Source organism: Alosa alosa, chromosome 9 (assembly GCF_017589495.1).
Source record: "Alosa alosa isolate M-15738 ecotype Scorff River chromosome 9, AALO_Geno_1.1, whole genome shotgun sequence".
Taxonomy (NCBI): Eukaryota; Metazoa; Chordata; class Actinopteri; order Clupeiformes; family Clupeidae; genus Alosa; species Alosa alosa.
Genome location: NC_063197.1, coordinates 897,611 through 1,160,950, shown reverse-complemented (window position 1 = coordinate 1,160,950; position 263,340 = coordinate 897,611). Strand labels below are relative to the sequence as shown.

At 40.2% G+C, this 263,340-nt stretch overlaps 3 protein-coding genes and 1 long non-coding RNA gene across 15 annotated transcripts; 3 read left to right on the top strand and 1 right to left on the bottom strand.

The window, feature by feature from the left end:
* Positions 1-7,646: 7,646 nt before the first annotated feature.
* On the bottom strand, positions 7,647-90,256 carry tmc6b (transmembrane channel-like 6b). 5 transcript variants are annotated; one of them, XM_048252422.1, is made up of 21 exons: positions 89,995-90,256; positions 82,992-83,137; positions 81,760-81,878; positions 70,332-70,460; positions 52,999-53,163; positions 52,768-52,876; positions 51,564-51,648; positions 51,117-51,371; positions 42,694-42,893; positions 40,417-40,561; positions 38,234-38,389; positions 36,750-36,913; positions 36,574-36,658; positions 35,732-35,829; positions 27,610-27,705; positions 27,413-27,488; positions 19,701-19,834; positions 19,280-19,459; positions 18,950-19,028; positions 18,745-18,840; positions 7,647-8,838 (listed from the first exon to the last, which is right to left on the bottom strand). In XM_048252422.1, exons 2-21 carry the CDS (start codon positions 83,045-83,047, stop codon positions 8,821-8,823), a joined length of 2,445 nt encoding a protein of 814 aa, XP_048108379.1. In that variant the 5' UTR covers positions 83,048-83,137; positions 89,995-90,256; the 3' UTR covers positions 7,647-8,820. The 5 variants fall into 5 exon arrangements, 4 of the variants coding, with proteins under 4 accessions (XP_048108379.1, XP_048108380.1, XP_048108381.1 ...); XM_048252423.1 differs by lacking the exon at positions 89,995-90,256 and adding an exon at positions 83,571-83,631; XM_048252424.1 differs by lacking the exon at positions 7,647-8,838 and having other exon boundaries at positions 18,792-18,840; positions 18,950-19,003.
* An 11,027-nt stretch (positions 90,257-101,283) lies between these two features.
* Positions 101,284-243,106, top strand: LOC125300873 (Fc receptor-like protein 5). 8 transcript variants are annotated; one of them, XR_007194619.1, is made up of 14 exons: positions 101,284-101,394; positions 123,386-123,412; positions 123,513-123,794; positions 123,901-124,194; positions 158,665-158,934; positions 159,099-159,401; positions 159,481-159,582; positions 159,669-159,714; positions 207,845-207,959; positions 208,280-208,449; positions 231,120-231,265; positions 233,939-234,131; positions 234,247-234,380; positions 242,520-243,105. XR_007194619.1 is itself a non-coding variant. In XM_048253034.1 (9 exons), exons 1-9 carry the CDS (start codon positions 101,355-101,357, stop codon positions 171,508-171,510), a joined length of 1,521 nt encoding a protein of 506 aa, XP_048108991.1. In that variant the 5' UTR covers positions 101,284-101,354; the 3' UTR covers positions 171,511-171,576. The 8 variants fall into 8 exon arrangements, 2 of the variants coding, with proteins under 2 accessions (XP_048108991.1, XP_048108992.1); XR_007194620.1 differs by having other exon boundaries at positions 208,280-208,382; positions 233,939-234,380; positions 242,520-243,106; XR_007194617.1 differs by having other exon boundaries at positions 233,939-234,380; positions 242,520-243,106.
* LOC125300874 lies at positions 135,453-136,081 on the top strand. The gene is made up of 2 exons (XR_007194623.1): positions 135,453-135,881; positions 136,015-136,081. It is a non-coding gene; the product is annotated as an uncharacterized LOC125300874 (long non-coding RNA).
* On the top strand, positions 171,604-178,858 carry LOC125300872 (retrovirus-related Pol polyprotein from transposon 412). The gene has a single exon (XM_048253033.1). It carries the CDS (start codon positions 172,381-172,383, stop codon positions 177,571-177,573), a length of 5,193 nt encoding a protein of 1,730 aa, XP_048108990.1. The 5' UTR covers positions 171,604-172,380; the 3' UTR covers positions 177,574-178,858.
* Positions 243,107-263,340: the final 20,234 nt, after the last annotated feature.

Sequence of the window (263,340 nt, the reverse complement as noted above, 5' to 3'; positions counted from 1 at the left end):
AGCATAGGCCTAATAGCTATGAAAACCTGTCTGCAAAATCCCACAATCATAACCATAACCATCATTTTTATCTGTATCAGCCTCCCGCCACCAGACAGCATCTGTTCGCAGATTTGTGCGAGGATGAGGCGCATCAAACACTCCTCCTGCACACAGATGTGCGCTGGCTTTCACGGGGCCGAGTGCTGATGCGTTTTGTGGAATTGGGTGAAAAAGTAGCTGAATTTCTCAAAACTCACAGCCCAGCACTGTCAGAGAAAGTAACTGAATCATTCTGGATTAAAACAGCATACCTAGCCGATATCTTCAGTCTGTACAATCAATGAAACAAACAAGCGTCTCCAAGGCGCGGAGTCTAACATCATACCATGTAAGGAGGGTATAGGGTCGGGAAGGTGGAAAAGGGAGAGCTACAACAGTTCCCACTACTGCTGAAACAATGCAGAAATGATCCTGAAACGATCCCTGTATCTGTCCGTCGTGAATTTACCAGACACATGAACGCATTGCAAAATGAGATTAAATCACGGTTTGCTGACACAGATGAATACGTATCGAAAGAATCGTGGGTGTTGGATCCCTTTATTGCAAAAGTCGAGGATGTGCAATACCTTGATTGTGAAGATGAGCTCACATATCCAGGCCAACACTCTGTCAAAGAAATATTTCCAGGTAGGCCTATAATATTGCATTCAATATTGTATCACTGTTAGCAATACGCCTCTGTGCTCGCACTAATTGGGATGTTGGACATAATTAAGCATAATTCAATTCATTCTTTCTTTAATTCATTCAAGGAACACGGATTTAAAAAGTTTTGGATCGTGAAGGCACCCAGCATTGCTCCAAGACTCATACTGCATGTCAAGGATCATACTCCCGTTCAGTACCACGTATCTTTCAGAAACGGCCTTCAGTGCACTTGTCGCCATCAAAACAAAAAAAAGCGTGCAATAGACTGGAGGTGCACAACGACTTTAGACTGGCTGTCACTCATATTACACCTGACATTCCAGCCCTGGCTGTGGGTGTGCAAGCCCAAGTTTCACATTAATGATTTCATCTTTTTTTTGTTCATTGTTCATTTTGTTGTTCATTGCTTGGTGAAGATGGAATGATTACTAAGCGGTAGGAAACTTGAGGGAAAAGATTTTAGAACAGAATGCTTTTTTTTAAGCACAGCACAGCTTGGATATTTCACATGTTTAATGTCAACTGCTGCTTGATTGCTGCTACTCTGTGTAAGCTATGAAAATAATTACATTTATTAAATAAAGGCACACAAAATAAAAACGTATGATTTTCCTTTATTTATTTTTTATTTTTTTTGGGGGGGGGGGTTTTGGAAAAGACCATTGTACTCATGTGATTTGTATTACCAATGTAATTAACATGTATAAGATGGGGCTTCGCCCTAGAGAAATTTGAGTAGTGTTACTGGAACATGCTGTTGCTAGTGACCTGCTCCCGGTATCATGAATAAACCTGCAGTGGTTCCTCACACCTGAGTGTTGCCTGGATATTTTTGACCACAGAACTTCTGACTAAAACCTTATTATGTATTTATATATATATTTTTTTATTATTATAACAACAGTATTATATTAATTAGACCGAAGCAACACAAACCTAACAGATTACATTTCATTAACTATTCAATAAACTATAACATACCATGAAACTCATGAAAACATGGTGGCATTTTGCACAATGGCGCAGAACAAGTTGAGCAGCCAAAAGAAGTTTCAATGCACCGCCCACTATTGGTGCGGCGCCCTGCTCTAATGCAGCTTACACATCCCTTTTTCCTCCCCTCAAAGTGCACAAGTGAGTGGCCTTCTTTTAAATTCCTACTCACTACAAAGTCGATACCCAGGGTATTGATGCCCTGGACACCCCGCTTCCTGCCAAAAAAATCATCACATAGGGCATGCACGATTTTAAGTTTGAAGGCGTTCAGGCCCCAGGTTTTCCTGCCCTTAGGAAGTGGCCTGAGCTGAAGCTGCCACACAATATATGCATTTATAATTGCTATATCAAACAGTCCCCAGAACAGGTAGTTCCACCATTTCTTTCCAGTTCGCCCAACATTGTAATAGCTTCGAAACTGGTCTAGATGGTCAACCCCTCCGATTTTCCTGTTGTAATCCAGGACCGCTTCTGGGCAAGAGATTAGATTAGCATTAAACTTGGATCTTCGCTTCATTTGGTCTCTGCCTGCATGATTGCTTGAAACTATATACACATCCCTTTTGTCCATCCACCTCAATACCATCATCCCATCCCTTCCCACTTTTCTGCTCTCCACTATCATTAATTTTGGTTCCGTGATTTGCGTTGGAAAGCCTTTGGAGGTCTTTCTGATGGTGCCACAATAGTAGGTGTTATGATCAAGCAAGTCTCTCACCAAGGGAATGGAAGAAAAAAAATGATCTGCATAGACATGATAGTGATTGTCCAAATATCCTCTAAGCAGATGCATAACTACTCGGTAGGCCAAACCTGTTCCCTGTACGTCATCTTTTCCCGTGTAAACATTGAAGGCGAGACAATAACCTGTCAAAGAGTCACAAAGGCACCATAACTTTATGCCCCATTTCACTGTTTTTTCCGGCATATATTGTTTCCAACGCAGTCTCCCATCAAATTTAATCATTGCTTAGATCCACAGACAAAAGCAGACCAGGGCACAAGCAGTTTTGGGAAATTTTCTTGTAGCACTTGTATAAATGGCCTAACTTTTGCCAGCTTATCTGTATCCTCTCCTTGTGAACTGCACTGAAAAAATTGGCAAATTAATTAAAAACGGTTGCGAGATATTCGGTCAGCGATATATGGCACTCGGACACATGGATCAGAGCTCCAGAAGTCGGCGAGGCAGGGTAAACGATGGATACCCATGAGGATATTGAAACCAATGAAGGCCCTCATCTCCTCCTCTGTTGTATCGTACCACGTGGCGGGGGGGTTGCTGGATGCAGCATACATATTTATAAACTGCACTAGATTTGAGATGAATAACACCCCAACCACCTGCCACAAGATATCCAGCACGTTGGTCAAGATACATCTGGGGCCAGGATCAACCATACAAGGCTGGATGGAGGGAACTGGGATAGAGTCAGACCATGGTGGATCGTCGTTTGTTTGTACCCTTCCTCTCTGTCTCCTTCTCCCACTGTTTCTCCCTCTCACTCCCAAGCTTCCTCCTCTTCTTCCTCTCCCTCCTCCTCTTCCTCCTAATCCTCCTCCTCCTCTCCATCCTCCTCCTCTTCCTCGACCTCTTCTATACTCTGCCCTGGCTCTCACTCTGGTCTCCACTTCTTCCTCCACTGCTTCACCTGCCTCCTCCGCTTCTTCTCTCTCCATCATCACCTCTTCCTCCTCCTCTCGCATAGCCTCTCCTACTTCATTGTCCTCCTCACCTTGAGAGCTGTGATCTGACACATCCGACAGATTGATCTGACAATGAAAGTTGCACACCAAAAGTCTGTTCGGATTCAATATTAGCCCTATCTACAGTCTGTAATAATAATAATAATAATAATAATAATCTATCTATCTATCCATCCATCCATCCAGCTCGCAACAAAATCTAGTTGACATCCATTCAGAAGTTTTGTTGTCACTCAATAAGGATTAGCATACTGTGATGACTGCCATAGTGAGCTAGCTAACAACGTATGGACGTAATGCCAAATCTATGCCAATGTCTTGTATGGATCTAGCAGATTAGAAGACAGGAATGAAGACATTTCATGTTTTCTGAATTTTTCGGCAAAAAGGTAAAAGACATCCCAGCGCTACACTGCACTTGTTGAAGGGCTACACTAGTGTTCAACGTTAGTGAAAGTTAGCGCTAAACTTAGCAATCAACTTAGCGATCACTGACATATTTTGTTTACGGTCATATTCTTTTATTGCCAACATTACATTTACAACTTACATCAGTGTCATTGCCATCCAATATGGGAAGATCTTCTTCCAGCACCTGAGATGGATCAGTGCACATCAAAACCGTCTTGGCCAGACTAAATCTACGGCGTTTCGGTGCAGAAGACATTATATCTCTTTGCCTGTTACTCTGTCTCGCTGAGGTGATTTCGGAGGCTATAATGTTTAGAATTGTAGGTCCTGACGGCGGGAAAAGAAGTAAATTGTAACAAATCCTATGACTGATGTGACACAGTGACATGAGTGACGTTTTGGCAGATAGCATAGGCTACTGTAACTTTGAGACTTAGGTCCTCATTCATATCGGCTGAACTGCTGCGGCCGCACGGAGCAGATAGGCACATCTCGTAGCATAAAAGATCAAAATATATCAAAGCCTACAAGCAGATTTTTTTGTTTTGATGGCTGGGGAAAAGAGTAAAGTGTTACAAATCCTACGACTGCTGTGCCAAATTGATCATGGCAAGATGAGTGACGTTTGTTAGATTTCTTGGACACATGCCCTCATTCATATCAGCGGAACCACAGCGGCCACGGAGCAGAAACAGGCACATATCGAAAAAAAAAAATAAATATCTAAAAAATAAATCAATACAAACATATGTGTTTGATTATGACAATACATCGAAGGGGATCTAAAATATTGATCTGTAGTGTACATAAGCTGTAGAAATTAAGTGATCGCCTGTATTCATCCATGAAAAAACACCGGCCGCTCACGGCCGTTACGGGGAAGAACAGCATGGCCGGCGACGGCCGGTACGGGGTATAGAGGGTTAAGCCAGCAGCTTTCCATCCACTATTGTAATTCCTCTGGCATTACATTTCTAGTTTAATATAATTTGTTATATTTGTAATAATTAAGACTAAAATGTTTTGACTAAAACTTGACTAAGATACCTTGAGTTCTCTTTTGACTAAAACTAGACTAAAGACTTTTAGTCGACTAAAACTTGACTAACAAAAATTATATTTGAATGACTAAATGACAGACTAAAAAGGACATTTCGTCCGTGAATTAATACTTAATTTTTACCACAAAGGCACTTAGGAAGGGTATTTAAACCTCTTCCAATGAGAATGATTGCAAGCCAGTTAGTACACCTTGCTCTTTATGATTTTGTTAATGGTTGCTGCTCTGTGGTTTATTTTAGCGAACAAATCAAGTATTCATGGTTTTTCAAAAAGGAGCAAGGAGAAGGCATGATTTTCAATAACGCACACCTGCAGCTTCCTGCACACTCGCTAGTCTGTACCATTGTGTGTTTTCTGAATGTTGAGAAGCCTTGCCTCATCTTTGAAGGATCTGACTCGGCAGGGCTCCGTTTTCCCAAGCAAGAATCCATGAGGATCCTCAAGTTTGAGAAACAGCCTACCTTTCTTCTCTGGTCAATCCAATGATGCATTGTGCACTGATCTATTTTTAGTAACTCCTACTATTGAAAATGGGAAAAAATTCTGAACCATATTTATGAATAGAATTCTGACAGTAAAGTAAACACATTACACATGTAAACTTCAAGTGTTAATACATTTTGTGTTCATTTTGCAAGGGATCTTTTAAAGTGAAACGATTCCTACTCACTTATCAAATATCCTGTTTTTGTAACACACTACATTTGCATGTTTGCATATTTAATTAATTTCATATTAGACTTTTTCTTGTATTAGACTTTTTCTTGTTTTCTTGAAACTGGGGTTCCTAGAAAAGGCAAGGTAGCCTTAACTATGATCAAAATAATAATCAACCATTGTTTATTACAGGAAAATTACAGCAATGCGTGAACAAACATACAACCAAATACCAAACAAGAACAATAAAAGGGTATATGATATAAAAGCAAAATAAAAATAAAAAAGTGAGAAAATAAGAGGGGAAATATATGTATAAAAATAATAATAAAAAAAGCTCTAAATATCAGTCAATGCAAGAACACGGTATAAGTCATTTCATATATCACAGTGCCCTCTAGAATTATTAGCACCCCTGGTAAAGTTGTCTAAAAACAGGTATAAAAAATATATCTTTTGGTAGTTTATTGTAATTGCACAATGAAAATAATGAGGAAATCTTGAAGGGAAGCAAATATATTTTGAGAAAAAATTAATATCTCATAAAGAAATACATATTTTTAGTAAAAACATATTAACTACTATTATTGGCATGCCTAGCATACAAATTTAAACCGGAGCATTTTTTTTCATTTATATTCTACTTTAAGTAAACTAAGTTAATCAGAGTGTCTGTGAACTTTCAGCAGTGGTTCATTACTTTCTTTTTCACTAAGGTATGAAAATATGAAAAGTGGCACAGGAGGTTAAATCCCCTAGTCATTTTCCAACTTGGGAAAGACAAGAGAGTACACTAAATGTAAATAAAAGGAAAATGTGTTGACTTTTGTTAGTCAGGGAAAGCCTACAAAAACTAGGTACTTGGTTGAAAATGCCCATATTTATAGGTAGAACAATAATTAAAAGGTTCTAATAAACTGGAAATATGACAAAACTTGCTTGGATGTTTGATGTTTATTTTGCCCCCACGCAGTGAGGAGGATGGTAAGAGAGGCAAACAAATTCCATGAGAACCGCTGTTGGAGAGTTACAGAAAAAAAGTATCATCTTGGGATCACCAACTCTACCAAAAATCTTCAAAAGGTGACCTCAGTGCTAATAGCAGTGTTTCCCATACGTTGACTAATCTGTGGCGGGGCGCCATGAAATCAAAACCGGCCGTTACACATTAATCTTCTATGTTGTACTATTTAAATTAAAAGATAAGATAAAAATCCTTTCACTGAGCTGCACTTTTTACGCACGCAGCCTTTCCTTGCCCCGCTCTCTCTCGTAACGAGCCCGCTGCCCCTCCTCTGCATGTGCATTTAACAAAACATTAATGATTTTTGAAGGATTGTTGCCACATAGAAGCATTGCATAGAAGATGCTAAATTGCTACTAAATCCGCTTAGCATCGTTACAATGCTGCGCAAATTTGTTCAAAACTGCTGCATTAAAGTTAACTGCTAAGGTCTTATCACAACATAGTACATTGAGAAGACTAAACTAAGTTAAGTTAAGTTATGCAATCAAGCAGTATCTCAAAGCTAACGTTAGAATACTGCATGCTTACTTACAGCTGCTTGTCAATTTCGCTACTCATGCAGGGCTCATTTTATTGACTCTGACACTGAATATTTTCAAAATCCCGATGTAAATGGAAAAGTGTTTTCCAAAACTCAAAAGTGTATTACAAGTTTTCTGTAATTGAATGTTTACATATGCAAATTAGGCATATTTTTTTAAATATGCGCTAATTTGCATACATTTTAAAACAAAAAAACTGAGCATTGGATACAGCCAGGTTCAAAATTAAGTTTTCATTGTGTTCAGATGGGGGGGAAATTACAGAGGGATTTATGGATATCTACTTTTGTTATCCTGTAAATCAGAATATGCTGTCAATAGCCTTGAAGTGTAAGTTCAGTGTAAATTGACCCATAGCCTTGTTGTATAAGCTCACCACATGCAGCCCATCGAAAAAAGAATGAGACAATTTAGGACAACGTAGGCAAAGTTATGGACAGGCAGCTTAAAGCAGACCCATGGGGCATCAAAACGGAAACTGAAAGTTACTCCCCACTGCCCCATGGGTCTGCTTTAAGCTGCCTGTCCATAACTTGGCCTATGTTGTCCCAAATTGTCTCATTCTTTTTCCTATGGGAAAAAGGACCGCAGCCTATAGTTTGAGAAATGCTGGCCTACACGCTGCTTTTGTTTTGATGACGCATGCGGCGGTGCGACACTGATGGCTGGCCTTGCCAGATCAGGTGTTTTTTCCGCTACATATTAAGGCCTGTTTACTGTGTGTTATAGCCGGGTATTCGCCTGGAAGGCTCTGTAGAAATCTGGCACCCTATTGAACGAAGTTAAACTGAGAGAGCGTACAGTTCACAGACACCAGAATGAACGAGTTCACAGTAACGTTTATCAGGCAGTAATACAGTACGTTCAGTTCACGTTCACCCAAAATATGAACGAGTTCATAAACTATCATTCAATGAACGCATTCAGCCACAACACTGCCGGGCGCGTAACTGAAGCGATCTGTTCACGGCGTGTAAAAATTGTTTCAGAAGACTGGTCTATTTTTTCGAACGTATGCACCACTATCACATCTGGTGTAGCCAGTTCCTCTGATCATAATGGAAGCTAATTGTTGCAGCAGACGCAACGCGAACTGAACATTTCAGTTAGGGGACTGGTGTAGCCTCCCTGTTATGAGGTATTTTTGTTTCTCAGAATAAATTTCTTTCCCCTCAAGGTTGGATTTTTCCTCATTGTTTTAATTGTGAGATCACCAAAAGATGATTTTCGAAAGGTGTGTAAAATAAAAGACTTATGAAAGACATGAACTCAAACATAATTTCCTTTGCCATTAATTCTCAAACTGCATTGTTAGTAATTGTTAGTATATATATTTTTTTTCTATCTGAAATTGACTCCTGTCAGAAACATAAATTTCCCTGTCTCTTACAGTTTCTCAATTTCACACTATATAAACTACATAAACTCTTTCAACAGTACTGTACACATACACACACACACACACACACATCTATTCAGACAAAACTGCTATAACATCAACATAACACTCCTACCATTAGCACTTAGTAGCAAATATTTATTTGATGTAGCAAGATTTTTACTCTCCTTGCACACTTACACGGAGGTGTAACAATAAATGACCATGAAGAATACGGTTTACCACCATTGCTGTCCAGTTGGGTATATTAGTCTGAGCGATGTGCTGTTTGATTCAATATGGACGTCTGGATGTAACATGCTGCTTGCATTTATTATCATTAAAGCTCAATAATAACTGGAGTCCTGAAAAACAATAAGCATAGATGAAAAGTTAGCGTGAGAAAGACTTTTTCCGGTACTGCGTACCACCACTGAATCTTATGGTGGTGCCTGACTGTACCGGCCTACTTTCACCCCTGGTGTAACCAGTCAGTAAAAAACTCATAACCTGTCAGTAAAAAATGAATTCACAAAAAAATAGCAATTCCTTCATTTAATTTCATTTCTTTACTTTCGTTAAAACGCCAATGCAGTTTCAAGGTTTGTTTTGCTACTGGGTTCCCCCGCAGTTGCAGAGTAGGCCTACTAGTATTTCACACAACAGCCGTAAATACTACTTATGGTTAACACCCTTGCCACTGGACACGTATGTGAATTTGTTTACACGCTGGCAAAAAGTGTTGACTGACAAGGTAATGACACAATTTCATACACAATTGCCGTAAAGCAATTATTTTTAAATTCATTGCATCACCATTTGGACAATCAACAATCCCTCAACAATCCCTTCACAATTCAACATCAGAAACATCTTGACATCATGCCCTCTAATTTTGGAATCATTCTGATGAACCATCAAGGAGAAGTGCATCAAAATTGATCATGTGTCACTAGTGTAATAGCCATTCTTTCTGTTGCCAGATGGTGACACTACACCAGACATGTACTTTGGCAATGTGGATATCATCATTACCATACACCGTGTTCCAAATTATTATGCAAATTGGATTTAAGTGTCAAACATTTATTTTTTAGTTTTTTTAATTAAACTCTTGGATGGTATTGTGTCTCAGGGCTCTTTGGATCATTGAAATCAATCTCAGACACCTGTGATAACTAGTTTGCCAGGTGAGCCCAATCAAAGGAAAACTACTTAAGAAGGATGTTCCACATTATTAACCCTTAGAACCCGATTGACGCAAAGTGCGTCAAAAAACACACCCTTTCTTCTCTGTTACATTGCTCCGGAACTGTTCATCTCAGCGAGATGAAACTTTTATTGCATAACAGAGCAGAAGTGGGGCTTTCCAACGAGACTACGCACTTGTCCAGGGTCGGACTGGGAACAAAATTCGGCCCTGGCAATTTTCTCCTGGACTGGCCCACCACTTGACCGACGATCCGCCCCCCCCCCCCCCCCATAAATAACAAACACCCAGTAGGCCTATTATGCTGTAGCAACACTTCATAAACTGAACCCAAACATTAAACATTTAGAGTTTAGATCTATAGCGTATAATCACAACACGGGGGTCCGGAAGTGTCTCTCCGGGATTTTTTTTTTTCATTTCTGGTTGCTAATCACACCATTTTAAAGTGATTTGAGAAGGACAGGATTTAGGGATAGGCAAGACAGTCTCATAATCTGTCTGTCTCACGTCATGTTACCCCATGCATTAAACCACGTCACTGCTTGACTAAAAAATATAGGCTACTGAACATGGACATCGTCATAGTTGACAGAGATTACGTTTTGTGCCAACATGTTGTAGAAACACAACCACAGCCTTAATTTGGTGCAAATCTCCTTTACTTTGGTTATAGTCCGCGATTCACATTAACTGTAGGCTATCACCACAAGTGTATAGGCTACTAAACGTTTTTGCCCAAGTTTGTGTGCCGTCATCACATTGTGCAAAATTAGGCTACCTTCGTTACTAACCTACCAGTTGATGGCCTACTTTTTACCTGCATCGACTCGCGAATCGTGATTGATTGTGCATTTAATGTAACACTCGGTGGAGAGACTTCCACTTTCCAAGTTTCACTTTCACTGTCGTTGTGAGCTAAAAGGCTAGGCCTACTATATGGGAAATACTTTGAAGTTCCTTTGGAGTAGGATCAGCTCCAAAAATTAATGGATTTTCTTTAACCTGTGCTACACTTTTCCACCAAGTTGTGTGAAAATTGTAGACTACCCGTAGTTTTTTTTTATGTTGACAGAACCGCACTACAGTAGCCTACATGGTGCAGTAAATGGAAGCTCTTGGTAAGCGATACAACGCGTCTATAAAAACAATATATTTATGGAATAAAACTAGACCTCTGGTTGCTGTTTTACGGTTAAACTGTGATGATGTGAACACCAGCCAGCGGAGGGCACCTACTAGGCTACCATGCACTCGTAGGCTATATTTCCCCACAAACCTAGCGGCTGCTTGGACAAATCCACTTGAGGGGTGGGGCAGGGGGGCGCGATCGTAACACACACTGAATCTGTCATGAAGAGGCCAAAATGATTGACCGGTCACCCCCCAAGCCAAATGGATGCAACTGCATTTATAGGCTAGGCCTATGCCTACATGACGGGCCGCAAATAGGCCTAGTCTAAAAAAAAAAAAAAAATCCCGGAGGTCACCGGCCCACATGTGGACCGGCCCACCGGGCATTTGCCCGGTTGTACAGATTACCAGTCCGAGCCTGCACTTGTCTGTACAATCAAGTATGAAAATTTAAAAAAAAATCATGAAATTAAATCAAATTGCAAATTTACAGTCTATACTTCTCTGTGTTCACCTGCACACGCATTACTCTCGTTTGAATTACTCACAAACCTGTGATCGGATAGATATGCCATGCATGTCAGATGAAAGAGGAGACACAGAGCTATCATTTGATACCAAGTACATCCTTTTGGGATATAAACAGACGAAGTGACAGCAAAATAATAACTTCATATAGCTCGACTTACCCCACGTTTTTGTGTTGTGGGGCAAAGCTTTTTCATAACCCAATGCTATCATGTGTTTCTCTATGGCAAAGCATGTTCATAATCCGTTTTTTAGAATCCTAGCAAATTCCTAGCCGCGTGAGATCATCCTGATCTCGCAAGCTTCAGTTTTCCACTCGCAGATCAGTCTGGCATCTTACCCAGTGGCGTAACTATAGTAGGTGCAGCAAGTGCAGTCGCACCAGGGCCCGTGACCTCCCGGGGCCCGTTGCTACCCCCGCCCTGCCTCCTTTTTTGTTTTGTTTTAGAACTTTAGAATGTTAGAGCACGGAGAGTGAAGCTTCACTTTGACGATCTATCGGAAGATGAGCGCTTAACCGATGCAGAGAGAGATTCAAACACATGACGGGAAACTTGTCATGTATTTGAGTCTTTATGTATGACCCTTCAACTCGCAGGTGATGATTAACTGCTTGAAAAGGCAAGACATTTGTCAGACCATTATAGCAGGGACATTGCACTGACATTCCCAACACAACTCCTCTCATTCAGGTCTTGCTTTAAAGCAGAGATTTCACAGAAGTCATCTATTTTTCAACTTGCCAAAATGCTGGTGGTAGATTATGACAGTGTAACATCCACATTCGGGGAAGTGTGTACTCATGTTGTTTCTGACATTGCCTGTGACTGTGGCAACAGCTAAGCGATCTTTTTCCAAACTCAAACTTATTAAGACCTACCAAAGGAGCAGCATGGGGCAGGAGAGACTCCGTGGGTTAGCTATCCTGTCCATTGAAAATACGAGAGCCAGAGCATTAAATATTGGGAACATCGTTGACGATTTTACACTTGAAAGGCTCGTAAGATGGCCTTCTTCTAATGGCCTAATTCACATATATTGGGGATTGTATGCATATGAATGATTTTATTTGGTTTCTGGACGGTTAAATAAGTTAGGCTACATTAAGTTTTGTTTTCGCCAGTCGAAGTTTATAACATAAAGCAATCTACGCTTGCAGTTTCAGCAGAGGTTTGAAGAGGCGCATTGAGTGTTCCCATAATTCCATGCGAGTTGATGTTAATGCAGTAATATTAGATTACCCTAGCCTGCAGGCTGTTAATAAAATAATTTTTTAATGTTTTCACATGTAATGGATATGTAGTCGTGTGTTTTTTATTTGAAATTGTAATCTGTAACTACTAAACTACTTCGGTCCCTCAGGCCCTTTGCATAAACAATTGAAGTCACCCTTAATGTGTATTGCATGTATCAGAGCTAATTCATCCTGGGCCAAAGTTCGTCGGTATGGGGCCCGCGCAGGGCTCTCACACCTGGGCCCACCATTGGTTTGTTACGCCACTGATCTTACCGATAGAGAAAATTTGGAGCAGTTCGCCAAACGAACGGCCAATCAGCGTTGGTTTTAGAGCGGGTTTAGGTGTGACGCAACAAACAACATGACGGCATCCACAGATGAGCATAGCTATCACGCAAGTTTTATCCGAATTAGAAAGTATTCCTGTGGAAGCATGTGAAGCTATGAGTCTCAGCCATGCAGCTGGGAGGAATGAACGACAGACATCCTCCACGGCCAATTACAGTCCATAATGGAGGAATATACTTTCTTCAGAAGTGTAGGGCCTACCGTGAAAACTTGGTGGGGATTGTCGTTAATGAGGTACATGTCACATACAAATGGCAAGTTTAAAAACATTAATGTTAGTTACCTTACCTAACTTAATTGTATGTTAAACGAAGGCATTAGAAGAACACTTTGTTCATCTGATTGGTTGACTTGGCCCGTCGATAACCAACATAGGTGGTGATGGACAGATGGTTTATCCAATCAGCTAACCAGTATTTTCGCCCCTTCCCAAAAGTTCTCCAACGGAAAGTTCCCAGATGGACATGCAGAGCAAATGCGAAGCATCCATCTGGCGGAGTCAGGTTAGCAAATTCCTGCGTGGCATCCAATTCCAAGGCTCACATTGCATCCCAATTTGTTCGACAAAGAAACACCTTTTTGCCTTTACTTTGTTCATGGCAATGCAGTAAAAAGTTGTCTTAAAGAATCATCATGAGTGCACACACGCTAACACGCAAACTCGGGTCAAGTCAGGTCAGATTAGTTCGTGTCACAGATATGGAGAGCAGAAAGGTCATTTTTTTATCACTAAATTAAAAAATGGCATTTATTTCTGTAAGGCGCACACCACATATGTCTGTACATTGCTCAGCCCCAAAGTCCCCCTCCAACATTGTTTTTATATTGCCAGATTCAGGACAGTCTGTCCTACACATACATGTAAGTCATGTCCAGCTGGCAGCTTGCTGTGGTGAGATACATTTCAAAATGTAAGAAATACGCTTTTTGTCTTTGTATCATTTAAAAATCAAAATCAAATCAATGCAAGTATTAATATATGAAATGGTGGCAGATCTGGATAGCCTAGACCAGTGGTTTTCAAAGTGGGGGCCGGGGGCCGCAAGGGGGTGCCAGGGGGGCCTCAGCAAGTTGGAAAGAAAAATAAAAGCAACAAATAAATACATTTGAAAAATTTTAAATATACCCATTACTATGAGGGTTGTTATACAATGCCATTATAATAATTTGTCACATATCTGAACATTATTTTCCATGAAAATGACTGGGAATAATAGTAGAGTGATAGCTCTCATATAGCAGAACGCCCCAAATGTAATTTTACACACTGTATGCTCCATCACAACGTGCTTGTGGCTAAAATAATTATTAGGATTAGCTTAATGTATTTTTTAATTTGCCGTAGTATTGTCGATGGGTTTAATAACACATCAAGGGGTCCTTGGCCAGAACCTAGTGGTATTTGGGGGGGGCCTTGTCAAGGAAAAGTTTGGGAACCCCTGGCCTAGACTGTGCTGACAAAATATAGCATGTGTAAATGGCACTTACAATGACAAGGATAATAACTAAAGGTAGTAAGAATGGCCAAAGATAGAGTAGGGCTCATAGGGCTAAATAAAAAATGCCATTTATTTTCGTAAGGCACACACCACATTTTCACATTTGCTCAGCCCTCAGTATCCCTCCACCATGGAAATGATATTGGCAGATTCAGGACAGTCTGCCCTACACACACATGAAAGGCAAGTCGAGCTGCCAGCTTGCAGCGGTGATACACGTCAAAATATAAGAATTTTTATAATACGCTTCTTTTTGTATTTTTATTATTTAAAAATCTAAATTAAATCAATGCAAGTATTAATACATGAAATTGTGGCAGATCTGGGTGGCGTAGACTCTGCTGAAGAAAACAATATCATGTGTGTAGAGTTTCTGACTGACCACTTTCTTCCGTAGTACAAAAAGAAGAACCGTGCCTTCCGTAGCAAAATCATCTCAATGCATGACAATGCACCACCTCATGCTGCAAAGAATACCTCTGGGTCATTGGCTGCTATGGGCATAAAATGAGAGAGACTCATGGTGTTGCCCCCATCTTCCCCTGACCTCAACCCTATTGAGAACCTTTGGAGCATCATCAAGCAAAAGATCAATGAGGGTGGGAAGTAGTTCACATCCAAGCAGCAGCTCTGGGAGGCTATTCTGACATCCTGCAAAGACATTACTGTAAAGAAGAAACTCTCCAAGAACTCACAAGTTCAGTGGATGCAAGAATTGTGAAGGTGATATCAATGAAGGGGTCCTAACATGTAACTTGGCATGTTAAGATGTTTTTGATTGAAATAACTTTTGATTTAATTGATATGACCTCATAATGCTGCAAATTCAACAAATGACAATTTTTAGTTCTTTACAACCTATAAAATGTCTTAAAATTCTGTTGTGCATAATCATTTGGAACAGTTTGCATTTTGAGTTTTTTTTATTTTTGACAAAAAATGACTTATATACTGACTGTCATTTGCATCAACTATTTAAGAAAAAATCTGAAAAAAATGTAATTTGCATACTCATTTGGAACTAGGCTTGGGAATCGGTTCCAAGTATCAGTAAGGAACCGGTTCCAAATGTTCCGATCCATCGGAATCATACACATCCAAACGTTAACGATTCCACTAACGATTCCAATACAAAGCTTTGTTTTAAAATTTTTTTACTTTTTTAGAAATTTTATTTTATATGAAGTATTCAACTTCTGTATTGTTATTACACACTTGATATTCATTCTCTAAAACCACTTTAAATTAGACATTAAAAGCCAACAACTCTCAAAGCCATCCTATAAGTGTTCAGCAAATGGTACAGGAATCGATATGGGAATTGATAAGGAATCGCATCGACAAGCAGAATCGGCAATGGCATCGATATCGATAATTTCTTAATGATGCCCATCCCTATTTGGAACGCAGTGTAATAATGATTAACCTGTGAAATGTCAGCCAAATCAAAAAATCAAAAACTATGAATTTATACATAAATGTACATTATGTTTACATGTATACATGTAATCCTGCCTACATCAATTTGTTTTAACTTTTTTTGTACATTTCACTACAACCATTGTGCACCATTTTATTATGAGTCTCAGCATGACTGAAAATGAGGGCTACCCTCAATGATTTTCTGAGAAATAAATAAAGGTTGAATGAATATATGTGTATCTCTGTGTGTGACACTGCAAGTCTGTTGTATGTATGTATGTATGTATGTATGTATGTATGTATGTATATATATATGTATGTATCAGTGGCGGCTGGTGGTTATAAAAATAACGGAGGAAGGAAGGTGTGCTTGATTGGTGTTGGTGGCAAATGTAAACAATGGAGTATGTATACCGCCTACCCTGACACATTTAAAGCAGCAGTATGTACTATGTAGCATTTTTAACTGGCAATGTTGCGCTATGTATTTGTCATACCATGTAGCATTCAGTACACTAGCCGTACCATCTTTTTTTTATATGAATTTTTGGAACTTGTTCCAAGACATCGAACACATAACATACATGTCATATGTACATGTAAGTAATTAAATGGTACACTTAATAGGTTTATTCCACTGTATCAAAGAGTAACAAGGTTGTAGCAGCACAGCTGTTACATGTACACTGAAGACAATGAGGCCTTGACTGGAGCTAAGAATGGTTTGTATATCAAATCTATCATGACCAGATTTACCCCATCCAGCAGGTCTCAGGTCAGCTCTTTGCCTCTGATGAAAATTTAGGCAAATTGGCAAAGTTTTGTAAAAGCACTCAGTATTACAATGTAACAACTATATTATGTAGGTACCCACAAATACATAATGCAAGTACAATGATAGTACCTGATAGTACATGTTGTTACACAGGTTGTACCACTGTACCTAATTAGATAGGTACACTGTAACAGCGACACATTAAAATAAAGTGTTACCGAAAAAAAATATTCATATTTTGCTGTCTAATGACACGAAAAAAAGTAATCCACAGCGATCAGTAGGCCTAGATCAGTGTTTCTCAAAGTGTGGTCGGCAAGCTATCCAAAGTGGTCCGCGAGCAGACGTGGTCAAATATAATATAGATGAGTTGTTTGCAATATTGAACCAACTTGTATGTAAATTCAAACAGCAACATGCCTATGCAAGCTACGCCAGTTTAAATCATATGAATCCTTTGACACAATAAGCAAGGTGAGTAGGCCTATTATAATATACTGTTGAAGTATGTCTACTCTTCTTTTTTTTTAGCTACAGTAGGTGGTCCGTGAGGTTTTTTTTTATTGGTTAAGTGGTCCTTGGTCTGAAAAAGTTTGAGAAACACTGGCCTAGATGCACAAAAAGGGGCATGGTGTATCTAGCCAGGCCTACACGCGTCACATTGGCCACGCCAGTTCCAAACAGGTGAACAGACTTCGCCACTTTGCTGTTTAAACAAAGTGGAATAAAAATTCCAAATCTACACACAACGCAAAATCAATTAGTAAGCTGACCGTACATTTATGTACATGGCATTTAGGCAACCTTCATTGCAACGTTTGCACGGCAAGATGTCCATACTAGTACAACAGTAATTTTCGTTTTTTGCGTCCTGCATGCCTTGTCAGGTTGACCGTAATGTTGCTTTCGACGTGAAGGATCGCAAGAGAAGAAAACTTGGCTGCTCCCATCATCAACCGCAGCCCGTTCCTTATATTGTTGTTTTGTGTTATTTTAAATTATTTTTAAAATATCTGGTCATGCCAGACGTATTTCACTAATTTTTGAAACAATGCAATTACCCGTTTTCACCGGGGGGGGGGGGGGGGGGCAGTGCTCCACCCCCCCACACACACAAACTCTGCGTATGTCTGAGGCATTTATAATGGATATTAATGAGGGGTTTGAGGAGGAAGCCTTGCAGTAATTTTCAATTGCGATAGGGGGTGCTGGTGGCATTTTGACTAGGGGAACGATGTTTCATTTTAAGTGTTCGATGGTTCATTCTAAGTGTTCAAATAGTAATATTAACAGTAATTTATCAGATTAGCAATTCACTTTATATATTTTTGATTTTTCTCTGAAGTTTTAGGGAGGGTGTTCCTCCCTTTCCTCAATGAAGGAGCCTCCTCTGGTATGTATGTATGTACTGTGTGTAGTCTAGTTTGCTGTAGTGGGTATACTGTGATATTGCTTAGGTGGTGGAGTGTCATCTTATTGGACAAGAGTTTTTTTTTTTTTCATATCCAGCATTGAAATGACTGTCACATCTAATACCTCATGTCATAATTCTATCACAAATGGGAGTGCTGTGGCGCAACAGGCTACAGCACCCATACCATGTGCGGGACCAAGTACCGATGACCCAGGTTCAAATCCGACCTGCAGTCATATCCTGATCCCACCCCATCTCTCTCTCTCTCCCACTCACTTCCTGTCAATTTTCTTTTTTTTTTCCAAATAAAGGCAAAAAGCCCAAAAATATACTTATGAATGCACAACTGTTTGTTGATACATATCCTTGGATGTTTTAAATATGGAAATCTTGATGCTTTTTAAATGGGTATACTGAGTGGACCTGCATATCCCATACACCACTGTAGGGGTAGGGGGCGATGACATTACTTTACCTCCCTGTATATGCATTTAACATACCAAACTGTCATTATTCAACTACACCAACACCTTTAAGAGATTTGAAGTTGAAGACACCCAGGACATCAGAGCATCATGTGGTTAACAGTTTTGAAATTTCAAAATGAACTAATCATTGACTTTACCAAACATATATTGTCCAATATTAATTGAAGTGAATGGGATGTGCTACAGCAAATTTAAATAAAAAGAAAATACCTTTACCTCACTAGTTCCTCTGATTCGTTGGGAAGACAAAGGTCGACTCTGTTCATGGATTGCCTGCAGTTTGGTGATCAGAAACTTTTTATCCTTCCCTTCCTAGAGAAAGTAAAAATAACAAGAATGATGAGGAATATATCAAGGGCAAAGGATATACTAAAAATATACTAAATAATTATTTAAAAACATGGCTAGGCTTTGGTCTCACATTTTCAATTTGATGCTGAAGAAGAGTGATTATCTTCCTCTGTCCATCTACCACCTGCGTGTGGAAGTAGATGACAATGCTGGAAAATAGATAATACTGTTAAGGTAAAAAATATGTTAAAGGGGTGGTTCAGGATTTTGGACATAGGACCTCATTTCCAAGTTAGCAAGTGTGATATTTATCAGTGGAGACCGTTTTCAACACGTTTCATCCAGTCCTTCTAGTTGCAGAGTTTGCAGGTGCTAGGCTAGCGGAAGTCATCAGTATGTGCTAGCCTGCCACTAAAAACAGTCTTACCCACTCCAAAGTACCCTTTTTATTAGCACTCACAAGAAGATCATGGCAGTGAGAAAAAGGAAGATCACCGGGTTCTCCACCAAGTAAGTGTGCACCCAAGTGAGCCAGGCCAAGTTAGAGTTGGCACTCTCTAGCTGTTTAACCCAGAGTTTTCCAGACTGAATCATGGTCTGCAGGCCACGGAATGGTCCACAGCTTTGAGATGGTTTGATTCTAAAGGGGAGGGAAAGAGATTAAATGTGCATGTTAAAACAGCTTAGCAATTTAGTTATGATACGCCAGGTGTGTAACATATAAAAATGAATGAAAATTCAAACTATCCAAAACTTGTTCAATTTATATTGAGGACTGAAGTGCCTTATTGTTTTATTATGTGCCACAAATTTTCTCAAAACACTTTGGACTAGGACTTAATATGCATAGTAAGAGTAATAATATGGCTTTTTCCACTCACGACCACATTGTACATGTGACACACACAGCTGCACCCAGAAAAGAGGGAAAACATAGCAGGGTAATGAAGATGGTGGTCATCTGACTGGCACGCCATGGTTTTCTTGGAACCTGGCAGTTCATCATCAAACTGGTCTATACAGAATATAAATATGAACAGGAAAGACACCATTAGAAAAACAGTGCAATAACAATTGTCCACCCACCCAGTGTTAAACTGAGAGCATGCTCAACAAGTCATTTCACAGGTTCACATACACATGTCAATGACATGACACATGAAACATAATTCCAGTATCCTGAAATGATAAACGAAAAGTTAAAAAAACATTTTTTACATAGAACTTGACATATGCCATTGTTACAGGTTCATCAACATTATTCACGTCTATGTGGTCATAATACATTTTTTGCTTATCAGTGTATTTTTTGCTTATTGGGTTGCCCATTTTACATGACGGGGCTAGTGCACCATCATGTAAACTTGTAACATGTAAGCTAGCTGCATTACTCTGAACTGCTTGCAATATTCTCGTTTGCTTTTGATGTCAGTTACCGTATTTTCCAGACTATAAATCACACTTTTTTCATAGTTTAGCTGGTCCTGCGACTTATAGTCAGGTACGAGTTATATATGAAAAAAATATATATAATTTAACATGTTTTTAAATGTTAATTCATATTAACTGACAATAACCCTACATGAAAAATTACCGTCTACAGCCGCGAGAGCGCTCTCAAATGCACAAGTTCTGTGCACTTTCAGTCAGGGATTAGTGCTTGCACTATGCCTGAAACACACGTGCATACCTAAATCCTCAAATTATGGCCGGGATTCAATTTATAGCCAGGCCTCATATTTGGACAAATGAAGGCCAGTAATAATTTTGTTTCGATTCCACTCATAAAACAGCTCTTCTTAATATTTTATTTTGTTGGTTGGTTTAATATTGTTGTCAATAAAAAGTATTTGTCCTACAATATGAGTCTCCAACTCGTCGCTCTCAAGTTATGAGTCGCTTGCCGCCCCATTCTGAGCTTGCCAAAGGCTGAAGCAATAACCTATAATTTAAACACAATTGTTGCTGCCAGGCATCAGCCTACAAATTTGTCCTCTTTGGCGATACGGAATAAGGTTTCCATTACAGCACAGCACACGTTCCATGAATGAATGCGGATGCATTATCTCGCAATAAGCGGATGGAAATCCTGACACTCTTTCAACTACATGAAACTTAATAGTGAACCATCAAATACCCCACAGTTTTTAGTGGTCATCAGTCCCGATATTTAGCAATATAATCAAACAGTCCGAACGTAAACAGTCCGTATCTTCTGCTTTTGATAGCCTACCGGTATGCGACTCCAAACGAAAAGTAAGCCTATGTCTCACAATAAAACACACCATGTAGAAATAAAGGTGCTATGCTTTGCGCAGCCTAAATAAAAGATCCCAGCCATAATTTGAGGATTTACGAGTCAGTCTCCTAAACATTCCTCACCCGTTATTCGGGTTATTAGTCATTTGCTCTGCTGCCAGCTTGTGCCAATATATCGTCCAAAATGCTTGATTGCATTGCATTCTCCACACTTTTAGCTACATTTTCATGTACCACATCAGCATTTTTGTCCAGTGAATCTTTTGTAAATTGCTTCACAATTAGCGTCGGGCCCTCGTTGGCAGCCTTCGGCTTGCCTCAGCTTGGCTTGCCTCAGGTTGCCCCTATTCACTCCATCGTCTTCATTAACATTCCCAGTAGAATTCTCAATATTTTTGGCCTCTGTGTCCAGTTACATAGTCTGTCTGTTCTTGGTCTTGAATTTTGTGAAATAAATTTCTAAATATCACCTGCTTGCTGCAGCTTCGGTCATTCTGTCTTTTAGCTAAAAAAATTCAGTCTCGGTGTACCACATCAGCATTTTCTTTCAGTGAATCTTTTGTAGCCTAAATTGCTTTACAATTACCTTCCGGCCCTCCTCTTGGCTGCCTTCACTCCTTCATCTTCATTAACATTAATCTTTTTGGCTTTAATAGTCCAGTTACATAGTCTCTGTTTTTGGTTTTGGATTTTGTGAAATACATTTCTAAATAAATGTGATTTATAGTCAGGTGTGACTTATATATGTTTTTTTTCCTGTTCATGGCGCATTTTTTGATGCAACTTATGCAGTCTTGAAAATACGGATTTTCATTTCATTTTCATTTCATTTTTCAATATTTTCATTTGACAATTTCATTTAAAAACCTGTTAGTATATAACCTGTAAGTACGTTTGTTTTCTAATACAAATTTGCTTGTTAGGTAAGCATTAGGGATGCACGATAGATATATCGGCGGCCAATATATTATTAGCCGATAAGTGAAAAAATATTATTATCAGTCCGATAACAGAATTCTGGCCGATAATTTGCGCCGATATTTTTTAAAGTCCTAATTTAGGCCTACGTAAGGTCCGTCTGGCTACACTGAGCTACTTGAGCTTGGTTGGCTATACTTTTTCCTCAATATAATGTCAGCGGTGTGAATGTATTTCACCACTCTAACAAAATCTGTGGATATGCGTTCATTTGGGAATCTGTGCATCTCAAAATCCTCTCGTGAATGACCCGCCATTTAACCTTAACAGAGCGGAGCTCAGCCCTATCTAGAGCCGTCTGGTGCTGGTGTGTTTGCACTTTACCGCGCTAGTCGGGGAAACAAAACAAAAAAAAACTTGTTAGTGGGACAAGTACATAAGTAGGCCTAGTTCTAAGTTGTGTTTTAGTATTATATTTGCATTACTTTAGCTTGGGTTTTGTATTATTACCTAGAAATATGCTAACCATTCGTGCTTCAGTTCCAGACAAGTCATCATAATATGTTATTAAAACCTTCGGGGCTAACGCCTTTCATTTCTGCTGCAGCAGGTTGTGCGCAACAGAGTAGACGGACATAAGATACAGTCTGAGGAGTTGCAGCTTTATTCAGTTACCCGAAGTTGAAACTAAACCTAAGTTTCCCTCACAAACTCTGATTTGGTTGCTATACTGTAGCTTATTCCAAGCTGAGCTGTTTATGAGCGTTTAGTCCTAAATGAAAACGATTCAAACTCTCTAGCCACTTACTCGCAATTCACTGACGTCAGGTTCACTTAAAGGAGCCACACATACTGTAGGGCTAGGCTACTGTTATGTTGTTGACTGCCGTACTATTGAGGACTATTATGAGTTCTGTCCATCATTTGGTGGTAGGTAAAATTACTGCAATAAAATTATGCTTATTAAATGCTTTCCCCAAATCACTTTTCACAATTTTTTTTCAAGAGTAATATTATCGGTTATCGTATCGGTATCGGCCACAACAAACCAATATATATCGGTTATCGTTATCGGCCCTAAAATTCCATATCGGTGCATCTCTAGTAAGCATTATATTGGCAAGTCAGTATAGCATATCAAAGCTGAATAAATCCATTGATCAATATTTTTACTCCTCTCAATATGTAGTTATAGAAAACAAGATGTGAAATCACAGATTCTGTCAGAAATGTAATTAACTTATTGCCTTTCCTCGGTTTGTTGCCTCGCTAGGCAGTTTGTAGTAAACTGTTTTAGCTTGCTAACCTCTGTGTACTGTAGATGACAAACATCAGACGTGCAAAAAACGCACTCTTGCTGATACACACGTTTCTACCACATTTTCAAAAAACATTTATACCATTTTAAAAAAATCAATGGAAACATCTTTATTTGCCATTAGAGCACTCAAAATAGTTCTTATAATAGCTACCAATCAATGTCTCCACAATGATTTGTACTGCACCTTTGATTTGTACTGCACCACCTAGCAGCAATCCAGGTTTGAGGCAGGAACGGTTCTTTGCCATCACTCTGGCTTGGTGCTCCCTTTTAGACGGATTCAGGTCTGGATTTTTTTTATTTAGTTTCTTATTCACCATTTATTTCCCACTTTGACTGGATGTCTAAGATCATTGCCTTGTTTAAATGTTCAATGCTGCCTATGAGGCCAAGGTTCCCTGCTTAGTGCATAAAGTTTTCCTTCAGAATCTTAAAGTAGTCCTTTTTTCTTATGTTTTTTACTCTAAAGGACAATTCCGGTATTTAGCACTTTGAGTCCCGTTTGTTTTGGATGAACTAGAGTGGTACACACTGAAATTTTGACGATGGGTCTTGTCTCGACTTTGAAACAGTCAAAGGCGATTCAAAACGAGTCAGAGTGGCTGGCTAAGGGCATGCACAAACATGTCCTCAAAGCAACCCTTAACGTTAATTTTTAAAACTGTGCAACTCACCGAGTGGTTAGTAAACATCCAAAATGAGTACATTTCTATAGCTGCTGTGGGTATGCTGTGGGTATGCTGTTTTGGTGGTTGAACTTTGCATCCCATCTGAAAATGGACCACTTTGTAATCATGGATGCTGATCATGGATCACTCTTCTCCAAACATGCAAAGCTGTGTAACCTTCATAAAAGCACAACTGGATTATTTTTTGACCCAGGGACATGGCCTGAGATTGGCATAAAAAAACATTAAACTCCAATGACGCCATGTCCATTTCAAGTGAAGGGGTTAGAAAATTATTCTTTTTGGATGTTTTTCAATCAGTGGGGCCTGGTGAGCTTCTCAAGGTAAATGGTAACACTAAAACAAGGGGCTACATTACAATTTTGGAGGAAAAGACCAGACAGTCTGCCGAGAGACCTGCCCCTATAGGTGGCATTGGACCCTTAATCTCAAACAAACAGCCAAACAAAGCAAGAAATGGTTAACAGAGAACAATATCAACATTTTAAAGTGTCCCAGCCAGAGTCCAGTCCTGAATCCCATCAAAAATGTATAGAGGGAGCCAGTGTATTACACATTACTCTCCACTGTAAAAAATGTAATCCGTTACATTTCTTCTTTACTCTCTATGGAAAGTAACGTGTTACATAACTTTTACGTTACTGCGTTGAAATGTTTCTATGGACGCTGTTATTGATATCATCCCCTTTTATTTATTACTTAATTAATGACGTTATATGAAACATTAGGTAGCATAATCTAGTCTATTACACTACTCCAACCCAGGTTGCGCTGTAGGCCTACCAGGCATTTTTTTACAGATAGCTGATCATTGCTATGTCTTACTGAATGTTGCCTTCAAGTTCACAAACACGGCACCTCAGTGTGCACTCAATTGTGCATATCTGAATTGTTTTATGGAAGCGCTGCTGCCCTGCACCCTCCCTTGTTGAATGGTGACACTCATACAACTTCCAAAAAACTGAACTGCTTTGAGTGAAGTGCGCTCGCGAGTTGCGCACCTTCTGTCATTAATACTAAATGCTCTTATTTACATTGAAAATAGTGGCAATACTAGTTTGTATAACACCCTGAAATCCTTTTGGAGACAATTTGTGGTGTGAATGACTTTAGACTAGTCATTAGTTAGTTGTGCACTGTTTCTCACTCTCCCACTCAGTAGGCCTATTAAGCTAACAAATACTCCGATGAGTTGTTTTTTTGCTAATGTTCTTGTCGCCTTCCCAGAAGAAGGTGACACACACACACTAATACCAGCAACGCAGTTAAACTTCCACATGCTACCGTGACATTTTGAGCAGATTTTTTTTATACAGGTCTTTTATTTTTAGCTCTTATAAACGGCCTGATTGTAAATATGAAAGTAAAGAAGAATCATCTTAAGCAGGGGTCTTCAACCTTTTTCAGAGAAACACTGAGCACAGACCCCCCAAAAAAAAGACATTAGGCCTGATATTTGGAATTAAGTGTCAGGAAAAGAGAAGCTTCGTATACCTTTATACTCCGCTAAGTGTTTATGTTGAAACCCAAAATGGACATTTTACTTCATCAAATGCTTAAAAAACCAACTAGCACCTATTTTTACTTGCTAAAGCTGTTAAGAAGACATTGTTTTTTCCAGTAAACTGTTAGCTGCCATTACTCCATTGAGATTGAATGGGATTTAGCTAAATAGCGGTGGTTTTGCTAACAAAGTTGCTAGTTGTCTGCTGCCCTCATTAGTTGCACTGTGTTGCCCAAAAATTGCCCGGTCTGTCATCAGCTATACAGTTAACAATCACAGCTTGAGTATGGATGCAATATCTCATAGCCTACCTAGTGAGTGGTCGTCTGACCCTGGTGAGTGGCATACATACAGTCGGCAACTAGTCATAATCGTGGTTACCGCCCCCAGTTGCCGTGGTTACCGTGGCTGAAAAGCCACCGAGGGGGAAAACATTAGTTTCGATTGCATGTAATCTAATGGAGATGCACCGGCTTGAGTACAGAAAGCACCTATAAAAATATTAAATCTTTTAGCAAACATCACTAAACGGCACAAACACGTTTCAACTGAGAGTTATCTGTGTGTCAAGGAGGTTAAGGGTAACATTAAGTTCCCTCATTTTGCTAATTCCAGTTAAACGGCCAGAACTGTCTCGAGTGTACTCATTGTAGAACTGGTTTCAATGGCCGGACTGTGTAGCTCGGTTTAGCAAGCTAACCCTTTTGCCTTAACATCACATACTCGTAAGTTGCATGTGAATTTATTCTCACATGAATGCACATTTCCTACAATGGCCGTGGGAATAGTTTTAACAAGTAATGTGTACCAGTTGGTTATGTTACACTGACGATATAAAGTTAGCCAGTTAGCAACCTAATGATGCTACCATTGAATATAGCTTCCAGAGAAATTGTCAACATTGGGCAATCGAGGGTGAATTAAGTTGTTAGCATACACTGGGCAGTTAAGTAAACACAATTCCTTCAAATTATTGTATTCAGAAACAAGCAGAACTCCACCTGAATGTAAAACGAATGTATAAAGTCTAACTGTTAGCTAGTTCGCCCATTGACTTCCATTGTTTGAGGTTAGCATGCTTTCCCCCTCGTGGGGGGCGGTAACCTTTCCGAACGTCTTAACCGACTGTATCTATAGCAGAGATGGTTGATAAAGTTAACTATAGAATCTTTGTCTATAGATTCTAGGGCAGATGGACGTCAGTTGTTTTGGTTTTGACGCAAGATAACTAAATGGTGCATGTTCCCACGGTGATCACATGATTGCATTAAGACTCATATGTAGCCTATATGATATTTTATAAACGAATACAAATCATCTTTTCTACGTTCTTTTTATGTTTATGTAGCCTATAGGACGTTTTTAATTTTTCTGAAGAGGAAAAAAAATGCTTCAGATGAAATAATTTGACGGACCCCCTTCAGTACCTCTGCGGACCTCCTCGCGGACCACCGGTTGAATATCACTGATCTAAAGCCAAGAAGACCGTCTCAAAGGCAGTGCTGTAGGAGGCTGCCTGATTCCATGCACCCTGCTCATGACAGGGTAAAGCACACCACGGCAACATGCGTCTCCACTGCTTGAGGAGGAGGATTCCTATTTCTTAGTAGGAGAATCTCAAATAGGAGAATAAAGTAATCTTTGCACACTGTTAGTAACTGTAGTGTGATTACTGAATTTAGAACAGTAATGCGTTACACTACTCATTAATGACAAATGTAATGTGATTACAGTAAGGCTTTACTTTGTAACACGTTACACCCAACTCTGGAGGGAGCACAAGGACAGAGTGATGGCAACCATTCCAAACTCAGACCTGGTAACTGTTGCAAGAAAGTTAAAAAATCACTGTGGAAACATGCAAAATGGTAATGTTGGTTATTACAAAAACCAAAAGCATACCTTCTTCATGTAAAACAGGCAGATAAGTTTTATAATTTGTACTGCCGGCAACAATGGCGTAAACAGCAAACCCATCCTGCCAAAAAAAGTATAAAATAGATAAACATACAAAGTATATAAATACGTACAAAAACACTTTAGCTAAGCTAAACTATTCTCATTCCAGTGAGTGACAGTGGTGTTAAGAAGTAGGTTACCAAGCAAGTGTTTGTCCATATATCATCTCCAGAACATTCCGTGCAATGTCAAACACAGGTTTCCTCCTCCTCTTTAGCAGTTTCTGTGAAAACAACCTATGCAGTACAAACATGTTTCAATCAAAACATGTTTCAATCCAACCACCAAAACAAAAAACACATGACTCATGTTACCAACTACTGTTCTCGCCAGGTAATTTTAAATACTAACTAAAATAATATAAACATGTGAACAATGCCTTTGCCATCCTCTACAAATAATTGAATGGATTTTCAGTCAAAGAATACAAAAGTGAGACAGGTTAGATACATTCAATATACAAAAGAGATCTCTCTTCAGGTAATATGATGTTGGTGCATTTAGACATTGTAAGCATTTTCAAGGTAGAGTGAAAAGCAGTTTGCCGTAAAGCTACTCCTATTTACTGGCTACATTTTGTTGCCCCCTCTGTCCCTTGGTGCCCTACGCAGAAGCGGCCTGGCCATCTGGCATACCGGGCCTTTTGGGCCGATAGAATGTATAGCCTAATTACAGTGCATGAAAATGCACTGTACTGTTCTTCCTAGGCAACTTCAACAACTTCTTATTATTATTCCGCTTACCACTTTTTCCGTACGCTATTTCTCTTGAACAGTTTAACTTAGAAACTTCATTCAAACTTTGTAACGTAGGTATTCAAACGCACCAAGCTGCTATGTCTTTTCAACTTTGAAACTTTTATACTTTTTAAACTATTAAAGAAAAACTTTTTAAAAATCCCCATAGACTTAACATTGCCGATTATGACATCATAATACGGCCGTTAAGCAATTAGAATCCTATGGCAGGTGTTCAGGCCACCTGCAGCCTCAGGCTTTAAGCATACAATCTGGGTCAATTAAGGCTACACATCCTATTCAACTGTTTCCTCTGCCCAAAACTCTTTGAAAAATAAAAGTCCTCACTACAATAATCCACTGTTAAACAATGTAACCCATTAAACTACTGAACTTTTTACATGCAACTTTTAAACAGTCTACTTTTAAACCATCATTATACTATCTATCTATTAAACTAGCTGTCTATCAACAACTTTTAAACTATATACATTCAACTTTTAAACAGTCTACTTTTAAACTATGATTAAACTATCTATTAAACTAGCTGTCTATCAACAACTTTTAACTTGTCATCAACTATGTCAACACTTGTCATCAACTATGAATCCTAACCACTGTAGCTAGTTAGCATGTTAGCATTTTTAACAAAACTGCTAAAAATGATTAGCTAGGTTAGCTAAGTCACATGGTTAGCATAGTTAGCATGCTAGTTAGCATAACTACTAAAAATGATTAGCTAGGTTTAGCTAAGTCACATGGCTAGCATTGTTAGCATGCTAATTAACATAGTTAGCATAACTGCTAAAAATGATTAGCTAGGTTAGCTAAGTCACATGGTTAGCATAGTTAGCATGCTAGTTAGCATAACTACTAAAAATGATAAGCTAGGTTAGCTAAGTCACATGGTTAACATAGTTAGCATAACTGCTAAAAATGATTAGCTAGGTTAGCTAAGTCGCATGGTTAACATAGTTAGCATGTTAGCATTGCTAACATAGTTAGCATGTTTAAAAAACTGCTAGAAAACGTTAGTTAAGTTAGCTAAGTAAAGATGGTTAAGATAGTTAGCATTGCTAAGATAGTTAGCATGTTTATCAAAACTGCTAGAAAACGTTAGCTATAAAGATGGTTAGCATGTTAGCATTTCTAGCACTGCTATAAAACATTAGCTAAGTAAAGATGTTTAAGATATTTAAAAATCTTAGCATAACTGCTAGCAAACATCAGAGCCATTCCAACTTTCAGTTATTGTCAAATATCTACCTATACACAGCCATTAAACTATTTGAATATCAACATTCATTAAACTTCCAGTCTGTCAACAACTTTTAAACTATTTACCTTTAACTTTTAAACTATCATTAAACTATCTATTAAACTAGCTGTCTATCAACAACTTTTAAACTATCTACTGTCTATCAACAACTTGTAAACTATCTACATTCAGCTTTTAAACAGTCTACTTTTAAACTATCAACTTTTATTAAGCTATGCAACCACCATGTCTATCCTAGCATCACCGTAGTAACCATCTCTGTATTATCTGTTTTAACTATACATGATATTTTACATCACAACTTAAGCATTTTCATGCACTGGTAATTCCTTGGAATTGCATTTCTAGTTTAATTTGCTTGGCCAACAACGGGCCCAAAGCAAGGACAGTCAGCGGCCCATTAGTTAATTTCCCTTATTACACGGCTCTTCAGAGTGCTGCAGAAAGTTCCATTCACATGGATGGGCCTTCCCAACGTTCGGGCCTATGTTAAGTAAGGGATAATGTATAGAACGCCGGTCATTACTGGGAAAATAAGTCCAGACAGGGCGAACCGGACCCCGACGCGCAGCGGAGGGGTCTTGTTCCGCCCTGAAGGGACTCATGAGCCCCCATGTTCAAAAAATCGGAAATGTGCTGTTGTAAGACATTGTTACTTGAATATGTGGGGGCTCTGTTTTAACTACAGCAAACAGTGTTACATATTTAATTTTCAGCACATCCCACAAAAAAAATAAAATAAAATAACTTCTTCCCATGCTAATACATGCATTACTACTTCAAATGTTCATAGACACTGATAAACTTAGTTAAATATAAATGGAAAATATGCTTTAGTTAACATAATGATTATAATATTTAGGGGTGCCAATAATTGTGGCATACAGTATGTGACTTTGTTAAAATAAATGTATATATTAGGGCTGTCAAAATGTTAATTTCAATTAATTAATTACTTTTAATATTTTATTTTATTATTTTAGGGGATTTCTTTTAGTAATTAATGAACTACTGATAACGCATAAAACAATTACCGCTGATTAATCACATTTTGTAGTGACATTTGACCCAGTGCAGTCTGGCTATGGTGACTGATAAAACCAGACGAGAAAGCACTGCTTGGTCCTGTGAATGAAACATTTAGCCTACGTTTAAAAAAAATGCCCAGACCACTCCTGTTCACAGGAACATCATTCTCTATTTCTGCAGTAAGGAATTACCGTTTGTCAAGTTTGTCGAGTTTGTCAAGTTTGAAGTATTACCTCAATGCAAAGCAATCCAGAGGTAAGAGTTAGCCAACCTTTTTGAGCCCAAGATCCCTGAACTCAGACCTGAACAAAGGCAAGATCTACCTTGAAGTGTCAAAAGAGAATCAAAGCCAAAATGCTTCCAATTTAAGGCCTTTTAATTAGGCAAATGTATCAGGTCAAAAATATCACATCCTCCACCCCCTTATACAGGCGTCAATGAGATAACAACACTTAATATAGTCTTTACTTACATGATTTGATAATTTGATAATGTTTGATCACTGTTTTGGTATGAAGCATCCTTCACGTCATGAATGCACACTCTAGAAAGTGAAATTAACCAGGCCTACAATGTGCTCCGTGTCTGTAGCTGTCTGTGCACGTCCGCAATCAATTATGTTCTTCAAATGGAGAACAAATTCCTGACAGTTCCTGATCGCTAAACTTTCGTTTTAATTTCCTGTCAGGTAGCAGTTGATGTAGAAGCACCTAGCATACTTTGACTTCAGCGGTGACTGTTGCGAGAGAGAGAGCGCACCTGCAAAGTGCTGTGATGCACGTTTCTGCATGGGGTTACAAGTCAGAAGTTGGTCCGTCCGGTCCCGCATTCACACCGCTCCATTTTTAGATTAACATTATCAGACAGTGATGTTAAATGTGTGCGATAATTTCTCTCATTATGATGGCTAGAGTTGTGGGTCTTGAATAAACCATGCGCTATACCCACAATCCCGCGCTGAAATTTAGGCCCTGTAAACGTTGGCGAACATGCGAGAATTTGGTGACTGTGCTTTTATTTTTCCTGTTATTCTCGGGATCTACTGGGTAGGCTACGTCCTAAAGATCTACAGGTCGATCGCTATCAACGGGTTGGCGACCACTGCTTTAAATGATAATAATTCTAGCCGCCAGCCTTGTCAAAGTTAACTTTACAAACGTATTGTTTACTTAACCTACCCTAAGACCTACTAACTAACTAACCGACGAACTCCCTTACTAAATCGACTACATTTGTTGCACACTCGAAACAAAATGTCTTCACAAGTATGTTGAAGGAGTTACATTTATTTTCATTCCAATAACACATTACAATTCCGTTCTCACTTGTACACTGCTTTTCTTTGTCTCGTTTTTCCTACTGTTTAGGGCCGGTCCCAATACCTCCCCTACCCCTAGATTTTTGCCCTAACCCTCGTTTTTGCGCGTGCACGTGTAGGGCTAAGGTGTCCCATTACTTTAGGGAGCAAGGGGAAGTGCTATTTTCCCCTTAAAATCAACCTTCCAAATATAGCCAGGACCGATGCAGGCTTAAAACGAAGTGGGAGATGAAATTACCCAGGATACCGTGCGAGCTCAGCGAGTCGGCCAAATTTTTCATATATTTTCGCAAATAAGCTTATTAAAATTCGAAATATGTTGGAATATGTTAGTTTGATGCACATCTGATGGACTGTTGAGTTTTGAACACTAATGTTAGAAAATATCTCACGAAGCTATCTGACGATGTCATGATATCTGCTGAGTGCTTTGAGAGAGTCTGCCCATCAAATAACGTTATATATCTGATCTGGGTAGTTTCGTCAATATTTAAGTGTGTGTTCTGGCGTTCACATGAACACAAATATCTTTGTTGATTAACCAGACGTAGATAAACCAGCACAGCCCACACAACAATGACCGCTGGAACGGGCATGTTCCTGAATGAAAATAGTAGCAGGCTACTACCGGTAGACACGTCGGCGCTGCGCGTGACGTAGGTGAGCACGTTCGCTACACTAATTTATATAGTGGTGTCCCATTTCATAGGGAAAGATCTTCCCTCCACTTCCCTTGTCGAGGGGGCTTTAATGTTGAGGGCAATCAAAACCAAGAGGAAGTTTTAAGGGGATAGAAATGGGACGGGCCCTTAGTCTCATCTTTTTCTACTCAACTACTTGAACTGCTCTACAGTATTTCTTATCCTGGACTGCCAAAAAAAAGGACAAATCATGGGGGGTATACTACACCAGAGGCGATTGCTCTAAGACTACAGGGGAAGCTCAGCCTCCTCTAAAATACCACAGAAAATTGTATCAAATAATACTGTATTACATTAGCCTACTATTCCAACTAGAACATGCTAAAAACGTCTTAAACTTATGGCTAGTTCGTTCAGCAATAAGGTTTTGTCGATCATCTATCGTGATTTCACACCCCTAAAACATTGCTGTGACGACACGATCCATCAAAAACCCCATAGACGCTCGGCTTCACTGGACTTTCAGTGGCATTACAGAGTGGTTTCGGCATTTCCAGGGAAGCCCGGCCCGGACACCGGATGCCGAGCTTCTGTATGATGATTGGAGGAACCCTCATAGTATCTGGACTCTTTTTGATTGGCAGCATATCGCGATTGGAGAGGAAGAGTTTCAAGTCAGGGATGCGTTAACGTTAGTGTTGGCACGTGAAGTCGAGAGACAAGGCAAGTTGCAGCTCAAATTCTTATATATTTGTGAGCAATACTGTCGGTTTGATTTGTTTTTGTACATATCCTACTGTAAATAAAACCTGTAATGTGGAGTTACAGAGTTTGTGACTTGCTTTTGTTTCAGTTGTGTATTTAGGCTAAGTTGTAGCCAGATAGATCGCTATATAATTATGTAGCCTGGCTACATTATGCTAATGTTTTCTTGAATTTTAAAAACCTTTTGATAGTCTTCCCCACCAGGGGAGATTCAAAATAAAACAGCAAGGCAGATGAAATAACTCTAGTAGGCTACCAAATAGCCTATGTAAACTTAGGTACATACCAACGTAAACTGGTAAAATGTAGCCAAGCCAGCTGCCATGTCTCGTATACTGTTTCTGGCTTTTGGGATAATTTTTGCCCTCAAAGAACAATATAGCACCTTAATAATATTAATTCAATAATTGACCATTTTTATCAGATCTTCCCTTATTCCAAAGAGCAGCAACCGCCACTGTACTACACATTACCTTGGTGTTAGGGTACTGCACATGTCATTGACAGTGAGTGAAAACTTCATTTGCATTTATCATGTTAAAAATCTGACACCAAGCACTACACTGATATGTTCATAGCAAAAATGGATGCATGTTATTCATTTACTTTACATTAATTAATCACAGAGTATGTAATTAATAAGATTTTTTTCGTTTGACATCCCTAGTACATATATACAAATATTGATATAATGTTAATGTTGATATAATTTTCTCTTGACCAATATGTTTGTTCTGACTTAAAATGACACTGCCACATGCCAAAAGGTTGTAAGACAATTAGAGATGCACCGATATGGAATTTTAGGGCCGATAACGATAACCGATATTTATTGGTTTGTTGTGGCCGATACCGATACGATAACCGATAATATTACTCTTGAAAAAAAAATGTGAAAAGTGATTTGGGGAAAGCATTTAATAAGCATAATTTTATTGCAGTAATTTTACCTACCACCAAATGATGGACAGAACTCATAATAGTCCTCAATAGTATGGCAGTCAACAACATAACAGTAGCCTAGCCCTACGGTATTGTGTGGCTCCTTTAAGTGAACCTGACGTCAGTGAATTGCGAGTGAGTGGCTAGAGAGTTTGAATCGTTTTCATTTAGGACTAAACGCTCATAAACGTCTCAGCTTGGAATAAGCTACAGTATAGCGACCAAATCAGAGTTTGTGAGGGAAACTTAGGTTTAGTTTCAACTGCGGGTAACTGAATAAAGCTGCAACTCCTCAGACTGTATCTTATGTCCATCCACTCTGTTGCGCACAACCTGCTGCAGCAGAAATGAAAGGCGTTAGCCCCGAAGGTTTTAATAACTTATTATGATGACTTGTCTGGAACTGAAGCACGAATAATTAGCATATTTCGAGGTAATAATACAAAACCCAAGCTAAAGTAATGCAAATATAATACTAAAACACAACTTATAACTAGGCCTACTTATGTACTCGTCCCACTAACGAGTTTGTTTATTTGTTTCCCCGACCAGTGCAGTAAAGTGCAAACACACCAGCACAAGACGGCTCTAGATAGGGCTGAGCTCCGCTCTGTTAAGGTTAAATGGCGGATCATTCACGAGAGGATTTTGAGAATCCCAAATGAACGCATATCCACAGATTTTGTTAGAGTGGTGAAATACATTCACACCGCTGACATTATATTGAAGAAAAAGTATAGCCAACCAAGCTCAAGTAGGCTAGCTCAGTGTAGCCAGAACTTACGTAGGCCTATATTAGGACTTTAAAAGATATCGGCGCAAATTATCGGCCAGAATTCTGTTATCGGACCGATAATAATATTTTCATTTTTTCACTTATCGGCTAATAATATATCGGCCGCCGATATATCGTGCATCCCTAAAGACAATGTGGTAGAAACATGGAATAATGGCAAATAATCGTTCCTGACTGAAAACCCACCGATTGCTGTTAAAAAGGTGTGGTCTAGAATCATTGTGGAGACATGGAGAGGCTTGGTAGATATTATAAGAACCATTTTGAGAGTTGTGAATGCAAATAAAGATGTTTCCATTGATTTTTAAAAAAGGGTATGAATAATTTTGGACATGCCATTTTTCATGAAAATGTTAAAAAAAGATGAAAACGTTTATTTTTTTGAATTCCATGTTTCTCCCACATTGTGGCATGTGACAGTCATTTTCAGTCAGAACAAACATATTGATAAAGAGAAAATCAGCATTAAATCAATATTTGCCAGGGGTATGAAAAATGTTGTTCTTAACTGTATGTATGTATATATATATTTCTTGCTTAGTATTTTTTTCAGAATAAAAGTACTTCAACTGGATGTCTCTGATTTTCAGTGTGAGATTAAGCTAATTCACCATAAGGTGAATTTCTTATATCACTCTTTACTAGGAGTGCTAATAACTGTGAAGGGCACTGTATATAACCAGACAGAGAAGGTTGTAGAATACTTTGCAGAGAAATTCATCTTTTGAACATTTCAAGTAAGCAGAGGGCCCCACCTCCACAAAAATTCCCCAAAGAATGTATCCAGTACAGTAAAGATGAAATCCATCACAAGGAATCTGTATAGCTCCTGGCCAACAAATGTCTCCCAACACTGTCAACAAAACACAGCAAAGACTTTAACTCAGATACATAATTTATACATTTTACAACTTTCTGGTCCCTGAACAGGGAAGATGTTCTACTCAGTCAAATTCCTATTTCTAAAAAAATATGTGTCAGAAGAATTATGAAGTTTCACTAACAGTGTTTCCCCACACATACATTTTACTTGGGTGGACCAGCCAGGTATATAATCAGCAGCCAGTATATTTGGCGACCCATTTCAGCATTTTTTTCTGTTATATCCACCTGAGAGATTATACAATTCACAATCAATTAACTAGTCGACAGTGTTGCTTCACTTAACCCCTCCCTTTCCTATCATTCTGTTATTGCAAGAGGGGCAACAAAGAGAAATGTGTTTGTTGTTCACCACATGTAGACCATGTCTTTTCTGACATGTGCTGACCCTTACGGTTGGCTTCCACCGCAAATATATTTTAGACCTGTGGGAAACACTGATTACCATTTGTAGGCTAGCTTGCTATGAATATTACCTAAAGTCAAGAAGGGTGATAACTTTACAGCCAGGATAAGCCCAAAAAATAAAAGTCTGAATCCCATGGCATAGCTGCCAACTTTCACGCATTCGATTAGTGTGAGAGATCGCGTGGAGCCAATCAAATGAATGAATGTCACAGTCAATGCGTGAGAGTTGCGAGCTATGCTATGACAGCATTTATGATAACATTCGCATTAATATAGATTTTCGAGATGATTTGACAGGTAATCTCACCACAAGACTCTGCGGGTTAGCTGCAATGCGACCCAGCCAATGATAGCACAAAATGCCAAGGACACTCACTTTCAACATAAGGTTCCTATTGAAAAAAAAAAAAACAGGACAACACATGTATTAGTTAGAGACCATCCTGGATTTGAAATGGGGCTTCTAAAGTCTGAGAAGGTTACCTGCTAATAGAAACATAGGTGCGCACACTGGGTGAGTCATACTTCTCCATTGAGGCGACTATATTAAAGAAACCTGGCAGCAGGAGATTAATGCTTGACACTACCACAGGCAGAGCAAGCAGGCTAGGGCTGTCAGATGATTTGCTGTATTTTGCTCGGAACTCCTATAGAAAAGGATACAAATATTATTGGTAGGTTATGTGCATATCATGAGATGAGACATAATTCAGTTCCTGATTAGTCCTCTTTTTTTCACAAGAAATCAAAGTACCAACTATTTGGCCTTTCTTGAATACATGAGGTTTTACTTGAAGTACACAGCATTCATTACCACATGAAGCAGCAGTATAGGGTTTTGCTCTCTAATTACCTAGCCATGCAAGAACCATCAATAACACAGGTGGCACTGATAAAAAGCTTCCTGACAGGCCAACTCATGTTCTCTGTTGACATAGTTGGCTATCTTGTCCTGTGAAAGCTTGGGGCACCAATGCACATAGTGCATAACCTGGGTGGTGAATAGAAATGTAGGTTCTGTACTTCACAGGACCACGCACCATCAAAAAATGAATTGCCTAGCAGCTTAGTTTGCAGGTGTCCTTTGTTTGTTTGCTAGAAGTGGCAAGCCTCCAGAAATGTAACTTAAAGGAAGGCTACATTTTGCTAGCTAATCACATTAGCTATCGCCAGCTTGCGCTAGCAATGCAATTTTAGATAGATAGATAGATACTTTATTGATCCCTAAGGGGAAATTCAAAGGTCTCAGTAGCATACAGACATCACACACAACATGCACTTACAGCAGAATTGTTTCAGCAGAAAGATTTTGCTAGGTGCATCCAACATTTGTTGTGGTGTTGGCATGATCAACACTGCTTACGGTATTATTTACAATCTTTTCCATATGAGGAGAAATTAAGGGTAAGAGCAGAAGGGAGACAGACAGACTATCCTTCTCAGTGGCTACAATGGTAAGGAGAGACATTTCAATTCACTAGTTGTAATCGTATTGTTTATGCTGCTGGAGTGATTCAAGGATGTTTTGTCAGATCCTATGAGGCAGGGATGCAGCTACTCATGTTTAATGTTGTAGAGGGCAGAGGGTGACTCGGTATGTGTCTTTCTCTTAAACTATTAAAGGAGAAACCCGGCGATTTTTCACATGGATCTCCGTTTCTCAAGGTCACAATAACAATAATCGGTTTTACCTAGCTCGAGTTGCTGCAGCCAGCAGCTACACACTGCAAAAACTGATTATCTAGTAAAATCTAACCAAGTGTTAGATTTCTGAAACTTGATTTTTCACATATTAGATTATTTGATTTTATGTTTTTTTTGTAGGGTTCACAAACTTTCTTGAATCATTGCAAATGATGGTTGAAAATAACAAATGTCCTCTTATGTCTATCTTTGCATGAAAATGAAAAAGACAATGTACTTCATCATGCTGAAATACAACGCAGTGTAGTTTATTCATAGTTTACCTCATACATATATTCAGAGAAGTAGTAGACAGCAAAGACGCAAGCCAAGATGCTTCCCACACACATGGACCAGGCTAGCAAATGCATTGAGATCCGACCTAGCCTTTGACGGATGGGTGCTTCCCCTTTTTTATGACTGATCTCTGCTAAAAGCTCCTGCACACAAGAAAGGAAGTGAGTAAAAAGACATAATACATTTGTACGTAAAGGAATCTGGAATCCATAAAAATGGTTAGAAAAGAGTTGCAAATATAATAATGTGTAATGTGTTTTTTAATGTGAAAAAAAAAAAAAACAGGACAACACATGTATTAGTTAGAGACCATCCTGGATTTGAAATGGGGCTTCTAAAGTCTGAGAAGGTTACCTGCTAATAGAAACATAGGTGCGCACACTGGGTGAGTCATACTTCTCCATTGAGGCGACTATATTAAAGAAACCTGGCAGCAGGAGATTAATGCTTGACACTACCACAGGCAGAGCAAGCAGGCTAGGGCTGTCAGATGATTTGCTGTATTTTGCTCGGAACTCCTATAGAAAAGGATACAAATATTATTGGTAGGTTATGTGCATATCATGAGATGAGACATAATTCAGTTCCTGATTAGTCCTCTTTTTTTCACAAGAAATCAAAGTACCAACTATTTGGCCTTTCTTGAATACATGAGGTTTTACTTGAAGTACACAGCATTCATTACCACATGAAGCAGCAGTATAGGGTTTTGCTCTCTAATTACCTAGCCATGCAAGAACCATCAATAACACAGGTGGCACTGATAAAAAGCTTCCTGACAGGCCAACTCATGTTCTCTGTTGACATAGTTGGCTATCTTGTCCTGTGAAAGCTTGGGGCACCAATGCACATAGTGCATAACCTGGGTGGTGAATAGAAATGTAGGTTCTGTACTTCACAGGACCACGCACCATCAAAATGAATTGCCTAGCAGCTTAGTTTGCAGGTGTCCTTTGTTTGCTTGCTAGAAGTGGCAAGCCTCCAGAAATGTAACTTAAAGGAAGGCTACATTTTGCTAGCTAATCACATTAGCTATCGCCAGCTTGCGCTAGCAATGCAATTTTAGATAGATAGATAGATACTTTATTGATCCCTAAGGGGAAATTCAAAGGTCTCAGTAGCATACAGACATCACACACAACATGCACTTACAGCAGAATTGTTTCAGCAGAAAGATTTTGCTAGGTGCATCCAACATTTGTTGTGGTGTTGGCATGATCAACACTGCTTACGGTATTATTTACAATCTTTTCCATATGAGGAGAAATTAAGGGTAAGAGCAGAAGGGAGACAGACAGACTATCCTTCTCAGTGGCTACAATGGTAAGGAGAGACATTTCAATTCACTAGTTGTAATCGTATTGTTTATGCTGCTGGAGTGATTCAAGGATGTTTTGTCAGATCCTATGAGGCAGGGATGCAGCTACTCATGTTTAATGTTGTAGAGGGCAGAGGGTGACTCGGCATGTGTCTTTCTCTTAAACTATTAAAGGAGAAACCGGCGATTTTTCACATGGATCTCCGTTTCTCAAGGTCACAATAACAATAATCGGTTTTACCTAGCTCGAGTTGCTGCAGCCAGCAGCTACACACTGCAAAAACTGATTATCTAGTAAAATCTAACCAAGTGTTAGATTTCTGAAACTTGATTTTTCACATATTAGATTATTTGATTTTATGTTTTTTTGTAGGGTTCACAAACTTTCTTGAATCATTGCAAATGATGGTTGAAAATAACAAATGTCCTCTTATGTCTATCTTTGCATGAAAATGAAAAAGACAATGTACTTCATCATGCTGAAATACAACGCAGTGTAGTTTATTCATAGTTTACCTCATACATATATTCAGAGAAGTAGTAGACAGCAAAAGAAGCCAAGATGCTTCCCACACACATGGACCAGGCTAGCAAATGCATTGAGATCCCACCCTAGCCTTTGACGGATGGGTGCTTCCCCTTTTATGACTGATCTCTGCTAAAAGCTCCTGCACACAAGAAAGGAAGTGAGTAAAAAGACATAATACATTTGTACGTAAAGGAATCTGGAATCCATAAAAATGGTTAGAAAAGAGTTGCAAATATAATAATGTGTAATGTGTTTTTTAATGTGAAAAAAAAAAAAGTTTATTTGAGCAAATTATTGTTAAGCCTGCTCCTTGTAATGCTTACTTTAAGCAATGTGGAGATATTTTCTGATTGCAGTTTGACAGACGTTTTCTTGATGACTTTAAAATCCCAGGAGCAGAAAACTTTCATGGCCAAGATACTCTGAGACTTATCAATCCTGAAACTCTGCCCAAATAACTTTGACATACTGACAAAGAGGAAATACAGAGGAAATAAATTATTCATATATATATCATGCAATACTTTGACAACAAAAGTGGTGCTTACACATCAAAGCCGATTCAAATGGCCTATATTCTCTAGGTTACTATAAGTGAAACTGATGCAACCTGGACTGGGGCAGTACACTGCAAAAAATTTGTGTATTAATCTTTGTGACAGAGTGCAGCGCATCTGTCACGGACAAAGACAGTTTTCCCGCTGCAGCACGGACAATGACTCTTACAAACAAATATGGGAAGCCAAGAATTAGCGCTACGTGGGATTGTTGTACAGAAATGTTGACTGGGGACATGTGAATGTGTATGGCCTGTGTGTTGTGTTATCGAAATAATGTGCATATGCATTAAAGGTGCCATGTGTAATGTCCGCCAGAAAATCAATTCATACTCCACATTCCATAAAAGATGGGGGCAGTATACCTCCAGAAAGTGAATTGGTCTACCCTAAAGTAACAACCGACAAACATGTATTGCAGTTTGGCTGGCGGTTATGTTGCCCGCATACCGCCTCCCATGGCCGAAACTGGTATTATGATACCTGTCGGGCTGTGGCTAGTAATTTAGCATGCTAATTCAGGTTGATATCTCTGCAGCACTATACCTTGTCATTTTTTTTAATGACATCATCGCCCTTATTTCTTCTCATTCTTTTGATGTGTGTAGCTAATTTTTTGGATATTTTTACCTGAAATCTTACACATGGCACCTTTAATTGATTTCTACCGATTCATGGTTGAGACCTGTGCTTTAAATGGGGGCTGTTTAGCTCAAACGGGAGATTTTCCTCTGAAGCGAAAGGTCATGCCAAAAGACCTCAGAGGTAGGCCTAGAGATGCGTGGGCATCGACCCTGTATTTCTTAGGTTTGTCTCAGTGTTTTGTTTGTTTGTCATCATTGTTTGTTTGTGAACACCTGCCGGCAGCTTAAGAAAATTAATAAAACGAAAAGCCTTTTTGACAACACCGCCTCCGTTGCATCCTTCACTCTGACCAACCATCTGCACGGGCACACTCCTTTACAATCTTATATTAAGTTTAATTATTATTTTTTTGATACATTTTCTTATTAATTAACAAATTTGTTCAATGTAGCGGCAGCCAAATTTGCTTGTTTTTAGGCCAAATTTGCTTAAAGCAACACCAAAGTACTTTTCCTCTGTCTATTTGTTTATCCAGCACCGCCTTTGGAAATAATGATGTCCACAGACAAGGTAGAGTATGTTGCATGATTTTATAAAAGTATGATGTATTGCGACTTCAGAAGCAAGTCAAATTTGTAGTGTCTTATGTCTCATTCCATTGAACTACAGATCCGCTACCCGATCTGGCAAACTTGCATAGTGCAGTTATAGCCGATAGAGGGTTGTGAAGCGAATGCAGAAGTGACGTTCACCCTGTTACGAGTTGATGAACCTAAAGTGTGTTGAAACATGATACCGAGTGTGAACTTCTGTCTCATAGCTCATCTCGGCTTGTGCCCTGCACTCCGAAATCTGGCGCTAGTTAGCCGATGCTACTAACAGGTTTTCAATGGGAGTGCCTTGGGTTAGCCATGCAAATAAATCACTGTTTTACACCATTTACGAGGCTCAAAGTAGCTCCACACTTCATTGGTAGACTTCCGAGGGCCCTGACATTTAAAACGAGACATTGAGAACTTTGAAAAAGCACTGGTAGTTTATTTACAAGACAATTTATACAGACAGTACCTTTAGGAAGTTTATCGTTCGCCGCTTATCGTGAATTTAGTCGAGCGACGAGTATGAATGAACAGGTATGATAAGGGATCAGATTCCAAAAATAATTCCATGGAAATGTATGGATTCCAGTTGCTTCCAGTAGCAGCAACTGGAATCCATGCATTTCCACGGAATTATTTTTGGAATCTGCCCGTCAAGTAAAGTGTTACCAAATTTGTCACATTCTAATACAATTCGCTGTACAATCGTACAGTGAAATATGTCCTAAAGTAGACTGATTCAATGTCAACTAATATCCCGGAGTTGCTCCCTTGACCCCGAATCTATCCCTAATCATGGAATGGAATAGTATGGAATCATACTTCTTAGTTGAGAAAAAGACAAGGAATAAATACTTACGTGTAAACAAGAATGATGCAGGTGACAAAGAAGGTACCTCCAATGGTAAAGAAGTAGGCAAGGGGCATGTTGTAGGAAAGACCTCCATGACACCCTACTTCACTTAGAGTTGATGAAATGGACTCTTTTGAAACACAGTCTTTCTTCAGCGTGACATTTGTGTAGTATCCATAGAACATGACTGACTCTGTGAAATAACCCTGAAATAAAGGAAGTGTGAAAAAGAAAAAAATGAATTGATGACTGTACCATACTGTGTATGGTACACAGAATAATAAATAAAACAAGAAACAAATGTATATGTATACAAAGCCATAGAAAAGACACAGATATTGTAGAATTGACAAATATTACAAAAATCTCCCTCACTCTTGCTCAGGTTATAAGATAATACAAATATGTCCTGTGCCGACATAGCAGGTGACCATTTTATTAAGGTCTTCAAAGTTTGAGGAACTTGGTGTTAATGATAAAAGGTCGTTCTCCCAGTTTGGCTGTTGACTTCTGTATTCTGCTATTAAGTAATTTTCTGGATGTGGATTCAGAAGACGTACAGTAGAAGCTAATGTTGAGTCTTTATTGATCCATGGACTTGGCTTAGTCAGACATGCTCAATTGTGAAATTGGACAATGAAGGGTTAACCTGTTGGGCAGTCTTGCTTCCCAATAAGAGTGAAAGAAGGGTCTAGAAGTACATTGCCGGCAAGCTAACTAGTTACTTAACTAGTTTAAAAGAATGAAGATCTACAGGGGGTCTACATGACTAGACTTAATTATGACCGCCGCGCAGCGAAGCGGCGGTCATATAGGTTTAGTCAGATTTTTTTTTTTTTCTTTTTCGCATGTCCAAATTTCCGTCAATGATTCCGGGACACTGAAAGACCGGGGTAGACAAAACTTGGTGGGCATGTAACCCCATATGGATAGCATGGAACCATCGTTTTTCGTTTTGATCTGTAGCCCCACGCTGGACTGCACCCCGAAAGGAGGGTAGGGCAGACACAGTTTTCTGTGAATATCTCGAGAACCGTAAGGTTTAGGAGGACCACCTTTTTTTTGTATGTTGATCTCAAGGGGCCATGTCAACCCATTCCATAACCACTAATTTCATGTATAGCGCCACCTAGTTAAACACAAAAAAGTAAAAATGAGGTGTTGTAATTGTAGGTATCTGTGACCTAACATAGTCAAAACTGCCGCGAAATTGGAAGTGTAGGATCATTTTGACACCTTCTGAATGCGCCAAGTTTAGGTGGAATTTTGTTCATGGGGGCCACACAATAAATTAATTTATATTACTATACACCAACTGGCCTGTAGGTGGCGGAGACAGTTTTCTGTGAATATCGAGAACCGTGGGGCCTAGGGGGTCCACCTTTTTTTTTGTATGTTGGTCTTAAGGGGGCATGTCAACCCATCCCATTACCACTTATTTCATGTATAAGCCACCTAGTTAAAAATGAAAAAGCAAAAATTAGGTGTTTTCATCTCAATATCTCTGGCTGACAAGGTTAAAACTGCATGAAATTAAAAGTGTAGGATCATTATGACACCCTCTGAATGCATGCCAAGTTTTGTGTACTTTCGTTCATGGGGGGCCTTACAATAAAATAATTTATGTGTACATTTAGTGGCGTACACCAACAAGGATTCCGGGACACTGAAAGACCGGGTACACAAAACTTGGTGGGCATGTACCCCCACATGGATAGCATGGAACCGTCATTTTTTTCGTTTTCATCTGCAGCCCCCAGCTGGACTGGACCCCGAAAGGAGGGTAGGGCAGACACAGTTCTCTGTGAATCTTTTATGGTATGTTGGTCTCAAGGGCCCACATCAACCTGGCTCATAATCACTCATTTGTGATTTGCCCCGGTAAAAATGAAAATCAGTAGGATTAAAAAAAAAGAAAGCCAAAATAAATATTCATCATCATCATCATGGCTGCATTTTCAGTATTGGTCGTTTATCGTTTGTCCACTAGATGGCGATCGTTGCAGTGAGGCGTAATTTTGTTGGAAGTTAAAAGTGGGTTGAAAAAAACAATGGGCGCTTCATACAAGGACTGTAATTTACCGCGAACATCTAATAAGGATAGGACGATGTTCACATGAAGTGTAATTCCCATTTCTTCTTGAAGCGAAATAAATCTGAGGATGTTTATCGGACATGCTTGGTTTTACTGCAGATACGTTAATCTTGTAATATCAATAAGGACCTAGGTAATGTTACCGTTAGCGTTGGTTGAGTGATGGAGGCATTTGATTTATTGCATTTGTAGAAAACTATAAATGCGGTTATACCAAGCAAATGTATAGCAGCACTGTTTGTATCTTTCGACTGTCATTTATTGCGTGCTACAAAATCATTCTGTGCAATGGAAGATTTACCAACGTTACACCGGTCTGATACAGTTTTGCCTATACATGCGTGAGACTGAGGCGCCTGTTTATTTTGTTTTTTAAGTCGTGCAGGGTGTGAGAGGGGAATCGATGTGCTTTGATTACAGCTTGGTAGTTGTAGTCTGTGAAATTAAAAAGCACGCGTGTGTGTGAAGTATCCAAACAATGACACCTTCATTTCATTATGGCTGCTTTAGCAAAACACCTTAAGCTACTGTGTAGTGGGTCCCATTTAGAAGTGGCTACTTCATTCGCTTTCCTTGACTCATGGAGCTGCGTGAATGTTATTACAACTTTTAAGCCCGCGATATGACAGTTTAAGTCCGCTTGATACTGTAAAGGCGTAAGCCATTGGTTTCCAAAGGAGATTTTATTTGTGTAAGCCAGCATAGCCTATTGACAATTTATGTTGTCATTAGGCCTACCTTATAATCCTACCTGTAGCTTAGGGAAGCTAACAACTTTCTATTAGGATCTAGTTTGTTAGTTACCGTTTTGTCATAACTCCCTGATGCATTTTTGCATTTAGAATAGCCAGAGCGTGTATATCTCAATCGGAAAATTAAACAATATCGGGTGCCTATGGACTAGGCTGGGTGAACCCAGCCTGATCTGCCCGCTATTTATTTTTGATTTCTTAAAAGATTGAGCTTGGTCTGATGAAAGCCAGACTAGCCATGGACCTCAGTTAAACAATGCAAGGGAACATGAATCAGCCTATATTTGCACTAACAATAACGGACAAAAGCTCTTCAACTTTGGCCCGTTAAAATGTGTATGAACAGTCTAGCGGCGCATTTCATCAAGGCCCATTTGGACATGTCAGTTATTTGCACCACTGGTTAGATGTAAAACAGCATTTTCGTTTCAGACTAGGCTACTGTTACTTAATTTGTGCATTAACAATAACGTTTCAGACTACTGTTACTTAATTTGTGCATTGACAATAAAGTATTACATGAACTAAAGATGACTAAAATCTTATGTAGAAGAAGAAACATTCAAAAAAATCCATCCATCCAAAAATGACCTTTGTTTTTGATAGCTGTTGAAAACGGCATGGAACTGACAGAGATGGTTTTGTTTATAAATACATAAAAATAAATAAATAAATAACATTATGCTGATACCTTTTGCTTTTCCCAAATACAATGTAGCCTACAGGTGTAAGTGACCTTTCATCAATCCAGTTGCAATGGATGAACTGTGATGAACTGCCCTACTTGTGATTGTTTAGAGATTTTAAAGGTTTTATAACAATTCTACATCTTCTTTGGCTATTCTACAATCTATTCACCTTTTCAGCACCAGTAGGGTACTTTCTGTGCAGCCGCACACACACACTCAGGCATGCCAAATAAGCATACACAAAAGTTTCAAGAGTGGGGGATGGAGTAAAATATGGAGACAAATTGAAGTGTGATTTATTTTCGCGGAACGGATGTACAGGACTGAGCGGCGGTCATATTTTGTACCGCTATGCGGTACATCTAGTTCCCTAACAAACCTGTGGTCGACTTGCGGCAAACCTGTGGTTGATTTGTAGCAATCAAATGAGTTTGCTACAAAATGTTGCCACAAGTTTGCCAATGTCAGACACTTGTGTGGGGGGGTATGTGTGTCTTTGTGTGTGTGTGTGTGTGTGTGTGTGTGTGTGTGAGTGAGTGAGTCAGAGTTGTGCAAAATTCCATAATGTTATTGAAACTTGCTCTTAAATTCCAATTAAATTCTTGAATTTCACCTGCATTTCAATTGAGTTAGCAAACAGAAAGCAGAATTGCCATTCGAATTTTGCACAACTGTGGGGTGTGTGGGTGTGTTTCTGTGTGGGTGTATTTATGTGTGTGTGTGTGTGTGTGTGTGTGTGTGTGTGTGTGTGTGTGTGTGTGTGTGCGTGTGTGTGTGACAGAGAGTGTTTGACAGTTGTGCTTTTTATGTCAGTAGACAGTACATTTCAACATCATCATCCTCTACCAACAACCACTTCGCTCAACACCACCATCTACAGGCTGATGGGTGTACAGTGACTAAATGTACACATAAATTAATTTATTGTATGGACCTCCATGGACGGAATCCAACGAAACTTTTTTTTTTTACAAAACAAGGAACAAAAAATCTGTAACATGACCCAAATATTGTCAACTCAGATTTGGCAGTGATGCTACCACGGAAGATGCATCTTAGTTAGCAACTATGCTTTTGGGAAACGCACCCCAGGACGGCAGTGATGGATCTCACAGAATTATGCAGTCCAGTCAGGACTCCTCAGCCAGCCCAATGAACGTTAAGTCAACATCAAGGTAGCCCAATGCAGATCGAAAAACTATTGATGCCTTAATTATACTATCAACACCAGGGCAGAATGCACTGCAATGCATCCTGTGCTGTCTTTTCACTCTTTCAATATTTTGTTATGTTGGTATATTGCATGTAGCACTCTACGTGGTAGCCAACATGAGCTGGAACATCTGGAATCTGGGACTTTTTAAAGTTGTCACTGACAAGCGCCTAGGCTACTTGTTGCACCGTTTATTAGAGCACATTGCAGGAAAATAGACCTATGATAATATTTTTTGTTTGTGTAGAATTTATCCGTAAAGAAGATAAGAGCACCTTTGTTACACCATTCGTTGTAGCCAGATCTGAACTAGCTACTTAGCCAGTAAAGTTAACCAACAATCTGATAAGTCAACAGTCAGTGAATTTGCGCTTGTTTTTGTACGTTTATTAGCATACCTGTTTTAACTGATGATGTACAGACACTAGTCTTTTTCAATAATGAATTGATAAGTATTTCTCTGCCTCTCCTTTGGCAAACACTCTGATCTGACGCCAGCTGGACTGAATGAGTGACAACATGCTGTGAGGTAAAAGTGTTCTAATAACTTGCAACTACGATTTGACATGACAAATCCAGAGAGGATTGATTAACAATCTTTCACAAATCTTTGGAAATGGCGTGTATTGGCAACGACCTGCAATGTTTCATTCACACAGCTGCAACAGTGACACAGTCCCAATAACAAGTCATGTTATCCCGTCTGAAGTCCTTGAGTTTGTTCAGTATACTTTGCAAGCATCCGCTCCCTCCTCTTCACCTGGGAGAGGGGAGTTGCCCTGGCTAGCGATGTGTTGTAACATTTCTTCAGTATCTTCATTCGTAGATTGTGGTTTCTTGCCCTTTGAGTTAACCCTGTTTTTTGCTCATGTTCGCTAATTCTCGCTTTATTCTTATCAAAAGTGTTTTCAGGGTTTTTAGATCAAAACCGTCGGGGAGCACAAGTTTCAAGCAGCCATCTGTAGTGTGACCCGGAAGTTCCTCCCCATCAATATATTATTCCATGTATTTCTAATACATAAAATAATATATTACAATATATTTCAATATATTGGTAAATATATTTTCCTTTCATAAGGGACAACCATCATCAAACACGTCAAACAGCATCTCTGTTTGACGTGTTTGATGATTTTGGTCACGTTTGGACATTACTGCAGTACATTCCCATATTTCAGCGTTAATATTTTCGAGTCCTGCCAGCCGGGGAAGACTGATGATTAAATGAAAATATTTGTTTAAACAAATTCTGAGTGCATTTTAAATATGGTACGAAAAATGTATGTTGGGTGTATAAGCTGCTAAAGTCCAACTAAGACACTGAGAATGTTTTTTGAAGTCCTGGAGTATACATATTGAACACTTTTTGCTCATTCATTTGAGAAGTAGGGCTGTAGCGATAAGTATAAGTAAGTATAAGTATATATACTCTTTTGATCCTGTGAGGGAAATTTGGTCTCTGCATTTATCCCAATCCGTGAATTAGTGAGAAACACTCAGCACACAGTGAACATACAGTGAGGTGAAGCACACACTAATCCCGGCGCAGTGAGCTGCCTGCAATAACAGCGGCACTCGGGGAGCAGTGAGGGGTTAGGTGCCTTGCTCAAGGGCATTTCAGCCGTGCCTACTAGTCGGAATTCGAACCGGCAAGTCTGAAGCGCTAACCAGTAGGCCACGGCTGCCCCGATATGCATATCGAAGCATTCTACATTTGATCATGTTCTATCTTACTACTTTATTTAAAGGCCGTCTATTCCGATTGGTTGCTGGTCGTTGGTCGCTGAACCACGTCATAGCTCATTACCATAAAGTTGACTTACTTTCAACTTTCTGCTTGACACTCAAGTCACCCAAGACGCCCAAAACGCGACGCTGACGGATTTGCCGCTTCTTGCAGCTGAGAGAATCCGGCTTCCATTAACTCATTGAGTGCCAAAAACGTAATATTACGTTTTACCTTCCAATGCGTAGAGTGCCAAAAACGTAATATTATGTTTTTAGCTTTTTTTTTTAAAATTACACAACTTATATGTGATTTTGGGAACTCTGTGATGAATGGAAATGAAATATATGACGATCGAAAACTCATGAAAACGCACAATCTGGACATTTTATCTGGACATTTTATCATAACTCGGTTGCCGCTTTGGGTCGAATCAGTGACACATGCACGTCAGGTCAAAACCAGGCCATTTTCGTGGGTCTATCACTAGGTGGCAGTCTCGCCAGGTCTCGCTGATCACTTCCCGGAAAGTTTACATAAGTAAGTAACAGGCAACACTTCATATTTCATGAAAGACGTTATATCTCCATTTCTAGAAAAAAAACAGCGATTTTGATGGAAACTAGCCACTGTTTAGCTTGGGATTTCTCAAGAACAGAGGCGTGTAGAAATACACTGTTTGCACCCACCGAGAGCTTAACCGAGAGAACACCTTTTAAATGATCCATTGTATGTGTTCATAGCTATAACACAGAATATGCTGTGGCTGTACAAAAATCATCAACAATGGTCTAGATTGCTGGCACTCTAGGACAAAGCTCCCGAAAACAGCTTGGCATTCAATGAGTTAAAAATAAATGACTTCCTGAATCTTTGGAAGCTCAAGTCGGCGGCGGTGTGTACATACAGTTAGCATGCTGCAAACATTTGTTTAAAACTCTTGCATTCAAGTTGACTGATCATCTCAATACCAATGTTTTCAAAAACTCAATAGGGCCTGTCCCAAGGAGAAAAAGCTGGTATGATAAGCTAGCCAACTATGCACCAACAATATTTCCAGGCTTAACCAGACAGCTGAATTAAAGAGGTAGAATTGTAATAGAAACAGTAGGCTATAATCTGCATAAAGTGTGCTGTCATGAATATCAGAAATTCAGTACCGTATTTTCCGGACTATAAGTCACACTTTTTTGTCATAGTTTGCCTGGTCCTGTGACTTATAGTCAGGTGCGACTTATATTTATGAAAATATATATAATTGAACATGTTTTTAAATGTTAATTCATATTAACCGACAAAAGTCAGACCTTTTTTCGGTGGGTTTGGGGGTGTCACCCCCGGGAAAATGTATTAAATATTGTTATGTAAATGCACTAGTTGTGCACACTTTCAGTCAGAGATTAGTGCTTGTACTATGCCTGAAACACGCGTGCATACCTAAATCCTCAAATTATGGCCAGGATTCTATTTATAGCCGGGATTCGGACAAATAAAGGCCGGTAATAATTGCCTACATTGTTTCGATTTAACTCATAAAAGAGCTCTTCTTAATATTTTATATTGTTGGTTAGTTTAATACTGTTGGCAATGAAAAGTCGAGTACAAATCGTGAGTTTGGTGTACCGTTACAGCCCTATTAAGAAGCATTCTGGATGACGATCACATAAAGCTGTTTATGATGATGCTAATAATGTGCAAAGCAGTCATGGAGGTAAATGCAACATTTACTTTTTTGATTTACTTTTTCTTCTGTTAAAAAGAAAACAAATTATACTTCATGTATCACATTTTTTTTAAAATAGCCTCGATAGCTTATTACTGAACTGATTTGTTTTTGTCCCTAATAAAACTACCTACGACATTTAACGACAGGGTTGAGAGATTGAAAAAGCCAGAATTATCCCTTAATGTGTACAGGTATGTTACAAAACAATTACATTTGAAGATCACTTACCCCTCCAGTGAGAAGTTCCAGACCAGACAGTCCTGTGGTGTTGGAGAGCACTGGGGGGAACACAGCCTGTGGGAGTACTAAAAAGAGCCCAGTAACAGAGAAGAGGAAGATGTTGAAGAAAAGAAGCGTTCTAAGGAAAACAAAATACGAGAGGACGCCTGTGCCAAAACGTCCGCTCACTGTCTTCAGTGCGGTTTGCCAAAGCTGCAGGGATGACAGTAGTGACAGCCAACTATACCAAGTTTGTCTTGCAGCCTAGAAAGAGATTACAAATGATTAACACACACACACACACACACACACATACATATACATACATATATATATATATATATATATATATATATATCTCAATCTCTTTAGATATCTGAAGATTTTTATTACAAAGGCTGCCATTAAAGTTTGGGGAGATTTGAAGACTGCATAAAAGGCAGGTGGGATACTTACAATGATCAGATAATATTTAAATTGACTGCAGCAAGGGATGTTGCTTCTAGAAAATGAACGCTCTTTATGCCAAAGTGCCAGATGCCTGGAAGGATTAATAGAAAAATGCTTTTCAGTACCCAGAGAACACACATCTTTAGGACAGGAAGAGAAAAGCCCAATCAAATTTGACTGCTTATAAGAGGCAGGCTGATAACAGCTGTAAATCACAGTACTGTATAGCAGAGGCATTGAGATTTGCATTCCTATTCTCCTTTTGCTGTTAATCCATTAGACTGCAATTATAGTAACAAGTCTGCACAAGCTATAATTATATCAACCTCTCTCTGTTTCATGAATTTTAGATGGTGTTATTTATCATTGTGTGTTTTATTTATTAGGCCATCCTTAAAAATATGCTTGGTTGCTGTAACCAAAATCGCCAATTTTAGCATGACAGCTCACATTCACATCACCTTACTTCACATCTCTGCCTTGCAACCCTATTGCAGTAGTTCATGATAACAGATGTAGGCCTGTCTGCATGGCGTTGTAGGCTAGACATAATCAATCTTTACTCAGAAACGGTTGATGAGGAAGAATCTTTGCGGTCTTGAAAGAGAGAGCCTTTACATGGGTCTGAATAGGAGCACGCAGCAGGCCGTCACAATTTCCAAAATGATCTTTCTTTGACTGCCAGTAAAAAATGATTTTGGACGGTAAGGCAAACAAATATATTTGGCCTTACTTTTTTTTATTTGTTGTGATTTCAAGCACTTTGAGTTGCATTAATTGTATGAAAAGTGTTATATAACTAAATGTGCTACTATTATTATTATTATTATTAGTATTATTAAATATTTATTTTTGGGCTTTTAATGCCTTCATTGACAGGACAGTGGAGAGTAGACAGGAAATGAGTGGAAGAAAGATGGGGAGTTGGTTTGAGCAATGACCTCAGACCGGAATCGAGCCTGGCTCCCTGTAGGCACTAGGTCAGTATGGTTTGGGATACCGACACTACCGCTGCTCTATGGCTTCCCCCTTATCATTATTATCATCATTATTATTCCCAATATTATTAGAGTGGCGTGTGTCTCCACCTAGGGACCACAACAGAGGAGCTAGACTACGAGGAAGCATAGCGAGATAGAATAAGATAACACATTATATTACCATTAGATAAATAAGTCAGTGGCACACCAGGAAAGATCTGTAGATGTACCTGAGTTCAGTCTTCTCTGAAACACTTAGGGGCATAGCCCTAAGCATTCGCACACGATCACTAACACTCAGGTTTTGCAGGTTATTCACAAGGCGCTCTCTCTTAGTTTCTGCACACATGGCAAAGACACACAAAAGCAAACACTTGTTTTATTTCCGCATTCAAAAGCATTTAGTAGTCCTCAATGATTTTGTCATGCTCATCAATGATACACTGTGGGATTCATCTCACCCTCTTCATGTAAATCCCCCAAGTCTGACTCCACTCCACCATAACCACGGATACTGGGCCGGGAAGAATGGGAAAAGTCACGTATAGATGGCCGACTTTGCCTGCGGCGGCGCAACTGCATAGTGCGGTTATAGTACTGAGAGATGATTGCACCACGACTGCGGCCTGAATACAAAACAGAACACACATTTATTATATGTGAACAACAAAGGAAAGTAAACTACATGTTAATTTCCTTGCTAGTTTATTTAAATGCTAGTGCTTGCAGTGAATTTAAAACATAATGCAAACTTTAAATGTGCAGAGTAAAAGATAAGAAAGTTGATAAGATTTTGCATGGACAGAAAGCGACAAGGACAAAATTACAAAAAAGGAAAAAAATCTCCTGTGTTTTAACTGTGTTGATACTGAACAGGACTACCTTTTCCCACACATAATATTGATACGGTATTGATAAAGAATCAGACAGATACGTAGAATTGGCAATGGCATCAATATCGATAAAATACCATCAATCCCCATACACATATAAGAATCAAGAGCCAGGTCAATGCATAGTCCCCTGAGCACAACTAGTCTCCCTTCACTGGCTCCCTGTACATTTAGGGTTTTAGCTTCAAGATCTTACTGTTAACTTATTCATCTTTGATAGATCAAGCCCCCACCTACCTCTCAGACCTGTGACAAAAGCATGCCCCAGCAAGAGGTCATATCCTCTGATCAGTTTCTTTTGACTATCAACTTTGAGACTGTAGGGAATGTACAGTAGTGACGCATACAGTAATTCACCATTAACTGGATTCTCATTGTTCTACATGCATTTGTTTACTAAATGCAAATTGAATATTCAAAATATTTCATATTTGATACTCACAATTGTGTAAGTATTTATGTTGTATGATCACTGTCCCTTTAAACGTCTGGGACTCTAAATTACATTTTCCTACCATGCCGTTTTGTTTACTGTTCCAAGTTTTATCCATTTGTAGATAATAGCTCATATCATGGTTAGCTGGAGTCCCAGAGCCTTTTAAATGGTGTTGTTACGCTTTCCAGACTGATAGATGTCAATGACTTTGTTTGTCATCTGTTCTTGAATTTCTTTATATCAAAGCATCATGTACTGCTTCACATTGCCAGGCAGGTTCTGATGTTTAGATTCAACAGGGTTGGCAGTAATCATGCCTGTGTGTATTTAGTGAAGTTAAATCATATTATCAATTCAATTTGGTTAGTTGGTTAATTTAGTAACTAAGGGGGCAATTACTTTCACATAGGGCCAGGTAGGGTTGGATAGCTTTTTTCCTTCAAGAAATGAAGTCGTCATTTAAAAACTACATTTCGTAATTACTCTGGTTATATTTGTCTAATATTATAATTTGTTTGATTACCAGAAACATTTTAGTGTGACAAATATGCAAAAATAGAAGAAATCGGGAAGGGGGCAAATACTTTTTCACTACCAGAAACATTTTAGTGTGACAAATATGCAAAAATAGAAGAAATCGGGAAGGGGGCAAATACTTTTTCACAGCACTGTATCTGTTTAATGTAATTTTATCATGAAAATGCATTACTTTTACGGTCTGTTTGATATTTCTGCCTTTGTCCAGAAATGTGTAACTTTGTTTATGAAAAATGCTATATAAATCCTGATTATTGGGGGTCTATCAGCGAAGCTGCAGAATCCCATTGTTTTACTACCTTTTCCTATTATAAATCTGCCATTGGAGGCTATGGCAGCCCATAGAATGCCTGGGTAATCATTGCTGAAATTTGGCAGAAAGTTTCTGGACACACTCATTTACGGACCTCTAAACCCAGACGTCTAGCGCTACCAACGTGTCAAAATGTTGCCGAAAATTGAACCGCTGGGAAATTTCAGCGCACTGATCCAGAACTGTCCCATGATCACTCTCGCCAATTTACAGAACTCTAACACTGTAGCGCCACCAATAGGTCGGAACTGGACTCGCTTTCACGCATTTGACTATTGTGATCCTTGCCTCATTTGTCTGATTTTCACAATTGAATTAGCATTTGAATCCTTGGACCATCCTGAGTTCATGGACCCCTATCGCGTCACTTTCCGCCATATTGGACCTCTGCCATATTGGATTTGATCCAAACTCTACGAAAAGTGTCAGTGGTCACAAATTTCATCCAATTTTCACGGAACTCGGGGGAGGTGATCTTCAGACTGAGCAGCACAAACAATACTTGTCAGATTTTTCATTTTCAAGTTTATTTGCCCATGACAGCTAATCAAATATGTTACGCCCCTATGTCCGGCATCTTTTGTCTTTTGTGTCAATGTCTTATGTGTGGCGCGCTTTGGGTTGCACTCTGTGCATGTGAAATGCGCTATACAAAAAAAATGACTTGACTTGACTTAATATCTCAACAACACTTTGATGTATGAAGTCCAAACTTGGTACAGGGACTTGATACCTGATTGTGAGGACGTGCAAGGAAAGTTGCATCATTTGGCCTCTAGGGGCGCTGTAATAAAGAAAGTGAGCTCATATCTCAGCAACGCTTTAATGTACTAAAGCCAAACTTGGTACAGGGACTTAGCACTTGATTGTGAGAACGCACAAGGACATTGGTGTAATTTGGCCTCTAGGGGTACTGTGATAAAGTAAATGAGCTTATATGTCAGCCATTCTTTATCCAATTACCATGCAAGTTACTGTGACTGCTTGCTCATGCCATGGCAACGCCATTCCTGCTATTATTACAGTGCATGAAAATGCACTGTACTGTTCTTCCTAGGCATTTTATTGCATTGCATGTAAATGCAATGGACTATTATCACTGTTCTTCTTATTATCATCTTTTATTATTCTTCTTCCGACCAAGTTTGACGTTTAATGACACTAAAACCACTGAACCGTTTGACGTCATTCAAACACTCCTACAAAGGTCTTGTAACGGACAATTGTACAATGCATTTTTTACATTTGTGAACTTTATACTTTTTGAGATATTTACGATAAAAGAGCAACAAATTCCCATTGAGTTAACATTGACCGCTTTGGCGGCAACTTTTAGCATTCTGACGTGACCTGCAGCTGAACGCAATCAACCTCTACCACTGGAGCTGTGAGTCTTCTGAACGTTTGTCTTATCGCCTGCCGTGATCCCACTTTAGGCTACTTGCTCGTAACTGACTGTCCTTCTCTAATTACAGACACGGTAAGTGGTCCGATTTTTGGCATTTGACTCATTTATGTCGTCAAACATTATGTTGTATGAAATGATAGGTGACAAATAGCCAAACTAACGTTATAACGTTAGGGGAATAGTTAACATTAGCACCCACCTTATCAGCGTTAATAGGCCTAGCAGCTACTGTATGTCGTCAACTTTAAGGTGACCGGTTAGCCGTAGGTTTCGATAACGTTAGCTAACGACAATCAAACCTAACATTGCTCCCAGCTAATCACCGACGTTAACGTTACATTTGCTCACTAACCAACGTTAACGTTAACCAGATACAGTAGTCTAGCTTAATCATATTGTACAGATACTATCTGGCTCTTGATTAAATACACCTGTGGAAAGGGACCTGATAAAAGCCATACTGTTTGGAAACGGACCATATGACCAAAGTATTGTTAAAACACACGTACAGAAGTTGAGGTATAACGTTTGTGTCATCAACATAGGCTACAGAGTATGTTTACTTGGCCTAGGCTAACGTTACTCATTTCTGCATTATTCTGGCCTAAAATTTAAAGTGTAGCCTGGCACACGAATCAAGCTTCCAAGTTGTAGTACATCCTAGAGTAGGTCGGTAACACTTTACTTGACGGGTGAGTTCATAACACATTCATAGCAGCTGTCAAACTGCACATAAAGCATTCATGACTTTCATGAGACATGACTCAACATTCATACCAAACCTTTCATGAATGTGGAAGACAGAATGACAACTTGTCAAAATAAAAGTCCAACAATCGCAAAGGCACATTGTCATTTTTCTCTCCAGCCTTTGTAAATATTTCATAAATATATCTTATGAAGTCTTCATGTAATGTCACTTTACTATACAAGTTGTGAAGTATTCGTAATCACGGAGTTTAACACTGGGAGGTAAACTAGCCTACATTCAGCTGACCCGTATTTGTGTAACCTGGAAAGCTTGGACATTCCCAGTAGCAAAAGATGAGAAATCATCTGCAAAGGTTACATCATAAAATAAATACATTTTTATGAAATAAAAATTATTTGCTTGACCATGTTCTGTCTTTTTGGCACCGGAGTAGCCCATTGACTCAGATGTGATGTGATCAGGTAAGAGGTTTGGAACAAAAATGGCAATGCTGCTTTGCGATTGTTGGACTTTTATTTTGACAAGTTGTCGTCGTTCCGTCTTTCACATTCATGAAAGGTTTGGTATGAATGTTGAGTCATGATTCATGAAACAGTCATGAATGCTTTATGTGCAGTTTATGACAGCTGCTATGAATGTGTTATGAACTCACCCGTCAAGTAAAGTGTTACCAGTAGGTCTACATCGTAATCTGTAGAAAAAATGTGGATGACAACTATTGTAGTTGGTTATCAAGATACATAATATCAGAATGGTCCATCCTTAAGACTCAGTTGATGATTATCAACAGCAACAACACACCCTTTGCCTACAAAGTGTTCTAAGCTGTTTACTTGAAACTGTTTGGCTATCAACTATCCTTAAACTGAAATGAATAAAACACAAAATGTTGCTTTGTTTGCAATACTATAGGCTAGTATATTTAACTACTATTACAGATTTATGGTGCAACAATCTCACTTAAATATCTAAGTTGTATTGAACAATTGTACACATTCCTTGTTTTTGGTATAACTAACTTGTTTGCTTTTGTCTTTTAGGTTCCAGACCAGGCCAGACCAGTGTGGTGGTGACCGTGTATTACATTTTGTGTGTGCCTGTCTGTGTGCACATCCTGCCAACCATACATCGCTGACATTAACACTTACATTCATTCCTAAAAACATGTGCCCATATCTCAACATATCTGCACATACCTTTGAACTATAGACGTAGATCTGAGATCTACACTGAGACATTCTGAGTATTATATTGTTGCAGGAGGACTATGCCGACAACTATATGAAGCATGCATACATTTGAATCATGTGCTGTGACATCTGTGAAACTTAGCTATGTTGTTAGACCTCTGTTTTTAAACCTGAGCTGTGCTGTGTGAAAATTAAGATTCTAACCTAAGTTCTGTCTAAAACTGATCATCTGAAGGGCTGAATCTTGTTCTTCAGTCTATATCACCATCAAAAGTGACCTATTTATTACAATTAACTGAGACCTCTAGCTCTTGCTGCCATTTCAGAATTACCACTGATAAATAGATCTGTCTTAGGATAATATGATTGGCATTATCAAGTTCTGTATATATATATATATATATATATATATATATATATATATATATATACACACACACACACACACACACACACAACTGTGATTTTTTTTACTTCAAGCTTACATTGGTTGTTAAGTGTTCATTAGTGTATTCATGAGTATCATTCTGCTGTATTAAAAAAAGAATGTTGATCAATATTGAATTAACAATTTATTTTTACTGACTGTCATATACTCTAAGCTAACATCTAATCAAGTAAGTGGTTTTCAAGAATACTGGACACGTCTATGTAATCTGAATAATCATACTGTAAGTAATTTAATGTTATACACAGCAGCTTTTTAACATTTACATGCAATGGTAATTCCCTGGAATTGCATTTTCTAGTTGTTATTCTTCTTCCGACCAAATTTGACGTTCAAAGGCTCTAAAACCACTGAACCGTTCGACGTCATTCAACCACTCCTACAAAGGTCTTGTAACGGAGATTTGTTCTATGTTTTTTCACATTTGTGAACTTTATACTTTTTTAGATATTTATGATAAAAGAGCAAGAAATTCTCATAGAGTTAACATTGACCGCCGTGGCGGCAACTTTTAGCATTATAACGTGACCTGCAGCTGAAAACAGTTAACAGCTGAACGCGAGCTACTAGGCCTACTACCACTAGAGCTGTGAATCTTCTGAACGTCTTCGCCTGCTGTGCCGTGGTCACTTTATTTGCTCGTAAAACTCTCATTCAGAGGCAAGGTAAGTGTTCCGGTTTTTGGTATTGGAGTCATTTATGTCGTCAAATATTATGTTATGTAACGTTAAGTTGTATGAAATGATGGGTCACAAATAGCTAAACTAACGTTATAACGTTAGGTCACGTTAACGTTAGTGAAATAGTTAACGTTAGCACCTTGCTACGTTGATGTTATTTAAGGAAACCCACTGTTAATCAACGTAAATATGTCGTCAACTTTACAGTGACCGGTTAGCTGTAGGTTTCGATTGCTAACGACAATCAAACGTAACGCACTATTGTTATTAGGCTAACCAGCAGCGTTTTAACTATAACCAGAGCCCGTCTGTCTTCTCTGCTAGAACGTTAACGTAGGCCTACAGATAGGCCTACTAATGGCTCTGGTTCTATTCAACATCAGGTCAATTTCCACAGGTTTATAAAATCAAGCACCTAGGATAGATTATGAATGCAGACTACATGGTGCTTGATTAGGCTATACTGTGTGAAGGGACCTGATGAAACCCATCATGTGTTTGATTCATGGCATGAATAACGTTACTCATTGTTGATGATCATAACGTTATAGCTTCTACCGTTCACATTTAGTTAAAGCTAACAAATATGTTACCGTTTTTATTTTACCAAATTTTTAACGTTGTACACCGCTTGTTTGTGTATCAAATAGGCCAGGCTACGTTTTCCTTCTACGCTCCTGATTTTAAGTACCGTAAAACTCCAAATAATAGCCCGGGCTTTTATTTTCCCAAATCGCCAAACTGCACCGGCTAGTATTAGAGACAGGCGTCTATATGAGACAGGCCTTTAATTCCCTTTACACAAAACTTTTCCTCTGCAAAGATGGAAAATATTATCGAATTAATTAGGCCTATTTCAAACACACTGAATGTCTACCTACATGACTAGGCTATCTGATGACAATTACGGATCATAATTCATTTAATGTTGAGATGTTGTTCATTGAGTGAGATCCAAATAGCGGGGATAGCCAGAACAGATGAAACACGTTTTAATTAAACGTAATCTACAAAGAGATCGTATCACACTGAGAGCTCATATTTTGTCACTAGCAAATAGCCTGTATCGGTCCTTTGTCAAATACAGTTGCATTATCAGCCCTGACCAAAACTGTTCAGGAATTATTTATGCAAAAGTGGAACATGCTTAATGTTTCATTCTCCCTCATTTTTGGCACAAATGAAACAGCATGAGAGAGCATGAACCATATTGTTTCTCCCGTTTTGTATTTGCCAAATTTAACAACAGTCTACATTCAAATCATAGCCTGAATTCCAGGCTCGCGGGAACATATTTTTGACCAGGGGTGCTGAATAACTGTTACGGCCAGTAGGCCAGAGGTACTGGTTGGACCCCAAAGTAGGACACAAGCAAAAATGGTAACGGGTTAAACTGTAATTTAATGTTCAGTGAAAAACAAGAACCGCTTCAAGCAACAGCAGGCAATGGCAGAGCACAATTGAAAGTCAATGAGTGAGCACAACACACAAGGTCCAGGGCAAACAATCCAAAAACAGTAATCCAAAATCGTGGTCAGAGATCAGTCCAAAGTTCAGTAACAAAGTTCAGTCCAAAATGGTCAAAACGTATTTCCACAGGGAAAGAGTAGCATAGCAGCAGTAACATCCAGATGACATAGCAAGATAACTCCGCACTGAAGGATTTCAAGAGCCCAGCCTAAATACTGTGCCGGATTAAGTAATCAGACACAGGTGTGCTGAGCAGCAGAGCAGGGAGACAGGAGATGCAGTAGGTCAGCAGCAAAACATGGCATGGAGTTGACCACCTGGGAATGGAGCACCTAAAAGTGCCACCAGCCAGGTAGGTACAGTAAAACCTGGCTCAGGATCTGGAAGGTCCTGGACGATTCGTGACAGTACCCCCCCCTCCTACGGACGCCTCCAGGCGTTCTAGACAGGGCCTCTGGGTTTCGACGATGAAAATCCTTGATCATGGTTGAATCCAAGATGAAGCGAGATGGAACCCAGCTTCTCTTCTCTGGTCCATACCCTTTCCAGTCTACTAGGTACTGTAGGCCACGACCCCGTCGACGGACCCGCAGCAGCTCCTTAACTGTAAAGGTCTCACCACCATTGATGATTTTAGGTGCTGGTGGAGCCTTGGTGGGAGGAGAAAGAGGGCTGGAGACAAGGGGTCGTAACTGGGACACATGGAAAGATGGGTGAACACGTCTCATGGACCGGGGCAGACATAACCGAACAGTGTTAGGATTTATGATTTTAGAAATAGTGAAAGGACCCACAAACCTGGGAGCCAGCTTACGTGACGTAACTTGAAGGGGTAGGTTTGCTGTACTAAGCATTACTCTTTGACCGGGCTGGTAGACAGGAGCAGGAGTCCGGCGCCGATCCGCCGATCTGGGTCTAGCCCCAATAAGTTTACAGAAATCCCTCCAAAAATGTGCGGAAAACTGAGGACCCCTATCCCATACAATATCAACAGGTAATCCATGAATCCTAAAAACATGTTGCACCATTAACATTGCTGTCTCCTTAGCAGACGGGAGCTTGGGAAGAGGGACAAAGTGAGCAGTCTTGGAGAACCGGCCAACAATGGTGAGGATACAAGAATTACCCTTAGAGACTGGAAGTCCTGTGACAAAGTCAATTGCAACATGGGACCACGGTCGGTGAGGCACAGGCAGCGGTCGTAGTAGGCCAGCAGGGGGTCTAGTGCTTGTCTTGCATCTGGAACAGATGTTGCAGGCTGCCACAAATGCTCGGACATCCCGTTGCATGGACGGCCACCAAAAGTGCTGCTTGAGCACTGAGAGAGTTCGAGTGGTCCCAGGATGACAAGCTAACAAGGAACTGTGTCCCCATTCTAGCACCTGTGATCGGACACAAAGAGGCACAAACAGGCAGTTAGGGGGTCCGTTACCTGGTCCTGGATCCTGAGCGATAGACCGCTGAACTATGGTCTCTATATCCAGCCGAGCTGAAGCCACTAGGCAGTGAGGAGGGAGAATAGTCTCAGCCTGGTCCAGTGGGGAATCAGGAGCAAACTGTCGGGACAGGGCATCAGGCTTAACGTAATTGGAGCCTGGTCTGTAGGAGAGAACAAAGTTGAAGCGGGAGAAAAATAGAGACCACCTGGCCTGACGCGAGTTGAGCCTCTTCGCAGACCTTAAATACTCTAGATTTTTATGATCTGTCCACACAATAAATGGCTTCTCTGTGCCCTCTAGCCAGTGCCTCCACTCATCAAAAGAGAGTTTGACCGCTAGTAGCTCTCGATCGCCAATGCCATAATTCTGCTCAGCAGGTGTTAATTTACGAGAAAAATAAGCACAAGGATGCATCCGGTTATCGTTGGACAATCTCTGTGACAGCACAGCCCCCACCCCTGAATCATAGGCATCCACCTCCAGGACAAACTGGGCAGAAGGATCAGGGATGATCAGGACTGGGGCAGTGGAAAACCTGGTCTTCAAAATGGAAAAGGCACATTCAGCCTCCTTGTTCCAGAGAAATGGACGCTTGGTGGACGTGAGTGCCGTGAGTGGAGCCACAACAGAACTATAGTTCTGAATAAACTTCCTATAAAAATTGGCAAAGCCAAGGAAGCGCTGTAAATCCCGGCGAGAGGGAGGAGTAGACCAGTCAGAGACTGCCTTTACTTTCCCTGGATCCATCTTGACCACACCAGGAGAGATGACAAACCCCATGTCTCTTCTGTATGGAAGTCGCATTTCTCAGCCTTGACAAACAACTGATTTTGGAGGAGACGTTGCAACACCTCTCTGACATGGGAACGGTGTGACTCTGCACAGGGTGAAAAAATCTAAATATCATCAAGAAATACAAAAACAAACTTATTGATAAGGTCTCTCAAAACATCATTAACTAAGGCTTGAAACACAGCAGGCGCATTGGTTAACCCAAATGGAAGGACAAGGTATTCGTAGTGACCACTGGGTGTATTGAATGCAGTCTTCCATTCGTCTCCCTGTCTGATCCTGACCAAATGATAGGCGTTGCGGAGATCAAGCTTGGAGAACACTTGTGCCCCTTGCAGGAGTTCAAAGGCTGTGGACGTCAGAGGCAAAGGGTATCGATTCTTGACGGTGATGTCGTTTAAACCTCTATAATCAATGCAGGGACGGAGGCTCTTATCCTTCTTAGCAACAAAAAAAACTCCAGCCCCAGCTGGGGAAGATGAGGGACGAATACCAGTGAAACATGAGAGTTGTCCATAGAAAAAAAAGTAATTGACTCAACATGATTCCCAGAAACTTTTAAAATAACAGGCTCAGTGACATGAGTGACTGGGGGGAGTCTGGCACCATTCAATGCTCTTGCTGCTAGTGGAGAATCTAGTCTGCGTAACTTAATTCCCATTCTATCAGCCATAGCCGTACAAATAAAGTTCTGATTTGCCCCTGAATCAATGAGTGCTTGAACAGAGTGAAGCATATTATGAATAAGCAATCCAACTGGAAAAATAGCTCTTTCTGAGGGGGAAGACTGTCCAAGCATGCCCACCTGCAGTCCCACAACTACTGGTGGGCTGTTCCTTTTAAAGGACAGTGAGAGACAAAAATGTCCAGACTTGCCGCAATCAAAGCAGGAATTGGTCTCAATGCGGCGCTTCCTCTCCTCTGCAGTTATATGGGTTCTCCCAATCTGCATGGGCTCAACTTCAGAGACAATGGGATCCGTAGTTGGGGGTTGTTGGAGAGTCTGGATCTGGGCAGTAAGACCAAAAAACGTCTGCTCAAACGTGGCGAGGCCTTGGCGGATCTGAGTAAGCTCCTGTTGATGGTAACTCAGGAAAGAACCTTGTTTCTCTATAGCAGTCTTGACAAAATCCATGTCTGATTGGTCCGTTGGGTCCATGGTGGCGGAGTTATTCTGTTACGGCCAGTAGGCCAGAGGTACTGGTTGGACCCCAAAGTAGGACACAAGCAAAAATGGTAACGGGTTAAACTGTAATTTAATGTTCAGTGAAAAACAAGAACCGCTTCAAGCAACAGCAGGCCATGGCAGAGCACAATTGAAAGTCAATGAGTGAGCACAACACACAAGGTCCAGGGCAAACAATCCAAAAACAGTAATCCAAAATCGTGGTCAGAGATCAGTCCAGAGATCAGTCCAAAGTTCAGTAACAAAGTTCAGTCCAAAAAGGTCAAAACGTATTTCCACAGGGAAAGAGTAGCATAGCAGCAGTAACATCCAGATGACATGGCAAGATAACTCTGCACTGAAGGATTCCAAGAGCCCAGCCTAAATACTGTGCCTGATTAAGTAATCAGACACAGGTGTGCTGAGCAGCAGAGCAGGGAGACAGGAGATGCAGTAGGTCAGCAGCAAAACATGGCATGGAGTTAACGACCTGGGAATGGAGCACCTAAAAGTGCCGCCAGCCAGGTAGGTACAGGAAAACCTGGCTCAGGATCTGGAAGGTCCTGGACGATTCGTGACAATAACAAAATAATCATGGATGTCCGACGATTTCTCCCCCAGCATATGATTCGAATTTAGACAGCTAAATACGCCATTTCACCGCCGTGTATGAGTAGGTCTAAGAGTGAGAAGTTTTATAATGCCCTGGGCAGCCACATTCCACTGCAACTATGCGCAGCATTTGCCACTCCGACTCATCAATAAAAACTGTGCGCGCACACAGCAGTCCCATAGAAGCGCACTTGACTTTACATCATTAACCTATTTCAGTAGGTTATATAGCCAGAGAATGTCCGTGAGGCGGGCTCTGATATAGCCTAGTCTAAGGTAAATTCCTTTTCTGACTTCTTTCTCTTTATCGCCATGGCATTTAGAATAAAGAATAACGTTCGCGAAACGTTCTGATTTTGTTGCCAGCATAAAAACAAGCTTACCATCGGCCTATCCGCAAATTTTAAACACAAGGGATGAATTGAACGATGACGAAGTCGGACATATAGACATAGTTCATATTGGAAAAAAAGTTATACAATTTGGAACTCTAGCTTTTTCCCCACCGCAGTCTTTTAATGCCATCTAAATCATAACATCGCGCCAGTCTCATACATACTTAAGCCCAAATCACACCCAAGATTTCGCTAAACGAGATGAGCAGCAACTTCATGCAACATTCTAAAACCTTGCAACTGTGACCAGACATGTGAATGCTTTGCGACGGCTTGTAACGACGTGCAACATCTAATTCACACTGCTGTAACCTCCTTTCTGTAACGGTTTCGTGTCATTGCGAATCTTTAAACAGACGATCTGGCGGGTTTTAGAAGATTAAATACAACCCGAAACTAAAAAAACAGACCAGGCCTCTACTGGAGACCGGCCTTTAACCCAAACCTGTAGCCACGCCAGGCGTTTAAAAGAGACAGGCGTCTCTTAGGGACTCGGCGATTATTTGAAGTTTTACGGTAGCCTAAGTAAACACTATCATGGTATGCTATCGTTCGTCTATTGTTTTGTCAGGTCCCTTTCCACAGGTGTACAATCAAGCACCTAGGTTATGAATGCATTGGTGCTTCATTAATACTCCTGTGGAAAGGGACCTTATGAAAGCCATGAATAGGCTACTGCTAGGAAATGGACCATATCACTAAAGTCTTGTTAAAACACACTACAGAAGTTGAGCTGTACCGTTTGTGTTGTCAACATGCGCTACAATAGTATGTTTACTTGGCTTACTCATTTCTGCATTGTTCTGGTCTATAAATTAAAGTGTAGCCTGGCACGTGAATCAAGCTTTCCAGTTGTAGTACATCGTAATCTGTAGGAAAAAATGTTGCTCACAGACCTAGCAAGCTGTTTAAAGACTGTGTTGAAGGTTAACCACCACTGTTGATTAATGGGTACATAAAGCACTCAATATATGTATATCATTTTTAAAAATGTCTCCAAATGGTGTTAAATGCCAGTTTTTGTTGTTTTTAGCATTAGCGGGTTTTTTTTACACAATTCAGTAATGACGTCACTTTGGGGACTACATGATCTGCGCTTCATTCATTTCAATGGACATCGCGGTTACGCTGTCAACATAAAATTTGTATATTTACACTTCGAATTTCGTCACAGCTACCCTATGATCTACCAATGGTAATAACGGTGCCTGATATCAATTTAGTAATTTTTTCTGAATTTCGGGAGGTCTCGTTTTGGAGGGTATGTTTTATATTCATTCCTATGGGAAACGGTCGCGGTTACACTTTCAACATAAAGTTTGTATATTTAGACTTCGAATTTCGCTACAGCATTTATATGACAATGACTCTATGGTCTAAGAAATATAACAATGTCTTCCGGTTTTAGTTTAATGCAATTTTCTGAATTTGAGAGGCCTGGTTATGAGGCTACATAATGCACATATTCAGTTCAATGCATTATGCTTATAACGTTAACTTTACAACACTTTTTTTGTTACTGTCAGTGAACAGCACCGAGTGAAAGTCAAAATTTTCTTTATATCTAGTGATAGTGATCATGTCGTTAGTTCAGATAAGTAGGCTAACTTAGTCAGAAGATCAGAATATAAAGCATCATGATAGCTAGCTATGGGCTAACTTTCCAGTCCCACCTGTGAGCCACCCCTGTTGTTGCAAACTTAGCTTCTAGCCGCCGACGATTAGGCTGGTCGTGTCTTCAGCATGAATATTTTCGATAACTACTGCTTGTGATTGATTGCCATTGACATCGTCAGGGTACGGCTTACCAAAGAGGGAGATAATATGGGCAAGTCGCAGTTTTGCAGGTGCTTGTGTGGGCTGTGCCGTCCCGATGGAAACTGTGGTGGAGAGCTGCAGTAACTAGGGAAGCGAGTGCATTTTGGCCGCTGGTCGAGGAGCTCCCCCCGTGACCAGCATATGATATGATCTATCTAGCTATCTATCTATCTACCTGTCTATATACATAGGCTATCTATAGACTATCTATTTATCTATAATCTGCGCTATCTACTGCTGAACAATCCCTTACTTGTCTCTCTTTACTCCTCTCTCGTTACTCTCAAGGGTCTCAAGGTAGGCTTTGGTCTGTAGCCTCCCCAAGGTGACGTAATGCAATGCATTGTGGGGGAAAGGAGAATACCGGTTCACACCGTATACTGGTGTATATTTTCGTTATGATATGAATTTTTAATATACCGCCATACCGGTGTATTTGATTACACAACGTTTGGAACGCTGCGCCGCGTGACAGTGTTTCAGACGGGACTTTTTTCACACGCACGCATGATGCCACTGCGAGGCATAGTGAGGGTAAACACAAAACACCTGAAGTATGACCCTTAATTTCTCCTTAGATAAGAGGTTTATGTAAGGGTGTTGCACAGAATACCTTAAATTGTTTCTTTAGTTAAGGAAAAACGTTAAGGGATACTGCATTGAAAGGGATTTACCGTCACGAAAATTCAGCTGTAGCTAGCTGGCTAGTAGGTGATGTCGTTAGTTAGCAACCCATCGAACACAGTGAAGTTTAATGAGCTTATCATTCATCTCACCTTAAGAATATTCGCTGAAATTATCCAGGTAGCAAGTAAAGCATGTTATAGACATGCACTGAGCAATACTAGCTGGCTAGTTAGAAATGATCCTGACTGTCATCAGTGCACCAAAACGAACTTTTTTGTTAATGTTTAGCCAACCGAACCAAAGCTCATGGCAAGCTAACAAGACATCCACATGAAGTTAACGTTAGCCTACCACTAACGTCATGTTACCACACAATAACAATAAGGCATGTTTCTGATAGGCCTATTTGACAGAGTAAGCATATTAGCAGAGAGGTTTCATTTAAAATTGTATAATTTTCAAAAAAGTATAAAGTTGCACTACTTTTTGTATTGGTTTTATAGGCTACAAGATGTTTGTGAAATTTGCACAGTAAAATTGTCTTTGCATTCTGATTAGATTCTTCATTAGAATCATGAGTGGCTCTGTAAACAGCATCATTTTCTGGGGCCATGGAAAACTGCATTACCACATGACAGTAAAATAGACCATCCTTAGTCAATGTACTGCAGCAATTCCTCTCTCAACCTTTAGAAAATGCTGTGAACATCTGATTATGCATGGGAAAAAAAAATACCGTCATATACCATGAAACCGTAAGAATTTAGAAAAATACTGTGATATACATTTTTGGTCATACCGCCCAGCACTATGTGAGGACTATACTAACTATATGGAACTTGTATACTTGTGAATCATATTTGTCAACCATTCATCCCTTTGAATCATACCTGTACTGTAACATCTGTGAAACTTAGCTGTGCTATTAGTCCTCTGTTTTTAGACCTGAGCTGTGCTGTGTGAACATTACGATTCTAACCTAAGTTCTGTCTAAAATGGATCATCTGAAGGGCTGAATCTTTTATTCTTCAGTATATATCACCATCACATTTGACCTATTATCATTAACTGAGGCCTCTAGCTGTCGCTGCCAGTTCAGAATTAAAACTGATAAATAGATCTGTCTTAGGATAATATGATTGGCATCATCAAGTTCTGTAAGAATGCAAATTCAGACATCTGGTTTCTCCCTTATCATTATTGGTTAACTTTAAAATTGGTTTCAACAACTTTTTTGACTTCAAGCTTGCATTGGTTGTTAAGTGTTCATTAGTGTGTTCTGAGTATCATTCTGCTGTTTCTGCAGTCGTGTATTAAAACAAAGAATTGTTTATCAATATTGAATTGACAATTTATTTGTACTGACTGTCATATACTCTAAGCTAACATCTAACCAAGTAAGTGGTTTTCAAAAATACTGTAAGTGTATGTAATCTGAATAATCATACTGTAAGTAATGTTATACACAACAGTTTTTACATTTACATGCAATGGTAATTCCCTGGAATTATATTTTCTAGTTATTATTATTATTTATAAGTTCAAGCAACACCAAAGAACTTTTCCTCTGTCGCACGCACTATTTGTTTATCCAGCACCGGCTTTGCAAATAACAATGTCCACAGACAAGGTAGAATATGTTGCATGATTTTATGAAAGTACGATGTATTGCGACATCAGATGCAAGGCAAATTTGTAGTTTCTCATGTCTCATTCCATCGAACTTCAGATCCGCTACCCGATCCGGCAAACGTACATAGTGCGGTTATAGCCGATAGAGGGCCACGAAGCGAATGCAAATGGTGCCGTTCACCCTGTTACGAGTTGATGAACCACTGAAACAATTTTGGAAACATTATTTTAAGGTACAAAAAACTCTTTGGTGTTGCTTTAAGGCTAAAGCTGGGGTTTTATTTTCAGAATAGTGCCTTTTTTTCACAATCAGCCAAGAGAAAGTTGGTGGAAGCTACCTTCTTACCTGTCTTAGATTAAGGAGATTTTTTTTTTACAGAAATACCACTAAGGTTCTTTTACAATCATTAGATTCTGTTTATCACTCTGCTCTAAGATTCATAACTCGTACAAATTACTTCACTCATCACTGTGCACTGTACGAAAGGGTAGGTTGGCCCCCCACTTCACTTAAGAAGGTACAAGCATTGGCTTATACTTGTGTACAAGGCCAGAGTTGGCCAGCTTCATTTGTATATGACTAGTCTTTTAACTGTCAATAGTCAAGGGTATAATCTGCGTTCAAGTAGATATATTCTTTTAAAAGTTTCCTCAATGAAGACAGAGTCTGGCTTTTATTTATAGTGCACCAACTGCTTGGAATGAGATTCAAAGATCATTGAAACTTACTGTATTTATGTCAATCAATGAATTTAAGTCATATCTCAACAAAACATTCCAAACTGTCTGCACCAATTCTTAACTTTTAGATAAAACATTTTGTTTTATTGTTGTGTGTGTGTGTGTGTGTGTGTTGTGACTGTTGTTTATGTACTTATTCTTACTTTGTCTGTCTCTATTATGTGCACTGTGTGCTGCTACCTTGGCCAGGGCTCACTTGTAGATGAGATACCTATCTCAATGGGATTTTCTTCCATGGTTAAATAAAGGTATAATAATAAAAAAATAAAAAAAATAACAATTCAGTGCATCCTATGCTAAAAATCACCTGTCTTAAGTATTTAGAGCAGCAATTCAAACAGTTCCATTCCAGCCTGTGGTCATTTCCTGATCCCACCCCATGTCTCTCTCCCACTTACTTGCTTTCTCTCTCCACTGCACTATTGACATCAAAACATCGAATCAACAACAAAATAAAACATGCAGATAAAGACAAAGGACACTGACCAATTGTGCGGCTCGGCATCGAGGACAGAATTCTTAGAGTAGCAGAGGACCAGTGTTCAATATGTGGATCTCCTTGTTGGTGGCATTCTTCTTGTCGCATCACTGGGTTTACCAAGTAGCCTACATCATCTGAGAACAAGAGCAGTACAGCTTATTCCATATCAATTCCATATCAATTCAACACAAAAATATTGGATTTGACACCATGTTCTCAGACTTTTGCTCATTCAGTCACCATTGGTGTCGAAGCCATTTGAACATTGACCCCACTTATGAGAATGTTTTATTCCTGTTTTAACCCTCTGTTTTATCTGCTGGTTTGGTTCTCTATCCATAAAAAACAAAAACCGACTAGAGAGTATCGTCAGGACATCTAGCAGGGTTGCAGGCATCAACTTTCCCACTCTCTCCCACATCTACACCAACAAAGTGGCAAAGGCCCAATCCATTGCAGTTGATCGAAGCCATCCCTTGTCCTGCCAGTTCAAGCTACTTCCCTCAGGCCTTAGGTACTCCATGCCCAGATGCAGGTCCAGTAGACTCAGAAACTCTTTTATCCCGACTTCCATTTCCATTTTAAACAATTTGCTAAGACTGTTGTAAATGTATTTATATATTTATTTTTGTGTACTGTGGGTATTTCATGTTTTGCTGTATTGTTGTGTCTTGTCCTTATGTCTGTCTGCTGGCTGTACAAACAATTTCCCCTCAGGGACAATAAAGTTACCTTGAATAAAGTTACCTTGAACTGATACAAACAAACACAAACAGTGTTGCACTGGGTGACAACAGAAGGTGCCGTAACAAAACAGCTGATGCTCCACTGGAAATATATGAGCTGGCTAAAAAGCTTTCTGTGGCATATAATCCATTAGGTGAAGCAGATTGTTTCACTACCATAAATATAATTTTTCATTACATGTACTGTAAGTGACTGATAGGGTACAATTTTGCATATTCTTCATTTGAATATGATTGCCACAACACTCTGGCTTATCACCACCTTTAATCAGCCATCATCAGACTGAAGAGAGCTCAATAAACAGAATAATAAATACGCATAGAAAGTTTAAAGGATCACACCAACATTTTGGGAAATTAGCTTATACGGCGTCTACCCCAGTTAGAAACGATAATATGCATACCCTCCTTGTCTCTGTGCGTGCAGTAACACACCATTAGCCTAGCTTAGCATAGTTTATGGAGATAGTCAGAACCAACTAGCCTATAGCTCCCAACATTTTCTTATTTACATGTTGTGACTTGTATAGTTTGGCAATTCCATGCAAAGGTCATCCTTACCATGGAAAAAAAAAAGTTGTGCACACGCAAATAGAACTGTTGTTAAAATCTTCATTTAGGTCTATATTTTATTGTTTGTAACTGATCTAATTGAATTTGATGAGAATTCCACTCTACACTCTGAGAATTACATCATAAATATGGTGTGCAACCATACAGAAACAATATTTTTCACATGTTAATATTATTTAAAAAGTGGATAAATGGACTCAAGGTTCAAACAAATTGTATCATTTGACAAATTCCAGATTGACAAGGGAATGCAATGTGTATGCTCAGCTTGCCTTTAAGAGCACAGCTCCTTACATTTGTAAGGCTCTTGTTTCAGCAAAGTCAGCAAATTCCATGGCCATGTTGTAACCATAACGTTTTATAGGAAAAGTGTATGCTACTCATACAGTGTTGATGCGACAATGTCCAAAGTGTCTGTGCAAAGTTGATTTATCAATGTAAAGTATGATGAACAAATTGTGCCCCTTTCTTACTTTTAAAACCTTTAATGGTGCGTCATGGATGTGACGTTATGGATGTTATATAATGTGAATTTACAAGACTGGAGACTTTATTTTACCTCGAAGCCGATAAACATCTGTTAGTGTTTACAATTGACATTTCAGAGATTATTAGGCTGATCAAAACCACAAGGAGGCCTCGCCTAAGCATTAGCAAAACAAAACATAATATTAAAATACCTCCAGTGATTAGCCTAGCCATAGCCTATTTTCGAGTGGCCTATAACGACAATCTGAGCGATTATCTTCCCGTAATTGTCATACTGTTGTTTTTGTAATTTGTTGTTAACTGGATTATCGTGTTAGCTGGTGAAGATGGCTGACTTTGCAGCAGGAGTTAACATAGCAACCTCCTTCGGTTCAGTCATTCCAACTGTTCAGTCATTCCAACTATATTAAACCTCATCTACCTAGTTCAGTCATTCCAACTATATTAAACCTCATCTACCTAGCAACCAAAATAGCAACCACCTCAAGTACCCTAGCAACAGCCTAGCAACCACTTCCACAGTTACAACCTAGCAACCAATATAGCAACCAATGAGTTTAACCTAGCACCCAGCATAGCAACCACCACAACTAACCTAGCAACAGCCTAGAAACCACATCAAGTACCCTAGCAACAGGCTAGCAACCATGTCAAACACCCTAGCAACAGCCTTGCAACCACTTATACAGTTACAATCTAGCAACCAATGAATTTAACCTAGCAACCAGCATAGCAACCACCACAACTAACCTAGCAACAGCCTAGCAACCACCTCAAGTACCATAGCAACAGCCTAGTAACCATGTAAAATACCCTAGCAACAGCCTAGCAACCACTTCTACAGTTACAACCTAGCAACCAATGAGTTTAACCTAGCAACCAGCATAACAACCACCACAAGTACCCTAGCAACAGCCTAGCAACCATGTCAAATACCCTAGCAACAGCCTAGCAACCACTTCCACCGTTACAACCTAGCAACCAACATAGCAACCAATGAGTCTAACCAAGCAACCAGCATAGCAACCACCACAAGTAACCTAGCATCAGCATAGCAACCACCACAAGTACCCTATCAACAGCCTATCAACCATGTCAGATACTCTAGCAACAGCCTAGCAACCATGTCAAATACCCTAGCAAAATACTTCAAACTTCAACCTAGCAACCACCATAGCAACCAACAGGATTACCTAAGCAACCAGCATAGCAACCACTTAATTTGGCATAACAACCAACATATCGAGGGCTGAGAAGCAAGAGGGCGTAAGTGACATTTTGGTCAAAATTGAGTTATATATATATATATATATATATATATATATATCTCACCTGAAAGCTCTTGATGAGCTCTTTCTAACTGACACAATTATGTAAGTAGAATATTTATACATTTAAAGTTATTAAACAAAAACCAAAGGTCTTAACTGTGAACATACATAAACAGTTGGATTCAGAAGGGCGTAAGTGCATTTACTTTTAGCTGGCTAGTTTAGCCTCTAGCGAGCAGAAGCTAGTTGCCCAACTAGCTAGCCTACCAAATAGCCTATTTCAGCATGTTTGTGTGGTCACTGTTTAGCTACAAATCAGATGAAGGGGGTTCTGCAGATCATAAGAGAAACAGTTTACATGTATGCGTATAATAGAAAATGCCATGAGTCAGACTGATGAGGATATTTCTTCAACATTTTTCAGCAAGCTAAAGTATCCCATTAGATAGTATGAGTTAGCCTTTAGCTGGCTAGTTTAGCCTTTAGCAAGCAAAAGCTAGTTGCCCAACTAGCTAGCCTACTAAATAGCCTATTTCAGCATGTATGTGTGGTCACTGTTTAGCTACAAATCAGATGAAGGGGGTTCTGCAGATCATAAGAGAAACAGTTTACATGTATGCGTATAATAGAAAATGCCATGAGTCAGACTGATGAGGATATTTCTTCAACATTTTTCAGCAGGCTAAAGTATCCCATTAGATAGTATGATTTAGCCTTTAGCTGGCTAGTTTAGCCTTTAGCAAGCAAAAGCTAGTTGCCTGAGTAGCCTATTTCAGCATGTTTGTTTGATCACTGTTTAGTTAGACACGTGAAGGGGGTTTTGCGGATCATAAGAGAAACAGTTTACATATTATAGAAGATGCCCTGAGTCAGACTCATGAGAATAAGAATAAGTTTTAATATTAACATATTTCAGTAAAGATATCTTTAGCTGGCTAGTTTAGCATAAGCTAGTTGCCTAAATAGCTAGTAAACAAATAGCCTATATAGCATCTTTGATCACTGTTTAGTTGGTTGGTTGGGTTATGAAGATAATTACAGATTGTTTACATGTATGTTTACGTATCACAGCAGTACAGGAGAGAGAGAGAGTGGAACCAAGAGAGAAGAGAGAGAGAGAGATGTGGAGCAAGCACAGGAGAGAGAGAAGTGGAGCAAGCACAGGAGAGAGAGAGAGCTGTAGCACAGGCATGGGATGGTAAGTTTTAAGTGTGCTATATAAAAAAATAGACTTTCAATTCAACATGTTTGAATTTGGGTGGGGGGTGGGGGTAGGACTCTACAGACAATTGCAGAAACAGCTTACATAGTGTGTTTATGTATTACAGGAGAGCAGACACAGGAGAGAGAGAGAGCAGAAAAAGAGAGACAGGAGAGCGAGCAAAGTGATACTCTGATACAGGAGGGAGTGCTCGCCTAGTGCTAGCCTAGTGCAGTGCTAGGCTTACAGGCACAGGATGTGAACAATGCAGTGGAGCAGGCAGAGGGGGGACACAAAATCACGGAGCAGGCAGGTACAGTGATGAGCTATGAGGAGCAAGAACAGTGCATCATCCTAACTCTGGAGCCAGTGAGAATGGAAGAAATCTGGGACAGTGCAGGAGCAGAGATTAGACCTGAGGAACTGGAGCATGTTGTTAATATGGAGACAGTGAGAGTTGAGGAACATGTTAACATGGAGACAATGAGAGTTGAGGTTGAGAATCAGGGTGAGCAAAGGGGAAGAAAAAGACAGCGGAACCCCGATAGCTGGCAAAGAAATATCAGAAAGAGGCTCAGAGTATCAGGCCAAAGCTATGTTAATGGCAAAAACATTAATGTTCCCGCACGAACGGTCAAGGAAAAAGACTGTACCACCTGTCGTTACAAATGTAACAACAACTTCCCTGAGCTGGAGAGGCAAAACATCTTTGACCACTTCTGGTCAATGGGAGATGTGTCTAGACAAAAAGATTATCATCATCAACCACACTGTTAGAACGATTAAAAAGAGACAGACAACCCAAACTGCATCAAAGCAGTTCAACAACTCAATCGAATACAGACTTACTACACAGGGAAATTCAAACCTGCAAAGATTTCTTCTTAAAAACCCTTGATATAACAGAAAAGTTTGCCAGGTCTGCAGAGAATGGGCAGTCCTCCATTAATTTAGGAATCTCTCCACCAAGCACACACGGAAATCATACCCCTGGTAACAAAATCTCAGAAGAGAGGAAAAATTTGATCAGAAATCACATTAATTCTTTCCCAACAATTGAGTCACACTATTGCCGAAAAGACACAGCAAGGCAATATCTTGGGGAGAATTTGAATGTTTCTAAGATGTATGACCTCTATGTCAGCAAATGCAATGAGGAATGGAAAGTCAGTGCAGAGAAAATTAGTTTATACCGGCATATCTTCAATTCAGAGTTAACCAACCTACTAAGGATGCATGCAAGTACTGTGAATGGTACAAGCGTTTGACTGACGGTGACAAGGAAATCAATTTAGAGGAATACAATGCACACCAGAACAGAAAAACACAGGCCCGTGATCAGAAAGAACAAGATAAGAGACAAGCACAACAAGAGTCTTCATTCAGGGCAGTCACTTTTGATCTTGAGCAAGTGCTTACCACTCCATGGAGTAATGTGAGCAGTCTCTTTTACTCAAGGAAGCTAAGCACCTACAATCTTACAGCATATGAGTTAGGGAGCAAGGCAGTAAATTGCTACATGTGGCATGAAGGCGAGGGAGGACGTGGTTCATCTGAGATCAGTACATGTATGTTCAAGTATCTGTCCTCACTTTCAGACACTGATCACGTGGTTCTGTACTCTGACACATGTGGAGGACAGAACAGAAATGCCGGTTTCAGCGCCATGTGTCTCCATGCTGTGAAAAATCTGCCCATTTCTATTATTGACCACAAGTTCATGGAGTCTGGACACAGCCAAATGGAATGTGATAGTGTCCTTGCAGCTATTGAGACTGCAAGAAAAAATGTGCCTGTATACAGTCCACAGGGATACTTCACACTTGTAAGGATGGCAAGGAAAAACAAGCCATATGATGTGATAGAACTTGGCCATACTGACTTCCTTGATTTCAAGTCTTTTTCACAACAAACAATGGGAAATAGAACCAAAGACACAGAGGGAGACAGTGTCCGCTGGCAGAAATTAAAATGGCTGCGCTACACCAAGGAAAATCCAAGATGTATCCAATTCAAGTATGAATTGACGAGTGATGAATTCCGCATTCTTGAGGTTGGGCAACAGGAGACAAGAGGTTCACGTGCAATTGAGCCTAAAAAGTTGAACAAATCCCAACCAGGGATCAGTGCACTAAAAAAAAAAGACTTGATCACACTATGCACAAATGGCAAGTATCCCCAGTTCCTATCTGGACTTTTACCAGTCTTTGAAGGCTTCTGAATCAACTGAGATGTAATGCATAGATTAAAAGTTTCTGAACATTTTGTTCACCTGATTAGTTAATGTCATTCATTCATGAATAGTGTTGTACATACTCCAAATACTTAAAAACATATTAATTCCTATGGTTGTCTAGTTGTACAGCAACATTTTTTAAAATTTGTTTAATATTGTGTTCACATGAGTTTAGTCAATGTCATGAATTAATGAATATTGTTGCACATACTTATGTATATTTTATTCACTTTGTTCACATGATTAGTTTAGTTAATGTCATTAATGTATGGATATTGATGCACCTCTCCTAATGTCTGTCTATTGATAGTGCAACGAATAAAAAATAAATAGCATTGAAATAAATCATCTAATATAAATATTTTTTACTGCCTTTCATTGTGTAAAAATGACTGTTGCTCATTTACAAGCACATTCATATTCTTTTTTGCTCATGAAATAATCAGATACGACCATATGTCATATCCAAATGACATTAAAATATTGGTGCCAAAAAGGCGTATGTGACTATTTCTTAAATTTGGAAATGTAGAAAATATTTTTTTAAAAAGATAAAGATAAATTATTATTCATTTAGTATTGAGTCATCCATCTGGGTTAATAAATGTGCTTTAAATAGGTAAAATCAGTACAGAAAGTAAGAGGAAACTATGCCCATTTTTTGTTTTGGCTCTACTGTAAAGTTGGTGAAATGTCACTTACGCCCTCTTGTTTCTCAGCCCTCGATATGTGCCCTAGCAACACTATTGCAACTATATCTACATTATTTGTTTTTACTCTGTATGATATTTTACATCATATTTCTTTGCATTTTCATGCACTGTATTTCCTTCAGGAAATGCTTTTCTAGTTACAGTGCATGAAAATGCACTGTACTGTTCTTCCTAGGCAACTTATTACAGTGCATGAAAATGCACTGTACTGTTCTTCCTAGGTAACTTATTCTTATTACAGTGCATGAAAATGCACTGTACTGTTCTTCCAAGGCAACAACATCAACAACAACTTCTTATTATTCCGCTTACCACTTTTTCCGTATGCAATTTCTCTTGAACAGTTTAACTTAGAAACTTCGTTCAAACTTTGTAACGTAGGTCTTCAAACGGACCAAGCTGCTATGTCTTTTCAACTTTGAAACTTTTATACTTTTTAAACTATTAAAGAAAAACTTTTTTAAAAATCCCCATAGACTTAACATTGCCGATTGTGACATCATAATACGGCCGTTAAGCAATTAGAATCCTATGGCAGGTGTTCAGGCCACCTGCAGCCTCAGGCTTTAAGCATACAATCTGGGTCAATTAAGACTACACATCCTATTTAACTGTTTCCTCTGCCCAAAACTGTTTCAAAATAAAAGTCCTCACTACAATAATCCACTGTTATGTATGTAATGTAACCCATTAAACTACTGAACTTTTTACATTCAACTTTTAAACGGTCTACTTTTAAACTATCATTAAACTATCTATCTATTAAACTAGCTGTCTATCAACAACTTTTAAACTATATACATTCAACTTTTAAACAGTCTACTTTTAAACTAGTATTAAACTATCTATTAAACTAGCTCTCCATCAACAACTTTTAACTTGTCATCAACTATGTCAACACTTGTCATCAACTATGACCCCTACCCACTGTAACTAGTTAGCATGGTTAGCATAGTTAGCATTGCTAACATTGTTAGCATTTTTAATAAAACTGCTAAAAATTATTAGCTAGGTTAGCTAAGTCACATGGTTAGCATAGTTAGCATGTTAGTTAGCATAGTTAGCATAACTACAAAAAATGATTAGCTAGGTTAGCTAAGTCACATGGTTAAGATAGTTATCTTGTTAAGATGCTACAAGATAGTTAAGATAACTACTAAAAATGATAAGCTAGGTTAGCTAAGTCACATGGTTAACATAGTTAGCATGTTTAAGAAAACTGCTAGAAAATGTTAGTTAAGTTAGCTAAGTAAAGATGGTTAAGATAGTTAACATTGCTAAGATAGTTAGCATGTTTAAGAAAACTGCTAGAAAAACGTTAGCTAAGTAAAGATGGTTAAGATATTTAAAAATCTTAGCATAACTGCTAGCAAACATTAGAGCCATTCCAACTTTCAGTTATCGTCAAATATCTACCTATACACAGCCATTAAACTATTTGAATATCAACATTCATTAAACTTCCAGTCTGTCAACAACTTTTAAACTATTTACCTTCAACTTTTAAACGGTCTACTTTTAAACTATCGTTAAACTATCTATTAAACTAGCTGTCTATCAACAACTTTTAAACTATCTACTGTCTATCAACAACTTGTAAACTATCTACAGTCTACTTTTAAACTATCAACTTTTATTAAGCTATGCAACCACCATGTCCATCCTAGCATCACCGTAGTAACCAACTTTCTATTCATTCATCCTCTTCAAACCATTCACTCATCTACCCATTAAACTATCCCATCAACATCCATTAAACAATCTGCCCATCAACATCCATTCAACTTTCTGTCTATCAACATCCATTACACTATCTACATTTACCTTTTAAACTATATACTCCGTCTCAGGCTTTAAACATACAATCTGGCTCTACAGATCCTGTTCAACTATTTCCTCTGCCCACAACTGTTTCAAAATAAATGTCCTCACTACAATAATTCACTATTAAATAATTTAACTATTTAAACTACTCAACTATTTAACTGTTCAGCCATTTCAACTGTCAGTTGTTATCAACTATGACTTCTGCCAACTGTTATCAAATAAAAGTTTCCTCGAAATTACATTTTCTAGTTTTAAAAGTGTCGCTCCCATATTGACAAAGGTACAACACGATATGCCAGCATTTGAAGTGTCAGATCCTCTGTAGCTAATACCCACAGAGTAAAATGAATAACGGCAGCAATAAATTAGATGTACAAAATATGACCGCCTCTCAGTCCTGCATATTCTTTTCGCAAAAATAAATCACGCTTGTCAATGGGTCTCCATCTCTTACTCCTGCAACTCATGTGCATGTAAATGAGTGTGTGCATGTGTGAGTTTGCTTTTGTTTATAAGAGTGTGTGTTTATGTGTGTGTGTGTGTGCGCATGTGCGTATGCGTGCCTGTGTGTGTGCATTCGTGTGGGTGGGTGTTTGTGTGTCTGTATGCACACATGCGTATGCGTGCCTGTGTGTGTGTGTGTGTTTATGTGTGTGCATTTGTGTGGGTGGGTGTTTGTGCATGTGTGTGTGTGCTTGCCCGTCTCTCTGTGTTTATGTGTGTGTGTGTGCTTGACTGTCTATATGTATGTGCATGTGTGTGTGTAGCATGTACTGTATGTGCAAATCACAAATGAGTGGGTATGGGCTAGGTTGATGCGGGCTCTTGAGACTAACATACCATAAATATTTTGCCATCTTGGGTGCAACGGTTCAGGTAGGCTAGTCATTTAATCTAGCGCGGTGGGGGAGTGGCTACCAAGTTTCATGTTCCCTGGTGTTTCAGTAACCCGGGAATCACTGACCAAAATTGATGACGGTAAAAGAAAATTTTTTATTTTTTTATATTTTAAATTACTTGTTGTCCTGATTCTTTCTGTGGATCTTAGTGGTCACTGAGGAAGCAATAATGTAATCGCTAGTTTTTCATAATTACTATTTCAATTGTTTAATATCAAAATTCACTACTTAATTATGTTTTTTATGTAGTTTGTGGAGGACTGGTTCAGACACGTCACATCCATAACGTGAAACCGTCACATCCATAACACCAGTTTCTTACTTTTACCCCTTGCATCCCGGGGAACCAATCTAATCGGCTTATCTGATATAGGCGGGCCAGAGGCGAGCTAAACTGATGACGACGGCGCTGCAACGTTGGAGGTCAGTAAACATTGGTCATAGTGTTATCCAATTGCGTCGAAGTCCGGAATCATTCAGAGTAAACAGTCCAACAAGTGTTATCCAATTTTGTGCAGTGGGATTTTCAAATGCATGCTTGGTGCCGCCCCTCGAGTTGGGCCATTACATTGTTCGTGGCCAGACCCTTAATCTTTTAGGATTTTCCAGGCTATGTCACATCCATAACGCTGATAAAATGCCTTGTATTCTTAGGATGTAAATAATTATATGAAATTTGAGGATTTGTCAACATTCAGAGGACAGTGGTTACATTAAAAGTTATGCAAACTAATTCACTGATACTAATTTTGCCCCTACTCTAAGGCATTTTGTTTACCAATATCAGTCCAATTGTCACATCCATAACGCTGGAACTGCCCAGTTACAACATGTACAAATACCAGTCCAATTGTCACATCCATAACGCTGGAACTGCCCAGTTACAACATGTACAAATACCAATGTAAAAGAAAATGTAATTCCAAGGAAGGAATTACCATTGCAGGAAAATGCAAAAAGGCTGCTGTGTAAAATATTGTATTAGTTTAAAAAAAAAATACAAATTACTTACAGTATGATTATTCAGATTACATAGACCTACAGTATTCTTGAAAACCATTTACTAGGTTAGATGTTAGCTTAGAGCATATGACAGTCAGTACAAATTAAATGTTAATTCAATATTGATCAATATTCTTTGTTTTAATACAGTACAGTAAAAACAACAGCAGAATGATAGTCTGAATACACTAATGAACCCCACCAATGCAAGCTGAAAGTCAAAAATGCAAAAGTTGTTTAAACAAATTTTAAAGATACCCAATAATTTAATGGTCAGGGAGAAAACAGATGTCTACTGAATTTGGATTCTTGATAATAACAATAATAGTAACCACTCTGTGGTTGGAGCTCATGCAAAGTTTTATGTGGACTGGAGACAGAAGGGAAAAAAAAACATTGACAAAGATTACTGTAGCAGCAGCAGCAGTCATACTAATTTGTTATGGATTAATAGAGAGTAGATAAAGATGCTGTACCTCTGGCCTCATCGTCAAGTTCCAACTGGTCCATTTCTAGGGCGTTTGGAAAGCCCTGAACCTGTTCCTCTATCAAGTGACTGAAGGAGTCATGAACTGCTGCTTCATCAATGGGGCTTCTGGGGGGGGGGGGGGGGGGGTTGAGACAGTGAGCCAGGAACCGTATGTCCAATTGAGATGAAACTAAAATAATAGATTTTATAATAGATTTTCTTGCCAAAATTACCTTGTAGGCCAATCTTGAATTCAACTTTAAGTTAACAACCATATACACTTGACAACATCATAATTACCAGTAATGAAATTCATAGTCTCAGAACCAACTCAACACTTAACAAAAGATAAAACAGTAAAACGTAAAGTGCAAAGATATACAGATGATATGTGGCCAAGGATGACATAAACGGCAACAAATTCCTCATGTTTTAACAGACATTTAGTATGTGTTTACATATACATATGGTACCTATTGTGTAATATGTAGGGCTGTCAGCGTTAACGGGTTAATCGTGATGAGATTAAGGAACAAGCATATTGCGTTATTATTTATTTATCAACGATTCTCTTTGTCTGCTACTTTTTTGATCCTTTAATACACCCTTTCCTGTCCTCAAACTGCCTCAGACACTTTGTAGTTCCTTGTGCGTGGTCCTCTTGCTGCAGTCATGGAGATAATAAACAACACTTAAAAAACAAAAAACTCCCGGCCGTACCAGCTGTACAGGCTGTGGCCAGCACTAAAAGTGCTAAACCTTATCATTCTGTAAGGATTTTTATTATTACAGTACTTGTAGTATGCCCTGAGTTTATATTGTGAGGGTCAATCATACACCCCCATCCCATTGTCATATTGTATGTTGAGATACAGTAGATCAAAGGTAATGAAAGGTTACTTCTGTCTATAAGTGGCACTACAACTTGAGCATTTTTGTACTCATGCTTGAATTATTTATGCTTTTAGGTTACCTCAAGGCCATCTGCATGTGAAAAAACTGTCACCATCAGGAGCCTAGTAAGTAAGGTTTGTGATGTCGAACATTTTTGTTAAATTTCTACACGTCTGTGCGCATCTGAGGTACACATCACATGTGAGCGCATTGTTGAATGACGAAATGTCACAAGTCGCGGAACTGTAGGTGCTCGGGCCTGTCATCACCACTTGCAGGTATATTTTATACTTTTACTTAAAAATAGGAAAATATTTGTGTAGGAGTGTGTATACATGTACTTACTCCATTTCTGCTTCAAGGTGGTGTGAATCTGGATTGAAGTTCACACTTCGGGCCATTTTCTTTACAAATTCAAAATCACAGTTTGCAAACTACATTTCATGTACATGCTTTTAGCATTTTGGGTTGCCATCACTTGCCATCCTCACCTAAATTGAGAGAAAAGAGAAAATGATCTTTTATCAATCAATATTTTCTTTCTAGAATGGCAAGAGTTCGCAATTACATAAAAATATGATGACATCAGTGCTTGATGAGATCATACAAAAATGAAATGGCAACACAATAATCAAATGACCACACCTTAACATTTCTACTATAAAAACACTTTAGTTGGCATAAGGCCATCAGTGCCTGATGTGTGAGCCGTATGGGGGATCCCCTGGGACCTCTCTGATGAAACGGATGGGTGAAGCATTAGTGTGTGGGGCACCCTGGGATGGGATAAGTACGACTCGTGGATGCATGAAGGACACCTGTGTGTGTGTGAATCACATGGCCACGCTTCTCAAAGGGGAGGGAGGTGTAAAGGAGTGCTGACACTATGGTTGAGCGTGTGGTTCGATTACCATAACAACAAACCTAGCACCTCGCCGTTGCAGTCAAGTGTTGTTTGTGTTGTCTGTTAGGGCCGGGACACACCAACCCGACGACCAACTGTTGGCAGAAAAGCAGTCGGACTAATCAGTCGGATCCCGTCTTCCCCAAGTCGGTCAAAAAAGTGCCGCGGAACACACCGAAGCGACGCCGAGCATACGTTCTGCGTGTGCGCGAGACATAATACATTTAAATAACAGCATAATTACATAACAGCAGCCAATGGACTGACACTAGTCTGGCAATGGAATGGCACTAGTTTCGGACTTCTCTGATTAAGCAACAAGAACATATTTATAAATATATAATGTGTACTATGTTATTGTCATTGCTTGTGTGTGATGCCAATGAAACACTCTTTCGGACACGGAATAAATCATTTATTTTTGCCCGTTAACCGAGCTAGCTAACGTTAGCAGTAAACAAAAAGTGAATGGGAATGTTCGCTAGCTAGGTAGCAACTAAGGACTTTGGTTAAACTTGTATGTTTTTGCAAACTAACCTGAATAACATACGTTCAGCAACTGTGTGGTAGTCTATAGTTCTAGCGAAAATATGTTAGGATAGTTTAGCAAAATGGGTTCATAACTTTACATCGCTGAATGTAGGGCTAATGGTCATAGGCCTACTAATCTGAGTTAATGTTTAGGTTATTTAAGGGTTCTAGCACTCCACCAATCAGATTGGTCATTGAGGCCGACTGCCTTTGGCCAATTCAACATGTAAAATCGGGCAAAATGAACGCCGACACCAACTCCAACTGACGACGGCACAGGACACACCGAACCGACTTGAGTCACCGACCTCGCCTGACTGTCCGACGACGTCCAATAATCGGGTTGGTGTTTCCGGGGCCTTACATATGCTGTGTACATGTGAAAGGGAGGGGGAGACAAAAGTGTCAGATATTGATTTTTATTGGGGTGAAAAATGTATTTATTATAGACATTCTCAGTTCATGTTGAAAATCCCATCAGAATACCACAGAAAATGGCTCACATAGGACTGCATGGAAACGCTTAAAGTTCAAGTTTATTGCCATAGTGTCCAAAACAGTCTGTAAACATGTCATTGTATCTTTACAGTAATTTGTTGAATTGATATTTGGAGTTCAGAGAGATTTCACTTCATTATTCAAATTGTTTTTTCTTTAATCTCAACATTATGTGTTGCAAACAATAATTAAATATCTAACCAAACTGAAAACAGTTCAAGTTCATGAGAATGCAAACTAGACCGGTCTTATTAGGGCCTGAATCCACCAAATGCGTTTTTTGCGCCGACGGCAGCTATTTTCAATACAAATCCTATGAAGTTCAGCGTTTACAGCGCTCAGTGCCCTCGGCGGAAAAAAGCCCTCGGCGCTGACTGTTTTTTCCCGCAGAGCTCTTGAGCGCTTTTAGGACAGCGCTGGGCTCGTCAATGTCACTTCTCTATTGCTAGCCAATTGAAATCAAGGAAGGGGCGGGACCTACACTGTCAACAATGTTGGTAGTGGCAGAGGAAAACTCAATCAGCCAAGTCGACACAAAATGTGTGGTACAGTTAATTCCTTCAGTTTATTAATCTCTTTCAGCATGTCTTTCCAATTAATAACAACACCAGACGAGAATAGAATATTACAATAGTAGGCCATAGTTATCAGGGATGATATTCCTAAGGCTAAGGTATTTTTTTGGTATCATCACAGAGAAGCCCAATCAGGAAAAAAATAGAAAATAGAGCTAGCCTGGCTCTGTACTCCCGCTCAATATTCATTTTCCTTCAGTACGTCGTCTGGTTTTCAGTATATTTGCGGGTTTTCTCAGGCCAAATTTTACCTGTCCAATCAGCGAACAGAAGGGTGGCTGAGAATGGTGACGTTGAGGTTGTGCGCTAGTTTAACCAAACGTTAGCGATTGGTTATGGCAGATCCAGAGTGGCTCTGGGCAGATCCAATAGTTTTAAACTACAACAGAGCATTCACCTTAAAGGAAGTTAACACTTAGCAATGGAAAGTGGTCAGATTCTCTGTACAAATTAAATATGCGTACGAGAGTCTGGTAGGACCAGGCTAAAATAGAGCTGCCCTCGTCTGCCAAATGTTTTAAATATTTAATATTTCTGGATAGATTTAAGCCTATGCCTACATGTAGGCCTATAGATAGAGTGCTATGAATCTTATGGCTACATGGATGAACAACATGACAGCCTGGATATAAGGATGTGATATGGCATGTAAAACAGGTCTGAAAAGCTACAACCATGTTTTAGTGAATTTAACTGTTTGGAACAGCAGAAGAAATGCTACATATTATTCTTCGAAAAAATATTCAGACACACATTGACATTTAAAGCTACTGTAATTTCGTCTGACACATTCCATTTAAAGGGTAGGCTTATTGCTCAACATTGCTAAAGAGATATAGCGGTTACGTCACAAAAACAGAATTTGACCCACTGGCAGGAAAAACAGTGTTCTGAGTAGCCTGCCTGCCATTCGCAGCTTAATTTCAGTGGATCCCCTACGACTTAACCCACTACCAAAACATACTAATGTATGCAGAATCAATTATTTAAGATAAATATACACAAAAGTCACAAAATCTGACTTCACCTCATCCACAGAGAGAAATGCAAACACTGTGAGAAGGGACAGCGAGGGGAGAAAGCCCCTAGCCTATAGGCCACTGTGCTGTGATAACCCAGAATGGGTGCTACCTTGTCCCAGTGCATTTAGCTGTCAAATATTGCATTTTAGAATTTTAGAAACGTTTTAACGGCAGTATGTGTAATTAAATCAGAGCAGCCGCGTAGCGTTCAAGAATCTTTTACTTCTTAGAGCGGAATATGAATAAATGGCCATTGAATAAACAAGGTTGGGCTAACCATCACCACTCAAACAAGCAGTAAAGCTAATAACCAGATATACACCAATTCTGTGTGGAAATATATTTGTATTAATAAAACTGCTACAACAAAATTCCCAAATATGATAACATTCCCTGACTTTCCATGTCTGGAATAGAATAGATCAAAATTCCATGATATTCTAGAAATTCCATGACCCGTGGGAACCCTACATAGGTAATGCTCTAGGGTGGTTGTCAAGTTAACATTTTCTTTTTGTGACTTTAACAAGCAATTCAGTCCAATTTTCAGCACATGCCCAAAAAAAATGTTGAATATATCCACAACCACAAGGACCATATACATAAACATGATATCAAATGAAACTTTATTTCTCAGTATTATAAGAGAAAGTAGAGATAGAACATGTAAAAATCAATCTCCACCTAAAGAAGTTTTTCATTTCAGCTTGGGAACATAGCATAGTAGCCCAAAACCTCTCAATCACTATTTATGAGCAGGAGTCATGCCAAGTTTAAAGCTTGTAGTGTGAGACAGTGCAACGCTACACAAGTTATAGTACTTTAATGTCCAGGCGGAAATCTAGAATTCTAGATAGTGGCCTTTGGTGCTTAACTTCATGTACCAATTAACATATCACTGGGTGTTCAAATGATAACCTATAGCAGGGGTGGGCAAACTACAGCTCGCGGGCCGGAACCAGCCCGCCAAGCATTTCATTAGGTCATCAGGCTGCTATTTTTCCTGCGATAGACGACGTTGTGGTTGGTCACGTTACATAGAGATGACACTCTTTGTAATCTCCATTGCAGCAGATCTAACTTGAACGTTATGCTACTCCATTTAATTGGGAACGCGTCTAAGCACGCACAAGAGGGAGAGAGAGCAGATTCCAGCTGGCTTGTCATTGTTGATAATTGATATCTCCTTCTTATAAGAAACTTTTAAAAGGAAATCATGAAGGCATCAGTACTTCCCACTACTGACCACTTATAAACTGTGAGAGGGCACAGCCACATTAGCAGTATTTTTTAAGCAGTTAATATTTGAACACAAAATCACTGTTGATTGAGCTAAAAAGTTTGCCCACCCCTGGCCTATGGTGGTCAGGATACACACCGGTATACCGTGGTCCGCCTGATAACAGAATTTATAGTTTACCCACCTCTTTTTTACCACTACACCCCACAGTTTACCCACCTCACCCCACCCCTGGCACAAGTACCCAAGGATTTAAGTTCTAACTGCTGTACCAGAGCCCGTCTACGGAGAGCCTCCCCACTCTCTATTAATCCCATACAAACCGAATTTGGCTGCAGTTCATCAGAGTTCACCTAGATGGCTTATCATGGGCGAAGTCCAAAATACATGGGGTCCAATGGAGTTACATGGCTACATTTATTGTTTTCACCTATTTAACAACTGAAACCCTCAGATTTTATTTTATTTTTCGCAAAATGGATATGGATTATCAATCAAAAGTGAAATAATCCAGGAGTCATGTCCTTTCATTTTCTTATAGGTTGGGTCGTTGTTGCCCATAACACGCTAGCATTGATGCTATGCTATGCTATGTTCATGCTAATGAATGACGTCATTGACACGTTTGACAGGCTTTTTAGAACAATTAAGTGACTTTAAAAAATATAATACTCAACCAAGTGTATTGTCTTTGCCTCCCCTTTCGAATACAATATTCAAATTATTTGAAAAAAAATTATATCCCGAGAAAAGTGGATTATGAGGGGTACAGCTCCATAGACCTCCATTCATTCTGGACTCGCCCGCGAGCGCCCCTAGATGCAGTACCACACCGGAAGCGTTCCGAGAGTGAAGGTTCTCCCCTTATTAGACATTCTCTGACTGTACAAATCTGTCAAATGCTTCGTATTGGAAATGTAGTCTTTAAAGTTCGTGGCTCGCTGTGTTACCCGTGTTCAGTCTTTGTCAAAAGCTAAGCAGCATGCCCTTGGTCAATAGAGTGGTGAAGTCCCGCCCCTTCCGGCGAAAAATAAATTATTTTCTGGTCCCGGTTGACTTGTGCCTTGAATTACCCATATGATGTTTGTCAATATTAAAGACAATTTTTCATGTAAAGACATTTGCAGTTTGTTTCGTAACTATTGAATTACAACATTGTGAAAGATCGTAATTCCAACGACTACAAACCCATCAGTCGCGCTAGTGACGTTAGCTCATTCACAGCCACACTAGATTGTACAAGCATACCAGCAACAGGTCTTAATTGGGCTTTCCTTGCCGAAGAAAATACCATGAGTCAGAGGATTAAACACATCAGGTAAGTTGTATTCGTTAGACTGTACATTACATACTGTTAAGTGACATAGCAGGCAGCAAGATGCAACCGTTAACTAGCATAACAGCTCTTATCATTTCATTACGTTGGTGACGTACATCGTTCGAGACGAGAGATGTAGTCCACTGAGTGGATTCGCTCAAAACCAACATAACTTTTGAAGTCTATCGAACAACAGTACTTTCTTGACGTGAAAAATTATCTTTTAAATTCACACACATCATATGTGAAATTTGTGGCACAATTCAAACTGGACCAAAAAATAATTGTTATCTCTCCATTAACTCCCGTTCATAATTTTTTGAAAGACCACATGAAGTCACAATAAAGAGAATCTTATTGCTGCCACTATGTGTTCTCTAAATCACTTTCTGCTTATAAAAACTCAAGATTTTGGACCATTCTGAGAGTTTAGTTGAAACTGTGTGGTTAATGGTGAAGTAAGAAAACATAAACAGATACGTTCTGAAACAATACCTTACAAATCAAACGGGGATCGAACCACATTTGAGCAGCCTGGGCTACCGTGCAAAAAAACCCCTCACTAACCACTACACCATCATGGTTATTGATTAAAAGAAAGCTACACTGTTAATTGAACGCGCGGGCACGCCTGCCGACACCGGTGAAATGCACCGAAGGTTCACTTAACTTTGGTCACATGACATGGGGATTTTGAACGATGTTTCGAAGCAGTGGTCACATGACATGGCTGTTTCGAAGCAGTGTTTCGAAACACTTGTGCTTTGAAGCCTCGACACTGATTCGAGACGTCGGTTTCGAAAGTCACACCCCTAGATACACGGGACTTTTGGCTACAAGTACAACATCTATTGCCACAAGTTCTCAGGCGTTCAAGACCAAAATACCTTCATAATGGGACTTAACATTGCGACTGCTCTTCGATAGGAACGAAACCACTGGGGGCGCTGGTTTCCACTTCCCCACCCTTTAAGTTAGGCAACGTCGAAGAAAGTAGTTTATTAAACTCGGCATTCCGCAAGCTAGTTACACGGAAACTACAGGTTTTCAGTTCATTGACATATCGAATCATGGCTAGACTAGACCTGCTGACAAGACAGACCTGATCCATAGTTTTGTATCTTTGCTACAACTTTGGCTAGTAACGTGGCTAACTAACTCACAAGGTTTGAATTGCACACGCTGCTGCCATCAACATGTTATATGGGTTATTGGTTACCAATTAATTGCAACATTGAAAAACATTGAGTAATGACTCACAACAAAAGAGATTTGTTTCAGTAGTCGATAGTTGATCTGTGCCAATACGAGCAACTCCTTCCGCGGTCATAGAAGCAGGGTGTGACGTGACCCAGCTAACACAAAGTACGTTCGAGATGTGCGTGTGCAGCTGACTTAACAGGCTTGTTCGACTTGATGCAGATCTGCGCAGATTTGACTTGATGTGATCAATGCTGGGTTAAACACATAGGGCTGTATTTTGGGCTCCAGTAAAGCTCGTTATTCACCCGTGCAAAGTTTAATTCGGTATTTTGCACGTTTATTTTTTAAGCATTGCGCCCAGGGGTGTGGCAATTAACAACCTAGGGAGGGGCCTGGCACGTTGTCTAAAAATCGCTATCATACACCACCTAAACCTGGGACCTGTACTACGAAGGGAGCTTAACCTACCCAGATGTAACCCAGGGTTACTTTGTTAAACCGGGGTTGACAAAACCTGGTTATCATAAGTGGTGTTAATCGGTACTACGACGCTGATTATGAAGTTGATTTGTAGAGCTGGGGTTAACCTAATTGGAGTTTGTGCGTGGTCACATAAAAGGGGCGGGTTGCAGCGCAAGTCACCACTTTCAATGATGACAAGATCACCCTATTTTACGGACGAGGAATGCACAAGTATTGTGACAAGTTATGAGGAATTAAAACTCACTCTACGACTAAAATCAAATATACGTCGGCAGCAAACAAAGCAAGACAAGGCTGTTGGCAATGTATTGCAGATCGGGTAGCCTAAATGCCTAAAAGTAAAGTTTTATTTCCACATGTTCTTCAAATATGTGTTATGGAGGATTAAAGGTGCCATGTGTAAGAATTGAGGTAAAAATATCCAAAAGATGAGCTACACGCATCAAAAGAATGAGAAGAAATAAGGGCGATGATGTCATTTAAAAAATAACAAGGTAGAGTGGTAGAGTGCTGCAGAGATATCAACCTGAATTAGCATGCTAAATTACTAGCCACAGCCCGACAGGTGTCATAATACCAGTTTCGGCCATGGGAGGCAGTATGCGGACAACATAACCGCTAACCAAACTGCAATACACGAGTCTCGGTTGTTACTCTAGGGTAAACCAGCTCACTTTCTGGAGGTATACTGCCCCCATTTTTTATGGAATGTGGAGTATGAATTGATTTTTGGCGGACATTACACATGGCACCTTTTAATAGCTTGCGGAATGTCTGAAATGAGTTAATAATTAAATTGCCTATTTTGAGTTCATAGAAAGGCCTACAGATGCAAAACAATTCAGAAGTGGGCATATAGATTACAGTAATAAGGATAATTGAATGTTTAAGTAGCCCCCATTGACTGATTTAGTGTATGCCTAATCCTGTGAACATTTCAGATGCAACACCATTGCCGAACGCACATGGCAGCAGGTGAAAATGAAACACAAAAACATTATTCAGAATAGTAGGTTTATATAGTTGTAGCTTGCATTAATATTTCTTAATTATGAAAACATGTAGGCCTAGTATGCTTATAGCCTTCACTTGGCCTCTGTTTTACAGCTAACAACAAAAAGGTGTCTTTGAACACTACTGTAGAAGGAAAGGCATCAGAGTGTTTTACAGTAGCAGAGGAGTTGGCCATCGCAAATAATAGTGGAAGGCCGATTATGGAAGGGGTTGAGGGAAGCATTCGGTCGGATTCTGGTGCTGTGGAAATGTGTAGCCTTTATGTGCAAGGTACAGTAATATGACATTCAATTCAACAAGTTTGTTAAAATGGTGATTTTAATTTATTAGGCCTACTGTAGGCTATGTCCAATTTATTTTTGGCTATTCTTGCTCAGATGTTCAGCATACTGTAGGCCTATATGTCCGATTTATTTTCGGACATACAGTATTCTTGCTCAGATGTTCAGCATCACCAATGGAATATATGAATGTCCACGTAAGAGCATTGCTATGACGGGTGACATTAGAGACGTCTGCCTAGATCATCTGACAAAGATAACGAATTCCCTCGGCTGAAAATCTATATCTTCATTGAGAATATCGCCCGGGTAGCCTGGGCCTATATTCTGGCGGTCTCTAAAACCCCTCGCCCTGTGAAGAGAGCCCCTCACGATTTGTGCTCCAATGTCGTATGGATCATCCAGGTACGCCGACATTGTCTCGGGAGAAATTGTTAGTGGAGGGGTGGTACTTATAAAGGGTGTGGTTAACGGAAACCTCGGGTTAACCAAGAACATAACCTGCTCGGAGCAGGTTTGAGATGCAGCGTAAATTGCCATGGCAGCATACCTCGGTTAAAACCTATCCACCTTTCGTAGTACGGGTTAATCAGGAACTTAGGCCTACGCCACACGTGATCAAGTTACTCTCGAAGTTACCCAGATAAGCCAGTAACCCCGCTTCGTAGTACAGGCCCCTGGTCAGAAGTCAATGGCGAGTTGTTCATATGCTATTTTAGAGCGCATGTCCCTGTACAGGAAAGCTTTTAGTTAACTCATCTTATCCTGTAGACTACTTTTTCAGATTATTCTACATCTGCTACTATTGGAGGGCGCAGCCAGCCAGAAGCAGATGGGCTCCCCCTATTAAGTCAGGTTCTGCTCAAGGTTTCTTCCTGGAATATGGGAGTTTTTCCTTGCCACAGTTGCCATATGGCGTGCTTGTGGGGGGTAAGAAGGTTAAGGCTGCCAGTCTTATGACGTCATTTTCTATATTTTTGATATGTTGCTGAGTGGATCATAAACAGCCCCAGCAATGAAGAAAAGTGATTGATAATGACTGACTAATTATTATTGTGTTACATGCTTCAAATGTAAAGCACTTTGAGCTGCATTCTGTGTATGAAAGGTGCTATACAAATAAAGCTTATTATTATTATTATTATTATGTCAACAGTCATATTGGCAGGTGCACGCACCATCCTTCTATCATTCATGAACGCACACCAGCGCACGTCCATGCAAAGCATTACAAATTGCACGATTACAATGGGAAACATAATTAGAATAAAGATATTACGAAATACTGTACATCTCATGATGAGTAGTTATTCACCATCATTTGCAAATTGGTAATGACGGTTAAATGATTAGAGGCAAGAGACACGTATGGAGCACAGCTGAAGACGCACTGTCACAAGATATAAGCAACTCCTCTGCAGGATAAATGTTGTTTTATTCAGTCATTTGAGCAATATTAGGGTAAGTGTTGCTTTTTCCAGCCTATGTTTTCGGTGGTAACCCATTGTCAGTCAATAGTGAAAGTAACTGCACATAACTGTCTTGTCGTTGACTGACTCCTTGGTGAAGTTAGTTTCACTTTGCCAATGAGATCAAATAATAGATGAGTGGAAATGCGTGAAGGCTATGCTAGGTTTTAGTAAAGCATGGTTTAAGAATGACTATTCCATACGGTGTCGCAAGCAGCCTCCTTTAAATGCGCCGTTGAATGCCAAAATACCGATGCATTTATTTGACATATGCGCTTTGCGCCGTTAAAGGGCATGGCAGATGTCATTCTCATTGGTTTAAAATGATATTACGCCCCAAACACACCCATATGACTGATTAAAAAACCTAGGAACACCTTGTTGCGCCATGCGCTCCACGTTTGATAACGAAACTCCTCCCAATGTGAACTGGACATCCTACTAAATCTGAATAGACTTTTGACGAGTGACGATGCACTTTAGAATGTCATGATAGGGCCCATAGACTGTATATATAGAACTGGACAGTGTGCCATCTGTTAAGAGTGATGCGAGCGTTAGTCCAGAGCCCCCTGGTGGCTGGCTGCAGTACAATGTGTAACTCCGCCCATCCCCATGTATTTCAATGGCCAAGTAGCCAACTTTCCGTGTCACTTTTCTCACCTAAAACTATTTTTGTATCTAAAACTTTTTATTTGAAAATGCTTCAATACACACAATTTTTCTTTTCTCGATGAAATTATTTTTTTTATGTTATATTAACAAATCTAAAAAGGGCGTGTTTACACCTATGATTGACAGCTGGCTGGCAGCAGACACGACGCTTTGTCGCTACCTTATTTTAACGACACCTGATATCGACACGTAATCTCACCTAAATAAGTGTTGCTGTTATTATCATTAGGCTATATCTTATCAGAGTCTGACTAAATACATATTGATAGTCATACATTGTGTAGTTGTTTGTAAGAGACATCGTTGTTAGTTGTGACAGATTCTTTGTGAAAAAGATATGTGCTGTTCTTTCGTAGATGCTAAGTATATTAGCTTATAGCATGGTAAATCCTGCTAGCATTAGCCAGTTGATAGGTAAAGTAAAAGGGCTCTGCTATATTGATCCGAAGTTACGTTACATCATTTACAGTCCTACTTGTTTCAAATGGTTTAACGTAACCAGTGATTGTCGCCATCATCATTGCAACTTCATTTGAATACATTTAAGTCACTGGGAGAAGGCGATGTTAAGTTTCATTAACGTTAACTCTTGCTTAGTTTTGCACGAATGGCAACAAACGTCACCTAGCCTGCTAGGTCGACAACCTCGGTTTGACCATTTATTAATTAGCCCGACAAATGACGTTATTTGTTTTTTAGTGAACACATATTAGACCATAGCTTAACGTGAGGAGGGATTCAAAGTTACAAATGGCCAATTTGCTTAGAATGCTCAGAACAGCGGTATCTGAAAATGCTGAGTTATCGTTGTTACCTGCGATTGCACTGCTGGAGAAGCATTTTGCATTGGTATGATTTGATCAGGTCTTGCCAGTGCAGTCCTCCCGTAGACGTACCCCAAATAATACGTCTAAATTGAAAACTGTGACGACTTATTGATAGGCTCTCTCAATATGTCTGTAATCGTATGCCTCTACCAGAGGCTTGCTAGTCTTTCATCAGAGAGGGTGCTCCATTATAAATCAAAAATGTAATATTGCAGCCTTCATGTCAGCTGTAAAAATATGAGAACATGGACCTACTACATCAGGATACTCTGTAAACATTTTACACATAATCAGGAAGCTACTTTCCTGTTCAGTGTGTGATGTGCTAAAGTGGTACTACATTTAAAGAAACTTTTTTTATCCTTTGTTTCAAGTGCACAAGAAAATACCACATTATGATGATGATGATGATGATGGTTATGGTTACGCTTTTGTCCAAAGCGACATACAAATACAAAACAATGTAATACTTAAAACAGGGATCAAAAGCATCTATCTATCTATCAATCAAAAGCCTAATAAAATAAACAATGAAAAAGAGGGGGGGAAAGCAATAATAAGTAATAATTCATTCAATCAATAATATATAACATGGTAAGTATAATAATAATAGTAATAATATATAACATAATAACATGGTAAGACTACATCAAGGAGAATATCAATAATACACAGTCAGATAAATCAACAGCCTAATGAAAATAAAACAGTACTATTGCATACAAACCATAACGCATAAGTGCTTAAAAGACCAAAAACTATCACAAGAACGAAGAGGACTGGACAACTCATTCCACCAACATTGAACCACTGAGGAAAAGAGTCTTGAATTTGACCTAGCGTTTAAGACTGGTCTTGATCATTGAATAAAAATAACAAGGAGCAGATCCAGTCAGTGTCCTATAGGCCAAAGTGAGAGATTTAAAGTTAATTCTGGCTACTCTAGGGAGCCAATGGAGAGTAACTAGGAGAGGAGTTACAATGTGTCCTCTTTGGCTGATTGAGGACCAGTCGTGTTGCAGCATTCTGAATGATATATCAAACAAAAGAAAAAAAACCATTCAATATTGATTTAGTATCAACTAATAATTATTCTGATATTAATATTCTTCTAACTTCTACATCTTTGTGAAGGCTACTGTTAAATACTAAGCAATGGCCTCTGACTTTTAAATACCAAAGCAGTTAAATGCAGTGGTATAGTCTACGTGATACACAGGACTACACAGTAAACCCATTTAAAAAGCATCATCATCTCAGTGTACCCATTTAAAAAAGGGAAGGATACGTATTTAATAACAGTTGGGGTTGCTCACAGCATACCCACTACTACAGCTAACTAGACTACACCACTGGTTAATTGGCGCATTGCAATTTACAATTTGTGTGAGTTCAGGGGCATACAGAAAGTTGAAGTTTGGGTGACATCAATAAAGAAAACAGAAACAAAGTGATGTGTACAGCCTCAAGTATGAATCATGTCACATTAACAGAAGGTTCAGAGCAGCGGCAGACCTTTCTTGGTGCCACGCAAGTTATTGAAAGTCATGTGTTTTCAGAACGTAGTGGTATTGTGCCATGTCCCATGTATAAGGGGCTTCAGGTTGATCCAGTGACAGTGGGTGATGATGTCAGGGAGATGGATGTCAGGGGACTTGCCGCCACCTCCAGTACATTCAGCCATCACCCATACCTGCAAAAAAGGAAAGTTACAATAAAGTTAGTCAGACAATTTTACAACATTACAAAGCATATAATCAGGCACTTAACACCACTAGTAATACCAATGAATTAAATATATGTGTGCAATAAACTTCACAGCCTACCTAACTACACATTTCAATATGCGGTGTGAATGTTATTAACTTGCGTCAGCTTGAAAAATAACGTTATCAGTATGACTGATCATGGACGTTAGATGACAAACTAAGGTGTTTCTTTCTCAAATGTTACGATATCGCTGGGAAGTGACTGGTTCTTGGCGTAGTGTTTAATGCAGGCATTTCATTTATCGATCATTCACTTATGCAGTCTACAACTACCGACCTAGAAGCTACCGATCTATTTTTTCACAGAAGTAGCTCTAACGGAGGTGTCTTTGTCGTTAACGTTAGAAAAAATGCAACGCTGGCATATTAACATGAGAGGTTGATAAGGTCCATGCTTCGCATTACGTTAACGTTAACTTACGTTGCTTTATCACATCACATACCGTTGCTTTATCACATCATAACTGTACTGACTGTCTAGTGTTAGTAATCCCCATGTACAGTCAATGGTTACTCCATGTTGAGATGGCATACATTAAGATTGAGATATTTGAAAACAGCAAAAAAGTAATAAAACCGAGTAAATCATGCATCGACTGTTACGGGAGCTGTGTGCTAATCTTCACTTCAACGACTAACTTATTAGCCTACCGCTACCATTGACGGTAACGTTAATGTAGCTGCTAACGTTAGCATGTAATTCGCTGTCCGTATTTCTGTTGTTAGCTGATTAGTATTCACCATACTAATTTCTCACAGTCTGTAATCAACATAATAAGCTCTCTTAGACGTATTTAAGAACAACAATAGACAAAAAAACGTTTCAGTTGATATGCAACACTTACCAGACAAGAACAAACCGAAGATTGTTGTTTGTACTGTTTAGCTAACTCACAGCCGCAAAATTCATCCAGCCAGCTAGCCTTCGGCGCCGAGTCAACCTCATTATCGACCTGCGTTGTGGAAAGGAGAAAGGGGGCGGATTTCACTTGACAAGGGGCGTGTTTAACTCGAGTGGGCGTGCCTGACCGCGACTCCTCTTCACTGCGCATGCTTCAACTTCTGCTGCGCAGCCGCACTTCAAATTGGTTGCAAATTTTCCAAGATGGCGGGCGGCTGCAATTCCATAGAACACTGCTGAATGCAACCACACTGTCCAGTTCTATACAGTCAATATGGTTGAACACAATAGACCACTGAAGTTCGCCTACAAAAAAGAACCAAAACGGCCATCTTTGCCCATATAAGGAGATCCGGTTGTTAATTGAAGCTAACTACCTATGGCAAGTTGCGTTAGCTCTGGGGTAGCAAAAATCTAAGTGTGCCGCCTTCACGTACCAGAGATCATATCCATTCGAAGGCAGAGGACAAAAGTGTCAGACATTTCAGACTTTTTCATCCAGGTGCAATAATTCAAAATCCCCATGTTATTTTCCCATAGGAAAAATCGCCAGATACTGGATGTCAAAGATGGCAGCTTTTTTGTAGGCGAACTTCAGAGGTCTATGCATACTGGGATGGACGCAATGCATACTGGTTAGAACTCCTGTCCGACTTCTGGCAGCCGGGGAGGGACTTACCACGTGTCACCATGTCACATGACCTTAAAATATCGTCTTTGAGTCTTCGCCTGCAGCCAGATCTTGCTGTATAGTAGGCTTGTTCGAGATGAACTGCGTCTGACTTTGTCTGGCTTTTTACGTCAACGTGAACTTCAGAGGCTAGCCGGGAGGAGCTACAACAGACGGCAGCTCATCCCGGACAGACCAGCTACAGTCTGCCTGACGTGACTCGCGGGAGATATGATGCCGGATGGAGCGGCGTAGTCGCCAGCGTTCCCGCGACATCAAGACAAACAAACAAATTTACAAAATAACAATTGACGCACAAGACAAAAGATGCCTGATGGAGCGGCGTAATCAATACCCGAGACACCTAACGGTAGACATGCAAGACAGACAACAAACAAAAATTAACAAGTAATAAATAAGAAATTAAAATAAAGAAAAGTCTGTGTTAACTTAGTCCAACTCGGTCCAATGGCAATGACATGGCGCACAGCTGCGTCTTCAGACCAACCCAGAGGATCCAACGTTAACATAGGCCTTCTGTAAGTGACGTTAGTAGGCCTACTTGTAGACTGCAGTCTAAAGATCGCTGAAAGCATAGAAGCTAACCATCTGAAGTCATGGGCGATCCGATCCTGCAGATCACTCGGTGGACCCCCGACAGCACCAGCCTGATGCTCCAAGAGACTGCAGAGCTCCCCAATGTCAACGGTAGTTTCGAACGTTAGCAGCTAGAAGCTAGTCTGCTCAATCCAGACACAGTCAACGTTAGCCTGCACAATCCAGCCTCCAGGCAAGGCAGATGGCAGCTCGCAGGTCAACAGCAGTTCGGCGGCCGCGGCAGATCCCTCTCAGAGTATGCCCAGGTCCAGCTGTCCCAAGAATGGACCCACGCCAACCTCATCAGCCGACTTGGAAGCAGTAAAAGAGACTAAGAATATCACGACAACTACCGAAAATAACATACATTTAACTAGACAAATCAATACAAAAAATGAACACGACATTACATAAAATGACAAACATTACATTAAAAAAAACAAAAACATGATGCCAGACGGAGTGTCAGTCTCGCCAGCATCCCTGTTAGCAACCTACACTACCCAATTATTGGCACCTTTGGTAAAGTTGACTAAAAACCTGTATCATACATAATCTGTTGGTGAAAAAATTGGAAAAATCCAACCTTGAAGGGAAGCAAATTTATTCTGAGAAAAAGGAAAATCTCAAAGAAATAAATATTTTTAACAAAATCACATCGCTCACAATTATTGGCACCCCTGCTTGTAATACCTTCTTAAGCCTCCCTTTGCCAATAAAATAGCTTGTAATTATTCTCCTATGACACCCCATAAAGTTGGAGAATACAAAGCAAGGGATTTAAAGCCGTTCGTCTTTACCAAATCTCCTCAGATCGTCCACATTCCTAGGTCCACACTTTCTCACCCCACTGTTTTTCTATGGAGTTTAGATCAGGGGACTGAGATTGCAATGGCCGAAGCTTGATTTTGTGTTCACTAAACCATATTTGTTTTGATCTGGACGTTTGCTTTGGTTGCCCTGATGAATGATCCAATCATGACCAACTTTTAATGTCTTGGCAGAGATTGACAGATCCTTTGGAAATGTTCAGGTTTTTCTTGGTGTTCATGATACCATGCACCATAATTAGGTTCCTTTAGGCCTTTGGGAATAAAAACAGCCAGACAATAGCTCAACCCCTCCACCATAATTCTCATTAGGTATGGGGTTCTTTTCAGTATAGTCGTTCTTCTAAAGTGTTTCCAGCTAAAGAGCACAATTTTCATTTCATCTGACAATAGACCACACTTCCAGACAAAGTCACTAAGTCACAAAGTCACATTCAGTAACTCCTGCCGTTTACATGGGTAATTAAATGACTGGACAGGCCTTTACCTGGCATGCCCTCTAAATAATCTATTAGCAGTGAGGTTACTTTTGAAGATTTTTTGGGGGACTTGGTGACCCCATGATACCTTTTTCTGTAACTTTCATACAGTGGATTTTTTTTGCCATCTTCCTTCTTACCATCTTACCATCCTCCATAATGTGCGTGGGGGCAAGATAACCTTGGGTCTTTGTCCAAGCATGTTTGTCACATTTCCAGTTGATTACAACCTGTTAATCATTGTTTTAACTGTAAATATAGGCATTTTCAACAAAGTTTTTATAGACATCCCCTGACTTACAAATGTCAACACGCTTTGTTTTTATTTAGATTTAGTGTATTCTCTTGTCTTTCCAATGTTGAAAAATGACTAGAGGATTTAGCCTCTGTGTCACTTTATTTTCATACCTTAGTGAAAAAGAAAGTCATTAACTACTTCTGAAAGTTCAAAGACACTCTATTAACTTAAATAAGTTGAAATTAGATAGGAAAATGCTTCTGTTAGGTTTTGTATATAAGACTTTTCTAGGGGTGCCAATATTTGTGAGCAACGTGTTTTTTTTTTTTTTTATAAAAACAAAATTTTGCTTCCCTTCAAGGTTTGATTTTTTCCTCATTGTTTTCATTGTGAGATTACAATAAATCACCAACTGATTATTTTTATACCTGTTTTTAGTCAACTTTACCAAAGGTGCCAATAATTCCGGAGGGTACTGTACTTACTTATACTTGGCTCCAACACTGTTCATTGACTTCAGTTCAGCATTCAACACCATCATCCCCTCCAAACTGATCACCAAACTCAGTCTTAAGTTAAACTGTTATTGATAGCTATTCATATATTTATTTCATATATGTTTATGACTTAGTCTTATCAAGAATGTGTGATAGATTTAGGGTGGCCACCTTCATCTCATCAAAAGAACTGGAGAGGACACTTATGTTTGGTTTGTTTTAATGTTTGCCGTTCAATAACACACTCACTGCTGTCTATGGAAGAACATGACAGCCCGAGGGCTGTTTGGAACTGTTGAAGCATTCATGAACCACGTGACCGCATGGTGGAGTGTCGCAACTCTCTCTTTCTATGGCTCTGGTTGTGGTATAGTGGAAGGCATGAAAACCTCACAACTGTAGTCAAAAAAATTAAATCTTAAATGAACAATAGCTATGTTTTACAGTGAGTATAAATGTCTGTAAAGTAAAGTTTGCTACCAAATATGATAAAATGTTGGCTATAAATGGCTATAGTTGCACTCAAATAATTCATTTTAAAACTTGGGCTGAGATAGCATGGGGTGAGCTCTTTTATCTGTGTCCTACCCATGTGCACATGCACACATAATCTCTATCTCTTTTGGACATGCACGGAAAGTGAAGAAGCAGCCACATGCTTGCCACCGTGAGTTAGATTGACTCGACATGAAGGAAAGAGAAGGACTCTGGTTGTTGATTGCAATTTGTGAGTTTTGAGGTCTACAAATTTACATAAGATTTGAATTCATTGATGGAATATAACGGTAACACTTTACAGATTGGTAATAAGTAAAAGCCCAGAAATTACAATAGTTTCTAAGTTGTTTTTAAAACAATAATTCACCATTTGTTGTGGTAACAAGTCTGTAAGATATGGTAATATCTCGAAGTTCAGATGGAATCACTTTAAAGTAAGGGTGACATATCCTAATTGTTTCATTGAAATATAATAGTGAGGTTTTAAATGTAGTAATGATGACATAACACAACATTCTGCCTGGTGCTGTAGGTGAAATCACTAGGTCTGGACCCGCTGTTAATGTGTATTCTGTTTTTTTTCAGTGCCCTGATGAAGTTCTTTTAAATTAGAATAATCTCTTTACCAATCTGACTCCAATTTTACTATAAAGGTTTGCCACTAGATATAAAAAACAGATTCACTTACAGGAAGCCAATAACCCCAGAAGACCAATACTACATTTAACAGTTAACATGACAATGTATTGTAATGCCAGGAATAATCACACTTTACAACCAATCAGAAACACAAACAAACCTGTAATCTAATCAAGAATAAAGCATTAATATGCCATACAACAACCAATCCAAAAATATACGACAAGTCAAAATACACACATAGGATGTGGGGGCTTTGAGAAGCACATCAACTCAAAGAGGCAAGTCTTTGTCACTTTCCTTATCCAAAAGTATCCAAACAGAACAAAAACACTCTTAAATTATATCATAAATATAATTTCAAAAGTACCAACCAAAAGTCATATATTTCCATTCGGTTTTGCCTTTTATTTATACGAAAAAGGAGGTTTTTATCACTGAAAACAATTATTTTTGAAAACTCCCTGCTCCAAAGTGGATATGTGGGAAAACTCCACAGTTAGCTAGTTGGTAAGCTATAAGATAATGGTTTTACATGGGAGGTTATGGGAGCCTTTAAGTGTTATCTGAGCTAAATTTGTCCTTTTCACTGAGGTATTGGAAGCGAATTAGGTTGGTAACAGAGGTGTCAAAAGTATCACATTCATTACTCAGGTAGTATAAATAATATCGGTTTTAAAACTACTTAAAATATAAAAGTAAAAGCAATGTAAGGAAAACAAATGCCATTAAGGACAAAAGCATAGGTCCCGCCTCAGGTGCCTATAGTGCACTATAACAATTTGGGATGCACTAGGCTACCTGTTTCAGTCGCATATATGATAAGATGAACCTTTAATGTCTCTAACATAGAGAAATGTGTCTTGAGCATCGAGATAGTGTGGTTACACAAATTACATTGACATGGAAGCATACAGTAACACAGAAGGTGGACTAACACCAATAACACAAAGACATAAAAACATACAGTATAGGCTAACCTCACATCCACACATCCACAGTCACCCCCCCCCCACACACACACACACACTCTAACAGTCACACCAAACCATGTCTTGGCATGTACCTAGCCATAGCAAACATTGCAAATTTACCATTAGTACGTTCTTAAGTTACTACAATATTTTGTCAATAATTGACTGATAATAACAAACTCTCAGCTTACGTCAATAAGCTTTTTCAAATTAGACAGTGAGTTTTTGAATGCCATTAGCTTGTAGTACTTGGGTGTGCAGAGCTTGCAGGGCATTCGAAAGGAATTGTTTTTGCATCCAACCATCTCGAAAAATTCTTCCTGGAATGTACAAGGGTTGGCTGGTCTTCCTGGCTACCAACCTCCTTGCTGGTGCTTGGTTGGGACATTTCACTTGAGTTCTCTTGGGTCTCTGCCAAGGACATCTTTGTACTTGGCTACATCTGCTATGTCCTTGCTGGAGTGTGACATGATTTGTGTCATGTGCAGGTGCGATGGATCACGTACAAACCAATAGGTATATTTTTATACTTCTCATCCAACCACAATCAAATTCACTCTATCCGGATGACACGGATGGGACAGCCGTGGCCTACAGGTTAATGCTTCGGACTTGTTACTGGAGGGTTGCCGGTTCGAACCCCGACCAGTAGGCACGGCTGAAGCGCCCTTGAGCAAGGCACCTAACCCCTCACTGCTCCCCGAGCGCCGCTGTTGTTGCAGGCAGCTCACTGTGCCGGGATTAGTGTGTGCTTCACCTCACTGTGTGTTTCACTAATTCACGGATTGGGATAAATGCAGAGACCAAACCTCCCCTCACGGATCAAAAGAATACTTACACTTATATACATGATTTATCTGGATACGTTTTTTTTTTTTAACGAAGACAAGCCAGAATGAAAAAAAGAACGAGGCTATTTTTAACATGTAAGGAGTAGAAAATACAGATAATTGTGTGAAAATGTAAGTAAAAAGTAGAAGTAAAAAGTCTGCCGAAAAATAATTATTCCAGTAAAGTATAGATACCTAAAATTTCTTCAAAAAGTATTTGTACTTCATTACTTGACACCTCTGGTTGGTAATGTATGTAGTTTCGGCATTGGTTTTATATTGGACGTTGGATATTCGACACATTCGAAAAATATATTGAGTACTGACTACGAGGGACGAATTTCAATCAAACCAAGTTTAATGTGTTTATACAAGACCTGCCTATATAACACAAAGCTTCTAGTAGTGGCACATTTTCGTTTCAGTATGTCCTTATAGATAATTATACTACTTCATGTGTGCTATTATTAAACATTTTTCTGACTCGCATCAATATGTAATTTCCACCATTATCCACCTCATTCATGCCGTAGCTTACTCACGAGACCCAGCTGACCGTTGCCTTTTATTCAGTTGACAATCTTTGGAGACTCCACTTCAACAAGACTATGAAAAACTATGGATGGCTCTATATCACTTTCACATTCTGAATAACAGGATAACGCTATGGAAGATGGATGAGGATAACGGATGACTGTCAAAAAGCTTTTTGCTTCCACACAGCACAAATGTCTGCTAATCTAATCACGCATGGCACATTCACAGAACTACAGGCCAGTCCCGGCCCTGTCACTGCAAGCGCCTCATGCTTGATCACCCTCAAGCACACTGTGGATTTTTTTTATTTAATTTATATAGTATATTTAGTATTTAGTTTTGTTATTTTTCTTATCTTCTACTGTCTCTATTGTACAGTAGAGTTTGGTTATATGTCTATACTTATACTTATATTTACCATTTCTGCTGTAAGTGCATGTTGTGTGTGATGTCTGTATGCTACTGAGACCTTTGAATATTTCCCCTTAGGGATCAATAAAGTATCTATTTATCTATCTATCTATCTATTCTGTGACTGAACAATTTTTACATGCGCAGAACAGGATATTACTAGCCTGGAAAATCCAGACCCTGGTAATCTAGAAAGATTAAGGGTCTGGCCGCGAACAATGTCATGGCCCAACTCGAGGGGCGGCACCAAGCATGCATTTGAAAATCTCACTGCACGCAATTGGATAACACTAGACCCTAGCCCTGGCTGAACTTGATGATCTCTATTTCTGCTTTCATCAGGTCTTCTACTGTGATAGCAGTCTTTGTCTTTGTTGAATGTTCATCTTGTCTATTCTGTTTGACTGTTGTGTATTTTCCATTGTAATTTCTCTGTGAACGTTCTTTCTTTCTCCTATAGCATTGTAGAAGCAGCTCTTTGAGTTTGAGAATCCACGCCACAGCCTTTTTCAATCTATACCAGCTGGAGTAGTGATCAATCAGCTTGTTCACAGCATTCACGTCTTCGGCTGCGTATGTGAGATGTACCGCAGCTGTGAATCTCACCTCATTGTCATCTTCTTCAACCTTTGTTTCGTCAGGTCTTCTTGGCTAGTTGCTTTTATTTTATTTCTGGTTGTTTCAGGAAGGCTGGACCATGTAACCAGCTCAGATTCTTCATGAACTTAGTTGGCATAAGCCCCCTGGATGCACAGTCGGCAGGAATAGTTGTTAAGTTATCATATTTCCATTGCTGTAGCCTGGTTGACTCTGATGATGATGATACGATTAGCAACAAAAGTTTTGAAGCGTATCTTTTCATTCTCTATGTATTTCAATACAGTTGTACTGTCGGTCCAGAATGTTGAGTTAAGCAGATCCATCTGTAGCTCTTTCTTTTACATCTTGTCTGTGTCCACCAGCAACAACTGCCGAAGTCAATTCTGTGCATGGAATGGTGGTCTGCTTCAGTGGGGCCACGCGTGCCTTTCCCATCATGAATGCACAGTGAACACGTTCAGCTTTACTTATCAATCTCAGGTAAGAGATTGTTCCATATCCACTTTCGCTTCCATCAGAGAAGTGATGGAGCTGCGCAGTTGCAACAGGTCCGAAATCTGATGGTCTCACGCATCTGGGTACAACTACATCTGACAGCTGGTCTAGGTCTTGTAACCAGGTGTTCAATTTTTGGCCTTCTTTGCACAGCTGTTGCATGAGCATCATTTCAGAATTTCAGGTGCAAGGAATCCCAGCGGATCAAAGATTGAGCTTGTGACTGAGAGAATTCCTTGTCTCGTGATTGGTTTGTCTTTAACATTGAACTTGCACAAGTGCAATTCTGTAAATCATAGCACACCTAAAGCCCTTTCCATGGGTAGCACATAGGTCAAGTCCAAGTCTCTGATATCCTTGGCTCTCTCTCAGTCTGGAACAGAGGCAAGCAAGGCACGGTTGTTACTTGTCCATTTTGTCAGATGAAATCCTCCACTAGCACACCATGCTGTGGGGTCTCTGCACAAATCAACTGCTTGAGCTTCACTGGCAATTGATGTCAAACAGTCATCGATGTAAAAATTCTTTAGGACTGTGTCCACAGTCTCAGGTGACGACTTACAGTGATTCTCCTCCGCTGTTCTTCGAAGTGAGTGTAATTTGGACAGCTAGGAGAGGATGTCGCACCGAAGATGTGAACAACCATCTTGTATTCAGCGATGTTCTGACTAACGTCAACTCCTGGCCACCACAGTAGGCCAGTGTCGTCTTCAAGAACCCTCACTTGATAATACATTGCGTCTACTTCAGCAATCATAGTGACTGGTTCTTGTCTGAAACACGTCAACACTCCCACAAGTGAGTTAATCAAATCTGGTCCCTGTAGAAGCTCACTGTTTAATGAGACCCCGTTTACACAAACATGTGTATTTTTATAAACAAAGACATTTCCCTACGTTTGAGCCTTTCATTTAGACGCAAACGGAGAATTCTCCCCGTAAAAGGGTTATCCAAAAAAACTCCGGCCAAAGTGATTTTTTTGGAAAACTTCGTTTATGCGTTTGGTTATAAACTGTGGTAAACGGAGTTTTGGGCAGCCAACGTCACAGTCTGCAACAGAAGTACACCAAATGTGCGACCAATGTTTACATTTACATGTTCTCACGTGCGACTTTTCAGGGTTCTGATTGGTTAATGTGAGCTTGAGCTTATCGTTAGACTGCCACTGTGCGTGCTCATGACAGCATGTATGTACACGGGTTCGTGTAAACACATTTAAAAAAAAAAACGGTCTTGTGTAAATGCAGTTTTATTTGCAAACGTAGATGGCCAGATATTCGTTTAGGAAAATACCCTGCTTCGTGTAAACGTAGTCTGAGACTCCTTGGTGGCTGGCAGCACACTACGCTAAGCTTCTTCTTTTGAGGATGGTATACCCCGTGGTGAGGAATATACCACACTTTTCCATCCTTAAAGTTCAGCAGTGTCACTGGAACTTCAGCTGCATATCTTTTGTTCAACATGTCGTTCATGAATGACGTATATTAGGAAGGTTTAATGTATGCTGTAACACAGCACTTTGGTTGTTTGGCATCTGGACACTAGACTTCTTCATTGGAAGACCTATGCAGTAATGTCCATCCACATGATGTTCTGAACTTGACACAGACTCCATGAAGTAGTGATCCTCTTGTGACATTTCTGACTTGTCATCACAACTGCATCATGAAGTCATGATTGTATTGTTGTACGAGTAGTTGTTCCACGTTGTCAATGACAGTCCTGTTAACTCATTGAGTGCCAAAAACGTAATATTACGTTTTTAGCTTTTTTTAAAATTACGAAACCAGACACTCTAACACACCTTATATGTGATTTTGGGAACTCTGTGATGAATGGAAATGAAATATATGATGATCGAAAACTCATGAAAACGCACAATCTGGACATTTTATCTGGACATTTTATCATAACTCGGTTGCCGCTTTGGGTCGAATCAGTGACACATGCACGTCAGCTCAAAACCAGGCCATTTTCGTGGGTCTATCACTAGGTGGCAGTCTCCCCAGGTCTCATAGGTCACTTCCCGGAAACTTTACAGGCAACACTTATACATATTTCACATATGTCATGAAAGACGTTATATCTCCATTTCTAGAAAAAAAAACAGTGATTTTGATGAAAACTAGCCACTGTTTAGCTTGCGATTTCTCAGGAACAGAAGTGTGTAGAAATACACGGTTTGCACCCACTGAGAGCTTAAAGTCTCACCTTTCAAACGAGCCATTGTATGTGTTCATAGCTATAACACAGAATATGCTGTGGCTGTACAAAAATCATCAACAATGGTCTAGATCAGTGGTTCTCAAATGGGGGTACGTGAAGGCACTCCAGGGGGTACGTGAGATTTAACCCTTAGAAGCGATTGACGCAAAGTGCGTCAAAAAACACACCTTCCTTCTCTGTTACATTGCTCCGCAACTGTTCATAGCAGCGAGAAGCCTTTATTGTGTGACAGAGCAGAAGTGGGGCTTTCCAACGAGACCACGCACTTGTCTGTACGTTAAAGTATGAAGATTAAAAAAAAATCATGAAATTAAATCAAATTGCATCATATTTACAGTCTCTGCGTTCACCTGCGCACCCATTACTCTCGTTTGAATTACTCGCGAACCCGTGAACACATGGATATGGCAAGCATATTAGATGAAAGATGAGACAGAGCTCGAGCACAGGTCGATCCTTCTGGCTTATGAAAACAGACGAAGTGACTGCAAAATAATAACGTCATGTACAAAAAAACAACTGCACACCCATTACTCTGGTTTGAATTACTCGCGAACCCGTGAACGCATAGATATGCCACGCATGTCAGATGAAAGAGGAGACACAGAGCTATCATTTGATACCAAGTACATCCTTCTGGGTTATAAAACAGACGAAGTGACAGCAAAATAATAACTTCATATAGCTCGACTTACCTCACATTTTTGTCTGTTTTTGTGGCAAAGCATGTTTATAATCCAATGCTATTGTGTGTTTCTCTAGTCTATGGCAAAGAATGTTCATAATCCGGTTTTGAGATCCTAGCTAATTCCTGCATGGCATTCAATTCAAGGCTCACATTGCATTCCAATTTGTTCGACAACGAAACACTTTTTTTGCCTTTGTTCATGGCTACGCAGTAAAAGGTTGTAGAGAATCATGAGTGCAGACAGGCTGAGGCACACACACGTAAACTCGGGTCAAGTCAGGTCAGATCAGTTCAGTTCGTGTTCCAGATATGGAGCGCAGAAAGGTAATTTTTAATCACTAAATAAAAAAATGGCATTTATTTCTGTAAGGTGCACACCACATTATGTCTGTAAATTGCTCAGCCCCAGAAAATCCCTCCACCGTGGCAATGATATTGCCAGATTCAGGACAGTCTGCCATACACACACATGAAATGCATGTAGAGCTATGAACTTGCTGTGGTGAGATACATGTCAAAATATAATATTTTTTATAATACGCTTTTTATATTTTAATTCTTTAAAAATCTAAATAAAATCAATGCTAGTACTAATACATGAAATGATAGCCTAGACTCTGCCGGAAAAAAGCAATATATAATATGTGTGTGTGGCACTACAATGACCAGAATAAATCCTTATGAATAAAGGTAGTGAAAATGCCCTAAAAAACTAAGGGTTAAAATATACATATATTTAAAAAGTAGAATCCATGCAAAAATACTTAAAAAACAATAATTTAATAAATCTTTCAGGAAAATATAAGTTGTATGTGTATGTGTTTATTAGTTCCAAAGTTTAATAAATTAGACAATGATGGCACAGTGCTCTTTTTTAAGTCTTTTTTTCTCAACTAAAAGTGCTTTGCGCTGGTTAGGGGGTACTTGGCTGAAAAAATATTTCACAGGGGGTACATCACTGAAAAAAGGTTGAGAACCACTGGTCTAGATTGCTGGCACTCTAGGACAAAGCTTCCGAAAACAGCTAGGCATTCAATGAGTTAACAGCACATGGTTGTGTGTTGTCATCAGTGTTCATGTCTTTTTCCCTAAGTTGTCCGTTCAGAATCCATCCATGTGCTTCTCCCTGGACATAGGAATTAGTGATGGATTTTAGCGTTCGTTGCCATGGGAGTTCGCGTTGTTCAGTTCGCCAAGATGATTCGTTCTTCTGATTCGTTCACCAGTTCGTTCAGTCACATGTTCTGCACAATGTTGTTTGGCAGCGAGTCACGAACTTTCAAACTATCGTTCATGGTCACGTTCATGGTAGTGGTTCAAAACATAATAATATTAACATAATAATATGTCATAAACACTATATTAATGAAAAAAGACTTCAACTCCCTAACGAGAACAACATGATAGAGAGATAGATAGATAGATAGATACTTTATTGATCCCCAAGGGGAAATTAAAGGTCTCAGCATACAGACATCACACACAACATGCACTTACAGCAGAAAAAGTAATATGAATAAGTATATAAATATAAAAAACTCCACTGCACAATAGAGACAGTAGATCCCATTATCCCATTGAGATCAATATATTTTTTATAGAGTTACCACAGTGCCACCTGTGGTTGTATAGAGTAACCTGTGGTAACTCTATACAAAACCTATTGATCTCAATGGTGCATTTTGCCCATGTTCAGGGTGAAAAGTAAAAAAGAAAGATTTGCATAAAACAAGTCAAATTGGTGTTTTTAAAAAGAATGGATCATGGAGAATAAAGAAAAAAATATTAAAAAATCTTTGTATATTCCCACAAGGTGTTTGGGTGCTCTGAAAATGAGAACCAAAATTTTTCAGACTTGTAAGGTCTGCTGTTCAGACCCTGAAGGATTTTATTTTCTGTTCATTGCTTTTTGTGAGAGTGTTTCTACTTATCTCAGTAAGGAAAATAAATCAAGAGCCTATGTTGAGTACAAATATGTCTTCTGAAGGCCTAGACAGAGCCCAGCCAAAAACTCTGATCAACTTTGAGGGACAGCTATGACCATGCAGGATCATCTAGACCAAACATGATGATTTTGCTACATACTATTCGTATTTATGTACCAGCATGCAAAATTTGAGCCTCCTACATGGTTTAGTTCTTGCGCTGTGGGCTTGTGAACTTTGACAAAAAAAAGACGCCGAACAAAATCGACAACCCCCTCCCCCTGTAAAACTGGCTGTATCTCGGAAAGTATTGATCTTCCATAAAAGTAATTGTACAGTGTGTCTCCTGGGTAACATAGGTACACCTGGTAATTTTTTCAGAATTTTTTGAGACCTAAGTGCGTGGGCCCTGATTGAATTGACGTGGAATGACCAATGGACATATAAGAGAATAACGTAGACAAGTAATATAAAAACTATATCAGTGCAAGAATAGCTTGAAGTAATAGGGTTGCAGCCATTGGTCAAGTATTTAATAAAAAGTATTATGTACCGCCACAATCCAGGCTGTGGGAGGGAGGGGATATGCATATGTGCTAATATAGCATGTAAACAGCGTAGCAGTAAAACAGTAGGCTAGTGGACAGTACATACACAAACATGGAGAAGGTGGGAAGGCAGACAATGCAGAGAAGTCTATTTCTTCTCTACCCTTAAGTGAAGCACTGAACAGTTCAATGGCCCTGAGGACAAATGACTTCCTCTGTCAGTTGTGCATGACAGTGAGTGAAGTCTCCAGCTGATCAAGCTCTTCTGCTTTGTAATAGTGCTGTGGATGACATTCATTGTCCAAGATGTTAAAGAAGTCTGTTCAGGGTCCTTTTGTCTGATATTGAAGTGATGCACTCCAGTTCGGCTGTACGAACAAATAGAAATGCTAATTTGCGAACAAGATGAAAATGAACGTTAGCTTGCAGCAGTATTGTTATGTGTGGGTGGGTGGGGGTGAAGCCTTTATTCCATTAGTCTCGTGTTTTTAACAAATAGCCTACTTGTGGCCACTATTGGTTAAAAGTGCACATAATCATGAAGTTAGAGCTATTTTTATGTTTTGAACTACTACCATGGTCATTAGGGTGCATCAGTTGCCCCCTAAAAATGAAAAGATTCCTCCGATCATGATGCATTTTTGTTTTTATGTTCCTTTTGGTAAGAAAACACACTGGGTGAAATATTCAAAATTGACAAAATTCAAAAGTTTAATGGTGGCACCAGGAGCTCAAAGTTATGGAAAAAGCCGCTATTTTACAACTTCTATGACAAAATTTTGATCACTTTTCATGAAACATTATGGCACCTTATAGAGTATACCAAATATCTTAGATACTGTAGACAGTATGTCTAGAATGTCTAAAAATATTTGGAGGTTTATTTTAGGGTGTCACTAGCATTCTATCAGTGCTGCCTATGCATATGCTAGCCCCTATTATAATGATGCTGGATTACCTGTTTTCAAGACAACTGAAGATACAAGTGAAATGTTAAGAAGCAAATTCTCAATGTCTATTTTCTATGTGGCCGTCTCAAATTTGGAACCATTACTCTGTCTTTTGCTATAACTTGCACAATGTTCTGGAATCTCTCTTCTATTGTGGCAGAACCAACTTTCTCATGGGCTAGTTTAACCCCACGCTCTGCCACATCATTTGTCACAATGAAGTTTGTAAGTGTTGCCTTTATCCTCTCGTAAAATGTCAAGCCATCCCATTGTGACACTGGTGTTGAGAGCATGTTCATCAAATATATCAAAAGCTGCAAAGAACAGCCACGAGTCTTCACCTATGACGTTTTCCAGTTTGAGGGCCACAGCTTCCTCTGGTAGACTTGGAAAGCATGGTTTGCCGTAGTCTGTTCCTGTCCTGTTCCTGGGGGTAGCAGCCTTTGGGAAGCTCAGCAATCTATCCACCATAGCCTGCTTAGTGGATGTCTGCACTCTCTCACTGAACAGAGCAAGTGGTGCAAGCTCTGCTGTCAAATACCACAGGTGGTTTGAGAAGGTCTTAATTGCAATTTGTACAAGTAGAGATCTTTGAGTAGTTGCAGGTCATTTTGTGGTGCAGATGTACCAGAAGAGCAGGTGAACCACCATTTTGCATAGACGAAACAAACAAACTTCACCAATCTTTGAATGTGAGGGAGTTGTCTGCCAGTACAGTACCAGCAGGTAATGCAGCAATCACATCAGAGAGCAGAGATATTTTAAAAAGGTAGATACATTTTGCCATCCACCTGGCATGATGGACTGCTCCACATGTGAGAAATGTTGTGAAATGTTGAGCTGTGATCTCTCAAATACAACCTCACAAGGTCCAGAAATTCCTTGTAGTCATCTCTTGGTAGAAGATCATGATCCAGGACCTCTTTTGACACTTCCAAGAAAGAGTTACGAAGATCATGCAAAACTTGTGGGAGTTCTGTTACATCACTGACTTCAAAAGTTATCTGCGTGGGATCTGCATGTGGTAAGATGTTAAAAGCCTCTCTCAAATGAAGAAAGACCTGGATTTCAGGAGCTTGGCTAGTCTCCACCACTTCTTTGAAGATATGTGAGATAATCAGTTCACCAATGTGATGGCGACACATCGCCCAGAGAAGATACTTCTTCACTTTCTGTTGTAGTGTGATGCAGGCAGCAGTAACCTGACCTGTGTTGGAAGCAGTGGTGTCACACACCATGGCAGTAATGCTAGCAAGACAGTTCCAACTGAAAAGGACATTGTAAACTGCTTCTCCAGTCAAGGTACCCGTCTTCTCTCCACCAACAGCTTTGGGTACAACTGGTATTCCCAACAATTTGAAATCACCTCCTCCAGAAACAATGACAGGCAGACGATCATCCATATTATACTTGGACTTCAAGGCTTCCATAATTTTTCCATCCCAATGTACTGCAGTAATGTCAGGTCCAACCCATTGCTCCTTTATCGCCTGTGAATTCTGTCTATGAGCTGTTGTGCGTGATCTATCTGCAGTGCTGTAAGAAGAAGATATCTTTGAAGGATCTCCTCCAGTTTTCTCAATGAATTTTCTGGTCAAAGAAGCAGTGTCTGTGGGTGTCATACCCAACCGTTCACAGTGTTGTTGGATCTCAGTGTCTTGAAGAATGTCATGAGGCACATATGTTGCAGTCCCTGTTTTTACAAGTCTTCTGTGTTTCCTCTTTGGGGTTATTTCAGTTAATAGTCCAGGCAAAGTAAGGTCTGACCCAAAACTAATCGCAACAGAATTTATTTTCACATTTTTATATTTCAATTGGTGATCTAAACACCATAGTAAAAGTCCATGAAAATCCAGTTGGTGGAAATATGTTAAAATGAGGGTTGTTTTATGCATTATCCTTCAGCAAATACTGACAAAACTGTAATTAGAATGTTATAGAATAAGCATTCTAAAGAATATCTGACCCCATCTAACTTAACATGGAATTTTAGAATATTGCATTGTTGAGGAACATTCTTTTATTTTCAAAGAGTTAGTACATTTCTCAGGCTTATTTCAGACTGGTTTGTTGCTAATTGGTGTCTATTTTTACATTTTGGCCCTTTGAATCAATGGAAATGGTTGTTGAGTCTTTAAATAGAGTCAGTGTGTTTTTGCATGTAAGTGTTCCACAATGTTAAAGTTGTAGAAACACATAGTTAAGCATTATTTAGCCTAGGTAAGTGTTTTTGGTGTTCTGATTTAGAGGCCACTGAATCATATACAGTAGGCCTATCACACGAAAGTATCAGTCCACCATTTTCCAAGACTTATAGTAATTGACCTCTTGCTGTTAACGGTTAACTGAGAGACTGTCTATCCAGTCAGAGGGGCCTGTATGATGCCTCTTTACTTTGCACAATTTTGGCTAAAACAGTAATCAGACAGCACAGTATGTTTATGTAAGTGAATGAATAAAGGAAAATTATAAAGGCAAAGTTGAAGATGGACATGATAATGTCCAAATTCGACAGAAAGGTGCAGATAACTGCAGCTAGCCTCCAAAGAGGTGACTGTTGTGACGTCTGGCAAAAGGTGCATGCTATACTAATAAATATAGTTTAAGCTTAATAATTAAAATGCATGCCTATGCATGGGCCATGGTTTTACCAAAATAATAGAACAGCCAAAACTATACATATTCTAAAAGCATATGCCCTGTAAATGAAATATAGCATTAATCAACTTATGTCCCATCTTCCTTCATGCATAATACATACTCCTCTATTCTGTATAGGCGAATCAAGTGAACAGCTGATACATTTTGGCCTGCACTATTAAGGGAAACAAATTAAACATCCTAAACTACATATTTTCTAAAAGCATATAACCTCTAGAAGTGATGTGACACCAATTAGAACATGTCCCATCTTCCTCCATGCAATGCACAATACATTGCCATCTATTCTGTATAGGCGAATCTAGTGTACAGTAGATACATTTTGGCATGTACAGTCAAGGGAAAACAAATTAAACACCCTAAACTATATATTTTCTGAAAGAATATACCCTCTAGAAGAGATATTACACAATTTCAGACATTTCCCATCTTCCTCCATGCCATGCACAATACATTGCCCTGTATTCTGTAAAGCTGAATCTAGTGTAAAGTGGATACATTTTGGCCTATAATGTCCAGGGAAAACAGATTAACCACCCTAAACTATATATTTTCTAAAAGCATATGCCCTCTAGATGAGATATAATACCAGTTAAGTATTATCTTCCTCCATGCCTTGGACATGGTACATATTCCTATATTGCATTTACTCTGTATTAAAACACATTGATTTTAATATATCGCTGAAAAAGCTAGAGCATTCAAAAATGTTCAATGTTAACATTTAAAATCATATTATTGTTTAATTTGACCATCATTTGTCCTCAGATTCACCCCTGTGGGCTGAATAGTAATTGAGATATAGGGCTATATTTGTCTAATATGCATGGTCACTAGCAAATAGCTTAGGGGTTTGTCCAGTCCACATTGGGTGTGGTTTTGTTTTCAAAAGTCCGGCAAAAAGGTGGATCTTATGTTTCTTAATTAGTCATGGGTGTGTTTTGGGCTTAACATCCTTTAAACTAATGAGAGTGACATCTGTCATTCCCTTTAACAGCAAGCAGTGCGCCTTCAAAAAGCGCATCGATATTTTGATAGTCAGCGGCATTATGTTCCCCATTGTAATCGTGTAATTTGTAATGTTTTACATGGATGTGCGCTGGTGCACGTTCCTGTGGACAAGAAAAGCAGGGTGTAATTGTGCACTCGCCCATCACTGTTGATAATGCACTCTTAAAGGGACACCAGGCAACGTTTAATTACTCATCTACGTAAGTCGGTATATGGTTAAATGACTCATTACAGGGTGAATGAAGACTCTCTCGCCCGCCCCTACTGCCTGTAGGAAAAATATCCCATTGTAACCTCTTGGCAGCCATTTTGGTGGCCATCTTGAAAATGACCCCTTTCTCAAAGTCAGATTTTACTAGATTTTTAGTATGTTATTTAGCATGTCTAACAGTACCAGAATCCATAAAAAAAAACATTTTGTATCAATTTTTTTGATGTTGAACCCTATATTGACCCGCCTAAAGTTACTCAACTTGCACTGGATCATCTTCCTGAATGTCAATATTATCACAAGTGTGGGCAAATTTCTAAGTCAGCACCTGTCAGAGGCTACATTCAATGTTTTGCACTTTTATGTCATCACATAACCAAAAGTATTGGTTTTACCAAAAATAGTTGTCAATATTTTAAACTACAAAAATACATACCTATAAAGTATTTTGAGACAAATTATTCAACCCAGTCAAATACAAATTACGAATATACGATATATTTTGCATTTGAAATATGGAATACATGTACCATAAATACTGCTCATCCCTGTAGGCATCACTTGTTCTGAGATACCATGTTTGGTTCAGGAGATATAATGAAGAATATAGGTGTAATTCAGTTATAGTGGAACATTTAATAGTTGCCACAACGACCATTAGGGTTTTTTGATAATGTTTTATATCTGAAAATGTTCAGGGCTCCAAACTGTACAAGTTCACCAAGTTTCATGCTTATATGAAAGAATTTGACCTAATTTTCACATATCCCCTGTACTATAAAAGTTCAATAAAACTGCCAAAGGTGCAGCTTTTCGCCATTGACGTATGCACACATAATTCCAATTTTGACAATGTTCCACCACTTGGATTTTCATGGACTTTTGGTGTGTGATTTGGGAAGGTTTCATGAACTGAATACAACAAAAATCATTTCTGTTGCAATTAGTTTTGGGTTGGGTGATTTTTTCACATAGATTGCCTGGACTATAACTCCTCTTCCTAATCTCTTTACTGCTCTCACTGACATTAGAACATTGTCCTGGGTCTATTTCTTTGAATTGTTCTTCTTGAACTTTCTTATTTTCCTCTGCTCTTGTCACACTTTTCTCCAATCTTTGCCTTTTCCTTTCTTCTTTCCTTTTCTGAATTAAATCCAATCCAGCAATAGTTGCAACTCTGTCTGTCATCATTGATTGCAGGAAAAGCTTATCTTCCTCATTTTCAATTTGTAGGAAGGCATCTTTAGGCCAGAGAACACAAGATTTGTCCAACAAGTCATTGTATTCTTTTTCTTTTTCGACAGTTCTCTTGTTTTTTGCAGTTTTTCTGAATTTCTTGTCATTCTCAAAGAATTTCACAAGCTTGTTGCATGTGCTTTTCTCCAGATCTTTCGGATTTGACTTTCCAGACTGTAGTGGAACTCCTGCCCTTTTATATATATTTTCAATTTGGGGGAAGAGAACTGTTGCACTCTCATAAACAGACCTATTCCTTTTCCCACATGTCTCTGTTGTGAGATATTTTTAGCTCTTATGATCATCCTCAGGGTTGGAAGCTATGATGTAGGAAGAACCAAGTCATCTTTAGTAGCAGCTGGTCCAAGCCCATACAGTAAAGATGATGCCCGAGTTTTACAAGCAGCCATACTTACGTACAGTGGTGTCAACCTAATACAAGACTTCTACCATAGAACATGTATGAAGCTTCTAATTTGAAGAACTTTTCTTCTAATGGATCATGCAAAAAGTTTGTTCAAATGAACTACACTGGAAAGTATATGATACTGATGGATTATGAGAGCCACATTTTTAGTACATATTCTAAATATATTATCAAGCACAGTTTGAGTTTTAGCTGTTCATTGAATCATTGTTCAACTACTTTTAAACAATACAAATGTATTATGAATCACATTAATGCTTCTCAATCTCTTGCAAAGGTTCTTAACATGATCTCTGGGTCACAAGAAATCAATAAATGGAGTCGAACATTGTAACGCGAAAACATAAAATGCACTTTTTTTTTGGCAAAAAATGAACCTCATCGTGCCACCATTAGACTTTTGAATATGGTCAAAAGATTTTACAGGATGTCTTTATTGGTAAAAAGGAACACCCAAACAAAAATGCATCAGATTTTATGAAAGTGAGGGCAACTGATGCACCCAACCACTAATATGGAGCTAGCAAGCTACAAACAATAGGCCAGGAGCCAGGTCCAATCCTCAGGATGTTTTTGCTACCTTTTTTCACTATTATTTCCTATTATCTTATACCTTGGGCCATCACAAGTTGATAAGGACCACCCTGTAAAAATATAGCCCTTGTGGTCCATACTCATACACAGGATGAGCAGCTAGGACTCACTGAGGTGAAGTGATGATGGGGTGAAGACACAGCAAGCAAACATGGATTTTGGTGGAGAGTGCAGATTTACACTGCGTTCCAAATTATTATGCAAATTACATTTTTTTTTTTCAGATTTTCCTAAATAGTTGATGCAAATGACAGTCAGTATCATGTTCAAGTCATCAACCGTCAGAGTATAATTTGAATTTTACTGAACAAACCAATGATAACAGTATTTTTTTCAAAAATAAAAAACTCAGAATGCACTGTTCCAAATTATTATGCACAACAGAGTTTCAAGACATTTTATAGTTTGTAAAGAACCCAAAATGGTCTTTTGTTGAATTTGCAGAAAGTGGCGTAGCCAGAAATGGGTGGCCACAGAAAAGACGGGTGGGCAAAGCCAATTTGATTGAACATAAGATAGGCCTACATTAAATGCACCATACAAACATTAATCATACATGTATGACATAAAAGTGTAATATATTGAACGCATTTGATCACAGCTGACAAATTACACAGAAACATTTTCAACCGGAGCAACACAATGCATGAATGTAGCTTCGGCGCGTCACACGAAAAACAATTGAGACAATAGATTGATCATATTGGACAACAGCAAAGCCTTATCTTAGTTACATTCATGACATGAAAGGTGGAACTTATTGAACGAATTTCATCATAGCTGACTAATTAAGCAGTCGGCTAAACATTTTAAACTTGCGCAAAACTGTATGAAGCATCTGCGCATCATATAAAACACAAATTGAAGCAATAGATTGACCATTGGACAATCCCAGTGTTGGAATGTAACGAAGTACAAATACTTTGTTACTATACTTAAGTAAATTTTCCACGTATTTGTACTTTACTTAAGTAGAATAGTGCATACTTTTGACTTTTACTTCGTTACATGTGCAGCAATTATCTGTACTTTTACTCCGCTACATTTCTACAACACCATCGTTCCTTTTTACGTTACATTTTATGATCAGTTTTTTTTTTTCTCTCTGACAAACACGTTTGTTTTACCAGGGGGCTGGGTTGAGATTCTAGAGTGCTACGTGCCCCACTTCTAAAGCTTTGAAACATAGGCTTCTAGTCTAGACCAGGCAAAGCGTGAAGTTGTAGCCATCTGCATTTGGTAGGCTATATTCACCAGACCCATGGCTACACTGGACATGCAAATATGTTCTGTGCCCCGAGCATATGCTTGCCTTTCTCTGTCTATTATCTGCAGCGTTAGGGCCTCCTCTCCGATGAGATTGCTAGTCCGCGGATCAGCGAAGTTACAGGCTATGCCCATGCGTCTGTCACACGTCTGATCATTTGCGGCACAAATGGATGGTAGGCTATTATAGAACCGCTGGCCGAAAAAAACTAAACATTTTCCAGATTAGGAAATATTTTGTAATGTGTGATCAAATAGAGATGTATAGCCTATAATTGGGGGGTAGTAATGTGAGCGCTCGTTCAATGTCTATGCACGTCTGCGCAAGTGAAACTGAACCTAAAAACACATAAACACACCTTTCTCAACAACTTTTCTGTTCAATCTGGACCAGCAGAATTGTCATTAGGATCCATCGGACGTTTCCCTTGTCTACCCTGTTAAACTTCAGGCTCTCGTGTTTTGCTGAATGATATTTAACTCAGCAGATCACCCTAGTAGATAACCAGAATTACAGTCTCCAGAATTGTAAGTCAGAATGTAAACTGGGCCACAGATGGTAAGCACAATTACATTAGCTTAAAACTATCTAGCCTAGTATAACCTAAAACTAGCTTAATTAAAATGTCACAACCCATAATAATTTTTTTTATTAGAATATAGATATTAAGAGAATAAATCTATTATGCAAATACTACATAATACAATTAATCATAAAATGGCCCTGATGTGTCACTAGACATTAAGAAATCATGTTCATTTCAAATACTTATATCACTGACAACAGTAGTCCCGCTAGGATATTGTCATTTAAAAAGTGAAGTTGCAGCCCTCAACTAATGTTGATGTTGTGTTTTGTCATGTCATGTTGTGTTTTGGCCTGATGCGCCACCCTCCACCTATCTACTTTTTCTCCGAAGAGGGTTTTCTGAGGTAGATGAGGCAGCACTCATAAGACCATATGTGTCAGTTTGAAACCTGTTGTTTAGTTCCATGATCTGCCTATCAAGGACTTCATTCCATAACTGTTTAAGACCAACATTATCCTTCACAGGCGATGAGCAGCCCAAAGTAAGTTCAACCTGCGAATTGCGCAGCCTGGCAGGCAGAGTTCTCGGTCGGGCCCCTGCGACATCCCAATCAACGATCCCATATTTCTCCAAATAAATCCTCTGTCAATGTCATTGCTCTATCTAGTGACTTACTTCATTTCTAAACTCCGAATAGCTCTCCTTAAGCCCCTCAATCAGGTCTATACATTCTGCTGTTGTTATGGAGGCAGATTGTAAGCCTTTCGTTGCGAAGTCACTGGCTTCAAACAATTTGTTAAACATAACGAGGAGAAAGAGGAATTTTTTGGTTTGCATTTGCTGAAGCAGTGAGTCGGCTCGACTTTAGTGTGCCCAGATGTTTCGGAGTATTCAGCAAGGGTCTCACACAGGGCCAAGGAGAGTCAGGACTTTGCTCACTGCACCCGACCAAGAACTCCACCGGACATTGCACAATCTCTCCAATTCCATGGCTGGCTCCTCAGGTCGCATCTGCTGCTGTATGTCCATGAATCTACTGTAGCATGCCTGTGTGACCCAGTCATGAAAGTGTGTAAGCTATTGATCACTCCAAAAAAGGTAGAAACAGCAGGGGACACTCTAGACGCAGTGCACAGGACGAGGTTGAGGGGATGCGAGGCGCAGTGCACATAATTGCGTTGGGGAAGGTGTTCTTTAAAATAATTTGCACCCCCTCCTTTATGGCCTGACATAACAGACGCACCGTCAAAGCCAAGGGCCACGCACAGACAGGGATCAAGCTGTAATGGCTCCAATACTGGGAGGATCTTTGATGAAATAGCGTTCGCACTCATCTCCTCCGTCTCGACAAAGCCCACAGCCCTCTCCTTAATTGGCCCGCATGAATATACCTGATGCACACTGCCACCAGCTCTTTTCGGGACATGTCTTTGCATTTGTCTGCCAAAATTGTGTAGTACGTGTCCTCCTCTGCATGAAGTTCCAATTTTATTATGCGGATAAGCAGCAATGCTGCAATGTTAAAATTTTCATTTTGTTGGCATTTCTAGGCAAATCGTCTAGGTGCTGTTTAATGCATGGATCATAATTTGAGAGGAGCTAAAATAATAACAGGAAGTTACCTTTATTCAGTGCCTCTTCGTTTTCACGGTGGCCACGCAAAGGGATACATTGTTTAGCACAGAATAGAACAATGTCAATGACGACTTTTATGTGTTCCCTGTTCCTTTCTATAAATGATCTGTTCATAAAATCTCTGTTCAACTGGTTAACAATATTTCCACGGGCTTGACAGCTTTGCTTGTATTCCTCGAGCCTGCCTAAGGCTGATGCATGTGTCTTACTAGCCTCATGTTTAAGAGCTGATTGGGAGAGATGTTTCCCGTCTCTGAAACCTGATTTTAGAAATCGACTTTCGATGGCCGAGTTAATTGTTTCAGGGAAATGGCGACATGCCTTGCAAAACACAATGTCCCTTGACATGCTGTACTCGCCATGAGACATGCTGTACTAGCCATGAGCATTTTCCATACCAATGAGCAGAAAAACTTCTTGATTTGCCACCTATAATAGTAGAGGGAAATGAACTGCATCTGGGCTGTGTGGCAGGCTCGTCAATAGTGGACAAATCTGACGGGGCATCTATCTCCAAGTCGATGTTGCTGATAGTCAAGTCTGGAAGTTGTAAAAAAAATAAGGCGATAGGTTCAATGATTCTCCTCAAATATGCTTTTTGCCATAATAAAAACATTACAAGTGCCTCTGTAGCTAGCTAGCCTACCTGAGCTTTTACCTGGAGTAGCTGGAGAGAGCGTTAATAGAATATCTGGATCTACACTTTCCAATTCAACAGTGACAGACCCCTCATTACTCTCTAATTGAGAGGGCAACGTTGAGCACTGCTCATCCTGATCCTGCTCAATGCGACGACGTTTGACCATAAAATTAAATAATTTGGTTTGCTTCATCTAGATTTAGTGTTATTTAGTATTATTTGTATTTTAGTATATTCTTTATCTTCTACTGTCCTTATTGCTTAGTTGTGTTTTTTATATTATATACTTTTATTACTTTTTCTGCTGTTAGTGAATGTTCTGTGTGATGTCTGTATGCTACTGAGACCTTGAATTTCCCCTTGGGGATCAATAAAGTATCTATCTATCTATCTATCTATCTATCTATCTATCAATCATTTTAGCTAGCTAAGACCATGGCTAAAAACAACGGCTTCACTGGATTGTATAGGAGGGTTCTCACAGCGACGTTGGGAAGGGGGAGGAACTGCCGCTACTCGCAGGCTCTGAGTGTTGACTTGTGCGCCTTTTTTAGATGGTGAACTTAAACGAAGGAAATCCCTCTGATTGGACAGGCAAGACTGACAAGTAGGCGGCCTAGGCCCGCGGCTACGCCTATGTTTGCAGCATTAGGAGGTCATCTGAATTAAATAAAAAGTTATTTAAAAAAAACAGGCCAAGTTACATGTTAACATATAGGACCCCTTCATTGATATCACTTTCACAATTCTTGCATCCATTGAACTTGTGAGTTCTTGGAGAGTTTCTGCTTTAATGTCTTTGCAGAAGAATAGCCTCCCAGAGCTGCTGCTTGGATGTGAACTGCCTCCCACCCTCATAGATCTTTTGCTTAATGATGCTCCAAAGGTTCTCAATAGGGTTAAGGTCAGGGGAAGATGGGGGCCACACCATGAGTTTCACTCCTTTTATGCCCATAGCAGTCAATGACCCAGAGGTATTCTTTGCAGCATGAGATGGTGTATTGTCATGCATAAAGATGATTTTGGTACGGAAGGCACGGTTCTTCCTTTTGTATCATGGAAGTGGTCAGTCAGAAATTCAACATAATTTACCGAGGTCAACAAAGTGCTACTGAATAGGTACATATAATTTACTTTTTTTTCTGTTTCTATTTTTCAAAACTAATATAAAACGTTTATTTTTCAGTGTTAACTGGCCAAGTGACTGTTGCTGGTATGTTGATGTCGATATATTTTTTATTCTTTTTACATTTTTTTTTATCTGAAACTGTGAGTGATTGTGAGATTGACACAAAACTCTTCTCTCTGTATAGGCGGGCCTGTTTCTTCCCTGGCAGTTCTGAAGGGCCCGGAACTAGCTTACCTCAACAAAAGAGTTAAGTTTTCCTGTGAGGTCCTAGGTTCACTTCCATCAGCCACCTACCAGTTTATGAAGGTGAAAGATATCCCAATTACCACAAAGAAACATTTATCTGCAGGTCAGCCACCCATTTTATACTTAAAGGTCACTAATACCTCAGCCGGAGCATACTACTGCAAAGTGACAGTGCTGGGAAAATCAAGTACCAGCAACATTCTAAACCTGAAAGTAGTGAGTAAGTATGATTCACATCTTTGCTGAAGCTTATAGTATACATAATGTTAAACAAAAAAAACATTCTTGTGAAACTATTATTTCCCTCTGTATATCCTGATCCTCAGTTCCAGTCTCAGGTGCCAGCCTCCTGTCTGTGCCCAGTCCTCCTACAGTGTTTGAAGGATCCTCACTGACTCTTTACTGTGAAGTTCAGAAGGGCTCTCACCTCTCCTACACATGGTATCACAACAGACTGGAAGTGAAAGCTTCCTCACACATGCATAACCTTTCTGGCAACTTACTTAAAGTGGACAAGCTGACAAAGTGGCATGCTGGAAGTTACTCCTGCTCTGCATGGAATGATATAGGAGTTAGCCCACGCTTCTCCAGTAGCAATGAAATACATGTCACAGTCAAAGGTACAGAATAAGACTCACTGGTCCCTAATTTTTGTATGACATGCAATTAGCAGGGTACAATACTTAAAGGAGAATTCCGGTGTGATATTGACCTAAAGTGTGTTGAAACATGTGTTGATACCGAGTGTGAACGTATGTCTCATAGCTCATCTCGGCTTGTCCCCTGCACTCCAAAATCTGGCGCTAGTTAGCCGATGCTACCAACAGGTTTTCAAAGGGGGTGCCTTGGGCATCGGCCTAGCCATGCAAATAAATCACTGCTTTACACCATTTACGAGGCTCAAAGTAGCTCCACACTTCATTGGTAGACTTCCAAGGGCCCTGACATTTAAAACGAGACATTGAGAGCTTTGAAAAAGCACTGGTAGTTTATTTACAAGACGATTTATACAGACAGTACCTTCAGGAAGTTTACCGTTCGCCGCCATCTTGATAATTCCGTGGAAATGCATGGATTCCAGTTGCTTCCAGAATTATTTTTTGAATCTGATAACTAGCGCCAGATTTCGGAGTGCAGGGGACAAGCCGAGATGAGCTATGAGACATACGTTCACACTCATCATGTTTCAACACACTTTAGATCAATATCACACCGGAATTCTCCTTTAAGGAAAAACTCTGGTCAAAGAACAACCTAGAGTCTATTTTTGGATGATAACGAGTGCAAACTTCCGTTGGGGACCAAAACAATGTTAATCGGAATTAAACGGGTAAGACTAGAATGAAAAGAAAATAGGTTGTTTTTAGACCAGACTTGACCTTTAAGACCGTCCTTTACCATGCTGCAGAACTCATTCCAATATTAGTCTGGTGCATTGTGTCTCAAAGTATACTCTCGCTGGAATTTGATGTTCATTTTTTTTTTTTTTTTTACATTTTGATAGTACAGAGGGTAAATGTCAATTTTTTAGTGTCTATCTTTATTGCATTGCATGTAAATGCAATGGTCTATTATCGCTGTTCTTCTTATAATGGCATTGCATGTAAATGCAATGGACTATTATCACTGTTCTTATTACAGTGCATGAAAATGCACTGTACTGTTCTTCCAAAGTTTCTTATTACATTCTTATTACTGTTCTTCCTAGGCTTCTTCTTCTTCTTCTTTTTCTAACGCAATTAATGCAGCTTCAACCGCTTAACGTAGAAACTTCATCACGTAGATCTTACTTAGGACACCCGGGCTTTGTATTTTTCATCTTTGTAACTTTTATACTTTTTGAACTATTAATTAAAAACTACTCTAAATTTCCCCATAGACTTAACATTGGCTGATGACATCACAATAGAGCCGTTAAGCCATTAGAATCCTATGGCAGGTGTTCGGGGCACCTGGATCAACTGCCAGTCTCAGGCTTTAAGCATACAAACTGGCCCTATTAAGACTACACATCCTGTTCAACTGCTTCCTCTGCCAAAAAACTGTTTCAAAATAAAAGTCCTCACTACAATATTTCACTGTTAAACAATTTAACCCTTTAAACTACTGAACTTTTTAACTGTTCAGCCATTGTAACTGTTACTTGTCATCAACTATGACTCCTACCCACTGTAGCTAGTTGCATGGTTAGCATGTTAGCATTGCTAACATTGTTAGTATTTTTAGCAAAACTGCTAAAAATGATTAGCTAAGTAACATGGTTAGTATAGTTAGCATGTTAGTTAGCATTTTTAGCAAAACTGCTAAAAATGATTAGCTAAGTTAGCTAAGTAACATGGTTAGCATAGTTAGCATGCTAGTTAGCATAGTTAGCATAATTACTAAAAATGATTAGCTAGGTTAGCTAGGTCACATGGTTAGCATAGTTAACATGTTAACATGCTAATTAGCATAGTTAGCATAACTACTAAAAATGATTAGCTAGGTTAACTAAGTCACATGGTTAGCATTTTAGCATGCTAGTTAGCATAGTTATTATTTTTGACAAAACTATTAGTAAACATTAGCTAAGTTAGCTAAGTAACATGGTTAGCATAGTTAGCATAACTACTAAAAATTAATAGCTAAGTTAGTTAAGTCACATGGTTAGCATGTTAGCATTCTTAATATTTTAGCATAACTGCTGTCACTCCCCGATGTGAGTCGCGCATGCGTCACTTTGCTACTTTGCGACTACCTGTGCTGTTAGACACAGAATAATGACATTAGCCTACACAGCAGTAATATATTATTTAACGTAAGGCATCACATTTTCACGGCATGATCTCTAATGTCAGTTCTAGATTAGAGGCTTTAGTAGCCTGCTAGCGAGAGACTTCTGTGATATCAATAAAAATTGACCTACATAACGAAGTTTGTTCACTGCTGGCAAGTAAGTAAGCAATCAAGCACAACAAAGGCTGTCACTTGAATGGCGTTTGCTAAAACATTTTTGAAACAGAAAAGTGAATTATTTTATGGATTTCAGTCGGATCCCTTGGCGTTATGCCGTAAAACCTATCAATCTGAGCATGCGTGACTCACATCGGGGAGTGACGCTGCTATAAATTATTAATTTTAAACTACTAGAAAACATTAGCTAAATTAACTAAGTTAAGTAACTTGGTTAGCATTATTATCTTTGTTAACATAGTTAGCATAACTTCTAGCAAACATTAGAGCCATTCCAACTGTCAGTTATCGTCAACTATCTACCTAAATAATTTAACCATTTAAACTATCCACCTATTTAACTGTTCAGTCATTCCAACTATATTAAACCTCATCTACCTAGCAACCAATATAGTTTGTTTTTACTCTGTATGATATTTTACATCATATTTTTGCATAATTCACCTTTGTTATTAAGTGTGGTTCTACACACCGTTTATATTAAACACAGCACTTTGTTCTGTCTGTAGTTACTTCATGTAAGTATAACTGTTCAGGGATCGTGGTCCCTTTAAATGTTATGAATGTGTGATGACGTGTAGCCCCATGCCTGTTTTGTTGCTGGACAGCGCCATTTTAGTTTTCAGTGTTTTTCCCATGAAAATAAAAGACACACGCATTTGGTGCTCAACGTGAGAAATTGTCTCTTGCGATTTACTGCAATTTCCACACTGGTGACCTCGACGTTAGTCTGCTGGACGTATCCAGAGACACGACACGACCATGACCGCGAACGCTGTTACCCTCAAACTCCCCGAATTCTGGGAATCGTCGGCGTTGGCATGGTTTGCTCAGACTGAAGCGCAGTTCACGTTGCGTGAGATCACCGCGGATACAACAAAGTACTACTACGTTGTGTCGGCTCTCGGAAATTCAACAGCATCCAGAGTAGTGAGTCTTCTTAAAAACCCTCCGGCAACTGAGAAGTATATAGCACTCAAAGCCCACCTTTTGAAACTTTTGAACTGTCAGACGCTGAGAGAGCCAGCAGGCTTTTCTCCCTTCAAGGACTGCGTGACAGCATACCATCTGAGCTCATGGACCGTATGCTGGATCTCTTGGGTGAGCACAGACCCGATTTTCTTTTTATCCAACTTTTTCTGCGTCAGCTGCCTTCCCAAGTCAGGGCTGCACTAGCCAACACCACAATCACTGACAGTCGGAGGCTGACTGAAGAGGCTGACAAATTCTTCCTGGCAAGTCAGGGACATTGTGTGGCCGCGCTTTTTCCCGCACACATCGCTCCTGTGACGCTGCACTCATCGCTGCAACCACTTCTCGTCGGCAGCAGTCTTCTGGCCCCCAACAGTCTTCAGGCTTGTGTTTTTATCATGCCAAGTTTGGACCCAAGGCTAACAAATGTCGTTTCGCCCGTGCAGTTTCGGGTGGTCGGAAATGCCAGGGCCGGCGCTCAGTAGTGGCCATGAGCCGCCGGGCGTAGGCAGGCTGCTTTTCATCTGTGACAGCATCTCCGGACGACGTTTCCGCAATGCGACAACGGGAGCACAGAGGAGGCGCCCTGCCTGCATCCCGTTTGGACATGGTGACTGACAGCCACGGCCCCCTATGGAAGCTGCCAATGGTAGCCCCATCCGCACATATGTAACGAGGTACGTTGAATTGTGTTTCGGAGGACAGCGGTTTGGCTGGGACTTTGTTACAGCAAAGGTTGCCGTTCCCCTACTCGGAGCCGATTTTCTGTGTGCACATGGACTGTTGGTAGATGTTAAGAACCGCCGTTTGATTGACGCCGTCACATTTTGTTCTTATACGTGCACGCTCAGCGGGACTGACTCCATACGACTGTCTAGCATGCTATCAGCCTCAGATGACTTCCACCGTCTACTTGCCGAGTTCCCAGCGCTCACTCAGCCCACTTTCTCTGCATCCGCTGTGAAGCATGGGTGGACCATCTCTCCACTACTGGTCCACCCGTCTACGCTCGCGCTCGGCGCCTCGACCCGGCCAAGCTTGCCGTTGCAAAGGCTGAATTTGCAAACATGGAACGCCTGGGTATAGTCCGTCGATCCGACAGCCCGTGGGCATCACCCCTCCACATCGTCCCCAAACCGGGCGGCGGCTGGCGCCCGTGTGGCGACTACCGGCGGCTTAATGAGGCAACAACACCTGACCGATACCCAGTCCCGAACATACAGGATTTTTCAGCTCACCTGGCAGATAAGGTGATTTTTTCCAAGGTGGACCTCGTCCGGGGATATCATCAGGTGCCGGTGCACCCACTGGACATTCCCAAAACAGCCGTGATCACGCCGTTTGGTCTTTTTGAGTTCCTGCGCATGCCATTCGGCCTTAAAAACGCCGCCCAATCTTTTCAACGCCTCATGGACTCTGTTTTGCGGGACCTACCTTTTCTTTTTGTGTACCTGGATGACATCCTCGTAGTGAGCACGTCCAAGTCTCAACACCTGGCGCACCTCCGAACACTTTTTGAGCGACTTAGCCAACACGGGTTAATTGTCAACCCCGCCAAGTGCCAGTTTGGTCTCTCCACCGTTGATTTCCTGGGACACAGAGTCACTAAGGACGGTGCAGTCCCTCACCCATCAAAGGTGGAGGCAGTAACAAAGTTCCCACGCCCGCTCACTGTCAAATCCCTGCAGGAGTTCCTCGGCATGGTGAATTTTTACCACCGCTTCATCCCTCGAGCTGCTCAGCTTATGCGGCCCTTGCACGAGGCCTTAAAAAGGTAAGCCCAAGCACCTTGTGGACTGGTCAGTGAGCAGGGACAAGGCTTTTGCTGCCACTAAGGCAGCCCTGGCGAATGCCACCATGCTGGCGCGATCCTTCTTCAACAGCCTCCATCGCCATCACCTCGGGACGCCTCGGACTACGCTTGTCGGTGCTGTCTCGAGAGCAGTGGGTGGGCGCGGGCCTGGCAGCCGCTGGCTTTCTTTAGCCGTCAGCTGCGTCCCAGCCGGCGTAAGTACAGCACTTTTCGACCGAAGCTGCTTGGTCTCTACCCGCCATCAGACATTTTCGTTCCCTGCTGGAAGGTCGACACTTCACTGCTTTTGTGGACCACAAGCCACTGACTTTTGCCATGGCCAAGGTGGCTGAGCCGTGGTCCGCCCGCCAGCAACGCCATCTGTCCTACATTTCACTACAGACTTGCAACATGTTGCTGGTAAGAACAAATACGTGGCGGACTGCCTGTCACGGGCTGTGGCGGGGGCAGTCCATCTTTGCTTTGATTACCACCGCATGTCAGCAGATCAGACCACAGACCCGGACGTGCAACTCCTGAGGACCTCAACTACAGGGCTGCAGATCGAGGACGTGGTTTTTGGAGATGCTGGCACCACCCTCCTGTGTGACGTCTCCACAGGCAGTCCTCGGCCAATCGTTCCCACAGGATGGAGACGACAAGTTTTTGATGCCATCCATGGTCTCTCCCACCCAGGTTCGAAAGCGTCACAGAGACTGGTTGCAGCAAAGTTTGTCTGGCACGGCCTCAAGAAGGACGTTAGGGACTGGACTAACACCTGTGTTAAGTGCCAACGGGCCAAAGTACACCGTCACACTAAAGCCCCGCTAGAGTTGTTCCCTGTTCCAGAGAGACGTTTTGACCATGTGAATGTAGATCTGGTCGGCCCTCTGCCATCTTCTCACGGTTTCACATACCTGTTAACCATGGTTGACAGGACCACCCGCTGGCCTGAGGCTGTGCCACTGACGTCTGTGGCGACTGTTGAGATGACACGGGCATTTATCGGAACCTGGGTTGCTCATTTCGGCACCCCTTCGGATATATCCTCTGACCGAGGCGCGCAGTTCACGTCTGAGCTGTGGAATGCTGTCACACAGAGCCTCGGGGTGAAACTCCACCGCACGACTGCATATCACCCGCAGGCTAACGGACTCTGTGAACGTTTTCATAGGTCAATGAAGGCTGCCCTGCGTGCCAGCCTCAAAGACAGCAACTGGGTCGACAAACTCCTGTGGGTGATGCTGGGCATCAGGACCGCGCCAAAGGAGGACTTACAGTCCTCATCTGCCGAACTTGTTTATGGACAGCCGCTGCGGGTCCCAGGGGATTTTGTCCCTAGCACCACGGTTCCTTGGTCTGCTACTCTCCAACTCTATTGGACAATGCGAGGCTTTTCGCACCTGTCCCTACTTCCCGTCACGGCCTCCCTCAGTCGCACATTCCCACTGGGCTTCAGACGGCTGATTATGTTTTCATTCGCCGTGATGCCCACAGAGGACCGCTACGCCCGCCCTACGAGGGCCCATTCCGTGTTTTGGAGGCAGGAGACAAACATTTTGTGGTGGACATGGGCGGCAAACCGGAGCGACTCTCCATTGACCGCCTCAAACCGGCTCACTTGGATGTGGCCAGGCCCGTTGACCTGGCCCAGCCCCCACGACGCGGACGGCCTCCAGCTCTGCCCCCCCCCCCCCCTCCTCTCTCCCCAAGCCTCCCACACGCCATGCCCCACACCCGTGTCATGACGGGACACCTGCCGCAGTTGGGTCTCATCGACCTCGGTACAGCACAGCCGTTGTGGACGGTTAATACATACCACCCCGTTGACTGTTGATTGTACTTCTGCTATGGTGAATTCTGGGGGGACGTGTGTAGTGAATGTGACCGGCATAATTCATCTTTGTTATTAAGTGTGGTTCTACACACCGTTTATATTAAACACAGCACTTTGTTCTGTCTGTAGTTACTTAATGTAAGTATAACTGTTCAGGGATCGTGGTCCCTTTAAATGTTATGAATGTGTGATGATGTGTAGCCCCATGCCTGTTTTGTTGCTGGACAGCGCCATTTTAGTTTTCAGTGTTTTTCCTATGAAAATAAACGACACACGCATTTGGTGCTCAACGTGAGAAATTGTCTCTTGCGACTTACTGCAATTTCCACACACTCCTACAAAGGTCTTGTAACGGACAATTGTACAATGACATTTTTACATTTGTGAACTTTATACTTTTTGAGATATTTACGATAAAAGAACAATAAATTCCCATTGACTTAACATTGACCGCCTTGGCGGCAACTTTTAGCATTATGACGTGACCTGCAGCTGAAAGCAATTATCAACAGCTGAACGCGAGCTGCCACTGGAGCTGTGAATCTTCTGAACGTCTTCGCCTGCTGTACCATGGTTACTTTATTTGCTTGAGGCACATTTCTCTAATTACAGACAAGGTAAGTGTTTCGGTTTTTGGTATTTGAGTCATTTATGTCATCAAACATTATGTAACGTTAGCGTTATATGTATTAAATGATGGGTCACAAATAACTAAACTAACGTTAGGTAACGTTAACATTAGTGAAATAGTTGACGTTAGCACCTTGCTACGTTGATATAAGGAAACCCACTGTTAATCAACGTTAATATGTCGTCAACTTTACAGTGACCTATTAGCTGTAGGTTTCGATAGCTAACGACAATCAAACGTAACGTTACATTTGTTCATTAGGCCTACTAACCAGCAGCGTTTTAACTAGAACGTTAACATAAACCAGAGAAGTAACGTTAGGCCTACAGATACTAGGTTCTGGTTCTATTCAACATCAGGTCACTTTCCCCAGGTGTATAGAATCAAGCACCTAGAATTATGAATGCAGATTGCGTGGTGCTTGATTATAGCCTAGTGCTAGGCTGTGTGAAGGGTCCTGATGAAACCCACCCAAGTTAGCTACTTGTTGATGGTCATAACGTTATAGCTTCTACCGTTCACATTTTAGTTAAAGTTAACAAATATATGCTCCTGTTTTTATTTTAACAAATGTTTAATGTTGTACACCGCTTGTTTGTGTATCAAATAGGCCAGGCTACGTGTCATTCTACGCTCCTGATTCTTACTAGAAGCTAGCCTAAGTAAACACTATCACGGTATACTATAGTTCGTCTATTGATGGGTTTCATCAGGTCCCTTTCTACAGGTGTATACAATCAAGCACCTAGATTATGAATGCATTGGTGCTTTATTAATACTCCTGTGGAAAGGGACCTTATAAAAGCCATGAATAGGCAACTGTTAGGAAATGGACAATACGACTAAAGTCTTGTTAAAACACACAACAGAAGTTGAGCTAACTTATAATGTTTGTGTTGTCAACATAGGCTACAATGTTTACTTGGCCTACTCATTTCTGCATTGTTCTGGTCTATAAATTAAAGTGTAGCCTGGCACGTGAATCAAACTTTTCAGTTGTAGTATATTGTAATCTGTAGGAAAAAATGTGGCTGACAGACCTAGCAAGCTGTTTAAGTTATAGCAGTTGGTTATCAAGATAGTTAGTATCAGAATGATCTGTCCTTACTTATATGATTATCAACAGCAACAACAGACCCTTTGCCTGCAAAGTTTTCTAAGCTGTTTACGTTTTATATTTAAAAAAAATATGATTAGCTATCACCTATACTAAAACTGAAAACAATAAAACACAGAATTCTGCTTTGTTTGCAATTTAATATTATAGGCTAGTATTTAACTACCAGTAGCTAGATGGTGCAACAATTGTATTGTAGGCCTACTCTACCTTTTTTAATTGTCCTAGAATTGTTGAGAGAATTGTTTAAAAAGCTTAAACTGTTTACCATGTTAGTCGTTAGGTTATAATGTGTCAGCCTAATGTAATGTAACAACTTCACTTAAATACCTTAGTTGTATTGAACAATTGTACAATTGCAGACATTCCTTGTTTTGGTATAACTGTTAAACTTTTGCTTTTGCCTTTTAGGTTCCAGACCAGACCAGACCAGTAGTGATGACCGTGTATGACATTACGTGTGTGCCTGTCTGTGTGCACAACTGTCAACCATACATCTCTGACAATGTTGCTAGCAACATACCTATTAACATACATTTTTACAAACATGTGACCATATCTGTGCACATACCATTTAACCATACTGAGACTTATCTGAGATCTACACTGAGACATTCTGAGAACTATATTGTTGTGTGAGGACTATACTCACTAACTATATGGAACATGTATACCTGTGAAATCATATTTGTCAACCATTCATACCTTTGAATCATACCTGTGCTGTAACATCTGTGGAAAATAGCTGTGCTGTTAGACCTCTTTTTTTAGACCTGAGCTGTGCTGTGTGAAAAATAAGATTCTAACCTAAGTTCTGTCTAAAACTGATCATCTGAAGGGCTGACTCTTTTATTCTTCAGTGTATATATCACCATCAAATTTGACCTAATACCATTAACTGAGGCATTATCAAGTTTATATATATACACACACAACTGTGATCTGTGATTTTTACTTCAAGCTTACATTGGTAAGTGTTCATTAGTGTATACGGAGTATCATTCTGCTGTATTAAAACAAAGAATGTTGATCAATATTGAATTGACCATTTATTTTTACTGACTGTCATATACTCTAAGCTAACATCTAACCAAGTAAGTGTTTTTCAAGAATACTGTAAGACTGTGTAATCTGAATAATCATACTGTAAGTAATATAATGTTATACACAGCAGCTTTTTTGCATTTACATGCAATGGTAATTCCCTGGAATTGCATTTTCTAGTTACTCTCTGTTATTACATTTAAAATGTACTGTCTGAGAAGCGATAATTTGCATACCAAACAGTGTTTTTCACCTTTTCTGGCAGTTGGATGACATCTAAGCCCTATTTTTGTTTATGGAAGGTGTGATGGCGTTGCGGTGACGGAACGTACAGGAGACAGTGTCGTTTTAATAAGGGCAGCAATTTATTTACCTTGGCAGCAGGTAACATGCCAGTCAGGAGAAATCCGGAAAAACAAAAGAAAAAACAAAACTCCAAACAATACTTTTAAATCAAATCACTAAACTTTCAACTATGTATCAAAATGACCTTAAAATATCGCGGGAGTCTTAGCCTGCAGACAGATCTTAGGCTTGTTCGACTTCGGCTGAGTCTGTCTTGGTCTGGCTTTCTACGTGTTTCAGCTCGTGCAGCTCGTGGAAGGCAACTGCAAGATCTGTCTGCAGGCTAAGACTCCCGCGATATTTTAAGGCCATGTGACATGGTGTCACGGTGGTAAGTCCCTCCGCGGCTGACAGAAGTCGGACAGAATTTCTAACCAGCACGCATTGTGTCCATCCCAGTATGCATTGTGTTCAACCCAGCATGCATCACATCAAGTCAGATCTGCACAGATCTGCCGCAAGTCGAACTCGCCTATTGCAGATGCCTTCCACGAGCTGCACGAGCTGAAACACGCCCTCATGACGTCAGTTCAAAGACGTGATAGGGCCATTTGGGAGGAATGTCCTCATGACGATTATGACGGGAGGCTCATGCTGCTTCCTTATGTTGGAATATGCGAAAAAATAAACAGAAATCAAAGGGATACCTTCTTATATGTGATTTCTGCAACAATGGTAGGCTAGCCTACTGAAAACATTTGGATATTCTGTTATTTTCTGCTGTTGGCTAAATAGATAGACACACATATAGGGGAAACACTTGATATTGAATTTATGTGCTACAATGCAGGCCTGTTAACTATGACAACAGTGGTTTATTTAAACATCATAAGAATTTATTTCGTCAGTCATCATGCTCATTTTAATGAGTAAGAATGAAAGTTCTGCTGTGTTTATTGCATTCTCAAGATATCTCCCCGATGATGTCTACCATGAAGTCACGCCAGGCAGACTGTAGCCTTTCTGTCCGGGATGAGCTGCCCTCTGTTGTAGCTCCTCCCGGCTAGCCTCTGAAGATCCCGTTTACGTAGTAAGCCAGACCAAGTCAGACTCAGCCGAAGTCGAACAAGCCTAATGTTTCCAACGTTGCAGCGCTGTCGTCATCAGTTTAGCTCGCCTCTGGCCCACCTATATCAGATACGATTTGATTGGTTCCACGGGATACAAGGGGAAAAAGTAACGTGCATCATTGCTCATTGCCAGAGTGTCTTGCAGAGACAATTCCATTGTGCTCTTGCGAGAACTCTGGATTTCCAGGGTACTCTCAACCATATTCCCACCAGAGAATTTAACTCTCTAACCTAAACCAATGCACAGTTCAACAAACAATCAATCAAATTAATATACATTCTCTATATCAAGATCTATGACTACATTCAATACAATAAGACAGTTCCATAGGTTCCATCGCAAGGCAATCATCTGACATTACTTCATAACAAAATACATAGCATAAATTACAGAAAGCCCCAACACCCCTCTCGTCCCGTAAACTTGACCTCCGCTCGTCCCTATGGCTCGTCCACGACGTCACACTCCACAAACTTAAAAGGGTCTTTTCGTCTTTCCGTCTGGTCTTTGAGTGCGCCACAGACCAGGAAGTAAACATGCAACTCGGTGAGTTATGCTATTGTCTGTTATTATGAAGTGTTTGCTAAATGTCAATGTTTCATCAACCTTCAGTTGGCCACCCTGAAAGTGAGGCTCTTACCTACAGTAATATCGTTACGTTTGCGTTTGTGTTTTACAGTTGCCGTTACAACCATGCTGGATGCCGTTCGTGTTTGTGTGTGTAAATAAAGTGCGTTTCTAAATCACGTTGTCCGTTCTGTGTGTTTTCAGAGACATTCACACCAGTGGCCTGGTGGAGGTCATTTTGTAGGGCTCTGACAGGGCTCCTACTTTTTGTTGTTGCACAAAGGAGCAGATACTGGTCCTACTGCAGGAGTTGGACTACCTGTGCAACCTTTGTAGGCTCCAGGTACTGGCTTATGCTACCAGTAGTGACACTGACCCTAGCCAAATGTGAAACTAGTGAAAACCATTCCTGTTTTTACAGACCTATCCCCCTTCTTCCTTTCTTGTTAAAGTTTTTGGAGAAAGTGGTCTTCCAGCAAGTCTATGACACTATATCAACAACCTGCTATGCAGTTGGTTTTCAAGAGTCATTCTACTGAAACTGCTTTTCTGTCGATGACTGAAGCATCCTTGCGTATCACGTAGACTACACCACTGCTGTTAACCATGACATTCTCCTTTCTACACTATCTGAACTGGAATTTCTAGGAAAGCCCTTGACCGATTTAAATCCTACCTTAAAGGGCATTCTTTCAGCATGTCTTGGCATGGACAGTCACATGACCTCACCACAGGTGTGCCTCAGGGATCAGTATTACACTACTTTTCTCTATTTACACCACTTCCTTGGGTCACTGCTATGTGAATGATACTCAACTTTACCTGTCTTTACTCTTCCATTCCCCATCGGATTTCTGCATGCCTTAAGGATTTTTCAGTCTGGATGAAAGATCAGCATCTTCAGCTTAATCTCTCAAAAATTGAGCTTTTGGTGTTTCCAGCTAAAACAGCTATTCCCCAACAAATCCACCACCACGTAGCACCCAAGGACTGGGCGTTGAGCGCACTACCCAGTGTCCTAAAACCCCAGAGTGCTGGTTCACTGACTAGCATGAGTACGAATGTGTCGGGAGGGAGCTAAACTCATAAGGTATTACATATTTAAATTAGCTTCATTGTCTTAAGACATTATTTTGTAGATGCTAGGACACGTATAACCATTTTATGGGATGCAAAATGTTAAACTATAATAAAACAAAATGTATCTTTTCACACAATCACTATATGCCTTAACACTCTGAGGTCCCAAACCTTTCAGACAGTTTGAGGCAGTCTGCTACACCTTAACATTTTCAAGTATTTCATCTAACTAAAACCATCTATGCAAAAGTGGCACATATTTTTATATTCTACAAAACATCTACAATAATAACGTTAGAGTAAAGTGAATGTAATGAAATTAGTTTTTGGGTCAGTGACAGATAAGGGTTGGTAAGATGAGAAAATTAAAAATATGGGTAACACTCCATAATAAGGTGCCATAATAAATAGCAAACTAGTAATTACTTAACCCTTTGCTAATGATTGTTAATTGTTACTAAAATATATATTTGGCACAAGTTAATAGTTTTTTCATCATTAATTAAATATTAGTTGTTTGCATAAAATCTGTATGTTAATGTTTTAACAAATCTATTAACTAATATTGTATTAATATTTGTTAATAGTTAACTAAATGTCTTGGCACTAATTAACAGTCATTTTTTACATCATTTAAATGTTAAATGTTTATTTACAAACTATATGCTAATATAAAAGTTAATACATTTTATTATTTATCTAGCTTTTCTGATTAGCTTTGTGGATAATTTATGGAATTTATGGTTTATGGCTTTATGGTCTTGTGGGGTGTATAAGGCACCCTACTGCCAGTGGTTGGTTGTGTGAGAGTTTGTGCACCTCTTCCACTTCATCCTTATTGGATACCTTTGTGGTTGGCTGTCCTGTAATTGGTGACCCTCTGGCTAGTGTTGTAAGTAGTGTACTATTTGCCTTTGGAAGTACTATTTGGTTGCTGCTTGGTGAATTTGCTTGGTGAATTGGGTGAAATTCAGTAGAGGGGGGTTTAACAGAGTTAGAAATGTAGTTTAGTGTTTGTATGGGATTTTCGCCGTAATTAAGCAGCCTTATTGAGATTGGTGTTTTAGAGCCCCCTTTGGAGAAACGGTATACTGCAGCTCTGCTGCGTTTTGTCCGTGTTGCCATAGCTGATCAGAAGCGGTATGCTTTGCATTGGGTAGGTTGACTGTATGAAGCTCTCCCCACTTTGTTTCGATATACCACCTGTATTATATTACTTTACATGTATTGTTAGGATTTGGGTGCAATTCTAGCAACATTTATTAATGTTTTCATTATGACCACGAGTAGAGTCTAACGTGACTAGCTGTAAACTCCGCTAGCAACTTTTCATGCATTCAGTGTAGTTAGTGTGCATGGAAAGTGCAATTCAGTCTAGCAGGAAATTAATGTACATTTAGTTTAGCATTATGTTTATGCATTACCTCCATATGGTCTATGTCTCAGTGTTTAGTGAGTCTCAGAATATTAATAAACTGTCGTTCTGTGCACCTGAACATTCCATGATCCATGTTGCATGTCTCGATTGCTAGTAGGGCTAGCAATAATGCATGTAATATAGCCCATTCAACTACTTCTTTTTATTTTGCTTGTGCAGATGTTTTATGTATGTCAGTGCCTGAAGACATGTTTTGTTTTAACTTTTCCTAAAGTAATAAATGTGATAAATCAGTTTTGGTCTCATTCCCTTCACCGTTTGACTAATAGTTATATATTACTAATATATTAATAAAGCTTAACCAACTTTATTATAAGGGTCCCTCATACTGATGGTTATATATTACTAATATATTAATTAAGCTTAACCAACTTTATTATAAGGGGCCCCACACTGATAGCTATATACTACTAATATATTAATTAAGCTTAACCAACTTTATTATAAGGGTCCCCCATACTGATAGTTATATATTACTAATATATTAATTAAGCTTAACCAACTTTATTATAAGGGGCCCCTAACGCTTATAGCTATATACAACTAATATATTAATTGCTTAACCAACTTTATTCAACCAACTTTATTATAAGGGGCCCCACACTGATAGCTATATACTACTAATATATTAATTAAGCTTAACCAACTTTATTATAAGGGGCCCCACACTGATAGCTATATACTACTAATATATTAATTAAAAGCAACCAACTTTATTATAAGGGTCCCTCATACTGATGGTTATATATTACTAATATATTAATTAAGCTTAACCAACTTTATTATAAGGGGCCCCACACTGATAGCTATATACTACTAATATATTAATTAAGCAACCAACTTTATTATAAGGGGCCCCACACTGATAGCTATATACTACTAATATATTAATTAAGCTTAACCAACTTTATTATATGGGGCCCCACGCTTATAGCTATATACAACTAATATATTAATTGCTTAACCAACTTTATTTGCAGCTTATAGCTATATACAGCTAATATGTGAAATTAAGCAACCAACTTTATTATAAGGGGCCCCACACTGATAGCTATATACTACTAATATATTAATTAAGCTTAACCAACTTTATTATAAGGGGCCCCACACTGATAGCTATATACTACTAATATATTAATTAAGCTTAACCAACTTTATTATAAGGGGCCCCACACTGATAGCTATATACTACTAATATATTAATTAAGCAACCAACTTTATTATAAGGGGCCCCACACTGATAGCTATATACTACTAATATATTAATTAAGCTTAACCAACTTTATTATAAGGGGCCCCACACTGATAGCTATATACTACTAATATATTAATTAAGCAACCAACTTTATTATAAGGGGCCCCACACTGATAGCTATATACTACTAATATATTAATTAAGCTTAACCAACTTTATTATAAGGGGCCCCACACTGATAGCTATATACTACTAATATATTAATTAAGCTTAACCAACTTTATTATAAGGGGCCCCACACTGATAGCTATATACTACTAATATATTAATTAAGCTTAACCAACTTTATTATAAGGGGCCCCACACTGATAGCTATATAACTAATATTTAATTAATGATGAAAAGCGATTAACTTGTGCCAAATAGATATGTTAGTAACAATTAACAAATATTAACAAAGGGTTAGGTAATTACTAGTTTGCTATTTATTATGGCACCTTATTATGGAGTGTTACCAAAATATGTTTAAACCTTTAAAACAAAACATGCCTGAGGTTTGCTAAAGTGTATACTTTGTATTTCTGTTGTATTCATATTATTTAATATGACGTGTATGCTATTTCGCGATGCAGAACCTGGCGCAAAGAGTATTATTATTCTGACGCAAAGTTTTTCCCTATCTTACACTTCAATTTTATTAAATAATGCGCCCAGGGGTGTGGCAATTACCGACATAAGGTGTGGTCTGGCACATGATCTAAAAATCGCTATCTTATACCATCTAAAAAGCATTATGCCACTGACCAAGAAAAGCCTGGTCTATAGCGAAAGGTGCATATGAAACACAGCTGAAGACACACTGTCACGAGATGTAAGCAGCAATTCCTCTGCAGAATAAATGTCCTTTATTCTTAATGTTATTTATTCATTCGAACATTATAGTGGGAAGTTTTGCTTTTTTCAGGCTATGTGTTTTTCTGGTAACCCATTGTCAGTCAATATTGAAAGTAATTAACTGTGTATAACTGTTTTGTCATTGACTATGACACCACAGTGAAGTTAGTTTCACTTTGCCTATATGTTTAATTAATAGACAAGTGCAGATGTGTGTAGCCTATACTCTACTCGGTTTTAGTAAAAAATGGCTTAGTGGAATACCTGTTCCATACGGTCTTGCGTACAAGCAGATTCCTTCAAATACACTGCTGACTATCAAAATACTGATGCGCTGTTTGAAGTCGCCCTGCTTGCTGTTAAAGGGAATGACAGATGTCCTCATCATTGGTTTAAAGGATGTTAAGCCCAAAACACACCCATGACATTATTGCTGAAACATAAGAGCCACCTTTTTGCGCCAGGCACCTGACGTTTGATAACAAAACCACCCCGAATGTGGACTGGACAAACCCCTAAATGTATTTACGCTATTTGCTAGTGACCATGCATTTTATATTGCTAAATTAGGGCCCAACGTGTGTGTGAGAGAGAATAAGAGTGAGTGAAAGAGTGTGTATGATAATTTCTTAACAACCAACCAAGAGCAGGTTGGTTTTTCTTGCTTGTAAGTGGCATCCATTGGGGGACAAGAGGTACATTTTATATATACTGTAATAAATGTATTTATATTATTTATTTATAATTTGAACATACTGTTTACATACATCATAATAAAATATTAAAAAAATATTATGGAAGTTTAAATTTAAAATGAAAAGCTTTGACATTTCAAAAATCGCTTAAATTGCAATCTAATTAAACCCTTTTAAAGCTATTATTCATGCTAAACAGTTAGTCACTATTTAAATTGTAAAAATAATATAATTGGCACCTAAAATTACATACTCTTGGCCCTGAATCTGATCAAACTAGTCTCAAACAGAAAAGAGTCAAATGGTGTAACCGGTTACACCATTTGACATTTCTATTTAAAAGCAAAATTTGCAGGCATTAACATGGACAACTATGTACACACTTCACCTTTATGTGAATATGCAAACACAGTTTTTACATTAAATTGAATATTTTATGATTATTATGATTTATCAACATTTTTAAAAGGTCATACCATTTGACATGTAACCTAAGCTTGCCTGGCCATGGCCTAAAAACTATTATGTTACTTGAAGAGAGTTGCTAACCTTGACTCATAGCAGTTGGGGTCTTGAAGAGTCCTTCTCTATGACATAATTTCCTGTCACATGATTCTCTGACATAATTCATACAGAATTGCTCCTTAAATAGTGGTTACACCACTTGACATTTTAAGTGGTTGATGTGACAGACACGATTCCCCATAGTAATTCAAACATTCAGAACAATAGGGTTTCATTACTTGTATTAAATATAGAAAAGTTCTTGTGCAAGATCATGCCAGATTATTTTAGAAGGGATTTTTTTTTAATTTTTGGAGAGAATTTTCAGTTAATACTCTTTCAAAATTAAATAAATCCAAAACTTTAAGATTAGGGTTTGATGAAAATGATATTTGAAAATAATTTGTCAAATTATTTTTAAATTTTAACAATTTTAAATGTATGTAACCCATATGTACACAAAAAAATGAGCGTCACATCATTGACCCTTTTATTAAAATTAAGTGTAAACACAACTACACAAAAACCTATTTTCAAAGGTCTTCAAACCATGTAAAAAACACACAATAAATGTACCTAGCCAAGACTTTGTACTTTTGAACCTTATAAACATAAGAGTTTGCTACATAAAAATAAGAAGAGCATTCAGAAATGAAATGTAGTTTCAACACAAATGTAAAAAAGTCAAACTAAATTAAACCAGTGGCTCTTTCAAACGAATACTGATGAGATGGGTGTATCACACCTGTAACTGCCCCCACCCCCCTGTCAATTGCTGTCTTTAGCATATAATAGCTAATTGGCCCCACCCACCTTCATTGAATTAGGCATTGAAACAGTGGGATGTGTTGGACTGTGGCCGGTTGCACAAAGCACCTTAAATTTTTTCCCTTAAGACTTAATTTCTCCTCAGGTAAGGGATTTACTTAAGGGTGTTGCACAGAATACCTTAAAATGTTTCCTTAGTTAAGGAGAAACGTCAAGGGATTTACTGCACTGAAAGGGATTTTCCGGCATGAAAATTCTATAGTTTCCACGGAGATTGTTCAACAGCTGTAGCCTAGCTAACTGCCTTTGCCGCGATGCTGTTAGTTAACCCACCGAACACAGTGCTTATATCTTATCATTCATCTTATCTTAATAATATTAGCGGAAATGATCCAGGTAGCAAGTAAAACATGTTATATACATGAACTGAACAATACTAGTTGGCAAGTTAGAAATGATCCTGACTGTCATCAGTGCACCAACGTTTTGCCTAGCTTAACTGAACCCGAAGCTCATAGGCTAACAAGACATCCACATGAATTGTTAACGTTAGCCTACGTAAACCAAACAATAACAATACGGCATGTTTCTGATAGGCCTATCTATTTGACAGAGGAAGCATATTTTTATATTGTTTTGAATGGTCAAAGGTAGTTAATAAACTTCATTTATCAGCATCAATTCAGTTAATAATATGGTTAAGGTAGAGTCAGATGTCTCTTAGGATTTTCCCCTTAGTTAGACTACTAAGGTCTTTTGTGCAACAGTTTAAGGGATTTATTACAAGATAAGGACAAACCCTTAAATACTAAGGGAAAATTTTAAGGAACCCTTAAGGAGAAAACTTGGTAAAGTAAACTAGAAAAGGGTGTTTGTGCAACCGTTTTTATTTTAAGGGACCCTTAAATTAGATTTTAAGGGAAAAACTTAACTTAAGGTGCTTTGTGCAACCGGCCACTGGGTTATTGCACGCACAGAAAAGTGTATGTATGTACTAATTTATCTAACTCTAGGATAGAAGACAAAATAGCTCATTTCCCAAAAGGCAGCGTTTCTTTAAGAGACTTGACAGACGCTAGCATCCGTGGGTTTTAGCCTCTTTGCTAGCATGCCAGCCTCTAGGGGGCAAATGAGAAGGATTGAGCCCAGGTAAGTGCAGGTGTTGATACTGAATTTTCATGCCACTAGGTGGACCTCTTGTAATTGTGTGGCATTAGTTTTGCATTACCTCAGCTACTGTGTGTTAAGGAATGTGTTCCTTACTAGAAGAATCTGCTATTCCCCGGCTATATCATACTGCTGTGCATACAATATAAAAGCTACCAATCGGTACACCATTCTCTGTGGTCCTTGTTATTGTCCAAGTTAGGCTACCACAGCAGGGTTTAGTCAGACAGTCGAAACTAAACACATAGCCTAAATGCACCACAGTTTTTGACTCAGTGTCAAATTCATGGCTACTTCCTTAAAATCCAACATGTCTGCTTTTTTAATTATGCATGATTGTCACATTATTATAATTGTTGGATTCTCTGGTTGTTGCGTTGTGTTTTGGTTCTAATGTCTGTATTGAAGATGGTCAATAAAGCTTGACGGCGGGATCAGGATCAGCGATTAGATGATGATTTATTGTAGATGGTACAATAATGAATAACAGAACACAGGCTAAGTCTCAAACAGTAAAACTGTGCAGAGTCTAACAGTTAACAGTGGTTGTTATTAGAAGCGGCTGCTGAGCCTTCCGACAGAAGATGCTCCTCGGGTCGCTTCCTCGATCCGTCTCCGTGTCAAAACCTAAGACAAAGCCTGTTATACTAAAACATACAAACGTCAATCATGCCAACGTGGCAGGTGCCAACCAGTGTACACAACCCGGCCCTGGCCAGATGGAGATACTAGCCTGAATAGGCAGACATGCTGTCTCCCTCGGCCCATGTTATCACTGATGTTCCTCGGATGTTCCTAAACATCGGCCTGTATGACCTTCCTGCTGGTACACAGGCCTAAGGCACAGTTATGTACAATAATATGGACCTCTCCCTGTTGTATACTACACACAGAAGTAACATATGAACACATCAGAATACAGTAAGAATACCCCAGAATTCTACAAATAATAATAATAATCTTTATTTGTATAGCACCTTTCATACACAGAATGCAGCTCAAAGTGCTTTACATTTGGAGCATGTAACACAATAATAGAGTCAGTCTGATGCACTGATGTGAATGATCACAGAAAATTCAATATAACTGATGGTAATAAAATAACATTTTTAAAAAGTATCGAAAAAGTGTTGAAATCGAAATTCTTCACTTGATCGGTATTGAAAATATAATTAATGTATAGTGACAACACTACTATTGTATATGCTCGCAAGAGATTCTGTCTCTTTTATGCTCTTATTACTCGGTGTCTGTGAGTCGCTGCTTAGTTTAACCCAAACTTCCTGGGTAATATCTATCATTTAGCGAACTATGGCTTGAAGATGGTGCATTTAGTATTTTGCTCAAGCCCATTGCTAACAATCGGTACCAAGCCTATTGCACACTGTGTAAGAAGGTATTTGAGCTGTCTAGTTTAGGCCTAAAAACCTTAGTCACATGCAAAATCTGAAAAGCATAAAGTTGCTGTAAAAGGTCTGCATCGCAAACGATCACTCACTCACTTTGTTTGACACCATGACTACCTGGTCCAAGTACTGCGCAGGATTTTGTCTGTGTTGCCTCCATTTCCACCCACAGTGGGTTTAGATCAACCTCCACTTTTAAAGCGGCGGTCCTGTGGGTGTTGAATACCGTGTCCAAACACTAACGGGAACGAAGATATAGCCAAACTTTTCCAAACAATGTTGTCAGGGCCAGATGTACGTACATTTGCTAACTTAGCATTATCAGCGCCATGGACAAACCGCAGATTGCGAACGCTGTCAGACCCAAGTTTCCGTCGTATTTATCAAACTTTCAATCCATAGTGTAAACTGCGCCTTTCTCTGCCTTTCTCCGCCCATTACCGCAATTTACGAACGTCCACAACTGAACAGCAGAGCCTACATACAAGCGCAGTTGAATGAAGTTAACTGATGGCAACATTAAAAAGAATCAAACGTTTAGCGATCATGAAATAATACCATACATGATAAGATGTCAACAAGCAGGGAGATAATAATGAAAATCAGTAGTTCTACTTAAACTACTTGTGCATGTAGGCTACGGAAGATTGGTCAAATCTAGCAAGTAGGAAAGTTTATGCGAATGATGTGAAAGTAGAAGCAACTGGAATCCACGCATTTCCACGGAATTATTTTTGGAATCTGATCCCTTATCATACCTGTTTATTCGTACTCGTCACTCGACTTATCGTGGCTAAATTCAAGATGGCGACGAACGGTAAACTTCCTGAAGGTACTGTTTGTATAAATCGTCTTGTAAATAAACTACCAGTGCTTTTTCAAAGTTCTCAATGTCTCGTTTATAAATGTCAGGGCCCTCTGAAGTCTACCAATGAAGTGTGGAGCTACTTTGAGCCTCGTAAATGGTTATTTGCATGGCTAGGCCGATGCCCGAGGCACCCCCTTTGAATACCTGTTGGTAGCATCGGCTAACTAGCGCCAGATTTCGGAGTGCAGGGGAGAAGCCGAGATGAGCTATGAGACATACGTTCACACTCGTTATCATGTTTCAACACATTTAGGTCAATATCACACCGGAATTCTCCTTTAACTGAACTGCTTCGGAAACTGAACAGGGAAAGAGGAAACGGCAGACTGACCGATTGAGGAGTGTCGTAAACCCCCCTCCCTTAATAGAACTTTAAATTCAACTGTATGTTCAATCAAGCTTGGCTCCGTCTCCTTTGTTTGTGGAGCTCAGGGTTAGCCACACATGGGTTTAGAACTGCTATTAACACCGGCGTTCTTGGCCACTAGTTTTAGAAAAGTGTGACGATGAGAGGTGCTTCATGAGATTAGAACACTATTGTCCTGTTGTAACGCCCAGTGAAACAAATGTTTTCAAAGCATGCTTTTGCTTGTTTGAAGGTGACCTTAGAATGTTATGAGCCTATTAAGATAAAAACAATAATTTTTTTGATTCCATGTTTCTACAACAGTGTCTTACAACCTTTTGACATGTGGCAGTGCCATTTTCAGTCAGAACAAACATATTGGTCAAGAGAAAATCAACATTACATCAATATTTGCCAGGGGTATGAATAATTTTGAAAATCAACATTACATCAATATTTGCCAGGGGTATGAATAATTTTAACAGGAATTTCATTACATTTTAATGAACATTTTTACAGTCTCTCAGTCTAGTTCTTCTGTAGGCTACACAATCATGTGGAAGACTGCTGACTTGACAGTTGTCCAAAAGACGACCATTGACACTTTGCACAAGGATAGCAAGACACAAAAGGTCATTGCTAAAGAGGCATGCTGTTCACAGTGCTCTGTGTCCAAGCACATTAATAGAGAGGCGAAGGGAAGGAAAAGATGTGGTAGAAAAAAGTGTACAAGCAATAGGGATAACCGCACCCTGGAGAGGATTGTGAAACAAAACCCATTCAAAAATGTGGGGGAGATTCACCAAGAGTGGACTGCAGCTGGAGTCAGTGCTTCAAGAACCACCACGTACAGACGTATGCAAGACATGGGTTTCAGCTGTCGCATTCCTTGTGTCAAGACACTCTTGAGCAAGACACAGTGTCAGAAGCGCCTCGCCTGGGTTAAAGACAAAAAGGACTGGACTGCTGCTTCCTGCTGCTGACCAACTTTATGGAGATGCACTCGCTCGACCATAACCCTATAGAAAGTTTTTGGGGTATTGTGAAGAGGAAGATGCGATAGGCCAGACCCAACAATGCAGAACAGCTGAAGGCCACTATCAGAGCAACCTGGACTCTCATCAGTGGCGGCTGGTCAATAGAGGGCGCTAGGGCACCGCCCCTCCTGTGAATTATTGACTCTTATTCACCTTATTCCGCACGTAAACATGGGGGGCACTAGCTTTGCCCACATTGTCTCAGAACTTCCGATTGAGCAGTACATCCATTGCAATACATTGAGATAGCAGAGCTCTATCGAGATGACTGGCATCATATGTTATGGGTCATCCTAAAGTTAGGAGCGTTTATTTAGGATTTTGGTGACTTGAGACTTCTGTTATACACCTTTCCTATCTGAAGTTAGGAAAACACTGACTTTGGAGCGGCAGTTCTCTAATGACTTTTTAAACTAGTTACCAAACAGATAAGGATTTGTGAGTTTCTCCATACGAGACACCGTCCACTGCCACATATCGTCTACCCACTCCGTAAGGGTGAATAGCCTTGGGTAGCGAAGTACAATATTGCAATCTGACCCCCTGATGGCATTTGTCGTTTTCCTCCCAAGTTAGCCTCTCTATCCTCTTCTGCCATGTTATCCCAATGAAGCTAACTAGACGTAGCTAGCCGATCGGAAGTTTAAAGACAACGTGTAATTTTAAAAAATGGGCGGGGCTGAATAAGGTAAATATATCTACCATACCATAATATATCTACCATACCATAAGATCAACCATGAATCAATCAAACCTATCAAATACGAAAGAAATAAACAAAAATACACTGCGTTTTTACTTGTGCAATGGTGTAGTGGTACCCGCCACACTGCCAGCAACCATTAAATGCGTCTGACTAGGCTTGGCTTGCGATTTGCCATTTGATATAAAGCCCTCCAGGTCAAGGGCGCCGGTAATGTTGGAGTCTATGAGAGCTAGCAAATTGTTTTTATTTTTTTTTATTGTTTACAAGCAGAGACAGCTTTTTATCGACACATGAAAATTCGATTCTAGTTCGCGCATTGTTTTCTAATTTTTTAATCGGAGTGTCTATTTACACCTGTAGCCCTCCCACCTATAATCTGGCTCATAATTCTACTTTGTCTAGGGGTTGTGAAACTACAATGGTGGGATGCACATCAAAATGTAACTTATCATATTAAACAACAATACACTCTTAATCGTTTCACTAACCAACTCAGACACTGTTATAGCTTTAACGTAGAAAACCAAAGATGCATTTATTCACACACAGTTCTTAATTGTGAATCACCACAGATAATAGTTTATCCGCAACAGTTGAAACCACACAGAGAACAAGAAAATCAACCTAGCAAATGTCCTACTGGCCAGTATAACTAAAGTTGGCGCGCTTTCGTTGGGGCTCATAGGAATCAATCGGGAGAATCACAGTAGCAGTATGGCGTGTAAAATATTCCACTCACTACCAGCCTTTCCTGTCGTAGCCTACGAATCCAGGTGCCATAGGAGTCCGAAATCCCCCTCCGAAATCCTGTAGTCATCCACGCCTGGGAACGAATGACCAGCCGTCGTTCACGTTTCTGGCACAGTTGAATTCCGCTAGCACAAAAGTGGTCAAGTAACTAGCCTGTAGCGGTTTCTAGCCATATGAACTTTCCCCGCGGTAACTGACTTTTTTTCTTCGCGTTCGCACAGGCTAAACATGCGCCCACATTGAAAAAGTAACAAAACTCCCCCAATGTTAAATACCAGTGTTAACTGGTCTTTCTTAGCCTATGCCTTTTTCTTCTTGTGTCAGTCTCCCCTCTTCTCTTCTCCCCACTCCACCCCAACAAAACAAAACTCAAATCATTTTTGGTTGTCAGCGCCACCCTGCTGATTGGCAGAAACCCACAAAATGGAAAGGTTCATATAATACATTATTTTCACAATAACCTGTATTTTAACTAAGCTTATCACAAAGGTATTTTTAACCCTTAAGAACGTAGGTTTTATTTAAACCAACGTACTCCACTGGGTGAGTTTTTTGGGCTGCGTCACTAGCGTTCTACACTGACATTCTATAGTCATTTTTAGGTGGCCTACAATCTATGCAGTGTTAGCATGGCCTGATTTGTTTTATTTCACGTGAACATTGCAAAGTATGGGGGGTTTTTCCTGCCATTAATAAAATTAAAATGAAAACAGTGAAATTAAAATGAAAAACTCGTTTTGCCATTTCATTTTCAAAGTGTCAGTGCAATTATCCTGCCAAATTTAAAAATAAAATGAAATATATACATTTGGCTTTTAATTTTTCTGATAAACACGATACATTTGTGACAAAAATAAAAATAAATTGAAAACGTCTATTTGTCATTTCATTTTCATTACCATCCTGGTATATTACTGCCAAAAATGAAAATGAAAATGTTAGTTGGAAAATGAAAATGCAAACTTCACTTTGACTTTCTCTTTTCCTGACAATGCGCACAATGTATGCCAAAATGATAAATAAAATGAAAACTGACACCTGCTCAATTCGTCGGAGAGGACAGTACGGCGTAGAATGCAGGAGCTTGGATTTAGGTACCGTCCTCTCCGACGAATTGAGCAGGCTCGCGATTTTTGTTGCTGTCATTCCTAACTGCACATAGGCTGTAATCGTCTCGGCAGGGATATCCTGCCTGGGCCGGCCTCGTGTGATACAAAGGGGACTCTAGGGCGCACGGCCTCGTCTTGGACCGATCTGGCTGCCATCTTGCGCCAACCAACCAACGGCGTTTATTGATCTAAAGCTAAATCATGATCATGGTAGGCGCATTTATTTTGTCGTCACCAGAGCACCACCCACATACATCTCATTAACAATGCAGCTCATTTGCATGTTGTGAACTTGAAAATGAAAATCGAGAAATGGAAAATAAATCGCAAGCAGGTGTCAGTTTTCATTTTATTTATAATTTTGGCATACATTGTGCGCATTGTCAGGAAAAGGCAAAGTCAAAGTGAAGTTTGCATTTTCATTTTCCAACTAACATTTTCATTTTCATTTTTGGCAGTAATATACCAGGATGGTAATGAAAATGAAATGACAAATAGACGTTTTCAATTTATTTTTATTTTTGTCACAAATGTATCGTGTTTATCAGGAAAATTAAAAGCCAAATGTATATATTTCATTTTATTTTTAAATTTGGCAGGATAATTGCACTGACACTTTGAAAATGAAATGGCAAAACGAGTTTTTCATTTTAATTTCACTGTTTTCATTTTAATTTTATTATTGGCAGGAAAAAAACCCCATAGCAAAGTACCACACACATGCTTTCATCATGTGATCACATGTGTTGCATGCATGCACCTGATTGCGCAAATGAAGTCGCGCTGACAACGTGTTACAATTGTCACGAGGATAACAGGACACGCGAATATCTCTGCTCTTACCTCAGACGGATGTTTAACTCCACAGGTGCAGGATCGTGTTCAATGTCCACATCAGAGTCGTCATTAGATGTAAAAATAACCCTGATCTCTTCATCAGTAAGCTGACGCCTTTTCAAATGGGCCATGACTATTCTAATATTATCGATGATATTTTATAGCGTATGTAAATACTACGATTGTTTTTGCGCAAATAAAGATGTGATTATAATGGGACAAGATAAAGATTTATGCGCATTTCTTGTGCGAGTTTTAATGTCATGAATGTAGCAAACTATGTTTCCTGAGCCGTGCGTTACTCAAAGCTACGTAGCTCGTGAATGAACGATGTTTGTTTCCAGCATTCCGTACATTTCCCGGTCATTTTGATTTTCATCTTATCAATGGCCATGAGATTTGACTAAACACTGAATAACATCATTTCATTTAAAAAAATCACTAATTTTGCTTGTTTTATTGTGCTTGGTGTAATGACTGACATTCAGAAATATGGCAATAAATGGCAGTGAAGCTAGCAACATTTGTAGCCTCCTGTAAGTAAACGTCTTAATACTTGCCACTTCCGTGGATTTTGTCATGTATAGCCCAACCACACAATCATAATATAAACTAGATCTGCAAAATGTGGACATAACAAAATGGTAGTGGCAAAGTGATTTGCGAGAGACCATCTTTGACTTTGAGAATGTACAATGTCAGCACATGTTAGCCAACAAGTGGTAGCCCATTGTTAAGCAGCAATTAAAATACTTATGTAGCAACATTCCAAACACAAAAGTGTGACGGTACGCTTTTACGGATAGTTAACGGATAGGTACGTTCTTAAGGGTTAAACTTTATAAACTAACACATGAATTTCAGGAATTTCACCAAAAAAAAGGTTATGTCCTCATAACACATTAAAATGAAATGGAAAAAAATAAGAACCAAATATGAAACACTATCTGTGTCCTATCGTGCAATGCATGTCCGGCTATGTGTGGGTTTCCCTATCCACATGAACAGTGTTGAGCAATATCTGACTGGAAATGGGGCTCACCTAATTCATCATATGTGAAGCGTTTTGTGGTTGTCTTAATCCTCTGAGACCTTCTACAATCCCTAATTTCCTCCTCATTTGAGTCCACTTCCTGACCGGCCTCCTCTAGAAGGGTGTCAGAGTGTTTGGGAGCACTAGTGGTCGTTTCTTCAAAAGGCCTTCTAAGTCATAGTCCTCACTAGGTTGCGAACAATCACTCATGTTCTCAAGGTTCTGTTCACACGGTCCCTCAGTATTTCCTGCACTCACTGTTTTGTTAAACTCAATTTTATGTTAATGTCTACTCCACTGATTCTTTTGCTTTGGCTCCAGGGTTCCCAACATGTTCAGTAGAGTTTGATTAAACCGTTCTGGCTGAGGGTCACCCTGGGGATGGTAAGGGGTGGTTCTGGATTTCTGCATCCTGCTGTTCTTCCCTCTGTTCTTCCCTCTGAGAAAAACTCAATTTAGGGATTGAGGTGGTGTTTAATTTTCCAGGATTACAGTATGCCATCGGTACAGATTTCACAGAGCAACCTAAACTGCCAACAGCTTGGTAATTTGCACAACAATTTGACTTATGCACCTCTGGCAGCTGACACATGTCTCTCACTGCAGAAGACGAGTTGCTTATCCAGTCTTCTGTCCTCACCCAATTTGAAGAGGGCGCCGTGAAAGAGCGTCAGCGTTGATGTTTTGTCTTCCAGGGCGGTACTTAAGACTAAACTCATAAACAGACAAAGCTGCCAGCCAGCGATGTCCCATAGCATCCAGCTTAGCTGTGGTCAAGATATATGTTAAGGGGTTGTTGTCTGTTTGCACCTCAAACTTGACACCATAGAGGTAGTCATGCAACTTATCAACCACCGCCCACTTAAAGGCTAGAAATTCCAGCTTATGCACTGGATAGTTTTTTTTCGCGGGTCAGCGAAAGCCAACACTGGAGCTTTAGTGAGCCTAACTTTTAGCTCTTCAAAAGCAGCCTCACATCGCTCATCCCATCTGTTACCAAACAACTCAGATGCTTTATAGTACAACCTCTCTTCAGGTCTCACAACCGCTTTCTTTCCCAACATCTTATTTGACAAGCAACCCTGTAGCAACTCGTTCAAAGGGAACGACACTTGTGAAAAATCTCTAACAAATCTTCTGTAATACCCACAGAACCCCAAAAATGAACGCAACTCAGCCACATTCTTGGGGCGGGGCCAGGAGCTCACTGCCTCTATTTTGGTCGGATCTGTAGAGACACCATCTTGAGACACAAGATGTCCTACATAACTAACTGAGGTTTGACAGAATTTGCACTTGTCTAAAGACAACTTGAGTCCCTCATCTTTCAATCGATCCAGTACCTTGAGGAGCCTCTCTTCATGCTCCTCAAGAGTTTTTCCAAAAATTATGAGATCATCAAGATACACTAAGACTTCTAATAAGTTCATGTCCCCCACTGTCCTTTCCATGATACGCTGAAAAGTCGCAGGAGCGCCAGACATTCCCTGTGGCATCCTCTCAAATTGAAAGAACCCAACAGGACAAATGAAAGCAGCCTTTTTAGCCTCAGCCTTTATCATCATCACAAAGAGGGATCTGATAATACCCACTTCTTAAATCAAGCACACTAAACCATTTGCTCCCACTAAGGCAAGCCAGAGCATCCTCTACTCGTGGTACTGTGTACTGATCTGGAATTGTGCGTCGATTTAAAGTCCTATAGTCCACGCACATCCGTACCTGCCCATTCTTTTTCCTCACGACCACTATGGGTGAGGCATAAGGACTCTGAAATGATACCAGCAGTCTTTAACTTGGCCAGATGCTGTCTCACATCATCAATGTCAGCTGGTGCAAGCCGACGAGATCTTTCTCTAAATGGTTTGTCCTCAGTCAACCTAATTTGGTGTTGTGTACTTTTGGCACAACCCACATCAAATTCATGCCGTGAGAAAACTTCACTTCTGTCCAGCATCTTTTGTCCCAGCCGGTTTTTCCACTCGGTAGGGACTGGAGAGTCACCAAAATTGAATGACTCTGTCGTCAACTGAGCTTCAGAACTGTTCTCTTTTGAGGAAAAAGGACTAGATACCACTTCCACTGGAAAGATATGGGCAATGGGCGTACCCATCTTCAGCGTAACAGGATGGACAGAAACATTCCGGACCGTTACAGTGATTTTTCGTGACTGTAGAACATTTGCCGCTTGCATCTCAGGCCTGACAAGTAATTCCTGTGGGAACCGAGACTCTTCAAGGTAATTTATTAGAAGCATACTGCTAGAGGTCTTCTGTGGATATTTAGGAATTCCTGTTACCCTTGTAGTCTCACCTGGGGACAAGTGGCTTATTGCGTGAAAACCACACAGTACCTCGCTCAATGTCTGCCGACTGACTTGACATTACCATAACTTTCTCATAAGCAGTCTTCATTACTGGATGAACTGCCAAAGTTGTAAGAAAGTCTTCCCCTACCTTTTCTTTACATGTTTCAACCAGCTTTTTCACCACTGATCCACGTTCCAACTAATATAGACACTTCTCCCTTCATGATGGGATCTGGACACACCAACACACATGCGTCTGTCTATAGTCTCAGTTACCCCAGTCACAGATCCAGGAAACTCAAGCCTAACTGACAAACAACCATCATATGGGTAACTCTGAGAACTTAGCCCCCAAATCTCCAAATTCTCAATTGGAGTTAATGGCAGATGCTTTAGGCACTTGTCATAAAAGGATCGGTACAAAATAGTAATTTGTGACCCACTATCCAGCAAAGCTTTAGCGTAAATGCCCTCTATTTGAATAGGAAGGATAGAAGTAGGCCCTACTAATCCTGATGGCAACGCAGTTTTACTCTGTTCTAGTGTTTCGCACTTGGTGGAACGTGTCTTTTCCGGAGCTTCAGGCCGTTCCCCTACTGAGCTCCGGGGTAGTTTCCCCTTGCCCGTGTCATCTTCATGAGACGCTGATTCACTTTGCGCAGGTTCTCCTCATTACAGCAGTCACGTTGGAAATGACCCTCCTCAATGCATTTATAACAGAAGTAGTTGGCTCCACTCCCTGTTTTTGCTGGCACCACCCTGTCAGCGGAAGAAACAGCTGCAGCTAAGCTGGTTGCCTTAGGGAGCTGAGGGGCCGCTTGAACAACAGCCACTGACGACAAACATGTTACATCGCTCTTCAAGCCCATAATTTCCTTCTTAAGGAGTTAGAGTTCAGTGTCATTTGGAGGTTTGGTAGGGGACACAGAGGACAAAGACACCGTAGCTTAGGTGGGTCTCACAGTTTGTGGGTCATCCTAAGACGAAGTGCTATCATGTCATTTGGAAGTGCTCCGCGAATGATTTGTTGAATGCGAAGGCGATTCATATCAGAGTACTCAATGCCGCTTTTACGCACTATATGCAGCAATTTGTCTAACCTTAATACATAAGCAGAGAGTTTTTCTCCCTCTTCCTGAAAAGTACTTTTGAACCTCACCAGCAAATCCGATGCACTTTCTGTATTGAGTCTCTTACAAATGCAGTTTCTAGAGCACTGAGGTAGTCAGTGGATGTAGCTGAGGGATTTCCAATCTTGACAAACCTCACAATATCTGAAGCAGGCCCCCTGAGACATTCGACTAGTTTCTGTTTCTTCAAAGAGTCAGAACATTGCCATTCTTCCAAGATATGGGAAGTCTGTTCAGCCCATACGTCATACTCATCTTCACCACTAGGTGTGGGAATTGCATCTGAGAATGTGCGCAGCTTCCTATAACTCTGTTTCAATTGGTGAGGCAATGTGACATTTTTGGACTAGCGAGTTAATAGCTCCAACTAAATCAGCACTAAGTGTGAGTGATGGGGAGGCTATGCTCTGAATATCAGCTAAAGATTTTCCTTCTTGCTGAAGAAAAGAAAGCAGCTTAGCTTGGAAATTCTCTCCTTTATCAGGCCCGGGGGAAAGGGGTATTTGATTGATTACCTGTACAGACCATGGACCTATTTCATCGACTATTCCTACTTTGTCTGGAACAGTAATTTCAGAAAGCCGTACAGAAGTTTCAATTAACGCAAACTCTTGTTTCCCTGTGTGATCATGGCATCGCCCACGTACTTTTGTCTTTCCAAACTCTTTGACTGTGTCTAAAACTTTGTAAATATCTGCCTTGGGAATGTCTATTGGCACCTGTCCTAGAACAAGAGCATGCTCAAAAAAAATTATTTTCTTATTACACCAAGCTAGAATTTTCTCTGTATCCATGTTGGATTTGTGAAGCTATACGTGTTTAAATGGAAAAAAATCTGAAGGAAAGAAAAAAACCCATATACATCAATCAATAACTCTGTATGTCTGTGTTATATATTCAAACACAGGGGTATTAATAGAACACATTGCTGTGTGCACCGGGGTACGAATAGCATACACTGCTAATTGTACCAGGGGTGCAAATAGCCTTACCCTTTTTCAATCTTAGCGTGATTGGACAATTCATCAAATCAATCACGTCCATCAGCAAGTATTCGCGCCACAGCTAACCAGTTCCAGGGAAGAGACAAGATGGCTAGCGGAGACTGGATGATCAAATTTTTTTTTTCAAAAAAACTCAATTTTTTCGTTGGTTGGCTGTGGAGAAGAAAAGGGTGAAGGAATTGGGACCCGACTGTCCGGACTTGAACATTTTGCAGCAGGATAATACATATTGTATTATAGTTCTCTGCAAACCTATGGTGGCATTATGCCTTCAGTGTGCATAGGCCTATTGTATAGTTATCTGCAAACCTATGGTGGCATCATGGCTTCAGTGTGCATATTGTATATAGTTCTCTGAAAACCTATGGTGGAATCATGCCTCCAGTGTGTCATATTATATTGATATTTTATCGGATTTCTTTCTAAATGCATACTTGACTAGATTTATGAGTGAAGTTACCAATCACAATAGATTGGCCGTAACACACTCACCCAATTTAGAATCACATTATCTCTCTCTCACTCACTCACTTTCTTACACACACACATACAGACACAGACAAAGAGAGAATGTTAACTCTACAAGGCAAATAAATTAAGTTAAAACTTTCGTCTTTGTAAGGAAATTTTGGCTATTTTGTCTTTATTATTTTGTCAGAATGCACAAGAATGCTTCGTTTGTATGTGAAAATCACAACAACAAAAAAATCTTGCCCCCAGACCCCCCTACAGGGGTTTGGTTTAAACTGTCAGCCCCTCCTAACATAACATTCACCAGCCGCTGCTGGCTCTCATAACACCTGAGCAGTGCCACAGACTGATCGACTCCATGCCACACCGCATTGCTGCAGTAATTGAGGCAAAAGGAACCCCAACTAAGTATTGAGTGCTGTACATGCTCATACTTTTCATGTCCATACTCAGTTGGCCATCATTTCTAAAAATCCTTTTTTTGTATTGGTCTTAAGTAATATTCTAATTTTCTGAGATAATGAATTTCGGATTTTCATTAGTTGACAATTATAATCATCAAAATTAAAAGAACATTTGAAATATATCAGTCTGTGTGTAATGAATGAATATAATATACAAGTTTCACTTTTTGAATGGAATTACTGACATAAATCAACTTTGTGATGGTATTCTAATTATATGACCAGCACCTGTATGCATGTATGTATGTCAAGTCAAGTCAGATTTATTTGTATAGCGCATTTAACATGCACAGAGTGCAACCCAAAGCGCTCCATATAAGACATTGTCATTGACACAGACTAACAAAGACAATAGATGCCGGACGGAACGGCGTAGTCGCCAGCATACCCATGACACCAAGACATACAACATATAACAAACAAATTAATAAATAAAATAAATAAAAATTAAAAATAAAATTAGTCCAATTTCCAACCGGCTGAAAATGTCCAAGGGCAAAGATGACCCGCGTGAAAACTGCGCACAGCTGTGTCTTCACAACCGATGCAACATCAACAAAGTTCTTTATAACCGACCAACCCGGAGAATTCACTGGCAGTCTGGAGAGCACTGGAAGAACAAGACAGTCCGAATTTGTGATGGGCGACCCTGCTGATTATCAGCTCGGTGGTCCTGGACAGTCACCGTTTGTTGGTTGTTGTTTCATGGTTGACGCTGTCAACAGAGTTTCTTAGCACTCAATCCAGACTCCAGGCACCGGTAGATGCTAGCATGGCAGCTCGCATGTCAGCCGCAGCTCGGTGGTCGTGGCAGCTACAGATCTCTTGCAGATTGACGTTAGGCACCCTTGCTGAGCAATCCCTCCGTCCAGACATTGGATGTGCAACGTCACGGATGGATGAGGGACTTCAGGCTAGCCAAGGCGCTCATCAGCCCAATGGAAGCTGGTTAACGTTAACTTGACGTTGATGGTGTCAGCTGAGTTTGTTAATCAGAAAAAAGGATTAAGAATAACACAAAAACGATCGAAAATAATATAAATAAAGAGTGATTACATTTAACTAGAAAAATAAATATAAAAAATTAACAGAACATTACATAAAATTACGAACATAAACATGATGCCAGATGGAGTGGCGTGTCTCGCCAGCATCCCCGTAACCTAGCTGGCGAGTGTATATATATGTGTGTGTGTAATATATATATATATATATATATATATATATATATCATCAAAATCCAAAGGGAATACACAAGGCACCAGGCTATATTTGTTCATTTATTGACATGACACAGGGTGAAATGAAGCAGAAACCAGTTGAGTGATTTCTAGAGTTTTTCAACATCTATGCAGACATAATGAAGCTTGACTTTAAATGAGAGTTTGCTGTGATTGTGATTATGATTTTAAGCAGTTTTCACAAAAACAGTATGACTTTAAAATGGAATTCATGTGCTGAGAACTTCATTGTGTGTGTGTGCTGACCCACCTGTGCAAAGACAGATGGTGTTGAATTGTTAACCCTGGATTTCTTTTCAAATACATTTCAGTCAACATTTCTGCACCAAAGCTGTCATTCACACTCTACAGAGAGAATGCCAGTTACTATGCCAACTTGACTTGTGAGTCAGCTCAGGGCAGTGTTCCAGTTACATTCCTGTTATTCCTGGAGGGGCAGGAGATTGATCGGCAGGTCGCCAACTCCCTGACTGTATGGTTCACTCTGCCAATGATGGTAGGAATGGACATGGTCTCAGCACAGTGCAGAGCAGAGACAAGTCACCAACAACTGACCAGCAACCTTCTTAATCTAGAAATGGGTGAGATGTAATAACAATAATGGTCACATTTGTGTGTTTTTGAGTACACTATGATGATCCACTAGTGACTGTCTTGACTTCTGATATTTTTACATACATGCACATAGTATATTTAAATATATTCCAATGTTAGTGTATGACCATATTCTATCCCTGTGTGTTAGCTCCTGTAGGGGGTCCTGTGTATCTGCACACTGAATACTTATACAATACTAACTGGCAAGTAGTAGCTATGCGACTGCAATGTGACATCAACAGAGGTACCTTTCCCTCCATCTCTTGGCTCCATAACAACTCATTCCTGCATCAGAAGGACTGCTCTAAAATCTCCAATGACAAGTGCCATGTCCTCTTCCTGACTGATATCACACCAGTGAATTTTGGGTATTACCAGTGCCTTGTGAAGGACAGTTTCAACATCAATGCATCTTGGGTGCAGAGTAACATTGTCCTTGTGGAGTCAATAGGTGAGAAAAAAATACCAGCAATGTATTTAATTCATATGATGAAATAAAGGATAACATTTACTATTGACTTTTCCTATAGATTTACCTACAATTACAACTGAGGTCATAGCTGTTGTGTTCTGCTGCACCTTGCTGATTGTCATGATGGGAAGCCTGTTCTGCATATTTTGGATGCTTAACTGTAAGAATTATGTGTCATAGCTATCAAAACATACCAAAATATCTCCCTATAGTTCATCACACCATAATATTTTTTTTTGCCCTCAGATCCAGTCTTGCAAACAGAAGGTGTTACCATACCTGAACAGCACAGGTGAGTCTTGTTTTCTCCCTTCAGTTGTCAATTGGTTTAAGTCCTCAACTGATTGTTGTTGTTTTTACTCTCTGCAGTGAAGTAATTACCATGCCAGCATTACCATTGAGAGCTGAGAATATAGTAGACATTATGGCCAATGAAGAAATGGAACTTCGCTTTGAACTACAGTAATACACTATTGGATGTTCACCAAGATTAGTAGTTTGAACAGTGTTATCCAACAAAATGTTTTGCTGTCCTGGCAAAATTTGCATCTCAATCAAAAACCATCACCACCCCATTTTGGTGTTGCAATGAATGTTGCCAATGAATATCACATTCCCTGTTATTCGAAGACATAAAAAAAAAATGTTGGGAAAGGTAATTTAGTGTTATACAGGGTTCGTACCGGTGCTTGAAATCCTTGAAAATGCTTGAATTTTAATGTTGCGTTTTCAAGGTTTGAAAAGTGCTTGCATTTCGGATAAATTGCTTGAAAATGCTTATAATTGTAAGTGTATTTCTTTTGACACAAAATCTGACGGAATAGTTAGCTTATTAGATGCAGAAAGTCGCAGAGTTTAAAATTAAAACTTCTCCGCCATGGTCCTCGCTTGCGCCTCTGCGTGTGTGACTGATCTGCCCAGTCTATGGATCTGTCATTTCATGCGTGACAACGCCCCCCTGCACACAGTCAGAGATGGCTGCACCAGCACCACCAACATAAAGTGAGGTTGCCGTTTTGATGATTTGATGACGTTGGTTAGAAAACAGCTATTTCGGACTGCTGAAAAGAAATCATGTAGGGTCATACAGATGCATTGCTAGCTAGGTCGCCATTAAAGCTTACATATTATTGAATAGGCTAGCTCCAATCATTGGAAGACAAAGAGAAAGTTAGGTTGAAGGAGACGAAACTTTAGGTATGGGAATGCAAAACCGCACCAGTCATGTCTATGGCCGTATATCTACCATTGAGTGTCCCAGTGACGCCACTTCCATTTGCCTCCATGGGACCTATCTTTCAAAAAATGTTGAACGCCATTCTATGGCGAAAAAGAAATTATTTTCTGGTCCCGGTTGACTTGTGCCTTGAATTACCCATATGTTGTTTGTCAATTTTAAAGACAATTTTTCATGTAAAGACATTTGCAGTTTGTTTCGTAACTATTGAATTACAACATTGTGAAAGATCGTAATTCCAACGACTACAAACCCATCAGTCGCGCTACGTTAGCTCATTCACAGCCACACTAGATTGTACAATAGCTTCTACCAGCAACAGGTCATAATTGGGCTTTCCTTGCCGATGAAAATACCATGAGTCAGAGGATTAAACACATCAGGTAAGTTGTATTCGTCCATAGACTGTACATTATATACTGTTAAGTGACATAGCAGGCAGCAAGATGCAACCGTTAACTAGCATAACAGCTAATCTTATCGTTTCATTCACGTTGGTGTCGCATATACATCGTTGAGGACGAAAGATGTAGTCCACTGAGCGGATTCGCACAAAACCAACATAACTTTTGAAGTCTATCGAACAACAGTACTTTCTTGACGTGAAAAATTATCTTTTAAATTCACACACATCATATGTGAAATTCGTGGCACAATTTAAACTGGACCAAAAAATAATTGTTATCTCTCCATTAACTCCCGTTCATATTTTTTGAAAGATAGGTCCCTTGTAGCGGAAGTAATACGGAAGTCACTGGGACACTCTATAGAGGTCACCTTTCTTTCTTCAAATTCAGTTTCATTTATTGACTAAAAATAGCTGACAAGACAATTGTCCTTGCATCCACGCACCGACGTCGCGCAACACGTACTGTAGGTTGTAGATACCTCCGACATGCCAAAACGAAAGTAGAGTTGACTCTATTACGCTATTATATGTCCTAACGAACGAACGCAAAACAGTGTTTCACGCAGCTCAAATAAACTTCAAAACCCACAAATCCATTGTCCAAAATAAATAATCGTCAGAAAGGCTGACTTCAAGGCTCAAAATGAGTTGCAGCTAGCTAACTTGCAGCTAGCTAACTTGCACCTGATATCAGAGTCTGGACCAATAGTAGCATATAGATAGTAGCCTAGATAGTAGATAATAGTAGATATTTATATGGATATTATCTAAGCATGATATTGATTATTGGTCAGTTATTTACACAGGAGACAGGAGAAGGGAAATCAGGCAGAAAGGTGGAAATGAGGAGTTATAGAGGGAAATCATAGGCAAAGGGCCCTCAAGTGAGTGAGAGTCAAGGTGTGACTCACTGTGTCAGAAGGTACAGTATAGGCTACAAGCCAGTGGCGGAACAAGTCAGAGCCGGGCCGGGGGCGGGGCACATGACCGGGCCCTTTATTAAACTTATCATAACATAATTTTACAACATAGGCTACACATGCCCGCAACAGCGGGTCTTACAAGCGTCAGCGCCACGGAGAGCAACTATGTAATTTTGAAGTCCATTGAACGTACATGAAGTGTAACCAAGAGAACAACAACAAAAACATTAGGCTACATGACCCCTAATAATAAAAACAACAATAATACGCGCTCCGCGAACTCTTCCACGATGCTCTGCATGGGCGGACTGGCCATCTGGCATACCGGGCATTTTCCCGGTGGGCCGACGCACCTTTTGGGCCGATAGAATAGGCTATATATATAATTTAACAATTTTGGCCAACGATCGGCCCAAAGGACGGACAATCAGCGGCCCACTGGTTACATTTCCATATTGACACTCGACTAATCCAATAACAGCTCACGTCAGGACCACCCATCACATTTTGGCCCAGAGCCAGGATTTTGTGAGCCATCAGAAGTTAATCGAAGTTGCCTACACGAAATTGCGGCGGATGCCGGTAGTGACAATAGTGCAAAAGTAACACCAATGAAAATTCAAAAATACAATATTGCAAGTAGGCTAGCAAATGTCAGCAACATGTTGAAGTTCGTTGAGTTTGAACGAGGATGTAAGCAAGCATACAGAGGGACAGTGAGCAGGTGGTGGAGCCTTGCGGCTACATGATAAGAACTCAGTGGTGGAGCAGGTAGGCTATGTGTGACATGCCATGCTGACGATGATGATTATGATGACTTATTAATTGCGATAATGTAATGATGTGGTTATGATAACCTAAGGCCGTGCTGTGATTATAATAACAAACAGCATAACTTAAATGTTCTAAATGAATGATTTTCAACCCCGGACAGCAAAAGAGTGTCAAATCGATGTTAATTGTTGGTCAGATTGATCAGTTTCCGTCAGGCGCCCAAAATTCAACATCGATGACATGAGTGGTGGTTGGTCTCTCAAAGTAGAGCGTCGAAAGGGTTCTATCTTGGAAGGGTTAATTATCATGGTAAAAGATGGGCTAAAAGACTGTAGACTGACGGAAATGTAGGCTACAAAACATCAAGTCATATTCATGCACAAGCCAACTAATATCCGGTAACCTATACGATAGGCTACTGGAAGACATTAAAGATAATTAGTTAATAGCTATAATGTTCCAAAATGTACCAGCAATGTAGTATAGCCTACAGGAATGAAATATTTCCAGCAACAGCCCTATTTATTTTGTGTTGTTTCAGTTGTCTTACAGTGATTAACGTCTACTACAATCTAGGTAATTTAGCTCTTTACACATAGGCAAATTCAGTAACTGTTTGGTGCTGCTGTCAGTTGAGCATTTTATAGTTTAAATGTAGCCTATTAAATAATTTGAAATGATACTTTGAATTCAAGCAGAAACTCTTCTTTAATAATTGCTTGTATAGCCTAGGCTACTTGAATATGGAGATCATGTACTCCATGGCTACCTCTGATCAGTGAGAGTGATAGCCAGTGAGGCCTATCACTTTCAGTGCTCCATGACAGTTGAAAATATATGCATATTTAAGGGTAATGCAAAGATTTTGTATTTAATTAGGTGTAACCCGACCGATTTGAGGGTCGCTTGGGCCAAATATGCCAGGGCCGATTTTTGGTCCCAGTCCGCCCCTGATGCTCTGTGTATGTCCATTTTCTTTGCTCTCTCATTCTCTATGGTGGTTTTTAATGATCTTTAACTTGGAGAATGAGCGCTCAGAGGTTGCAACGGTGGCCGGGAAGAGTCAAAAAAATAAAATTAGCGGTGCAAATCACTGAATGCAGAAGTTACTGCTGGGTGGTTGCATTGGCGGGCGAGGGGTGGCCGGCGGCCGGGGGCTCAAGCCCGAATCTTTTTTTTGTATGTGTTTTCAATTTCCAAGCGATTCTAATTTCTAATTTAACTTCCCTCGGTTTCTCTGTAAATGTTACAAAATGTAGCCTACTATTACTGAGCAAATATCCCTTACTTTCAAAGCCCAATATTGACAGATAATCTGATTTCCCACACAATGAGTTTAGGCAATGCCAGATCCGAGATGCGGTTTACGTCATAAACCTGGCAGGAAAGTTCAGAGCCGGCGCAGTCAGTTTAAACAACAAGCCGGTAGAAAAACTATTGTCAAGACATTATGCAATTAGGCTACTGTACCCGAATACAAAAATAAACTTCAGAAAGACAGAAAGTTTGTTGTACTGTATTCTGTAGTCTGTATTCTGTAGTCTCAATGACCGAATCAGTAGATATACCTGTTGTCAGTTGAGTTCGTTCAATTTATTGTAGGCTAGTAGCCTAGGCAAATATGAAGCGGAGATGTAACATTGGCTACCGGAGGGATTTTGAACTTGCATGTTTCATGCATTTTAGGGCAAAAAATACCATGGGATTGATGTGTTCTCCATTTGAGGCGTAATCAATTGCGGACGTGCACAGACAGCTCAGACACAGATCGCATATAGGCCTAGGTTAGGCTACTTTCACTTTCTAGAGCGCATTCATTAGGCTACGTAAAAGATGCTTCATACCAAAACAACGATCAAACATTATCAAATGTATCATGATGACGTGTTGTCACAAAGACTTACTCCAATTAGAAAATCGAAACCAAAATCATGTAAGTGTAAGTGTTCTCTCATTGACGCCTGTAGGAGACAATATCGTTGATCCAACTTTGTAAATTTGCACGTCGTAAAGTTCAATATGAGAGTTAAAATAAAGCCAGTCATACAGCAGAACATTTCATTCAATATTTTACACCTACTAAATCATCAAAGTAAATTTCAAAACTTCAGCATCCGTAGTCATAACTCGTCCTGTCTGGGGCAACCTATAAGCCTAATACGTCCCACTCTGATGAAAATGATTGAAAAGAAACCGTTTGCATGATCTTAGCTCCTCCGGCCTTGTGCCGTGGGAGAGGCCAGTCCCACCTTACCGGGGAGGTGGGGGGGGCGCCGACCGGCCCCCCTGTGGGTCCGGCACGGGCGTGCGCACCCCTGCACCCCCTCAAGCTCCGCCCCTGCTACAAGCTCCGCAGCCTATGACCCTGCAATTTATAAATGCAACATTCACTACTCTGATGAGGAGAAGCAGTGTTCTTAATTAAAGATGGAGCAGAATGTAGGCCTGTCTGCATGCCATTGTAGGCAAGAAAGAGACCTAATCAGTCTTGACTGTCATGAAAGAGCAAGCCTTAACATTAGTTTGAGTTCACATATTCAGCAAAGAATAGTTATTTGTTGAGTGATTATTTTCTTTTTTATTTTATTTATTTATTTAAATTTCAGCCAGTAATTTCTTTCTTAATTCTTTCTTAATTTCTTTTCCTGCTATTAACAAACACAATTTTCTGTTAAAACCATCTCTAAATGATAAAAAAGTAAAAATCATTTTGAGTTAGTATATTCATATAAGTGCTGGAAAAGCTTGAAAATTGACCTTGAAGGTGCTTGAAAAGTGCTTAAATTTGATCTTGGAATAGGTGTACGAACCCTGGTTATAGGAACATAGAGCTATTTATCATCAGCATAGCAATGAAAATCATAACATCATACTAGCTAATTATGTCACCAGAGGAAGCATCTATCTGCCCTATCAGTGGTGGTAGTGTAGTGGTTAAGGAGCTGAGATAGCATGCACTTAACCCCAAGTTGCTCCGGGAACATTGGGTCTTGTAATACAATTGACATATGTGAGTCGCTTTGGATAACAAGCTAAAAAAATAAATGTAGATGTATTCATTTCAGAAACGTCTGTGTGTCTATTCTTTGCATATCTCTTGAACCACTTAATTTGTCTGACTGACTTTACACTCGGCAGGTGTCTTCAAGTGTAACAAGTGAGTGTTGTGGCAAGTCTGGATGAGAAATGTGAAAGATTAGAGAAAGCATTTATCACCTCTTGCTACTTCCCTCCCCCTCTCCCTTCCCCTACTCTGACCTCAACAATATAGAGACTGTCTGTGATGCAGTTTGCCTGCAAGCATAAAAACATTCAGTGGATGAACTGCCATTCTGAGCACGCAGCACACACTCTGAATGCACTAGCAACCTATCTATCTATCTACCTACCTATCTAGTCACCCAGCATCCTTCTTCGTTGTGCTTCCTCCCCAACATCTTCTATTGTACTGGGCGACTAGATAGGCTGGTAAGGAAAGCTGGCTCTGTCGTGCAAGCCGAACTGGAGTGCATCACTTCGATATCAGACAAAAGGACCCTGAACAAACTGATCAACATCTTGGACAATGAATGTCATCCACTCCATAACACTATTACAAAGCAGAATAGCTTGATCAGCTGGAGACTTCGCTCACTGTCATGCACAACTGACAGACTGAGGAAGTAATTTGTCCCCAGGGCCATTGAACTGTTCAATGCTTCACTTAAGGTTAGAGAAGAGATAGACTTCTCTGCATAGTCTGTCTGCCTCTCCACCGTCTCCATGTTTGTGTACGTACAGTTCACTAGCCTACTGTTTTACTGCTACACTGTTTACATGCTATATTAGCACATACAGTGGGCAGTGCTTCGACAGCCAGCTTCACTTTCGCGGTCAGCGCGGATGGGATCCGCAGCGGTATCAGCGACTTTAATTTGTTTTTTTTTCAGTGAGGCGCTGCAACAACCCAAACAACCGGTAGATGGCTCAAGTGAGCAGGGTGTCTCGTAAAAAGAAATGGAGCCTGGAAAACCCTACACAGACTTCACTACAGACTTTAGCAGACTGGTTTAGAAATAATGTAATAGCCAGAAATATGCCTGCCCTGCCCTAATAAAAAATATTTGGTTAACTTTCTGAGTGAATCCGTTTGCAGCCCGTGAGAGGCATGGGACAAATTAAACATTCTGGTTTTCTCCGAGTGCGATGATAGGACGGACATCATTTGGACAAAATATAGAGTATTAACCTCCGTTGCTCAGCCAAATGCCTTCCTGTTACGTCCTGTTATCACGGAGTTACAGGGCGATAAGCGATTTTGATGGTCACAAGTTTACTTCATTAGGGACTGTTAGTTATTTATTTAAGGGGCTACGGAGGAGTTTTGGGAGCATTAGTCCAAAAGGCGTGACCCTCCCTGCGCCAGCAATACATTTTTTCTATGACCCTCCAAAGTGATTATGAAAAAATCACTGTCAACTTTTCGGGTTTATAAGCCTACTGTATTTTAACGTTTTCACATATTTGGCCATAAGCCGTTTATCATAGGCTATCCGCGAAACCAAACTACAAAGGCGAACACTTTAACAGGGGAATTAATTGGGCATGAATCATGCTGAGCAGCTATTTAGCTACCTTAGAATAATAAGGTTCTATCTGCGTTTTGAGTAGGTACAACGGGGCCGATTGAAGCGGGGGCGAATGAAACATTCGGTTTTCTCCGAGTGCAGCGATGATAGACAGTTATCATTTGGACAAAACATGGAGCATATTAACCTCCGTTGCTCAGCCAAATGCCTTCCTGTCCGGGTGGGTTGGCGATAAACAATTTTTGATGGTCACAAGTTTACTTCATTAGCGGTTTATTTTTTGGATTATTAAAGAGTGTTTTTCATTTAAAGGTTTGACTTCGTGCTTATTCAGTAGAGCATTTAGTGCTCTCCCCAATCCCAAAGCGTTCACATTGCATGTTTGTTTTGTAATGGATGCAAGCTTGAGATAGGCTATCGTTTGACAATGAGTTGTTAACAGAACCAAGACATATAGCCCAGCAGCAATCTAGGGACTGATCGTTATTTATTGAAGGGGCCACGGAGGAATTTTGAGTGCTTCAGTTGGAAGTTGCATGACCCTCTCTTGCCTGCTAGAAATTGTTCAATGACCCTCCGACAGAATTGTTAAAAGACATGACCCTCCTGCCAATTGTCTTCCGCCAGCGCCACAGCCACACACTTTGTGATAACGTTCTTAAATCAATCTTTCCGTGAGCTTGCATGCTACCAGTCCTTCCTTTTCAAATGTGTTTAGCGCCTGTTTGCACAATTTCACAAATAATCATATGTGATTAATAGTATGATAAATAATCCCTGTGCACGGGGACGAAACAATGCATGCCAACTGTTTCCGTGTTTATCCGTATTTTAACTTTCCCGCTGTCTTGCCGTTTTAATGTTTTCCCGTAGAATATCCCATATTTTAATACTCTCATAACAGCCCCTGCCATCGGGCCTGTCTCTGTGTTGCCCTGTTGCTACCCCTTGCCCTTCCTGAAACAGATGTCTTCAAATCATCTTTTTCCTTGCTTGAAGGCGAACTTAGAGTGATGTTAACCTATTTAAGTTTTTAGGCGCGATTGTCGTGAAACACAATTCATTGGCTTGCATGTTAAGCCTTATGTCTCGATGCGCACCTGAGGCTACTCAGCTGCAAGAGAAATAATTTCCCCTGTTTGTATGTTCACTGCAAGTTGGCCTACCATAACTTACCAACTCTGCACTGACTGGCTATTTATATTTTTCTGTGAAATAAGCAAATGTATTTGTTCAACTTTATGAAGCAGAATTACGCATAGGGTACTTGGAACATAATACATTTGACAAAGGACAGATGAATGTTGCTAGTGACAAAATATTAACTTTCAGTGTTTTACGATGTCTTTGTCATGGGAAGTGTTTTCCCCATGCATTTATTCTAGGTTACTGTCAGTGACTGCGTGAGAGAAGCGGGTTCTGTGTTTTCGTTCGTGTCAGTGACTGGCGAGAGAAGCGGGGTCTGTGTTGTGTTGTGTTGCGTTGCGTTAATTTATTTTCATTGGGCATACCGTGCCGTGCCGTCCACAGCTCTTCAGTTCTGACAAAGCCAAAATTACTCCTTTTGAAACAATGAGTGCAGGAGGAAGCGTTTGTATGGTTATATTGCTTGACGGGGGTGTCCCAAGCAGCTTTCAGCCATAAGGCTACTTTGAGAACATTTCAATTCACCCGACACTAATATTCAAAATGTTGAAAACTATTTGGCATAGCCTATAAAGCAGTTTAATTAAATAAAATGTTAGTTGTAAACAAATGAGCTACTTGGTGAGGCTTGGCCTCACAATCTTCGTGCCTTAGATGGCAGGAAAAATCTTCACGATAGGCCTATTAACTAACCACCCGATTCACGTTGGCTGGGGAAGGGGCCATCAGACAATTGTGCCCAGTTAATCCGGCCCTTCCCCCAAAAAATCACACCTTCCCACCTCTGACAGCTTAAAAGAAGTCAAGAGGACTCCTTACTCACAGACCTATTCACAAACCTGCGGTTTTGAAATCCTATGCAGCTACAGGAGCTTCCAATCGCGAGGAAGCAATTTTGCATTGTAGGCATAACTAACATGCAATAACCCATAACAACAACCAAAACTAGGCTAATCATTGTCAACATGTAAATTAAATGTAACATTATTGTGAATCAAATTAAAATGTTCTCTTTTGCAAAGCGTAGGCATAGTAACAGAATAATTTAATAATGTTACAAAGATACTACATCAATCCATTATGTTTCATTGGGCTACTAGGCTATTTGTTTTGCCTTGATTCATTTAGGCTAGGCCTTTTTATTCAGGGGCCATATTCACAAAGAATTTTAAGGCTAAAAGTAGCTCCTAACTGGCGAATTTAGGAGCAACTCCTAAAAATAATGGGCGTGTCACTCCTAACTTCAGGACTCCTAATTTTTTTTCACAAAAAGTAATTCCTGAAGCATTTTAGACCTAAAAGTAGCACCTAAGTCTGGGACAGCTTAAGTCGAGAGGACTCCTAACTCACTAAGACCTATTCATAAACAGCTTTTTGTGGCATTTTACGTTCGCGATGTTTTGAAATAGCCTATGTAACAGGAGCTTCCAATCGCAATTTTACATTCATAAAAGGGATGCAATAATGCCACCAAGAACAACCAAAACTACTAATTGTTAACATGTAAATGAAATGTAACGTTTCATTGTGAATCAAATTAAAATGTTCTCCTCTTTGCAAGCGTAGCCTAGGGATATGGTGACAGATTAATTTAATAATGTTGCAAAGGTAGGCTACTGCATCAATCCATAGGCCTATGTTTCATTAGGCTACTAAGCTATTTGTTTTGCCTTACTCTTTATTCATTTAGGCTAGGCCTTTTTATTCAGTTATTAATCATCTTCCGTCCTTCGCACTACTTGTGTGGCGCCGCGCATTCTCGACCTGTCACCTGTCAGTCATCATCGGAGAGAGGTGTTTGGAATTCCAGCGTTACAATCGTCCAGCCAATCAAGGTGGTCACTTCAGTCAAGCTCGTGCATGAGAAATGGCGTCATCCATAGCCACGAAGACTCACTCCTAGTTTAGGAGTTGTCTGAAAGGCTTTGTGAATAACTTTTAAGAAAACTCCAATCTAAAATCTTTAAGTGCGATTTAGGAGTAGCCTACTCCTAGTAGTAAGATAAAAGCCTTTGTGAATAGCCCACGGCCCCAGTTATTCATCATCTTCCGTCCTTGTGTAGCGACGCATTCTGAGACCTGTCACTCACCATCGTAAGGGGAGGTGTTTGGAATCATGCCAGCGTTACAATCATCAGCCAATCAAGGTGGTCACGCTTGCCCATTTACCCAAAATAATGGTCGAATATTACTGATGATCATTGTTATTTAAGAACATGCAGTGTCGTAGGGGTACCAAAACATATTGCTTTCGTAAAAAAGCAGCATAACGCACATTCTGGCGGGTCGCTATATTTTGGGTTCATTTCAATACATGGGATGTTTCAATTCATGTGCAGGTTTAATAATTAAAAAGGTTAAAATGTTAAAAAATGGTTTTAATGCAATTTACAAGCTCTAGTAAAATTCCTATGACCTAATGCTTTTGTTTCTACAATTTTGTATTTAATTTCTGTTTGTAATATTTGCGAATTATTTTACTAATTCCTGATTGGTTGAGGATACTGACCCTGAACTGTTCTTGAAATCGGAAGGAGAGCGAGAAAGTGTTCAGTTCGTCCGGAGGATGATTAAGAAGACAGTCTACCCGATTGTTTCTCCCTGTTAGCATATGCAAAACCAAAACTTTTCCAGGCTATGGGAAAGAATCTGCAGCCAAGTGTTCGGCTAGGGCACTTAATGAAGCAGCGGACTTTAGTGATGTGCTTCGGGACACTTTTCCTTTGTTTTATTTGAGAAGTTTAAAGTTAGACAGTCGTGAATAGGCCTACTGCACGCGACAAGCGCGAGAGCACTTCGGTTCCAAGACAGTGAGGAGGGTCGGCTACAGCGTTGGTGGGCTACCTGGTAACTGTGCTTGGGGAACTGTGTTAGAATCATCCCAATCGCCGGAGAAGTTGGGGTTTCGTTTGGACAAGACGGCCGAGATCAACGACATGGTGGGGACCGGGAGATTCGGTGCGGCAGGAGTCCATGCAGGATGCGAGTGCTGAGGGACGAGCCACGACAGGTCCACGCTTCAGCTGCGTGATCATGCAGTGAGCGCGTGAACACTCTACTCTTCACTTCTCTGCAGCGATCAGGTACAGAGTCAGTTTCTTTTATGTTGCTCTTCGAAAGTGAAGCGGCCAGTGTTTAATTTCCAGGCCCCAACGCACCCAAGCGACGTTCAGGCCTGCAACGGGGTACTTTTCTGGGTCATTTAGTTTAGATTTAAAGCCGGTATAGCTTAGGATATTTACTAGTGACTTTGGTGACTTTGCATTTGAACTGAATGTTTGCTATTGCATGTACAGTGACATGAAGGGACACTGAAGTGGGTTTACATTTTCAACTTTAAAGGGTAATTTTGGAAGTTTAAAGGAGAACTTTGAATTTTAGGTTTTGTGCTAAGACACATTCATTGTTGAGTGTACATTGCTATAAGAGCATTGTGAGTTTAATTTAAGCTTTGTGCCCACTCTTTTGAGTGTGTATTTTGGTTTATTTAAAACAAAGACAACAAGGATATTTCATTTATTAATACATGTAATTTCATTTAACAATTATTTTCATAGTAAAAGGTAAAGACATTTTCTTGGAAATTCATTCTTTCATTGTGATATTCTTACTGGGTTAAAAAGATTAAAAGGGTGTATTTACAGTATATTCACAAGGTAACTCATAACCAACCGATCAAAACTACTGCTGTTTTATCACCAAAACTGATAAGAACTCAGGGCGCCCCATATTTGAGTGTTTCACATGTTTCTAGGTGTCTTGCCAGTAATTTAGGCAAGGGGGCGCTACACAAAATGGAGGCACTGCTGGGATGGTTATGAGAATTTTCTGAAGTATTTTAATTTGTCCCAGTGCATTTTTGAACATTTTATTGAAATTTAGATTTTTTTTATTTTCAGTCATGGCTGATAGTAAGTTGCAGGCAGAGCTTATTGAGTGGTGTGGCACTGAAACTATTGATGTTACTCGCGCCATACTAGTGGTGGGGGTGGGGAAAGATCTCGAAGTGGCCAAAATTGAAGAAGAGCTACACACAGTCCGATGCTGGGGTCGAGTGAGAGTAAGGGGAACCAAGCCCTACAGGGATGGCGATGGCGTACTAGTTCTCTGTGAATGCAAAGAAGTCATTGATCCAAGAGTAGTTCCTCCTGAAGTCCGACCCAATGATGGCGCTGTTTGGAAGATCATAACTCATGCCCAGCAACCCACTCCTCAAGCTCCTGCTGAGGACTTTTCAGCCAAGTTGCAACGTTTTCTAATGTCAGAAGGAAAGACCCTTGCCGATATTCAAAGCTTGTCTTCCACTGATGAGTCAGTCTTGCGCGCCATGGTCGATGTGGTCAGCCGTACTACCAAAAGTCAAGCTGAGAGCCAGGGATATCGTCGACTGCGGATCTTCTCAGGAATCACTCCCACCCCGGCTGGGGAGGAATCTCTAGAATATTGGCTAGAACAGGCAACGTTAATGGTTCAAGAGAGTGAATTCACTGAACAAGAGAAGAGGCAACGAATCCTGGAGTGCTTGAGAGGCCCTGCTCTCGAAATCGTCAAGTCACTGCGCCTCAGTAAGCAAGGAGCCACAGCACAGGAGTTTCTTGATGCGCTGGACAGTGCGTTTGGTTCCGCTGAGTCTGCTGAAGACCTGTACTTTTCTTTCCGGCTCATACAGCAGAAGTCTGGTGAGAAGCTGTCAGACTATGTTCGCCGAATTGAACCTTTTCTGGCCAAAGTGGTGAAGAAAGGAGGGGTCTCAGCTAGTGATAAAGACAAAGTGCGTGTTGAACAGCTGCTTCGTGGTGCAATTGACTCAGACTTGATGCTGCTACAGCTAAGCTTGAAAGAGAGACGCAGTAAACCCCCCAACTTTCTTGACTTACTGTCTGAGATCAGAGCAGAAGAAGAATGCCAGCAAACACGAAAGAAGGTGAATGCGCGTATTCGGAATGTTGCTGCTTGTAATGACTCAGTCGACGATGATGTGAGCATAGAAGTGCTAAAGGCTGATTTTAAAGCTTTGAAAACTCAAGTGTTTGAGATGAGTAAGAGTTCAGCAAATGAAGGAGTCAGTGCTCATGCATCTATGCCAAGTCCAAGTCACTCAGGCTATGACAAGTCAGAAGCTGCTGCTTTACGAAAGAATGTTAGAAGATTAGGCAGAAAGTTGAAGTCCAAAGGAGGGAATGCAACTGAGCCTTCGGCTACTGTAGCCGCTGTCGGGACTAAGAGCCAAAGTCAAGGTTCTAGGCAAACACAAAGTCCTGGAGGTGGTGAGCGCTTCTGTTACAGATGTGGAGAAGATGGCCATATCGCCACCCAGTGCTCATCTGCTGAAAATGAGAAGAGAGTCATTAAGAGACTCATAGCGTCGCTTAACAAAGCTAAAGGCAAGCTGTCGAACGATGGCAATCCAAACAGTGAGACCACCAACTGTTTCTCTAAAAAACAGGAAGTATGCACAAACACACATGCCCCGCTTCCCAAAGGTCTCATTGGTCCACCTTCTACAGTGCAAGTGAGAGTGAACGGTAACCCCTGTACAGCCATACTGGATAGTGGGTCCCAAGTAACCATAATCTTCCAGAAATTCTATGAGAAGCACTTGTCCGATATACCCATACAACCAGTGTCTGGCTTAGCCATTTGGGGATTAAGTGATACAAGTTATCCCTACTCAGGATACATTGTAGTTGACATGCAGTTTCCAAAGGAGCTAACTGGAAAGTCAGAGACACTGTCAGTGTTGGCATTGATTTGCCCTGGGCCTAACACACCAGATCAGGTCCCAGTGATCCTAGGCACAAACGCTAACTTGTTCTACAGACTCGCTGACCTGTGTGGTCACCCAAAGAGTGAGGCTTTAGCCCGTGCCCTGAAAGTCAGCAACACTGGACAGAGGAGAGAACTGGTGCTGCCTAAAGCCAATGACACGAACACTGAAGATTCAGTGGGTTTAGTGAAGTTCATGGGCCCTGACGACTTGAGACTTACCCCTCAAGAGAGTCGCTGTGTACCATGTCATCTGGACCTCAGCCAGCCAGCACCTAAAGGCATAATCGTGGTGGAGACGAGTGAAACTGTGCCATTACCCCACGGTGTGATGTTCCAGCCTGTAGTTGCTCCCGCTTCTGCCATTGACCCCGACTGCTTCTCTCTGTTGATTCAGAACGAAACCAAGAAAGAGATTACTATACCTCGAGGCACTCCCCTAGGTACAGTTCAGTCAGCTGATTTGGCCAGTCCTATAGTGAGAAGTCAGAACACTGAAGAACTGGATCCAAATTTGATAGACTTTGGAGATTCTCCTATCCCCAATGAATGGAAAGACAGACTTAGGGGAAAACTCTGTCAACGTCGCAATGTGTTCTCACTCCGTGAATGGGAAGTTGGCTTAGCCAAAGGCGTTGAGCACAACATTCGTCTAACTGATCCCCGTCCGTTTCGTGAAAGATCCAGACGCCTGGCACCTGCGGACATAGAGGACGTGCGTAAGCATCTCCAAGAGCTGTTAGACGCTGGAGTGATACAGGAGTCTAGGAGTCCATACGCATCACCTATTGTGGTAGCAAGAAAGAAGAATGGAAACGTGCGTATGTGCATTGATTATAGGACTCTGAATAGTAAGACGATACCTGACCAATACACCACACCACGCATCGATGACGCATTAGATTGTTTAGCAGGAAGTCGATGGTTCTCTGTCTTAGACCTTCGTAGCGGTTACTACCAAATCGCAATGGCGGAAGAAGACAAAGACAAGACCGCGTTCATTTGTCCTCTTGGCTTCTACCAGTTCCAACGGATGCCCCAGGGGGTGATGGGAGCTCCTGCAACGTTTCAACGTCTAATGGAGAAGGCTGTTGGGGACATGAACTTGCTACAAGTCCTCGTTTATCTTGATGATTTAATTGTGTTTGGTGCAACGTTGGAAGAACATGAGGAGAGACTTATGAAAGTCCTGGACCGTCTCGAGGAAGTAGGCCTAAAAGTGTCTTTGGACAAATGCCAGTTCTGTCAGCCCAGAGTAAAGTATGTTGGCCATATCGTCTCTGCTGATGGGATTGCAACAGATCCAGCTAAGGTTGAAGCTGTAACCCAGTGGCCACAGCCTACTGACCTAAAGTCACTGAGGTCATTCCTTGGCTTCTGTGGTTATTACCGCAGATTTGTGGCAAACTACTCCTCTATTGTTAAGCCCTTGACAGACCTAACCAAAGGGTATCCCCCTGTTAGGAAAGGAAAAAAACCTACTGTCGCGAAAGATCAACAGTACTACAAGGAGGCTGAACCTTTTGGCTCACGATGGACTGGTGCATGCACAAAAGCTTTCCGGGAGATCATCAGACGCCTTACCAACGCGCCTGTGTTAGCGTTCGCAGATCCTAACAAGCGCTATGTGCTGCACATCGACGCAAGTCTCAAAGGTTTGGGAGCAGTCTTAAACCAGGTTCATCCTGAAGGTCTCCGTCCTGTCGCATTCGCCAGCAGAGGATTGACTGCTGCGGAGCGAAGGTATCACATCCACCAGCTCGAGTTTCTAGCACTTAAGTGGGCCGTGGTAGACAAATTCCACGATTACCTATATGGTGTGAGATTCACGGTAATGACTGACAATAACCCGCTCACGTATGTGCTGACAACTGGGAAACTCAACGCAACTGGTCACAGATGGCTTGCTGCACTAGCCACTTATGACTTCGAAGTCAAATATCGCCCTGGAAAGGTGAACATTGACGCTGATTTACTCTCACGCAACTGGTCTGATGTTGACGCAGAGCCCTGGAAGAAACTGTGTCAGGGTGATGTGAAAACACTTTGCAGTCAAGTGCGTGCACAAGATGTGTGTGTGGCTGAAAGACTAGGAGTTCCTGCAGAAGGCATTCCTGAGCTCTATTCTTTTGCAACTCACCTGAATGTTGAGCAACTAGAACGGTTCACCCATGACGACTTGCAAAGAGCTCAGCTCAAAGACCCTGTCCTCAAAGTAGTAAGAGAGGCCTTGAAAACAGGCCACTGGCCTTCTAACGCTGCTGATACAGGTGTGTCATTACTGAAGCGTGAGGGAACAAAACTGAGAATTAAAGATGGATTACTCTACCGAGTGACAACCAAAGCTTCTGGTAAAGAACACCGCCAGTTGCTGCTACCCAAAGAATTCAGAATGCGGGTGTGCCGAGCTTTGCATGATGATATGGGGCACTTGGGAGTAGAGAGAACTCTAGAACTGATAAGAACAAGGTTCTATTGGCCGAAGATGAGTCAGGCTGTTGAGACATACATAGGCAACTGTGGGAAGTGTGTCACGTGGAAGAGTCCATGTCCACGAGCCGCTCCATTACAGCAGATTACTTCCACAGGACCCATGGAGCTTGTATGTATCGATTTTCTCTCTCTAGAACCAGACTCAAGTGGAGTTGCCAACGTTCTCGTGGTGACTGATCATTTCAGTCGCTATGCGCAAGCATACCCAACCAAGGATCAACGAGCAGTCACTGTCGCCAAGGTATTGGTCGAGAAATTCTTCGTTCACTATGGTCTTCCAGCTCGAATTCATTCGGACCAAGGCCGTGACTTCGAGAGTCGGTTGATCCAGGAATTACTGAGGACCTTGGGAATCCGTAAGTCACGGACGACACCCTATCATCCCCAGGGCGACCCACAACCAGAGCGCTTTAACAGAACACTGTTATCTATGCTGGGAACCTTGAGAGATACTCACAAGCGTCAGTGGAGTAGTCATGTGAGTCAGTTAGTACACGCATACAACAGTACCAAGAATGATGCCACAGGGTATTCACCCTACTACATCATGTTTGGCAGAGAGGCCAGATTGCCTATTGATGTATGCTTAGGAACCGATAGTCAAGAACCAGTCAGTCATTCACGTTATGTGGAAGATCTCAAGAGAGACTTAAAGAGTGCTTACGAGTTAGCTACCAAGTCTGCAACTCAAGTTCATTTGAGGAACAAGAAGAACTATGAGAGAGTCCTACGCAACCAAGTATTAGCCAAGGGTGATCGAGTACTCTTGAAGAACTTGGGGTTGAAGGGGAAACATAAATTGCAGAGTAGGTGGAACTCTTTACCCCTTATGTGATGGTGGAAAAGCTCCCTGATTTGCCTGTCTACAGGGTGAAGCCTGAGAGTGGGATGGGGAAGCTGAGAACTATTCACAGAAACAACATTTTGCCAATTGGAAGTTTGGTGAGAATTTCTGAGAAGTCAGATGTTCAAGAACAAACCACAAGGCCTGTGACTAGGAGTCAGAGAAAGTCAGTGACGCATCAATCACATGCTAAGAGGTTTCAAGGCAATGCAGGTTATCCGCTGAATGAGGAATCTAGTGGCTCTGACTCTGAATATCAGCCTATGTTCAGATGGAGGTCAGAACCTGAAGATCTTGAAGATCCTGTCTCTGAAAGAGATCATGAGAGTGAAGTACAGAACACTGCTGATGAGCAGGACAGTGTGTCTGATCATGATGAAGAGAACGAATGTGATATGATGTCAGAAGCCATTGCAGACTCTAGTGATGGTGAGATCGATGCGGCCGATGACGTAGAAACGCCTGCTGAATCAACAGGTAGTGCAGAGCCTGAAAGACATTCTCCCGTGAGAGTGACTGAGGAAGCCCAACCCCCGAGAACTTCCCCTAGATGTGAGAAGAGGTCTATTAAGCCTGTTATCAGACTAACTTATGATGAGGCAGGGAAGCCTAAAGATCAGCCGTTGACTATAGTGCATAGGGGTGTAGTCATAAAGATTGGTTAAGGGAGTTTTATTTCATTTTCCTGTGTCATTTAGGTTTATGTTTCATTCATGTTCATGGGAACTAGGTTTCATAGGGACATGTAAACCATTTAAGTGGGGGAGAGTGTAGCCCTGTGCTATATTTTGGGTTCATTTCAATACATGGGATGTTTCAATTCATGTGCAGGTTTAATAATTAAAAAGGTTAAAATGTTAAAAAATGGTTTTAATGCAATTTACAAGCTCTAGTAAAATTCCTATGACCTAATGCTTTTGTTTCTACAATTTTGTATTTAATTTCTGTTTGTAATATTTGCCGAATTATTTTACTAATTCCTGATTGGTTGAGGATACTGACCCCTGAACTGTTGCGAAATCGGAAGGAGAGCGAGAAAGTGTTCAGTTCGTCGGAGGATGATTAAGAAGACAGTCTACCCGATTGTTTCTCCCTGTTAGCATATGCAAAACCAAAACTTTTCCAGGCTATGGGAAAGAATCTGCAGCCAAGTGTTCGGCTAGGACACTTAATGAAGCAGCGGACTTTAGTGATGTGCTTCGGGACACTTTTCCTTTGTTTTATTTGAGAAGTTTAAAGTGAGACAGTCGTGAATAGGCCTACTGCACGCGACAAGCGAGAGCACGCTTCGGTTCCAAGACAGTGAGGAGGGTCGGCTACAGCGTTGGTGGGCTACCTGGTAACTGTGCTTGGGGAACTGTGTTAGAATCATCCCAATCGCCGGAGAAGTTGGGGTTTCGTTTGGACAAGACGGCCGAGATCAACGACACGGTGGGGACCGGGAGATTCGGTGCGGCAGGAGTCCATGCAGGATGCGAGTGCTGAGGGACGAGCCCACGACAGGTCCACGCTTCAGCTGCGTGATCATGCAGTGGGCGTGAACACTCTACTCTTCACTTCTCTGCAGCGATCAGGTACAGAGTCAGTTTCTTTTTATGTTGCTCTTCGAAAGTGAAGCGGCCAGTGTTTAATTTCCAGGCCCCAACGCACCCAAGCGGCGTTCAGGCCTGCAACGGGTACTTTTCTGGGTCATTTAGTTTAGATTTAAAGCCGGTATAGCTTAGGATATTTACTAGTGTCTTTGGTGACTTTGCATTTGAACTGAATGTTTGCTATTGCATGTACAGTGACATGAAGGGACACTGAAGTGGGTTTACATTTTCAACTTTAAAGGGTAATTTTGGAAGTTTAAAGGAGAACTTTGAATTTTAGGTTTTGTGCTAAGACACATTCATTGTGAGTGTACATTGCTATAAGAGCATTGTGAGTTTAATTTAAGCTTTGTGCCCACTCTTTTGAGTGTGTATTTTGGTTTATTTAAAACAAAGACAACAAGGATATTTCATTTATTAATACATGTAATTTCATTTAACAATTATTTTCATAGTAAAAGGTAAAGACATTTTCTTGGAAATTCATTCTTTCATTGTGATATTCTTACTGGGTTAAAAAGATTAAAAGGGTGTATTTACAGTATATTCACAAGGTAACTCATAACCAACCGATCAAAACTACTGCTGTTTTATCACCAAAACTGATAAGAACTCAGAGTGTTTCACCCCATATTTGAGTGTTTCACATGTTTCTAGGTGTCTTGCCAGTAATTTAGGCATGGGGAAATTCCCCGAGGCTTTTGCAAGTCAGCATCTTCAACGGTAGTCTATTAAAAATATAAGTTTTCGATGTCCCAAACGGAGAGCCATACTTTATTGTTTTAACGATCTCTATGCTACTCACAAAAATGTAGGCATGGGGACATGATGAAGTAGGTTATCCAACTGTCGTGTGTTAAATTATTGTGATTCACGAGCCAGTGGTTTTCAAACATTATCGCGTGACTCGGACATCTAACTAAATGCAACAGGCTCATATCGTCCCAAGATTCGCAAAATGAGGACCAGTGTTTTGTCAAATTGCAAATAGCTATTCGTTTTAACTATTTTTATGATAGTAGCCTATACAAAAAGCACTTCATACTATCTTAATCTTGGAATATGGGGAGGGAAGTAGGCGCCTGCAGTCAGCCAAATATGAATGTAATTCTGCGGCATAAAGCAGATGTAATTGTTTATTGTACAGAAAAATAAAATGACATGTCAAACAGTCAATTGACTACATTGCAGTCAAGAAGTAGGGCAAATTAATTTCATTTAAACCAAAACGTGGGTCATAGTTGTCTAAGCCTCTATTCGTAGCCTGTTAAAAAAACGCCGCCAGATAGTATTAAATCGGCAACAACATTATTTTCTGCAGAAGCCTACCCAAGGCTACAGATTAATTCTGAACAGTTATTTCTCTACTGGCTCAATTATCACACCACTGTTTTGATTTTATGAAGTTCGTTAACCCCAACACTGACAATAATGTAGACAGCAAATTTCGATTTCGATTTTCGTGTAGTCAAGCCTTAAGCCATACCCAAGTAGCCTAAATCGAGGTAATGTTTAATTATGCATGATTTATTTTGTTATTGAATTCAGAGGCTGGGATTACTCGGCAACAATTATGTAAGGGACGGCAGGCAGGCAGAGCGATGTACAGTGGCAGAGCGGCGCACAGTGGCTGAAAGTGGTACTAAAGCTTCACGCGGCTTTCGCCCGGCGTAACGCTGAATGAAGTGGTCATTTGAAAGCGATGCCCACTGTATGCATATCCCCACTTCAGTGGTTGAGAGTGTTCTAACTGGTAGCATCATCACCTGGTATGGGAACTCCACAGTTAGAGATTGTAGTACTCTGCAGAGAGTAGTGCGCTCAGCTGAACGTACTATAAGAACTCAACTCCCTGCTCTACAATATATCTATTCCAGAAGAGTACTCCTAAATGAGCCCAAAAGATTCTGAAGGACTCTTCTCATCCTAACAATGGATTATTCCTACCGCTGAAATCAAGAAGACGCCTATGTAGTCACAAAGCCAGAACTGAGAGACTCAAGAGAAGTTTTTATCCCCAGGCCATCCGAACTCTGAACTCACACTATACTGACTTTGCACACATTCACTCCTCAGCACTCTCAAACATTTCCCAACTCTGAACTCACACTATACTGACTTTGCACTCATTCACTCCTCAGCACTCATGACTTTTAGCACTTTTACATCCCTCTCCCTATGCTACAGACCTTTTATTTATTTTCTTATTTCATCACACGTCAAAACACACACATACATACACACACACACATATCTGACTTTCTCCAACTTTTGCACATCTCCATAGAACTTTTTATTTATTATTTTTGATTTCTCCTCCATCTATCTACCCATGTCCTTGATTGCCTAGCCTTTCTGCCCCCACCCCACCCCCATCCCCAACACAAACACAAAAAAACACACACACTTACATCATTACTGTCATCACCTCACATACATATAGCACACTGCTTGCTACAGTACGCCTCCTCTACATACTTGCTGCACACTGCCCCCCTCCCTACATACACAGCACATTGTCTTCAGGATCTTCTCCAACACACATCCTCTACATACTTACAGCACACTGCCCCCAGCTACCCACACACACACTACACACACACACACACACACACACACACACACACAGTCACTGCTCCACTCCCCTCCCGCCCACACACACATCTTTACTGTCATCACTCACATACATCATACATACAGTACTCTGCTTGCAATAGTAATTCCCTTCACCATACTTGCAGTACACCCCCCCTCTCCCCTACATACACAGCACATTATTTCATCAGGAAGCTTCTCCAACACACATCCCCAACATACTTACAGCACACTGACCCCCAATACACAGCACATTGTCTCATGAGGAAGCTTCTCCAACACACATATTGCACACTGCCCTCTCCCCACATACACAGCACACTATCCCATCTCCCCTGTCATCCCCCCAACACACACACCAAGAGCCCTGGCAGTTGGGTTAGCCCCTTGAGCCGTGGATCTGCCCAAGGTTTCTTCCTTGGTAAGGGAGTTTTCCTTGCCCCTGTTGCTCTTGGGTGTGTCCTTGTTGGTGCCCCCCGCCCAATCCCAATCCTCCCCCACCTTTCTTATGCAGCCCTTGCCACTTAATCTACTAAACCCCTCTTCTACTGCACTTCCCCCCCCCCCATAAATGCACAAATAGGCTGACACCAGACATAATTTCATGCATGTGACAATAAACTTCCTTGTATCCTTGTATCCCCTCCCTCCCTCTCACAGCCTGGACTGGCCGTACTTAATACTTTTTATTCAATACTTGACCAATGGCAATTGTATAGTTTTTATATTACTTGTCTACATTATTTTCATAATTCTACATTATTCTCTACATTATTCTAGAGTCCAATTAGGCATCAAGCACCGCTCCTTCATTATCTCCAGGCATTGTCCTCAGTCCATCACAATAGGATAATGACATGAATATAGGCGACAACACAATAACATATCATAGGAATATGAATATATATATATATATATATATATATGGGGTTTACATTCATAATGACCTAGGGTTTAAACATAGTGGTTTCATCCAATAGTGAGTAAGGAAATTCAAGCTAGGAATAGCTTTGCTGCTATTCATATGCTAATTAGAGCCATTAGTACGTCATTGTTGGTTTCTGACAATGTGTGGCACAGACAAACGCGACGTTCGCAGGCTGTAAATTGTCCTTAACTGCCGAAAATTAGGGAGATTTCCAGGCGTTTATGGGGACGAAAATCCCACTTTTCATGCAGTGTTAAGTAAAATGATTTTATGAGAAAGTGCTATGTAAGTCTGTTGAGCTGAACTGTGGGCCACGCCCCTAAAGCCTGGATACAACAGGTTGAGTGCCTGCCCTAAGAGACCTTTTCCTTGCTGCACAAGAGGGTGTGACCTTTCCCACCACCACTACAGACCGGCTGGTATAGAGAGCAAGAAACTGGACTGCTGGTTTGTGGCGGAAGGGTCCAGGCCTTTAATGAAGACAGAGTTGGTGTTCCCCTCTTACTTTACAGTGCTTGGATCTCAATGCTTTTGGTTTGTGAGGCTCACAGCAGGGTCATGAGGGAGTGGCTGCCACTCTACTGAAGGTGAGAAAGAAAGCATGGATCATCAAAGGGAGAAGAATTGCTCAAAAAGTTATTGACAACTGTGTCATCTGTAAGAAAGCCAAGGCCAAGACATTGGTCAACAAGTGATGGGAAATCTGCCTCAAGAAAGAACTAGACCTGCAGCCCCCTTTGAGTTCACAGCTGTAGACCTATTTGGACCTTATCAAGTCAAAGACGACGTGAGGGTCACAATGAAGGTTTGGGGAGTCGTATTCTAAGTTCTAAGTCTTTAAGTTTCCTGATGGCTTATCAGAGATTCACAGCATTTCGAGGCCATCCTAAGAAGATTTGGTCTGACCCGAGGACCAATTTTGTCGGTGCCAAACCTGTTCTGGAAGAGTTGTATGCGTTCTTAAATGGCCTGGACAGGGCTGCTGTGGAAGAGGCTTCAGCTCAAAATGGGACTGACTGGCAGTGAAAAATCCAACCAGCTGATTCGCCACATCGTAATGGATCTCATCTTGAAGAAGGCATTCCAGAGTTTGGGGAGAGAGTCATGCCTCAGCTACAGTGAACTTCAGACAACCCTCCAGCTCGCTGCTAATCTTGCTAATGAACGTCCTATCGATGCCAGGGTGCAGAGCCTTGAAGAAAGTGTGCAGTACATCACACCCAATGCACTTCTGCTGGGACGAGCATCTTCGAGTAGCGAATGGATGACGTTTGATTTCACAAGTTATCCCTATAAGAGACTCCAGGAAATGCAGCACCAGGTCAACAAGTTCTGGAGATCCTGGAGCCAGCTTGCTGGTCCTAATCTGTTTGTAAGAAGTAAGTGGCACACTGTCCAAAGGAATGTTGGAGACATCGTTTGGCTGTGTGATTAGAACGCATTGAGGGGACAGTTCAGGGGACAGCTTGGAAGAGTTTTCAGTGTCAACACCGACTCCAGAGGCATTGTACGGGATGTAAATGTCAGGATTACTCCAAGCTTCTGTATCCCTGAGGTGAGGCCAGCAACATCACCCAAGCATCCCATCTCCAGCATCCTCCGGTCCACAATCCTTCACCGGGACGTCCGGCGGCTGGTTGTCCTGCTGCCAATTGAAAAGCAGGTAGGAGGCCCAGGAGAGAAACTCTGACCACAAGTACACCATGGTTTGCGATCTTTCCAGCGGTTTCCGTGGGAAGATTGAGTGGGAGGTGTTGAGCTTGGTTTGGACTGAAACACCAAGACTGTTTTGTGCAAAACAAAGCTTTCAAGGAAGACGCAGCCGGTGAGCTCTTTGCATTTTCTTGGATGTAACTGGGCCTTGTTTGTTGCATTGTTGTAGTCCATTGCTTGCAAGTCATTCTAATGATTGATTGAATTGTGAACCATTCATGTTAGTGGGTAAAACCATGTTGAAAAACTGGTAGTTAAATACAGTTAAAACTAATGCCTTTTAAAATCATGTGTGATGAATGCAATTCAAATGTTATGTATTTAGATGTATCTTTTAAAAGCTGTTGATTAATTGCGTTGTTAAAATCATGAGGGCAAGTCAAATTCCACACTGAGAAAGTATTGCATGTTTGTTCTGTATTTAATGTGTGTATTTAAGATATTGATAGATTATTTTGCTACCTATTTATAAGGTATATTTCTGGGTATTGAGAATTTGAGAAATGAGAACTTAATTCTCATGTGTTTCACTTAATGTATTTATCTTGTTTTCATTTTCTAAGATGGTGTTTGTTTGTGTTTAAAGGTTTTTCACCTGGTTACTCACATTGCAATAGTGATGGCACTTTAAACTGAAAACAATACCAACTAGATTTTTTGATCTTAATATAAGATCCATAACACTTAGTTAGATGTGTAGTGCTAGCTGAAGTTGCATGAATTTTAAAAACAAATCAGTCAGTTTGCCGCATTTTTATCAGCCAACAGTGTTCTCATAGATTTCTCTCTCTTTTTCTCCGCTCTCCCCTTGTGTGGCTTGATGCCTTGATTCATTTGTTTTGTTGCTAGCTTAATCTCAGTCAACAGTATAGCTTGAAATTCCCAGAAGGCATTGCTTCATTTTAACTTTTGCAAACAAATAATCAAATAAAAAATGCATGTAGATTTGTTTTATTTATCAAACCATTGTCTAAAAATCGCTATTGTACACCTGGTCAGAAGTCTATGGCGAGTTGTTTATATGTTATTTTAAGAGCGCATTGTCAACAGTCATATTGGTGGGTGCACAACGCACCATCCTTCTATCATCCATGAACACACACCAGCGCACGTCCATGCAAAACATTACAAATTGCACGATTACAATGGGAAACATAATTAGAATAAAGATATTACGAAATACTGTACATCTCATAATGAGTAGTTATTCTCCATCATTTGCAAATTGGTAATGAGGGTTAAAAGTGATTAGGGGAGAGGCGAGAGACACGTTTGGAGCACAGCTGAAGACGCACTGTCACAAGATATAAGCAACTCCTCTGCAGGATAAATGTTTTTTTACTCAGTCAATTGAGCAATATTAGGGTAAGTGTTTTTTTTTCCAGCCTATGTTTTCGATAGTAACCCATTGTCAGTCAATAGTAAAAGTAACTGCATAACTGTCTTGTCGTTGACTGACACCATGGTGAAGTTAGTTTCACTTTGTCAATGAGTTCAAATAATAGAGGAGTGCAAATGCGTGAAGGCTATGCTAGGTTTTAGTAAAGCACGGTTTAGTGGAATGACTATTCCATACGGTCTCGCAAGCAGCCTCCTTCAAATGTGCCGTTGAATGTCAAAATACAGATGCATTTATTTGACATTGCGCTTTGCGCCGTTAAAAGGAATGGCAGATGTAATTTTCATTGGTTTAAATGATGTTATATGCCCAAAACACACCCATGACTGATTAAAAAACCTAGGAACACCTTGTTGCGCCATGCGCTCGACGTTTGATAACGAAAACCCTCCCAATGTGGACTGGACATCCTACTAAATTTGAATAAGCTTTTGACGAGTGACGATGCGCTTTTGACTGTCATGATAGGGCCCATAGAGACTTGTGTGTAAGCTGATCAGATTCCCTTTCTCATAAGTGTGAAGGATTTAGAGAAGTTTGGTTTAGAGAAGTTTGGCCGTCAATTACAATTAAGTGGTCAATCATGCTGCTCCCTGATTGGCCAGCCGGCGCAAACGGCCCACGAGGGCCTGCGGCCCCTCTGGCATCTGCCCAAATTCCAGATTGCCAGTCCGTCACTGATGTCAGTTATCAGTTGGCCATTGTTGGGCTGGGGGCCCAGCCAGAAGTGGGCCAACACTAATGCAAGGTTTTTTACTGGGCCAAAACGGGAACACTTACCTTGGCTGTAATTTGAGAAACGTGCCTCAAGCAGACGATAAGGTTCGATCTGCTGTGGAATGGTAGGCGAGATTGCTTTAATTGTTTTCAGCTAGAAAGCTTAATAGTCCATGAGCCACAGGGGGTCGTCACTACCACTTGGGGGGGCAATTCTCACTATATTTTTCTGAAAGCTACATATCTCGAGTATAAAATGGTATGATAGCAAGTTGGATCTTGTAGCTTTGAGGCTGTACAGGCCTTCAAAGTTGACCTCTGATTTGAAAAAAAAGGAAATTCCGCCTATTGGCTTTTTTTGTTAAAACACTCATAAGAGCCTAGAAAATAATCCAAATCTTATTATTACTGATGCATATGTGGTGTTTGATGTTGGCATACATATTTTGACTCATTATGTGATTTTGCTCTTCATTTTGGTTGATTAAATTCAAGATTTATGTAAAAAAAAAAAAGCTAATTTGAGTTTTCAGAGCAACATGTTATGGCAATACCTGAATGCAGACCTTATTGATCATTACTATTCTACCCTCCTTACTTTCAATTGCGAGTTGAAATTAATGTTAAATGATGACATACATAGGTCTGCAGTACAAATGTTTTTTAAATTGTAGCTGAAACGAGTACAAAGGATCTTTAATCTATTCATTGAATTCATTGTCAGAACAGGAGCACAGAGGATGCCATCTCTATGGCACTTCACTCTGCCCTGTCCCACCTTGACAATAGCAACACCTATGTAAGAATGCTGTTCATTGACTTCAGCTCAGCGTTCAACACCATCATCCCCTCCAAACTGATCACCAAACTCAGTGAACTGGGCATCAATACCTCCCTCTGTAACTGGATTTTGGACTACTTGTATTGCATTCATTGTGTCTACACTTGAGATAAATAAGTTTGTTTTTTCTTTTATCACATACACATATTGGTAGATGTTTTTTCTTTACCTTGACATGTTTCGACGTATACTTCCGTCTTCATCAGAAGGTCACACGGTGGAGTAGTGTGACGCATTTTTATCAGCTGATGTTGTTACGGAGGTGTGATCCACCTGTCAGTTTTTTGACAGGTGGACCACACCTCCTGCTGTCAGTCAGCCGCCCCCCAGGACGGCACTCCAGGTATGGGAGAGCATATATATCTCTGTTCATCGTCTTTGGGCTCCGCTTTCTTATTTCAATTGCCTCCTTTATCTAGCGGTGGTATTGGTTGTTCTCCTGCTTAATGACTGGCATGCAGGAGGTGTGGTCCACTTGTCAAAAAACTGACAGGTGGATCACACCTCCGTAACAACATCAGCTGATAAAAACGCGTCACACTACTCCACCGTGTGACCTTCTGATGAAGACGGAAGTATACGTCGAAACATGTCAAGGTAAAGAAAAAACATCTACCAATAAATGTGTATGTGATAAAAGAAAAAACAAACTTATGGATTCTGGACTTCCTAACCAACAGACCTCAGTCTGTTAGGTTAGATAATCGCACCTCCTCAGCCATCGAACACCAGTGTAACACAGGGATGTGTGCTGAGCCCTCTCCTCTACTCCCTCTTCACCTACGACTGCACACCTGTACATGGCTCTAACACCATTGTCAAGTTTAAAGATGACACTACGGTGATTGGTCACAACGATGAGATGGCCTACAGGGAGGAGGTCCAGCACCTAACATCGTGGTGCACTGATAACAACCTGGCTCTCAACACCAAGAAGACCAAAGAGCTCATTGTGGACTTCAGGAAGTCTAAAGCTAGCACACACACACCCATTCCCATCAACAGGACTGAGGTGGAGCATGTCACCTGCTTCAAGTTTCTGGGTGTCCACATCTCTGAGGACCTCTCTTGGACCCTCAACACCTCTACCCTGATCAAAAAGGCTCACCAGCGTCTCTTCTTTCTGAGGTCCATCTGTCTCCTCAGATCCTGGTGAACGTCTACCGCTGCAACATCGAGAGCATCCTCACCAACTGTATCATAGTTTGGTATGGCAACTGCTCTGCCCACGACCGGAAAGTACTGCAGAGGGTGGTGAAAACTGCCCAACACATCACCGGTTCCTCACTCCCCTCCATCGAGGCCATCCAGGGCAAGCGATGCTTGCGTAAGGCACGCATCATCAAAGACTGTTCTCACCCCAACCACAGACTGTTCACTCCACTCCCCTCCAGGAGGCGTTACAGGTCTCTCCACACCCGAACCAGCAGGTTCAGAGGAAGCTTCTTTCCTGCGGCTGTCACCCTACTGAACTCTAGCTCTGCATCCCGGTGACATCCAACCAACTAAGCCCCCATCACCCCCTGCCCTGCCTGATGCCTCCTTGCCTGTGCCTGTTGAGGTGTCCACGACCATGGCAACCTTGACAGGGACAACAAGGAGGCGGACATCCCCTAGCCCCCCACAACTGCACTACCCTATCCCACCCATCTATTTATTTACAAATGTACATATTGTAATTACACTTATACTGTACATAGCCATATTCCACTGCTTTTCATCCTGCACATACACTTATTATTAATACTATTGTAATGTTACTGTTTCTGCACTACAATGGTACTGTTACCACACTGCACATAGTTGTACATACTGTACCTATCTGTCTATATGGTTCATACTAAATATCCATATTTATTCAGTTTTTCTGTAATACAGTATATTCTGTTAATACACTGCATATATCTATATTGTTCTTACTACTACTATAATGGTACCGCCACTACATTGCACATACCTGTACATGTTGTTCATACAGTGTTCATATTACATTACATAGCCATATTTATTCTGCTCTTATAACTGCTAATACACTGCACATATTTATATTTAATTTATGCTACTCTAAACCACCTTCTGCAAAACAACTGTATACTACTGTCTACACTGCACTATATTTCTTGTCCTGTCTATGCACCACCTGCCTATACTGTGTACAGTATATCACATTGCATTTTTCTGCTTTTTTGCACTTCTGGTTAGACGCAAACTGCATTACGTTGTCTCTGTACTTGTTCTCTGCACAATGACAATAAAGCTAAATCTAATCTAATTTAATTTAATTTAATTTAATCTAAAAAATGATCTGCCTCCGCTTTGCCTCTTTACGGATCATGGTATGAATAGCAGCAGCAATGTCTGCATAAGTTGAGACATTGTTATTGACCTTCTGGACCAGAGACATTCCATCAATGATTGTTGCTGTATTATATTCATCTGGAAGATTATCTGATAGTGATGCAAGTTTCTGCAAATGCTTTGCAAGTGCTGCTTTAGAGGTTTTCCTTGGGGTCCTCTCAGATGTCACCAAGGTCCAAGAGGGTGACAAAAGACTTCTCTCATGTCCAGTCTTTAACATGATGGTCTTGCCATGTGCCTGTGTTTTCTTTTTTGACTCATGCTCGTGAATGTCTTTAATTTTTGCTTTGTCAATGTATCATGGAATTTGTGCTTAGGTGTATCTGACTCCAGCCTCTATGTCATGATCTTTGCCTGTAGTATGAGCCTGAATCAGATCATCCCTAACCTCTTGTGTTGCTTTGCCTGCTGTAGATATGCAAATGAACTCATGTTCCTCTGAAAATGGATTGATCCAATTTCAGTTTCTGTCTCATCTCATCAGAACTGTGTAGAATTTTTACTGTTGTAAATGTATATACTTGTAGATCTTGGAAAATAGTTAGTATTTCTTTTCAATGGAAATTATTTTAACATCAGATGAAAGACAATTTTAAGTATGATAATAATAATAATAATAATAATAATAAATATAACCGCAAGCGGTGATTTACGGGGTCCGAGCTAAACGAACATAAGGTAGCATAGCTTTTTAGTTTTACATTATGCTTTGATTGTTTGGGCACAATTGTTCAAAAGAAACGTGATTGGATTTCGGTTATCGGATTTCAGTTACCGGATTTCGGCTATCGGATTGGATCAAATCTTGAAAATGGCTTGTTCAAAGGGAAACAAGGATCCTGAAATTGGATTAGATCACATAATCTATTCTTGGTTTTGATCTGGATAAAACCTTCACTTTGTGTTGTTCAAAACTTTTGAGTTGGATTGGAATAAATTTGATGCATAAAATTAGGATTACCCTGTGCTGTAACGTTATAGTGTGCTAACCTCCACAACCTAATAGTATTCTAACAATACCCTATTCTAGTGTGCTAACCTCCACAACCCAAAAGTATTCTAACAGTAGTATTCTAGTGCGCTAATATCCACAACTCAATAGTATTCTAACAATACTCTATTCTACAGGACTATGCATTTGTCATGGATAAAATGAAGGGTCTGATAATGGAAGGCTGTGTTTCCCACAGAATGGAATTGTATTTGTGGTGGTAGGTGAAGGGGGGGGGGTGGGTTCTGTGTTGGAGTCAATAAGATGAACAGCCTATAATTATGCAGTTATACTTGCCTTGCACGGCAAGTCCTGACAAGTAGCTGTAACGTTATAGTGTGCTAACCTCCACAACCCAACAGTATTCTTAACAGTATTCTATTCTAGTATGCTAACCTCCACAACCCAACTGAGGGAACTGTAGGGGGCGATGTGGGTCGAGGTAGAGTGAGTGTGTGGCGAGCAGGCAGAGCCTCGGTCAGAAGGCTCAATGGTATGGAGTGATGACACGGAGATGACAGGTTTCGGTGCAACACAAGTGAACTTTATTGGAGTTTCAATTCATCTGTTCTTTACTTGTATGTGTGCTGCATCAAAGAGGAAACAAACAGAAAATGGAGTAATCAGTGAAATGGGGTGGCAGAGCTACTCTACAAACTGATAAACATCACAAAAGTCACAGTGAGGGTCATTAAAGTGATGACTTACGTTAACTCAAAGACGCACACAGAGCAGGACACACTGGAGTGCTGGATTGAGATGAACAAAAGAGTGAACTGAGGGCGAGCAAACAATTTATCCTGGTCTGAGCCCCTGCTCCGGAGCTACAGGGTTTCCCAGCAGGTAAACTGGGTGTGGTTAGGTGGCAGAGCCAAACAATCTTGCAATTTCTCCACAGCTCTTTCACCTCAAGCCCTCCTTACACTGACAGACAGCCTCAGACCCTCTCACATCTAAAGACAAGTAGTAGAGTTTTAAGTCACAGACTATGATTTTGCAATGACTAGGGATCTTGCAGGGTCACTATTTACAAGACTGCAACACGATTCCTTTAACCCTCTAGGCGCCACAGTCGACTATAGTCGACAAGATGCGGTACTGAATAAAACGGCTGATTTAGTCAAATAGGGTGTCATATTTCGTTCGACCTCCACTCCACTAGATGGCAGACATGTCATAAGTCATCCCCGAGTCAGAAAAAAGTCATGCTTTAAACAAAACTTTCGCGCTACAGCTGCAGTGAATCAGTGCGTGCAATACCGGAGCTAGTGTGCGTGTGAGCTATTTTATCAGAGCGATATTGTCAACGTCAGCGAGTATTTGCATTAGATTATCGTCTAATGGCATCAAAAAAGTTTACCTGAAATGAAGTGTTGGGTCTTCTATTCGCGGACCCTGATTCTGAAGGGGAATATCTGCCTTCAGAAAATGACGGTGATTCATTTAGTGAGGCTTCAGATGCGTCCCTGCCTTGCAATGATGCAGCTGGACAAAGTGAGAGTTTACTCCATAGTTTAGCTTACACCAAGCACAAACGTTGAATCGTTTGCCCAATGTCACTGGTGGGAATAATGTTTCACGGGTTCGAGTGTTCATCGGGAAGTTAGCAGGGTGTTAGTGGTGTGGCTTAACGAGGCTGGAGGTAGCCTAATGTCCCATAGCTTAGCTTCTGTCTTCTGAGCGTGTGCCTCTCCACAATCCATGGCGACAGTAGCGTGGTGGAGCCTTTGTCTAATGCCACTGGGTATGTTAGACGAGGTCGAAGTGCTCATAGGACAGTTAGGGGGGAACGTAGTGGCAGTGTGGGGAGTCGCAATGAGAATGACAGTAGGCCTAGTCCGAGCTGCGCAAATTCTCTCCACTCGGCGCGCGTGAGGCAGATCTGGCCATGCTGCTCGCATGGTGGAGGTGGTGACACACTCTCTCCCTCTCCCACACACACACACACACACATTAGGTCATGCAAAGTCTATCACAAGATGATGGGAATGCCGGCCCTGTATGGATAGGGATAGGGAGTCATTATCTCTACAGCAAAAGGCCTGCTACATAAAAAAAAAAAAATGTCAGCCATTTATTAGTAATGATTTACACTGTTGATTTGCTATCTATTTCCCTGATCATTTAGGACATACACTATGTGTTCCTTTTTGTGTGTTCATGTCCTTGTGATGTGTGTGTCTTTGTCAGCTAAGAAAAAAAACAAAAAACATCAACAAAAACAACAAAAAAAAAAAAAAAAACTAACATTGTCTCTTGTCTTGTCTCGTCATCTCACTCCTGATCTGTGCCTTGCCGTGGCAAATGAGCTTTTGAACTAAACAGGTCTTGTCTACTTGTGTTTGTGTGTCATCTGAATAATATATATGTGCTCCATATGTGGCAAGTGGTAGAGATTTTACACAATAGCTGACTACGCCACGATGGGACTTGCACCCAAAGATATAATTCAGAGATTAACATCCTTAACCCAGTAAGGCACTCAGGTTCGTAGAACTGACAGAGACATGGTTCCATAAAAACAATTATTTATTTTTACACTGTAAATTCACATACACATAAAACAGGAAGAGGGCTGAGGCTTACCGGTGGGAGGGCAGTGGATAATAATGAGTATCCGAAGGAGGCACCCAATCACACGTGCTTGGTCACACACACACACACACACACACACACACACACACACACACACACACACACACACACGCGGCAATGATACACTCAGTGAGAGACAAATGTCACAGCACACAAAGATGGGAACCCATCACCACCAGGAACTGCTCCCACTTTCGGCTCTCAGCACCTAAACAGAGGGGACGGACAAGGATTACAGACAGCTCACATAAAGTGTAACAAAGTAAATCAAACAACAACCAATAAAACAAACAGTCACACTAAGGATCCAAGAGCGTAACAGCCTCCCCTTAGTGAGGACAAAACAAATGAACAAAGATTAGTGCAAACAGAAAGACAAATCACAAAACAAAGGTCAACACTTTGGCGATCAACAGCACTAGGAGAAACGGCCTCCAGTCAAGTGTATAAGAAACAAAGAAACAGACAGACAAACGTAGGCTACAAACAACACAGACAATAACAGGATGCAACGCAGAACAGAGAAAAACAATCAATAAAATGGGGTCCGTTAGTCTCAAGCACCCATTCCTTCCTAACGAGCTATAGCACCCGAATGAGTTCCAGTGGCTTTCTAGTCCAAGGCCTCTATCGTAGTCCCACTAGCGTAGGCTACGACAAGCTAGCTGCAGGCCACGTTAACCCGCGGGACCAGTGGTGCTGATTAGACGGGCACATGAAGAAGTAAGTAGGCTAAAAATTACGTAGGCAAAGCAGCAGAGTTCTTATCAATGTAGCCAATTGACAGTCGCTCCCCTGCTACATAGTGATCCCTGGAACACACAAAATACTCACTTAAAACGGGAACTACTTGAGTACTTCACTTCGTACAAATGGATATAACATACCCGGGGACTGCACTGGACGCACATCCAGCCAGCGGGAGGCCAATGCCGCAGGGGGGAGGGGAGACTCTACGACAAAGCACTAAGTGTGAGTAACAATATAAAAAGACTTTACCAGTAAAATAGCACAGGAAGCGTGATCATACCTGCGGCGATGGCAATTGTCAGGGCGGTAAAAAGGGGCGGACCTTTGATGTCTGGCATAACACAATGAGGGTCCTTGAATTTAAATAGAGGCACTGTTGTACTGATTGGCTCTCGGTAGCCAGATATGGGCCACTCACGATGCCGCCACCTGTGCTTGAATAAAAAAAGTGGGCACTGCACCACTTCATTCTGCTACAATCACATGGAATCAGAGTGCCTACTGTATGTAGTAAATGGAAAATCTCTACAGCAAAAGGCCAGTCTACCGCTACATGCATTTGGTTTGTTTCTGCCATTTATTAGTAATGATTTACACAGTTTGTTCACTACTTACTATTTACCTGAACATTCAGTATTGTGCAATATAGCATACAGAAGGTGAGGGACATTTTGGGGGGAAAGAAGTGGTGCATTTTATCATTCAAACATGCAACTTTTCATGAAAATTCTATAATCCAAGATGGCCGCCACCATATGACGTCATAATATGCAAATTAGATATAAACATTTAATCTCTACATAAACTTTGGGTCATCCTTAATATTTCTCTAATTTACAGAAAGTCTCTATCTCTTATCACTTTTAAGATATAGCCTTTTGAAATGAGGATGTCAAAATTGATCGTTTCGGAAAAAAACCTCTGGCGCCTAAAGGGTTAAATATGCAAATTAGGCCTTATCTCATTAAAAATGCGCTAATTTGCATACATTTAAAAAAAACAAAATCAGATTGTCTGATAAAGCCAGGCTCAATTTTTCTTTTTTTTAATTTAGTTGTCATATGAGATGGGAAAAGAATTATTGAGGGGTTTATCTACTTCTATTATCCTGTAATTCACCTGTACCTCTGTGATATGAAATTTCTAGGCCCAAAATTGAAAAAAATGGGTGTACCCGTACTTTTTGCGATATTGTTGACAGATCGCACTGCATAGCCTATGGTGCAGCAAATGGAAGCTCTTGATAGCGCAACGTTCAGTGTTTCCCATACACTGACTAATCTGTGGCGGGGTTCCACGAAATCAAAACCGGCCGCCACACATTAATTTTCTATGTTGTACTATTTAAATTAAAGATGAGATAAAATCCTTTCATTGAGCTGCGCTTTTTATGCACACAGCCTTTCTTTGCCCCGCTCTCTCTCGTAACTAGCCCGCTGCCTCTCCTCTGCGTGCATTTAACAAAACATTAACAATTGCTGAAGGATTGTTGATGCCACAGTACTTTACATTAATACATAGGATTAGATGTTAAAATCCCTTGTGCCAAAATCCAAGGTAAAAACACATTCAGAAGCCCCTACTCAAATTTAACTCAAATTCAAACTTTAAAAAGCACGCTACCCTCAAATCTGCCAACAAATGGTCACAAACACAAGACAAATGGCCCATCCAACAGCAGTATATAGTATGCGGCATGTCATTGGGGTTATCAAGTGGGCACCCTCATTCAACGATGTTTCGTTAAGATAGGCCCACGGCACCTCATGAAGGCTTAACAGTGAAACCAGTGTCCTGGATACACTCCCCTCCATGCTGCTACCATATTACCACATTGAAATATACAATACCCAAAATACTCTTAACCAGCGTAGGCATGGTCTAGGTTGGCTAGGTTGGTCCGTCCCGTTGATGTGGACTGAACCATAACCATAAAAACCCTAGCCAACCACCATCAACCTAGGCACAGTCCATCACAAACACAAAACAAATGAGCCAGTTAGCTTACCTTAGCTTGCGCCTCAGGAAGGGTAACGTCTCCTTACCCACAACCATTCGCTTGCTCGTTCTGCTGCCAAGGAGACATGTTACTAACCACCTGCCTTAGACTTTAGACAAATGCCCAATTCAGACAGCAAGCCAATAGCAGATCTGGCCACAAACCCTCGTGCACCGATTTCAATAGGCCTTAATCGTGCACTCCAACCTCGCTTGGCTGCCTCCTCTGCTATTTCAGTGTATTTAGCTCTCTTCAGCTCATTGGCCTCTTCCACTCTGTCTTCCCAAGTGTGGCCTGTAGCATAATGTTCTAAACAGTGACTACGCCACTCCCGGTTAGAAGGGTGGGAGAGCCCTATACCATAAACCTAGGTCAATTCCCCAGCAAGTTCACTAAGAGAATAAACTGATCAGGGTACAGCTGTCATGTATTCAAATTCTTATTTATTTCACAAAGTTGTTTTTATACACAAGGAAGACAATGGGCTATAAATCACCACCAGCAAGGGTAATCGTAGGCAATGTGCAAAAGGCCATCTCAATATTGTGCAAAATGGCAGTAAGTAGTATCACAGATATTGTGCAAAATGGCATGAAGTAATAAATATGGCAGATATTATGCAAACACTAGTAAATAGGAACAATAAATATAGTGACTGAAATAAGTTACTATTAAAGGATTATAAATGACATCCAACAGTCAGACAGTACACTGTGTAAGTTTGCAATAGTCCAGGACTTCAGCTCAATACAACCAGTACTCAGCAGCTAGTACTGAGGCTCAGAGATGTAGTGATGGTACCAACCAATAAGACACACCACACAGCAAAGATGTTTCACAGCAAACACTAAACAAAATCAAACAAAACACCTAATGTAGGCTACAAATGAAAATAAATGCAGCTGCCACTTTAAGAGAAGATAACTCCTATTTAGAGTGCCCAAGATACACAGCACACAAGGGTGAGAATAACTGGTGTTGGCTATACACACACACACACACACACACACACACACCTTAGTTAACCTGTGTACTAACATCAAAGACTAGCCCATATAGCCACTGATAATTGCACATAGATATAATTGCACAAACCCATTGAATATTAACACAACTAATGCAAATCACTAGACACACATTAGAGATAACCTTAGATATTGCACCCCCATAGGCCTCTTCAGTTTGCGACAGCACACACTAGTCAGAAGCCTAGGCCTAGTCAGATATTGCATAGCCCACTAAATTCACGAGAGCTCAATAAGAAACAAACTTAATAAAGAACAATAAAATCAACATGGGAAAAACAGTGGTGCCCCCCTCTATCGTAGCAACACCAATTAGGACCACGGCCGCGGCAAGCCACCGTGTAGTAATATAGACTCGTTCCTTGGTTGACTCACTTAACCCCGAAACTTGTCTCGTTGCGTGTATGGCGTTACAGCTGGGCTCACACCACCAGCGACGCTGCTTGACTTAACAATCCAGTATGAAGATAAAGACTTAAACGCACATCCGATACAATCCAGTATGAAACTCGTCTCGTTGCAGGCACGGCGTTACAGCTGGGCTCACACCACCAGCGAGGCTGCTTGACTTAACAATCCAGTATGAAGATAAAGACTTAAACGCACATCTGATACATTCCAGTATGGAGGCAAAGTAGGCCACACTTGCCAACGACACAGGTGCACTCGGATGAACAATAGGCTCGGCGTCTCCACGTAAAAATGTTAAATAATAGATATCACCATGAAACTTTCTCAGTTGATTACTCATGTTAAGCTAAGAAAAAATGTATTGAAAGTTTTTTATATTTTAATGTTTAAATATGCAAATTAGGTAATATCATATATTAAAAATGCGCTAATTTGCATACATTTAAAAAAAACATTACATTACATCACATTACATTTGGCTGACGCTTTTTTAACCAAAGCGACTAACAACATGGTAAACAGTAAGTTTTAGAACAATCACAATTTTAGGACAGTTTAAAAAAACATTAGAGTACAGTAAGAATAAGTGCTGCGGGTGAGTGCTGTTTTTAACAGTTGCTTGTCAGTTTAAAACGGCTGGTGAGTGCTAGGATCAGTAAGACTTGTTGTAAGTGTTGCTATGAGAGTAGATGTTCTCTAAAAACAAAATCAGATTGTCTGATAAAGCCAGGCTCAATTTTTCTTTTTTTTAATTTTGTTGTCATATGAGATGGGAAAATAATTATTGAGGGGTTTATCTACTTCTATTATCCTGTAATTCACCTGTACCTCTGTGATATGAAATTTCTAGGCCCAAAATTAAAAATGGATGTACCCGTACTTTTTGCAATATTGTTGACAGATCGCACTGCATAGCCTATGGTGCAGCAAATGGAAGCTCTTGATAGCGCTCGGCGTCTCGTTAGTCTCATCTCGATAGGCTCGGCGTCTCGTGCCAGGTGATTTACAAATGACGTTTTAAGGCCTAAGTGAGACCTCATTAACCTAACCACGTTCCCGCTGGGCCCTAATGCCTGACCGTGAATGTGCGCAGACAGAAAGGGGGAGGAGGAAATAATCTAATGTATCAGAAAAAGCGTACAAAGTGCTGCCATGGGCTACATCCACCCCAACTTTCAAAGGGAACCGTCCCGGTGACCCACCCCATTTAAACTGGTCCCATAACCTAAAGCAAGCCTGAGGTCCCTACCATCGGGTGAGCTGCAGTCCCTGATAGCCCCTCGACCTCCACTGCGGTTGCAGACTGTGGTAGATGATAGGGGTTGGTGTGCCGTCCTGCAGTTGTCTGAGCGGACCGCCGGACCGTAGCCTCTGGGGACACACTACTTTCCCTCAGCTGTTCTTCTGGCACCCGTGGTGATGGAGGGCCTGGGGAGTCTTGGGGTTCACTGGGCTGACCAATGGAAGGTGCTGGTAAAAGGTCTCCGGAGGTTGAGCCTCCTACTGGATCACTCTGTGTGCAGGTCTCTAAACTTCCAGAGGGGTTGGCCAAGGTGGGCTCACTGTCCTCCCAGAATTGGAAAGGCTTCGCCATCAGCAGGCTCCCTTGGTCACTCTCTTCCTCTGAGTCGCTTTCTCTGTAAGGCACAGATGGCTCTGCACACATATCTGTAGCATTGGGATCAGGTCCAGGCTCTAAGGAACGGTCAACTGGGGAGACCCGTAGTTCTGTGCAGTGGATGTTCTTCACAGGCCCTTCCCCATCTAGGGGGCTGATAGCATAGACTCTACCCAGATCATCCAGGCATCTTATCACTTTGTACTTGGCCAGGCCCCAAACGTCCTGGATCTTGTTGCGGCCTTGGACGTGATTGCGGCGGTAAACAACTGTACCCACAGGGAGAATATCGGTGTTGGCCTGGGGCTGCTGATGGGCTCTCTTGACTGCTGCCCCTTCCAGATGGCAAGGTCATATGCAACCCGGAGATGTTCCTGATGTTCTTGCACCCAGTCTTCTATAGAACCGTCAGTGGCACCGTCCTCTTGTAAACCAAGCAGAGCGTCCACTGGTAAGAGAGGCTTGCGCCCAAACATAAGCTCGTAAGGAGAGTACCCTGTTGAAGAATGCACTGTGGTGTTATAGGCAAATATTACTTGAGGTAGATGTTTAGGCCACTGCTTCTTCTTCGCCGCCGGGAGGGTCCGCAGGAGATCGTGCATGGTACGGTTAAACCGCTCGCATTGGCCATTTCCCTCAGGGTGATAAGGGGTAGTGCGGCTTTGCTGTACCCCATAGAGCTTGCACAAAATCTTCAACAGATCACTCTCAAAACTACGCCCCTGATCGGAGTGGATACGTTGCGGAACGCCATAGATGTAAAACCACTTTTCTGTGAGTACACAAGCCACCGTACTCGCCTTCTGATTAGGTGTTGGGTATGCCTGAGTAAACTTGGAAAAGATGTCGGTGACCACCAACACGTTTTCCTGTCCATCACTGGTTCGTTCTAAGGTGGTGAAGTCCACTGCGATCACTTAAAGGGGCCTGGATGCCAGAAGATGTCCTGGGAAGGTTCGCACCCTCGGTTGGACTGCCTTGGCCACTACACACCGCTCGCACTGCTGACACCATCGTTCCACAGCTTTTCTCAGTCCAGGCCAGTAACAACGCCCTCTTAGCAAGTGAGTGGTTCTCTCACAACCCTGGTGCCCATGATAGTTGTGGAGAGCGGAAAGTACCTCACTGTGTAGGGCCTGAGGTAGCAGCAGCTGGAGGACTCTAGTGGTGCCATCTGGGGGGTGCACCAACCGGTACATATCTTAGTGGACCCCCTCGTAGGCCATATCGTTTTCAACCAGATGGTAAACCAATATGTTTCCGTTGTGACCAGCCAGGGCATATTGCCCATTTTTGTCGTGTAGAACTGCCTAGAAACTCTGGGTCTAATGTGCGGGGAAGGGTGGCTGTCCAGGGGGTGGAAACGGGTGTAGCGGCTGAGAGTTCCGAGCAACAGGGAAACTATTCCCCTCTGGTGTAGCGAGCCGGCCGTCAGAAGGGGATTTCAACGGCTCACTTGTAAATTCAAAGCACTTAAAACTCATTGGGACTTGTCCTGTGGTACAGGTTGGGATGGGGGGTGTCAGAGTTCCCTGCTTACTTGATACTGGGTCAATGGTAACCACTATATCAGAGAGTTTCTTTAAACAACAATTTCAGTCTTGGGGTGACAAACAGTTGCAAGAGTGCAGTTGGCTTCAACTAAGGGCAGTTAATGGCCTAGAGATTCCATATCTGGGGTATCTAGAGCTAGACATTACAGTTCTAGGAAAGGCCCTCCCACGTATGGGTGTCCTGGTTGTCCGCGACCTCCCTCACCCAGTTAGTCAAGCGAACAAAGCCAAGGTGCCTGGCCTCTTAGGCATGAATGTGATAAGTGGTTGCTATGAGGAGCTCTTTCACCAGCATGGCTCAGCATTGTTTCAGTCTTCTACTGTACAAACAGCTAGCGAAGTTTGGAAGGATGCTTTGTCAGAGTGTCACAAATTGGACTGTTTGTCCGAATCTGGCTTACTAGGATGTGTTAAATTGAATGGACGCTCTCCTGTCCGCGTACCAGCTGGGTCACTGAAAATGGTTGCTGCCACATGCACTCAACAATTTGGCCGTGCTCTCCATTCTGCTTTGTTTGAGCCCACCATCAACAGGATGCCAGATGGCCTTTTAGCTTTGAGGGCTTTTCTTTCAGTAGTACAGGGGAAAGTATGGGTGCCGGTAGTTAATGTTGCATCTGAAGATATCTGGCTTCCACGTCGAGTCATCCTTGGTGAGTTGTGTGCAGCACAATTACCGACAAACAGCAACACAATCACACTAGAGAGGTCGAGTGAGGATGGGTGCACTGTTCAAGTTCAGTCATGACAAGTGCAGAGTAGTCCCCTAGACCTATCAGAAGTATCCTGGCCCAATCTCAGTCACAGTCAAGAGCAGGAGGGTAGGGCCCTCCTCCATAAATATAGTTCTGTGTTTAGTCAGAGTGATACTGACATGGGTGTACTGGGCTCATGCAGCATGAGACCCTTAGTCGATGAGGCCCCCGTGAGACAGCGATATCGCCGGCTCCCCCCCTCTCAATATGAGCTGGTTAGGTCCCACATTGGTGAGCTTCTAGACAGAGGTGTAGTGCGGGTGAGCTGCAGTCCCTACTCTTCCCCTATTGCGGTTGTGCAAAAAAAAGATGGGACCATAAGGCTGTGTGTTGATTACAGAGAGTTGAATGCTCGGACCCGAAAATATGCCTTTCCCCTCCCTCGGATAGAGGAATCATTAGATGCCCTGACTGGTGCCACTTTGTTTTCAACTGTCGATCTGGCAAGTGGCTATAACCAAGTTCCCGTTGCCGAACAGGACAAGGCAAAGACTGCGTTTTGTACGCCATTTGGATTGTTCGAGTTCAACAGGATGCCGTTTGGTCTATGTAACGCTCCCAGTACCTTTCAACGCTTAATGGAGCGCATCTTTGGGGATGAGCGTTTCAACTCCCTGTTACTGTACCTGGACGACATTGTGATCTTTTCCAGTAGCTTTGCATCACATTTACACCGCCTAGAACTTGTCCTGGGAAGACTACAGCAACATAACCTAAAATTGAAGCTCAAGAAGTGCAGTTTTTTCCAGACTGCAGTTAAGTACCTGGGGCATGTCATCTCTTCTGCAGGAGTATCAACAGACCCGGAGAAGATCAGGGCAGTGGCTGAGTGGAAGCGCCCACGGACTCTGACAGAGCTTCGGTCCTTCTTGGGCTTTGCCTCATATTACCGCCGTTTCGTAGACGGTTTTGCTCGGTGGGCTGCTCCTTTCCCAACCGGATCTAATTGCGTTTGCTGTCTCCGTAAACACTCCTTCAATTCTGACAATTCATCACTAGGTTTCATAGTAACTGCATGGCTGTCAGCTCGACACTCACCCACCAACTGAGCTTGAAAGTCACAGGAGTAAGCACGAGCCCTTGGAGCACCAACCCGTTCCCCATCTTCCACCCAACGAATGGCTTCACTGCGTATTGTAAGAAAAGAACACTCAGGGTTAAGCCTAACAGACTTCTTAAGTTATCGTCTTAGCAACCCATCACGCACATGTTCAATGAATTGATCCAGAACCAGAGCATCCGGATTAGGGACACCTCTGGGGTTGCTACGTTTTATAGACTCCATCAATGGCAATAAGGCATGAGAGAATTCCCGAACTGATTCCCCCTCTAACTGCTTACGGTGAAAAAATTGCTTCTGGAGAGAGATAAAAGATTGGGAACACCCATAAATTTCAACCAAAATCTGTACTACTCTGTCCGGGTCAACTCGATCTGTAGATGGGCGGAACCGAATTTCATTTTTTGCTTCACCATCCAACAAATCATACAGGAATAAGGCTTGCTCTGCACGAGACATATGTCGTACTTCTTAGGACCTACGTGCCTCTTCCACCCACTCCTCTACAGACAAAGAGTCAGTACTTTTTCCAGAAAATCAGGGACATTTTCTCTCTCTAGGCAAGTAGACATAACGTTCAGACCTATCAGGGGTTATTGGGGCCGGAGGAGTACCAGACCCTGATGTAGTAGCCCCCTGTTCCCCTTCAGAGCTAGCCCGTAACCTCTCATTGTCAGCCTGCAGCTTTTGAATGCACTCATTTAGCAGTCTAAGCTGTTCTTCGGTGTCCATGACTCTGAAAGTACAAACACAAATTGCCCACCTCAAGATAAAAAAACACAAATCAGACTTTAGAAATAGTGAGGATTTAGAAAGGAACAGTTCTTTGGTACAGATGAGCAGGTTTACTTCTTTGTCGTAAGCTGACTCCAATGTCGTGTGGCTGGAGGGTCTTTCGTCGAATGGGGGATAACCACTGTTTTTCCCAATGTATTCCTACAATTGGCATCCAATTCAAGGCTCACATTGCATCCTAATTTGTTCAACAAAGAAACACCTTTTTTGCCTTTACTTTGTTCATGGCAATGTAGTAAAACATTGAGAATCATTATGAGTGCATACACCATAGGCACGCAGGCTAACACGCAACCTTGGGTCAAGTCAGGTCAGATCAGTTCGTGTCACAGATATGGAGCGCAGAAAGGTCATTATTCATCACTAAATAAAAAAATGGCATTTATTTCCGTAAATCACACACCACATATTTCTGTAAATTGCTCAGCCCCGGAGTATCCCTCCAACATGGCAATTGTATTGCCCAATTCAGGACGGTCTGTCCTACACACACATGAAATGCATGTAGAGCTATGAGCTTGCTGTGGTGAGATAAATGTCAAAATATTTTTATAATACACTTTTTATATTTTAATTCTTTAAAAATCTAAATAAATCAATGCTAGTACTAATACATGAAATGATCTGGATAGCCTAGACTCTGCTGAAAAAAAAAAAAACAATATATAATATGTGTGTGTGGCACTTACAATGACCAGAATAAATCCTTATGAATAAAGGTAGTGAAAATGCCCTAAAAACAGCTTAGGGTTCTAAGGGTTAATGGATGTTTTTTTCTTGAGCTAATCATTAGGTATTGTGTAACCTAGCTTAAGTTCATGTTAATTGTAATAAATAAGAATAAAATATATGCAGACAAATGTCATAATATTCAGTATATTATAATATTAGTTCATAATTCAACCAGGTTAAATAACATTAAAATGAATATCCAAGTTTAGTAGTAATACATCCTATACATACAGTTGGCATCTAGTCATAATCGTGGTTACCGCCCCCAGTTACCGTGGTTACTGTGGCTGAAACGCCCCCAAAAGGGAAAATGTTCATTTAGATTGCATGTAATCTAATGGAGGTGCACCGGCCTGAGTACAGAAAACACCTTTAAAAAGATTAAATCTTTTAGCAAACATCAATAAACGGCACAAACACATTTGAACTGAGAGTTTTCTGTGCGCTAACGAGGTTAAGGGTAACATTAAGTTCCCTCATTTTGCTAATTCCAGTTAAACTGCCAGAATTGTCTTGAGTGTACTCATTGTAGAACTGCTTTCAATGGCCGGACTGTGTAGCTCGGTTTAGCAAGCTAAGCCTATTGCCATAACACCACATACTCATAAGTTGCATCTTAATTTATTCTCACATGAATGTGGGAATAGTTTTAACAAGTAATGTGTACTTGTTGGTTATGTTACACTGACGATATAAAGATAGCTAGTTAGCAACCTAATGACGCTACCATCGAATATATCTTCCAGAGAAATTTGTCGCCAACATTGGGCAATCAAAGGTGAATTAAGTTGTTAGCATATACTGGACAGTTAAAGGAGAATTCCGGTGTGATATTGACCTAAAGTGTGTTGAAATATGGTACCGAGTGTGAACGTATGTCTCAGCTCATCTCGGCTTGTCCCCTGCACTCCGAAATCTGGCGCTAGTTAGCCGATGCTACCAACAGCTTTTTCAATGGGGGTGCCTCGGCATCGGCCTAGCCATGCAAATAAATCACTGTTTTACACCATTTACGAGGCTCAAAGTATCTCCACACTTCATTGGTAGATTTCCGAGGGCCCTGACATTTAAAACGAGACATAGAGAACTTTGAAAAAGCACTGGTAGTTTATTTACAAGACGATTTATACAGACAGTACCTTCAGGAAGTTTACCGTTCGCAGCCATCTTGAATTTAGTCATGATAAGTCGAGCGACGAGTACGAATGAACAGGTATGATAAGGGATCAGATTCCAAAAATAAGTCAGTGGAAATGCATGAATTCCAGTTGCTGTTACTGCTGCAACTGCTGCCTAATGCATGGATTCCAGCAGCCACTGCTGCCTAAAACCCCCCTTAGCTGTTGTAGAATCAGTGTAACCTACGGACTCGAGTGGCTTATTGCTTTTCTAAAACTGTTGCTAAATACCTGGTAACGTTTCATAAAGTAAAGGCAAAGCAACGAGAATAGGATAATCAAGGATAATCATTCTTCCGCCAAGAAATATATTTCCTCTATCTGAATGGTTGCCAAGCAACGTTGAGACGCAGCTACTTTACCTTTTGTATCAAGTTATGGTAGCGCAGTAATATAGAACGGAATGCGGTCAAGGTGTATGTTTGTGCTGGATTTTATAACGGCATCAAACGTGATTCAGCCAATCACAATCAAGGACATAGGAAGGAACTATCAGTTTTAGAAATTGACATAATCTCTAGCTCATTATGAATTCACCATGTGTTCAATATGTAAACATAAGGAATTATGAATTAGTTTACGGTTTGTACCTTGTGTATTCATCATAAGTTCAGTGTGTACACATTAGAAATTCATCATTATAACAAAGGAACACATGCTAAATAAGACTCTATGAATGAAGAAAAGGATATTTGTTAATCCATAAATAATGTTGAAAACATACTTAATAATGATGAATTAAGTGTTTGTTAATGCTTGACTAATACTTAACTAATGCTTAATTGTGTACCCTTATAAGTGTTACCAGAAAGTTAATGTTTTTACAATAAACTAGGCTACTCCAACACCGCACAGCAGCAGTTTGTGATGTTTACTGAGTGTAATATTAGGTAATATCATGTATGAAAACTAGTATTGCCAGGCAATACTACAATGAAAGTTAGTATTACCATGGCAATACTGGTGACAGCGGCCATGGTCCAAATAAAGTAACCTGCAGGGGGCAGTGTTTAGGTATGCATTGTCAGCCCTCGTTACATATTGGCCAAATTGTAGGCTAATTTGTAGGCTAATTTAAAACATTAGTATTGGCCCAGAATTTCACAATCTTGAATCCATAATATTAAATTGTGAGAGAATTTTAATAGATATTTGAGCTTCATAAGGGCTCTTCAGTCAAAGATATTTGCTTTTGTGTAAAAAAAGTTGTGCATTTGGGTCCTACCTCAACTAGCATTGTGACTGAGTTGATTGTTTCGGTCAGAGGTTTTTGGCATGAATCATGCACTAGCACAATTAGTTACAGTAGCTATGTCAGTTACGTCAGTAAGCTATGGGGAAATAAAGACATCACTGCTACAGTTCTTATCCCTTTTGATTTTAGTAATGAAATCATAGGGGATGTACTTTCAGTAGGTTATCTCTAGAAAAAAATCAAATGGATACTTTTGGGGCAATGACTCTCCCACATATTTTGATACTCATGTCCAACATTATGTTCTTTAATGGTAAGTGGGCAAACTTTGAACTGTATAGTTTTATTTTCAAGATGTTATGAAGTTAACTGTCAGATTAGAATGAAAGCATCATTAGTTGGCTCTTGTTGTTGACGGAAAATCAACGCCAACATTCATCAATTCTTCAAATATAAAGACATATAGACAGACAATTGTTATACTACAATAGCCTATCACTGTCCAAAATAATAATTTCTGTGGAAAGCCAACATATAGTCTGACTCTTGTACTCTGAATGCATTCATCTGCCTTTTGTAGATCCCTATGAAATCTGTTGTACTTTTTGTCTTATTCTGTTTCATTCTTTTTTCCTGTTTTACTTTTTTGTCCATTTCTCACCTTTTGCATACATCTGATGGTAAGGCACTTGGTGTGTTCAGTAAGGGGCTCTGAGAAGTGTCTTTTACTTGCTGAAACTCCTCTCTCAGTCAACAGAACTGGCTGCGAAATGTATATAGGACAATATTTGCAATGCCTGAAAATCGATTGGCTTTTGGCCTTTTCAGTAGTCAGCAAAGTTCAGAAAGACGAGGCTCAGGCTTTCATTTCTGACACGGTGTTGATATGCGGCCTTCTCCTCATTGAACTCTAAAGACGGGTCTTTAATGCCCACAGTTTGTGATAGGCTTCAATCTTCCTTTCCATAGCAGGAGCCTGTCTGTGATCAAACACTGGGATCTTGTACTGTATATTTTCTTTGGCAGGATGGACATCCTAGTGCTTTAAAAATGTTTCAAATGCATTGTGGAATTATGAAGGTGATCCAGTACATCCTTCTTATTTTGTATGCTCATTTGGTTCAGAAGCTTATCAATCAGCTCATGCTAGTGATGTTTTACATGGGCATTTTTAATCTGATTAGATCGGGGGGTGGTGTATTCCGTTCTCATTCCAATTGACTCTTCACTGTCCTATCCTAAGGCAAAAGTTAAAGTGCTACTTCATCGGAGTAGTACATGCCCCATGTAAACAGATGACACCAAATTTTCATTCAGAATAGTTTAATCAGAATGACAAAAAAATAAACTGTCTGTGTGAACGGGCTAAATGGGTAAACTGACTAATTGGTGTGTGTTGATAGTGTATTATGTGATTAAAATTATGTGACTGATGTTTCAGTTATTTTTAATGTATTAACAGCACAGCCACATCTATTGAAGCCTTACAATGTCACCTTCATCAAAATGGGAGCTGTGTTGACCTGGACAAGTCCAACCGCCCACATAACTAACATCACATATACAGCACAGTACAGGTGAACCACTTTTAATCTATATTCAAGCTCTCTCTCTTCGTCTTTTTATCCTCAACTTCCCTGAATTTAATTCCCTTAATGTCTACCTGGATGAGCAAGCTTTATTTGCTCTGCAGAAGTGTATTATTGTGGGTTCAAAGAAACAAGAAGTGTATAACAATAGCACCATTCTTTTTCCCATTTTCCCATTTCTTTGACAGAAGTGATTTTAACATTTCTCTCTCTCTCTCTGTGTGTGTGTGTGTGTGTGCGCGTGTGTTTGTGTGTGTGTGTGTGTTTGTTTGTTTGTGTGTGTGTGCACATGCATTTCTTACACTCAGTTGGGGAAAGAGATCTTTTAAAAGCATAGATACATGTATTGAAGTGAAAGAACTTTGCTGTGGCTTAAAGCTACCTTCAACCTATGGGATATATACTTTTAGAGTAAGGGCCCACCTGCAAGGAACCACATCTGAATGGGTTAAAAGTACAGAGACCAAAGTTACTAAATGTTAGTAAAATAATTATTATTTATATTTTTTCTCAATTACTTTTAATATTTACAACAGCCACGCTATTTATAATATGTACATTATCACAGCCATACATTCTGTTTAAATAGATTATCTAATATAAAACAATGCAATAAAAAAGGTACAGATGTAGATAGACAGATAGATAGATAGATATATACTTTATTGATCCCCAAGGGGAAATTCAAGAAACTTAGATCTTAAACTTAGTAAAACCACATGGATCTTTCCTTGAACTTCATCTCTGTCAAGACTAAGCTAATACACACATACAGGTGCCCTCTAGTGGCTGATACAATTTGTTTTTAGACTCAGCAACTCTGATTACGGTAGATACCATTGATTGCAGACAAATCCTCCACACCGTGTACTGAAGAGCCCTTATGAAGCTCAAAAAAGGAGACTATAGGCGCCGCCATGTTTATTATGCCATCTGACGTAAGCTAACAGGCTAACGGGCTGACAGAAAACTGATAAATCACACCAGACATTATTGTTTGTTACAATAACTGTACTATTGTATAGTACAATGTCTATTTCTTGCTAACCTTTAAAAAAAACATCTAAGGGATATAACATCTGACAGATTATATTTACACTCCTAACCCAGCCGTAAGTGACGCAATTGCTCCACCATCATCATTTATGCTCTGGTTTCAAACTTTCATACTGGATGGGCTGTTATATTGAATCTGCCGTTTAAACAGAGGAACTGTAAAATAATACACCCACCTCACAGTTGTCGGGGAAACGCATTTTTGAGTCAAATAAAGTTTGGACCAGGCTGTAAGTATGCATTTCAACTGTAAAGTTGGACATTTTAACACAGGTCTCTATGGCGATCGACTCACTCTATGGACTGCCGAGGTACTGCAGGTTTTTGAACTTCCGTGTTGGCTTCATTGTTCAGAATGTTCAGAATCTTGATATTAGCCAATATCTCCCATGCTGGTGGAAAGATCCACATCAAGCTTGGTATAGTTACTAAAGGTCAAGGTCTTGGGGTAAAGGTCAAGGTCGCCTAGGGTCACAGAAATGCACAAATACAGTGTTTGGCCTGTATCTGCAAAGCAGGTCGATGGATCTTCATTAAACATAGCACATTATGCACGTTATTCATTATAAAGTTTAGATGAACTGATAGGTACTCAATGTCAAAGGTTAAGGTTTAATTATTTCCCTGTCAGACAAGGTTATGGCTGACAATCAACATGTTAGTCCAATTTCATTAGTGAATAACTAAGTTTTTATTGATGTAATAGATGCTGATTGTAATTGTGACACTTTAGAGCTCCTACAAATGTTCTTTATGAACTAAAAGCTATTATTTTAAAACCTGGGACTTACACAGAAGCTCTTATTTTATTTCAAAATAGTCCATGAGCTAGCGGAGAAGTAGGTGCCACGAGAGGGCACCAAACCAAACCTGTTTTATTTTATTTATTGTTTGTTTATGCCCCCACATGACAAAAATATCTGATGGACTTTCCAAACTCACAGCTGAATATATTTCTACAGCCTCTTAACCCTTTCGTGCCCATGCCGAACATTCCATTTTTGGTGCTGGATGACCTCACAGAAAAAACCTTATTTCTTGAGTATATTACATAACATCAATGGGATATACAGTACATACAATTTAAATCAGAAGGATCAGTTCTATGGAATTATGTAAAATATGGTAATGTTGATTTAGTCTTTGAAAATCCAAATGTATATCCAAAATTGGTCAAAATTTCATTTCATTCACATAAAAAATAACAAAAAAACTGAATTGGAAAGCAGGAAATGGAATTTAGAATGTATATAAAAGTATGCATTAAAACTGACATTGAAATCAGACACAATGGTTTAGATTTATTTGATCTAAAAGAATAAACCATTTATTTGTAAATAAGCAAATTATACAGTCAATAAAGTAAACAAAATGTATGACATTGAAAAAAAAAACCCATAACCAGTAGTACAGGAAGTAAATATATATTTACTGTATGACTCATCACAAAACAAATCTCCTTCTGCAGAATGCGAAATCTGAAAGCAATTCCATTTACCAGTAAAACGAAGTCACCTACCATTAAACTTGTGGGCCATACAAGCTACTTTAGTTTTATTCTCCTTTTATTTTTTTATAACAAAGCCAACAATTTCTCTGTCTCCTGCTGTAAAGGAATATGTACTTGATGGAAAGACGACAGAGTAGTAGTTGGAGCAGCTAAAGGCCAAAGCTGAAAAACTGAATCGACAGAAATGCCTACCAGCTGTTGTGATAGATTTTCTCTAAAGTATCACCCAAACCATATACTTTATAAAAGCATATAACCTCAAGATGAGATCTAACATGGGTTTTGATATGTCCCACCGTCTTCTTGACTTTGGTGCCATTGCATAATACATTGGGTACAGGGTCATTCCATGTGAAATCAGACAAAATCCAGGAAAATGGTTGCAGCACCGACTCTGAAGTTTTTTCTACACAATGTTTAGGTTCCATAACTAAAACCTGTAAAATATTTTTGTTCAATTCTATTGTTTTCATATAGTTTTGCCCTTGATTGTTTACACTCTCTAAAAGGCCTTATCTTGGAAGCCATATTTGGACATTCATATCTTAAGTATAAGTATTATTCCTAGCCTGACCAAACTTTGTAGAACGGAAGACAAACATGTTCTCAGTATGATTTAATCATTTAAGTTTGTACCACAGTCTCATTGGCTTTGTAGAAGTCCCTAGTTTCAGAAAAAAAACATGAAAAAAAAATTATATTGAGGGTCTCTAAACTCCTTTATTGTGACACACCTGCCATCAATCAGTATTTTCTCTAGAAATATAATCCTTTGTTAATGTTGTACCAAAATGTCTAGGTCTCTGAAAAAAAGGCCATGACAAAGATAAGGATAAAACAGTATATGGTCAGTGTGTAAAGTACCAATATTGTCCCAAGTCCCATTCACAGAATAAATGCATTTAGTTACAGGTGTTTTGGGAACACCAAAATAAGCATTTCCAAAAAAATGAATGAATTTCAAGGTCTGAAAAAGATAAGAAGACATAAGATTTGCACATAAATATTTCACAGGCCTTGGTTTTAGGACCCATTGATGATATAGACAAGGTTTGAACAAAATCTGAGACGGTGCAGCAACAACGTTATCTGATTTGACACGGAATGACCCTATAGGTAGATCGGGTGTATGGCATGTATATTGAGTGCTCTACTAAGCTTCAGCTGTGAGTCCCAGATGTCTATGAAGCATTTTTTTGTGTTATAGACACATATAGCTATCAGAAAATAACAATAAAGTTTGGTGCCGTCAGTTGGCACCGATCGGTCCAAAATGGTCCTCTGACTCATGAATTAATACAATTGTTTTCATTTCCCCTTAGCCTGGCGAGCCAGACCCACATTAAAATGTAGGGTCTGGGCACTCACCGTTCGCAGTGCTCAGTCCGAGGGGCGGGATAATCAGTTGTCTTTCAAATTCCCTCTGCACGCAATAGGATATTTGTTTTCAAGTAGCAGGGAATTCAAGCCAAGCCGTTGCAACTCTGCCATCAATCATTATGTTAAGCCCACCAAACGACTCTATACACGATTTCAATGTCCTGATTAAGTTTCGATTTCTGGAGCTCACAAGCCAACGGAGAGTTGCTAGACTAGCCGCTAGGGGCGCGTCTAGATTTCTAGGCTAATTTCCCCTGGTATAAAAGAGGGCATTGGAGTAAAGACAAAGGGCCCTACCCGGCGCAAAGTGTATTCCTGTTACACACTCGAGTTTTTCGCCATGCCCTTGTCTTTTTTTCACACAATGCGCTCAGGGGTGTGGCAATTAACAACTTAAGGTGTGGTCTTGGTGCATTCTCTAAAATTCGCTATCTTATTTCTAATATTCGCTAACTTCCTACGAATTTATGTACCAGATTTGCGGAATGCCTGTCCTTTTCACATAGACCGAGGCAGAACAGCGGGACAGTGTCTTGGCAAAGTTACTACCAAGCACCCTAGACATTTTGGCGAGTAGATTAGTTCCAGCACCAATGTGAAAACGTTAAGGGCGGAAAGGGGGGACGGGGAATGGCATGTGTCCACTACATTTGTCAAACCCACCACAGGAGTTTCAAAATCTGACTGTTTAAAAGCAGCAATAGCAGACAGCACATTACGACAATCTTTTATCCACAAAGCTTACAGTCATTTAACGCCTGCTAGAGTTGGATGTAGTTCGGCTGCTATAATAGGCTATTGAGGACCTGGCCGTGGCACCTGCACAGTACGCCGGCGACCTGGGTTCGATTCTCGCCCGGATCCCACCCCCACTCTCTCTCCCACTCACTTCCTGTCATTCTCCACTATCCTGTCACATTAAAGGCATAAAAGCCCAAAAAATATACTTAATAATAATAATAGGCTATCGTAAAATCCAGCGATAAAACAAAGCATGAACTCATTGAGCGTCTGTCCTAGCAAGCTTTTACATTATCACATTATAAACTACTGTTAGGCACATAACATTTAGAAGCTGTACATGGTGAACATAGCTAAACGTAAGGACAATGACCTCTTACCTTTATGGTCTACAAATTATCCTCAGTTATCCATAGTTAGTGCACTGTTATTTCCATCATGCATTGTTCTCGATATGAGCTAGTTAGAGATAGAGATAGCCTTGCCATATTCTTCTATCACACAGGTCTGACTAAATTCAAAGTTTCACTCCAGAAACATTTTGTTGTAGCCTATGGACCTTGCCCAAAACTTGCGACAACAGGCTTTACCCTTACAAACTGTCAGTGTAATATGCAGTTTCTGGCATCCATAAGAAAAGCATTTGTAGATGAATGGTCAACATAACTACATCTGACTCATCTTCAGGGAATAGCAACGTTACTCTCCTTCAATAACATGATGCACAACTTTAATTACCTACATTAATTTGAATAACAGGTTAGACAAGGCTACATGGCGATAAGCACATTGAAGAGGCTTTCTGTTCATTGTATCACATTTTATTTTCAGTTGTCAAAAGTTATGGAGGTAAAATTTGTGATAATCCCTAGTTCAGAAAATCATGCTTACGTTTACGTTCACCATCTAAAAAAGGCGCGCAAGTCAGTTCTGAGAGCTCAAGAATCAGTTAAATCGCTAACAGCCGGCAGCTCCGTGTAATGTCTCTGCATAATTGTCAGCTGTGATAAAAGGCGTTCATATTTCCACTTTTTATGTCATAAACGTAGCATGCCTATGAAAGGGCTTTGCAGTAGGATTGATTGTCCAATGGTCAATTTATTGCTTCAATTTGTGTTTTATGCGACCTGCCGATGCTGGGTTCATGCCATTGTGCGCAAGTTTAAAATCATTTGTCAGCTATGGTGAAATTCGTTCAATAAGTTCCACTTTCCACACCATGAATTTAACATGCCTATGATAAGGCTTTGCAGTTGTCCAATATGGTCAATCTATTGTCTCAATTGTGTTTAATGTGAACCCACCCTCCAGAGTGGAAATGCTCCACTGTCGCGTTCCCGTCTAAAGATTTGAAAACGCTCTGAGCTGCTCACGCTGGCTATCCTCGCATACGCGTTGACGTCATATCCATGTGCAGTACAGCCAAACAACAACAAACGTCGGATTATTTCCATCAGTCGGACATTCTAGTTGCCTTAGCTGCTTATGATAGCTATTCAGGAGTCCTTTCAGTAGCATAATGAGGGTCTCTACATGTCAACCGAAGCATTGAGAACTTTGTAAGTGTACAGGCAGTTTATTAAAAAGAAACACATTACCGTTCACGTCTGGCTCACATACAGACAGGCGCCTTGTGAAAACAGAACTCTGGGATGTGAAGCACTACTACGGAGAGAAGTAGAAGGAAGTTTCAACGCATGCACGCGCTCTTGGTGTTGTTAAATGGCAGTGCATACAACAGCCATACAACAACACCAAGAGCGCGCGCCTAGCCACCTGGTATGCATACTATTTCACACACTTTTGCGTCACCGTGTGCATGCAGATTTCCACCCAAAGACGCTCGTCTAAACGCGAAATAAAAAGTGGGAACGCAATGCCACTTTTGCGGATTGTGTTCAGATTGTTGTCGTGTAAAGCTAGCCTTAAGCAGCAACTTATCTGCAGGATAAATGTTCTTAGGTTTTTTATTCAGTCATTTGAATATTATTGGGGTAAGTGTTGTTTTTTTCAGGCTATTCAATAGTGAAATTAATTAACTGTAACTGTTTTGTTATTGACTATTGATACCACGGTGAAGTTAGTTTCACTTTGCCAATGAGTTCAAATAATAGATGAGTGCAGATGCGTGTACGCTATACTCTGCTAGGTTTTAATAAAGCATGGTTTAGTGGAATAGATATGGTCTTGCGCAAGCAGATTCCTTCAAATGCGCTGCTGACTATCAAAATACCGATGCGCTGTTTGAAGTTGCGCTGCTTGCTGTTAAAGGGAATGACAGATGTCATTTTCATTGGTTTAAAGGATGTTAAGCCCAAAACACACCCATGACTGATTAAGAAACATAAGAACAGCCTTGTTGCGCCAGGTGTACAAAAGCCCATCAGTTGTGCTGTGTGTTGAGTTAGTTCTGTTTGTTTTTGGATTCTTGTTCTTGTACTATAGTCAGGCAATGTTATTCCATAGGTCCTATTATTATTTTGATCAGGCACTTAGTTGGTCTTAGTTGGCTTAGTGGTATAAAGCCTCCTTTTCAGGGTTATTCCCACAAGTGAAGGGCTAATAAAATAAATAATACATAATAATTCTTATTTATTTCACTGTTAGCTACATTAGCCTCAGGCTGTTTATTAGCTTAACAGGTCAATGTTAATGTTAGCTTTGGACATTAGCCAATATTCTTTTGCTGCTTTATTTCAGAACCACACCCAATCACTGGACACCCTGTAGAGGTTGCTACCGGAAATTCAGAACAACCTCCCTTATCATCACCCAGAATCCTTTTTACCAGGCATCCGACGTTTGATAATATTTGATAACAAAACCAGCCCCTGCTGTTTGCGAGTGACCATGTGTTTTAAATTGCATAGATAGGGCACACTAAACCTATTGAAATTGATAATAATCTTGTTATACAAAAACTAAAGTTTGCTTTAATCATTTTCTTGTCTTGAGAAAACTTTGTAATGCAAATGTTGTGTAATCACTAATGTCACAAACAACATAATATGTAATTTGTCATTTGTTTGACTCTGCCTGCTATAGCCTCATATAACTTTGAAAGAATTTGACCTTTACCTTTGACCCCATGGCCTTCAGTACCTAATCAGTGCATGTAGGCTTTATTACGTGAATTATGTTTCATGAAGATCCTTCAATCTGGTTGAGAGATACCACTGCAAAACTATATTTTGAGTATGACCTCATGTGACCTTGACTTTTGACCTCAATACCTTGAATATCTAATCAGTTCATTAAGACCGTATAATGAGTAATTATATATAAAAAGTATATGATAAAGGTCCTCTAACCAGCTTGGGAGATATTGCCTATGAGCAAGCTACTTAGCTACTAAGCTACCAGTTACTCTATATTAAACTAGATGTACCGCATAGCGGTACAAAATATGACCGCCGCTCAGTCCTGTACATCCGTTCCGCGAAAATAAATCACACTTCAATTTGTCTCCATATTTTACTCCATCCCCCACTCTTGAAACTTTTGTGTATGCTTGTTTGGCATGCCTGAGTGTGTGTGTATGCGGCTGCACAGAAAGTAGCCTACTGGTGCTGAAAAGGTGAATAGATTGTAGAATAGCCAAAGAAGATGTAGCATTGTTATAAAACCTTTAAAATCTCTAAACAATCACAAGTAGGGCAGTTAATCACAGTTCATCCATTGCAACTGGATTGATGAAAGGTCACTTACACCTGTAGGCTACATTGTATTTGGGAAAAGCAAAAGGTATCAGCATAATGTTATTTATTTATTTATTTATTTATTTTTTGTGTATTTATAAACAAAAACATCTCTGTCAGTTCCATGCCGTTTTCAACAGCTATCAAAAACAAAGGTCATTTTTGGATGGATGGATTTTTTGTGAATGTTTCTTCTTCTACATAAGATTTTAGTCATCTTTAGTTCATGTAATACTTTATTGTCAATGCACAAATTAAGTAAAAGTAGTCTGAAACGTTATTGTTAATGCACAAATTAAGTAACAGTAGCCTAGTCTGAAACGAAATGCTGTTTTACATCTAACCAGTGGTGCAAATAACTGACATGTCCAAATGGGCCTTGATGAAATGCGTCGCTAGACTGTTCATACACATTTTAACGGGCCAAAGTTGAAGAGCTTTTGTCCGTTATTGTTTGTGCAAATATAGGCTGATTCATGTTCCCTTGCATTGTGTAACTGAGGTCCATGGCTAGTCTGGCTTTCATCAGACCAAGCTCAATATTTTAAGAAATCAAAAATAAATAGCGGGCAGATCAGGCTGGGTTCACCCAGCCTAGTCCATAGGCACCGATATTGTTTAATTTTTCCGATTGAGATATACACTCTGGCTATTCTAAATGCAAAAATGCATTAGGGAGTTATGACAAAACGGTAACTAACAAACTAGATCCTAATAGAAAGCTGTTAGCTTCCCTAAGCTACAGGTAGGATTATAAGGTAGGCCTATTTACAACATAAATTGTCAATAGGCTATGCTGGCTGGCTTACACAAATAAAATCTCCTTTGAAACCAATGGCTTACTTTACAGTATCAAGCGGACTTAAACTGCCATATCGGCTTAAAAAAATTGTAATAACATTCAAGCAGCTCCATGAGTCAAGGAAAGCGAATGAAGTAGTCACTTCTAGATGGGACCCACTACACAGTAGCTTAAGGTGTGTTGCTAAAGCAGCCATAATGAAATGAAGGTGTCATTGTTTGGATACTTCACACACACGTGCTTTTTAATTTCACAAGACTACAACTACCAAGCTGTAATCAAAGCACATCGATTCCCCTCTCACACCATGCACGCACTTAAAAAACAAAATAAACAGGCGCCTCAGTCTCACGCATGTATAGGCAAAACTGTATCAGACCAGTGTAACGTTGGTAAATCTTCCATTGCACAGAATGATTTTGTAGCACGTGCAATAAATGACAGTCGAAAGATACAAACAGTGCTGCTATCAATTTGTTTGGTATAACCGCATTTATAGTTTTCTACAAATGCAATCAATCAAATGCCTCCATCACTCAACTAACGCTTAACGGTAAAATTACCTAGGTCCTTATTGATATTACAAGATTAACATTACCTGCAGTAAAAACCAAGCATGTCCGATAAACATCCTCAGATTTATTTCTGGCTTCAAGAAGAAATGGGAATTACACTAAATGTGAACATCGTCCTATCCTTATTAGATGTCCGGCGCGGTAAATTACAGTCCTTGTAGGAAGCGCCCATTGTTTTTCCAACGACTTTTAACTTCCAACAAAATTACGCCTCACTGCAACGATCGCCATCTAGTGGACAAACGACTACTTATCGCCAATACTGAAAATGCAGCCATGATGATGATGAATATTTATTTTGGCTTTCTTTTTTAATCCTACTGAATTTGTAATTATGTATCGGCCGTTCTAATACTGATAGTATGTGGGTGCCTGTGTGTGTGCATGTGTATATGTGTGCACCGCCATTTACAGGCCAATGTACAGTCACTAAATGTGCACATAACCTAATTTTTTAGACCCCCATGGATGAAATTCTATTTAAACTTGGCATACCCCCAGAGAATGCCAGGTTAATCATACACATAAAATTTGGTGCAGTTCTGAACATCTTAACTGAAGATAGGGGCAATTAAAGCAGAATAATATTGCATTTTCATTTTTTACCGGGGGGGGGGTGCAAATCACAAATGAGTGATTATGAGCCAGGTTGATGTGGGCCCTTGAGACCAACATACCATAAAAGATTCTTCATCCTCAGTGCCATGGTTCAGGTAGTTATTTAGGAAAAACTGTTTTTTTTTTTTTTTTTTTGCGGTTCGGGGCCCAGCCCGGGCTGGTGGTGGTCCCCGGGACTAAAATGAAAATTTTCCGTAAAAGTCTAGTGGGGCTACATACCCACCAAATTTCATGTACCCGGTGGTTCGTGTCCCGGTATCAATGACCAAAAATTCAGGGAGTAGATGACGGGAAAAATTCTTGAATTATGTGCATGTGTGCGTGTACAAATTTATGTTTATGTGTGTGGGTGTGTGTGTGTGTGTGTATGTGTGTGCTTGTGTGTTTGCCTGCGATGTGTGTTTGTGCATGTGCATGCATGCGTACATATGTCTACTGTGTGAGTATGTGTCATAACGTTATGATTACTGTAAATGTATGTGTGTGCGTGTGTATCTGTTTATGCACATGTGTGCACATGGAATGGGTTAACATGACCCTGGAGGCAAACATAACGGAAAAAATTGGTCATCCTAGGCCCTACAGTTCTCAAGATATTCACAGAGAACTGTGTCTGCCCTACCCTCCTTTCGGGGGTCCAGTCCAGCGGGGGCTACAGATCAAAACTAAGAATGGCGGTTCCATGCTATCCATGTGGGGTACATGCCCACCAAGTTTTGTGTACCCGGTCTTTCAGTGTCCCGGGAATCCTTGTTGGTGTAACGCCACTAAATGTACAAATAAATTATTTTATTGTAAGGCCCCCATGAACGAAAGTACACAAAACTTGGCATGCATTCGGAGGGTGTCATAATGATGCTATACTTTTAATTTCGTGCAGTTTTGACCTTGTCAGCCAGAGATATAGTGATGAAAACACCTAATTTTTGCTTTTTAATTTTTAACTAGGTGGCGCTATACATGAAATAAGTGGTAATGGGATGGGTTGACATGCCCCCTTAAGACCAACATACATAAAAAAAAGGTGGACCTCCTAGGCCCCACGGTTATCGAGATATTCACAGAAAACTGTCTCCGCCACCTACAGGCCAGTTGGTGTTTAGTAACATAAATTAATTTATTGTGTGGCCCCCCATGAACGGAATTCCACAAAACTTGGCGTGCATACAGAGGGTGTCATAATGATCCTACAATTCCAATTTCGTGCAGTTTTGACTATGTTAGGTCACAGATACCTTCAATTACAACACCTCATTTTTACTTTTTGTGTTTAACTAGGTGGGCTTATACATGAAATGAGTGGTTATGGAATGGGTTGACATGGCCCCTTGAGATCAACATAAAAAAAAATGGTCCTCCTAAACCCTACGGTTTTCAAAATATTCACAGAAAACTGTGTCTGCCCTACCCTCCTTCGGGGTCCAGTCCAGCGGGGGCTACAGATCAAAACGAAAAAACGATGGTTCCATGCTATCCATGTGGGGTTACATGCCCACCAAGTTTCGTGTACCCGGTCTTTCAGTGTCCCGGGAATCATTGACGGAAATTTGGGCATGCTAAAAAAAAGAAAAAAAAAAAAAAAAAAAAAAAAAAAAATCTGACTAAACCTATATGACCGCCGCTTCGCTGCGCGGCGGTCATAATTATATTTAACTACACAAAAGCTTCCTCAAGACAAAATGTAACAAGCTAAGTTACATAAATTTCGCAAAAGTAGTTTACTACATCAGAACAAAATGAACATAAACAAATAAAGTGAACCAGCTTCATGCCAAGTCAGTGCTATTTCAATGACCTAGCCAACATAACTTAGTCATAACAGTAGGGCTGGGGGTAAACGATTATTTATTAAACGATTAATCGGGCGATTATTTTATCGATTAGTCAACTAATCTAACGACTAAGGTTAATTGGACGATTAATCTAACGATTATTTTTCTGTTGTTCGATTAATAAAAAACATAATGTATCTCAAATAAATACCAAAAAAATCTTAATATACTTTATTAAACAACAGCTTTGCACAGCAAAAAATCTTCTGCTTTACACAAAATAAAATTAATACAATTATTTTACTGTTATACAAAATGAAAGGCCAGCCTGTTTACTCTTTTACAGTACCAACATAACTCTCTTGTTCAAAAAATTCAAAAGTTGTAGTGCAAAAAAACCCACTGTGCAGTGCACAGTATAGACATTCCTGAGAGTGTTTAACACAATATAAAATTCCTGTTTTCAGTTTTACAGTCCCAACCAGTGGTGTAGTCTATAGTTAGCTGTAGTGGGTATACTGTGATCAACCCCAAATGTTTATACGTATCCTTGCCTATTTTAAGTGGGTATATTGAGATGGTGATGCTTTTTAAAAGGAACACGCCACGCAATGTCAGTAGTAATATATGTTCTTACCTTAACTTTCACGAGTTGAGTCATACCTCTCCCGTATCGGTACGTGCACTCAAACGCTCTGCGCGGCTGGACTGTGTTAGCATGTTGCTATGCTAGCGGACATTGCCGCAACTAGCCGTAGAAGTAATCAAAAACATCCACGTTTTGCCGACTTAAATACAGTTGCACGAGTAGTTGATAGAAATGTCTACGGCCACGCAACATGAAACGTGGCGATTTTCCAAGCGAATAAACAGGAGAACTACAATGTGTGGCTACCTCTCCCGTGTCGGTGCGTGCACTCAAACGCTCTGGTGCGTGGCTGGACTGTGTTAGCATGTTGCTATGCTAGAGGGCTTTGCCGTAACTAGCCGTAGAAGTAATAAAAAACATCCACGTTTTCCCGACTTAAATACAGTTGCACGAGCAGTTGATAGAAATGTCTACGGCCACGCAACATGAAACGTGGCGATTTTCCAAGCGAATAAACAGGAGAACTACAATGTGTGGCGCAATAGCACTTGGGAGTACTTCGACCTAGCGTAGTAGTATTGTTAACACCTAATTGTAGATCCTATCTACCACAGAGTTTAGAATCCATGCTGGATCGACCCTCAGCCTCTCCCTCCCCTCTGAGCGAGAGAGAGGCACACACACTAGAGATGCGCTGATGGCTTATTATTTCAACCATAACTGCATAGCAAAACTTACCATCCATCAGAACCAAAGTTTTTTGACCAATTTTCAAAACTGCACCCGCCCACCATCCGCTGGTTGTTTTAATGTAGGCTATATGGGTGATGCAGCGCTGCTGACGTGAGGCTAGAAAGCCCGTGCCTGTTCTAGAAAGACTGATCCAATGCAGCAAATATATTAAAAGGCTAAAGTCGTACATTGGCTATGTTGTAGCCTATCCCTAGAATATCAGCAGCAAACTCAGTCTCTGTCTCGCAAAACAGTCTCCAAACTACACCTACTACGCTAGGTCGAAGTACTCCCAAGTGCTATTGCGCAACACATTGTAGTTCTCCTGTTTATTCGCTTGGAAAATCGCCACGTTTCATGTTGCGTTGCTGTAGACATTTCTATCAACTACTCGTGCAACTGTATTTAAGTATGTTTTTGATTACTTCTACGGCTAGTTACGGCAAAGCCCGCTAGCACAGCAACATGCTAACACAGTCCAGCCGCCAAGACCAGAGCGCTTTGAGTGCACGCATCGACACGGGAGAGGTATGACTCAACTTCGTGAAAGTTAAGGTAAGAACATATATTACTACTGACATTGGGTGGCGTGTTCATTTAAGCTATATACTATAAGCTGGCTAACGTTAGTCTAATGTTATGTATTTGACTTGTAAACGATCACAGCATGATTTAGGTCATGACTTGTGAGTTAGCTAACGTCAAAAGCTACTGCAATCTGCTTGCTACCGTTAGCTAGATCTAGCAGCTGTTCAGCAAGCTGGGGGTGCCTCTGTTTCAGATGCTCCCACATTGCTGTTGTGCTGGTGTGGTATGCCAACTCCATTTGGCAAAGAGCGCAAATAACGACACCTTTACGTTTGGGACTAAATTGCCCTCTATTTTTTTCCTGGTAAGAATTGCTAATGTAGGCACCTGAAATTCTTAATCTACATAAAATGACTATTTAAATTATACCAAATATGTTTTGGCTCTATTACCTGCCACCTTCAATCCAAATTTTCTCAGACTAATCTGAGCAAAATTATGGAAGCCCGTTTCCGCCACCACATAAATAAAAAATATGCTAAATTGCAACTTTATTTCTCACAATTCAGACTTTTTTCTCGCTATTCTGACTTTTTTCTTGCAATTGAGACTTTATTTATTGCAATTCTGATTTTTCCCCCTCACATTTATGACTTTTTCTCGCAATTGCAACTTCATTCCTTGTATGAAGGTGGGCCACCTCAGAGGTGGCTTTTGCAAACGTTAACATTACATCATTATTGCTAATTTGCACGATAGTCTTACATATTTACATGTCTAATGCTGTTGTACTATTGCAGTTGATATTGCAGTGCTACTGCCGTAATACTATATTGTAGTACTATTGCAATTACTATTACAGTGATTCTACAGTTGTTAACTTTTACATAGGCTATTAAAATAATAGTGCAGTAATAGTGTACTGTACATATGCTGCTTTGGTGAGGTACAATGCAATGTCACTGAGGTAAACATATATATTTTTATTTATCTTACTACTGATTTATTGCAGTACAACACCAGTAATACTGTAGTACTACTGCAGTTAGCATTACAATGGCATGCAGTAGTTATGTAGTACTACAGTTGTTGATATTACAGTGCTTGCTATTGCAGTAATATAACTGCAGTTAAGCCTCTTGAGTCACTGGCATTTTGGGGTGTTTTAGCATTATCGATTTTATTCCATTTTACCTCAGTATGTTTATGGCCAAGTGTGTGGTATCATTTTATTCAGCACAACCTTGCTTTCAATACATGCAATTCTTTCTTAAATTCAATGTACCACATCCAAAACTAGCCCAAAAATTTGTGTTTGAAAAAACTAAATTCAAACTTGAAGATGACCTACAAAATATAGTGAATAAATAGTTTTCAGATAATGTAGATATTCATTTATATACATATCAAACGATAAAAAAAAGCTCTCTCAAATACCAAGAAAACCCATAAAAATAAAAAAACACTAGGCGTCCATTAGCGGACTAAAGGTGATAGCATATCTATCAAGCCTAGTGTTATCCTGAACAGTTAAGCGTTTTTGGTTGGAGTGTTTGATATTTCTGCTTAAGTACACTGACTACTTTAAGAATATGTAATTATTTCAAAGATTATTTTGCAGAGATAGGGCCTGTGTCCACCAAACACGTTTTTTTGCGCAGATGGCGGCTATTTTCTCCTATGAAGTTCATAGCGCTCAGCGCCCATGGCAGAAAAAAACCCTCTGCGCTGACGTTTTTTTTCCGCGGCGCTCTGAGCGCTGAAAGATGAAATCTGTTCAACTTTTAGAACAGTGCTGGGCTCGTCAATGTCACTTCTCTTTTGCTAGCCAATTGAAATCAAGGAAAGGGGCGGGACCTACACTGTCAACAATGCTGGTAGTGGCAGAGGAAAGCTCAATCAGCCAAGTCCTATTGTGACTAATATTAAACCACTGCTGCAAACTGAACGCAAATTACAAAGCCTAGAGGGATGACCTATTCTATTGTAATGCCAAATGAACTCATTTTGTCGGTCAAAGTCATATTTAGCGAGCTGAGTCCTGAACGATTGCTGCCATTTCAATTAGCTAGTTAGTTAGCATTAGGCAACGATCCAAAAAGACGAGCTGGCAGACGGTTTTGGTAACATAGCAACAATAAACACTTGACCGAAGCGCTCTGAAAATGAGGTTGAGGGCGCTGTCACCGCAAAAAGTGCGATTGGTGGACACAGGCCCTTATGCTAGCGGTTTTGAACAATACATTTTGACATCATGACTTCTGAGGGTTAATAGTGCAACGTTATGCTGCTTTACTGCAGATTATAGCTAGATTAGATACAGTTATGTGGGGTAGGTAGGTAGGGTAGAAAGATAGCTTTATTTTGAAATATTCAGCAGCACACGTTATGCTTGACGAATCGACGCGCATATTTTGTGTCAACTTATTTTTTGCGTCGACGTCATCGATTACCATTGCGTTGTCCCAGCCCTAGTCTCATAGTTCTGCCAAAGTGTAAATATAATTACAGTGCATGAAAATGCACTGTACTGTTCTTCCAAGGCTTCTTATTACAGTACTGTTCTTCCTAGTCATCTTCTTATTATATTCTAACGCAGTTAATGCAGCTTCAACCGTTTAACGTAGAAACTTCATTCAAACTATGATACGTAGGTCTCACTTAGGACATGGGTGCTCTTTGTACATTTCATCTTTGTAACTTTTATACTTTTTAAACTATTAATTAAAAACAATTGACAATTTCCCCATAGACTTAACATTGGCCTTTGTGACATCATAGCAATTAGAATCTTATGCCAGGTGGCCAGGCCACCTGGATCAACGGTCAGTTTCTCAGGCTTTAAGCATACAGTCTCATTCTCTTAAGACTATTCACCTATTTAACTGTTCAGTCATTCCAACTATATTAAACCTCATCTATCTAGCAAATAGTTTAACCTTTTAAGCTCTTCACCTATTTAACTGTTCAGTCATTCCAATTATATTAAACCTCATCTACCTAGTGCAGTCATTCCAACAATATTAAACATCATCTACCTAGTTCAGTCATTCCAACTACATTAAACCTTATCTACCTAGTAAATAATTTAACCATTTAAACTATCCACCTATTTAACTGTCCAGTCATTCCAACTATATTAAACCTCATCTACCTAGCAAAAAATTAAACCTTTTAAGCTATCCTCCTATTTAACCTGTCAGTCATTCCAACTATTTTAAACCTCATCTACCTAGTTCAGTCATTCCAATTATATTAAATCTCATCTACCTCACAAATAATTTAACCATTTAAACTATCCACCTATTTAACTGTTCAATCATTCCTACTATATTAAACCTCATCTACCTAATCAAATAATTTAACCATTTAAGCCATCCACCTATTTAACTATTCAGTCATTCCAACTACATTGAACCTCATCATGTTGGTTGCCAATTAGCACATCATCTGTTTTAACAATATATTTCACACCATATGTTTTACATTTTCATGCACTGGTAATTCCCTGGAATTGCGTTTTCTAGTTACAGTGCATGAAAATGCACTGTACTGTTATTCCAAGGCTTTTTCCAGTGCACTCTATTGTTATCCGATTTATTACAGTGCATGAAAATGCACTGTACTGTTCTTCCTAGACATTTTATTAGAGTGCATGAAAATGCACTCTACTGTTATCCGAATTATTCTTATTAGAGTGCATGAAAATTCACTCTATTGTTATCCGATTTTTTACAGTGCATGAAAATGCACTGCACTGTTATTCCAAGGCTTTTTAGAGTGCATGAAAATGAACTTTAATGTTATCCGAATTTTTCTTAATATTATTATTCTTCTCACGCTTTTTGTGCGTTTAATACAGCTTCAACCGTTTAACTTCATTCAAACTGCGTTGCGTAGGTCTTACTTATGTGACTTCAGCTATGTATTTTTCAACTTTGTAACTTTTATACTTTTTAAACTATTAATTAAAAACTACTCAAATTTCCCCATTGACTTAACATTAGATTATGACATCACAATAGAGCAATTAGAATCCTATGCCAGGTGTTCAGGCCACCTGGAGCCACTGTCTCAGGCTTTAAGCATACAATATGGCTGTATTAAAACTGCAGATCCTGTTCAACTGCTTCCTGTGCCCACAACTGTTTCAAAATAAAAGTCCCTTTAAACTATCCAACTTTTTAACTGTTCAACTGTTACTGTAACTGTTTGTCAACTATGACTCCCATCAACTGTATCAAAAAGTCCTCACTATCTAGTTAGCTAGTTAGCATCATTAGCATTGTTACCATTGTTAACATAGTTAGCATTTTAGCAAAACTGCTAAAAATGATTAGCTAAGTTAGCTGAGTCACATGGTTAGCATAGTTAGCATGTTAACATTGTTAGCATAGTAAGCATGTTAGCAATTTTAGTAAAACTGCTACAAAGGATTAGCTAAGTAACGTGATTAGCATAGTTAGCATTGTTAACATTTTTTCCAAAACTGCTAGAAAACATGAGCTAAGTTAACTAAGTAACTTGGTCAAAATAATTAGCTTTGTTAGCATAACTGCTAGCAAACATTAGAGCCATTCCAACTGTCAGTTATCGTCAACTATCTACCTATATAGAGCCTTTAAACTATTTGTCTATCAACACGCATTAAACTATCAATATGTCAACAACTTTTAAACTATCTACATTAAACTATCTGTCTTTTAAACTATCTGTCTATTAACAACTGTTAAACTATCTACATTCAACTTTTAAACTGTCTACGTCTAAACTATCAACTTTTTATTAAGCTATGCTATGTCTATCCTAGCTTCATTTTCATGCACTTGTAATTCCCTGGAATTACATTCTCTAGTTCTAATAATACTTCTATGCATTCTTATAATACTTCTACGCGTTTAATGCAGCTTCAACCGTTAAACGTAGACACTTCATTCAAACTTTGTTACGTAGGTCTTACTTGTGACATAGGGGCTATGCATTTTTCATTGTAACTTTTATACTTTTTAAACTATTAACTAGAAATGCAATTCCAAGGAATTACCAGTGCATGAAAATGCTAAAGTTGTGATGTAAAATATCATACAGAGTAAAAACAAACTATATTGGTTGCTTGGTAGATGAGGTTTAATATAGTTGGAATCACTGAACAGTTAACCCTCTATACCCCAGTGGAATTCTACAACAATGCTTCAGATTCCTGGGAATTCTAAGAGAAAAGGGCAATTTGAGAAACATTTTAAATAACCAAGAATAACTAAAAATCTAATGAAAAGTGTCAATTGTAAGTTTCTTTCAGTTTAAAGATTAGAAATTGCTCTTTCAAATGATATATGATCCATTAAAAATTATATATTCATGTTTCCCATAGACAGCCATAGGCCTACTCACTTACAGTCTCAAAGTTTTCACTAACAAAAGTTATAAATATGGTTCACATATTTCTGTATTAGAAGCTGGGAAACACGATACTATATGAGTACTGATTTCATTGAAATAGACTGGCATATCTTGCACTTATTTGGGATTTAGCTGGACAGTGAGCCTTACAGCTAAAAAATGATGAGGATATGAACTAACGAGGCCATGAAGCATAAGCGTATGAAATCGCGGACTCATTTGATAAGCGTGTCACCAACAACAGGGACTGTTAATCCTGACATGGATTTACGTTTTGTTTTATATGCACATCATGTTATATAATTTATCTAAACTTGATCAGTTGATGATAATGAACCTGTTGCACTCGTTCACTAACCTTCAACCTATCCTGTGCTAACATTACGAGTCTCAGACTAACGTTAACGTTACATCAGTGAAGGTAGCAAATTAGCAGGCTTTTTTTGTAATCAACGAAGATGACGAGACATTGGCCTACTTGTATACAAATACATTTTCCTGACATCCATAAGCAGAAAACACAACGGTGGTTCCCGCTTTGGTTATTAGTCAACAAAAACTCATTTAGAGAGACATACATAAGTAGTAGTTTGCAATAACTATCTGTAAGTGGGATAACGATAATGTTAGCTTTACTGTACATGCCAGAAAGGGGTAATGTTAATGTGATATAACTGCAAATAAACCTGGCATGGGTTTATCATAAACTTTATTGTTAATTAGGCCATGACCCATCATTGAATTATGCCTATATTTTGCTGGTGCTAGCTAAACTCAAACTGACTTTCACAGTGACAGCCATACAATTTTTTTTTTATGCCAGAGAGGCAGCTAAGTCAGTCATGACAAACGGGAGGATGCTAACGTTAAATTTATTACACTTTCATGTTTTTATTTTGTCAATTTCTTACATCAATATGATCGTCACTTACATCAAAACATGGTGGATGCACATCAATACCATCTCATCTAATGAGAAAAGACGCGGACGCTTGTTAGAAGCCATAACTCCAGAGGCACCGTAAGTCCTCAGCCGGTCAGTCAACAGGCTAAACTCAAAAATACCGGAGAAAAGTCAATAGCGACCTAGCCATTTATGTGTGTCAAAATAAAAGTCTGGTGTTTATTTATCCACTAACGCTGTATTATTTCATGTATGAAGGTTATACTGTAGCAGATGTCTCTTTAAGAATTGCGGCCGGCTGCGGCCGTTACAGGAGAATACAGAACGGCCGTCGACGGCCGCTACGGGGTATAGAGGGTTAAATAGATAGGTAGATAGTGTAAGGTTAAATGATTTAGGTAGATAGTTGACGATAACTGACAGTTGGAATGGCTCTAGTGTTTTCTAGCAGTTATGCTAACTATGTTAACAAAGATAATATTATTAACCAAGTTACTTAACTTAGTTAATTTAGCTAATGTTTTCTAGCAGTTTTTTCTAGCATGTTAATAATGTTAATGCTGTTAACTATGTTAACAATGCTAACTATGTAACTTAGCTAATAATTTATAACAGTTATGCTAAAATACTAAGAATGTTAACATGCTAACCTTGTGACTTAGCTATTCATTTTAAGCAGTTATACTAACAATGCTAACTATGCTAACCATATTACTTAGCTAATGTTTTCTAATAGTTTAGTCAAAACTATAATGATAACTATGCTAACAATGCTAATTAGCATGCTAACCATGTGACTTAGCTTATACTTTTTAGTAGTTATGCTAACTAGCATGCTAACAAGGCTAACTATGCTAACCATTTAACTTAGCTAACCTAGCTAATCATTTTTAGCAGTTTTGTTAAAAATGCTAACTAGCATGCTAACTATGCTAACCATGCTAAACTAGCTACAGTGGGTAGGAGTCATAGTTGATGACAAGTAACAGTTACAATGGCTGAACAGTTGAAAAGTTCAGTATTTTAAAGGGTTAAATTGTTTAACAGTGAAATATTGTAGTGAGGACTTTTATTTTGGAACAGTTTTTGGCAGAGGAAGCAGTTGAACAGGATGTGTAGTCTTAATAAGGCCAGTTTGTATGCTTAAAGCCTGAGACTGGCCATAGGATTCTAATTGCTTAACGGTCGTATTATGATGTCACAATCAGCAATGTTAAGTGTATGGGGATTTTTAAAAAGTTTTTCTTTAATAGTTTAAAAAGTATAAAAGCTTCAAAGTTGAAAAGACATAGCAGCTTGGTCCGTTTGAATACCTACATTACAAAGTTTGAATGAAGTTTCTAAGTTAAACTGTTCAAGAGAAATTGCGTACGGAAAAAGTGGTAAGCGGAATAATAATCATAAGAAGTTGCCTTGGAAGAACAGTACAGTGCATTTTCATGCACTGTAATAAGAAGACTTGGAAGAACAATATAGTGCATGAAAATTAAAAACTACTCAAAATATCCAAATAGACTTAACATGGGCTGATGACATCACAATAGAGCCGTTAAGCAATTAGAATCCTGTGGCAGGTGTTCCGGCCACCTGGATCAACTGCCAGTCTCAGGCTGTAAGCATACAAACTGCCCTATTAAGACTACACATCCTGTTCAACTGCTTCCTCTGCCAAAAACTGTTTCAAAATAAAAGTCCTCACTACAATATTTCACTGTTAAACAATTTAACCCTTTAAACTACTGAACTTTTTAACTGTTCAGCCATTGTAACTGTTACTTGTCATCAACTATGACTCCTACCCACTGTAGCTAGTTAGCATGGTTAGCATAGTTAGCATGTTAGTTAACATTTTTAGCAAAACTGCTAAAAATGATTAGCTAAGTTAGCTAAGTAACGTGGTTAGCATAGTTAGCATGCTAGCGTGTTAGCATGCTAGTTAGCATTTTTAGCAAAACTGCTAAAAATGATTAGTTAATTTAGCCAAGTAACATGGTTAGCATGCTAGTTAGCATTTCTAGCAAAAGTGCTACAAATGATTAGCTAAGTTAGCTAAGTCACATGGTTAGCATGCTAGTTAGCATAGTTAGCATAACTACTAAAAATGAAAACATTAGCTAAGTTAAGTAACTTGGTTAACATTATTATCTTTGATAACATAGTTAGCATAACTGCTAGCAAACATTAGAGCCATTCCAACTGTCAGTTATCGTCAATTATCTACCTAAATAATTTAACCATTTAAATTATCCACCTATTTAACCGTTCAATCATTCCAACTATATTAAACCTTATATACCAAGTAAATCATTTAACTATATAAACTATCCACCTATTTAACTGTTCAGTCATTCCAACTATATTAAACCTCATCTACCTAGCAACCAATATAGTTTGTTTTTACTCTGTATGATATTTTACATCATATTTTTTGCATTTTCATGCACTGTATTTCCTTCAGGAAATGCTTTTCTAGTTAAATGTTATGGTTGTTAGCCTCTTGCTATGTTGCTAGCTATTATACATAGGACAACAGTAGTTTTAAGTCAACCCGAATTTGCTGTGGGGTTGGGCCAAATGTTGTTATGCTGGCTGCAGAGTGGATTAGTGACAGGGAATCTTAACGTAACAGTTTCAACACCAGTCCTACACAGTTTCTGTGGCGCTGAAGCCTATTCATAGTGTGCTTCAAATAAGAGCCCACGGATTTCAATGAAGATCAGCTAGGCAAAGTTATAGTTCATAACTGAGAAATCCTAAGAGTAGAAAGAAGCCTGTATTGTTTTGTTAGATGAATCACTTTGGAGCCATGCTGGTCAGTGACTTTTGGTACTTTGGTTTCTCAGTTACAGATCCTCCAGTTGTGTCTATGGTTTTGAGATATGGAGTCATGGAGCTGAATATTACAGAGCCCGAGTATGACCTCAGTTGTTTCTTAGTAAACAATGTCACCTACAACATCACCTACTGGAGACAGCACCTGGAGAATGAGGTGAAAATCTGCATTTGCCATTATTTCAAAATCAATAATACCATTATTTCAAGCTGTGGAATTCACTGCCAGACTACATCAGACACTGTTACTCAATTACTGATTTTAAAAACAGACTTAAAAACCTATCTCTTCAAGATGGCTTATGGACTGACTGACTTTTACCTTTACTTTTATTTTTTATTTTTCATTTTATGAGAGGAATATAATTTTAACAACCTTTTTGTTTGTGAAGTGACCTTGGGTGTCATGAAAGGCGCTTTAAATAAAATTATTTTATTTAATTCATTTTATTTTATATTTATTATTATTATTATTATTATTATTATTATTATGGAGGTAGTGCCTGCACCGGATTCATGAATAGCTTTCAGATGTTCTTCCACTCTGACATACACGAAAAGTGCCAAGGAGCAAGCAAGAAAGGTCTGTAAGTGACAGACTGACAATGAACTCCATCAATGCCAAGCCTAAGCTCATTGGTGGGTTTTCATGTTTCCCACAATTCTGTGCGAGTGTGAGTGTGTGAGTACGATAACATGTAATAGTCGGTTAATAGGGTTGATTAGTCATATGTTTTGGTCACAGTGTGTAGGCTTAGTGTTTTAGGAATGCTTGATTTGGTTAAACCAGAGAGGGTTGAGGTGGAGCAAGGGCAAAGGGCTTTAATTAAATTTGAAAGTGTCTGTTCTCACCATGGATGTGTGTTGCATGCAATGCGACTTAGTCTGTCAATTTGGCTTGTGAAGCTAAGGTTCTGGCTATGTGGATTTCATAGCCGTGTTAAATGTTATGAATGGATAATATGATGATATGCATGTAAGTCCGAAATATTTTAGATGTGCCAAACGGACGATTGGGTATTCCAGGCACACCCTGGCACACCCTTGGCTACGCCACTGTATTATGATAAGTTTTAAGTGTTTACTCTTCTTGGCTTCATTTGATAGGGCGGTACCAATGCTGAACATTAAACTGGGTTTCACTCAATAACCAGGCTTCTGTTCCATCTTTATCCTTTTTTATTTGTCTTCACTTTTTGCAGCCCAGATACAAGTGAACAACCTTAAAACCAGAAACATCAACCATTTACCAATTTGCACATTTTTTGTAAAACAGGCACACAGGACTCAAAATGATTAATTATCAAACTTGACTCTAGACACACACACACACCCATATATATATATATATATATAAATAAACAGATTTCTACATGAATATTTCAGTTTGAAGTTTCAGTTCTAAACTATGGGAGGCACAATGTATTAAAAGTAATGAGCATGCACAATGAATCACTAAACATTTGAATAGTCAAGCAGTGAGTTTAGCACATTTTTTGCCCATATAAAAATTTACAATACATATACACTCCCATTAAACTACAATTTACAATTTTAGCAATTCAATATTTTTAGTTTCCATTTTAGACAGATGTTATATGCACGCTTTTAAACCATGTCTTTACAAGCCACCAATCCAGTACAACAATATCCCACATATCAGAATGCATATCAGAATTAAATCACTGCATTAAGCAAACTGCAATAAAATTGACCAACCAATATTTGCGTAATACATTCCGTAAACTATCACGTGAATATTTACAACAAACAGATACTACAGCTCACAAACACAAGTGTTTCTTCCCGCTTGCACCTCAACACCTTGTTAGCGTGCAACAATCAACAAATGACACTCACAACCAAGTCTGATTAACATGGTAATCTTACCAGCTGTCTGTCTTTGAATTGGTACCCGATCCTGCACAGCTTCAGGAAAGCTCGATGAGAATACCACTTTTCTTTCTCACGCTGCACTGGCGTTTTGCCGGTTCAAACCAAGGGGGGAGGCGAACGTTCGGAGACGGTAGACACTATGGCGGATCTGAGGCTAAATAGTAGACCCACCTAGTCATTCTAGGTAGCAGTTCCACCTAGCCATTCCATTGAACCTCATTCAATTTGGTGCCACTTTGACATCAAATAACGTTACAGCTGAAGCGTTTTAAGCCTTTATTATTATTATTAATAATAATAATAATAATATTACGTTTTTCTATTTTCGACAACATTGTGTGATTGGCGTCATAACCTCGTAACTGACTTTCCGGCTTTTTTCCGAAATCAATGCTAACGTCACGTAATTTATGTAATGAGCATGAGACCAGAGCGGGAGAAAGCGTCGCACAGGAGCAAAATAACCGTATTCTCTGGATAAGAACGAAAGCATCGGACCACAACATTTCAGCAAAGTTTTATTTAACTTTATGTGTGTAGTTAACTTTTGTATTATCCTGCCATTATGTTTGTGTAACCTTTTCATTTTGTAGCCCAAGTAATCCATCGGTAATGTTAATCTACATTGCCTTTCAATGGGAGCTGGTGAAATGTGGTGAATGTTGCTTCTTTAGAGGTGATGCCAATGCCATTGTGGACTCAATGTAGATAAATACTCATAATGTTAGTATGCATTCCGGTGCTGTGGAAAAAGTGACTGGAGAGGGGGTAGGGATGGGATTTCTTTGGTGGTATACATTCAAAATATATATATTCCATGACCACTCAACATCCCAATGCCCCAAATGAAAAATCAGAATTACGAGCATATACAGCTAATTGATTAAATGGATATTGTTTCATCCACTTGCTTATTCTCTATCTTCTCTAGCAGACATGGCAGAGAACAGTTCAGCAAAGAAAAGTACACAGGTTGCCTGTGTCTGGGCTGCCATCAGAAGGACTGTGTGTAAAAGTACACACTGTGTATGCAGCCTTCAATAATGCTGGAGTACAGTTCGAAACAGCAGGTCCTCCCAGTAAACCAGTGTGTGCTCTAAATTCTCCACATGGCGAACCTAAGTATAGTAAGATTTCCTCTTTTACTCCTAGACAATTTCATTGATTGTCTTCTTACTCTTTGTCAAATTCATTGTCTTGCAACTGCTTTTGTACTGATTATATTTTTCTGTCGATGTGGAGTTCATTCATACACAGCCCTGGTAGGGTGCTTAACATCTCTAGCTGTACTTTCTGTGCTGATACTGGGCTGGTGTGTCTACAAAGGCCAAAACTTCCTTTACCCAAATGCAGCACTACCACAACAACTCATACAGGTAGGCTCATTCTATACGTATACGAATGTCTTACTTTAACTTTCACGTCATCCACTTAAACTTTCCTACTTGCTAGATTTGACCAATCATAGCATACGTGCACAAGTAGTAGAGTAAAACCACAAATGGAGAAAAAGAAAATTCAATGAAAATAGTAAATCCACAAATGGAGAAAAAGGTCGGCTGATTGTCGTTCAGCAGTCACTCGCAGTCGGAGCAGCAGGTGCGATTACTGCAACAGGTGCGGCGGAGCTGCAACTCAGCCTAGCACAAAGTCCAACACTTTGCTTCTCAACGAATTACGGAGGACGAATTCTAACAACCGAGCGCAACAATGAAAAGTTGGAGAAAAAAAGAAGCAGCCCCATTCTTTAGTTCAACCCCTATTTATATCATATAACATTTACCCAGAGTATTGAACGATCTAACCCGGTCAGCATAGCCTTAACATAAATTAAACAACCAAAAAAGTATGTAATCTCACCCAAGAATAAGCAGTCTACATAGTACAACTACATAGTTCAACCAGTAGGCTAATTTTGTTATCAGGTATGCCTGGGTTAAACAAGAAAGTGGGCAAACCAGCCAACGCAAAAACAAGACCATCACACAGTTCACAATGTCTCCTTGCTCCCCTGTATCGCCGGCTTCAATAAGTTTCTCCACTTCCTCTGGTTAGTTGCAGATGGTATTTTGTCCATTGCGGGAGACGATCAATTTGGCTGGGTATCCAAATCTCTATTCGATGTTCAGTGATTGTAGATGCTTCTTCACCCCATCAAACTACTTTCTTTGCTTGTGCACCTCCACAGAAAATCTGGAAAGAACATGACTCGGTGTTCTTGGCATTTTACCATTTTAATTTCTCTGGCAGCCCCTATTACTCATTGTCGATCTTGAAAGTTGAGGAACTTCATGATTAGCACTCAGGGATATTTTTGTTCGGTTGCAGGCCTACTAGGGAGTCCGCCAATTCAATGTGCTTGTTCAGTTATAAGTGGACTTGTTAATGATGTTCCAAACACGTTAAGCAGCCACTCTTCTAGAAATCTGACAGCATTGCTCCCTCATGTCTTTTCAGGGAGATTTACCAGGCGTAGGTTGCATCGTCTATTTCTATTCTCCAAATCCTCTATTCTGGAGTTGAGCAGCTCGACTTGGTTCTCCATAGTTTGCACCGTTTTTTGCATGCCACTGATGCTATCTTCTGTACTGCTAATTCGATGTTCAGCTTCAGAAATCTTACCGCCAAAGTCACGAATTTCAGTCTTAATGTCTTGTATGGCGGACAGCACACCGTCAAATTTGGAAGCAAAAACATCTTTCAAATCAGAAATGGCTTTCATCACCTCACTTAATTAACCATAGCTTCTGTGCCTAGCAACATTTTAGCTTCTTCAGGAGTTTCTTCCTTTTTTGTCAAGATTCTTTTTAGTTGTCGTCTTTCGAGTCGCCATTTATGTTATTTACTTGTGTTAAATGCAATATAGTCAATCAATTTTGTTTTGGGGTTATGAAACAACTAAAAACAGGATTTAGGGGGTTTTGTAGTGAGAGTTGCTTCTAACGTGACCTACTCACTCCCCGCCATGTTGGATCCCCCAGAGAAATGTTTTTTAACAAAAACACATTGCTCACAGTTATTGGCACCCCTAGAAAAATCTCATATTCAAAACATAACAGAAACATTTTCCTATATAATTTCAACGTATTTAAGTTAATCAAGTGTGTTGACATTTGTAAGTCAGGGAATGTCTATAAAAACTAGGTACTTTTTTGAAATTGCCTATATTTACAGTTAAAACAATGATGAAAAGGTTGTTATCAACTGGAAATGTGACAAACATGCCCATGCCCACAATGGCCCATGGTTATTTTGCTCCTACGTACATTATGGAGGATGTAGATGGGCAAAAAATGTCATGAGAACCACTGTTGGATTGTTACAGAAAAAGGTATCATCTTGGAGTCACCAAGTCCCCCAAAAATCTTTATAGATTATTTAGAGGGCATGCCAGGTAAAAGCCTATCCAGTTATTTAATGTGTGATATTGTTGGGCTGTTTGTTGCTGTGATATTGCTGGGCTGTTTTTATTCCCAAAGGCCTTGGGAACCTAATTAAGGTGCATGTTATCATGAATCCCAAGAAAAACCTGAACATTTTTAAAGGAAATTTGCCAAGACACTAAAAGTGTGTCATGATTGGATCATTCATCAGGTCAATGAACCAAAACAAACGTCCAGATCAAAACTGATATGGTTTACTGAACACAAAATCAAGCTTCGACCATTGCCATCTTAGTCCTCTGATCTAAACTCCATAGAAAAACAGTGGGGGGTCAAAGCGAAGAATGCACAAGTGTGGACGATCTAGGGAAATGTTGCAACGACGAATGGTCTTAAATCCCTTGCTTTGTATTTTCCAACATTATGGGGTGTCATAGGAGAATATTACCAGATGTTTTATTGGCAAAGGGAGGCTTAAGAAGGTATTACAACAGGGGTGGGCAAACTGCGGCCCGGCCCGCCGAGCATTTCATTTGGTTATCAGGCTGCTCGCTATTTTTTTCCTGCGATAGAGACGACGTTGGTTAGCTTTAAACTGCTTTTCACTCTCCTTAGAGAACATTGTGTCAGTGTCAAAACATCATGTTAAACTAAGTTAACTCTTAGTTATCTCCTTTGTAGCAGATCTAACGTGAACATTATATGCGATCCATTTAATTGGGAACGCGTCTGCACTCACAAGAGGGAGAGAGAGCCGCAGGTTCCACCTCGCTTGTCATTGTTGATAATTGATATCTCCTTCTTATAAGAAACTTTGAAGGCAACAGTAGTTCCCACTACTGACCATTTAAAAACTGTGAGAGGGCCCAGTACAGCGATAGCCATAGCGGAGCAGGCAGAAGATCAAATAAACGTGAATTAAAGCGACTGTCTTAAAGCGAAAGTATACATTTGTTAAACAGCATAAAATTAGCAGCATTTTTAAGCAATTCATATTTTAAAACAAATACTTTTCATACTAAATTATAGGCTATAATAAATGTATTTTTTTAGGTGTGTGTCGGGGGGGGGTTGTTGTGCGGCCCGCCGGCCAGTTTTCAAAACCCAATGTGGCCCTTGAGCCAAAAAGTTTGCCCACCCCTGTATTACAAGCAGGGGTTCCAATAATTGTAAGTGATGTGTTTTTGTTAAAAAGTATTTATTTCTTTATGAGATTTTGCTTTTTCTCATAAGAAATTTGCTTCCCTTCAAAGTTGGATTTTCCTCATTGTTTACAGTGGGCAGTGCTTCGACTTGGCCAGCTTCCCTCGCGGTCCACGCGCAGGATCACGCGGCATCATGCGACTTTAATTTGTATTTTTCCAGTGAGGCTGCAACGACGCTGCAACAACCGGCAGAGGTCTCAAGTGAGCAGGGTGTCTCGTAAAAAGAAATGGAGCTGGAAAACCCTACACAGACTTCACTACAGACTTTAGCAGACTGGTTTATAAATAATTTAATAGCCAGAAATATGCCTGCCCTGCCCTAATAAAGAAATATTTGGTTAACGGTGAGTGAATCCCGTTTGCAGCCGTAGAAGAAACGCAGGACAAATTAACTCATTGAATGCCAAGCTGTTTTCGGAAGCTTTGTCCTATAGTGCCAGCAATCTAGACCATTGTTGATGATTTTTGTACAGCCACAGCATATTCTGTGTTATAGCTATGAACACATACAATGGCTCGTTTAAAAGGTGAGACTTTAAGCTCTCAGTGGGTGCAAATCGTGTATTTCTACACGCCTCTGTTCCTGAGAAATCCCAAGCTAAACAGTGGTTAGTTTTAATCAAAATTGCTGTTTTTTTCTAGAAATGGATATAACGTCTTTCATGAAACATTAAGTGTTGCCTGTAAACTTTCTGGGAAGTGATCAGCGAGATCTGGCGAGACTGCCACCTAGTGATAGACCCACGAAAATGGCCTGGTTTTGAGATGACATGCATGCGTCACTGATTCGACCCAAAGCGGCAACCGAGTTATGATAAAATGTCCAGATTGTGCGTTTTCATGAGTTTTCGATCGTCATATATTTCATTTCCATTCATAACAGAGTTCCCAAAGTCACATATAAGGTGTCTAGTTTCGTTTAAAAAAAAAAAGCTAAAAACGTAATACTACGTTTTTGGCACTCAACGCATGGGAAGGAAAAATGGAATATTACGTTTTTGGCACTAAATGAGTTAAACATTCTGGTTTTCTCTGAGTGCAACGATGAAAGACAGACATCATTTGGACAAAATATAGAGCATATTAACCTCCGTTGCTCAGCCAAATGCCTTCCTGTTACGTCCTGTTATCATGGAGTTACAGGCCATAAACGATTTTTGATGGTCACAAGTTTACTTCATTAGCGTTTATTTTTTTGATTATTAAAGAGTGTTTTTCATTTAAAGGCATGACTTCGTGCTTATTCAGAAGAGCATTTAGTGCTCTCCCCAATCCCAGACGTTCACATTGCATGTTTGTTTGTAATGGATGCAACCACGAGATACGCTTGTCATAGGCGCCGATACCGTGGGTGTTCCGTCTCTTGGGCACCCACTGAAAACATCGAGCACCCACGTGTGCCAGCTTACAGTCCCGGCTAAATTTACATTAATTTAAAATCAAACATCGCAGTTTATGTTAAATTTAGCATCTCTTATAATGTGATTGGATATGTTGCTGTCAATTCCCTACTCCATATTCTAACCACCAATGAGAGCGTCTCTCGTATGAAAATTCCTGATACTTCCCACCTGAAGAATTAACGCAAGGCTTTGTCGGGTCTTCAGCCCCGAATGTTTAAAATGTATATAACCCTGAATATCATTTTAAAAGTAGTCTGACAAAGCTTATTGTTTGGTGACACAGCTAAACACTGGTACCTCATAGAACGTCTATAACATAGCCTAGGTGGTCGCAACTCACAAAAGTAAAGCAGATAGAAAGATCTCACGCAAATCTACCCTAAACACGCAGACAGCTTCATGCGCAGGGGAGAGAGAGCGCGGGCACAGGTGCTTTATGATTGTTGGCTTCTTAATTCACTGAACTGCATTAGGTGACACAAATGGTATTGCCTTTATCTTGTAACTCCTTGTCTGAGCGACTACCAGGCCTATGGTTTTTAAAAGTCAGATGTTCCCTGACAAAGACATTCGAAAATTAAGAATGTTTATTGACTTGAAAAATACACAAATTTTTGCAAACTCCCTTCATTCAACCCTTGAAGACATCGCGGTCTGGTGCGCTATGTAGATCGTTTCTCGTACCATTTAATTTCTCAGAATTTAGGTCTGCTAGGCCTACAATAACGTCATCACCAAATACATCTTTTATTTTTAGTTGATCAACCACAAAGAGTAGCAAAGGCCTACTGTGCACAGTGCACTGACGACTGTAGCAGCCCAAGGTAACCAGTTGTTGTAGATGAGAGGCAACCCCTTGTTTCAGATAGCCAACATGTTACCTGGGTGTTGCCTACGTTATTAATTAATGGTAGCCTACAATAGTTAATTGATTCGCGTAACATATTAGTTGGCTCAAAGAGTAGGGAATCAGGAAGGAGAGAGTCACGCGTGTGTTGCTTTTGCGGGATCGAATCCAGTTTAATGCTAGTTTTCAAAACATATATTTTTTGACATGTCTTTTGTCCGAGTGGCTGTAATGTAGCCGAGCGCTCATGGCGTATGAAAAGCGACTTCAAACCGCCTAAAACAACTTGTTTGTGAATATCTGACAACTGCAGCGCATGCACGCGCAAGGAAACCAATTAAACATTGTTTGCTGGTAACCAGCCACAAATAGCCTACAGATTCTTGCGTGCGTACATTCTCTATTCTCTCCAAAATGTGCCCGTTCTATAGGCTGGCCAAGTGCGTATTTCTGCGGCATAAAGCAGATGTATTTGTTTATTGTACAGAAAAATAAATATAACCTGTCAAGCAGTCAATTGACTACATTGCAGTCAATAAGTAGGGCAAATTATGAAACCAAAAAGTGTGTCATAGTTGTCTAAGCCTCTGCTGTGAGGCCAAACCCATGAACAAAGATACATTGATATCTGCAATAGAGTTTTTTTTGGCGAAGCATGTGATCTACTGTGTAGGCTTCATAAAATAAAGTAAACAGATTGCTAATGGCCTACAAGCTGATCTGGGGTGCGTTTCCCGTACAACTACGGAGGTTAGCTTTTTACTAACAGGATGCATCGTTCAACTAACCAACATGTAAGTTATGACTGTTTCCCAAAACTGTCGTACTTACATAGTACTGTAAGTTTGGACCATGATAGTTTCCAAACTTCAGTAGTCTGGACTAAGGTGGTTAATGACGTTTAGTAGCACGTGAATGAGCACCTGCACATACTTCTGTGGCGCATTGCGTTAAGGCCGGCAGATGACAGCCGCCGTTGCACAGCAGTTACCAGTCCCCTGTCCAAGAGTTCGAAGCTGGGTTTTGACAACAATATTGACATAGTTGTTTACCTAAGTTTATCTTTTGTGCAGATCATATTATCAAAATCAGAATCAGCCTTCTTGGCTTGGTTTGCGCAAACTAACAAGGACGCCCCCCCCCCATGAAAATCAAAGGCTACATATTCTCAGCTGCCTCGTCAAAAAGTGCGCACCACCTTATTATTATCTGCAGGTGTGTGACTTTTACTTACGTGCACATGGCTGCAAATTGACTTTTAATTTATGTATTTTCTGCCTTGGGCATTTTAAAATATGGATGTATGGTGGTTAGAAGTGTAAATATTAATTAGAAACCTAAATATATTTATAATTATTAATTTGCAAACAAATAACTGGCGTCAGTGACGTCTTTGACATGAAGATCCCTGGAACTATGCTTCTACTAGCATTCTACCACAGGTCGAGAGGTGTAGTTGTAACTACACAACTTTTACGATAGTGGTTCGCGAACGTTCGTTGCTACTATGGTTTTGGGAAACACTAACGTAGTGTAACGATGCATTGGACTATGTAAGTTCCAAATATTAATGTAATTCTGTGGCATAAAGCAGATGTACTTGTTTATTGTACAGAAAAATAAAAATGACATGTCAAGCAGTCAATTGACTACATTGCAGTCAAGAAGTAGGGCAAATTAATTTACGAAACCAAAATGTGGGTCATAGTTGTCTAAGCCTCTATAGCATAGCCTGTTAAAAACGTCGCAGAAGCCTACCCAAGGCTACAGATTAATTCTGAACAGTTATTTCTCTACTGGCTCAATTATCACACCACTGTTTTGATTTGCGTAGTTGCGTTACCCCAACACTGACAATAATGTAGACAGTAAATTTCGATTTCGATTTTCGTTACCACCGTGTAGTCAAGCCTTAAGCCATACCCAAGTAGCCTAAATCGAGGTAAATCGAGCGGCAGGCAGAGCGATGTACAGTGGCAGAGCGACGCACAGTGGCTGAAAGTGGGACTAAAGCTTCACGCAGCTTCACGCCTCGTCATGCGCGACTGAAGTGGCCATTTGAAAGCGATGCCCACTGTACATTGTGAGATTACAATACATCACCAACAGATTGTTTTTTTATACTGATATTTAGTCAACTTTAGCAGAGGTGCCAATAATTCTGGATGGTACTGTACATATATATGCCCTTTTTATGAATGTTAAAAGAACAACTTGCATAGTTTTCTTTCTCTTGACCATGAGCCAGTGGTTGAAAACTTGCATGCACATAACAAAGCACCCAACAAAAATAATTACTTTGACAGGCCTATGAACAACCTTTCTTAAAAATGTAAAATGGGACTTTTTGAGACCTCCGTGGAGATGACACCCCATATGATGAAATTATGTAAAATATATGATAAAATATATTGGAGTTATCTGGGTATTAACAGGGTGCTGAGTGACCTCAGGTCATTAACCACGTCAATGATTAATTTTTCTAAAACAAGTTAAACACATTTTTATTTTACCTGCACAAACATGCACAAATGATGCACAAATGAATAAATATACTTTTATTCATATTTTCATCAGACGGGGTACCAACTTCACAGAGGTCCTAAAGATTGTACATAACCTATGAAGTAGGCAGTGGCAGGCAGATATTTTCAGTGTTGTACATTTTTCATTGCAGTGTCCCCCAGAGAGATGCTTTGACATGCCCCAAATGTTGCTCCATGCAGAAGAGCCATACGAGCACATCAGTGTATGGGAGCCACAGTGTGAGACGCACAACAGTGAGGAAATGAGTGCTGTGAGAGTCTCTGATGGAGTCAGTAATATCTGTGTGTATGAATCTCTGAGCATTGTCTGTATGAGTGAGGAAACTGTGTTTCACAGGATGGCAGAACCTACAAACAATGGTATGCTTGAGCAACGCTATTACAATGTGCTCTCCTAAAGCAATATCTAAGACAAATTTCAGAACCCCCTTATCCCTTTCTCCATGAATTTGTCTAAAAAAGTAAGCATGCCTACATAATCGTTTTGTGTTATTTAGCAAAAGCTAATTAAATTCAATGAAATAAAGAAGCTGTTATAAACAATTATGTTTATGTTGATTGACATACACTTTTGTCCAAAGTGATTCTTGGCAAACTAATTATTGGAGCCCCTGAATATATTTTGTAAAGCCTCTCTTTACCAAAAGGCAGTGATCACACTGGAAATAATGAAGCTGCTGTGGGAAAGTGTAATGAAATGCTCAGACCATAATCAAGCTAAATTCTGTATGCTGCTATGTGATGTAATGTACACATTTCTGTGCACCACCCATATGAAGAATATTACTGTTGTGATAGGTCAGAATGCCTGAAATGTCTCCAAGATACATTTAACTGACACTGATGAGCTTTATGTTATGCTTTGGAAGTTAAACCAAGTTCAACGCTCAGCTCCCATGTCACTAGTGTAACAAGCATCCCACCCGCATGATTTCAAAATGTCACTCTCATTGGCTGGAATCTCCCATGACAAAAATGACATGTTCTTGAGTGGCGTTTCCTTTTGCTAGAATATTTTCCAAATTTGAAGGGATACCTACTTATGTGTGATATCTGCATGAGGGGTACTGGAAACGTTTATTATTCTGATATTTTATGCTGTAGTATAGTTATTTCATGTTTTTATTTCCCATCTCATTACTCAATTGTATTACTCTGTACCGCTGTGATGTGTGTGTTGGGTCATTGTCCCCACTCATACATTTTGTCTTTTAATTTGATTAATATCAACTCCTGTCCAGGAACAACAGATGTAAATGAGCCTTGTGGCTATAATCTGGCCCAATTATATATTGAGCATTGTCCCTGTCAAATAAACGTAAATAAATAAATAAAATAAAATAGACCGATGACACAAACATAGGCTACAGGAAACGCTTAAAGGAATACTCGGGAGTAAAAACAACCGGTTCAAACGTTCGTTTGGGAGCAAAATTACGTTAATCGGAGGAGTTTTGCATTAGCAACAAAATGGTTTATAGCGTGTTGGTAACCAGGTTGTTTTTACTACGGAATATACCTTTACAGTTTTTCTCGATTGCTTTGACCTGCTGAAGGAAACTGGGATCCACTTGGTCAGAGACTCAGACAGAGACTCAGACTCTGGGATCCACTTGTATCAGAGACTCAGACTTATGCAAGGAATCTATACCACCAAGATGTTTTCCTTTTGTTTAGCATGGGAAAACCAATAGAGTTTGGGGTTTTTGAATGACGTCTTTCTGTTTTGCAAAATGGTGTGATAAATGTGTGAACCCAATGAAAATGTGTGAACACATTCACAAGAGATGACTTCTGCTGTGCAAAGAAAGTGTTCATGAAGACCAAGTGGATCCCAGTTTCCTTCAGCAGGCCAAAGCAATCGAGCCTACCGATACGCTGCTCCAAATGACACGCAGATAAAACTTGTTATTGTTTATGAAGGTGTCTGTTACTTTATGAAGAGGGATCTGGCTGTTTTGTTTATGTTTGTTTTGCTTTCATTAATACAAATTTCAAGTTTTTGCCTGAAATTGCACTGTGCCTACTTACAAGGGCATTGTTCCCACCTCTTTTGGGGCCTACCATCAAATGTTTGACCTCTATAGAAAGCTGAGAACCTGTAGTTTTCGTAAGAAACAGTTAGAATAACTGTGTGATGTACTGACACAGAGTTACAGAGGCTAGAATATAGTTTTTTCTTTCTGCCAGATTACAAGCATCTCTGAACTGACCACATTTCAGCCCTCTAGGTCACTTGATATCACTTAGAAACACAACCGAGCCCTAGCACCAGGTCTTGTGAAGCTGTGTGCAAAAGTAGATCAATATAGAATGAAAATATGAGTGCTTTAGACCATTATTTGGGGGGCATTTTGGATTAATTTTAATTGAGACATAGTAAGATTAATCTGAGAATGCAAAGCACTTTACAGATTGTACATTAAAAGTTGACATTTTCAGACTTTATGATTTGACAGTCCATGTCTCTTTATTTGATAACACTAAATTTCTGTGCAGTAGAGTAGCCTTCTTAGCTGAGCGAGTGGAGGAAGAAACTACTGCAGGTAAGAAACGAGAGACAAGAATACAACTCGGTAGCCTAATGTTAAAGCTAGTTAAACTTCTCCGTCATTTCAGTTCCATTCCTCCACTCACTTACATGCCTACGGACTGTCAAATCATAAAGTCTGAAAATGTTTAAAAAAAAACAAACGTGAGCAGCGTCAGGATGCTTGAAGCGACAGTATAGTAAGGGTTATTCTAATAATTTCAAAATATAGGCTAGTTAGTTAATTGAATCGCATTTCACGAGGCAAGTGGGTGCCTATTGACGCATTTGACTAGGCGAGTGGGTGCCTAACCCACAGAGTGACAACGCGTTCCTATGGCCACTTGGCTAGTGCGAATGCAAATGGAAAAAACGGTTTTGTAGCCTAGAAATCTAGACGCGCCCCTAGCGGCAGCAAAAGGGCTAGTCTAGCAACTCTCCGTTGGCTTGTGAGCTCCAGAAATCGAAACTTAATCAGGGCATTGAAATCGTGTATAGAGTCGTTTGGTGGGCTTAACATAATGATTGATGGCAGAGTTGCAACGGTTTGGCTTGAATTCCCTGCTACTTGAAAACAAATATCCTATTGCGTCCTATTGCGTGCAGAGGGAATTTGAAAGACAACTGATTATCCCGCCCCTCGGACTGAGCACTGCGAACGGTGAGTGCCCAGACCCTACATTTTAATGTGGGTCTGGCTCGCCAGGCTAACGGTTTTGGGCAGTGATGTTGGAAGTGGGGCTGGGGTGGGTGCAACCGCATCCCCACCCCCGAAGCGCACTAAGACACTTGTCATTTTCCTTGTATACAGACCCATGGCTATACAGGCAACTGTGTTCTGTTCCCAAAGCATGCTTTCTCTGTCTATGATTTGCAGGCTTAGGGCCTCCTCGACGAGGAGATTGCTAGTCCGCGGATAATTTGCAGCACAATTGAATGGTAGCCTATTATGGAACCGTGGACCGAAAGAAAAATAAACTAAACATTTTCCCAATTAGAAAATATTTCTTAATTTAGTGCATACACATAGACCTCTCCAGAATAAGTCCCGCCTCCGTAACTTCCGTATCCATCCAACTTCCGGGCGTCGATTGTCTATGGGAAATAACATGGCGTTTCGAAATATCATACCGGTAAAACATCTGTAGGTAGCGAAGTAGAAAAAGCTGGTGGGCAGATTGGCCTACACACTTCTGCCATCTAGTTTCCACTGGATTTTTTTATTGTCGGTGCCGTTTAAGTAGTATACTATAGACTATACTACTTAAACGGCATCGAAAATCAAAAAATCCACGGAAGTTAGGAGGCGGGACTTATTCTGGAGAGGTCTATAGCCACGGGCGGGCCTGGACGGGCTTAAGACAATCTACTTGTCAGTCTTGCCCATCCAATTAGAGGGATTTCCGTAGTTTACGTTCACCATCTAAAAAAGACGTGCAAATCAGCACTCTGCTGAGAGCTCAACAATCAGTCAAATTGCGAACAGCCGGCGGCTCCTACGGCTTCTACGTAATTTGTCAACTTCTATTCATGTTTGGTCTTGAATTAAGAACAGTTAATCTGATCATGGTTTCATTACAATTTAATGTATCTGTGCATAGTTGTAGTCTAAGAACTATACTACACTTCTATCTTCCTCTCTCTTCCTCTCATTCCCTCTATCTTTCTATCCTTTAATATGGGTTTGTAGTCTCATGAATTTGGTGTATCTGCTATTCTCAGCTTATTATTTCGTTAAGCTTAAGTTTGTGTTTTGATAAGCTTCCTTTGTTACTGCTGGCTGCTTTGTGTGACGCCCCGGCTTTGTTGTGCCGTGAAGCGTTATGCCCCTTTTTTCCTCTGCCTGTATGGTGCTCTTGAGCACTAGGCATGTTGCTCTTTGTATCATATTGCAGTTTGACCTGCAGGAGGAGCTGGAGAGTTGCGGTGGCTAAAGAGGAGCGTGGTTCCATGTTAATTGCCGTCGGAATAATGCAGGTGTCCTGTGGCCTCACTTGCACTCTCGGTTCTGCTCTGGCCTGACGCTGTGGAGGGCTGGCTGCAGCGATTCCCGATTGCCTTTTCTTTATGCACTACACATACACTTTGCTGACGTGCATGACACTTTATTTTATCTTTTGTTGCCTCTCACTTACTGACTTTTGTAAATATTTGTAAATAAATTAACATTGTTATTTAAACGTTACCCGACGGTGGGCCTGTTCTCTCTTTCAAGTGAGGATAGCCCGACGTGTCTCCATGTTTCTGAGGCTATTTCTCGCCTTTCAATCTACAATCGAAACTACCGGTATCTGCAGCCTAGATACAAATGTAATAGCCTTATGGGTCATTCCACGCCAACTTAGCCACCCATGTACATGACACCTCTCAGATTTTGCTGAAAAGTGGTGAATTTATGCCTTATGTTACCAAACAAAGGAATCTAACGTTTCAGGTCAATATCTCAAACGGTTTGCGTGTGGCGTCCATTTGAATTTCGGGTGCCACGGCCCTAATTGACACATTGGAATTTCACATTTCATCTTTTGCCATTTTTGGAAGCCCATAACGTCTGTTCTAATAGTGGTAGAAGGCTGGAAACTGGTGTGGTAGTTCATTGTAGCCTGTACTACACAATTCTGGAGGCAGAATCAATATTCCTTACTGTTTGGGTGAGAGGTGGGTCACCAAAGTCCTAAAAAATGTTGACGGCATGTGTGATTTTTAACTTTTTGGGTGGCCCTAGCGCCACAATTAATGATCATATTTATTCTAAACAGGATTATTTGTTATATGTGGGAACCTTGCTTAGATTTTAATGGGCCAAGTTGAAGAGCTGTTGGCCGTTGTTGTTCGTGCAAATATAAACTGATTCATGTCCCCTTGCATTTTGCAACTGTGAGGTCCATGGTAGGCACCCGACAGAAATATTGTTTCACCAGCTAAAATGACCAGCTTGAGGTGGTACGACAAGCAAAACCAGCTGAATTACCATCATAAGCTGGGAAAACCAGCTGAAGGTATGTTTTCGCAAGAATTTTGCTTTACAAGCTGGTCAACCAGCAAACCACCTTTAGCTGGTCAGGCTGTTTTTTTCAGCAGGGATATGAAATGGTGGCAGATCTGGGTAGCCTAAACCAGAGTCCTGCACAGTTCCAATTTTTTAAATCCGCACCCAACCGTACCAGTCATGTTTAAAACCGCGTCCAACCCGCTTTCCGACACCAGAGCTAGTTAAATTCCGTACGCATTAAATAAAACTGACCCTCGACCCGCACCCAAGTTAAAATCAGTCTACCCGAATAAAAATCAAACACGTTTAAGGAACTAATTAGGCTACACATTAACACTGCACATCCAACTTCAGCCGAAGTTGACAGGCCTATCCTACATGATGAATACAACACTCCAAGTGATAGCCTACATTTTACCACTCTTCAAGCAGATGCGGCTACAAGGCTGTCGCCACACAAACGCCTAATTTAGGATTCAAACACCGCCTTGCACACACATCACTAAACTTACATTAACAGCAGTTGGTAGGCTAGCCTACATTAAATTAAGGAATGGTTCGGTCATAGCCTACACCGGATTATGCATTAAACTTAAGACGTGTGACACACTATCCCGTTTATTTGAGTGCAAGATTGAATGGGAAAAAATGTGGCCTATGTGACCTTTTCCCACGCATAGGAAAAATCTCGCTCGCTTGCAGGGATAGCAATATATCTCACAATCTTTAAGCAATATTGGGAAACAAACAAGAATGCTCTCTCCAACATGACAAAATGTCAAAAGACTTATCTTTAGGTGTTTTTTAATCAATGTAAGCAGCCACTTCGTTCTGAAAGAATGCAGGCAGATCCCATGCGCATGTGATTTTTAAAAGTGAAAGTAGGGAAGACCGGGGCTGGTTGGAACAGGGGCAGGTTGGCACACTGTTAATATCCAGGCTACTAGAGGGAGCTGCAACAAAATTCCAACACTAAACTGACGGCCTTATTGAGTAGAGTAAACTCACGTATGTAACTGGTCTCCAGGTTATTAACCCTTTAGGTGAGAACAACTTTTTAATTTTGTAGTGTCAAAACTTAGAATATGCACCTCCCACTAAATACATCCTAGAAGGGTAATAGTTAGGGATATTAAAAAAAATATTCATTATAATTCATTGCTAGGGGACTCATCTATAATTTAAAATGAAATTTGAAAACCTGAGGTGACTGATATTAGCATGCAGGCTAACAGCATTTGTGCAAAAAAGTTTGACCTAATGTGGGCGGGGCAGGTTGGCACACTGATTTTGGGGTTGGTTGGCACATACATTCCCTATGGCTATTTTGTGACAAATCTATAAACTGTGTATTTTACACATAAAAACATCATCAATCTTTATTTTAACATTGTTATTGCAATTACTGAACATAGTTTTACATTTGGAAGCATTTCAGACATTTTTAAACATTTGAAGTAAAAAAACATTGGTAGGGACCAAATTGTTCTTGACGGTGGGCCCTACTGAAGAAAAACACATCAGCAAATCAGCAAAGCCTTACAGGCAGTGAGATAGATGAGCACTTCAAACAAAAGTAAAAGGAGTACTGCCAAGGACTATATCATAGGTGTTCCAACCAACCCCGACTACATGTGCCAACCAACCCTGTGCATGGGGCAGGTTGGCACACATGCACAACAACGCTTTAATCATATATAACTCAAAACAAGGGATCATTTGTTGACACTGAATGTATATCAAAACTTTCAGTATTAGCTAAAAACATTTTGAGTCATTAGTTAGTGATCAGTTAAAGGACTGAACAGTGAATAATATTCTTACTCCTTTTCAATCAGGTTTTAGGAAAAGGTATAGTACCATCACAGCAACCACAAAGGTAGTTGATGATATTGTCAGTGCAATTGACAATAAAGAGTCATGTGCAGCATTATTCGTTGATCTCTCAAAAGCATTTGATACAGTTGATCACACTATTTTGTTACAATGTATGTATAAGTATATATACTCTTTTGATCCCTTGAGGGAAATTTGGTCTCTGCATTTATCCCAATCCGTGAAACACACTTAGCACACAGTGAACACACAGTGAGGTGAAGCACACACTAATCCCGGCGCAGTGAGCTGCCTGCAACAACAGCGGCGCTCGGGAGCAGTGAGAGGTTAGGTGCCTTGCTCAAGGGCACTTCAGTCGCGCCTATTGGTCGGGGTTCGAACCGGCAACCCTCCGGTTACAAGTCCGAAGCGCTAACCAGTAGGCCACGACTGCCCAATGTCTGTCTAAATGTGGGATGTCTGTTAATGTTATTGAATGGTTTAAAAACAATCTATCTAACAGATACCAGTGTGTCACATGTAAAGGCATTATGTCAGGAGAGGCAGAACTAATAGTTGGAGTTCCTCAAGGCTCCATACTATGGCCTCTGTTGTTTACAGTTTACATAAATGAAATTTGTACAAATGTAGATGCAGCTGTACACCTCTACGCAGATGATACCATCATATACTGTACTGCCAGATCTCATTATGAAGCATTAAAGAAAATGCAGGATGCTTTCATAATATTACAAAAGAATCTACTCAAATTAAAACTGGTGCTAAATTCTAAAAAGACAAAATATATGTTGTTTACTCACTCTAGCAATGTACAGGATCTGCCTCAAATTGTCACTCTACATGGCCAAGAAATTGAAAAAGTGGCATGTTATAAATATCTGGGTTTTTTATTAGATGAAAAGCTCTCATTTAAACCCAATGTAGAAGTTTTGGTAAAGAAGCTGAGAGTTAAGTTTTTATTACAGAAATAAGGCTTGTTTTAATCTAAAAGTAAGGAAGGAACTTGTACCTTTTTGTCTGTTGTGGACTATGGAGACATTCTATATATGCATGCAGCAAAGTCTGTATTACGTTCACTGGACTCTGTCTATCATTCTGTCTTGCGCTTTGTCACTAAGGCTGAGTACTCCACACATCACTGCAGCTTATACAGTTTATCAGGTTGGCCTCCTCTCTCAGTTCGTAGACAGCATCACTGGCTTGTCTTTATTTATAAGGCAGTGATAGGATTGTTGGCCCTCTTATCTTATCATCCATCATGAAGGCCTTCTACACTTCAGCGGTTGAGAGTGTTCTAACTGGTAGCATCATCACCTGGTATGGGAACTCCACAGTTAGAGATTGTAGTACTCTGCAGAGAGTAGTGCGCTCAGCTGAACGTACAATAAGAACTCAACTCCCTGCTCTACAAGATATCTATTCCAGAAGAGTACTCCTAAGAGCCCAAAAGATTCTGAAGGACTCTTCTCATCCTAACAATGGATTATTCCTACCGCTGAAATCAAGAAGACGCCTATGTAGTCACAAAGCCAGAACTGAGAGACTCAGGAGAAGTTTTTATCCCCAGGCCATCCGAACTCTGAACTCACACTATACTGACTTTGCACACATTCACTCCTCAGCACTCTCAAACATTTCCCAACTCTGAACTCACACTATACTGACTTTGCACTCATTCACTCCTCAGCACTCATGACCCCCACACACACACACACACACACACACCCACACACACCTACAAGACTTTTAGCACTTTTACATCCCTCTCCCTATGCTACAGACCTTTTATTTATTTTCTTATTTCATCACACGTCAAAACACACACACACACACACACACACACACACACACATATCTGACTTTCTCCAACTTTTGCACACTTTTTATTTATTCTCCTCCATCTACCCATGTCCTTGATTGCCTAGCCTTTCTGTCCCCCACCCCACCCCCACCCCCAACACACACACTTACATCATCACTGTCATCACTTCACATACATACAGCACTCCTCTACATACTTGCTGCACACTGCCCCCACATACACAGCACATTGTCTTCAGGATCTTCTCCAACACACATCCTCTACATACCTTACAGCACACTGCCCCCACCTACCCACACACACACACTACACACACACACACAGTCACTGCTCCACTCCCGCCCACACACACATCTTCACTGTCATCACTCACATACATTACATTCAGTACTCTGCTTGCAATAGTAAGTCCCTGACCCCCAAACACACACACTTACATCATCACTGTCATCACTTCACATACATACAGCACACTGCTTGCTACAGTAAGCCTCCTCTACATACTTGCTGCACACTGCCCCCCCATACACAGCACATTGTCTTCAGGATTTTCTCCAACACACATCCTCTACATACTTACAGCACACTGCCCCCACCTACCCACCTACACACCACACACACACACACACACACACAGTCACTGCTCCACTCCCCCCCGCCCACACATCTTCACTGTCATCACTCACATACATTACATACAGTACTCTGCTTGCAATAGTAAGTCCCTGCCCCCCCTACATACACAGCACATTATTTCATCAGGAAGCTTCTCAACACACATCCCCAACATACTTACAGCACACTGCCCCAATACACAGCACATTGTCTCATGAGGAAGCTTCTCCAACACACATATTGCACACTGCCCTCTCCCCCCACATACACAGCACACTATCCCATCTCCCCTGTCATCCCCCCAACACACACACCAAGACCCCTGGCAGTTGGGTTAGCCCCTTGAGCCGTGGATCTGCCCAAGGTTTCTTCCTTGGTAAGGGGAGTTTTCCTTGCCCCTGTTGCTCTTGGGTGCTCCTTGTTGGTGCCCCCACCCAATCCCAATCCTCCCCCCACCTTTTTATGCAGCCCTTGCCACTTAATCTACTAAACCCCTCTTCTACTGCACCCCGCCCCCCATTAATGCACAAATAGGCTGACACCAGATATAATTTCACTGCATTTCTTACTTCCAGTAACTATATGCATGTGACAATAAACTTCCTTGTATCCTTGTATCTTATTTATCAGTTTTATCTTCAGTAGGAAACAATAGGTACAATCTTAGGTCTAACAATAGCATTCTTTTTGTTACAGCTGCTGTAAGGAAAGAAACAGTTGAAGCTAAGCACTTTTATCTCAATAAATGAGTTTAAATTGTACCTTCAGGTATAAGTGTAATTGCATGTAGGCTACTGTTCTTATTTGTTGAGTAGGGATCATAGGGCTAAATAAAAAATGGCATTTATTTCAGTAAGGCGCACACCACATATTTTTCACATTTGCTCAGCCCCAGAGAATCCCTCCACCATGGCAATGATATTGCCAGATTCCCAATGCTAGTCGACTGTCAGCTTGCAGTGGTGAGATACATGTCAAAATATAAGAATATTTACAATATGCTTTTTGATTTTTATTATTTAAAAATCAAAATTAAATCAATGCAAGTATTAATACACAAAATTGTGGCAGATCTGGGTAGCCTAGACTCTGCTGAAAAACACAATATACAGCATGTGTGTATGGCACTTAGAATGACCAGGATAAATGCTTCTAGGTAGTGAAAATGCCCTTAAAACAGTCTAGGGTTCTAAGGGTTAATGAATTGGAAGGAAATTTGAAATGTATTCAATGCTGTAAATTCTGCGATATCTCCTGAGTCACGTCAGATGTAGACTGCAGCTGGTGTGTCCGGGGCAGTCTGCCGTCTCTTCTAGCTCCTCCCAGCTGCCATTAGCAGATCTCATCAACGTCACAACAACGTCACATCACATCAGGCACAGTCAGCTGCAGTTGATCCCAAACAAGCCTAGAGTTTCCCAGTGGGGTATACTACGAAGCACGTTAGACATATCTAGGCTATGTAGACATATCGAGGCTTGACAAAGCCTTGACTCAGGGGTATATGTTAAGTGATACTACGACTGCAGTTATGTGATATATTTGTCAAACTAGGCTTTCAGCTCAGATCTGTGCACGTTCCCGGTGTTAGGATGACTATGGCCAATCGTGTAACGTGGAGATGCACAAGACCGCCTCTATTTAAAAACAATTACTTCCGCATTCATGAGCGATAGCTTAATCTACACTGCGGTCATTTTTTGTGTCTAACCTATAACATCAAATAAATCAATTGTCATCAGTTGTTGTATGGTATGCACGTCCATAGTGGGATATTTGCACGCACAGCACTATTAAAGCGCATTCGAGATCCAAAATGTTAGTAGAGGCGGAGCTCCACCTGTCAGATATATGAAAGAATCCTACACGTGAGAGAACTTAGTTTTTAAGACAATTGATTGGTCAGTGTGCGTTAGATTACACAATTTGAGCTATAACTTAGCACATAACCTCCTCCCGACCAGGTTTGGTTGACAGCATAAGATACCATGGTGATATAGCGACACTAAAACAGATCCACTTTCGTGTCACAGCATAGCCTGGCTTTGAGCGCAACATACCTCGCTAACCCACTAATCGAGATTCGTAGTACACCCCACTGTTGTGGACTTTGTTGAGACTTTGTAGTTCAATTGCAGTCTATATGGACTTTGATGTGGAATGATTTTACTTGGCAATTAGCAGTCACTTGAAAGCTGAATATATTCTTCTTTCACAAGCATCTTATGCCATACTTTTGAGCAAATGCAGTCATTAGGGTCCGAGCACCGGATGGTGCAAAAGCCCTATTGTTTCTGTTTCCTATTATTATTTTTGTTGTTATTACTATTATTGTAGTTGGTAATATCCTGCCACACTTTGCCTTTTTTGAGGTGGTTCCCATGGGTGAAAAGTCATGAAATTTGGCACAAACAACCAGGGGTACATTTTGCAATGACCTATATCCAATTATTAGCCTACTCATTGCGTTGTGTATGAAAACTATTTAAAAACTTAGACTGTATACCTGTAGTCCATAACAACGTCTGGATCATGTAACCTGTCTACCCAAGTGATTTAACCCATTCGCGCTGGATGCTGCATGACTCAACATTGACCCTCCCGCTGGATGCTGCGTAGCGCAACATTGACCCTCCCGCTGGATGCTGCGTAGCGCAGCATGCTTTTTATTTCATGTTTCTAGGTGCTACAGAGGCTTAGATATTAAATTTTGGTAGACGTTGACAATTTTTAGTATGTTTTCAGAAAACCCTCAGGAAATAAGGTTATTTAGTCTAGAATGCCATAGGATTCTATTGGCAAATGTCAATGACTTATTTAGTTTGCTTTCTTGCAACATTGACATAATTAGGCTATGCATTTGATTTAAATGGCCAGGCTTCCAGTCGAGGCAAAAGCTAAATATCAAAACAGTTGCAGACTCTTGAAATGCCTGCTCGAACCACAATACCCGAGGGATGTGCGCTTCTATCGGTAAGTTTAACTTGCGTTGGCTTCATTTCGTCTGCCTGCAAATGTAGCCTAGGTTTAACAAGCTGCAAATTCACATTGGGTGCAGCAAAAATCCCAGCTATCCTATACAAGTTTCTTACATCCCATGTCTACTTTATAGTCATTTTCGTTGGATAGCCTATTGCCTAATAGGCCTACAACCTGTCCAAATATAGCATTTAGGAATCATTATTTGTGTAGCCTAAAGGGACTCAATATTGATTCACATTGTTTATGATCACATATGAACATCATAAGAAATAACCTAGGACTTCAGAGACAGGGCAAACTTCTACCACCATTCCCAAAATGTTATCCCAACCAATATGAAATAAATTTGCGCTTATAACGGGGTGAAGTGAAGCGCATTCCCGAACAAATTCTTTTCCTCTAAGGGGATGTCCAATCTTCATCAACGACATACCGTGACGTCTCTGTCTGTAACGTGGAATCTAATAGGCTAATTCTAGCTGGTGCCGGAAACGAACACCCATGAAACGCCATTTTCATAAAGATGGCTGCGGTCAATTTCAAACTTTTTTGGCTGAAGTAGCTAGTCTAGCATGGGCCATTGAAATGAATAAGGGGCGGGACTTCCATGCAAACAACAGGTGTCCGTTAAAGCGGTCACGGACAAAGGCTTAGGGCCTGTCCACACGGAGACGCTTTTTAGGTTAAACGCAGAGGGTTTGCTTCGTCTTGGCCGAGCGTCCAAACGAATCCTGTAAACGCACTGCCCGAAACCGCGACTTTTCTGAAACCTGGTCCCAGAGTGGAGAAATCTGAAACCGTGAGCCCGTTTGAGTTCGTTTAGACAGCTTAAACCGCACATCCTGCTTGGCGTGATCGATGATGTCATCGCCACACCTCAGCTGCCCTGGACTTGCACTTATAGTATTGCCTAACAATACTAGTTTTCATACATGACATTACCTACGATTACACTCCGTTAAGATAAATATCACAACTGATGCTGCGCAGCGCCGATAGCTTATGACTTGGTGGACTGAACACTGTTTTTCCCCGGTGTTTTTATGCATTCTAGCTACTGTCAGTGATTGTGAGAGAACTTAAGTTATTAGGAAAGTGCGGTGTAAGTTTAGGCTACATTAATTTGTGCATAGTGCCAGTGTCATTCATTTATTTTACATGTCTTACAACATATATACATGCATTCACAGTCGAAAGTGAAATCAGATATATGCATACAAAGACGCTTTAGAACTCACGTTAAGCCGATGGTAGCACACTGAATGCGAATGCACGATTTGATGCAGGCAAAAATATTGACTGTTACTAACAAAGGTTTTATAGCAATATTATAAATGTGGCGACAGAATAGCCTAGAACTTGGGTAAGCCTTGCGTTTAGTAGCCTAATTGCGGTGATAGCCAAAAATAATGTGAATCACGGACTATCCTACAACCAAAGAAAGTAAAGGTGATTAGTAGGCCTACCTGCGTTAGCCAAATAAAGGACTGGACTGCACCCTTCACAAACCGTAAAATAAAGTTTATTAGTTTTACAGTTGACTACAGTTGACAGTTCACCATCAGTCCACACAAACAATTCTGGTTTCCTTGCACTAGCCATTTCTCCGTAGCCTATTCTGTCTGTTTTTAAAGCGCAAGTTTTGCAAGTTTTGGTGAATTTCTGTAAAGACACAGTGCCACCTATAGGCCTGGGGTATGAAGTAACGTGTTGAGTAGTGTTGAGATGGATCCATTTGGACGCAAATATTCTTGATACGGTTCCAGGGAAGACGGAGGAAAAAAAGATCGGTTTGGTACGTGTGGACTAGGCCTGAGTCACATGGTTGGCATTTACTTTTAGCTATGCACACCAAATTTGGTATGTGCGTGTAACTCCCCACGAACAACTTTCATATATACTCTGCATTAGCCACGCCGAACAGAAAGTGAGGTAATTAGGATTTTGTGCGTTGTGACACGATACATTTTTAAATACTACTAGACAATTGATCCGATTCATGTCAAAGTTGGTATACATGATGTTGAGATGTACTGTAGGTGATTCTAAATTGAGAAGCTTGTTTTGATATATAGTAGCCTAATGTGTGAAATTGCGATATGGTGAATTTGAATACCTCGCCACATAAACAGGAAATGTGTGATACATTTGCCATGCATTGCTTGACATGGCTCAAACCTCACAGGTAATGATAATATCCACATGCCCACAATGCATATTTTGCATAGCGCTACCATCTGGCAACATTGATGATCAATATCGACACACTTCTCCTTGGTGATTCATCAGACCAGATCAATATATATAAGCTTTATTGCAGACACAGGTCCATATCATACACACACATAATAAATAGTATAAAAAAAGGAGATACAAAATACATAGAAAATCACATATTAGCCTAAAGGACATACAGGCATTTGCGCCAATGCCTTCCTAACCTAGAAGTGAATCTGTAACAGCCTTTCAGAGGGCTGACTAGGGCTTCAATTATTTGGTTCTCTGACTCATCCAGGCGGCACATAAAGCTAAACATCAATTGTCTTAAGAGTGCCTCACTGGTAAGAACTCTAGTGGACACAAATAATTGGCTGGCACTGTGCCACCTAGGGACAGGAAGCAGCAACCTCATTGCATCATTGTATGCTACCTTAAGCCTCTGCATACTTTTCTAGTTAGACCACAATTGAGCAGTATATTGTGGTGTTATGTAAGTTATAAACAGGGAGCACTTCACAGAGTCAGAGCACATAGAAAACTTCCTTATAAGCATGTTAGCTTGAGAATAAATTTTACAGCGCTGTCGGTATAGGTCTTTGTCATCTGTCTAATCATCAGATATAACATGACCTAGGTATTTAGCCTCCTCACACACATCAAGAGGGCTGTCTGACAAATAAAAGGTCGGGAAAGTTGATTTCCTGTCCTTAGCAGGACCAGGTCATCTGCATACATGAGATGATTAACAATAGTGTTGCCCACAAGACAACCTGTATTTAACCAATTTAACTGATTTGATAAGTCATCCATGTAAACATTAAATAGAATAGGTGACAAAATTCCTCCTTGCCGCACTCCGTTACTGACACAGAATGGAGCAGATACAACATTGTCCCATTTAACCTGGAATGTCTGATGAGCGTACCAAAACAATAAAATTCTCACTAAAAAATTGGGAGCACCTCTTTCCAACAGTTTTACAAACAATTTTTCATGATTAATTTGATCAAATGCTTTTGACGCATCAATAAAACATAGAAATACAGATGAATTCAGGCTAGTGTACCTGGACACAATCTCTTTACAAGCGTAGATACACATGTCAGTTCCATGCTTCCTTTTGAACCCAAACTGATTTTCAATAGTTAGAGGACATGATGTCAAGGTGATGATGATAAATAGAGAAGGGAATGTTGATATGTTAAAATGTGTCGAAATGGTGATGCAATAGACCTCTGAAGGTCGCCTACAAAAAAGAACCAAAGCTGCCATCTTTGCCCATATAAAGAGATCCGGGTGTTAATTGAAGCTACTGTGGCTTGAATTTAGTGCATGGGGGCCGCAGAGAGTTTGTCCAACGACCCACATGCGCTGAATTCAAGCCACAGTACACTGAATACAGTAAAGCATGGTGGTGCACAATTCATGTTATGGGGATGTTTCTCATACTGTGGTGTTGGACTTATTTATCGCACACCAGAGATCATGGATCAGTTTCAATACATCAAAATATTTGAAGAGGTCATGTTGTCTTATGCTGTTATGGAGTGGCCAGCCCGATCCCCAGATCTCAATCCTATGGAAAACTTGTGGGGTGACATCAAAAATGCTGTTTCTGAGGCAAAACCCAGAAATGCAGAGGAATTGTGGAATGTAGTTCAATCATCCTGGGCTGAAATACCTGTTCACAGGTATCAGTAGTTGGATGACTAGATGTGAAGCAATTCTCAGAAATAATGGTAATGCAAATAGATACAGAACTTTTACAACGGCGTCACAATTCTGTGTGTCCCGCGTAGTTTACCCCCAGTGTCACTATGGCACCCAGTTACGTTTAAGGGGGTACTTTTTTGCGGTGGAAAACAGACACCTGGTACCAAAAACAAGTAGAGTTGAGTCGAGTATTATTAATGGGAAATTTCCACTCGTTTATGGCAAATATCTCAATATATATCTGAAAAGTTATCAAAAACGAGAAAATACATAGCAGAAGTGTCGTTTTAGAAAACGAACACAACAGTGATTGAACAAAGTTTGTATGTTAAATGGTTCGAGTTGAATTAAACACAAATTGGTTGGAAGAAGAATAAGAAGCAGATGGATAGTGTATTTGCATGCACTGTAATAATAACTAGAGAATGTTATTTTAAGGAATTACCAGTGTATGCAAAGAAAGGCAAAAAATAAAAAGGTGAAATGCCAATCAAAGTGAGAGAAAGTGGGAATGAGAAAGGTAAAATCAAAGGATCCTTGAGTTTGAGAAACAATAATAGACTTACATGTCTTAATAAATTCATCATGCGTCCATCATGAGTGAGTATGTATCAGGGTTTCCCGCAGCACTTTGCAGTCAAGGCAGCCACCTCGGCAAAACAAGCCTGTCGCCTTAACTACGTAGTCAAAAAAAAAAATGTGTTACTCTGTCCTGTTTTCTCCCTTTCATTCCAAACCGTGACCAACGCCAATCTCCCTTCTCCGCAGAACGCATTAAAAAAATAAGAAGAAACGTGTCATGAATCGAAAAATAATCAGGTTTTATAATCTTTACATATGTGATATGCCTCCGAATCAAAGCTAGTGAGTGGAGCTGAGCGGTGCAAATATCTCGCTCCTCATTCTCAAGAATCAGTCAAATCGCGAACACCCACAGCTCCGTTTAACTGTCAGGTGTGATGAAATGCGTTCATATTCCACTTTTTATGTCATAAACGTTGCAGGCCTATGGAAAGGTTTAGTGGTAGGGTTGTCCAATGATCAAGTTGCTTCAATTTGTGTTTTCATTTATGCGACGCACCGATGCTGGGTTCATCCATTTGGCACAAGTTTAAAATGTTTAGCCGACTGCGTGAATTGTCATTTTCGTTCTATAAGTTTCACTTTTCATGTCATGAATGTAACATGCCTATGATAAGGCTTTGCAGTTGTCCAATATGGTCAATCTATTGTCTCAATTGTGTTTCATATGACGCGCAGAAGCTACATTCATGCATTGTTTTGCTCCAGTTGAAAATGTTTCTGCGTAATTTGTCAGCTGTGATCAAATGCGTTCAATAAATTCCTGTTTTATGTCATAAATATAACATGCCTATGATTAAAGTGAGGTGGCGACAGGGAGTAACATACCGGCCAAACCGTCTTCAGTGCAGCCCAGAGCAGTCGAGAAAGAGACAACGGAATTACGCACGCTCTGCTCCCACCCCCTCCTGCTCCTCCCCTCCCCCACAGAGTTCAAGTTCTACGGTAAAGTGTACTGCGAGAATGGCCGAAAGTTCTAGGAAGAGACCTCCATCGCCTCCAGCTAAAAAAAACTCGATCTGAGGCGAAAAGAATATCAGATGGGAAGCAAGCAAATACACGTTAATCTAGGGAGTGCTTTCCACCGATGGAGACAGCTTGGATAGCAAGGAGATGCAGTTCGATTCTGAACTTGCGACATTTCTTCTTGACTGGTAAGTAAACATCTGTTAAACATAATTCATAATTTTGATTAAGCAAAGGAGATATTGTAGAATTAGCTCTCGAGCCACTAGGTAATGTTTGTCAGCTGTAGATCGCGGTAAATTGACTTTGTTCGACCGCCATTGCTAACGTTACCAACCTAGCGATAACGTTGCTGCATATGCTAAGCAGTTTGCCAAATACTATTATTTGTACGCGACACAATACATAGAGTGTAATGTTCCAATATGCAATAAATACATTTTGATATTGGTGAATGTTCACTGGCTTGTGATCTCGCTAACGAATGATGTTGGCAGCATAAGATACTAAAATTACAACTAATGCTAGCTCTACACGATTAGGATAACTTTCAGATACGTTAGAATACTATCCTCTATCTTCGGTAACGTTATAAGTTGCTTAGATTGTGTCGGGCCTGTTGCAAAATAGCATCACCATTTTCCTTTGAAGCTCTTCAAACATGTCTATCCCAATATACCCGTGTGTGTTTGTATCTGTTTTCACAGGATTAGATCACCTCTTAATTTCCTGTGGCTCATCAACATGAAGCCTGACTCGTTAGCCAAACTTCTTGCTGTTGAAGACTGCTAAGGACTATCCATGTGCCCAGCTGCTTCCCTCCTGCCTCATATAGTCCAAAAGTTACATTTATATTCGTGTTGTTGCACTTGGTAGATGTAAAGTTTATTCCTGTCTTGTAGTTTTATAATAAATACCAAGAATCAGGATTGGTGAAACATTGGTTGTGCCTGAAAGTGTTCTTTGATCAAGATTGGTATACTAACATCCTGCTTTTCTCTCCTGTTCCTGACTTCTTAGAATCTATTTGTTGTTAAAGAGTTGTTTAAACTAATGTAATTTCAAGTGGTAGCTTTGGCTCTTGACATTTGTGCCCATAGTTTTAAATATGAACTCATAGCCTAAAGGTGCAAAGGAAAAGATGAACATACCATTTTAGTCATAATTCAGGTATTCTTTATGTTACATGAAATGTAGCCACTGTGCTGAAGGGCAGCCGTGGCCCACTGGTTAGCACTCTGGACTTGTAACCGGAGGGTTGCCGGTTCGAGCCCCGACCAGTGGGCCGCGGCTGAAGTGCCCTTGAGCAAGGCACCTAACCCCTCCCCGAGCGCCGCCGATGTAGCAGGCAGCTCACTGCGCCGGGATTAGTGTGTGCTTCACCTCACTGTGTGCTGTTTGTGTTTAACTAATTCACCGATTGGGTTAAAATGCAGAGACCAAATTTCCCTCACAGGATCAAAAAAGTATATATACTACTTATACTATACTGTGCTCTTAGAAAGTTTTATTGTTAGTTGTAGAGGATGATTGTGTAAGGAATAACGTTCTGTAAGGCGGTCATTATCGTGGCATATCTCCCGACAGTGATGCAGCGCTGGCCGTGGCCTGCCAAGTTTCACTTTCCTTGACATTCTCTGGTTATACTTAGCAACGGTCCGGTATTAAAAATGATCAGACCGTAGGACGTTGGGAAGTCCCATCGGAGTGAATTGAGCATTCTACAGCATTATAAAGAGCCGTGTAATAAATGGTAATAATAATGACCTCTAATAGTAAACAGAACGATTGGCTGTAACCACTGACTACATGGAGCATTTTAGTTACTGGCTACGTAGCAAGAACACCTGTGTTGCTGCCAGACTCTCATGGTGACTGTTCTCCAAACGCCTCTGCTGGTCAGCGCGCTCTCTGGCTGCTCTGACAGCTCGAGCCGTCCCTGTACTGTTCTCTCCAGGTCTGGGACTGACACTAGACACCCAGGCCTTTTTTTTCTTTCTTTGCCTGGCCCTTACGTTTGCCCACTCTTGTCTGACTTCGATGCAGGGGGATGTAATCTTTCGCCGTCAGTCTCCACCCGAAAAAAATACCTTATTACTATTTTCAGTTTTATCCATCCATACAATCGCTACTACACACAGGCTAGGCCTAGCCTTTGCTAAGACTCGCTTGCCAAATGCCGCTAGCAAATTTGTATTTATTTCTCAAATGTCTCATTACCAACAATACCAGTGTGAAAAGCAAAACGTTAATAAAAACTGTTATATGTAAGTGATCGGGTAAGGGTGAGCCGCTTGAAGAAGACATTTTCCGGATTTAGGAGTTTTTTTTTCTAGGCGGCGACCATAGACACAGAGACATTCTCTGATAGACACATAGGGATAGACAGTAGCGAAAACGGAGACGGAGGAGGGAGGAGGAGAGGAGGGCATGGGCAATGTGCGTTTCGTCGTTTCTACCACTAGCAAATCATTGTGACATCATTGTTTTCCTACATGCTGCCCCCAACTGGATTGGCGTGTGAATTAAATAAAATGAAATCCTGACGGATTGTGCCTTTAATGCTTGTATGGTGTATCTAATTTAGGCCTCTCTTATGTTCAATCAAATTCACTTTGCGACCCGTTTTTTTTGTGCCCACCCATTTGGACATTTCTGGCTACGCTACTGTTAGAAAGGAAACTGATAAGTTAG

Excerpts from the sequence above, each read along its gene's own strand:
- LOC125300872 (XM_048253033.1), top strand. The coding sequence starts at position 172,381 with ATGGCTGATAGTAAGTTGCAGGCAGAGCTTATTGAGTGGTGTGGCACT.
- LOC125300873 (XM_048253034.1), top strand. The coding sequence starts at position 101,355 with ATGAAGGAAAGAGAAGGACTCTGGTTGTTGATTGCAATTT. Across the intron at positions 159,583-159,668 it reads CATATTTTGGATGCTTAACT|ATCCAGTCTTGCAAACAGAA; the intron begins GTAAGAATTATG and ends TTTTGCCCTCAG. Across the intron at positions 159,715-171,353 it reads ACCATACCTGAACAGCACAG|AATCATCCCAATCGCCGGAG; the intron begins GTGAGTCTTGTT and ends GAACTGTGTTAG.
- tmc6b (XM_048252422.1), bottom strand. The coding sequence starts at position 83,047 with ATGGCCCGAAGTGTGAACTTCAATCCAGATTCACACCACCTTGAAGCA. Across the intron at positions 19,460-19,700 it reads GTCACATGTACAATGTGGTC|AATCAAACCATCTCAAAGCT; the intron begins GTGAGTGGAAAA and ends CCTCCCCTTTAG. Across the intron at positions 19,029-19,279 it reads CTCACTGCCATGATCTTCTT|CATTGTCATCTACTTCCACA; the intron begins GTGAGTGCTAAT and ends TCTATTTTCCAG.